The sequence below is a fragment of the Chelonia mydas genome, chromosome 11 (genome assembly GCF_015237465.2).
Source record: "Chelonia mydas isolate rCheMyd1 chromosome 11, rCheMyd1.pri.v2, whole genome shotgun sequence".
Taxonomy (NCBI): Eukaryota; Metazoa; Chordata; order Testudines; family Cheloniidae; genus Chelonia; species Chelonia mydas.
The window spans coordinates 62,864,018-63,152,375 of record NC_051251.2 but is presented as its reverse complement, the minus strand read 5'-3'; the positions used below and the strand labels follow the sequence as shown (position 1 = coordinate 63,152,375).

The window sequence follows — 288,358 nt, the reverse complement described above, 5'->3', positions numbered from 1 at the left end:
TACTCAGTTGATCTTCTCCTGCCAGCTAATACTGTTCTGGAGATTCCCAAGCCCCACTTATACTATAGGAGTTGCTCACAGAGTCACCACAAATAATTTCTGTTAGGCCAAATGTTCCCTTTGGACCATCCCTATGGCCACAAGTCAGATCTCTCCTTTCCACCAGGAAACACATGTCCAGAGTAGGCTGTAGTCACCAAATAACATTGAAGGATCAACCCTCAGCTGCTCTGAGCTTAGAGTTTATGCAGCTGGAAGGGATGGAGGAGGAGTTTCTAAGATACTTTTCTACTCCCCTAATCCTGGGCCAGCTGAAGGCTGAAACAGCCCTCAGAATAGCATAGAGATACCTGAAGGCTGCTTTAAGATATCCCAGCTGCACCCAGAAGCAGTGGTGGTTGAGGATTTGGGGGAGAGCTATGCACTCTGTCCTACCCTCTCCCACCCCTGCCAAACCTGATTAGAAAAGTTCTCTTGAGATAATGATATTGTGAAAAACATCAAAATGTCCCAGATCCAGTCAGGTCTTTAAAACTTTAGAACTCTGGGCAGATTAGTTGAAAGTAATGGTCATGTTTCTTGCTTCAGGATTAAATACAGGTGACGGGAGGGTATTGCAGTGATCATAAAACGGCATTAGAAGAACTGTATTATTCCAAATGATGGTCACAGGTGCTGGAACTAGGGGTGCTGGGGGGTGCTGTTGTGCCCCCTGGCTTAAAATAGTAATAACAACCCAAGTAGACCTTCAACACCTCCACTATACAAATTGTTCCAGCACCACTGATGCTGGTACATAGACGAAGAGTAAGTGGTGGGATCGAGCTGGGCACTTTTTGTGCTGCAACGCCTGACCTCTGCACTCGAACAACTGCGTGGCAAGAGCAACACATTATACTGAACTATCTTAAACAGTGTAATAGGAGATGGTGATATCACACACAAGGCTTACATGTGTTGTACAGCAATAATTGCCTTTTGTAATAGGTGCTACAACAGTCTTCAGACAGAAACGACTGTATTTTCTTCACAAGACAATAGTACTGCCATGGTTGAGCTCAGCAGCCAAATGGTATCTTTGATCACACATGCTTCCCGAGGAGTCCATGTGAAAAGCATCAGAGCTGCACCCAAACATTCCTCTCTCCACATTCATATGCCCCCTAATGACCTATTTCTGCCATTATACCCCCAAGAAATCACTAATGTGACAAGGTCGGGCCAGATGGCTATAGGAGAGTAATAGAAGGCAGATATATTAGCCCCAGACTAAGTAGGTCCCTTTTCCCTGGGTAAGGTAACAGGGAAGGTTCCAGAACAATCAGGAACCTTCTGGAGACAATTAAGACAGGCCAATTAGAACACCTGCAGCCAATCAAGAAGCTGCAAGAATCAATTAAGGAAGATTAATCGGGGCACCTGGGTTTTAAAAAGGAGCTCACTTCAGTTTGTGGTGCGCGTGTGAGGAGCTGGGACCAAGAGGCACGAGGAGCTGAGAGTGAGAACGCGGACTGTTGGAGGACTGAGGTGTACAAGCATTATCAGACACCAGAAGGAAGGTCCTATGGTGAGGATAAAGAAGGTGTTGGGAGGAGGCCAAGGGGAAGTAGCCCAGGGAGTTGTAGCTATCGCACAGCTGTTCCAGGAGGCACTCTAGACAGCTGCATTCCACAGGGCCCTGGGCTGGAACCCGGAGTAGAGGGCGGGCCCAGGTTCCCCCCAAACCTCCCAACTCCTGGTCAGACACAGGAGGAGTCAACCTGGACTGTGGGTTCACAAAAACGGCCAAGCTGAGGGCTGCAGTGAAGCTCCAAGGCGAGCAAATCTGCCAATAAGCGTAAGACCCACCAAGGTAGAGCAGGAACTTTGTCACACTAACTAACAATGGTAAGGCAGACGGCAAATTACAATAGTTCTATAGGTTTTCTTATATTATAAAACGTTATTTATTTCCATTCCAGTAGCACGTAGAGGCCCCAACCAAGGCAGGTCCCATTGTGCTAGGCACTGTACAAACCCATAGAAAGAGAACAGAAGTGCTATTATCCCCATTTTACAGATGGGGAATTAAGGCATAGAGAGATTAAGTGACTTACCTAAGGTGAAATCAGAAGTCTGTGGCACAGACAGGAATTGATGATCGATCTCCCAAGTCCCAGTTCAGTGCTTTATAACCATCCTTTTCATATTGCTATATATAATTGTATTGCCAGCACATGGTATTATCAAGCTATAGGCAGTCACCTCCATGATCTCTTTGCATGATTGCCAGGTTCTGTTCCCATCTCCTTTGTCTGTGTTTTGTTTTTCTGTTCAATTGTAAGCTCTTCCAGGCAGGAACTCAGCTTTCCTTTATGTATCTGTACAGTAACTAGTTCATTATGGATGCTCTTCGTGACAAATACATAGTTAATACACAATATCCCTTCACTTTCATTTGCATACGACGTTCTTTTTAGAAACAAATTAGTCCCTGAGCTATTGTCCATTTCTGCAATGGAAAAAAGGGGTGAAAATTCAAATGAATGGAAGTTTTCTCTTTGCCTTGAATCAAAACAGGATCATGCCATTAATTAGATGCCAAGATATAAATTTGAATGCCGAGCTTCAGGCACCCAACTTTCATCATTTTCACCTTGCTAAATACCAGATATGGGCCCAAACACAAATACCAGATCCAAATGTCCTGAAAGCGGGAGAAGTTTGGATCTGAAGCTTAACACAGAAATCCACTTTAAAAAAAAAAAAATTCAGGTCATATGGATGAGAGTTTTTAAAAGGAATCGCTCAGACAAGAGGGTTAGGAGTGGAGAACTCTGGCATCTCTGAACACCTCAGATATCTTGTCCTTTATCTTCTTCTAATTCAGCTACAAAGAGGCAAAAAGCAGTACAAAATCCTACTTATTAAATATTACTGCACCAGTTAAAGAGATGTTAACAGAGGCAAGCCCTGCACGCATCTGATCTGTGTTTGGAACACCTAATTGGCTTTTCTTTCTTCATTAATGTTTGTGTTGATGTCCTTTGTTCTTCTGATAAAATGTTCTCAGTCTTTACACTATGTGTGTCTTGCTTTAGGGACTCAGCTGAGTTCTCCTGGGGAGAAATAGAGTCCTGGTCCTCATTCTGAGCACGACCCTAATTAATGAAGTTCTCCAGAGGATCTGTGCACTCATTTGTCAAAAACTCATCCAAACAGATCCCCCGCTGAAAAAATGGAAGCTCTTTAAGAGGTTCTCCTTCCCACTCTATGTCAGAGTGCTGGAATTGCAGATAGCTTTCTTTAGTGCTGGGCAAATAGTGGAGGGAAAAAACATTTGTGACTACGTTGGCAAATTTAGAATTTTAGTTTGTTTCAACCATGCTTGGATCCTGTCAAACATTCCTTGGTGCAAAATGACCATAGCTGGTTGAACCGTTGGTTGAAACAATGTGTTGGATTTGGCCTTAGCTTTCTGTCTGCAACAGATCATGCTTTTCCTGACGCATTTGTTAGTTGTCATTTTTAGTGCATTGCTTTTCTTAACTTGTTTGGACCTGTGGGTTTTATTTACCTGAGGAAAATGGGTACATGCTAAATTTTGCAAGTTTGTAGGCTTGTAATTTGAGTGCAAAGCCAGAGCCCACATCTAAAAATTTGGCCTGCACATAGCATGTCTATTTATAAGTTCAGTCTGAGTGTATAGACATATCCAGTTGCATAACAGAGTCTGATGAGGAGAAGATGACGTTTAAAGGGTGTTTGTGGCATTCGGAGTGGTTTACAGCTTCCAATGTGATCAATGCATCGGCGATCGATTTATTGGGTCTACAGTACACCCGCTAAATCGACCGCCGATCGCTCTCCCGTCGACTCCTGTACTCCACCTGAACAAGAAGCACAAGGGGAGTCAATGGGAGAGCGTTTCCAGTTGACATCGCATAGTGTGAACCCCGCGGTAAGTAGATCTCAGTTACATCGACTTCAGCTACATTATTCACGTAGCTGAAGTTGTGTAATTTATATCGATCTCTCCATGTAGTGTAGACAAGGCCTGAATCTACATCTAAAATGAGGACAATAGCGATCTGCATTCTCTCTCATATACCCATGGTCTTGTGGGTAGTAATTGATCTGTGAATAAATGGACACAGTGGTTCTCACTATAACTTTAGATGACAACCTACGTAATTGTTTGTATTGGTTTTATTAAAATATGCAATTATACTCTGGTGAGGAGAATCGCGGTTGCTGTTTTAAGTGGACAGGAAGATTGAGATCTGCTTTCTCTACAAAATAAAATGGTATGGGGCATGCCATGGCAAACCAATCTAACCTGAGCAAAACGGGTATATACAGGTTGATCAAAACATGTCTCATATCATGAGATGAAGGAGATCGATTGAGAACAATATGCCCTTTCATTAATAAGTAGAGTTTGGTCAAACATTAAAAAAGAATAACCTGGAAAGTTGTTTTGTGTACTGCCTGGCATACTTCACCGTGATATAACAAGTTGTTTTTCTGTCCAGGCTGTACCTAATGACACTTGTTTTTCCATCCTCTCAAAGGAAAATTTAATGAGACAGGAAATAAATACAAAATGAAATTAGCTCTTTTGAGAGATCCTCTGGACAGTATTTGGGAACTTATTTGCACATTAGTACAAGATAATAAGTTTATTTGCTACTTCATTGTCTAGCACCCACCTAATTAGCTATCTCAGGCTTTTCTTTTTTTTAATAGGTGACATTTAATTGTGCAAGGCAATTCCGAATCCTTTCATAGGCTTATTTTCTGATTCTGTCAGAATATTGGTTTTATAAAACGCTCAATGGTTGACAACAACCTAGCAGGTAGAAAAGGAGTTTATATTTTCTTTCCATTTCTCTACTATATATCTTACAAGAGGGGCAGGGTAAATTAAGTTCTGGGTGAATTAAAATCTGTCTTAAAACACACCTGTTTCATTATTGTTGTTTTTAAGATAATACTCCTCTGACAGAGGCTCATCACTTAGGAAATACACTTGAGTTATAGACTCAAAGATCTGCCTCTGTTCCAAGAGCTGTCTTCTGCCCAAACTAGAACCTCCACCTGCCTCATGGATGTCTAGCCATCAACCCATGCTCAACATGGCTAACACAGAGCTCTTGGTCTTCCTTGTAAAGTCCTCCCCACTGCCTTCTTTCTCCATCACTGTGCACAACACCACCATCCTTCTGGTTATTCAAACACATGGCCTGGGTGTCATCTTTGATTCAGACTTGTCTCTAGATCCTCACATTCAGGCTATGTCTAAGTCTTGCAGACACTTTCTGCAAAATCTCTCTGAGATACAGCTTTTCCTTTCCATCGACCCAGCTAAAACTCTTGTCCCGACTCAGAGAGTAAGCATCTCACAGCTCAATTACTGCGACATCCTCCTCTTTGGCTTTGACCAAAGCCATCTTGCCCCATCTGTTTCTATTCAGAAAGCTGCTGCTAAGATAGTTTACCTACCCTTCTGTCACCATGTCACCCCTCTCTTTGCTTCCTTCCTTGGGCTCCCTTTTCTCTATCATTAAAAACATAAGCTACTGGCCCCCATTTTCTCGGCCCTTCACAGCCTGTTCCCACCCTACCTGTTCTCTCTATTTCTGTATCGAGAGGTCGACTCCCACCTCCAATCAACCCATGAGGCCAGTCACCAATGACAACTTGTTAAATTTTCAAACAAGCTCCTTTGTGCTTTCTCCCATGCTGCCCCTCACACTTGGAAGACTCTACCCAGAACCAACTGCAAAACCCATTTGATTGTTCTCCTTCAATTCCCTTCTTAAAATTCTCCTTTCCTGTGATGGCTACAAAAGTCTAGACAATGGTTAGGCTGCTGGTGTGCTGGCACCAGCAGTGGTCATGCTGACCAATATTGTCTCATTGTTTCCTTGTACTCCCCCGTTAGTCTGTATCCATCTCTTGTCTGATCTTATACTTAGATTCTAAGCAATCTGGGGCAGAGACTGTTTTTTGTTCTGTTTTTGTACAGCTCCTAGCATGATCCAGGAGTGGGGCCCCTAATAATAAATAATCATAAAAATAATAAAATGCATGTTTTATTCTAGCAGCTTTACTGATGGTAACTGCAAGATTCAGAAGAAGGAACACCCCGTTAAATACAAATTCCCCGAGCACGTGCAGACATATCTGCATCAAACACTGTCACAAACTATAACTGGATTACACCATGTGCAGCCTCATTTGGCCTCTTGCTTTGTAACCATGGCTAGATATCATTCACTCTCAAAGCTCCAACTAAACAGTTATACCAGCAAGTATCGTGAAAACCCAATTCTCCTGGCATCTGAAAATATGGGGAGCAGATCCTTGGTTCCCAAATTAATTCCCTGAAAGTAAAGGATGGATTAATAGATTTTTAAAGCCAGCAAGGTCTGTTATGATCATCTAGTCTGGCCTCCTGCATGACACAGGCCACAGAACCTCACCTAATAATTTCTGCATCAAGCCCATAACTTCTTTTTAAGATACAGCACATCTTTTAAAAAGGCATCCAGTCCTAATGTAAAGACTTCAAGTGGTGAAGCATTCACCACACTCCTAGGTGAATCCTGTCGGTAAACCTTTTTTTTTTTCTTTTTTTAATCTCAGCCACCAGCATTCTGAGCTGTGAATTACAGAACACGGCATTACAGTTAGTGCTCCGAATAATTCTTGTTTTTTAAATCAGATCGTTCCATTTCTTTAGCTATTTTTAAAAAAGCAATTGGGAAATGCTCTTATTCCTTCCAAGATACAACAATTCAAACAACCTACAACCTCATCCTGCCCGAGGATGTACAAGTGCAACTTCCCCTGAAGTCACACAAACCATCTTGAGTCTCCTGAATCCAAAACTATACAGAAGCTGATTTTTAAAATTATTTTTAAAATGTGGGAAAACTCCCATTTTGTAGGCTGTAGGGGGAAAGACAGACTACAGACATTGGGCTCATTATTTCAGACCCACTGTCTCCCAACAGGGTGACTCTTATAACTGAGTAAGCTGTGAAAGAACTAATTGAACAAATGTATTATTGTTCGTATTACTATAGCTTCTAGGAGCATTAGTCATAAACCAGGACCTCATTGTGCTAGGTGCTGTACAAACACAGAATAAAAACCCTGCATCAAAGAGCTTATAACTGGAGTATAACAGAAGAGACCACAGGGGGATACAAACAGACTGAGGAGGAAGCAAAAAGAAACAATGAGACAAAAAGTGTTGTTTGTATTAAAACCCTTTGTTTGAGCTCTGTGTAAAGTCTCAAGAAGAACCCAGCTACAGTATGCATACTCAGAGATGGCTTCTCGTTTCTTAATTTAATTACCCGCACCTTAAAAAATACAGATTTCCACTCTCTTATGTTGGGGCAGTGCTTCAGTGGAGTATTCCCTGAAGACATGAAAAGCCATAGTGTTTGCTGCTGACTGGTAGACTGCATTTTGGGTCACCTGAGGAGAGTTTGTAAGAGCTGCTATTTATAACTTTACACAGTACCCTCTGGTGTTAGGAATGCAGTATTGCACTATGGCCCTCTTGAAGGGAGGAGGGCTGCTAAATATTAGCTGCTTATATCACTTTAATTTCAGTTGTTTGGCGGTCTCTTATTCCACCTGGACAGACATAGAATCATAGAAATACAGGAGTGGAAGGGATCTCGGGGCCAACCAGTCTAGCTGCCTGCACTGAGGCAGGAACAAGTATTCTTAAACCATCATTGCCAGATGTTTGTCTAAGGTGTTCTTAAAAGTCCCCAATGATGGGGATTCCACAACCTCCCTTGGAAACCTATTCCAGTGCTTAACGATTGTTAGAGTTAGCCAGTTTTTCCTAATGCCTAACCTAAATCTCCCTTGCTGCAGATTAAGCCCATTACTTTTTGTCCTGCCTTTGATGGACACAGAAAACAACTGATCACAGTCCTCTTTGTAAGAGCACGTTTGAAGACTATTATCAGGTCCTCCCTCAGTCTTCTTTTCTCAAGACTAAACACACCCAGTTTTATTTGTTTTTTAACCTTCCCTCACAGGTCAGGTTTGCTAAACCTTTTATCATTTTTGCTGTTTTCCTCCAGACTCTCCCCAGTTTATCCACATCTTTCTTAAAGTGTGGCACCCAGAACTAGACATAATACTCCAGCTGAGGCCTCACCAATGCCAAGCAGAATGGGACAGTCACCTCCTGTGTCTTACGTACAACACTTCTGTAATACACCGCAGAAGGATGATAGCCCTTTTTTGTAACTGAATCACATTGTTGGCTCATATTGAATTTGTGATCCACTGTGACCCCCAAATCCTTTTCAGCAGTATTATTGCCTAGACAGTTATTCTCCATTTCGTAGTTGTGCTTTGGATATTTCCTTCATAAGTGTAGTACTTTGTATTTTTCTTTATTGAATTTCAGACCAATTCTCTAATTTGTCAAGGACATTTTGGATTATAATCCTATCCTCCAAAGTGCTTGCAACCCCTCCCAGCTTGGGGTCTTCAGCAAACTTTATAAGCATACTCTTTGCTCCATTAACCAAATGATTAACGAAGATATGACTGACCACTGCAAGACTCCACTAGATACACTCTCCCAGTTTGACAGTAAAACACTAATAACCATTCTTTGAGTATGGGTTTTCAACCAACTTTGCATCCTCCTCATAATAATTTCACCTAGACCACATTTCCCTCATTTGCTTATGAGAATGTCATGTGGGACTGTGTCGAAAGCCTTCCTAAAATCAAGATATATCATGTCTATAACTTTACCCCATCCACTAGGTGTGTAACCCTGTCAAAGAAGGAAATTAGGTTGGTTCAGCATGATTTGTTCTTGATAAATCCATGTTGGCTATTACTTATCACCATGTTTCCTCTAGGTGCTTACAGATTGATTGTTTAATCATTTGTTCCAGTATCTTTCCAGATATTGAAGTTAGGCTGACTGGTCTATAAGTCCTCATGTCCTATTTGTTCTCCTTTTAAAAGACAGGTACTGTGTTTGCCCTTCTCCAGTCTTCTGGGACCTCATTCATTCTGTTGAGTATCTGGTCACTATTAACCTTTTCAGTGAAGAATGAAGCAAAATAGGTATTAAACACCCCAGACTTCTTGGTGTCATTTACTATTAGCTCTCCTTCCAAGCTAAGTAGTGGGCCTACACTTTTGTTTGTCTTCCTCTTGCTCCTAATGTAGTTATAAAACCTCTTCTTATTGCCTTTTATTTCCCTTTCTTGGTGTAACTCATTTTGTCCATGCCTCAGCTAGTCTTATATACTCCTCCTTAGCAACTCCTCCATGTTTCCACATTTTATAGGAGTACTTTTTGATTTTCAGTTTATTAAAGGGCATCTTACTACTCTTCCTAGCTTTCCTTTGCATTAGGATAGTTCACTGTTGTCCCTTTGATATTGTTACTTTGATAAACTGCCAGCTCTCCAGAACTCCTTTTCCCTTGGATTTTCTTCCCATTGGACCTTAGTTACCCGTTCTCTGGGAGTTTGTTAAAGTCTGCGTTTTTTTTTTTAAAAAAAATACATTGTCCTTATTCTGCTGCTTTCACTTCTTTCTTTCCTTTTATGATCACTATCATCCAAATTGCCTTCAATCTTCAGATCTGAAACCATTTCCTCCTTATTAGTCAGAATCAAGTCCAATATGGCTGTCCCCCTCATTGCTACCTCCACATTCTGGAACAAAAAGTTGTGCCCAATGCAGTCAAAGAACTTACTGGCTATTTTTTGTTTTTCTGTGTTACTTTTCCAACAGATTTCTGGGTAGTTAAAATCCCTCATTACTAGCAAGTCTTGTGTTTTGGATATTTCTGATGATCTAGTAGACCCTTACCAGGATGTCATCCGTGTCTTTTCCTGTTTTAACTCTACCCAGAGACTTGCAATTGGTCTGTCTCTCATCTCCATCTGGACCTGAGAAGAAGTGTGTATATTCTTGATATTTAATGCAACACCACCTCCATTTTTTTTCTACTTGTCCTTCCTGAACAAGCTAGCCCCTCTCTACCAATATTCCAATTGGGAAATCTATCCCACCACGTCTCACTGATGGCAGTTAAATCATAATTTGGCTTATGTACTAATACTTCCAGTTCTTCCTGTTTATTCCCTGTACTCCTTGCATTTGTGTATCGACACCTAAGAGGTTAAGCAGATTCCCCCACTCTTTTCCCTTTAGCTACTCCTATGATCCTATTAAAAAGAAAAGGAGGACTTGTGGCACCTTAGAGACTAACAAATTTATTTGATGTATCCGATGAAGTGAGCTGTAGCTCAAGAAAGCTTATGCTCAAATAAATTGGTTAGTCTCTAAGGTGCCACACGTCCTCCTTTTCTTTTTGTGGATACAGACTAACACGGCTGCTACTCTGAAACCTCTGATCCTATTGTGACTTTCCATTCCATACCCCCCAACATCTAGCCCTCCCTTAAGGTCACCTTTTTTTGTATACCTACCCCAGGCTTTTTGTCACCTGTTGGCTTAGGACCTAGTTTAAAGTAGTAAGGTGGCAAAGTGCGTTAACAGAAAAGAGAATTATTTTATGCTTTTTAAAAAAAAATGGGAGGAGGGAGAAAAGTCTGTACTGAAAGTTGAAGTGGGCTGATTGGCCACATTCTTCTATTTGTTGTAGCCATTAGAAAGCTGATGTCCAATCACAGGAGCTCACTCCAACCTAGAAGCTTGTTCTAACTTCACTGTAAGGGCTGAGCTGGTTGAGCTGTTGATTTGGATCAATCTAGGTTAGAAGCTCAGCTCAGGTAAGGATTTAGAGGTAGTCAGATCTCCCTGTGGAAAAATTCAGCTTTTCAGAGAGAAAAAAATAGTAGAAAACCAAAATGTTTCAGTTTGGAAATGATACTGCAGTGGCTCATGGGAGCTGTAGTTTAGGTGCTTCATGCTCCCATTCTCCTCTATAGGCAAGGTTCCCTAGTTAGTCTACATCTCCCAGGATGCACTATGGTTTTTAACTTTTGGTGAGGGAAGGCAGTGGCTCATGAGCTGTGCCATGGTCACAATGTGTCATAGAATCATAGAATATCAGGGTTGGAAGGGACCTCACAAGGTCATCTAGTCCAACCCCCTGCTCAAAGCAGGACCAATCTTCAACTAAATCATCCCAGCCAGAGCTTTGTCAAGCCGGACCTTAAAAACCTCTAAGGAAGGAGAATCCACCACCTCCCTAGGTAACGCATTCCAGTGCTTCACCACCCTCCTAGTGAAAAAGTTTTTCTTAATATCCAACCTAAACCTCCCCCACTGCAACTTGAGACCATTACTCCTCATTCTGTCATCTGCTACCACTGAAAACAGTCTAGATCCATCCTCTTTGGAACCCCCTTTCAGGTAGTTGAAAGCAGCTATCAAATCCCCCCTTGTTCTTCTCTTCTGCAGACTAAACAATCCCAGTTTCCTCAGCCTCTTCTCATAAGTCGTGTGTTCCAGTCCCCTAATCATTTTTGTTGTTACCCTCCACTGGATGCTTTCCAATTTTTTCACATCCTTCTTGTAGTTTGGGGCCCAAAACTGGACACAGTACTCCAGATGAGGCCTCACCAATGTTGAATAGAGGGGAACGATCACGTCCCTTGATCTGCTGGCAGTGCCCCTACTTATACAGCCCAAAATGCCATTAGCCTTCTTGGCAACAAGGGCACACTGTTGACTCATATCCAGCTTCTTGTCCACTGTAACCGCTAGGTCCTTTTCTGCAGAAGAGCTGCCTACCCATTCGGTCCCTAGTCTGTAGCGGTGCATGGGATTCTTCCGTCCTAGGTGCAGGACGGAAGATGAAGATGTCAAAGGAGATGAAATCCTGTGGACAGCCTGTCCCCTAGAGGAGAAATGGGACATGAGGCAAACAAAACTGCAACTCCGATCATGCACTGCAGTCACGTTTTTGAGTCGAAATATTTCAGTCTTCTGCTGAAATCTTTGGTTTAGAGCACTTGGGGTTTTTTTGTTTTTTTTACAACAAATTGAAAAATTCCACAGAAAACAGACACTTTATGCAAATATTTCATCTAGTCAAAAGCCCAATTTTCCATCAAAAACAGTTTTAACAGAAAATTTTCAACCAGCCCTAATTTGATGTTCTTTTTAATTGCCTTCTGGTGTTGGAGACTTTAGGAGTCACATGTTTAAGCTTTCTCTGCAAAAATGAAGGCTAGAAACTTAGCTTTCATTTAATAAAAAAAAGTGAGGTTCTCCAATGATAATGCTCAGTTGTTGGAATCAGGTAAAGAAAAACACCAAATATCACTAGAGTTGGCAATACCAAGGTTTTATAGAAAGGGTGACTATTTTGTATGATGGTTGCAATTGGAACTCTGTAAATTAACTGTATTTTTCATGGGATCTCATGGGATTAAAAATTCCTTCTTTTGAACCTTATAATGGACTCCTCTTGGTTATTTTCTGCCTTGCCTCCCATTGCTGTATGTGTGTCTATGATCCACGTTTCCCACAATATAAGCACAGTTTCTGTGATATGAACTAGAATAATGTGACCTTTTAATCACTATATGTAAAGCATGGGGGGCAGGGGAGACTTCAGACTAAGATTATTATAAAAAAAAGAAAGTACCAAAAAATAAATAGAGATGAAAACAAAATTCGTTCACTGGCCTTATCTTTTTAAGTCATTCTGCCACTGCCAATCTCCTCCTTCACAGCTCCAATTGCTATAGCAACATAGACTGAATAATTGTCCGCAAGCTTCCTTTCTGACACCACAAAAGCATGGATGTGGTTTATTCTAGGGGAGGCATTCATTACCAACATCAACTGCCAGTCACATTGTTTTCAAGCCTTGGAAAAGCACCACTTTGCTGCAACCAGGAAAAAGATGAGCCTGGAATGTGTTCGGTCTCTTACAGAGGGTGAAACAGTTAAACCATTGCCTGAAAGGACAAAGTTTATGGTGGAGGAGTATATAATATGAGGCACAAAAGAGTTTTTGCAAGCTTTTGTTAACCAGAAAAGCTCCTCTGCCAGATTCTGTTTAAGCGACGGAAGAAAAGCAGATTTGACAAGCCACAATGTAAAAGCGAGAGGTTTGCTCGACTCCTGAGGGCTTGTTGCTGCTGTTGGGCTGCCAATTGATGAGGGCAGATCCTACATGAATAATTCATGGTCACCCTTGTGGAGAAGACATGTGCATCTGGGTACAGCAAGGCAGCAGGTCTCTCCTGTTGACAGACAGCAGTTGTTGGACACTGCAGGGGGAGATGCTTACTGATTCCTGCTGAGTCTTTGTGACATGAATAGTTTATTAAATCCATCCTAGATGTAAGAGGAGGAAATGACAAATCTGGGAGAAGGCTGGCTTGAGAGATGGGTTACAGTGGTTTCCAATGGCAATAAAGCCGAACACTAGGGAAAGGGCGAGTTTGGATTATACACAGAGCAGGGGAGGAGGAGACCTGCTCAGACTGTAACACTGTCATTAGTTTTTAAATCTATATTTTATATACATGTGAATTTTAATATATGGAACAGGATGCTTTCATTTCAGCCCCGTACCTGAAACATGCTCCCTATATGGAACTCACATAGATGTTACATATATTTTTGTACCACCCAAGTGGAACAAAGAATAATTGCTTGAGACAGTGGCTTGTGGGGAAATGACATGACTGGACATACATACACAATCATATTTCCAGTTGGGATGAGGTTCAACTTCCCTCTGTGCAGATTTCACCCATAAAATGTGTACTTACAATTTTGCACCACCACACGAATAGTAGAGGCAGATCCAGCTACCCAATTAGCACCTGCCGCTGCTCAGACTTGTGCCAACCATTTAACTGTGACGAAAAAAATAAATTTGGGTGTAAATGTTGTAGATGCAACTTGTGCCCTCATAAAGGAGGCTGGTCTTCTGAACTATTTTAGTATCAGAACTATTAAAGTATCAGAACTATTTTAGTTATCATTGTGATAACGATATCTCATTTTATAGGCAGTCTTATCATTTTCATTCATTAGTGATTTTGCAAATAGACGAAGCATCCACCTTCAGCTTTCTGTACTGCTCTTACACTGATGATACTTCTGAGTGATGCAGCATAGAATCAGACCCCCTTGTGTTTCTCCATTCCCTTCTCTCCATTCCTTCAGTTCAGCTCGTGGTGGCTTTAGTTCGATGCTCAGATTCCATAAAAGCCCTGCTGGTGTAGATTGTTAAGGGGATACACTGCACCAGCACATCACCTGGCTGCCCTGTTTATGCACTCGCTTGTAATCCAGTCCCTGCAGTGCTCTGTCTCCCTCTTGTGGTGGCTGAGGCAGTTGATAAGCCTGCTACAGCCGTGTTTAACAGAAATTACTCTTTTAGCTCAGCCAGTAGAGGCACCTGCTTTAAGATCCTTAGGTCCAAGGTTCAATCCCCACTGCAGACAACCCTCCAGGGTGCAGCATTGTACACTCTTTCAAGCTAGCCCTGACAACTGATTTCAAGCCACTTTCCGCTGCTAAAGCCTCTCATCCCCACTAGGCTTTCCATCACTGGTGTTCTGTACTAGGCTTTATGCCATTAGAGGCAAGTATAGACCTTAATTTAGTCCTGTGCGTCCTCCGTGTTATAATTCTAACTCCAAACATACATATAAATAAGAGAGTTCAACTAAAGGGAGTCACTTAGATGACTCATTTTGCTTTCTTTTCTTCAGAATCATGCAAGAAAACATTCAAAATGGTTCTAAATCTGGATAGGCTTTTTGAACATCCACAATGTTTATGAAAATGGCTATAGCTAATATATTTTTAAAAGGTAAGCTGAGCACGGGCATGATGCAGGCAATGAATGAAAATTAATGATACACTTTCTGCTCTATAAAGCAATATCTCCCTCTCCCCCGGCAATTTCAGCAGCTACAGATAAATGAAGAGAAGGGTTGCATTATGTACTAGTAAAATATGGTATTAAGTTCCATGAATCAAAGGCTCAGCTGGTGTCAATTGGGGTTGGCTTCATTGAAGCAATGCTGATTTACATGTGTCGCAAGGTCCAGCATGCTGAGGCATAATACAAGCAACCTCTCCACAACCCAGGCAATAAATAGCTGCCGTACCCCTGTCGTAAGCAAAGCCTGCTACATGTTCTAAATAGCACCATGTGTTTCTGAGCCCAGAAGAATTTATCCTTTTCCATAGCCTGATAGAATGTCATATGAGTGAAACCTATAGAAATTACTCTGAACCCAGTGGAAACGAATAGGTGACTATTTATAAACCTGTCTAGAGATGTAAGTAGAGAACTGTGTCACTGCCATAAAAGTCTATAGGTTAGTTTAAAAAATTCTATAGAAAGTTTACCATTCTTTATAAGAGAGCCATCCATAATTGAACAAAGGAATCCACCAGGGAATACCCAGACACTGCCAAACTTACAGGAATCACTAACTTCCTTGAGCAGAAATCTCTGAATGTGCATCAAAGCCCTCAGCCTGCATCGTTAAAGTCAATGGAATCTTTGCAATTGACTGCCATTAGCACAGGATGAAGCCCTAAGGAACGACACGATATAGTTTCCGTTGACTTTCCCACGCATTTGATGGTCAAGGACTCCATTATTTTTTTTTTAAGATTCCCTCACTCTGTTGCAAGAGGTAGATCACTCCCCATAAACCCAGGTTCCAAATCTTTTAGAGAAATCAATCTATGTCAGAGAAACACAGAGACTGAGCAGAAGTCACAGCCTCCAGAATGTTGGATCTCACACTCTAGTAACTCAAGGGGAAAAAATATTGCACACAGATAAAAATAAGAAATGGTGGAGGGTCCAGGGTGACGGAATCAAGATTCATAGACAGCGGTGAGACCATTCTTTCAAAAACAGAGACAAGACACAGTCATTTATTTTTAGGCTACCAAGAATGTCTGTCTGAGATTCACACACTCTCTCCCTCAAGGGGACCATATCTGCTTTCCATTATCATACATTCCATCAACCACCACGTCATGGCTCTGGAAACATCAGATGCAAATCTATTGTACATCTTGTGACACTGTACCCCATATTCTTCACAGTGATATTATGATATGATGATGACATAATTTTGATATCTTTTATGCAAGACAAGTCATGTGAGATGTCATTATGATTTTCTGAATATGATTATCCTATTTGTAGGCATGTATCATTTTTGTATCTGAAGTTATGAATATTGACTATGTATCTGAATGTCAAATGTAGTTACACCTGGGTAACGCCCATTAGACAAGATGTTTTCAGTCTAGAGAGTGGGTAGGGAAGGGTCTATTTGGGGCAATGGGTCATTAGGAAAAAACTTTAGGCCTTAGGAGAAGCTTATCTCCCACCTGGGGACCCTTCCTGTGAACACTACAAAGAGCCTGTGAGTGATGGCTCCTATGACTCTACAAGGACATGTGAGGAGACCACATGCCTCTAGACTCCATCTTGGGATGTCAGTGTTTTTCCACGGACCAGTCACCAGCCAGATCCCTTCCCCCCAGAGCCACCGTGGTTAAACAACAAAGTAAAAGAAGCAGTGAGAGGCAAAAAGGCATCCTTTAAAAAGTGAAAGATAAATTCTAATGAGGAAAACAGAAAAGAGCATAAACTCTGGCAAATGAAGTGTAAAAATATAATTAGAAAGACTAAAAAATAATTTGAAGAACAGCTAGCCAAAGACTCCAAAAGTAATAGCAAAAAAATTTGTAAATACATCAGAAGCAGAAAGCCTGATAAACAACCAGTGGGGCCACTGAATGATTGAGATGCTAAAGGAGCACTCAAGACGATAAGGACATTGCAGAGAAACTAAATGAATCTTTTGCATCGGTCTTCACTGTTGAGGATGTGAGGGAGATTCCCAAACCTGAGCCATTCTTTTGGAGTGACAGATCTGAGGAACTGTCCCAAATTGAGGTGTCATTAGAGGAGGTTTTGGAACAAATTGATAAACTAAATAGTAATAAGTCTCCAGGACCTGATGGTATTCAACCAAGAGTTCTGAAGGAACTCAAATGTGACAGTGCAGGACTACTAACTGTCATCTGTCACCTATCATTTAAATCAGCTTCTGTACCAGATGACTGGAGGATAGTTAATGTGATGCCAATTTTTAAAAAGGGCTCCAGAGATGACCCTGGCAACTACAGGCCAGTAAGCCTCACTTCAGTACCAGGCAAATTGGTTGAAACTATCGTAAAGAACAAAATTGTCAGACACATAGATTAACATAATTTGTTGGGAAATAGTCAACATGGTTTTGTAAAGGGAAATCATGTCTCACCAATCTACTAGAATTCTTTGAGGCGGTCAACAAGCATGCAGTTGTTGGAACAAAGGAGATCCAGCGGATATAGTGTATTTAGATTTTCAGAAAGCCTTTGACAAGGTCCCTCACCAATAGCTTTTAAGCAAAATAAGCAGTCATGGGATAAGAGGGAAGGTTCTCTCATGGATTGGTAACTGGTTAAAAGATAGGAAACAAAGGGTAGGAATAAATGGCCAGTTTTCAGAATGGAGGGAGGTAAATAGTGGTGTCCCCCAGGGATCTGTACTGGGCCCAGTCCTATTTAACGTATTCATAAACTATGACTAAGGGGGGATATGATAGAGGTCTATAAAATCATGAGTGGTATAGAGAAAGTAAATAAGGAAGTTCTCAAAATACAAGAACAAGGGGACACCAAATGAAATTAATAGGTAGCAGGTTTAAAACAAACACAAGAAAGTATTTTTTCACGCAACACGCTGTCAACCTCTGGAACTCCTTGCCAGAGGGTGTTGTGAAGGCCAATACTATAACGGGGTTCAAAAGGGAATTAGATAGATTCATGGAAGATAGGTCCATCGATGACTATTAGCCAGGATGGGCAAGAATGGTGTCCCTAGCCTTTGTTTGCCAGAAGCTGGGATTGAGTCACAGGGAATGGATCACTTGACGATAACCTGTCTGATCATTCCCTTTGAGGCACCTGCCATTGGCCACTGTCAGAGGACAGGATACCGGGCTTGATGGACCTTTGGTCTGACCCAGTAGGGCCACTCTTATGTTCTTTGCTTCTAGCTCTCACATACTTTCTGATCCATATTGTCCCACTGGAGCACAACTGTATCTGCAGGGTTCATAGATCAAATTTCAGTTTTTAATGTAGTTGAGGCTTCATCCACAAATTGCTCTGAAGATATTTAGGATGAAGGCCTTAAACTGGCTCCTGAAGCAGACGGGGAACCCTGGAGGCACTGGAGCTCAGGCATGGTGTGCTCACTGCCCCAGAAGTGGAGAGCAGACACATTGTGTACCAGCTGGATTTTGCCTGTGCACTGTTTAACACTGAGCTTCAGATACAGCGAGTTACAGTAATCCAATCTGGAGGTGATAAATGCCTGGCTCACAGTGGCCAGGCCTTTGTCCCTGAGGAGGCGTTGGAGTGTCCTAGCGAACGCTGACATTTTTAGATGCTAATGTTTCCTCTTCATCCAAGGTTAGTGGTAGCACATTTGTCTATCTAATTATCTTGTTTTGTGTGCCTCTATTGAGGGTAACACAGGTTTTTATACCATGTCCACCACCATATAGTTGCCTTAATGAATGATCAATACTGAAACTAGATTTTCTTTTTACCTTCTCTTCCCCTTTCCAGGGGCAGATGGGTTGGTTTAGAACATTTATTCAGCGAGCTCTTTTGCACCTTCTCTCCTTGTTCTTTCTCTCTATCACAGGCAGGACGGCCCTACCCTGTGAGATATCACCCTTTTCCCAGGCCCAACTGTCGTACAATAAAGAGTTGCACCACCCAGCTTCAAATGCCGAAGTATTGCAAATGTAGATCTGCGGGTGGGGTTTCATCGACCACCTGCTCAAGAGGAGGTGCTGACATATCCCCATCTATGTAAAAGGCACTGCCTCTAACCCCACCCACACAGAGCGGAGTAGGCTTTGCATTTTGTGTGTGAATGCTCTGTCCCTTTGTATGTATAGTTTGACAGAGGAAGACTTAAAGAGCTGTTCAAAATAAGGCTATTCTGTCTTCCAGCCAAGTTAAAATAGTGAAAGAAAAACAAGTGAAAGAAAAACAAGCTAACAAGCTCAATAGGTGGAATGGTGAGTTGCATTCACTGCCTTGAAAGCACCCACTCTCTGATTGATTGCATATTTAACATACTGCCGCAATAATGGCTACTTTTACAGCAAGTAGTGTTATTTTCTCTGTTTGAAATGCTATTTTGGTAAACCCAAAGTTTTTTGTGCTCTTCTCATGTACTGCACTTAGCTAGCCAATAAGCAGTGTTTTCATCGATAATCATAATTTTATGTGTCTATATGTTTAGCTGTTTCTAAAGCATACCATAGTACATGATATTTTAGCATCAGACAGGACTATCTATTTTGCAACCCAGAGCAATACAGTATCTCTTTTCAAAGTACAGGAAGACAGACAAATTCTAAGCCTTATTTTCCATACTAAAGGATTACATGCATCGCTATCAACTGATGAGAATGTTGCATGTAAAACAATATATCCTGATTACTAAAATTGTAAGATTTACAACAATGCCTTGACAGTTACACACACAAATCCGGTTACCAGTGTCATCATGCAACTGTTAAAAACTGTTCCTCCACTGTCAAACCTTCTTTCTGAATGGTCACATCTCAGAGATGGTCACTGGGAAAATCAGAACACGTTGCCATTATTCTACAGTACTTCAAAAAAGAACTTACAGTAAGATGGTACACAATCTACAGCACTTACAATAAAGGTCTCTGGAACAAGATATGCAGCAGAGAAATCTCTGAAGATGTAAGTATGGTGGGTCAGATTACAATCTCATTTACACTGGTAAAAATCCAAGCAGATCCTCTAGATTTACACTGGGACAAACGGAGTTCTGGCATTGGCTCAATAACCATGAATACATGGCTTTTCTCATGTGCCTCTATATATAAGGTGGTATTTAGTTACCTACATACTTAGAAATGATTCACTGCTTTTAAAACTGTGTGAGAGGGACAGTTATTTATGTTCTTTCTACTTTCAGAAATTACGGTCCAGTACACTTTGAAGCCAGAATGAGTAGTTGTATCAGTAAAGTGATCACAATTTGGCCCAGACTACTTCTACTCTCCGCCCCTCTCATCCCTTGCCCCACCCACTTGCTCAAGTAGTTCCTACTGTCCCCAACACAATAAGAAGTGTAAGGGGAGATTTTGTTCTTTCTTATTTTCTTGCATGGCTGAGTGAGAGCTAGGACCAGAGCAGGTAAATATATATTGTTTTCCATGAAAAGTGTGAAAGGCAATGTTTCATCAGAATTTTTCATGGAATTGTTCAGGTTTGTAGCAAAAAAACAATCCTGAAATCAAAAAACATGAAGTTTTCAAAGAAAGTTTTCAGGATTAAGTTTCCAGTTAGCTGAAAATCCATTTTCATCCCCAAACAAGTTGTCAAAAATTTTAAAGCAGCTCTTGCTGTGACAATCTAGTCCTAAGTGCTTGAACACCCGCAGCAGGTGAAGAAATGCCTTGTTTTTAATCTGACTCCCCCACCCCCTTCCCTCACTCAACCTCTTAGTAATGGTGGGTCTTAAAACTAAATTCCCTTTTAATAAAAAGAAAAAGGGCTTATACATTTCATTTTTCACAGCCTTGAAAGAGTTACTCCTCCTGAGCAGGTTGTCAGATAGCTGAAATCTGAGCCTGTACCTTTCTGAAGCTGTATTGTTTCATTTAAATTAAAACTACAGAAATCTGTAGTTTTAGTTTAAATAAAATATACAAGTTCAGACTTGTGACTATAAAGTGAAATTGGCCTCCCAGAGAAATCCATCTGTGACTATCAAGGGAGGAGTTTATATATATCTGTTCAGGAGAGGAAATTAATGCAGTAACTTTGGTAAATGTTGACTTTTAGATGGCGGTCATTATACAACATTATCGTTTCTGAAGCACTTTTCTGTAGACAGTTGTGTATGAGAATATGGACTCAGCTGTCCAGTGTACAGAGAAACTGGAGAACAAGGGTCAGCAGCAGACCCTAGCAGCAGAAAAGCAGAAAAAAATTGCACTGAGGCAGCAAGACACTAGTATGGTGTAGGAACCACAAAAAAATCACATTTGCCTTGTCAGCATAGGGCCTGAACCGAAGCATTAAGAGTATAAGAGTGTTTCCATTGACTTCAATGGGCTTTGGATCAGGCCCATACAAGGCAAACCTCCATTATACTTAGTTGAAATAGACCACATTGCTTCAAAAGATCTCACAAGGCAAGCTCCAGTTGGAAGAAGGACCTCCTTTGTTCTACGTTTTCCTCCCCGTGGCATTGAACATTATCATGTGGTTTGTTCTGCCTCCGTAGACAAACACTGGGGGTGAAGTGGAATGGAATTTTGACAGCTTTACTCATGAATATGTAACAGCCATTCAAGCATGTCCTCCGCTTTTGCCTCGTTTTCAGTCCTTCACAGTGCTCATTTCTAAGGCTGAAGCATCTGGAACCACAAAGTTTGGAAGCTGCACTGCAACTAACAGTCCAACAGCTTCCAGCATACAGACTCTTCAAACCACTTGGGAAGATTTCGCTTGTGCATTTTTGTTGATTCTCACTGTGCCCAGGGTTTCTGCTTCTTGTGAGTGCTTCTTTTATTTGCACTAAAACTTAGCCTTGTTCAAAAGCAGGACAGAACAAAAACGGCCTGATGGTGTGTCCCAAGGCAGATCTGTCTTCTTGACAAGATGACTCTCATTGTTATTTTATAGGCAACATTTTTGCCAAAGGGACTCAGTTCCTTACACTTTGCCATGCATTGTAATAGCATTAACTCTGAAGTCATGGGTGGATGGACTGTAATATGTAATTCCTTCCTGATAGCCATTGTAACTGAGCAATACACTCATTCCTCCTAGCCTACCAAGGCCCAGATCTGGGGCAAAGACCCGAAACGAGGGATGCGAAAAATTGTTCCTGCAGGAAATTTAATACACGGTGGGATTCATCCCTCTAATTCTATAATCTCTGCCTTATTTCAGATATATGTCAATTGTTTTCAACAATAAAAGTGTGGGGAATATGTCTTTGTATTAACACAGGTTAGCTGGGGACTAAAATAAGTGGTGATCCTCAAGATGAGGTGCACTTGAGAGATCTGAATACTTTATAAAGGATCATTATTTGTATTGCAAAAATGGATCTATTCCATTGTTCATTAGGGGATGTGTAGGTGGAAGAGGTGACTCAGCAATGGCATGCCCCCTTGTGGCTGGACATGGCAGCACTTTCCTCTAGCATCTTCTGACCGCTGCTTGGCTCTGTGGTGGGCTGCCTCTTCTCATGACTCAGCCCTCCAGCCGGGTCAGGTTTAGTCCCTCCCCTTCTGGGCTAAAGAAGGAGTCAAGTAAATCTAAATCAAACAAACATAACTCTTCCCTGCTATCCAGACTCACTCCTCCAGACATTGCACCCCTTCTCAAGCTGTGCAGGTTATCCTCCTGCTCTTGTGTAGAGTGACACCTCATGGGGCTTCCTCCCTGGAGGCCTGGCTCTGAACTCTATAGTCTTCTCTCCGTGTGTCAGGGTGTTTTCACACCACCCTTCCTGGTCCCTGGTAGGGGGAACCCAGGCTCTCCCTTTCCTCTGCATCCCAGTCCCAGGACCCTGGGGTAAGCAGCTATGGTCTGCTCCCCAAGACACCTTGCTGTCTCCCTGACTTCTTCCTACCTTGGCCTTTCTTCAGGACTACCCCTCCCCTGGGCTTTCTGTATTTCTGCCTCTCTCTAGGCCTTCCCTTCACTGTCTAGCAACCACAGAGGGACTGCAGAGTTCTCCTACCTGCAGCCTCCTTCTCACCTGGGCTTCCCGCCTTTATTCTCTGCATCCAGCCTGGCTTCATCATCAAGTGGGCCTGGCCCTCTCTCCAGCCAGGTGCCATAACTAGGTTGTATAGCTCCAGTTAACCCTTTTAGCACCAATGTGAGATGTATACTCCACCCAAGGGAGCAAACATAGAACCTCTAAACCATCATGAACAATACAAACCTATGCAAGGTAGGAGAATATGCTCCTTAGGGCTACTTACTCCTGTTTCCCTCTCCCCTGTTCCATTTCTTTTGCACAGCGGCAGTGTCTACAGGATAAAAATTGCGCAATCTAAATATATTAAAAAGGTCCGTATGGCAAATATGAATGAACAAAAGTTCCATGCTGCATACTACTTTGGGGGCTGGTGGAATCTCCATTGCTTGAAGTCTTTAAATCAAGGTTGGATCTCTTTCTAAAAGAAATGCTGTAGTGGAGACAGAAGTTATGGCGTTGATCCAGGAATTCCTGGCTTAGGTTCTATGGCCTGTGTTATGCAGGAGGTCAGACTAGACGATCATAATGGCCCCTTCTGGCCTTAAAAATCTGTGAAGAGCGGGCAATTATTTTTGTACTCTTAAGTAATTCACCTAGCGTCACCTTCAACAAGAGCCTTAAAAATGGGCTAGAAAGGGGGGGTGAAGGTCTTCGCACCTGAGAAGAGACTCATCCAACCCAGATCATCTGCCTTGTTCACTTTGTTTAAATAATGGAACTCAAATTCTAGCCTTTACAGTTGCTGGAATGTTTGCTTAGTGGTTCTGAGTGCAGAGAGGCAATACATTTCACTGTCAGCGCTGCTTCCGCTAGACTGGTACACAAACAAATAATTACACGGAGAAAAAATATGCTATTGCAGGGATAATTAAGGATTGTGGCTTTGGAAGGAATTATGCAACTGAGTGGCTATCATAATCACCAGAGGCATCTGCCTAAAGGTAATTACGTTAAAAGCCAAGTTAAACAGCCTCTTCTTTTTACCGACTATATTACTGCGCTACATTGTTTTAAAACACTCCGTTGAAAAATGAGCAACTTTGGGGGAAATGATCTGAGGCAGAGCAAGAGCACAAGTCAGACAAAGAAGAACGAGAAAGGAGAGAGAAGGAACAATGGCAGACTAGAGCGACGATCGGGCACGTCTCCACCACAAATTAGGGTGTAGCGGTGGCACATGTAGGCATACCCACACTAGAGTTAACCTAGCTAGTATAGGTAATAGCAATAGTGAGGACGTGGTGGCATGGACTGGCAACCTGAGAACCTACCCTGGATCCCCAACAAGCTTGTACATGGGTTGCTAGCTCACACTGACACCTGCGCTGCTATGTCTTCACTGCTCTTGTTACCTGCACTAGCTACATTAAAGCTAGCATAGAGTGCCTACCCTAGCTACAATTACACCTTCATTTGCCGTGTACACACCCATTATCTTGACCCTACATCAGATCTGCTCTGGCCTCCCCAAGCCCCGCCTTCCTGATGCGATCGCTCTACAAACATTGAAATCTTCTTCACTAAGTACGGTCGGCTGAAACAACCTAAAGCAAGAGGCCTCCTCCCTCAAGACCGCTAGCCCTGATCATGGGAATATCAACCAAAGAGGAAGTGTTTGAAAGGTGACTTCTGAGGAGTAGTCCACAGAGTTCTTTAGTTCCAGAGCTGCACACGTGATGTTTTCACTGCTGCTCCAGCTACCTTCGTAATTCGTGTGCATCTCCACTCTGTTTTCACTGTTTGGCACAGGAATACGAGGTCTATCAAGTGGAAGTAAGTTCTCTCAAGCTCTGTTGTGACTGCCGGTGTCTTCTGAACATCTCTGTCATTCTTCCTAGCTTGCAGAAACTCCAGCTCCACAAAAAAGCCTTTTGCAAATTCTAAAGATAGCCAACATCTTCAGAAGAGCTCCTGTTAGAAACGAAACTGGTGACTGGCTTGGGCGGGGAGGAAGGGGGGCGTGTATCAGTAATGGGGATAGAATCCTTTCAGTCCTAGAAGTGGCTTCTCCAAAGCAGCAGGGTGGAAATACGTGGATGAGGTAGTGCTGAGGAATCTCGCCCTGACACGGCTCATGTTTTACCTATCCAATTTAGACAATATTTCAGACCCCATAACGGCCAGTCTGCCACCTTCAATAAGCACCAAGCGTGAGATTTTGAAGAGCAGGAGTACAGCCCTGCTCTGAACAAAAAGAGGGGATCTGGAGGTGGGCGATATTGTCCCTTTTCATTTCAGCAATACAATTCGCTGAGCCAGACCCACCCTGTAATAGATACAGACACCTTTCGTACCTGAGACAGAGTGTATCTAGAACAGGGGTGGGCAAACTTTTTGGCCTGAGGGCCACATCGGGGTATGGAAATTGTATGGCTGGCCATGAACGCTCACAAAATTGGGGGTAGGAGTGCGGGGGGGTGCGGGCTCTGGGGTGGGGCCAGGGATGAGAGGTTCGGGATGCAGGAGGGGGCTCCAGGCTGGGATCAAGGGGTTCGGAGGGCGGGAGGGGGATCAGGGCTGGGGCAGAGGGTTGGGGTATGGGGGAAGAGTGTGAGGGCTCCAGCTGGGGGTGCAGGCTCTGGGGATGAGCAGTTTGGGGTGCAGAAGGGTGCTCCGTGCTGGGACTGAGGGGTTCGGAGGATGGGAGGGGGGGATCAGGGATGGGGCAGGAGATTGGGACACAGTGGGGGCTCAGGGGGTGCAGGCTCCAGGTGGCGTTTACCACAAGCAGCTCCTGGAGCATGTCCTCCCTCTGATTCCTATGCAGAGACGCAGCCACATGGCTCTGCACACTGCCCCGTCCACAGACACCACCGCTGCAGCTCCCATTGGCTGGGAACTACCTGGCCATACCTCCACATACAACGTAGGAGCCGGAGTGGAGTCATGCTGGCTGCTTCCTGGGAGCAGCACGGAGCGGGGCAAGCCCCCAACCCCGCTCCCCAGCTGGAGCGAGGCAAACCCCCAACCCTGCTTCCCAGAGGGAGCTGAGGACCAGATCAAAAGGGCTGTAGTTTTCCCACCCCTGATCTAGAACATACAACCCAGTCCTGAAAACCCTTACTACCAAGGCTTGAAGACAATGGAACTGCTCCCAGAAGGATGCGCCACCCACAGTAGTAAAGGTTTGCAGAATCAGAACCCCTTCTTACAAAGACCCAGACCCCCAAAGGTCTTTTGATGCCTAACTGCCATGGAAGTTGGAGCCTAAATGCCTTTGAGGGTCTGGACCAAAATCTCTCTCTTTTTCTAGGGCCTTTGAGGATCTGGGTTCAGGGGACTAAGCTGAGTTTTTCACACCATCTCATTCCTGTTGTGTGAGGAAATACATCATTAAAGACCAGCACCTGCAGTTGGGCTCCAGGGCTAGAACCTGTCTGCAAATCCACATGACAACCCGCAGTAAATGCCTGCCCTTCCTTTTAACCGGTTTATAGCTAAATAACCATCTACTCTGCTGAGACCGAGGGTAGAATACGGACAGGTACAAGTGCATCAGCTTTGTGCTTACATAGATGCAGGAGAATGCTGTGTCTCTGATCAGGCAAGGTTGGTCTATTGCAACTGCAAGAAATCATTTGTTAGTTTCTCTGCAAATCCATTTGAGAACAGCGCTGCAAAATGCACAGAAGCCAAAAGACTTCTAAATCACCAGTCCTGGGTGTCAAAATGCCGCAGCTGATGCTGAAGAAGATGTACTATTAGGGACTTCTGTTTCAAACAGTAGGAAGATGGCAAATCAGACAGACAGGACAGGGCAAGCAGCACAACGTCATATAACCATGAGTTATGGACATGTCAAAATGGGCAGCACCGGTGATCAAAAAATACCGTCAACCTTCCTTTGCAGTGTAAAAAAAGCCAAGAAACATTGCAAGGAAAAATAAAAAATAAAAGGCCAAAGCTTTTCCCTTCCTTCTTGTTCCTCTAAACTATTTAAACAAGGGAAAAAGAAGGGCATAAAAGTTAGAGCATCCGGTTCTGCAAGATCCCTGCGGAGGGAGAGGGGGAAGAAAAGAACAGTAAACAAATCTGTAGTTAAATCGATAAATAATCCAGCCAGCGCTCAGTTCTGCTACCAGAAGGCAGCCACGCTGCTCTGCCTTTTATTATGCGGCATTTGAGTTTCTCAACAAATAAAGCAACATAGACACACACCAACAAGCTCTTGTAGCAACTTCATAGAATACTGGAACATAGGATACGGGACTAGAAGGGTTGCTGGGCTAATGCAGTGCAGCAGATCCTACCTCCAACAGTGCTTAGCACCTGCTCCTCTTGAGGGAGGTATGAGAAACCCTGCATTAGGTAGTTATCATATAAACCTGCTGTCAGGGAAAGTTCCTTCTTCGCCCCCCCGTTAGTGAGAGGGTGACTTGTTCCCTGAACTTTAGGGTTTATATCCCTTCCAAAGCTCTTGAGTTGTGTTTTCAATCCAGTAGTCTGGACATTCTTTTCCTGTCCAACCCTTTTTGAAACAAGCTAAGTTCTTGGCTTCAGTGATATCGTTACCCCTTTTGACCTGAGTCATTAGCCAAATTCCGTGTGTTGCCAGTTGTTTCCATTAGAAGGAGAAATGGATGGTGGGACCTGTTTTTTCTCTGATGCAATCCCATTTACTAAGAATATACCAAGTCCTGTTTCCATGGAAACCGTCGCAATGAAGCAGCAAGAAACAGTTTCCTTGCTCACAGCTCCAAGCCCCTTTCAGCCAGCACTCAGCCCAAAAAATCTCTGTCTCTAGGCTTTTCTCAGGGCCAGGCTCCCAGTGCTTGTTCAGGCTAGATCTAGTGCTTCCTTTCTGCCTTCTCTCATCTTTCTGCCTCTCTTCTACAAACACAGCCTCCGCCCACATGTACCTCACACATACCTTTGTTTTGGGCAGTGACATGTGCCTGTGTTTGAGGTGGAGGCCACTATTGTTTCAGCTTTCTGGTTCCATAAAGGAGCTTGACTGCTGCTTACTATTATCTTAAATGAAAGGGATTGGGTGGGTTTACACCCAACCCATAACAATATCTAGTGGCAATGGAGTAGGAATAGAATCCTGAGTAGAATCCTCATGCTCATTCCACATTGTGTCACTTTGCGAACGACAAGCCTTATAAATAATCTCCCATTTGAAAAATCAAATGATTATAACAAAGTCTGAGTTGTTTCTGGACTGACATTTCCACTGAGTTTTGCATATTCTGTATCTTAAAAAGAGACACAAGAAAATAAATAGCAAGATTAATAAAGGCAGTAATTTGCCCACACACCTTAGCACTATCAATTATTAAAAGGTCTTCCAGTTACTGGGTTGTGCTAGGGGTTTACAACAGCCAAAGAACTGCCTGAGTTATATCACTCATTTGCATTGCATTTTTCTTGTAATCTTTTATGTTTCCTGGGATGAAGGAAGTAGGAATTCATCTCTTGCTACTCCCAGTCACGAAAACGACAGCTGAGTGTTCTTTTTCCTCATCTAATAGAATCTTGTGCTCTGAAAGAAATTGCCTTCTGCCTGATCATGAACACATCGTGAAAGACTGGAAGTGTTGGACACACGAGAAGCCACCAAAGATGAACGCACTGCATTCAGGAAGTTCATTAACGGAGTTGTTCAAAAGTACAATAAGAACAATGTAGATGCCGTGCTTCATAGTAGGCTTGAGTAGTCAACTTTAATTTGTGATGATTTTAAACACAGGAGTTCAATCTAATAAAGTGGTCGTGAAATATTTTTCAATTTTTACTCTGGTGCCGTACAGCCCACCTTCACAGTCTCACCCCTTGTCGGCTTTCACCCCCCTGTAAATTCAAACATGCCCCCCTTAATTTCAATTCCTGGGGAAAACACCGCTTAGGTGTCAGAATGTCTCTTTTCCTTGTGATGCAGTATCTATCTCAGTGTATTCCACGATAGAGGTTATTTCAGCTGCATGTTTCCCACTGTCTACCGGAACCTTCAAGATGTCTTTCCCATTCTTTCTGAACTCATGTTCCATTAGGTAATTACTCTGTATAGAATACAGTAGTTGTCTCCTGACAATCACTCTGTGCCATACTCTGAACTAGTCACCAGCTTTCGAGCAGGGGAATGAATTACTTTGCTGTCTCATTCTAATAGCTCTTCTACACCTCTGCACGAGCCATCAGTTCCTTCCCCGGATCACTGCTGTGTCAATTGAATGAACTAGTTACATTGGCAATTTGGTTTTCAGACACCTATCCAGTCATGATTGAGGATGAGATAGTCTCTGAAGGGTTGTCTGTACACAAGCAAAACCACCTGAAGATCCTGTCTCTCTTAGATTTAAGTATAATTGTGACAGTTTGAACAGTACATTGTAATAGACTAGGGATTTTCAAGCTGCAGGTCATGGGCCCCAGGGAAGTTGCAAGCAGGTGTCTGGGGGTCCAATCCCATATTACAAATATGGCGGGGGGGATTGTTTCTGGTAAGCTCAGAGAAGGAGATAGGGTTTGTAGTGGGTTCCTGGTATGGAAAAGACTGAGAACCCCTGTGCTAGACCATTTGACTGTAGATACTTGGGGCTTGTTATAACATGCTCAGAATCTCCAAACCATGAAAAAGCTTTGACTTGTTTTATTTTGTGTCCGTATATTGTGGACCATGGTCTGTAAGACACTGATCATGTGTTCTCAGAGATTTCAGATGGCAAGTCACTGTTTCACTCTTGCTATTTTGGGTAAGATTCAAGCCAAAAGGCCAGATTTTTTTCCCCATCTCACGCTCTCCAGTGTAAATCAGAAGAAACACTTTGAAGTCGATGGCCTTACACTGGTGTAAGATCTCATTTCCAAGAAGCTCTCTAAGAGCTGAGCACCCTCTGCTCTTAATGATTGCAAAAGCTCTCTGCATCTTGCAGGATTGGGCTCTATGTTTTAGCCCCCTAATCTCCAAAAACTGGGCTTTTTATTACTGTCTCAGGATATAAATAATAGTGTTTATTGATGGAGTTCAGTGAGTTTTTTTGCACCAAAAAAAAATTTGCCTCCCACATGTCATGAAAATGACAGTGCTGTTTGCAGAATGCGTTCTAATGGTGTGATTTTATCCCATTAGTGCTAAAGGAAGTGAGCCAGTGGAATATAGTTTCTCCATGGAAGTGGTGTGGAATCCTGTAGGGATTGGGTTAGTCAAGACAAGGGGAGGTATGAAGGATTGTGAAAGGAATGTATAAAACTGGGTTATTGGCTAACACTACAGCAGACGAAATTCAAGCATAAGGTACTATACATTGGAAGGAACATTTTAAACTACTAATGCAATCCACTGGATTCTAAATTAGTTGGCAGCTCTCAAGAAAAACATCTTTGGTCAACGTTATGAAGAGTTCAGTGCCTGTCCAGCAGTGACCAGAGAAGAAGAAAAGGTTATTAGGATTTAATAGGAATGTGGGAAACTATTACTATGACACTGTATCAATCACTGTTACATCCTCACCTTGAACATGATGTTCAGTTTTAGTCACCTCATCTCAAGGAGGACATTATCAGAATAGAAAAGCTTCAGCAATTACTCACTCAAAATGATTAGCGCTATGGGGAATTTCTCACTATAAGACCGGAACTATTTGGTTTGGTGACGAGGAAAAACATAATAATCATAGAATATCAGGGTTGGAAGGGACCTCAGAAGGTCATCTAGTCCAACCCCCTGCTCAAAGCAGAACCAATCCCCAATTTTTTCCCCAGATCCTGAAATGGCCCCCTCAAGGATTGAACTCACAACCCTGGGTTTAGCAGGCCAATGCTCAAAACACTGAGCTATCCCAGTTCAGAACAAACAGTCAGGCAGCACTACTCCAATAAGACAAGCCAAAAGGATCGCAGGCAGTGAACACATTTGTAGGAGATAAAATGGAACATCGTTTTTACCCAGCATGTCATTAATTCATATCTCGCTGTCACAGGAGTGAGGTAAACAGCTTAGGAAAATTCAAGCAGGGACTAGACCAGGGGTTGGCAACCTTTCAGAAGTGGTGTGCCGAGTCTTCATTTATTCACTCTAATTTAAGGTTTCTCATGCTCGTAATACATTTTAACATTTTTTGAAGGTCTCTTTCTATAAATCTATAATATATAACTAAACTATTGTTGTATGTAAAGTAAATAAGGTTTTTAAAATGTTTAAGAAGCTTCATTTAAAATTAAATTAAAATGCAGATCTTATCAGTTTAGTGTGATCCTTGCCCTTGCTTTTCCTTGATGAGTTTTCCAATGTCTGGCACGTTTTTGGATACTTTACGCTGCACACAGGCTTCTGAGTGATCAGTTTTAACCAACTCCGAGAGGGGGAGAGGACAAATTTCATGCGTGAAAATACCTGTTCACACAGGTACGTGGCACCAAATGTTGAAAGCATTGCAAACGCAATTTTCTTCAAACAGTTAAATTTCACTGGCAGGCATGTCCAGCAGGGCAGAACAGAGGCCCCATGATCTCCCTCGGCAGCTTCACAGGCCCTCCGCGGATCTCCAAACTTTGATGCCCACAATTCTGAGCTTTTTAACTGAATGAGCTGCATTTTGAAATCTTCAACACCCATCCACTGAAATACAGAAAAATCCAAGTCGCTTTCATTGAACTTTTCAGGTTTAATTAGAAAAGAAAGCATTGGGTCAATTGCTAGAAATCTTGAAATCGGTCAGAAAATTCTGATTCCAGTTCTTGCATGTACAGTCTAGTCTCAATGTCAAACGCAGTGCCCCGTTCCACACGGTGTGATAGTGATGTAAGCAGCAAATCAGGACTTAAAATATCCCAGCACAGTGGTGCTGGAACAATTTTTAAGGTGGGAGTGCTGAGCTACACCCCCTCTTGCCCCTCTCTGCACCCCTCACTGCTCCAGGCTGCGGCCAGTGGGCCATAGCTGGGGGCAGCTGCAGAGCCCCAGGCTGGCAGCCAGGCTCCCAGGCCGGCAGCAAAGCCCACCGGACCGGTGGCCGGGACCCAGGGCCGGCAGCGGGCTGAGCAGGGCCGACGGCCAGTATCTCAGGCCGGCAGCAGAGCCCCCCGAACCGGTGGCCGGGATCCGGGGCCAGCAGCGGGCTGAGTGGGGCCAGTGGATGGAACCCCAGCTGGCAGGGGCCCAGTGGACGGTACTCCAGACCAGCAGCAGAGCCCCCGGACCAGTGGCCAGGACCTGGGCAGTGTGAGTGCCACTGAAAATCAGCTCACACGCCGCCTTTGGCACACGTGCCATAGGTTGCCTACCCCTGGGCTAGACAGTTATATGCATAAGAGTGGCATTTTCAGTGACACTAGCTAGGACAACGCTATCAGAGGGATCAAGCCTCGCACTTCGGGGCCTTAGCTGAATATCAGCTGGAGTCAAGAAGAATTCCTCCTCCCCCGGTGCAGCACTGCACACTTTGTGCTTTCTGATGGACGGCTTCACTTTCCTCTGATGAACCTAGTAGAGGCCACTACCAGAGACAGCCTAGGGGTCAATTCCTGCTTTCTTCGAGCAGCCACTACCCCCATTCCGGGGCCCTCAGCTCGACCATTGGTCAGTTTTCCAAGCGATCATTTCTGATTACTGTGTTTGCAGTTGCAGTCTCGGCCTTTACAACACACACCGTCCCACCTGAACAAGGAGAGCAGGGCTCAGAGTCCCATACCAAGCACTCAGGCAGGGCAGCTCACAGAAGGTGCTCAGGATCAGGCCACACTGAGCAGTGGGGAGATTCTCAAGGCCCAGAGGTGCTCAACTCCTATTGACATTTTTTCCCATACTCCCAGTTGTCCTTTATATACAGCTAGAGTATTTTAAAGATACAAATTCCACGGAACCGTTCTGGAAATATGAAGCCCAGAAAGAAATGCAGGTATCAGGTGTCTAAAACTGAAAGCTGTAGTTATATTAGAAAATCATTTATCTTCTCCGCATTCTCTGCTCCATCCTCAAGCCAGCGTTCCTGGGCCCTCTGCGTTTGTTTACATCGGTGCATAGTAAGTAGACAGATATGTCCCTCTCATTGCCAGCAAGACTGACGTTATTAATAGCTAGGCATTTCCTTCCACCACACTATCACTCAGCAAACACCAGCAACTAGAAATTCATCCCAACAACATTTGTTTCCCAAGTGTCAGCTTGATGGTTTGATTTGGCTGCCAGGTGATTTTATGTCAGATTAGTCCATTTGGGGTGTCTGTAAATGTCTGTTGTGTGCTAGAGCAGGCCTGGAAGGAGAGTGGGTTGCTCAGCACCTCACAGGATAGGGACTCTGCTGATTCTCAATGGATTATGCTTTTCCATATTTGTGCCAAGTTGGGCCCGATCCTGCAGTCCCCTAGACAGGTGGAACTCCCATTGACAAGGCACTGTGTTTTAGGGGGTAGGGCACTGCCCCCTCCTCCCCTTCAGGTCTGGCACTGAGCACAGCTTGGCCAGACCAGAACACTGGGGCCAAGGAGTACAAGCACAGCTAGACCCATATAACATAAGAACATAAGAATGGCCCTACTGGGTCAGACCAAAGGTTCATCTAGCCCAGTATCCTGTCTTCTGACACTGGCCAGTACCAGGTGCCCCAGAGGGAACGAACAGAACAGATAATCATCAAGCGATCCATCACCTGTCACTCATTCCCAGCTTCTGGCAAACAGAGGCTAGGGACACCATTCCTGCCCATCCTGGCTAATAGCCATTGACGGACCTATCCTCCATGAATTTATCTAGTTCTTTTTTGAACCCCGTTGTGGTCTTGGCCTTCAAAACATCCTCTGGCAAGGAGTTCCACGGGTTGACTATGCATTGTGTGAAGAAATACTTCCTTTTATTTGTTTTAAACCTGCTGCCTATTAACACGAGAACTAGGGGTCACCAAATGAAATTATGAAAAGTAGTAAACAACACTTCCTTATCTACTTTCTCTACACCAGTCATGATTTTAAAGACCACTATCATATCCCCCATTAGTAGTCTCTTTTCCAAGCTGAAAAGTCCCAGTATTATTAATCTCTCCTCCTACAGAAACCATTCCATATCCATAATTATTTTTGTTGTCCTTTTCTGAACCTTTTCCAATATATCCTTTTTGAGATGGGGTGACCACATCTGTATGCAATATTCAAGATGTGGGTGTACCATGGATTTATACAGAGGTAATATGCTATTTTCTGTCTTATCTCCCCCTTTCTTAATGATTCCCAACATTCTGTTCACCTTTTTTGACTGCCGCTGCACACTGAGTGGATGTTTTCAGAGAACTGTTCATAATGACTGCAAGATCTCATTCTTCAGCGGTAACAGCTAATTTAGACCCCATCATTTCATATGTACAGTTGGGATTATGTTTTCCAATGCGCATTACTTTGTATTTATCAACACTGAATTTCATCTGCCATTTTGTTGCCCAGTCACCCAGTTTTGAGAGATCCTTTTGTAGCTCTTCGCAGTCTGCCTGGGACTTAACTATCTTGAGTAGTTTTGCATCATCTGCAAATTTTGCCACCTCACTGTTTACCCCTTTTTCCAGATCATTTATGAATATGTTGAATAGGACTGGGCCCCGTACAGACCCCTGGGGGACAGCACTATTTGCCTCTCTCCATTCTGAAAACTGACCATTTATTCCTACCCCTTGTTTCCTGTCTTTTAACAGGTTACCAATCCATAAGAGGACCTTCCCTCTTATCCCATGACAGCTTACTTTGCTTAAGAGCCTTTGGTGAGGGACATTGTCAAAGGCCTTCTGAAAGTCTAAGTACTCTATATCCACTGGATCCCCTTGTCCACATGCTTATTGACCCCCTCAAAGAATTCTAATAGATTGGTGAGGCATGATTTCCCTTTACTAAAACCATGTTGACTCTTCCTCAACAAATTATGTTCATCTATATGTCTGAGAATATTGTTCTTTATTTAGTTTCAACCAGTTTGCCTGGTACTGAAGTCAGGTTTACAGGCCTGTAATTGCCAGGATCACCTCTGGAGCCCTTTTTAAAAATTGGTGTCACATTAGCTATCCTCCAGTCATTTGGTATAGAAGCTGATTTAAATGATAGGTTACGGACTACAGTGAGTAGTTCTGCAACTTCACATTTGAGTTCCTTCAGAACTCTTGGGTGAATACCATCTCATCCTAGTGACTTATTGTTGTTTAATTTAACAATTGTTCCAAAGCCTCCTCTAATGATACCTCAATCTAGGACTTTTCCTCAGATCTGTCACCTAAAAAGAATGGCCTAGGTTTAGGAATCTTCCTCACATCCTCAGCCATGAAGACTGATGCAAAGAATTCATTTAGTTTCTCCGCAATAGCTTTGTCATCCTTGAGTGTTCCTTTAACACCTCAATCGTCCAGTGGCTTCCTGCTTCTGATGTACTTAAAACAAAATTTGCTATTACTTTTTGAGTTTTTGGCTAACTGTTCCTCAAATTCTTTTTTGGCCTTCCTAATTGTATTTTTACACTGCATTTGCCAGTGTTTATGCTCCTTTCTATTTTCCTCACTAGGATTTAAGTTCCACTTTTTAAAGGATGCCTTTTTACCTCTCATGGCTTCTTTTACTTTGTAGTTTAGCCATGGTGGCTCTTTTTTGCTTCTCTTACTAGGTTTTTTAAATTGGGGTATACATTTAAGTTGAGCCTCTATTATGGTCTCTCTTAAAAGTTTCCACGCAGCTTGCAGAGATTTCACTTTTGGCACTGTACTCGTTAACCTCCAAGAAGCAGTCATTTAAGGTGTCCAGAAACTTTATCTCTGTCTCCCGTCCTGAGGTGACATGTACCCGGTCAATATGAGGATAATTGAAATCCCCCATTATTATTATTATTATTGAGTTTTTTATTTTCTATCTTCTCTCTTCAGCAGTCTGACTGCTATGAACCAGAACTAGATAGTTCTCATCCATCTTCATCATTCTCATACCCACTCATCAGCTTCTGGAGTTGATTGAAGACATATTATGGGATTTTCAATATCAACCAGGTGTGTATGGCTGATCAATCTGCCTTTGGGGAAGTTTAAAATACTGTACTTGGCATTTCCAGTTATACACAGACTTTAGTTAAGATGGGGACAGTGTGTTAGATTATGGTAGATCACTAAATTATGAGATCATTTTCAGACTAAATTCTGAGTTTGCAGAAATAGTCGTCAACTGAGTCTGAAATTGCTTTACAGATGGGGGCTTTATGCAGGCTGTAGTTTCTAATATCAGATCACTCTCCTTTTAGGTTAATAGGGAGATCTTTGTTTTAGTGATTTTTCTGACCTATCACCCATGGAACTCCATTCAGATAACTAATTAAGGTAAATGATCAGATGTCAGGAAATAGTCAAAATTACATGGGAGGGTTTAAATGATTCTGCAGCTCTCTGGAAAAACTAATTATTCACCATATGGCCTGACCAGCAGAGTTTAAGAGACCATTTGTCATCAGAGAGAGTGAAGAAAGACTAAAACATGAAGAGTTGTTTCAATAGGGCTGCTTCAGAATAGCTTCATGATTCAAGGGTGTCATTTACTATGGAGCAAGGGGGGAACAGTTACCTCCCCCCAGAATTTGCTTTACCCAACCCCCAGATTTTCCCTAGGTCAGTATGCTCCACTTCCTCCCTCCACCCCCTTCTCCCCCAGACCTTGCAGGATAGAAAATAATCACATAGAACGTTCTATATGTTCCCAGAACTTTTCACCCTCCCCCACCCCCAAATTTTTCTGAAATGACCTCCCGGGCGTGATTCCAATTGGCTAAGGATGCGGGAGTTAACTGCAATGTCTTAGCCAGATTCCACTTTGGGTAAGTACATTCTGCACATCCTAAATTCATCTTGCAATGTCAGGTGGAGAGATGAATTTCCCTGCCCTGTAGCCATGATACGGGGTCACTACCCTGTTTGTTAACCATCGTGGATACATGTCACCCCAGAGGGGATTGTAATGGACACACTGAGGTACACAGGCAGTACATATCAGATTAAACTGGGGCTCTTTGGTCACTGCCTATTACGGGGGTGCAGGGAGCTGCATCAGGCACAATGCTTCCAGTAACACTGGGGGCATGTGAGCAACACACACGCTGGGCTGCGCGGCCCCCGTCCTCCCAGAGCCCAACCCTACCATCTTTGAAGAGGTTAATTCCACTCTCTGTGCTAGCCACAAGCAGTCCTTGCGGTCAGGGAGAGCAAGGCCGCTCACTGGGGCTAGCCTTTGGCGATGGAGCACAACGGTGGAAGCTTCTCGTACACCAAGAGCCCTGCTGCTCCCCAGTCACAATCTGGCCCATTGCCTGTCATGCGTGTGAAGATTCTTCTGCATGAAATGCATGGTGGCAGTACCACTTTCATGGCCTTATCAAAGGGACAGTCCCACTCTCTGGCGTTACGCCATGTCCAGAACTCGGATTTATTCTGCCTCTTACAGCTGGAGGACGACATGCTGTATAATGGCCCGGCTAGCTCTGTTAACTTTGTCCTTTATGAGAAAGCCACAGTACAAAATGTCCAGCTCAAACTCACTACACATTTAAATGATGGCAATTTACACCGACTTCATTGTATTAAGGAACGACAATGCAGTTGCTCCAGCTGCCTTCCTCACTTGGCTGAAATAGCCAAAGTTCTAATCAGCGTGGTGCCCGTGTGTTCTTTTGAGTCAATTACCTCCAAAAATCTCATCATTAGAGACAGGGGAGATTACAAGGCTGTATCATTTCCGGCTGTAGTGTCTGGAACAATTTGTATAGTGGGGGTGCTGAGAGCCAGTGAACCAAACTGTAAACCCTGTATATAATGGAAAGCACTTCAAACCGGGGGGGTGTGTGGTAGCACCCCCAGCAGCCCTAGTTCCAGAACCTACACCTGGAAGCTGTTAAAGTGATACTGCGCTGGCATTTTTCCTATCACTTGTCTGAGCGCTGTTACTTTTAAATACAAGACTGTCTCCTTGCTGAGCCGATTCCTCATTTATGCAAATGATTTTGGTTTTTTGATACATTCTGTGAATATCAAATATAATATAATGGATTTGAGAAAGTGTTGCTATCTCTCTGTCACAGAAGATGTTCTCTCAAGTGTTCCCTATAGCTTTTTACGTACAGACGGAGTGATTTTTCCAGCCACTGAGAACTGTGAATGCTAAACCTTATATTAGGTGACCAAAGCAAACACGTTAGCACTGTACTTCATTTGAGAGCACAACTCAGCGCAGGAAGCAAAGCTTGAACTGTTAACTTGCAAGCCACTTTGCACTTCTATGGCACTTTTCAACAGAAGATCTTAAATGCTAATTAATGTGCACCATGCTACGTGTCACCTGAAGAAGACACTGAGAAGGTGGTGGAGGACAGCTGCTGAGGACACCGACCCACAGCAGCATAAACAATGTCACACATTAACACTCTGGCCCCAGTTTTCACCTCCTGGTTCCTCAAGAGGACAGCCGAACTTTGCATCTTGGTACTCAAATTAGTATAGGTGCTGGAAGTAGAGGTGATGCTGCACCCCCTGGCTTGATGTGGTTTCCACTTATCCAGGGTTTACAGTTTGGTTTACAGTAGCTCTCAGCATCCCCACTATACAAATTGTTCCAGCACCCCTGGTAGTTAGGTGCTTAACTGGACATTTAAGGCAGGTTTCTTCCCACCTCAGGGGCTGCAAGCTCCATTAGTTGATTCTCATTGCATGCCTCTCTGATTTGGGGAATAGGATTTCTTCTTCACCCTCTGTTGAGTGAAAAGGGGGGCAGATCTTGGGGTGAGCATCAGCCTGACTTTGACATACACCCCCAAGAGACCTTGGTACCCAAAACTAGAGAGGCTTCCATGGAATTGGGTGGGGGGATGGACTCTAGCTATAGAGGCACTCTCCTCTCCTTCCACTCGGCCCAACCAGATCCATCCAAGCAGCGTCTCCCCTCTTGGAAGCAGATGGGATGATCCGGCCCTTATTTATTCATGCTGAAAGTGGGCTCTGCACGCGCTGTTTATGTCTTCGCTCATGGGCTAACGAGGCCAACTGTATGCTTCACTCAAAGAAATAGAAAATGTTTCCTCTAAAAGCTGCTCTAATGACTGCTGGTTTGTCTTCCCTCAACTTCATTGCACTCTCTGGCTGTCAATTATCCAGACTGCATGGCAGGAGACAGCAGCAGCAACTTGCAAATGGCAAATACTTGAAAAGAAGAAACTTGGTTATTGAGACCTCCTCCTCTTCCATTTCAGCATTAACTAGCCCTCTCTTTCCGCTGTCTCTCCAGGGTTTATAACGATGGTTTTACAACCCCAATTCTCTAATTATTGCTACTCACCAACCTTTATTAACAAGTCTGAATAATGAGGCTTGATTACCAAGCCTTTGGAAAGGCATCTGTGCCAATCTTCTCTGTCCATTTAACGCATAATGAGCATCTCTGCTAACTGTTCCCATTCCCTCTAGAAAAATGGGCTCCTTCTTTTCTCTCTGTTGTCTGAAAACAATAGGTCTGGTTGAAAATGCTACTGTAAGTCTATCTGTCTTTATGTTTCCCGACCCCAGAACTGAGGTGAGAGAAAGACCAATGGGATGAATTAAGAGAAAGGAGATAACACCTCATCTAGTCCATTTAGCAGCTCAGATACGACCGGGGGGGTAAGGGGGGAAATCAATCTGGCATTGTTCCCTCTCCTCAGATCTCACATCACAGCTGCACGAACTGTTTTCCTGAAATTCCTGCTTTGAAGATGCCATTGCTTGAATATAACAGCAGCCACAGAGAAGCTAGTAATTTCCAGCGGATAATGAGTGATTTGTTAGTGAACAGCCTAAATTTGGACGGAAGGAAATTCTCAGACTGGTAATTAACTCCTCTGGTGACCAACTGGGAATACAGCATTGCATTTATAATATGACTAATTGACTATCAGCAAACAGGCATATTTCTTCACTTTATATAGATCAAATACTCTATTATTTTATTCAAGAGAATCTGAGGCTGCACTGTAAAATAACTCTTTATAAATATAAATTAAGTCCTGAATCTTGAAAAAAAACCAACCTTACACACACACTTAAATGTATAAAATCTGAGTAGTCCCATTGAAGTCAATGGCAGGATTCAGTGTTGAAAGTTAAGAATCTCATCCTTTTCATTTTAATTAAATACATACTAAACAACCAACAACAAACTCCTAACCTTTGTTTGGTGGTACATAAGATGGCATCAAGACAGACCCTACCAACCCAAAACCTTAAAAATATGGAAACCAGAAACTGACGGAAACATCTCCTACAATCTTACCACTTTCACATGGCTTACAATGGGAGCTGGTTAAAAATATATATATTTTTTTAATCTAAACAGTTTTCCAATGGAAAATGCCATTTTGCCAAAAACGAATTTTTTTCACAAAATTCTATCGATTTCAATGATTTTTTTAAAACAATTGATTTCAGCATTTTCTAATGTCCCATTAGATGGTAAGGGATCCAATCCCATGCTCTGGGTGTCCCTAAACCTCTGACAGAAGCTGGGACTGGATGACAAATAAGGGATGGACTACTCGAATTTACCCTGCTCTGTTCATTCCCTCTGAAGAACCTGGCACTGGCCACTATCAGAGACAGGATATTGGGCTAGATAGACCATTGGTATGACCCAAGATGAATGTTCAGATGAGCATATGACATCAACAGTAACAATTTTGGAACTCTTATTATTCTTTCTATATCAACCCAATTTCCATCACGCCACCATGAAAAATGACATTTTATGGTGTTTCCTTTGCCATTTTATAAGATATTTACAAAGTGAAGGTTTAAAACTCCTGGTAAACAGAAAACATCTGCCTCCTTCATAATGTGAGAAATGTATATACATACAAACAGCTTTGAAATGATAGAAACTGGGGAGTTCAGAGTTAAAGTCCAAAATTCTTTTTGTTTAATTAACCCCTATGGATTGCAGGTAAAGTCACCTGGCAGAATAAGAGAATATTAGCATTTCTGCAAAACAGAGCAAGTTAAGGGGGGGGGGGGTTGCCTTAAATATGAATTTCTTGCCTGTTGTTGATATAACCCCTTCACTACTGCCTCACAGAGGGAAATATGAAAAGCCAACAGAAACTGCAAAGCAATATTCCAATGGCCAGAAAGATGACAGGAGCCTCTTCTTCTAGTATCTCACAATTATTCTCTCATTAAACTGGCTAAAAGTATCAAAACACTGATGCATGTGTATTTTTAATGGAGAAGTAAACCCAGGAGTAAGGAAGAAAATCATCCAACAACTGAAACTGGTCACAGGAGCCTCTGGAGGAGCTCAGCAGTTCCCAGCAACGGAAAAGGAACTGAGCATTGAAAGCACCAGTAGGCTGTCACTCACGTGGCAGGGTTCAATTGTTCCATGTGATAAAATGGGGAAAGAGGTAGCGTCCCAAATTCTTTAGCTTTGGGACTTCCAGTCATTATCACGCGGGAGGCTTTGTACTAGGGCTAGTCCAAAAAAAAAAAAAGGGGGGGGGGGAAGGGGGGAAGGGATTGAAAGATACTTTTATTCTAATTTTACACACACACAAGAAGCTGTATTTCATTTCAGCTCACACAAAACATTTCATGCAATTTGATTCACTGAAAATGTTTTTAAAAAATTCATTTTCAGTTCAACATAAAATAATCCCGCCGACCTCCGATTGGTCAGAATTGCCAAGGAACAGAAAAATGCATTACATCCCAACTAGAGCTGGATGAATATGTTTCTGTTATCATCACTCCTAGGTTTAGTTAGGGATATAAAGTCCTTACTTAGCTTTACACTCATCGAGATACCTGCAAACAAAGGAAAAAACTTTATACATGGAGTTGTATTTTTAAACATTATGTTGATGCTGCTGGCCTTGCATTTGTAGCTGTTGGCAGTTTGGATTTACATGGCTTCTTCAGCAGCGTTTGTCCCTGATTGTTTTGAAAGGGATGATGTCAAGGAACTTTTCATCTTAAAACTCGAAAGTAGTCAGAGTTTAGGACTGGCTGGGATGTATTCGGGAACTGATCATGTCTTGCTTCCTGGAGTAGCTATTGTTACCATAGCAGCAAGGTACTAGATGGGGCACAGGTTGCAGGTGTCAGGCATCTGATACAGGAAGAAAGAAATTTTATCAGCGTATGAGAGTGACAATGCATTGACCTCCAGTTCCTTTGGTGGGGTTACTCGTGTGCTTTCAATACAGACATGCATGCCCGTGGGTGTTGCTCGCTCTTTGTCTGTAAAGGATCTATTTTTCTCTTCCCCTAAGGATGCTGTATTTTATTGTGACCCATATGCCTCTGTAACTAGCTCCTGTGACCTCGACAAGTGAGCTGATGAAGTGTTTAGACTTTGCTATGGCTTATTGTCAAGACTTTCTAAGTGAAAAATGACTAAAATCTAACAAAAGCTTCCGTCATAGTGATTAAAGTCAGGAATTTTCACTCAGAGGAAATCTACCAGCTTTTTTTTTAAAAATGTCTATCCAGTAGTGTTTTCTTCGTAACTTCAGTTCCAAATGGTACCAAAACTTCTCACATCCACAGAAACACAGCCATTTTCTCAACTGCTTTACACTCGTGCCATCATTTTTGCCTGTGACAAGCGAGTGAGAAGTTGGTGTAAAATGCAATCAGATCAGACTATGCCACTGGGAGGTTGTGGAATCTGTCACTGGAGGTTTTTAAGAACAGGTTAGACAAACATCTGTCAGGGATGGTCTAATTATTACATAGTCCTGCCCTGAGTGCAGGGGACTGGACTAGATGACTTATTGAGGACCCTTTCAGTCCTACACTTCTGTGATTCACTTAAATGAGTGCTACAGGGCAGTGGTCTCCAAACTGGGGTGCGTGCACCCCAGGGGGTGCACGGCAGCAGGAGCACCGCCTGACTGCACTCTGCTGTTTTTTTCCTTCGGTGGCAGCTCTGCACGTCCACAGCTGGTGTTCCCCTCCGGCAGCCCGCCTGCAGCTGGTCTTCCGGTCTTCTTCCGTCGGTGGCGCACCTGCGGCTGGTCTTCCGGTCTTTACCCTATGGGTGCGCGAGCCAAAAAGTTTGGAGACCACTGCTACAGTGCATAGTGAATTTTGGAAGACTCTGGATCTAAAAGCATGGGTCTATAGCCATAAAGCTCTATTCATGGTCTAGCCACTAGAAGGAGACAAAGCCACTGTGTTAGTGCCGGGTAGAGAGCCACTAGTCATGACTCCATATTTAAGGTTCAGCTTTCCTCTGGACTTTCTCCAAAAATGGTTAAAAGTCTAGAAAACCTACCAGAAAAGATTGAAACGACTGGGTTTGTTTAGTCTGGAGAAGAGAAGACAGAGGTAGCATGATAAGAGTCTTCAAGTATGTAAAAGGTTGTTATAAAGAGAAGGGTGATAAGTTGTTCTCCTTGTCCACTGAGGTCAGGAAAAGAAGTAATGGGTCAAAATTGCAGGAAAGGAGATTTAGGTTGGACATTAGGAAAAACTTCCTAACTTTAAGAGTAGTTAAGCAGTGGAACAAATGAGCTAGAGAGGTTTGTGGAATGTCCCTCATCAGAGGTTTTTAAGAGTAGGTTAGACAAATAGCTGTCAGGGATGGTCTAGATCATACTTAGTCCTGCCTCATTGCAGAGGAATGGACACTAGATGACCTATCAAGGTCCCTTCCAGTTCTACATTTCTATGATTCATGTTGCAGTGCTGTAACACATCTTCAGGAGTTTCCAGCACAAAGAGCCGTCAGGTTACTATATAGCTAAGCAGAAGTCATTTCAAATATCACAATTCATTAACCTACCCGTTAAAGGGCAATGCCTTTCTTAATGCAGCCAATTTAAAACCATTGGTGAAATAATTTCTTTCATGCTAAAAGACCCATTTCTCCCTTGGGAGGTGGGTAGTAGAAATGCTCCTTTGTCCTTCCATCATGCCAGGCTAGGAGGCAGTTCTTCAAAGATAACAATGCAAAATGTCCTGGTTTAAAATAATAATAATAGCAGCAAGCCTCAAGGATTTTCACACAATAGCTCCTTAGGCAGCAACAAGAGAAGGGCTAGAAAGAAGCAGCAGAACATTTTTGACAAATCACAAACAACAGGAGAGGCGTGTCCCTCAGCAGGAGGAAGATGGAATCATTTTGCCCCCATGTGGACACGGAATCACTACTGCTCAGTTGGTTTCAGAGACCAAAACCAAAGGTTATGCATTTTCCAGCAGGCCTCTCGGAAAGCACCATACATTCCCTCCTCTCCCTTCCCCCCCAATTAACATCTTCAGAAAGTTTGATTTCAATGAAAGTTTAGCCCAGTGTAGGCAAGATTAGAAAGCTAGCATGGCTGAAAGCCATTCACTACTCAGACAACAAAACCAATCAGTTACCTAGTCCATTTTCCTGTGGGCCAAACCATCTCCAAATTGGAGGATCCGTTTAGAGTAAGGGGACCTCTGGGTCATGACCAATAATCTGCACCTAGTCCATCAAGGACACTATGGATCCTCCTGAACGGAAGGTAACCCAAGGTGCTCGGTGTGGGAGGGTCAGAATGGGGTGGTGGGACATACAGCACAAGTAACCCTAGCAGAATCTGACTCTTGCATCCAGTTTCCCCTCTGTCAACCAGATTCTCTAGCACTCAGTTAGTGTCCCCCACTTCATACCTGCTCTATTAAATCTGGTGCCAATGCAGCAAGGAACTTCAGTACATGCCAAAACTTCAAGCACTTATGTGGTCCCCACTGAGGTCAATGGGATTGTTCACATGTTTAAAGTCAGGCACGTGCTTAAGTACCTTGCTGTAACCTTAACCTACAACTAGCACCTGTCCTACTACTCGACCCTGCCTGTAACCAACGTTGGATACCGCTTTGAGTGTATCAATGATGTGAATTGTTTTGCTGTGTATTTGAGGAATACTATAGATAGATACTGTATATAGTACCTTAAAGGAAAAGAACTTCATGTAAAAAAGGGAATCCCTTGCTACCACAGAGAAGTACAGCCTGGAATTACCTCCAGTTATTAGGTTCAGTGATCTTATGAACAGATTTAGTTCCTGTAAGTACAGATATTTTCAGAGACATTTCCTGGATACACGGTAACAGATCCTCTGCTGGCATAAATCCGTGTTAACTCCTTTGCCTTTCAACTCATTGCCATGCATGTTGGCAATGGCTGCCTCCTCACTATATCACTGTATAACAAAGCAGACATGAAAACAAATTGGAAGTAGTTCCCAATGGCCCCTTCTCCAATGGAGCGATACTGATTTACATCAGATGAGGAACTGGCTCAATTTTGCTTCACAGAGTTGCAGTCAGAAGATTGTATGCTCAAAAGAAGAATCTCTCTTCAGTGACGGACAAGGAGGAAAAATATAATGAGGGGAAGTTTAAGACAGTACAGTTGGAGTTTCATCTCAACAGCTACAAGACTCAAGGGAAAATGGCTTAATCCAGGAAGAAAACCTTCTACAAGAGACCAGGGGATAAGATTCAGAGGGGTAGCCGTGTTAGTCTGTATCAGCACAAAAAGAAAAGAATACCCAGAAGTCACCTACTCCAGGACAGGCCCAACAAAGAAAATAACAGAACTCCACTAGCCATCACCTCAGCCCCCAACTAAAACCTCTCCAGCGCATCATCCAGGATCTACAACCTATCCTGAAGGACAACCCATCACTCTCACAGATCCTGGGAGACAGGCCAGTCCTCGCTTTCAGACAGACCCCCAACCTGAAGCAAATAATCACCAGCAACCACACACCACACAACAAAAACACTAACCCAGGAACCTATCCTTGCAACAAAGCCCATTGCCAACTGTGTCCACATATCAATTCAAGGGACACCATCACAGGGCCTAATCACATCAGCCACACTATCAGAGGCTCGTTCACCTGCATATCTACCAATGTGATATATGCCATCATGTGCCAGCAATGCCCCTCTGCCATGTACATTGGCCAGACCGGACAATCTCTAAGCAAAAGCATAAATGGACACAAATCAGATGTCAAGAATTATAACATTCAAAAACCAGTCGGAGAACACTTCAACCTCCCTGGTCACTCAATTTCAGACCTAAAAGTCTCAATTCTCCAACAAAAAAACTTCAAAAACAGACTCCAACGAGAGACTGCTGAATTGGAATTAATTTGCAAACTGGACACCATTAAATTAGGCTTGAATAAAGACTAGGAGTGGATGGGTCATTACACAAAGTAAAACTATTTCCCCATGCTAATTTTCCCCCCTCCTGTTACTCACACCTTCTTGTCAACTGTTTGAAATGGGCCATCCTGATCATCACTACAAAAGGTTTTTCTTCTCCTGCTGATAATAGCCCACCTTAATCGCCTGGTCTCATTACAGTTGGTATGGCAACACCCATTTTTTCATGTTCTCTGTGTGTGTATATATATATCTTCCTACTGTATTTTCCTTAACTGGTCGGGTCAGCTCCCTCACCGTCCTTCGCCTCTCTACCAGTGCGACAACCTCATCGTAGATGGAGGGTTCGTTCTGGCTTACCCAGGCATGAAGGTCTGGCGGTAGTCCTCTCATGTACCAGTCGATGACCAGAACCTCTAGTATCTCCTCCGGACTCCGGGACTCAGTTCGCAACCACTTTCGTGTGAGTTGGATGAGGTCAAACAGTTGGGACTGCGGAGTTTTGTTTTCCTGGTACCTCCACTCGTGATACCGCTGGGCCCGCACTGCGGTCGTTACCCCAGATCTGGCCAGGATCTCTGCTTTCAGCTGGGGGTAGTCTGCCGCAGCCTGTTCAGGCAGATCATAGCAGGCCTTCTGGGCCTCCCCACACAGGAATGGGGCGAGGATGCCAGACCACTGATCTCGAGGCCAGGCCTCCCAAGGGCTGTCTTCTCAAAGGCCAGGAAATATGCCTCTATGTCATCCTCCGCCGTCATTTTCTGCAGGCAATTGCTGGCCCATATGATCCGCGTCCCATCATGGCTGTGGTTCATCTCCATAAAGGCCTTCACTTGATTTACCAGTTCCTGCAACATTGCCCGGTCTTGAGCAGCCTGGTCCATCAGCGGGTGATTAGTCTCTTGCTACAGCAACACTGCCTCCTGTTGGGCGGCTGCCTGGACACGGGGAGCCTCCTGCTGGGCAGCCGTGGCTTGCATCAGTGCCCGCTCTACCTCCTCCACTGTGGTGAAAAAAAAAGTAATAATAAATCCGCCCCCCCCCTTTTTTTTTTTTTTTTTTTTTTTTTTTTTTTTTTAACACCACCACCACCCTCCTTCTTCCGCAGTGCCGTGCACACCAAATCCCACTGATGACACCAGTTGTGACAAAGTTCCTCCTCTGCCTTGGTGGGTCCTGCACTTATTGACGGATTTTCTCACCTCAGAGGTTCACAGCAGCCCTCAGTTTGGCCTCTTTCGTTGCTCAAATCTGCCGTTCACTCAGTTAGCCTCATCACTGGCCAGCATGGGGAAAGGAAGAACAATCCCCGCAATCTCTGCTGATCCACCTAGTGGATCGGGGAACAGGCCAGAGACCTTCCCCTCTGGTGGAACCCACAGTCCAGTTCATCTCCTCCGGTATCAAGTAGGGAGTTGGGGAGATGGAGGGATGGGGGGAACCCGGGCCCGCCCTCTACTCCGGGTTCCAGCCCGGGGCCTTGTGGATTGCAGTTGTCTACAGTGACTCCTGTAACAGCTGTGTGACAGCTACAACTCCTTGGGCTACTTCCCCATGGCCTCCTCCCAATACCTTCTTTATTCTCACCACAGGACCTTCCTCCTGATGCCTGATAATGCTTGTACTTCTCAGTCTTCCAGCAGCACACCTTCTTACTCTCAGCTTCTTGCACCTCTTGCTCCCAGTTCCTCACACGCACACAACAAACTGAAGTGAGCTCCTTTTTAAACCCAGGTGCCCTGATTAGCCTGCCTTAATTGATTCTAGCAGCTTCTTGATTGGCTGCAGGTGTTCTAATCAGCCTGTCTGCCTTAATTGTTTCCAGAAAGTTCCTGATTGTTCTGGAACCTTCCTTGTTACCTTACTCAGGGAAAAGGGGCCTACTTAACCTGGGGCTAATATATCTGCCTTCTATCACTCTCCTGTCACCATCTGGCCCAACCCTGCCACAATATGAAATGATAGGGTCTAAATTAGCTGTTACCACTCAAGAATGAGATCTTGGAGTCATTATGGACAGTTCTCTGAAAACATTCACTCAATGTGCAGCGGCAGTCAAAAAAGGTGAACAGAATTTTGGGAATCATTAAGAAAGGGGGAGATAAGACAGAAAATAGCATATTACCTCTGTATAAATCCATGGTACACTCACATCTTGAATACTGCATACAGATGTGGTCGCCCCATCTCAAAAAAGATATATTGGAATTGGAAAAGGTTCAGAAAAGGACAACAAAAATGATTAGGGGTATGGAATGGCTTCTGTATGAGGAGAGACTAATAAGACTAGGACTTTTTAGCTTGGAAAAGAGACGACTAATGGGGAATATGATAGAGGTCTGTAAAATTATGACTTGTGTGGAGAAAGTAAATAAGGAAGTGTTATATACTCCTTCTCATAACACAAGAAATAGGGGCCACCAAATGAAATTAATAGGCAGCAGATTTAAAACAAACAAAAGGAAGTATTTCTTCACACAACGTACAGTCAACCTGTGGAACTCTTTGCCAGAGGATGTTGTGAAGGGAAAGACTAACAGGTTCAAAAAAAACCTAGATAAGTTCATGGAGGATAGGTCCAACAATGGCTATCAGGCAGGATGGGCAGGGATGGCATCCCCTGCCTCTGTTTGCCAGAAGCTGGGAATGAGCAACAGGGGATGGATCACTTGATGATTACCTGTTCTGTTCATTCCTTCTGAGGCACCTGGCATTGGCCACTGTCGGAAGACAGGATACTGGGCTAGATGAACCTTTGGTCTGACCCAGTATGACCGCTCTTATGTTATTAAACTCAGATACCTCATTCCAAGTCCCATACACTAGCCACAGACCACATTTTTTCACTTAACTTCCCCATGCTGCAAAGGGATCCCTGAGGGCGTAAGTGCCTGTCTCCATGGCTCCCTTTGCACAAATCAGGCCCTAATACAGTAATATTTTTGTATAGGTGGATAGCTGTAAACAGTAATGTCAATAGCTACTGTGAATGAAGTCATGCAAACAGCCAGGAAACTCAATCTCCAATAAGAAGTCAGAGAGAACCAAACCCTGAATGTATAGAATAGCATGGAAGGAATTGCAGTTGCTCAGAAGGGAAGAGAAGTGCCCCCACAGGAAGTACTCCAGGGTATCTGCAAAATGGAGACAATCCTGCCCTGTGAATTTCTTTCATTAGTCTCTAAGGTGTCACAAGTACTCCTTTTCTTTTGCGAATACAGACTAACACAGCTGCTACTCTGAAACCTTTCATTATAGTGTTCTCAGACACAGCAGGGTGAAGGGAGTCAAGAATGAGTTTCAGCCTTAATTTCCTGGCTTTTGTAGTTGGAATGCAGTCCCGTAATGTCATGATAAATTATTTTGGCACTGGTTTATTATTTGTATTGTATATTAGACCACAGCCAATGCTTAATTGATTAAACACATGTTGGAGTGCTTTACCTCTGCACCTACAGGTGATCGCAAGTGACTTACAAACACCACCCAGGTCAGACACAACAGAATAGTTGAAATATTCTCTGTCATTATGACATTTAAGTGATAATAGTGCATAATACCAACATGTCATGAAACAGAAATAATCAAATATAAAAGTGAAAAGCCAAAATCAAATTCAGAGGAATTCTAAAATTTTGTTCCAAAATGAAAAGAAAAAAAAATCATTTCAAAGTCCTTCCCACCTTCCCCCCCATGGGAGTGTTCATCAACATCTGCACATTTTTAAATGATTCCGTTGATGATTTAAATGATTCCGAAATGAAAAATGCCATTTCCACTGAAACAACATTTTGACCAAAAAAGTTCCAACCAGCTCTACTTGCAAAGACATAAAGTTAACCATGTGCATTAGTCTTTATAGAGTCAAAGCCACAACTCGTACAAATTCACCCCATCCCCTGCAATACTTAATACTCACTCTGGGCGGGTGTGATAAGTGCAACTTAATACTCACTCCGGGCGGGCTTAGGGTCACACCCATTTACCAATATGCAACTTTTACACACAAAAAGACTCACACCCTCTTAATCTAGCCTGTTGAGAATAAATTACGACACAAAAGAAACATGAAAGGTTTGCTTTGAAAATGGAAATGAAAACAAAATGCTAGAGTTAGGAAAAATATAGAAAAAAACAATACATTTTCCTTTAACATCTGACCTAATTCTAAAGGCATTTTCTTTCCAGGCATCATCATAAATTGGGGAAGACAGACATCTTGAAAGGGCTACACTTAAATTTAACTTCAATGTATGATTTTCTTTCTAAGGATGTATATATATTCTCCCTCTTACAGCAAGACTATATGATCACCTATGCATTTCTATTTTCTTAAAAGAGAGAGAGCTGATTGATCACAGAGGGAATGGCTTTCAAACGTTATCTCTAACAACATATACTGGAAATAGACTTCATTGATTTATTGTTCTGCTAAACCCAGGATCTGTCTCTGTAGCATTCATATGTCTGGCTGTTTTCCTCCTTGGCTCACCAACGTGATAAAAAAGACCCTTCATAAACGGCACGAATGTAGCTTTACACAAACTGTTCTATCGGCATAAAAAGCTCTAAGACAGTTTGGGGAGGGAGACGTACAAAGAAAATACATTTTTTTTCAACTAAACTAGTGAGCTGCAACAAAGACGTTTATTGTTATTTGACTTCAGGATAAGAATCAGTAACATTTCTGATAATAACCCTCATTGCACGATAGTCAAATGAATCCAATCAAAGGTCCCCTTAAGAAAAACAAGGGAAGGTTTTACTCACTCCGGGGATAAAGGGTTGAAATTATTAGACAAATAAACAATTTTCTCTCTCTCACATTAGCTATTTGGAGGATAATTGAACCTCTTATTAAAACACCTAGCCAAACCCTTTGTCTTCACAAAGACAAAAGCCATATTTTAGTCCAGGTAAATGTTGCACAAACAAGGACTAGGGACTCCATAGGACCAAATTCTAGACTTAGAAGCCCATGTGCTATTCCTATTTATTTTAAAGGGTAACACACATTCAGGGACAGAATGGTACTTAGTTGCCCTTATAATTAGAGCTGAGCAAATAATTGTTTTTTTCATTCAGCGGCTAAACGGAAAAAAAATTTGGACAAAAAAAATGGTTTCAGGATGACCCAACCCAGAAATCTTGGGGGTGTGGGGAGTGTTTCATTTTGGAGGCAGGCAGGGGGATACCTCTGTTTTTTTAAAATAAATCTAGCTAAATTTCTAAGTGACATTAATTTAAAACAAAATGTTTCGTCTTTTTTAAAAAGCAAATCTTTTTTTGGTGGGGGAGGGGGCCAGATTTGACCAAAAATTGCAAATATTTTCAGTTGACCCAAAAGTGTATTTTTGGTAAATAAACTATTTGTTTAAAAAAAATTGCCCAATTCTATGTATATTAATATATTGCAATAATATTCTCCAGCGTGATGGAAAAGCTCAATACCCATAACGGAGGCCAGATTTTCCAAAGAGATCCGCTCCTCTTTAGGCACTTGAATGAAGTCGCTGGATGTTCTAACTTGGCTGGGTGGGTGTTGTAAAGCGTTCAGAGCCCAGCAGTTCTGACTGAGAACCATTTTCAGCAGCTTCCTCTGATAACAAAGGGGGCTGCATTTTTGAAACCCTGGGCACTTATTTACATGCCTAAATAGGAGCTGTTGGAAGTAGAACTCTTGAAAATCTGGCCCCAGAATTTACAGTTAATATTACTGAAGTGTTTTGGGCCACTGCTGTTGAACACTGTAGTAAAATAGAGGTGCCTAGAGAAATGTAGGTAATCTAAGACAAAATCCCATGCTGCCTTTGAGTCATAGAATCATAGAATATCAGGGTTGGAAGGGACCTCAGGAGGTCATCTAGGCCAACCCCCTGCTCAAAGCAGGACCAATCCCCAATTTTTGCCCCCGATCCCTAAATGGCCCCCTCAAGGATTGAACTCACAACCCTGGGTTTAGCAGGCCAGTGCTCAAACCACTGAGCTATCCCTCCCCCCGTAAAAAAAAAAAAAGTGAGTCTGGGATGCGCTCGGCAGTGACTGGAGGGACCTGCCGGAGCTGGGGCTGCCGCCGCGGGCCGCGGGCAGGCTGAGGAGCAGGAGCCGAGCGGGGAGGCGGCGTTTCAAGCCAGGGGCGAGCGCCGGAACCAGCCCCGCCCTGTGGCCCGGCTAGCCCGGGTAAGTGCCTTTGTATTGCACAGCCCAGAGGCCCCTTAGTGCGGCTCGGGCAGGGAGCATGAGGGGGAAGCCCCTGCCTGGCCGGGGCGGTGACCTCCCCCCAGGGCTCGCTCTGCCCGCTGCTTGGGAGAACTTCCCCCGCCTCTTCTCTGGTTTTTAAGTCCCAAGTATTTGATATTAAAATAGCTCTACACTGATGAAAGGAAAGAAAATATACGGTTTACTAAGATGGACAGAATCAGAGAGAGGGAAAGTCAGGAAAATGACTGTTTGTGCCAGCAGCAAAAATGAAAAAGCTTTATACATCCGAGTGATACGATAATAAAAGAAAATGTATTTGGATAAACATAGCTTTTATATCTTGAAAAATCTGCTCGAATCACGATTCTAATTCCAAATTATATTCTGCACCGCGCGCGGTGTTTGAGGAGGGGAGTGATTGTTCTGCCGTGTGTCTAGAAAATAGTTAGTTATAATGAAGAGAAGCTCTGCTTTGGGGAAAGGATTATGCCAAGGGGAGACTAGAAGATGAAAATAAATATACTGTAAACTAAGTTTTAAAACAGCAAGAAAAATACTGTCTCTTGTGTTAGGCAGCAATTATGCTTATTTATTTTCACTGTGTTTTTGAACAGCCTTAGTTTTCAATCGCCTCTGATCACAACCCAAGAGCTTCTCCGTATGTCAAACTTTTACTTTGCCCAAGAGTCTTGTGACCATGGGCCATATTGTCTACCATTTGAAGTTGGCATAGCCCCATTAAAGTCAATGGATCTGCAAAAGTTTACACCAGCAGAGAAATTGGCCCAATATCCTCCCTCCCCACCAGAGGCCAACGGCAGTGCGGAGCCAGTGCTCAGGGCGGGGGCAGTGTGCGGAGCCCCGTAGCACCCCCGCTTAGGAGCTGGACCTGCTGCTGGCCGCTTCCGGGGCGCAGCGCGGAGCCAGGACAGGTAGGGACTAGCCTACCTTAGCTGGGCAGCACCGCCTAGGGCTGGGCTTTAACGGCCCAGTCGGCAGTGCTGACCAGAGCTGCTGCGACCCAGCGCCTTCCATTCCGCAACCCAGTACTGGATCGCGACCCACAGTTTGAAAACCACTGCTCTAGAGCAGCTCCTGAAGCAAACGGCCCAAGACAAAATTCTATTCCTGACTAGTTATATTAAAAAGAACGACATGGGTCTTGTGAACTACAATGCGCTCATCCTCAGTGTGAAGATGAAGCAATCTGAGAGACCAACTCTCCTGTGGAGGCAACGTCAGCAGTGGCAAGAGGGTGATAGTGTCTGGAAGCCCATGTGCTGGCAAAACACTGAAGCACTGCGGACTCTAATTTGTTTTTTAGGCACTTTTTATCCTTACTCTCAGTTTCATGAAAGGGAAGGGTCAGATTCCCTGGGCCCAAACCTGCAAGCCCTCCATATTTAGAGCTCAATCTTCAGTGCCAGCCAAGATGGGTTCAGGACAAGACTTGATACAGAGAAGCAAGGTGCCTTTATGCCATCATCATGCCTTCCACCATCAATCCTGGGATTGATCAGGGCAATTTAGTAATCCAGGGGCAAATCTAGTAATGCCAGTTTACCAACACAACCAGTAATCTCAATATTCTACTTTCTGAGGGTTACCAGTGTAAGGCACAGATAGTATCCTCAGAGACATGCCCCCAGAGAGTAGAAGCATGGTCATGAAGGCTTGAATCATTAGGAAGTATGAGCTATAACATCAGTGGTCAGTGAGCAAAGTAGGAGATGTTTACAGTCACCAGACTTGTACAAAAGCTGATCTTCTGAACTCTGTCTGTTGGTACTTTATGCAACAAACCGGCTGTGCTCATAATGTCTGTGTGTCAGTTCTGGAATGGCTTTTTCATTGATGTACCTGTTGGAAAGGCAAGTGCAAGGATATATTCAATGTAACCGAGCAGCGGCGTAATGAAGAGAATAGAGATTTGACACATTTGGAGTTGGATCTTTTACAGGCACCGTACCCATGCACTCAATAATTCAAATGCTAAGACCAAATGGCACATATGCCAAAACGTATATGGGTTGCACTGGAATACTAGAGGCATACATTCAACTCGATTGCCAATGACTCATTGCAGTTCCCTACTGGTCAATCCCACTCCTCCTTATAGGAAGCCATGCACTTTTTCGAAGGGGCACTGGAAAAAGTGAGCAAGTCACAGTGTTATATTATGCTCCCATTTGTTTACGGGGAGAAAAAGGTAGAATCAAAGTTGTTCTATTGAGAAGGAGGTGTGGGGGAGGGATTGGTTTGGGGGTTTTGTTTTTTCTCCAGAAGGATAATTCAACAGTCTACTAGAGCTGACTGTCAAGGAGTTTTTCCTTGATATTTAACCTCCATTTTCCCTCTCCATATCATCCCGTTACTACTGTTGACTGTGTATCCCCCTTTTCCCATGGTAGAGGGGAAGCTTTGGCTTGTGATTAATGGACTGGGACTTAGAATGCATTTTCAATTTTCAAATACCAAAAATGATCTAGAGAGGCACGTGCCTCCAGACTTGTCTTTCATTTTTTGTTAGTTTGCTTTGTAGGTAGCAATCTATAGGTGGAGGTCTAGAGTCCATGGGTTTGAGCCCAGATCTTGTGTTTGGTCCAAAACAAAAAACAAAAAACAGTTGTTTGTTTTGCAAATAGGCACAGTCACCCAGAATTCCATCATTCTCTGACATATCTTCAAAGAATGAGACATTTTGGTTGTATTATTATTAAATACACTTTTCTCAGATAAGATTACTGTCATTTAATTACACTTGTTAATACATTGCATAAGGATATTAAGCAACCATAATTTCGAACAGCAGACTGCAATGAACTCTACGTGATCTATTATATTAGATGTTTACACCACTACATTCAGCAAGATAGGTAAGCACATGACTAACTTTAAGACAGACCGTAGTGCCATGGGCTCCAATGGATTTAAGTATCTTGTTGAATCAGGGTATTAGAGGACCCACAAATCCCTCTTTCCCCAACAATCTGCTCCTGTACATAAGTGTTCACAGGAGCAGGGCCTAAATTAGGCACTCACATAAGGCCAAACCCATTTTTATCTGTCATCTAAGGCAGGATTTGAACCCAGATCTCTAGAGGTGAAAGACTAATTCATGAAGCTATATATCTCTCCTCTGCTTGCCTCAGAAAATCTATTGCAATATAATGATTAGTCAAAAGACGTTGGGATATGCCTATTGATATACAGTAGACAGCCAGGGGCTCTCTTCCCTTCCCCCCCCCCCCCCCGCACCCTCCACCCTGATACTGTGAAGCCATTACCAAAAACAAAACAAAAAAAACACGTTTTGGGACCTATCCAATGTCATTATAAAGAAAGGATGTGCTCACAAGACCCCTGGGCTGAGAAACCATTTACTAAGTAATTTGCAGATTTCTACTTAGGTAGCCCATAGGCATAGGTATTTGCTAGGTAAGGCTTAGGTATAAGTTAAGGCAATACGCAATAAGCAGAAGCCTCAAGGCCTGTAAGACAATAACTTAGCTAAACTAATCAAGGCATAAGGCCCAAAAAGCCTTGGTGTTAGCACCTAGCCAGAAGTAACCCTAGAGCAGAAGATCTCACAAGAGAGAATGCCGGAACAAACAACTATGGCTCAGCGGCTGACAGGGAGCCACAAGATGCCGGTTCATACCAGCTTGAGCTATTTTAAGTTAGGAACAGCAGCAATGTCCAACCCCAAGAATGCCATGGTAACTAACGGGTGTGTATGCTAATGAAGTTGAGGTAAAAGGCCATGGGAGAAGGGCACCCCAACATTCGTAGGGTCAAGGTGAGGAGATACTTAATAAGGAAAAGGAGCTGAGTGACAGGCTGGCTCTACTCACCACTATATGGTGCCACCTGCTGGCGGTTCCAGGATTAGCTTTATCAGGCTGACACCTCTTACACCCCCATCAGTTTATCCTCGGCGGCCCTTCTCTTGCTCTCAGGAGCTGCACCAGTCCTCTCCGTGACTCAGGCAGTCATTGTGTGGTTTCCCCCTTGGGGAGGGGGGGAAGGGGAGTGTATGAAGGTTCCTGCTCTCGCAACAGTCTCAGGCAGTCTTCTGCTTCACTGCCTCACCATGCCACTCCCGCAATGGCTGGCTGGGTAACCCGATTCAGCCTCTACTCCGGGTTCCGGTTCAGGGACCCTCTACACAGCAGCCAAGGTCTGTTCTCTGCACCTTGCTGCCTTTCCCTGAGCCGCTTCTGTATCTCCTGGCCTTCCCTCCTCCTCTCCGTTTGCCAGTCTCTTCACTCCCTCCTCCCAGGAAGCGAAGGCTCATCTCTGCCAACCCCAAACACCCCTCCCTCTTCCCAGGGAGGGACTGCAGCCTCTCCCAGCTACCCGCTCTGCTTCCAATTCCCTGTCTTTGGAAGAAGCCCTACCTGTCCCTCACCGGTGAGCTTCTCTCTAATTAGTTGCTTCCAGGCTAAAGCTCCCCTGTTTGCAGCCTAATTAATTGATGGGGCCACCTGGTGTAATTCATCTCTTGCATTAGACATAGTGAGCATTAGGGTAACACTTTATAGAAGCAGTGTCCTGGCCTGCATGCCTGGGGAGATGCCAGGATGATGAACACTGGTGGTGGTGGTGATGATTAGTACTTTGGGTTGGTCTGCAGGGGATGGTGTGAGCATATGGATGTGAGCATGGTGTGAGCATATGGATGTTTTATACCAGCTCTCTTTTATATATCTGTCTTTTTCATACATACTGGCCTCCTCATCATTGTAATAACTCTAATATTTCTGGGTCTGATCACAAGGGAGGACCCTACCAGCCCACAGAGTCTTAACTGGGATTTCTTATTGACCAATATAATTAACACACAATCAATAAATCAGTCAACACTTGATACATTTTGAATAGCACTGGAATATTCTTTCCAGGGATCAAGGTGCATGACGTGCCATTGCCAAGAAAACTCAGCTCCTTGGTCATATAGCAGAGGCAGACGTTAATTGAATAATAAATTACTTTTCGCATGGGTTGTTTAACAGTGCAAAATGTAACTTTGCAATAGGACATGGCCTGACATCTCTGAATGTAGAAAGTGAGGGATTTGACCTGGTTGTGTCAAATCGGTATTGGATTTCACATCAGACTGTGGGGACATGACGGTTTCCAATCTGAATCCATAGTGTCATGCAGAAGTAAGAGATGATGCTTACAACCTGCTTCAGTTACTGTCAGATACTCCGCATCATTTTTATTTACTTTCCCGTCCATCCATCTGAAGTTTCCTCCCTCATTCAGCATGTTTAACTTTTATAACTTCTCATCGTCAGCCTTCTTGTTTCTGCATGGAAAGCCGGAACTCCCTCTAGAATTCATCTATTGCTCAGTCCTTCTGGAGTAACCAACCCACACAAGGACACAGCAGAGCCTGCTGACCTCCCTCCTTTGCCCCACAAGTAGAGGTCAGTCCATGACTCGCTCCGCGTCCTGAGCGGCACAGATAGTACCCACCCAACTACCTCTAGCACAACTGTTTTTGCCCCATGTCTAACCAGGTGTTCACAGCAGGTGGAAAAAACACAGTGCCAAGGGACATTTTCTTAACATAGAGTGGGCCAGTGCCCACCATTGATATGGGACTGGTAGTGGGGGCTTTCTAGACCTCTTCTCCTTAGCATGAATTATGGCGATTTCTTAGGGGGGGAGGGAGTCTTTGTCACTCTGGTGGTCCTGACCAACTCCCAGGTTCCACCCGGCCTGTACTTATACACCATGCAGACTAATGATTGTTGGCTGCTTGCTCACCTTTAAGGTCTGGTTCTACTCCCACTCACATCAATGAGAGCCAGATAAGAGCTGGTATTAAAGATGACCTGTGAATTGTCTATGTGCATCTGGAAGGATGGAATCCTCCCCTTCTCATCAAAGACAATGCACACAGTAACTCCATTGCCCTGGCTGCATCCCATGGGCAATCACTGTAAACCCTCCACTGTAGGGTTTGGGGCCACCAGATCCAGGTAGTCCTGGACCCACCCTGGCTATGTCTCTGCCCCACACCTGGAAAAAATCCCCCTTGCCTGAGCGCCTGAAGGACAATCCCTTTGCCATGCCCAGGGAGTGTTGATGACCCCGCCCCCCACCAGCGTGGTTTTGCACGCACGCACGGAAGGATTAAATGGTTCAAACTCTACACAGAGGTGAAGGGGTACATCAGGGCTGACTCCAGGATAGGAAGTCTCCCCCTGCAGTTCCATATACAGCACCAGGTTTCTGCACAAGTAACTTTGGTATTTATTGGCGTTAGTGTGGGGGAAATGAAATCAAACTTCTCTTTCAGACGAGGCTTTTTGCCAAATCTGGGAATGACTGGGGTGCCTAATCAAAGCACAGAACAACCATCGGTGGAGTAGCATCCAGCAGACCGATATATACTTTACACTGCAATAATGAAAAGCCAGAATAACAAAGTAAATAAGAGCTTAGAATGGCTATTACTGAAGGATGAAAGCTTGAAAGATCTTGCTGTAGCTGAAAAGTACAGTTTGACCTATAAACAAAGAGAGGAAGAAAAGCAGTCTAGCTTAGCCTCATTATTCTGCTACTAAGCTGGCTCTGGTCTGGAGATTGGTTTGCATGTAGCTTTGAGCTCTGTTCAGAACTCTCATTAAAAGGAGGTAAAAATTAAGTGGGAGAATGCGACATGGTTAGAACAGAGATTCCGATCATTAGCGTGTATTCTGTGCACTCCCTGGGTCACTATTTAATAAGTGAAATGCTTTTCCAGATTTATGGTATTTTCCCGCAGTCCCACAAGAATAATGAGTACTATTTATTTTTGTAATTAAGTAGCACCTACGAGCTAGAGCTATGGGAATAACCAATTGTTCAGTTCAGTGGCCAACCAAAAAAAATTTTAAATAATTGCTTTGCATCAATTCAACATGATTTTTTCCCCCAATTTTTTCAGTGAACCAAAATAGTTTTTAAAAAATCATTCAGGTTGAACAAAACATTTCATTCAAAGCAAAATGTGTTGTTTCGTTTTTGAGGATTTTTTTTTTTTTACCTTTTCAAAAAAAATTACGTAAAATTGAGGTAATATTTGACTGTAAAAGCCAAAAAACTTCAAAAATGTCAAAACTAAACTTTAACTTTTTCTGATTTATTTATTTTGACCATAACAATTTGGCAAATTCAGCATGAGGTCACAAACTAGTTCGGGCAACCCAAATCTGCATTTTTCAGTGGGAAAAAAAAGTTTCTTCTACAAAATTTTATCGAGCTCCATTCATAGATCAGGCCTTCATTGTGGTAGGCACTGTACAAATACAGAATTAAAAGATTGTTAGCTCCAGGGGCCAGGTACTATTTAAATATTGGACAAGAGACAGCTGGTGGATACAGCAGATGGGCAGAGCACAAGAACACTTGTCTATAATACGAAAAGGAGTACTTGTGGCACCTTAGAGACTAACAAATTTATTAGAGCATAAGCTTTCATGAGCTACAGCCCACTTCATCGAATGCATAGAATGGAACATATAGTAAGAAGATATATGTATACATACAGACAAGGTGGAAGTTGCCATACAAACTGTAAGAGGCTAATTAATTAAGATGAGCTGCTATTATCAGGAGAAAAAAACTTTTGTAGTGATAATCAAGATGGTCCATTTAGACAGTTGACAAGAAGGTGTGAGGATACTTAACATGGGGAAATAGATTCAATACTTCTCCATAATGATTCTTCTAGGTCTCTCTAAGGATAGGGTGCCATTGAGCATAAAATGCTACTGTCCTGTCTCCAAAAGTTTGCGCAGGTAGATGAGACTGAGCAGAAATGGCTCAGGTCCCTCTCCTCGGGCTGAAGACAGAGCGTCACAATTAGAGCTGGGCAACATTGATCAGTCAGATAGTAAATGTGTCGAAAACTGCAGTTTCAGGGCAACAAACTATTTGCAAATCAGGATTGTATTTGGTGAATCGTTTCCACTGACTAAAAAACGGGGAGAAATCAAAGCGTAAACAGTTTGTTCTGACATTTTCTAAATGAAATGTTTTGATTTTTCATTTCAAAACAGTGTTTTGTTTAGAAATTGAGCTAGACCTGTTCAATTAAATAAAAAAAGAGTAAAAACCACCCAAAAATATATCAAAATGAAAACAAAAACTTTGTTTCAGGTCAAATTAAACCTGAAGGGGAATTTTTTTCAGTTATTCATTTTAGCAAGAAAAGGCAAAAAAAATTCAGTTTGGTTTGAAACTAAGCTTTTTTTCCGGATGTTTGGGTTTAGCCAGCAAACACTTAGACCTCCTGCCAACAGGCCTGGTAGGAGTAACTAAGTGCTAAGATCGAGCTCTACTGACTCCATAAGAAATATATATCCACTATGAATGAGACACTAGTGATATTCGATCAACTCCACAGAGACTCGAAAATCATGTGACGCTATTTGCTGCTTCAGCTGTGTCCAGGCAAAATATATTAAATGCCTCCAAACAGCCAGAGTGAGCATGATACGAACTCTCCAAAAATGAGTTTCATAAAGTGTGCCTAATGAACTCCCATATTCCATGCACATCTAGGGACTGTGTAGGTCATAAGCCAGGAATGGTAAATAGGACAGTGGAGCCACAACAGACTGATCAGCCAAACAAGTACACCACGTGTGGTCATAGTTCACAGAAACATAAGGCTGAAAGGGACCTCGAGAAGTCATCAGTTTTCAGTTACACAAAATGATGGGTTTTAGGCATTTTTTTTCAATTTATATTTTCACCGTTGCAGGAAATTCTCGCAGGCAGCCAACAGGGAGCTCAAACAATTATTATTTAACAGCACTGAGATTCAAAAAGTTCAAGCTTTATAACCGCTAACACACAAATTGTGTATTTTGACTTGTGATGCTGACAAAATAAATCTCCTTAAATCAAACTCGAATAAGTTCCCAAACAGCAGCGGCATATTTCTTACTTTGCCTCTCTGTCAAGGTTGATCATCATCAATGCAAATATTTTTTCGTCGGTATGGGCTGGGTGAATGGACTTTAAGGTGGATAGAAAGCTGGCTAGATCATCAGGCTCAACGAGTAGTGATCAATGGCTCCATGTCTAGTTGGCAGACAGGATCGAGCGGGTTGCCCCAGAGGTCGGTCCTGGGGCCAGTTTTGTTCATCTTCCTTAATGAGCTGGAGGATGGCGTGGATTGCACCCTCAGCAAGTTCACAGATGGCACTAAGCTCGGGGGAGAGGTAGATACGCTGGATGGTAGGGATAGGGTCCAGAGTGACCTAGACAAATTGGAGGATTGGGCCATATTTGAAAGCGTAAACTTTAATAACCAATATTTAAACATAGCAACAAAGAAAACAGTATAAAATTAAAGCAAAATGAAGTTTAAATGCAGGTTTATGCAAATACTTTGGGAGTAATATACTTTTATGACAAATTCTTGTGCTTGGGAGACAAAGGTAAAACCTGTTCAGATTTGTTTGGTTTACCTATAACATTTTGCAACATAACCAGACATAATATATTTGTTATAATGATGAGTGCAAGATTGATTTTTGTTGCAACAAAATAAAAACAAAAACTAGTTATGTGACACACAACATACCTAACATATAGACTAAATTTACAATTAAAGATGAATGAATGCCAAAATTGTACAAGACAAGGCATTAAGAGCTTAAAGTTATTAAGGCAATGCATTTTAGAAAAAAAAATTAACTTTAATTAGGCAGGTTATTTGTTATATTTTATTTAAAACTTAATACACATTGATTAAAATTCCTGTTGTTAGTTGCCCACTTTATTGTATTAGTTTAATTAACTTAAGGCAGTTTACATTGCCTTATGTTACTTTTACTTTAAGAATACTGCTATATAGAAATAAATAAAACGGATTCAAAGCAGAGCTCACCTTTTTGTTGCTTGGCAACCATATCTTCAAGAGAGTTCGGAGTTTCTTTAGCTGTTGCATTACTGAAGAGTTAAAATCATTAATCCTAGTGGGATTATTTGAAGTTTTTTACCTGAAGCATTTTGATGATTTCTTCAGGTTTTTCAGTTTCTCCGTCTCTTCCTGCGACTCTCTATAATTTATAATTTTTTAAATGAAGGGAGGGCAAAAGTGAGAAGGAAGCAAGGTGGTGGGGGGAGCCAAGGGGGGTTAATTAACTCTGAGAGGGCATTTCAAAGTACAGGCAAGCAGCAAACTGAACCAAGTGAGGAATACAAGAGAAAAAGGAAAGAGGGGGGTTTGGATGGCAAAAGGACAACAAGGAAAACTTGACCTGTATGTAGAGAAAGGTTACAGTATTAGCTCTCAGAGGGAATTGGGGGGGGTCAGTGCTTAGACCTGGTGGGCTGGGAGTTAGGACATCTAGGTTCTATCCTGCCCCCCGGGAAGAGTGTGGGCACTAACACCTGTTCCCACAAAACTGAATTTGTTCCTCAAGTGCCTGTTACTTATGTCTGCATCCTAAATGGATTACAGGAGCACCCTGCCTTTCTGTAGCTCAGTGGTTTTCAACTTCTTTTCTGGTGACCCAGTTGAAGAAAATTGTTGATGCCCGCAACCCAAAGGAGCTGGGGGATGAGGGGTTTAGGCTGTGGGAGGGGCTCAGGGCTGGGGCAGAGGATTGGGGTGTGGGGTGCAGGCTCTGGGGTGGGGCCAGGGATGCGGGGTTTAGAGGGCAGGAAGGGGCTCATCTCGGGTGGCTCCCGGTCAGCGACAGCGTTAAGGCAGGCTTCCTGCCTGTCCGGACACAGCAGACTGTGCTACCCCCTGCAAGCGGCCAGCAGCAGGTCCGGCTCCCAGGTGGCTCTCGCCCACAGGCACCGCCCCACAAGCTCCCACTGGCTGGGAGCCGGTGCTCAGGGCGGGGGCAGTGCGTGGAGCCCCGTGGCCCCCCCACCTAGGAGTTGGCCCTGCTGCTGGCCGCTTCTGGGGCACCGTGCGGTGTCAGAACAGGACTACGGGACTTTTAATGGTCGGCAGCGCTGACCAGAGCCGCCGCGACCCAGTGTCTTCCATTACCTGACCCAGTACCGAGTTGCGACCCGCAACTTGAAAACCACCGCTGTAGTTCATGTTCCTGGGCCACTCCATCCACCTTTTTCAGATTTTTTGCCAGCCTAATTTTTCTCTCTCTTGCTGCGTCTCATCTGATAAGCTCCCAGTCTTCCCTTAATTTCTTGTACACTGCAAGCAAGAGGGGTATTACAGTGGCTTATATCGTCCATTTGCTGTTTTAATTTTTTTATGTTGATCTTGTTCTAGTTTTAAGTATTTTGTTTAGGGGTTTTTTTGTTCAGTGCTAAACAAGTGAGGCAATGCATCGCACAGACTGTTTGGCTCCTTAGCTTTTTCTTTTTTAATTTTTTCCCCTCCATTTCCAGTTTAAACAAGTTATATTCATGACCCTAAGAGTCAAAATTATTTATAGCAAGTCTGAATGACAGACCACTGTGACTGTTTACAAATCATACATCACCAGGTTTTTAATGTCTCCTGTTTCATTTGTCATGGCTTTATGCTCCCTGTTCTGCATTTGCCGAGAAAGAGACCTCTTTTCCTCTCGTGTTATTCTGTGTCTGGTGTTTAGCCATTAAAAGCACTTTATATAGATATCTAAAATGTGGCTTTTCACCCAGGAATTCCTCAAGTATTGACATTTCGCCCAGAGTGCTTCATCACACACTTTGTATTGAACTGGGAATTTTAAAAAAGGCATTTGACTGCACCTAAAGGCCTGGCCTGATCTGCTACATGAGAGTACATGGGATGAATGAACACCAGCATCCCACCTCTTTCTGAACATTATCCCCTCCAGCAGTTAGGTCACGATCCCACACTGTTTGACTTCTGATTTGGCTAGATGGCCCCTGGCTAGGCTCAGTCAGTTTGCTGACAAATAGTCTAGTCAATTGCTGGACCATACTTTGGTTTGTTATGAAATATAGTCAAGAGACCAAAGAACCAATAGGAGTTAAGTTTATTGTTAGAAGCCAATGATAATATAGTACGGGGAAAAAGTTCAATACAATACCAGTCTCTGGGAAGCCATCACCTGCAGTGTTATTAACATTCACCTTATGTAGAAGGTGGGCTCCTGAAGTTACACTCCTAAAACTATCCTTTTTAGATCCATCCTGTTTACAAGGAAAAAAGGAACAGTGTGTGTCACCGGAAACTGGATTTAATCAATCAGCTTTCGACTTTGTTTCTCTGGCGTACCCTTTATCTCTCTCTTCGGAACTCCTGCATTCCTGGTACCACGGGGTGCAAAGGCACCTCCTAAGGTTCGTACTACGGTAGCACAATCACATATCTTGTCCTTTTCCTTTGGGACGTTCCAGTATTGGCCCGTGAGAGTAAATCCCTGCCTGTTGCTACGGTAAAACACCCACATTGCCTGATCCTGACAGTTTTCCCCTCTGCGTAAGCCAAAGCTGATTTCAGCTAATGCCAGGTGGTAGGGGTGACTTGTCATGGATGAACAGAATTGTGGGGAGAGTTTGATACATTCCGTTAGCATAATTTCCCAACATTTATATTACGACTAGGCCTAACATAGATGTACTGGCTGACCAACCTTAGTGACAAGTTATAAGTTAGAAGATAGCATATACAACAACTATCGATATTTTTTAATCATGGGCCTAATTGTGAGCCCTCCTGCACCTACTTGCGTTGCCGGAGCCCAGGCAGGTGGGAAGCAGCCCCAGCTGGGCACATGCGCTCCTTGCCATGCAAGCGGGTGAGGGTAACACTGCCACTACCAGGAACAGCTTCAGCAGCACCAGATTCATCCCTGGAGTAACTCCTGACTGCCCCAAACACAGACGTTTGGAAAGGATTTAAACCACCACCCTCCTCCTCCCCTCATCCACCCCCAGAAAAATCACGGAATGAACGTGATGTTTCCTGCCAGCACATTGTTCACTCGGTCTGTGTGTTACACCCCTTCCCCCACCCTGAGCTGTTTACATTGTAAACGCTTTGTACAGCCCCTAGCACACCGGGGAACCATTCTTGGTTGCCCCCTAGACACCGTGATAAAAAAAACTTGAGTGGATGGAGCCTTGCCACTGTTTCTCAGGTGTGTCAGCCGATGCACCGGAGCTGGCAGATAGAAGGGAGTAACCTAGACCAGCAAAGAGACTCGCACAGAAAAAGGGACACTCCGAGTCCCAGGCTGGTTCCAGCCCAAAGAGCTTGTAAAAGTGAGGGACTGACCACAGTGATTACTGGCAGGCCTTATGCAAGCTGTCAATCACACCACTACTGCTATGCATCAGTCCTGACCCGCAACCTCCCTGCTAACCCAGTCCTGAATCATGTTCTCTGAAGCCTCTCTCATTTGACTTTATTTACACAGACATAACAGATGTTTTGGAGGTGCCGCTCAGCTCGTGGCCCTGGTACAATTGTCTCCCCTGCCACCCCCTTCCCTGAGCTTCCCATATCAATACAAAATGCCAATTGGGTGGAATTGCATGGCAGAATATCTGCTGTGCATTAAAATTCTTCCCCATTGTTTTGGTCCCCAACTTCTATTTCAGTTTTCCAAGTAGGAGAATGAATAAAGGTTTTCCAGAAGAAACTGGTGATGCATTTGAGTCCACATTTGGTTTTTAGTGAAAATACGACTCTCTTGTTCATTGTTTGACCCCATTACGCACTGCTGTAACAACAGAACCTTGGTTCTTAAGACACAAGGGTTCTTAAATTGTGGGCCAGGTGACATGTGCTGATGAATATTGATTTTGCTGGAACCACACAGCTGAAGACATGCCCATCAGACCAAAACATAACAAATGGGCCCTGAGACTTTTATGATCAGAGACTTTATGTTCTATAAAGTGATGCTAAACTAAAAGCAAAGTCTCACAAATGGCATTATGGGAAACCTTGGCATGAATATCAGTTGGTTCATTCTGATCCTTGCTATTACAATGCATTCATAACAACTAAATCTGTGTTTCCCAAAGTCTTTGATGTGCCCTTCTAGAGAGGGCTAGATGGACTACCTGCAGAGCACATACAGATTTCTCAATTGTTCTCTAGTCTCAGCTTTCACTGAAAAAAGAAAAAGAAAAAAAGTCTCCACCTGTTATGGTTGTGAAGAAAACCTTCAAACGTAACCAGAGCAGAATCATTTGCCTGAGTTTGCAGAGAGCCTGAAACAATAAGCTCTGAGAAATGTGAACTGTCCCTTTCACAGTTCAATGGCTTAGCAGAAGCCAATAATGATACTTTAAAATATCAGCATTGTTAACTATTCCACTGCTCAAAGCCTGTAAGAAAGGAGAGGGAGTTTCATATTTATTAAGGTTGATATCAGCCTTTCCCAAAGTGGTGGAAGAGGGCACACAGGCCGAGCTGGAGGGGTGGGCAGTTGTACCAGTTAAGAGGGGTAGGCCATTTGACACTACATGAATGGATTGTGAGGTGGTTCACTTTGTTTCATTTTGCTGAAAGGGACTTCACATTCAAAAGTTTGGGAGACATTGGACTAGACATTCAAGATCTGACTATTCTCAGGTGAATGCTGGATATTGGCACCGATACTGGAAAATCTGCTTTACACAAAAAGCTTAGTAATAGAGATTTTAAGATTTGCCATTGTAATTCCTTGGCTCGGTGGTTATGTCTCCCTCTAATAGCTGGCCCATGTGACTATATCAAAATACTGCTTGCACATTAGCTAAAGAAAATCTAAATGCCTTGTGCTGAATGTCCCATGTTCAATCTGTGTTGACAAACAGTGGCTGTAATCATGGTTCATTATTCTTCCACATTTTCAATGACCGTAGGTGGCTATAGCAAGAATTAGAGTCTTCCTGCACGAAGAAAAACCAAATGAGCCTCACTTCCTCCATCAAATCCTTTTCAATCCATTGATCAATCTATTTCTTCCTGTTAGGAGGCCAACAAAAATTTAAAAATCACAGTTTAGGAGACAGTCAATGACACCTGTGGAGTGAGCCAATGGGAAGTTATCTGTTCTTAAGTATTTAGGAATATTATTTCTCTTACCTCTATGGATGCAGCTTTGATCCAATGAGCTACATCTGAAGGAGAAACCTAGTCCCTAAAATTGTTGCATCAGACTCCCATGACCTTTTTTCTGGCCACGCTCTCCTGTTATTGCAAGGTTGATGTTAGAGCTGTGCAATGTGCAGTGGCTTTAGTTCAGTTGTTTGGTTTTCATGCTCATTTGAACCCAGCAATCAGGAGAGTGAGTTTGTATGTGTGTGTGGGGGGGGGGGGGGGGGGGGGGGAAGGGTGAGAAAACCTGGATTTGTGCTGGAAATGGCTCTACCTGATGATCACTTTAGATAAGCTGTTGCCAGCGGGGGAGTGGGGTGGGAGGAAGTTTTGTTTCATGGTCTCTGTGTGTATATAATGTCTTCTGCAGTTTCCACGATATGCTATGCATCCGATGAAGTGAGCTGTAGCTCACGAAAGCTCATGCTCAAATAAACTGGTTAGTCTCTAAGGTGCCACAAGTACTCCTTTTCTTTTTATAAAATACAGTGAAAACCACTGAGTTTGGGCTCAGACCATGTGAGCAAGTTTGTTTCCCGTGCAGAAAGACGACGCTGCTTGAAATTTGGCCAACCCTGGGCTGAGTCTGGGGATTGCAATGAAACCCACAACAAAGGGAGTATTTCCTGATTCTGAATTAGCTTCCAGTGTATGGAAGCTAAACTTCAAAGCACTTCACCGCCCCCACAATTAGCCGAGAGTTCCTGAGCTGTACCATAGGGTGTAAGTCTGTTTCTTATGCTCTTGGTGCAGATAAGAAGGCCCTGTACAATAGAAATGGCTTTGTATTGCCCATTTATAGAGCTGGTTGGGAAGGAAGAGAGGATGAAAATCTGAAAATCAAAGAGAGAAGGACAAAAACAGAGAAAGCTGACCCGCTCCACAGACATGACAAAGGGAGGATTAATTTAGCTCTACTTGCCATTAAATCAAAGCTTTCTGGAAGTTAATTTTGTTGCTGAAAAAAAAGGTAGAGGAACACAGTAAAAGTACTTTCTAATTAACTGTGTGTGTGTGTGTGTGTGTATACACAAACACACATATATATGAATGAAATATGCAAATGTGATGTTGATATAGATACTGTGTTGGTAAAATCAAATAGGGTAGTACGCTCCTCCCAGGTAAAGTCATATTCAGAACCCAAACGGGTCTTTAAGTTGGATAGAAGGGGTAATTGTCAAAGATGTATGGAATATTTGATACAAAATGTACAATTTTCAGTTAGCCCAGCTTTCACATTCAGTGTTTTCATTGGGGGCGGGGGAAGGGCTGTTTTCATCAGCAACAATTTCAAAGTTTGTACAGAAAATTCCAAGCGTGATTTTGAGATCCAGGAAAATTTCAGGCATCTTTTCTTGGTGCATTTTATACTTCAAGCTTGGTATTGATCGCATGGTGGAAATCATACAGCATTTCTTCGACTTGCCCTACTTAGTGGAGCTTTCCCCGCAGGCACCTGTTGCACTCTCAGAATGACCCAAAACAAAATTTTTCAGCAAATCAAAAAATGAAATTAAAAACACCCCAACCATTTTGGATGAAACTAAATCTTTCCTGCAACCTGAAACAAAAATGTTTCATTTTGATTTCAAGGTTTTTTGTTTGACATTCTAAAAAAATAAAATTAAAGGGAGTTTCTAACCAGAAGTTGTTTCAAATAAAAAAAAAACCCAAACATTTTGTTTTGAAAATGTTGAAATAAAATGTTTTGATTTGTTTGGAATTTCTTTTTTTAGGGTCCCCCCCACCCAGCTTAAACAAACAATTTGGCAAAATCAACACAATCAGTAAAAATGTTTTGTTCAACCCAAATCTGAATTTTTTTGCTGAAGAAATTTTCGGTCAAAAAATGTCACCAGGCTCTGTTCAGTACAGCCTGCTTCCCAGAGCCTGCCCTTTGACCTCCTTAGCATGGTTACAAAACTTAAAGGGACGGGGTGCAGGAATACAGAGCCCTGGCATTCCACCCAGTTCTTACACAAGACAATGGTTATGCGTACATTAAAATATTCTGTCATACATATTCCAACTTAGGCGTGCTACATTCTCAGTAGAAGCCATTTTGACTCAATTGGTCAGAGAAATTGGCTGCATTTTGAGATGTCTAAGGCTGTGAGCTGATACAAAGTCTTTGACTAGTTAAGCATAAGAACCCAGGTACTTATTTGAACAAACTGCTGGATCATCCATGTTACTGCTCTGGGCTTTGCATTTTTGAATTGTATTGTGTTCCTCTCCCAGCAGGAAAAGAATTATCCATTGAGGAGAAGACCCAGAATACCTAGAGGATTGCCTCTCCCGCCCACACATTTACAGCTCTGGTCCTCCTCAGGTGCAAGCAACTCCTCTTGTGAGATGGAAGCTTGTTTGTGGAGGAGATGGGGCTTTCTGAGGAGTGGCCCAGGGCTCTACAACTCACCGTGGCAGGAGCCAAGAATTACCGTCCCCTTCCCGCTGTAGTATTTTTATGATCATAGCGCCTACAGGTCCCAGCTGAGTTCAGGGTCCTGCTGCGCTATCCATTGTACGTACACACACACACACACACACACACAGTAAGAGACAGTCCCTGGCCTGAAGAGCATGAACCTAAATAGACGAGGCAAAGGAAGGATTATCCCCATTTTACAGATGGTGGAAGAGAGAAAGATTACAGGGTTTACCCAAGGTCACACAGGGAGTCTGTAGCAAAGTCAGGAATTGAACCCATATCTCCTGAGTCCCAGCCCAGTGCCTTAAACTACCAGACCATCAAACCTCCGTTGAGCAGCCCAGCTGACTTCACTGAGACTACTCCAGTAAGGGCTATATGATTAACCACAGGATCTGAATTCAAAGTACAAGTTTTCCTTCCAAACATGGCTATGTGGCACTTCCGCACTCCCACGCAACCTTCTCCTATAGCCAAAGGCAAAGAGGACTCACCTGCCAACCATCAGTCAAGCCGTCCTTCCTCCCAGAAAGCCAATCAACAATCAACGACAAAGCGGGTGGTGAGCTACCAGTGGCCTCTCCCAAAGATCTGTTCTGCGAGAGAGTTTCGTGGCACACACCACTCAGACACAGAATGCCTTTTCCCGGGATTGCCATAACACCCAGGATTCTAGTCATAGACCCAGCCCCCATTGTGCTAGGTGCTGCACAAACAGAACCAAAATATGGCTTCCCTGTGGCGCCACTCTCCATTGCTCCTCTAGGAGAATTAACGCTGTCAAGGCTGATTCCCCACTCTGGCACTTCAAGAGCAGAAGGTGGGGGCCCGCAAGGATTCTAAAAAGCAATACTGGCCACTCCAGGCTTGTATTAAACTGCCAACGTCACAACTTCTCTCTGACCTTGGATGGGAAGATGCCTCCACCACCCAAATGCAAAACCCCTTGGCACCCAGGAAGGCGCACTTTGGGATTCCTTCCTGTGGGGTACCCTCAAGCCCTTTCACACCCCCTCTGGGGAAAAGCTAAAAAAGGAAAACAAGAATCAGCTGTTGCCACCAGCTAACTAAAAAACGTGCACAAACCTCTTAAGATACAAAAACCCAAATCCTGTTCTTAAAAAAAAAAGGTATATTTTATTAGAAACGAAAAGAAAGAAAATACATCTGAAAACGCAGACTAGCTAGATTTTTAAAAGAGCAATTCCAAAAATTGAGCACCCAAAATAGTTTTCTGGGGGTTTAGCTTAAAGGTTACAAGAAACAAAAGCATCTGGGGTTAGCACAGAGGAATCCACAAGCCATAACAAAATAAATCTAATCGTGTCTTCCTACACATTTTCTCATCTACTTACATATCTGGGTTCCAAATAAGCAATTCTAGTATGATTCTGATGATTTTGATACCGGACCTTCAGCTTCTCACAACATAACCGCTGCCCTGTTCCCCTCTTCCCTGGAGAGCCACAACACACAGACAAAGGAAAGTTTATTCCCAATTTGTAAAAGTTCTAGCCCTCCCATTGGCTCTTTTGGTCAGGTGCCCACTCACTTCCCTTTACCTATGCATGCAGTCAGACTTTCAAACCCTTTACAGGTAAAGCAAGTAGAGAACAGCTACCAAGAGGGATTCTATAGCTAACTGGCTGGCTGTCCACAAAAGGGAGCTATCCCCCCTCTCATTTATCACAAATGCAAAGGGCTTTTCTTCTGATATGCAAGATTTTTAGCTTCTCATTTCTTCTGGAATTGCATACATCAAGCTGTGGGCTAGGGCCCAGCTTATCCCAGCTATTTTGCCAGGCATTTCATGGCAAAGCTGGTCTAAAGATCTGGTAGATTTGATCCTGGTGTAAAAGGGCTACAACCTAAAAGGGCCCCAACTAGTATTGTGACTTTAGCAGACATTTTTGTCATATACATTGTGTGCTACAGCCTGACTGGTTTGGGGGTTTCTTTTTCACTAATACAGTAGAATTCTCTTAATTTTAGGGCATTGTCCCAAATAACCAGTTGTCTTGATTATTGAGAAGGCAGTTTGCTTGATCTTTTGCTTCTACTCTTGATGACTTCCGTATTAAACCAACAGGAGTCCTCAATGTCCTGCCTATTCTACAGCACAACCACTGGTCAATTAGCCACATACATACAAATGTATGCAACTGCAGTTCTGAATACGCAGCATAACGTGGTTTTCGTTATGACCGTGCAAAACCAGTTCCCTTGAAGAAGTGTCAATAAAGTAGCTGGGCTGATCACATAAAGTACAGTACTGCTTCCTTTTGGGGTCAGCATGCTGTACTCCATCAAGAACAAAAAACCAAACAGATGTCCCAATCCTTGGACTACTTCGCTGTTTAAAGTCAAGCGTGTGTTGTAAAACTTTTCAGGATCAGGGCCAGAGTTAAAAAAAGCAAATTAGGGAACTGTTTAAACAGAGAAATTTTACTGTTTTACTTAAAAAAACCCCACAACAACCCAAAACTAGCAACTAAATTTCAGCCATATTAGTCATTCTTGGCCTAAGGAAGAAGGAGGAGATGGGAATTATTATATACTAGATTAAACAGAAGTCACTAATATTCAATCCTTCCGGCTTCTTACTAATCTAATTAACAGAATTTAAGGAAATTCCTACTAAGAATTTAAAGGTTTATTCCTTTAGTGAACTGATGTCCTACCCTGTGTGCTAATGAATACAGGATTATAGCCCCATCTTCTGGAATAAAAACTAATTTTTTCTTCTTTCACATAGTATTTTAAATTGGAACAAAGTACATCAGAGACAGTGGAAGCAAACAGGCGGACGCAGGGAAATTGAATAGAAGGATATTTGCAGAACTCTCGCAAAGATGCCCAGATCTATGGTTCATTTAGAGCGACAAGCTACACTGCATACAAACGTACCATTCGCACCCATCTGGCATAAAACGAACTCCTCTGCAGAGCTGCTGAACGAGCACAAAGAATAATGACTTCTCCATGCGGAGGTCACTGCGGCCTGTGTTCTTCAACTTGCATGCAAAGCGGACTGCAAATGAGACACCTCTGTAGGTGCCAGAAGCTTAACTACTAGCTCTCAATGTCTGCAATACCTACCTTCTGCCTTGGGAACAAAGTCATAAAATATCAGTCTTCAATACAGCCAGACTAGTAGTAACATCAGTTTTCCAACACCTGTTTTGATCTACCATATGGTTGTAATTTTCTGACATATAGAAGTACAAACAAACTGTGGTAGGTTTGCATGCTCTCAAATTAAAAATATGGAGAGAGAAGTGGGGTATCAGCTCTCCAATGGAAAAGTCAGACTTCCAGTCAACATTAATGTTAAATACCAAACAGAAAGTGGGCACACCCTTATTTACAGCCTTGCAAATTGTCAATGGGCCTGGCCCCTCTGGTGTGATCTTAGGGTGACCAGATGTCCCGATTTTATAGGGACAGTCCCGATTTTTGGGTCTTTTTCTCACATAGGCACCTATTACCCCCCCCCCCCACCCTCTGTCCTGATTTTTGACACTTGCTATCTGGTCAGCCTATTTATCCGGACCAGTGATCTGCTAGGTCACTCCAATCCTCGACTCTGGAAGCCAGCCCTACCCTGCTCCGCTGTGAGAACCCCCACTCCCGGGCTGTTCACGCACAGCCTCTGGCATGTAAGCTGCTCCCAGCTCCTTGCAACTGAATGACGCTAGCCAATATCTCCAGTCCCAGGCACAACCCTAGGAACCTCCCCGTCTTGCAGGGTCCAGTTATACCCGCTGGATGCTGCAAGCTTATATGAGTTCGTCAATTTAACAAAGAAATGGATATGTACCAGGCTTGTTATCCCAAGGGGAGTCTCTGACATGCTTCATATCTGGTTCGGCAGAGGCTAACCTTACAGAACCAGTATGATAGGTTTCCATTGCTTGGCGGGGTTGTGTATTGAGGACAGCAGAACTAACATGAGCTATTGTTTGCCTGCTTCCTCCTAGCACGGGGCATTTATTCCTCAGGGGATCAGTGGAATTACACTGGCAGCACCTTTTGGGCTCTTCTGCTTTTATAGGAGACTCGGGATGAGGGTTAGAGGAATGCTTTTAGGCAAGAGAATGTTTAGGCTCCCAACCCCCTTCTCTCTTCCCTGGGGCAAAATGGGATCTGCCCTTCCCACCGGTTTTAAACCCCTCTTTCTGTGGCCTGCCCTCAAGAGACGCCCGATTCTGTTCTAAGGCATCAGATAAAAAAGCCATCTCATCCACAGACTTGACATCTTTGTCCCACAGACACTGCTTCACATCAGCCTGATACGTGCCTAGGAAATGCTCTGAGCAACAAGATCCAATGTTCCCTCAAAACTTGCCACCTCTTTACCCCTCACCCATTTCCCCAACAAATCTTTCATTTTCTTTATATATTCCCCATTACTCATACCAATATCCCTCTTAAGATTCCTGAACTTAACTCTTTATGTTTCGGGGGTAATCTGAAAACTTCCTAAAACAGTATCTTTAAATTTACAATAGTCTAAAGCATCTTCAATAGGCATTCCATTGAATACATTTCGAGCTTTATCAGTTAATTTCGCAATCAGGGTAGGAACTCTCTTATTGGGGATTTCATGTGTTACACATAGCCTGTTGAAGGTAGTCAGAAATTCAGCAATCGTCCTCACTGTAGGCAGGACATAACTGTTTCCACTTGTGGATTTTTGGAGCGATGGGAATTGTTGGGGTTGTGGGGTTCTGGTTCTGCTTCTCTAGCAAGTCCAGTTGGCGTTTTCACTCTTTTTCTTCTCTCTCTCTTTTCTTTTATCTCCAGTTCTTTCCATTGCAATAATCTCTGGTGCCCCCGCTCCTTTTCTACAATTTGCAGCTTAAAAAGCTCCAACTTTGCAATCGCTTCACTGCTTTCGCTCATTTTCCTGTTTTCCTGTCTTTACTTCCCTTTCCCGAAATAAGCAAAACAGAAAATAACAAAACTGTGACCTCCTCCTGACTGTTCTTAGCCCCTGCACTTAAGACTCACTTAAAATCACAAGTTTCAGAGTAACAGCCGTGTTAGTCTGTATTCGCAAAAAGAAAAGGAGTACCTGTGGCACCTTAGAGACTAACCAATTTATTTGAACATAAGCTTTCGTGAGCTACAGCTCACTTCATCGGATGCATACCGATGAAGTGAGCTGTAGCTCACGAAAGCTTATGAAAGCTTATGCTCAAATAAATTGGTTAGTCTCTAAGGTGCCACAAGTACTCCTTTTCTTTTTAAAATCACAAATATCAGTGCTTAAAGCGTGAACTTTACTTGGAGTAACAAGCTGTACATACACCCTACTCGCTGTGCCACTGTGACGTTGTCTGGACCGGTGATCTGCTAGGTCACTCCAATCCTTGACTCTGGGAGCCAGCCTTACCCTGCTCTGCTGTGAGAGCCCCCACTCCTGGACTATTCACGCACAGCCTCTGGCATGAAAGCTGCTCCTTGGATTGTGCAACCAAATGACACAAGCCAATACCTCTGGTCCCAGACACAACCCTACGAACCATCATCTTGCAGTGTCCAGTTATGCCCGCTGGATGCTGCAAGCTTATATGAGTTCGTCAATTTAACAAAGAAATGGATACCAGGCTTGTTATCCCAAGTGGAGTCTCTGACACTTCAAACGCATTACTTCAGGTAGAATAAACAAATTTATTAACTATGAAAGATAGATTTGAAATGATTATAAGTCAAAGCATAACAAGTCAGATTTGGTCCAATGAAATAAAAGCAAAATGCATTCTAAGCTGATCTTAACATCTTAACACTTTCAATGTCCTTACAAACTTAGATGCTTCTCACCCCACCCCACCCCATCCAGCCATCCCTGTCCCCATCCCAGTGTAGAGACAGCCCCACCGGACTCCTGCTCTGGGAGTCTGCCAAAAGTATCCCACATGCCATCTTCCTTTGTCCTCTACACAATCAAGTCTGATGGACAGTCAAGTTTCCCCACACTGCACCATGAACAAAGGGCTAGAGTGGCCACATTTTGGGGGAGGCGGGGGAAGGGTGCTAGAAAGTCTGGGATATGCATGGTTGGACTCAGTCACCTGGTGCAGTGTAGACACGACAGCCCCAGGTTCAACAATTCCTAATGTGAGCTAATGATTGTAGATGCTCAAGCCGTAGGTTAAAACCATGGACTTCTAACTTGAGTTCTACTAATCCTGGGCTTACATCGCACTGTAGACATATCCTTAGACTCTATTGTTTTCTCTGTCAGACCACAACTGGGGATGGAGGTTCAGTTGTGTTGTACACAGACACACCCTTGCCCTTTGCTTCTTCAGCTCCCAGCTCTGACAGGAGAGGTTAGTGGCTCCACTTTTCGCTTGGGAGCATCAAGCAATCCTTGCCTCCAGCATTCTTGGTGATGCCAGAACAACAGGCGGAGGTCCTGGCTCCTTGGTGGTTATCATACAAACGTAGGGCTGGAAAGGTCGTCTAGCCCAGCCCCCTGTGCTGAGGCAGGGTTATGAAAGTTTACATAGTCCTTCTCGGGGAGAACAGGGAATGTTGCCTGACCAAAGCGTTCATGTACCCAAGCTCCTCCTGTGATGTTCAATTCTGCATTTCCACTACAAACTAGGTCACTATCCAGTTTCGCTACTGTGGCAGGACTGCTGTGCTGCAACTCCCAGAGGCTGAGGCAGAAGTGATTGCGGTACAATCTGTGAAGCACTGAGATATTTCTGGATAAATGGGAACCATTAAATGCTCACTATTAAGCGTTTCTATTTCAGCAGCCAGTTATTCTCTGTAGTTACAATGTGCAGGGCTAATAGGGCATTTAGATACTTAAGTAACCAGCTGAGAATAGACACCCCCCCCACCAAAAAAAAAAAAAAGGTAAATATAACCACTCCACAGTGTATAATCTCACCAGGGTGCCTGGTAGAGAAATACATTAGAGTCCATACACAGAAAGGCAACACAAGCTTTTGGAATAAGAAGGAACCCCTTAGTAAAACACAAAAAGAGGTTTTTGATGGACTTTGAAACAGAATTTTAATATAAAAATACAAACGAAACAAAAAACTGGCCAGCTCAATGTTCAAGTCATTTAAAACCTCCAGCCATTCTGTCAATTAACTGGAGCCCTTCATTCTAATGGAGGTCAGACAGACGTCTAAGCAAGTTGAACGCTCTCCCCTAAAACAGAGATGTTCAGATGCAACAACTTTTCAAAGCAAATGAAAGCAAAGTGTGAGAGAAAACATCAAGGAAAAAATACTTCAGCTACGTCCATAAAAGGAAAAAAATGAACCAGAACCACTGGACACTTGCTGGCCAGAGTAGCACTGATTCTTTCCAACTGCAATGCCAGTATCTTGGGCATCTTTAAACTGTTGGGGTAAAGCTCTTAGTTACATCATTTGTTTGGGACCAAGGAGAAGGATGCACATCTCTAGTCAGAGTTACTGGCTTTGGAAGAGGTTAAAGGGATCCCTATAGCCAGACCTCTAAGGTCAGATTATTGACAAGTAAATCTTTTGACCTGGTTAAATAGATGAAGGTTGTCCAGACACACGGCATCCCTAATAGGTAGCTGTATTGAGGGTTTCCCCTCAAGAGCCCAATCTGAAATGGAGGGTGTTAAGGAGCTGGGACCTGGATGGTCTGTATCCTGCACATGGACCAGATGTCAGCCCTCCTGTTGGAAGAGAGGCGGCCCCAAAGTTCTGCATGACATGATGAGGCATCAATTAGGAGACGCGATGGGGGGCGGGGGGGGAATCGGTCCTTAAACAGGAGTGTGTGTTGTTTCCTCTTAGAAATCACCTGGGGCGTCAGGCCTGAGATCCTATGTCAAGGAGCTCTGGAAACTACCAACTACATCAGTCAGAGCAGCCCCAAGGCCTCAAACCCAGGTAAGGGATTATTCCATGCATTTGCTCACCAAGTCTTTAAAGATGGCAGCTCCCTCCAGAGAGGTAAGTGTCTTAAAGCAGGATGGGAAATGGATGCATCACCCAGCACAGCACATGCACTAAAAGCAAAACGTCTACGTGGGTAGGTAAGATATGTGCATTCACTTCAAAGGAGGAGAGATCTGTTGACACCATCAGGCAAAGGTGTTTAAAGGACCCTCTTCTATGCTATGTAAAAATGCAAATATAGAGACAATAGCTCTAGTGAGAGGGCTCTGTTGACACAAATCTAAGCATGTTTTGATCATTCCCACCCACACATTTTACCAAGGTGAGCTGCCATTTTATTTTCGATACCGAGACCAAGCTGCTATGCAAGGACTATTATTCACTGGTTCCATCTCACGTGCAATACTTCAGCTACCATAGGATCCCTTGTGGTGGTGAGACCCCCTAAATCCACTAAGTCCATCTCCTGGCAAGGGCAAGATAGTCTCCAGAGAGAATTCAAACTACTTAGACTGATAACAGTCTTGCATAATACTAGCCATGATACCAAGAGATGACTTTTGCCAACTCAGAGTGTCGCGACAGCATACAACGCTCACTCTCCTGATATAGATTCTGCCTACTGACAGCATCATCACCTGTCCGAAATCGGGAGAGTCTAGTTCTTTCTTAAACCTGGCTGTCCAATATAGCAGCACATTAAGGGCCAGATTATCAAGCCCATTCACTCCAATGGGAGTGCTCACATGTGAAAGGGCCACACACAACCTTGCTCTAATTTAGATGTTAAAACTACTGTGCTCACTCAAAATTAAATTCATTGAGCAAGCAGCCTGCTGTCATTATTTTCCTCCCCTTTCACCAAGAAGGAACATGAAAACTTTTTACCTCTTAAGATATGTCAACACTGCAGCTGGGAGGTGTGATTACAGCACATGTAGACAGACCCCAGCTAGTTTTGACTGGATCAAATCTAGTTCAAGAGCAGTGAAGCCTGGATAGTACATATGGCAGCCGCTCAAGTAGGTACCTGGGGTCCTTGGTGGGCCCCCATGTTGCATTTACATCTCCAAACTGCAGTGCAGACATACCCCGAGATTAGGGATTAACCCAATTATTGGCGGGGGGGGGGGCGGGTTGTGGAGTTTTTCAGCCATCTTGCCTAAATTATGCCAATGCCTCTGTACACATGCAACGTTTACTGGCTATAATTGATGAGATTCTTGTCAAATGCATGTAAAGAATGTAAAGAGTAGTAAGTATATTTCAATTACTTTATTGGGACTGCTATCTACATACAGTTCAGTTTTCCAAGTAGTCAAGGCAGTTACTTTTAAATAGTTTAACATGTCAATCATATAAAACACAGCTGGAACCAAGGTACAATAGAAATATATACATATTATGGTACATTGAGTGCTTTTGAATGTGGTTAGTCTCATCTCTGGTAATTAAGGGTCTCATTCTGCTATGCTTTTAGACACACTGAGAAGCATCTTACTATGCATGTAGCACCATTGGTCTCATATGGGGCTACTTTTATAGCAAGGTAATACTCCTTGTGAATAAGGATGGCAGAATCCAGCCCCAAGTAATTAAAAGAAGTTGTGCTATACAGATACTGTAACACAAAAATGAGTGGTCACTTCTTGAATTAGACAAGATTAACACATTTGCCTGAACGCCTAGATTTATACAACAGCTAATGCAGCCTCTGAGAAAGTACTGCTTCATGATTACAATTGTAGTTGATGATTTACTCTATGTACATACACCCGTGTTACAGAACTAAGAGAAACCATTGCACTAAATAGAGCCATAATACTGCGAGAGTTACATTCCCCTGCACTGATACTTCAGGGACCCTGATGGGACTCAGCTACAGTCAGACACCAGCATCTCACCAGCCGAGTTTTAGCCCTGACAGGAGGAGTTTTCAGATGTGAAATGCTGTCTTTTGTGCACACAAATACTGCTTGTTGCTTTCCTTTAGAGGAACTCAGTTTTGTAGCAGGTGAAATGCTAGGATTGTTCTTATCCTAATAGAAAACACCTGTAAGGAGCTGCCAATTCCATTCCTGTCGCTGACACTTCCTTCCTGCTGCACACTATATAGCTAGGTGCTTCCTCTTGAACTTTGCCCCATTTGAATAAGATCATCAAGTACTTCAAATCTGCAAAACCTTCAAGATCATAGTTCATATCGGTGCCCCTTTATTTTCCAAGGCCAGCACTATATGTTATCAGCCTCGGTCAGACCAGGACAAGTAATTTACTGCCTGAGTGCAACCACTAATGTCACGGGAGAGATCCTGAGCCGATGTCAATTGGCATAACTCCACTGACTTCAGAAGAACTATGCCAGTTTGTACCTGCGGAGGATCTGGCCCGGAATTCAAGGGACATTTTCAGGTTTCAAATCGTACTACTGCAAATCAGCTGCCCGAAGTACACACTTTTAAAAAAAGGCAGTTCTACATCGGTCTCTTTTTGTGCAGTGCTGAAAGTCTCAGTCTGTGGATCCCAATACTGCAGAGTATTGACCCTATGTTACATCAGAACCATAGTTAGCAGAGATACTAATAATCAGCAGCTTAAGTAGAGGCATAGGCAAAAACCATACATCACTCTACAGAGTAACTATTCTTTGTATTAGAATGAGGATGCTGTGGAGTGTAAGGACTATAGCAGAGAGCAGAAACCTGAATGTTACCCATGTTCAGATTTGGTCTGTTACTCTATTAACACAAGTGAGAAAATCCACTTGATAGTGTCAATTGGGCGCTCAGCATGGGTAAGAGAAGAGTGTATAAATTAGCTTTACTGGGTAAGTTGGAGAAGAGCGAAATAAAAGGTGAAACTTGTGCAAACTTGTAATATAGACTTGGGGCAGCCGTACAAGTCAGTGTCATGGGCTCTTTCTTTTGCGGAAGATGTGTAATAATGCTTCCTCCTAGAGCTAGAAAAACCTACATACAATAGGAATGAAAACATGGCTGAGTTGCATTCTTAGTTAAAAGCAGTAATTCCATGATACTTGGTAAGTCACTTGACCTTGTATAAAGCTAACTTAATTGTCAAACTGGGCAAAAAGCACAACCCCACTGAAAGCCAGATATATCCAGGTAAGCATGATGTAAGTTAGAACACTAGAGGTAAGAAATTGCATGAACAGCTGCACCTCAGACATCAGCGTTTGACTCACTGGATTTATGGGATTCTGATGTAGGGAGACATGCAGCATTGTTGCTTTCAGCCATCCTTGGAGTGCACTGTAACTGCAAACTAGTTCAGATGACTAGCGGATCCAGAAACATGAACAACCACTCTGTACAAAGGGAATGGGACTTCTCCAGCTTAAACCCAAGTTAGACTCCTCTCCTTCCTCTTTCTACAGTAGGGTCAACCAAATAAGAATCTAATGGAGTTTTTTTGCTTGACAGGACATGAACGCTACAGCAGAGTCACTTCACAGTAGCTTAGCACCAAGCTGCATTTTTATAGGAACAACCTGGATCAGGTGACCACTGCTGAAATTGCTTTATCCACCCTCTCTAACCCCTATGCTTGGGTAGATGAATTACCATTACCCTAGAAAGAGAAATGTTGGGTGGAGGGAAATGCATAGCTGAGAGTCAGTTACTGCAGTGAAGCTAGTATCAGTGACAGCAGATAATGGTCCTGAATACGTGTGCTGTCTCCAATGCCACGTTTAATTTTAGCTGTTGCCTATGTCCTACAAAGTAAGTTCCAAGGATAATGGAACTTGCCTCTAACATACATACAATACCCTCATTTTTACTGGCCTTTATTGTATTGAAGCTAAAATAAGTAAACTCTTGTCACGTCGACAAAAAAACAAGTAAAATGAATAAAAATGAAAAGTGCTTATTTTCAAGTTGTGGCAATCCACAGACCCCCGCACATCATACTAAACACACCCACTAATTCAGTTTCCACAGAGCACCAACAAAACTGAACATTCATTTCAATGCTGCAGAAGCAAATATTGTTTAGAAGGGTTTTCAATCTGGTTTATATGTATTAAAATGTCACTGAGGTCTGGATGTGGAATCTTAAGAATGTAAGAAAAATATTGTGCTGGCAAGACTTTTTACTCTGAAGGAATGTGATAGTCAAAGTTGTATGGGAACAAAATGAAATGATTGGAATTTATCTTCAAAGTACGTTAGTATCATTAAAAAGGAAGCTACCACTAAGGCAGCATGATTCATAATGCAAGACAAGGCAGTGTTGCACAGAAGTCCCTCTTGAAAGGGATAAGAGAGATCTGTAGTTTAATAAGTTTGCTTCTGGGGCTTTGGGAATGTCTGGTTTATGTTCCTATTGTTTTCAGTTTTTGCAGTGTTCGACTGCTCCATTTCTGTGTGAGGCTGGTGAAAACTAAATTATGACATGCAGGGCAAATTGCACTTTACTGCAATGAACTTAGCTGCATAAAAGATCAGTACAAATAAAAGGACAATGTAATCGTCATAGCTGGCTAAAACACACGCAAATATTGTTTACAGAAGCCTGTAAGAACAGAACTTGTAAAGTGCATAACAGGACAAGTTATTCACTCTGATTGTTACAAGGTCTGCTTCAGACCACTGCAGCAGTAATGAATGTTGTGGATATGGATTGACTTAGATTTTCCATGAACAGGGTGCTTATTTCAAAGCTTTCTGTGTCCCTTGCACGATCACACTAGACACTGATGCAAATCACACTCATCAACTCTATAAATTCAAACTCACATTAGCCACCATACAAGTTGTGTAATACTTGCAGAGCTCACCTACTTCTCCGCAAAGTGATCCATCATAAACCGGCCAGCACCTGGTTTCAGTGCTCTGATATGTGGGACAGTGTACAAAAATCTGTATTGGATACGGTCCTCTTTCTTGTGGCTGAGCTAATAAATCACCCCATTCTCAATCTTCTTGAGTAATAGGTTCCAACTCTGATCCCTACAATAGCTTGTATCTGCCAGCCTTATCTGTAATCCTCATGTCAGAAACTGAAGTGCAGGTAAGATGCAGATTTTACACTTCAGATGCATGTGGCCTGTGCAGACAGACGCAGGTTTGCAATCCTTTTGCCTACTGCTGAGGAGCTGGAATGGCAATATAAAGTCCAGGGTGGGTGTGTCCTCTTCTATCAGGGAATTTTTTCCTTCACTGTGCTTCCCCGCCCATCACAACATGTGCTTTAGCTCAGCAATTCAGACCCAGCCCTGTCCAATGATCCGGCACCATCAGGAAATACTTGTCCATTGCTTCACAAAACCTGCTCCGGTACAGTTCTGGAGAGACCACAGTTGGCATTTTACCTAGTGTTTAAAAGACAATAATGCCACAGTTTGAGATGGACCAGAGATCACACAGGAAAAATCAGGTTTGTATTACTGTAGTGCCTAGAGCCTGTAACTGAGATTGGGGCTCCATAGCACGGAATGCTGCACACACACAGCGCAAGAGTCTCTTAGCAAACAAGACAAAGGAAGCAGTAGACCCATTTTACAGATGGGCTCTGAGGCAGAAGTGAAGTGACTTGTCCAACACAGGCAGGGCAGAGCTGAGAACTGAACACAGACTCCAGCGTCCCAGTCAAGTGCCTCAGCCACAAGACAATTCTTCCTCTTGAGCTGCTGACAGCTCATTTGTAAGCATTTCCCTTTTGAGCTCCCCACAACTGGCACAGTGCAAATGATACTAGAAAGTCATATAGTCAAGCACTTGTTCTGTGGGGAACTTTGACATCACAGTGAGTAGCTTGAGCCACTTCAGCATGATTTGGGAAGGCAGTGGTTATAAAGAGGCTGTGATGTCCCGGAGGAAGAGACACAGGCAAAGGAGAGGAATCAGATCTTCTGAGCACACACAAGGTGCGGGGAGTTTTCACAGAAGAGATTTCATTCCCCAAAACCAAGAAACAGGCATTTCTGAATCTGCTTTTAAAAGATTAGTTACCCCTGCAAATAAGCCAACAATACAGAGATACCGTTACTCTAAGACGGTAGAGCAGCAAGATACCTAGGTGACCCTGCCCTACAAAAAGTAATGTGACAATTAACAGTATCACCCATGCAGCTGCATTATGAGAACACAAGACTCTTACACTGTGCACAGCCTTGGGAATAAGGGAGAAGAGGAAAGAGTTGAAACAATAAATTTGTACGAGAGAAAGTGTGGTGGGGGTGCAGGAGGGAGAAAATAGCACTTCCTGAAGTCTGTCAATAGCAGTGCTGATAGAGTGGGTTATCAGAAATAATACTGGGTGTGTCTTGGACTCACCTTGTCCTCCCAGGATGCCCGTTGACTTCACCACCATTTCAAGCTTTTTGTCCCAGGTAAAGGTGCGAATGTAATCTGTTACAGGTACAGAAAGATGTGTCAGGAAGTTCATATTCCAAATACAGATATTCCTGGGTAATTAGAAACACATTTCCTGGTACATGGCAAAGAAACTCAAGCTGCAAGCATTTGTTGCCAACGTAACAATTTCACATTCTTAGCCAGCTGTCTCTCTCACTGGCAGGGGAAATCGCTCAGTAGCAATGAGAACACACCAGCTCTTCACTATATTCACAAAGATATTGCTCAGATAGGCCTTGCCTTGACTCACTCTAGTGAGCATTCCAAGCACCTAGTTATGAACTTTCCTTCATCCAGCTGACCCCAACCCTACATGTGCAAGGAGCCGCCCCACATTGGTCCTACAGTTCGTAAGGTGGTTGATGATCAAGGGTGCCCTGCGGTGGCTTAAGGTCTAGCAACCTCATTCATTTTAAGCTAGTATTATTCCCCTTTAATAAAGTCTCTTTTGCCCACAAACAGCAGCTGGTGCTGCTCTCAGAGCACCTCTCTGCTTTCCTTTATGGAAAGAAGGGCTGGGAATGCCAGAGTGACCCTGAACAAAAGGAAAGGAGGACAGCATAGCTTGGGCAGGAAAGTCCCAAGGTTGCTTCTAAACCTCTCTCCTTGGCACGTGAGCTAAAAAGTCAATACAGCTTCTCAGGCTTATGAGAAAAACATCATCATTTTTAAAAAAATTCTTCATTAGGTGATCCTGCTTCTCTTACTGCTCTCCCACACATTGTGCAGAGTCCCTGGAAGCAACATCAATTAGTCTTTATCCTAGCACTTATTCACTGCAGTTGCCCAGCCTTATATTCAAGGCTTGTTATTGTTTGTGGACAGTGTTATTTTTAAGTGAATGTTGTTGCTTTCACCAAGACCTGCCGATTACAGATTCTTCATCACTGCACATCAAATATTTTCCAATATTTACTGAAATCCCGTCAATAGCCCACGCATTGTGGCGAGTTATGCACAAGCAGGGTAGCATAAGAGTATTTACTGAAAAAAATGCAAACAACAATGGCCTTAGCATCAGCGCTTTGTAGAGCAATTCAAATGGCAATGACCCCAGGCATAAATTCGCCTCCTTTTATTTAACACATCAAAACAGAACAAAGTGGGAACACTGACACAGCCTGTTTTTGGATAAAAGTGGCATCTTTGTAAGCACAAAGAATAGAACGCAAGAGGATAAAAAAATATTCCCATCGGTTCTTCAGGGAATACTGAATGATTTTTCTCTTCTCAACTCAATCCAGCAATACTCAAGGCATGTTTCCCTGAGGAATTCAGGTTAAAAACAGAAGTGATTTCCAAAATATTATTTTTTTAATATAATATTAGAGAGAGTGTGTGTATATATGTAAATAGATGAACTAAAACCAAGTTTCACTTGAAAAGTTAAGAGCACAGTCTGTATAAATGGACATTGGTAAGCAAAAGAATAAATGATACAATCTAAAGCTTTGCATTAAGACCAGACTTAGTTCTGTAGATCTTTAATCTGAATGTACTCAGAGTCACCTTAGTATGACAGGTACCAGCGGAAGTGATGGAGAAATAGCGTGGCATGTAGTCTGAGAGATCCATATGCTTACTTCTCTGATATGATTATTCTATCATCATCATCCAGCAGAGGCAAATAAGCCTTCCATAATGCCTACAATTTTGTACTATCACCATCTGTTTCAGGGTACATGGTAGAACACCCAATCATCTGATGTAAAATGCTACCCGAATAACTAACAAATGCAGATAGTGGTTATTCATAGGAAAATAACAGAGCCTGTGGTTAGCAGACAAGAGAAATAGACGAAATGCCCATTTTTCCACTAAGTTTGCTTACAGTGCTCTTGGTACCATAGAGGCAGCTCATCATATGAAGAAATTCACTACTTAGAAAGTTGGCTGACACTGCTTAAGCGACTGTGGGAATGAAAATGCAAAATAGTGAAATATTCATCAGCGCTTTTAGTTTAGAGGGAGAGCTACAATTTCATGCTTCAGAGTAGCAGCCGTGTTAGTCTGTATTCGCAAAAAGAAAAGGAGTACTTGTGGCACCTTAGAGACTAACCAATTTATTTGAGCATAAGCTTTCGTGAGCTACAGCTCACTTCATCGGATGCATTCAGCGGAAAATACAGTGAGGAGATTTATATACACACAGAACATGAAAAAATGGATGTTATCATACACACTGTAAGGAGAGTGATCACTTAAGATAAGCTATTATCAGCAGGAGAGCGGGGGGAAGAAAACCTTTTGTAGTGATAATCAAGGTGGGCCATTTCCAGCAGTTAACACAAACGTCCGAGGAGCAGTGGGGGGTGGGGGAAATAAATGTGGGGAAATAACCTACTCCAGGACAGGCCCAACAAAGATAACAACAGAACGCCACTAGCCATCACCTTCAGCCCCCAACTAAAACCTCTCCAGCGCATCATCAAGGATCTACAACCTATCCTGAAGGATGACCCATCACTCTCACAAATCTTGGGAGACAGGCCAGTCCTTGCTTACAGACAGCCCCCAACCTGAAGCAAATACTCACCAGCAACCACACACCACACAACAGAACCACTAACCCAGGAACCTATCCTTGCAACAAAGCCCGTTGCCAACTGCATCCACATATCTATTCAGGGGACACCATCATAGGACCTAATCACATCAGCCACACTATCAGAGGCTCGTTCACCTGCACATCTACCAATGTGATATATGCCATCATGTGCCAGCAATGCCCCTCTGCCATGTACATTGGTCAAACTGGACAGTCTCTACGTAAAAGAATAAATGGACACAAATCAGACGTCAAGAATTATAACATTCATAAACCAGTCGGAGAACACTTCAGTCTCTCTGGTCACTCGATTTCTGACCTAAAGGTCGCAATATTACAACAGAAAGACTTCAGAAACAGACTCCAAGGAGAGGCTGCTGAATTGGAATTCATTTGCAAACTGGATACAATTAACTTAGGCTTGAATAGAGACTGGGAGTGGATGTGTCATTACACAAAGTAAAACTATTTCCCCATGTTTGCTGTTTTCATTATATAGTAACTCCTTGCTTAACGCTGTAGTTATGTTCCTGAAAAATGCTACTTTAAGTGAAACGATGTTAAGCAAATCCAATTTCCCCATAAAAATTAATATGGGGGGTGCGGTTTCCAGCGAAATTATATATACACATATATACAGTATAAGTTTTAAACAAACAATTTAATACTGTACACAGCAATGACAATTGTGAAGCTTAGCTGAGATAGTGGAGCCAGGGGGTGGGATATGCTGCTAAATGATGAACTAGCACTCGGCTGAGCCCTCAAGGGTTAACACATTGTCCTTAATGTAGCCTCACACTCTACAAGGCAGCACAAATGGAGGGAGGAGACACAGCATGACAGAAAGAGACAGACACACCGTGTGAGAGAGAGAGAGAGAGAGAGAGAGAGAGAGAGAGAGAGAGAGAGAGAGAGAGAGGGGGACACGCATTGCCCCTTTAAGTGCGCTGACCCCGCTCTAAGCACACTGCTTTTTTAAGTAGATCGGCAAGTTGAGACAGCAGCTGCTGCCAGCAAGCTCCCTCATCCTGAGCCCTGTCGTGTTCCCGCCACAGAGCGGTGCAGGGGGGAGATGTGGGTACAGGAGCATGGGGCAGGAGTGGGGGGAGGGGACACCCTGACATTAGCACCGCTCTTCTTCCCCCGCCCCGGGGAACAGCAAGCAGGAGGCTCCAGGGAGCAGCTCCAAGCCAGAGGGCAGGAGCAGCACATGGCAGTGGGGGGAGGGACAGCTGAACTGCCGGCAGTTGATAGCCTGCTGGGCGGTTGCCCCACAGCAAACTTAGGGGAACTGATAGGGGGGCTGCCGGTCCACCCTGGTTTCAAACCCCCACCAGCTAGTTCCAATGGGCTGCTCCTCCTGCAAGCAGGCGGCAAAGCAGGCGGCTTCCAAACAACATTATAAGAGAGCACTGCACAACTTTAAACGAGTACGTTCTCTAACTGATCAGCAACGTAACAATGTTAACCAGGACGACGTTAAGTGAGGAGTTACTGTATAAATTAGGAAACATCCCAGTATTGGTAGGGTTTTTTCCCCTTTGCTCTCCCAAAATGCATAGGTTTGTGCAATTTCAAACTTTAATTAAAAACAAAACAAAAAAAACTTTTTGAAAGTAAAATTCCTGGACAACAGTTATGGAGACCAACTAGGCCATCTAAATCCTTCCCAGGCCAACGCAAGAGATTGCTCCCTCCATGACATTTACAGTTCTTTCAACTCTTAAACGCTGAAAGCCATTCTGATAGCTCAATAGGAAGCACAGAGAATTCCCTAGCTTCAATCTTAAGAGACCTCAGTTTGAAAACATCCTTTGGGATGAGTTGGCATCTTTATTTTGAAAATCTATTTTCCCCTCAGGGGTTTGAAATATGGAACAATTTACTAAGGGATGTGGTGAATTCACCAGCCAAAAGTCTTTTATTCAAGATGGGCTGTCTAAGGAGTGTTCTAGTTCAACCCCAAGTTATTAGGTGTGATACAGGAACAACTAGGTGAAATTCTACAGCCTGTACAATGCAGGAAGTCAGCTTAGATGACCACAAGGCCCCTTCTAGTCTTAAAAAAAAATCAAATCAATCTATACATTTTTTCTTGGCCCCTCTCTGTAAGTAAATTGACTTACATTGCCATTCAGCTTAGACAGGAAAGGCAGTGAGGAGAAGTATGTAAGGTAGCATAAATAATCCACTCTCTATTTTAACATGGACTTGGACTCCAAGGCATGCACATTATATACCAACTTGACTTTCCTTGAAAATGACTGCAAAAAGTGCTCAGCATGCACGTGAGCGTTTGCACAGCTAGGGATACGAGCCAACAGGCAGGCCAGAAAGAAAGGAGTGAGAAATCCTTAAGCTTTCACAGTCAGCGTGATCTTACTTCAGCAAGGTGAAAGGCAAGTGCTCATGACATGTGCCTTTGTTGAGTTGGGTGGATCCAGTGAATGTTTGCATGGGGTCATTCATCCACCTAATTCTTCAAATATATTAGACACAGATATGGCTCTGATTCCAAGGGAGGCTTCGGAAAGGTTCACTGTGAACTGCCTCACCCCCAATACACAGCTTAATTCAAAGGAAGACGCAGAAGTCATGAATAACCATAGATATGGTACTGTGGTGATGAGAGACACAGTCCATGAAGTTAAAGTTAAATACTTGAAAGAGCAAGAGCAAAGGTTACATACCAATGATCCCAACCACCAGCTGATTGCTAGTATCGTCACGGCCAACCAGCAGGGAATAGTCAATGATGAGGTGGCTGGAAAGAAAGTGGGAATCGCTGTGGATGGAAGCCCTCAGCACAGCCTTGCAGTGGGAGCGGATATACAGAGGGTTGTCCCGTACCATCTTCAAGAGATTTTCATCGAGCAGGACAACATCGCAACTTTCCTTCCCGGTGTCTGTTTTCACATTTCTGTTCCGCAGGGAGCCCTTCAGGTCAAACACCTGGCAGGGGAGGACAAGAGTACTTCATTTCCTTGGAAGAAAGTCTGTTTTACCCACTTTCCACTCTGTTAGAGAGACCAGTGTCTCAAAGACTCCAAATGGTTTTACTACAAGATCATGGAATGTCAAATATCTCACCCTCAAATCAATTACTCCCAAGTTGTGTATATGGGATTGAGTGGTAACTAATCAATGGACCTTGATGAAGATGTCAGCACACTGCTTACAGCTTTGATTATATGATGATTTGAACTTTAAAAGGTGACCTGATGTGATATTTTCTTCTAAAACTGCTGAATATAAAAGAAAGCTGATGCTGCCACCTTTTGGTGTTTGCATTCTGCCTACTGGGAACCCCACAGGTCAGTCGTAAGGAGAAGACATTCGGGAGAGAGTGAATCTTACATGAAAACAGGCCATGGCGTGGCTGGGAAGGTAAGAGGATTAATTGTAGAATTGTATCCACTTGTGGTTGCTGCAAACACAGTACAAGACAGGCCACACAAACCTGTTGATCTGGCCTAGAAACCTGGCCCCTTCAGCTACCACACAGCTGTGCTCCACCAGTCTAGCAAGAAGTTAAGCTCAAATATATAATGTCTCTGAGACAGCAAGCCACCATAGGACAAGCAGATCACATATACATTAAAACCATTACAATTAGATACAGCAGGCACTATAATATGCTTAAACCACCAACACATTTCTTCAAATAGTAATTTAGGCATAGGGTCAAGATTTAATCACCTGGAAAGGATAGAGGGTCAGCAATAAGCCTTTTTGAGCTAAAAAGATGAAGTCAAATTTTAAGGTGTGTGTGATTTTGGCTAATTTTCTTCTAACATTCAAAAAAATTCTTAGTCTCCAGTGTAAACCCTGCAGTTCAGGGCAAGCCAACATGGATAGCCAGAGACGCAAGGACAAATATAGGACATCTAATGGAAAAAAGGCTGTAATCTTAATTATGGCAACAGAAGCCATTTGAAGATGATACTTTACATAAAAGGCCTTGTCTACACTACAGGGGGGATATCAATCTAAGTTATGCAACTTCAGCTACGTGAATAATGTAGCTGAAGTTGACGAACTGAGATCTACTTACCACGGGGTCCACACTATGCAAGACACTCTCCCATCAACTCCCTTTGTGTTCTCATTCAGGTGGAACACAGGAGTAGACAGGAGAGAGAGCTAGACCCGCTAAATCGACCACTGATGCATCGATTACCACGTGTCGCACCCCCGATAAGTGTAGACAAGGCCTGAGTCAACATCTTCAGGGTGAAGATGCCCCAGTAGTGTCACTGTCAGCACTATTCCTGCTCTCTGTGTTGGGAAAAGCACTGTGGCAGAGAAAGATGCATCACATACTTATTCCTCACCTGAGCCATTTTTCTGCCATAGAAAAGGTTTTCCATGACAAGCAGATCCAGCTTCTTCTCAGTGTTGTTCTGAGAGTTCTTGTATCCAATCCGATACACTCCAAGTATTTTGGCCAATGCTGTTGGTTTCTGATCAAGAGAACAGAGGGATAACATTCCAATAGTTATGGTAGAAAGCATTACTTTCCTGTGTGCCAGAACTTTCATTTTTCATCCCAATACATTTGATTTTGAAGCCTTGGTGAAATTTCTGCATTTTAAAAATTTAAAAAAAAAAAAATCCTTTCTATCAGACTGCCAATATATACCTAACTCCTCATTATATCTGTTAGTCCTCCTCATTTTAATACTACTGGCTTGAAAACAACTATTTAAATAAAAAGACAAGTTCCAAAAACCAGCCTGTACAAGCCTCCTACCTTTTGCTGAACAGCATTAGTGATGTAAGTGAAGTAGTGTGGGGCAAAATCAAGGAAGGACTGGACCTCCAGACGGGGCATCTGCTTCAAAATGAATCTGTCATCTGTTTCATCATTAGAGAAAGGCTATGTAATTCCAGATGTAGGAAAACATTTACTGTAAATATCCAGAAAGACACCCCCAAATCCTTCAAGAATCTAACTTCAAGCATGTACCTTATTAACTGTAATTTTCTCTTTAAACGTTAGCAGCAGAAAGTTGTGTCCATAGGCTTTACAGTTCTAGGTGTTAGCTCATTTGAAGGAATTTTTAAAAAGTCTGATTTGCCTTAACAGTGAAAGCCAAAAAAGATTGAAAGAAAACTGTAAATCATTCAGTTATATTAAAATCTGGCATCCCTTGAAGCTGTGAGAAAGTAGGAGTTTTATACTTAACCTCCTTGGCCAGCTATTTTCAGCACTGTTGAAGAGTATGCTTTATGAAAGCCTGTCCTCCAGTTGTGCCTTGGGGTTTTCAGTTTAGTTCTCCAACCCCCCAAGTGCCGCACTAAAGGCACAGAAAACACCCCTCCCACAAGAAATGGTTAAGAAGCTTTTTGCTATGAAAGGGGAAGAAATAAGCAAGCCAGTTTTACCTTCCGTCACATAGAACACAGCTCCTGACTTGCCTCCACGGGCCTGCCAGGGCAGAGAGTGAGACAGGGAGCGGATGAAGTCCTCCTCACGGCTCCCGAGTATCACATCACGCATCTTATGGAACTCCCCGGCATAATAAATCCGGCAATAGAACTTGGCATTAGCATCTGAAAACTCTGCAGAGAGACATGGAGAGAGAAGGTCCTTCGTTAATTAGAAAAAAGCAAGGCTTATTTTCCCAAGAGAGTTGACCAGTCAGTAATATTTTTCAGGAGCTTTTAAGATCCCTTGCCCTCACTACAAAAGTTATTTTTAAGTTACAGTTACTCTTATCCACCCCTATGTTTTAAGTGCTTAGAAAACTGGCTAAGTAGTAATTAAAAAAGAAAAGGTTGTTTTCTGTTTTTATTTTAATACCCCCACAAAATTAGCCTATGTTACATGCCAATTGATGGTGCTTCAAAAACAAGATGTGATGGAAATTTAGACTTTGTAGGCTGTTTTTTGTAATTAACACCTCTGCTACTGCTTGCAGAACACCTGGACTTGTTAGTAAGAATGCCATTGCTCTGCAATCTGACATTTTCCTGCCCAAGATGAACTGTCAACTCATCAACTCCAAGTTTTATTAGGGAGGTAGTTCTGTGTTTGTGAAGAGGGCAGTATGCCACCATGTGATTCTTAATTAAGAGCCCCATATTATTTCCTACTCACGAAGTTCCACATGGGGATTTGCTAGCTGTTTCTTTTGTGCATCTCCTCCATCTGCTTCATCTGAAAACGGCAAGGGGAAGATTAAGTCAGGCATGTATGTTTAGCACCATAAGCCAAGTTCTATAACGAGGTATGCTTAGCACTGAATAGAATTCACATTAAAAGAAGATCTTTGGGGTTTGCCAAAATGTTTATTTTTATTAGCAGCAGTAGTTCTAAAGCACCCCTTGAGAAGATGATTAGATACTGCATGAACAGCTAAAGAGTCACAAATCTTACACAAATAATTTATTTCACTAACTGAATTAGCCTCATTTCCATTATTCAAGGTCAAATCGGGCTTCAAATTACAAAAAGTTAGAAATAAGATTCAAACTCAGTGCACTATAAAAACTGATGGTCACTGGAAGAGTCCTCAAAACAGATTGTAGGTAGATACTAAAGAAAAACGCATTGTTCATTAAACTTGCTGACGGATAACCCTGAAGTGAAAGATTCATATAACTAATTTCTTAGAAACCGTCTGGGGAACAATTGTCTTACTCTAGTCCAGGGATTGGCAACCTTTGGCACGCGGCCCGTCAGGGCAATCTGCTGGTGAGCCGGGACAGTTTGTTTACCTGAGCGTCCGCAGGTTTGGCCAATTGCAGCTCCCACTGGCCGCGGTTGGCTGCGGGAAGCGGTGTGGGCCGAGGGATATGCTGGCTGACACTTCCTGCAGCCCCCATTGGCCTGGAACGGCAAACCACAGCCTATGGGAGCTGCGATCAGCCGAAACTGCGGACGCTGCAGGTAACAAACTGTCCTGGCCTGCCAGCGGATTTCCCTGATGGGCTGCGTGCCAAAGGTTGCCGATCCCTGCTCTAGTCCCTCCAGGCCAAGCTTCTCTCTGTGAGAGAGTGTTTCGAGTGATGCTACCACTCATACTACAGAAGTGTGACGACAGCACTAAGCTTTTTAGCCTATGTGAACGCAGTTTCCCCCACCCCCTTCCTTCTGTTTTCTGCTACTCCATGAACTGAAGTGACACAGCAGACCAGGAAGTAAAGCTGAGAGATGGACTGAAGCCCACTGGTTCCACTACACCCACCCAACTTGAAGGAATTTGGAAGACCCTGAAACCAAAGATGTATTGTTCTTGATACTATAGGCCTGGAGCCTTAAAAAAGGTCCCTTGTCTAGTAAAGAGGGAAGCTGGGATTTTCAAGAGGAGTCCATTGAATTTCAGTGAGATTTGGGCACCTAACACTTACTTTTCTTTGAAAATTCCATCTGGAGTGGGTTTGGGTTTTTTGTCTGTTTGTTTAAATAGACTAGATGTTGGGAGATGCAACAGTCCTAGCTGAAAGATGTAACTGATGAGAGAGCATACCTTGAGTCTCTGCTCCTTGGCTCTCCGGACCCTCCTTGCCCATCTGTCCAACCTGGTAGTAGGCACTATCTGCACCACGTAAGGTCTCTTTCTTCTGGGCAGACAGATCAGGGCTCTTCCCTCCTGTGCCACGGAAGAAGGATAGAACTCCAGAAACTTTTTTTGCTAAAGTGAGTGAGCAAAGGAAAGAGTGGGAACCATTGTTTCTATAGTCACTACAACCCAGAAGCTTTTATCACAGAAATATTCTCAAGTGACTTTTCTAGTAGTAGGGGGAAAGCCCAGTAACCTATTTCCGATCCTCCAACCAATATAAAGTAACAGGTTAGTTGACCTAGTGTTACAGAATGCTACACCTTAATACTTCAGAAGTCATTGGAGAAACTGCACACGTCAAACTGAGCTGACTGCTTAATTGTTACATTGGAGTGCTAAAGTGCTAATCCTTTTTAAAAAAAGGCAGGGAGGGGAAGACAAGCTGAAGAAAGCCTAACACAGGCAATGTTCCCATGCTCACACATCTTAAAAAAACAAAACAAAACCAGGAACCTTCCTCACTGTAAGAATCATTGGCATCTTGGAAACTTTTCTACTGAGAAGTACTCATGGCATTTTACAACTTCCCCTCCTCCCCAAATTTCAAAATATTTTTAACCAGCATCTTTAAAAAAACAAACAAACAAACAAACAAACAAAAAAACCACCACCAAAACCATAAGACAGTACTAAGAACACAACTGGAGTCCAGGTTCTATATGGGGCACAAAAGCCCACATAAGAATACTTAAGTCTGCTACATAAAAAAAAAAGGAGAACTGAGGTCATCTCTGTTACTAGAAGAGAAGAGAAGAGTACCAGGAGAAAAACACCAGTGTGAGACTTTGATTTTCAAGCCAATATCAGCAGTTCAAAAATTGAATTTACTATACCCAACTTAGAACAAATTGGATTTCGTTTCAAGTTGTATTTTCCCTTTTTTAAGTTAGTTTCCATCAAAACCTATACTTAAGCTTATTTGATCTCAGTAATTAAATCAAAGCTGGCCTGTGATGTGGATACTATTTCTCTAAAACAACCTTACGCTGTTCTGCTTCGGCTGTGCGGTTTGCCTGTCCCGCATTAGTCTCAGGCAATCGGACTGGGCTGCTGCTCTTCGGTTTGTTGTCCAACATACTGAAAGGGAAAGACATTCTGAATTATTTATAACCACAGTAAATTTTCCATGTGAACCAGATAAACTAATTCTTCACCCGGGCACTAGATTATCCCCAATTTTAAATGAATGAAAGAAAGTTAAAGTAAATCTATATGGGGAAGAGGATGTAAAAGAGTCCTATTGTGGGGAGACATTTAACCCCTTGTGGACTTCCAGGCTTCCTTCCAAAATGACTGCTCTACCCCATCTATCCAGGCAAGAGATCACCCCCCCTTATCTCAGTGGGGAAGGCCCACTTGCCTGAGTGCAAAAACTGTTTCTTTAAGTCACCAAGCTGAGTGAACAGGACTACGGGCCTCTTCAATAACAGATTGTGCCAAATAGCACAGCTCCAGGATTGGGAGCAACCCAATCACTGCACCCTAGTGTATATGTAACTCAGTGGAGAAGCTGGTTAGGAGGGTACAGTACAAGGGCTCAAAGTCAGATGGGACCTGAGTTACTGTTATAAGACAGCTAATTATATTGATACTGGGGACGACACCATCTGGACACTGGATGCTGTCAGAAAATTGAAGCACTTGGCAGTTCCATAAGAACACATTGGAGGGGCCCCCAGCTATGATTTTGGCTCCCCTCCACCCCCCATGACCACACTCTGCTCTCTCTAGAACAGGGGTGGGAAAACTTTTTGGCCCAAGGGCCACATCTAGGTGTGGAAATTGTATGGTGGACCATAAATGCTCACGAAATTGGGGCTGGGGTGCAGGAGGGGTTGAGGGCTCCAGCTGGAGGTGCAGGCTCTGGGGTGGGGTTGGAGATGATGGGTTTGGGGTACAGGCTCCGGGCTGTGATTACCTCAAGCGGTTCCTGGAAGCAGCAAAAATGTCCCCCCTCCGGCTCCTACACGATGGCGCTGCCAAGCAGCTCTGCTGCGTGCTGCCCTGTCCGCAGGCACTGCCCCTACAGCTCCCATTGGTCGTGGTTCCCAGCCAATGGGAGCTGTGGGGGCGGCACTTGGAGCAGGAGCAACGTGCAGAGTGGAGCCCCCTGGCTGCCCCTAGGCGTAGGAGCCGGAGGCGGATATGCTGCTGCTTCTGGGAGCTTTACAGAGCGGCCGCCGACCCTGCTCTCCAGCTGGAGCGCCGGTATGGGCAAGCCCCAGACCCCAATCCCCAGCGGGAGTGCGAGGGCCGGATTAAAATGGCTGGTGGGCCAGATGCGGCCCGCGAGCTGCAGTTTGCCCACCCCTGCTCTAGAACATTGTCAAGCCTGTTATGAGCCAGTTGGTCACCTGTTTGGTGGAAGACCTTCTTCACAACTGCTCTTCAGAGATGCTTTGGATAACTCATCTAAGGCATTTCTGTATTCCTTGCAACTGAAAGGGAAAGATTAACAGCTTATGTTACAATTCCTACAATACCAATCCATTTGTTTTAATTCAGAGGCAGCAGCAAGTGGAGAGCAATCCCCTGGAGACAGGATACCTACCTGTTAGCTAAAAACAAACCCCACACAAGGTCCTTGAGAGACTATTTTACTTCGTTCTGTAACAACTAGCTCTAAACTCTAGTTATTTTATCTAAATAAAAGATTTTTCAGAGAGCTGCAGACAGTCTAATTTCCCCATGTAGAAGGGCTGTCACTTCAATTTCGCAAGGAGCTCTCATACGGGGCTAGAAGAAAGTCTCACATTTATAGAAGTAGCGGCTGCAAGGGGTTTATACATGTTCCTTGAACAGAAAGGCCACTGAAGATTTCTTAGACATTTGGGATAAACCCAGTGAAAAGTGAATCAGTTTAAATACCTGAGCGCAAAAGCTATGATGGAGCTTGGTTCCTTTTCACAGACTGCAATGGGTACCCGTTCATGTTCATACATTAGGTAGTGCTTATCTGGGTCACTGTATAAAAAACAGAATAGATTTTTTTATGTTAGCAGCTCTGGACAAGTGAAGGAGCAACAGATGGAGTTTTTGGTGAAAGTTCAAATTTCACCAAATACACCCCAGACAAGTGATTCTGTGACTTGAACGCCTCAATTGGACTTGTAAAGGTACTGGCTTCTCCCATCACAAACATTTGTAGATGGCACGTTAGCCACAGGCTAGAGTAATTTAAAATTCCATTATGTACTATAGGTGGTGGTGGAGAGTAGAAAGATTAACGTGTTAGAGAAAACAGGGCTTGCTTTAGGCAAGTAATATACTGTTGGATGTTACAAACACACTTTTAATCCAGTGATGTTTGTGTGCAGGGAAAGCCAAGTTATGACTATTAGTTTCTCTGTTTAGCAAGAGCAGTTGCACAGCTTTCAGTTTCTGTAGCTAAGCCAGAACATCAGTTTGGTATTTAGCACACAACACAATTTTCATGTCCATTGGTAGCACCATATATTACTTACAAGGGGAATGGAATGGGATTATAGCTGTTTCCAGGCAACAGATTTGCCAAAATAGCTTTCATAGTAGATTTCTCCTTCACCTGGCTGTCTGTAGATCCCAACAAGTGTCCATCAAATACATCTAGAATGAGGATATGACTATTAATTGTGGATCATGAAGCATACACCAGAACAGTCAAACTTTACTTGGATTTCCATGTGGGCCGTAATCTTGGGAAATAAAAAATTCCTTGCTCTACCATACATTTCATTGGAGGATCTCAAAGAAATTCACATGGAAAAAAGTAAGTATCATTGCCATGTTACAAATTGAGGCTGTGAGGTTAAGGGCCAGATTCTTAAAAGGTAGACTGCCACTGAGTCCCTAAATGTAAAAATCTGGCCCTATAGTGACTTGCCTCAAGTTACAGTGAGTCTGAGCCAGAGCCATGAATAGAACCCAGATTGCCTAATTTCTAATCCAAAGGTCCTATCCCCTCAGCCATGCAGCTGAATATATGCACAGTCTCTTGCAGCTGATTATAGTACAGCTTGTGAAAGTTTGCACTGTAACTCTGCTCTTTTTTGTAGCCAACCTATTAAAATCTCCCTGGATCAAGACTCTCTCAGAGAAGCGGTTTGGTGGATGTCAGCTCACAATGCAGCAATATTGGTTCAGTTACATCAGCTGGATGGCCTTGTAGCACTGCACCCTTGGGACAGATGTGCATGTCTGAAATAAGTCAAAGATCAGTTCTTGACCTTGGATAAGAGTTCTCCAGGATACTCAGTCCCAGGAGAAAGGAGAGTGCCTCTTATTTCTCTTACAAGGATTCCTTTCTGGCCAAAACTAAGTGTTGAAGAACATGTATCTACTCTTCATTCAAAGAGGGAAGGGTCAGTGATATGGGGAAGAAAGCGTAGGGAGAAAGGAGGATACCGATGGCCTTCCCTACCGAGGAGAGCGGTTTACGGCCATTCTTCGTTAGAATGCACTAACAAACCAATAGCGCTTTTGCAGCTGCAGCAGAACCTTTAGCAACAAGCAACCTTGAGAGGAGCACATGTATTTTTGAGACACAGTTAGGTACCATTCAAACATTTGAAGAAGGTTGATGAGATGCCCTGGACCTGATGCAGGACACCATTACTATAAGTTTACACCATTTTAGTTCCCACCATTGTTGCAATACTCAAGCACTCTTCAAAATATTTAGTCCACTTTGGTGAGCTTTAGGCACTCAGTCTGCCAGGTGAAGTGTTTGGTTCTCAGCATCATCATTTAGAGAGGCAGTCATACTAATCTAGTAAACAGTAATCTCATATGCTAGCCACTACGTGGTGTGTCACACAACCAAAAGGAGAGGGAAATAAGTGTCATTGCATTGTACCTTCTGAGCTGCTGGTGGTGTCTGGTTCAGAGAGTGAATTGGCAAAGGAAGGCCCCCCTGTCAGCTGCTCTGACACAATTTCAGGTGGGGTAGGAAGCTGGAGATGGGTGGAGCTTGTGGAGCTCTGACTTGACAAGGTTGTCAAGAAACGGTCATCTGTTGAACATACAAAAAACAACAAGGACACAGGAAAGCATTTGAGATTACCAACCAAAACGAATATCCGCTTCCATCCCGGACCCTTCACTAAAAATCGACATTCACTTGGGTAACCATTTTTCCCCTCACATATATGATATGTAATATAACAGATCCTTCACTTGGAAAGTGGAGAAGCAGTGCATAATGAGAGCACAAATGCTCGAAGGGTTACAGGAAAGTTTCCAAAAGCTCTTAAGTTCCGGTTCTGAAAGAGACCTGGGGCTTGTGCTGTAGCGCCATGTAAGTATAGACATCAGCGTAGATGCTACCTAGGCCGACCGGAGAGATTCTCCTGTTGGTGTAACTAATCCACCTACCCGAGAGACAGTAGCTAGGTCAACAGAAGAAGACTTCTGTCAACTTAGTGCTGTCTAGATGGGCACTTAGGTTGGCTTAATTATACCACTCGGGGTGTAGATTTCTCACAGCCTTGAGCAATGTAGTTATGCCAATCAAATTTTCGAGTTTAGACCAGGACTCGAACTCCAGCTGCTTAGTCTCCTAATGAGACTTACTGCAAGTCAATAGGGTGCCTAAGCATCCAAGTCACTTTCAAAAACAGGACTTCAGTGCTTTTGAAAGTTTTATTCAGAGTGGTTCTAGTGAGAGCTTTTGGAAACTTTAAAAAGTGATGATCAAGTTAAACTTCTATAATATTGTAACTAATAAATCCTTATATTACAATTGAGAACATAAGAAATCCAGTTTCCTTTTCACCATTTATGCAGCAGATTCATTTACTGCATTCCATTCGCCTCTGACAATAGGTTAGCCCATGTCACTTTGTAGTTCTCACCCACAATGTTTGGGTTGCAGATACTGTAGAGGAACTTTAATGAATTTTTAAGAAACATTTCAATTCATTAGGCTTTAAAACATCAAAATCTAGAGCTCTCAATCTACTCCTCTTGATGGAGTTCCTGTAACTTTTGAAAGAAACTGAAAACATTGACGCTCCCATATTACTGAGATAATGCATGACTTGCCTTGAACAACTACTCAAAAGACTCCATGGGAAAATAGTTACAGTAGCTCACTCTCACTTTTCAGTAATCCTTACCCTTAAGATCCTTCTACTTTGCAAGAACATTTCTGCATTGGAAGTATTATATTCCTATTTGCAACGTATGAGACCCATAACTAGTGTGTCTTGAAATGAAAACGTAATATGTAATTTAGTATAAAAATCTGAACCAGGAGATGACTAAGGTTTTTGGCAATGGAAATCAGATGCAGCTTCTTCCCCTCAGACGTGATTATATTTAGGAGAGGCAGATTAAAACCAATCTTTGACAGGGACTAGCTGTTTTCCAGCATTCCATGCTACGTTCTAACCTAATGTACTGTTAACAGTAAGGATAAATAAAGTAATCAGCAAAATAATTAAGATGACATTTAAAATAGCCTCATTAGGGTTTAGAGTTAATAACCCATTAAAAAGAATAGGGCAGTTCTTTTAGAGCTATGGTTTCCAAGACTTAATGATCACCACATGAGTTTACATTAATTTCACATTTTGATGGTTCTTTGCAACCTTGAGGCTAGTGGCTTAAATCTCTTAAAATTGGAGTGTAAGAATTAGAACAATTATGTGCAAATACAATGAGGACAGTTACAAAGGCAATTTTTACACTAATAAGCTCTATAGTATTTCAATCCAATTTATGCTATAATCCTTCCTGTGTGGCAGAATTAAATTAAGGCAATAGTTCCATCATGCATGAATACTGTTCAGTCTTTCAGTATACACTGACCAACTGCACTACTGAGCTAATACCCTGAACTTCAGCAAAGCAGGGTTAACCCAGACTGGTACCAGATATACAAGACGAGACCAAAATAGATCTTAACCGTTTCAAGAAACTGCCCTATGGCAATCATCATGCTGGGGGAGTGGTTTGTGCCAAACAGCATCCTTATCTATTGATCACCCCAATTTGAAACAGAAATAGGTCATTTCACAGTAGGGAAACTTTTAGTGCAGCAGCAGGGTCCACATGGACACTTAGTGCATGGCAGACTAATGCGGGGTAGATTTGAACCCCAGCCTGCCACAAACTAAGCGTTCATTTAGACAAGCCCACAGTTTCAAACTAGTCTCTAGAGCTCAGTGACATGTTGAACCTTTGGGATTTTGCAGCCTTTAGGAGTTTTAAGATTAAAAACCTTAAAGGCCATTAATTCTTCCAGGAAAACTTGTACAAGAATGCTATGTGGACGTGAAAAAAATTCTGATTCTATACAAGATATATGCTGCCTCTCCATTCTCTCCTCCTTTGTTAGGGATATTTACATGGAAATGGTATCCATTATGTCCTAAATGAATACAGGAAAAGATATGTATATCTGTATCATAGGGTAGTGTAATAGTCTCAAAATGGAAAGTTTGAAAACAGACCAACACTGATGTATTTGCAGCTTTAATTATTTCAGATGAGACAGGGCTGAGGTGAGCAATTCTATTATGTCCTTACTAGAAAACATTATCTAAACAGACCTTTTTCTCCATTCTGTAGGGCTGGAGAAGCGTTGCGGGGAGAGGCATCCATTGCACTGATCTGTGAAAAGATGGACAGAACATGGATTGCTGAGGAAGCAGCCAGTAGTCCCATTCTCTTTTCAGCTATATCCCTTATGATGGGGCAATTACAAAATGAAGAAGCATCACATTTGCAAAAGCAGAGAGCCCTAGCATTTTCAGCTTCTGCAGCACCACCATATATGCCTGATGTGTGGCAGCATGTACAAGTCGTAAGATATGATTCTGCAAGTCTGCTCATGACTGTAAAAAGTAAGAGCTGCACTCTAAAAGAGACAGTAGGATTTAGATTACTGCCATCATGGCCCACCATTCTCTTCATTATCTCTCAAGTTAGAGCCCTGTGCTACGAGTTCTTTGAGTTTATTAATTACTATCTCCCATATCTCACTTAAGTGACATTTTCAGATTTATACCAAAGGAAATATGCCCATTACCTGTACTATTAAGTTTTAAGTGTAGTTTTTAAAAAAATCAAATGCATTTGCAAACTAAAAAAGGAGTTCATTCAAAGGTAAGCCTAGCTTTGGCCACAGAAAGGACAGATGTCTGCATGTAGAATGCTATAAGATTATGAGATTGCAATTTTAACAAAATATCTGTTAAAGTTACACTTGCAATGTTTTACAGTTCTGGTATTTAACATATCATTTTAACACACTTAAATTTCAGCTCTCTACAATACTCCCATTTCCCACCTCTTTATAATTTCACTTTCTTCTTTTTCATCTGGTACCTTGATTATGCTGTAGTTCCTTCTTGTACATGGACACTGGGTTTATTTTATATGCTAGTGAGTTTAATCACTAGACACAACGTATAACCCTTTGGAATACAATAATTCCTTTCAACACCTTCCCTATCTCCACTGGGTCCCTTTATATCAGAATTTTACCCAATATTTCCTACATTCTTGCAACATTTGCTTTACTTTCATTATATTTCATGATTTTTGTCTTCTCAAGTAAGATGAGAGCGAAAGATAAAACAATAAGGAGGTATACCATTAAACTTCATTAAACTCTTCTGAACTAAATCGCCAATTACATTGTGATACAAAAGCGAGTGCAGGGGTTCTCAAACTGGTGGTCGGGACTCCTCGGAGGTCATGAGGTATTACATGGGAGGTTGCAAGCTGTCAGCCTCCACCCCAAACCCTGCTTTGCCTCCAGTATTTATAATAGTGTTAAATATGTAAAAAACAAAAAGTGTTTTTAATTTATAAAGGGGGGGGGGGGTCGCACACAAAGGCTTGCTACGTGAAAGGGGTCACCAGTACAAGTTTGAGAATCACTGAGCTAGTGCATAAAAGGTCTCCCTCAACATCAGTCTTCATTTTAGATGGACATAACATTGATTGCTTACAAGCACTGAAGAACAACTGTAAGCTTTTGTATTTTTAAAGTTAACATTTTCTGCACTATAACTGTACAGAACGCCAGATCACATGCAACATTTTAGAACCCTTCAGAGGTTCAGTAGTTTCATGGTGCAGCAGCATCTGATTATAAAAGTGATTTTAACCTTTTTGAAAGATGGGAGAAGCTATTTTAGATTAGTTTGCTTCCAACCAGAATGGCGGTTTCAAAGTAACAGAATGAAATTACCTTGTTTTCTTCACCTTGTCTCAGTCTTCCGGGGCTCGGTGGTACTGAGGGGCGTTTTCTACCTTTCTCCTGCTGGAAGAGATCCTGTAATCTAAAAGAGAAGCAGAGTTATCTTTGGTCCATGACTAGACACCTAGGCACTATGGTAATACAAATAAATAATAATAGTATATTCAATTAGAACAATTACGTCAGGGCTAGTCTACGCTACCGTGCTACATCAGCACAGCTGCACCTGCTGTGCTGACGGGAGAGTGAATAATTTCTCTATTTCCACGAGAGGCAGAAGCTATGTTGGCGGGAGAGCGCCTGCTACCGACTTAGTGCTGGTGTCAATAGCACTTAAGTCGATGTAATTTGCGTCGCTCAGGGGGATGGCTTTTTCACACCCCTGAGCAATGTAAGTTACATTGACTTAAGCAATAGTGCAGACAAGCCCTCAGACAAGTGCTATCATTCCGGGGACAATCTCTAAAGATTGTCCATGCTGAGATTTAGTCAAATGTGTGTCTTTCATAATATTTTCTGGTCACATCTGGTACTTACTAAATGTTCTGTGTGACTAAATAAGGTTGCAATTAGCCATGAACAGATCATTCTTTTCCTCGCACCTCACAGTAGGAGCCGCAGTGTTGAAGTCAGAACAGTTTTCAAAGTCATGTATGGGCCACGTGAGATAGTTTAAATAATTGCAAGTGGAATAGAGAAATTATAAGTTGCCTGTGTTTAAAATGTTTCTCTTCATATTTGCTCAACTGTGAGATTACTTCAAAGTGTTGTGCAGAGGATCAATTGCCTTATATAGGCTCTCTCCTCATTTCTACCTTTATTTCAGCTGTGCCTGGTTTCCCATACAAATTGTGATTCTCCAGTAAGTCTGTGCAATTTCTACAACAGGGCTTGAAACAGATAATCTATAATGCCACTCACTGAAGTCTAGCCATTTACGAGTGGGTCTCTATAAATATAACTCCACTCATTACATTTTCACCTTCAAACACTCATGTGTAAATATGACTAGTCATTAGCAAGATATTGCAGTATCTTGTATGCAGTAGTAGCAACAAACTTGATAGGGAGAAAGTGCAGCAGGATCTCCTCCCTAGGTTGCTAGCATCTCTCTTACCTGTTATTCCAGGCTTGCAGCATCTCACAGAGGCTCTGTTTTTTAGCTATCAGAGACTCAAAGACCGACTGCAACTGCTGAGAGGTGTCCAATGAAGGTGAAAGCATCCTTGCTTGGATCTTCTCGATCCAGTTCCGGAACTCTACCTCTTCCATCTGCCAAAGAACAATAGAGATTTTTCCATACTCTGCCACCAGCAGTGTTACACTGGCACAGCAATGGTCCATTTTTGGCCTGCATTTCACTGGTGCAGAAGCAGCATGTTACCTCTTTTTGTGCGAAAAGGTCCTCCATCTTCTCTTCCCTTGTTTTGCTGAAAGTATCCGTTTTCAAAGAGGTGAGACGATCATCAACAGCAAGGTACACCTGTGATACCCTGTGGTAAGAGGAGAAAACATTACCGACACCATTCAGAGTCTCAGAGCCAAAATGTAGTCCAAAGTGGTCTTTAGTAGAACACACACTCAAATCTGATGCTAGAGTTTTGCAACCTATCTCTACCCTGTAACAGCTTGTCCCATTAAACTTCAATGGGACAACTTGAGTAAGTCTACTCTCATGAACAAGATACAAGACTGGTCCCTTAAAAGGAGCATTCTGTAGACTCTAAAAAGTTCGTGAAGAAAGCTTGCTGTTCTGCCCAGACGACTAAACTATGGCACACCCTTTTGAGGCGCACACAGCGTCATTCATTCACGATAGAGTACTTCATTGTGAAGAAAGCAGGGTTAATGTAACAAACAGCTAGAATACATTTACCGCCTTTGTCTACTAAGACTGACAATGCAAACTGAGCATTGTTGTACCTTCCTGGTCTAAGGATAACTTATGGTTCTGCACTACAATGTAGAAATCCAGAGCTAAGTAGACAAGAGCATCTCTTCTCACTGTTTCTTGAATATTTTAGCACTGAACAGAATAACCTGTTGGAATGATGACAAGTAGCAAATTGGTACTAAAAAAGAGATCAGCAGTATGGGAACCCTGCAATAGGAGCAGTAGTCAGAAGATTGTGATAAATTGCCACTTCTTCCACCCATCTTTTCCACCCTTTCCAAACAACCTAAAAGGCAACAAATCAAATTACATTCAATCCACTCCTGCCCAATTACAGTCCCCTAAAAATAAACACTAGGTGGCAATGAAAAATGTCTGAAATCAAACCAAATTCAATAAAACTGGTTCTGTTCAGGAAACAATTGAATATTTTCCTTTTAACATTTTATAAATTGAAACCACAAGTTGAGAGCCTCAGAAGGCCAGACAGTTCAAACCAATGCACTGAAGAACCTCGATAGAAGAACCTTTTTTTCTTTGGGTCACTTGTGTCTTTTCAAATTAAGCTTCCAAGTACAGCGTCTCCTCCCCAGTTTTTGAGCACTGGGGAGTGGCAGCAATATCACTCCTAGGTGGAGGATTTTCATTGTAGCAGCATGCTTCCAGGGTCAGCTTTCTGACAGCAAAATCCTTTCCAGTGATGATTTAGGAAAGTTCCGTAAGAACGTTTGGCCACTTGAGCTATCTACATAGAAGTCATGGCAATTTTTTTTTTTTTAAATTAAAAGAGACATGGGACCAAAACTCTTTAGTCTAGCCACATTAAAAAGTATAATTACACCAGGCATACGGGGAGGAGATACACCTACACAGCAGCTGGGAGGTACGATTTGCAGTTCACATAAATGTACAAGCTCTGCTTGAGCTAGTGCAGTAATAGCAGCTGTGTGGGAGTGGCGGCATGGACTGTACTCTGGCATCTAGCCCAAGTCACGACCCATGCCACTGGGGCCCCCTGCTATTTTGACTGTGCTAGCTCCAGCGTAGCTAGCAAACGCACGTCTACCCAAGCTGGGAACCGCACTTCCCAGCTGCACTGTAGACATACCCTTAGACAATAGGTGGAGAGGGTCAGAATTAATGTTGGTATAGGAACCATATTTCCTTACTCTTAAGCATTTCAATAAACTGTTTTGCTACAAGCTCTTACATCTGCAGTAGCTTAAAATATATTTAGCAGATATTTTCTTTAGTTTCTGCAGCAAGGACGGCTTCATGTCCTCCTTAAGTCATAAATAAGAAGAGGCAGCGAAGACAGGTGAAGAAAAAAAACAAGGACATACTTTTGAGAGAAATCCTTCAGATCCTGCAGAATAGTAACCTTTAACGGAGCTTGACGTTTGATGTAGATTTTGGGGTGTGGGACACATACCTCTAGCAGCCGGATTGGAGAATAACTAAGAGCAATAAAACATAACCTTGTGTGAAAATGAAAACACACACCACCCTGCTCCATTGCATCTCTCCCACCCTTTTGCTGCTGGTGATTCTCCTTCAGTTGGAGCATCAAGTATCAGAAAGAGCCCTGAAGGTTCTTGGCAGTGCCTGAAATACCTCAGCCTTCCAGGACACTATCCTGCACGTGCTGTTTAGCTACTATGTAAAATCAGTACACCAGCCATGTTATAAACCAGCGGGCTGAAGTTTGGTAGCACAGGATTGATCATTTTCCCCCGATGCAGCCTGCCTATGGACTGCTGGTTCCATCATGTTGAGTCCCCTATTCCTAAAACTACTGCCAACCCCCCTCTCTCCCAGCACTGCACAGAACAGCGTGACTAGATAGTGCCAGTTTCTAACCATGCTCTACTTCTAGAACAGAGGTACAAACTATAGTATAGAGCACTGTCCCTTTTCGACATGCTCAAGATTAATTAATTAATCTGGAGGACAGGAGTAATAGGGTTGTTCTTTCAGCTTGAACCAAGCACTTTAGGTGGCAATGCAGTCAGCGTTGGGGTGGAATCTGGAAGCGAAACCTTACCTGAAAGATGCCACCATCTGATTATATGAGAAATACTGGTGATAATCATGGTGTATGGAGTGACCGCAAGGCTCTGCATTGGCTCTTCGCGTGTACTGGTGCCCATAGAATCTCAATTCGAGGTATTTTGCAAATGACATGGACCAAGAATCATTGGAAAGTGGGACAACTGGTGTGACCTGAAATTTGAAAACAGATTTTAATTGGAATAGACCAATGACTTAGGCAGAAACAATGGAGTACATTTTCAGTAAAACCAGCCTAGTCCAAGCAGTGATGTAGTATTCAAGCAATTCAAAAGGTGTGACTACGAATCTGGAGGGGGGAGGGAGTTTGGTTATTAAATCAATATAAGAATACTAGCCCCAGAAAGGAGATGTTTCCCACCATAACAACAAGTTTGCTTATATTTGTAAAGTGATTTCCTTGTCTAGTGGCATCACTTGTATCGACTCTTAGTCAGCAACACTGACTTCACTGCACTGCGGTGCCTTAAAACATTTAATCGAGTGCCTGAGGACTGAGCAGTGAAGATTCCATTGAGTACTCCAATACTTTAGCATCTATATTTATAATACTGCTTGCAATTTTAGGTGTATTATTTTTATGGTCAATATTTCTACTGGTGTTGAACATAGTCACATTTAGAAACAGAGCATTAGGTGTACTTGTGGCACCTTAGAGACTAATTGCATCCGATGAAGTGAGCTGTAGCTCACGAAAGCTTATGCTCAAATAAATTGGTTAGTCTCTAAGGTGCCACAAGTACTCCTTTTCTTTTTGCGAATACAGACTAACACGGCTGTTACTCTGAAACCTAGCATTAGGTGTGTTAACAAGCAAGTAAGTTTTATTTATGGGATATTTTCTGCATGCAAGATTTGCATCTGCCATCAGCTATCACACTAATTTCCTCCAAATTCCTTTAAATCCATCATCATCCTCCAAATTCCTTTAATCCATCATCATCATCAGGGTATAAACCAGTATAGATAGCATGAAGTCATCAGAATTGCTACTGTACGTTGAATATTTTTCTATATAGTTTCTAGATGGCAAAATGGCTATTTTAGGTACTTTGTTTAAATGTACAGGAAATGAAGTTAATTTAGGGGGTCTTTAATAAAAGTCACTCAGACTGGTGATTATAAGTAGATTTCTAAAATTAAATAGAAGTTCGTTTGTTTTAACTCCAGGGGACATATAGCTAGTTTTCTTAAAAAAAGTATATGAAGATTACTGAAGTTACAAGAAAAAGCATATGTCCTTTATGTTATTTTACAAATTATTTCTGGCTTTTAAAAAAGGGATACAACATTCATCTAATATTGCAGTTATTTTATCTAGTATTTTAGTGCTGAACAAAGAAAATCTGTAGATAGTTTTGAAACAGTACAGCAGGTGCTGTTGGACTTGATCAAGACACACACTATGTACTGTATAATGGATAACAGCAAGAATACATTGTGGAGGAGATGGTTTTAGGTCAATTAATGGACCAGTACATCAGGAGGAGGAGTTTTGTCTCTCCCCACTTCAATATTCAACAAGTTTCATTATGATTGGGGGCCACAACCTCTACTGGCACACGTGGGAACAACTCTATTTAAATCCATGGAGCTCTTGCCTGCCGGTGCCTGAAATTAATTTGGTCCAGTGTGTGTCAGCACCTTTATCCAAAACTATTTATCCTTTCAAAAAAGATTTGACAGCCTTTTTCAAGCAGAAGCAGACATTTCCCCTGTAGTACAATATACTGGGAGCATTACACCCAACAGGCATCAGTGGGTTATGTAGAATTAGTCTTAGTTACAGATCATAAGCTGCAGCTCCAGAGAAAATACAGCTCTTTCTGAAAGACAGTGCCCTCTGCATGAAGACCTATCACACTATGGATTCTGCTACCATAGCATCAGAATATTCCTCTTAATCTTTACCTGTTTGCACAATCTACACCAGGAGTAGGTAAGGATTGTGTGCTGGTATCCAGGGACTGGGGAGTCCAGCTCCTTCAGTATGATCTGCACACAGCCTTGCCCGTGGACAAAGCGACGAACGTGGTGCACCATCGGTGTTTCACAAAACATGCTGGGGCATTGGTAGGAAGGCCTTAAAGAAAAGAAGTGGGGACATTCAGTTGTGAGGAAGTATGTGTTACATGTGACGATCTTGAAGGCGACTGTCAGTGGCCCTAGCATACCTTTCACTGTCATCACACTGCAGTAAATCCACCTTCCAAGATGTACAGAATGAACAAGCTTCCAAACCACTTCTAAATTATCTTAAACATTTTAAGTGTATTTACAGGGAGATCTGTTGCTGCAGGCCAAGATTTTCAAAAATACTGGTGCTTTAAGTTAAGCTCCCAAATCTATATTTAGGCACTCAAATGAGGACCAATATTTTCAGAAGTGCTGAGCTCCCATGTGGGGAAAAGAAACCAATTTAAGTGTTTGAATATAGATTTAGGAACCTAAGTCTATGCACCCAGTTTCTGAAAACTTTGGCCACACTGGTTATCAAGGATACTTAACAGAGAGCCTTACAAGGGTTAAACTTGCACTCAATATTTTCACACTGATTTTTATCCATTGCTAGCATCAGCTTTCCCCTGTGACTGGGGAACACCCGATACCCTGCATCAATCACTGTTTCAAGAGTAGCTAGTGTAGCACTTACAATTAAAAAAAGTGAACACACACACAGGTCTAAAAAAAAATCTAGATCAAATTTTAAGATTAAGATTTAAATTTAGCATTTGACACACATACAAGGCTGACAGCACTAGAGACTGATTACTTACTTATCCACAGAGTAGGTAAACCCTAGGCAGTGGCTGTGCAGCTCCTCAACTTCAAGGCTATGTCTACCCTGAAGAGCTGTCACTGGATTTAGGGACTAAGGACCCTCTTTGTCTAGAAATGGAAGTGGGCCTACCAACCAGCTTCACATAAGCTACAAAATGTTTATCAGATAGCAAACACTTGTTTTCAAATCAGGAGAGCATCAGGCCAGTAACCTAGAGAGGAAAGGCTCTAGGGCTAAAATTTCCAAACACAATTAAGTGACTTAGTAGCCCAAGTCGAATTTTAAAAAGCAACTTATGAAGTTCAGAGAAATTGACCACATATTCCTTTATCAAATCCCAGAACCATCTATCTACTTCAATTCTTCCTTCTGTTTAACATTCTGTCTTATGTTGATTTTATTTAATAGAATTACAAGCTTCTATCTTAGTTACCCATATGCATCTTTCAAATGCAGTTAGCGTCAACAGGAAAGTAAACTGCATTCTTTAGTGTGCCTATATAAGACAGATTCATACAGGTGACAAAATGAAGTAGAAGATTCCTTAAACATAGCTTCTTAACAGATTTCCTTATGAAAAGTAGAAGGGTTCTATCAGTAGCCAGTTTTACCAAAATGAAATCAAAACAGAACAAGTCCTGCCTATAATAATATATGTTTGTCATGTATTATGACCTACTAAAACTACATATAGACTTCATGTAGTATCAAATATTCCTAATTACACATAGATGAACAGAATTTGTTGGGGAATAATCAACACAGTTTTTCTAAAGGGAAATCATGCCTCACCGATCTACTAGAATTCTTTGGGGGGGGGGGGGTCAATAAGCATGTGGACTAGGGGGAATCCAGTGGATATAGTGTATTTAGATTTTCAGAAAGCCTTTGACAAGATCTCTCACCAAAGGCTCTTAAGCAAAGTAAGCAGTTATGGGATAAAAGGGAAGGTTCTCTCATGGATTGGTAACCAGTTAAAAGATAGGAAAAAGGGTAGGAATAAATTATCAGTTTTCAGAACAGAGAGAGGTAAATAGGTTTGTCCCCCATGGGTCTGTACTGGGACCAGTCCTTTTCAACATATTCATAAATGATCTGGAAAAAGGGCTAAATAGTAAGGTGGCAACATTTGCAGATGATCCAAAACTACCCAAGATAGTTAAGTCCCAGGCAGACTGCAAAGAGCTACAAAAGGATCTCTCAAAACTGGGTGACTGAGCAACAAAATGGCAGATGAAATTCAGTGCTGATAAATGCAAAGTAATGCACATTGGAAAACAATCCCAACTATACATATAAAATGATGGGGGTCTAAATTAGCTGTTACCACTCAAGAAAGAGCTTGGAGTCATTGTGGACAGTTTTCTGAAAACATCCACTCAATGTGCAGCGACAGTCAAAAAAGTAAAGAGAATGTTGGGAATCATTAAGAAGAGGATAGATAATAAGACAGAAAATATCATATTGCCTCTATATAAATCCATGGTACACCCACATCTTGAATACTGTGTGCAGATGTGGTCGCCCCATCTGAAAAAAAGATATATTGGACTTGGAAAAGGTTCAGAAAAGGGCAACAAAAATTATTAGGGGTATGGAACGGCTGCCGTATGAGGCGAGATTAATAAGACTGGGACTTCTCAGCTTGGAAAAGAGATGACTGGGGGGGGGGGGGGGGGGGGGTATGATAGTGGCCTATAAAAAAAATATGACTGGTGTGGAGAAAGTCAATAAGGAAGTGTTATTTACTCCTTCTCATAACACAAGAGCTAGGGGCCACCAAATGAAATTAATAGACAGCATGATTAAAACAAACCAAAGGAAGTATTTTTTCCACACAACGCACAGTCAATCTGTGGAACTCCTTGCCAGAGGATGTTGTGAAGGCAAAGACTATAACAGGGTTAAAAAAAAAAATGAACTAGATAAATTCATGGAGGATAGGTCCATCAATGGCTATTAGGCAGGAATGGTGTCCCCAGCCTCTGTTTGCCAAAAGCTGGGAATGGGCGATAGGATGGCTCACTTGATGATTACCTGTTCTGTTCATTCCCTCTGGGGCACCTTGCATTGGCCACTGTTGGAAGACAGGATACTGGGCTAGATGGACCTTTGGTCTGACCCAGTATAGCCGTTCTTATGTTCTTAAAGCATTAAGCTACTTAATATAGCTGAAGTATTGGTTGGACCACCAGCACAGCCTGTTTACCAAAAGTCAGTATATTCGAAAAGTTTGCATCGACTCTCTAAAGATATTTTTCTAAGATATCAGCATAAGACATGCTGATAATATTTAGGCAGTAGATTTTCCCAAGTATTGTACTTGTGGCACCTTGGAGACTAACGGATTTATTGGAGCGTGGGCTTTCGTGGGCTGCAGCCCACTTCGTTGGATACATGGAATGGAACATATAGTTAGATAGATACACACACACATGCGCGGATGGGTTGGGGGTTGCCGTGCAGACTGTGAGAGGCTAATTGGTTGGGATGAGCTGTTGTCAGCTGGAGAGAAAAACCCCAACTTTTGTGGTGATGGTCGAGATGGCCCATTTAGACAGTTGACAAGAAGGTCCTAGGGAAAAGAAGCCCTTGAGGAATTCCACCATGATTTCAACAATTTCCATCCCACCATCAACCTCAGCCTGGACCAATCCACACAAGCGGTCCATTTCCTGGACACTAGTGTGCTAATAAGCGATGGTCACATAAACACCACCCTATACCGGAAACCTACTGACCGCTAATATACGTACTTGCCTCCAGCTTCCATCCAGGACACACCACACGATCCATTGTCTACAGCCAAGCTCTAAGATACACCCGCATTTGCTCCAATCCCTCAGACAGAGACAAACACCTAAAAGATCTTTATCAAGCATTCTTAAAACTACAATACCCACCTGCTGAAGTGAAAAAACAAATTGATAGAGCCAGAAGAGTACCCAGAAGTCACCTACTACAGGACAGGCCTAACAAAGAAAATAACAGAACACCACTAGCTGTCACCTTCAGCCCCCAACTAAAACCTCTCCAGCACATCAAAGATTTACAACCTATCCTGAAAAATGATCCCTCACTCTCACAGACATTGGGAGACAGACCAGTCCTCGCTTACAGACAGCCTCCGAACCTGAAGCAAATACTCACTAGCAACCACACACCACACAACAAAAACACTAACCCAGGAACCTATCCTTGCAACAAAGCCCGATGCCAACTCTGTCCACATATTTATTCAAGTGACACCATCATAGGACCTAATCACATTAGCCATGCCATCAGGGGCTCGTTCACCTGCACATCTACCAGTGTGATATATGCCATCATGTGCCAGCAATGCCCCTCTCCTACTTGAAGTCTTTAAACCACGATTTGAGGACTTCAATAGCTCAGACATAGGTGAGAGGTTTTTTGCAGGAGTGGGTGGGTGAAATTCTGTGGCCTGCGTTGTGCAGGAGGTCAGACTAGATGATCATAACGGTCCCTTCTGACCTTAGTATCTATGAAGCTATGAAACTGGATCACTATTCCTTAGGAATTTGCTCCTGCTGCAGATCTCACCTGAAGTTCCATAGCAAATGTTGTAAAATTAGATTAAAGATTATGACCAACACAATTAGCTGCTTTGTAGAGGAGAGAGCTATTTGCAGTAAAGTACTACCTAGAGATCCCAATCTGGACCCCATTGTGGCAAGCTCTGTACAAACATAGGGTAAAGAGATAGATGTCTGAGGCAGGGACTGTAATAAGCAACAGGTGATTAAACAAATGGGTAGGAGGGAGATAACAATATGAGCACCTTTTCACTTGTAAGAAGGTAGGAGGAGCAAATGGAACATACTTTAAGAAACATATTTCCTGTTCTGTTGCAAGCATCCTAATAAAACAAACGGAAAAGAATTATAGAAGACCTATTCAACAGAACTGTCTCTAAAGAATGTTTTGCTAAAGATTTTCACAGCATATGTATACCTTTTTTAAATCATGCAAACAATTCTCTATAAACTGTACAATACTACATGTACATGTGTGAGAAAAGCACATCTCAGTCTGATGAGGCTACTGAAGACTTCCTTAAAAGCACGGGTGATATTCTAGTGTAAAAAGTTCTTACCTGAAACAATACCGTTCTAAAAACACTCCTAGAGTGAGGTCGTTTTTCCCATAGAACTCCATTGTCACAATCCTGATGTAGAGGAAAAACAGAAAATTTAAGAGGCAAGATCTTTTATTGGTCTGAGAGGTGTACATTACAGGAATGACTGCAACATGGGAACACTCCTGAGCAAGTACATTTATCTCAGCAAATGCCACACAAGTGTGCCTTTTAAGATCATGGCCAAGAACTTCCAAACTTGGGTATCTGAAGTTAGTCATTCTAATCAATATTTGAACACTTAACGGGGCATGATTTTCAGAGGTGCTGAACACAGCATCCTAGCTGATCCCCTCTAAAATTACTTTAATGGGCACTTCAGGTACTCAGCAACTTTGGAAAAAAGAAGAGCCACTTTAGGTGCCTAAATACTGATTTGGATAACTCATTTTAGGCACCCAAATTTGGAAGTTTTGGCTAGAATCAATTTTGCTGCTTTATTTGTTGCTTTATAACAAGTAGGGCCCTACCAAATTCACAGCCATGAAAAACGTTCCACGGACTGTAAAATATGGTCTCTTCCCCACCACCAGTGAAATCTGGTCTTATATATGCTTTTACCCTATACCAGGGGTCAGTAACCTTTGGCACCTGGCCTGTCAGGGTAAAGCCGCTGGCAGGCCAGGCCGGTTTGTTTATCTGGAGCGTCCGCAGGCATGGAGCCCCGCAGCTCCCCCTGGCCACAGTTTGCCATTCCCAGCCAATGGGAGCTGTGGGAAGCAGTGGCTAGCATGTCCCTCGGCCTGTGCCACTTACCGTAGCTCCCATTGGCCAGGAATGGTGAACTGTGGCCAGTGGGAGCTGCGGGGCTCCGTGTCTGCGGACGCTCCAGATAAACAGACCAGCTGGGCCTGCCAGCGGCTTTACCCTGATGGGCCGGGTGCCAAAGGTTGCCGACCCCTGCCCTATACTGTACAGATTTCACAGGGGAAACCAGTGTTTCTCAAATTGGGGGTCCTGACCCAAAAGGGAGTTGCAGGGGGGGTCACAGTATTGCCAACCTTATTTCTGCACTGCCTTCAGAACTGAGTGGCCGGAGAGCGATGGCTGTTGGCCAGGCGCCCAGCTCTGAAGGTGGCACCCCACCAGCTGCAGTGCAGAAGGAAGGGTGGCAATTCCATGCCAAGCCAGGCGCCACCCTACCCTTACCACACCATGCCACCCTAACTTCCATTATCTCCCTCCAACTGCACTGGCTGTTTGGGGACAAGCCCTGCCCAGTGAGCAACTAAGGATTAGTATTAAAAGTCTGCCAGTAACCTGCAGCCTCACAGCCAGCTCTGCAGACATTTAGACATGAAATGCTACTTGCTACGAAGAAATTCCTGCCCTCACTAGGTGAGTAAAACTGTATTAATATTTAGATTGTAGTGGATTTTCTACACCCCATTCTGGAGCCCTACTACTAGAAATGAAAAAATCTTCTGAATTTACAAGTTCCAACCTGCCCAACAGAGATTCCACAGATTTCATTCCCCACACAGTCACTGCATTAAAATATACCGTACAGAACCACAGAAGTGTAGGGCTGGAAGGGACCTTGAGAGGTCGTTGAATCCAGCTCCCTCTGCTGAGGCAGGACAAAGTAAACCCAGACCATTCCCGATAGGTGTTTGTCCAACCTGTTCTTAACCGCCAATGATGGGGATTCCACAACCTCCCTTGGAAGCCTATTCCAGAGCTTAACTACCCTGATAGTTAGGAAGTTTTTCCTAATCTCTAACCTAAATCTCCCGTGCTGCAGATTAAACCCGTTACTTCTTATCCTACCTTCAGGAGGACAACTGACCACTGTCCCCTTTCTAAAACAGCCTTTAAAACATATTTGAAGACTTATCAGGTCCTCCCTCGGTCTTCTTTTCTCAAGACTACACATGCCCAGGTTTTTTTAACCTTTCCTCATAGGTCAGGTTTTCTAAACCTTTCACATTTTTGTTGCTCTCCTTTGAACTCTCTCCAATTTGTCTACATCTTTCCTAAAGTGTGGCACCCTGAACTGGACACAGTACTCCAGCGGAGGCCTCACCAGTGTATGACACTCCTGTTAGTACACACCAGAATATTACCCTTCTTTGCAACAGCACCACAAAGCTCACTTATATTCAATTTGTGATCCACTACAAACTCTCAGATACTTCCCATTTTGTAGCTGGGCTTTGGATATTTCCTTCCTAATTGTAGTACTTTGTACTTGGGTTTATTGAATTTCATTTTGCGGATTTCAGACTAATTCTCCAATTTGTCAAGTTCATCTTAAATTCTAATCCTGTCCTCCAAAGTGCCTGCAACTCCTCCCAGCTTGGGGTCATCTACAAGTTTTATAAGCATATTCCCCACACCATTATCCAAGTCATTGATGAAAATATTGACTGTGATCAGATACAGGGCTGACCCCTATGGGACCCCACTAAATACATACTCCCAGTTTGACGGTGAGCTACTGACAACTACTTTGAGTTCGGTCTTTCAGCCAGTTGTGCACCCACTTTATAGAAATTTCAACTGGACCATATTTCCCCAGTTTGCTTATGAGAATGTCATGTAGGACTGTGACAAAAGCCTTACTAAAAATAAAAATAAATCATGCCTTCTGCTTCCCCCCATCCATTAGTCAGTAACCCTGTCAAAGAAGGACTTTAGGTTGGTTTGGCATGATTTGGTTTTGACAAGTCCATGCTAGCTATTCCTTATACCGCTATTCTCTCAGTGCTTACAAACTGATTGTTTATTAATTTGTTCCACTATCTCTCCCGGTATTAAAGTTAGGCTGACTTGTCTATAATTCCCTGGGTCTGTTCTCCCTTTAAAGATAGGTACTATGTTTTCTCTTTTCTAGTCTTCTGGGACCTCCTCCCATCCTCCATGAGCTCTCAAAGATAACTGCTCCACTTCCAAGACAGCTTCATCTAGTTGCTTAAGTACTCTAGGATGAATTTCATCAGGCCCACATACAAAAGCAGCGATTAGTTAGAGCACTGAATTACAGGTTGGGCTTTTTTTCCTCCTCATTCCTGCCTTATTAAGCTTTACAAAGGTAAGTGGCATTGCTCAAATCCATCTAGTCATACACAGCTTAATGTTATGACAGGCAACTCTAAAAAAGGCTAAGCTACCTTCCCAGGAGTCCTTAGTGAAGCTGTACAGAAGAATTAGCACTGACCTTGCCTTCATGTAAAAGAGAGAGATATTAATACTTAAACTTTGTATTTTAAGAGAGCCATAGGGAAGAAGAAGAAGAAGAAGAAATAATTCATTTCATACCATGGACTAACGCAGGCACTTGGAGCATTGCTGGACTGGGCAGAGGAGCTACTGAAAAGAACACAGAGCCTCTGATGGTTTACTGGACTCAGACAGTCCACCTGACAAGACAACCCATTAGCCAGTTACAACCACACATTTCCACCAATACAAAATAGTTTACACTTTAAAAGCTGCATAGAATGGATTTTATTCAGTGAGAGATTCCGTGTTTGTCCCATTTGTCATAGTTACTTTTCTCAGGAGATTAAGTTACCCAAGAGCTCTAGGTAGACTTATGCAAGGATGACTTTTTTGGATTACAGCACAACCAATTAGGTACAAAAAAGTTTAAGGAATAGGAAGTCCAAGTGGACTTTTAAACAGTTTGACAGTTTGAAGAGTCTTTAATCCACAAGTGTGCATTTTAATCCTTTGGGACAAGAAATCTTGAGCCTGAAACTTGACATTTGCTGTTTACTTCCTTGCAAGAAGAGTTTTTCTAATACACAGGATCTCATTTATTCAGAATACACAAGATAGATTTTTTAAAAATATACTTTGCAATTACATCCTCCCAACACTGTCCTTTATTCTAACTGGACATCATTCATGACCTTTAGCCACCAAACCCACTAGGAGACAATATCAACATTAGCGTTACTCAGTATGAAGAGAGAAAAAAACAACAGCTTTTAAATAGATGGGCATTCCATTTCTGAAATAGATGAGAGATTGTTCTCTTCCCCATCCCCCACTTCACCCCCAACTGTAGATGCAAGCACATTCACTCCCAGCATGTAAAACTGAGCTGGTAATGAGATGTACCAAGTTTCTTGCTCTTCCTGGTGGTTCAGAGAGCAAGTGCTTTGCAAGCCCCCCCCACCCCATCCCCTCAGGTCAGCATCTCTCACTATCAGAGACCACAATGTGGTGATTAAACAAGCTGACATCCAAGTTGACCTAGAGCACTGCAGTCCAATATGAACTTTTGTTATGCCTGGCTTGTTCCTAAATATGATATTCAGAAGTATGTTCTCTCTCTCACCACTAAATAAAAACAGGAGGTAAAAACCTAGATTCTTACCTTATGAGACCATACAGATTCACCCCGAACCAATCCTCTCTCATCCTCTTCATTTCTGCCTCCAGCTTTTCCTCCAGAAACACCAGATGCATCTTTACACTGGGCAAAGGGATCTGCATTTTTCTGTTGTATCCTTCCTCCTCTGGCCCGGTAATCTGCTAGCATTCTGGCCAAGCTTTGGCTATCACCCAGATGCTCTGCAATTCTAGTGTTAACTAACTCATGGGTAGGCAAAACCTGGATGGCCTTTGCCTGGATACTTCCATTTATCCCTTGCAGTCCAGAGAGATCCCTTAACAGCTGTTTCTTCCTTCTGCTCTCCAGCTCCTTATACTCTTTGTTGAGGAAAGGAGACAAATAGACCTGCTCTGGGAAGTAGTCCCGGGCAGGGCACCTCATGCCCATCTCTGTTAGAAGAAAAGGTTCATGGAATGTGATCACAGGTGAGATACAGAGAATAACATCTTTCAGCTCCTGCTTAAATGCTAAGGAGTAGGCCTTGAGGCGATCCTCAGAGGAAGTCACCTCCTCCATGATATACAATCCAGTGTCATCCTGCAGAGGGTCTCTAAAGACTCTCATCTGGCTTTTGGAATCCTGCAGGTCACCTGGCTGCTGCAGAGTCTCCAGATGCTGACTATATAGAGTGCCTGGGTGTTGGTCTGTACTTTGGAAGGGTAGCCGTGATTCTGGTACTGGTGTTTTAATACTACTCAACACTGGCAGTGAATATTCCATTCTGAGATGCTCTTGGTGCCTTAAAGAGGAACCCTCTCGCAGGACATCATCATCATCTTGATCCTCTTCTTCAAACAAAGTTCTTTGTTCTAGTGTGCTGGCCTCATCGGAAGAGACAGATTCAGAGAACATGGGCACTTTTTCAGAAGAGAGCTCAACATCTCTGACCACCATGCTAAACTCCTCACCGTTAAAGAGGTCTTGGTGCTCATTTTCATCTCCTTGGCTTTCAATCAGAGTGTGGAAGGAGCTGTTTTTAGTCAGAGTAGGGGGCATGGCAAACTCATCCATAAGGAAAGAAATTTCCAGTTGGGAATGATAAGCCACACAGACCATAAAGATAAGGATCTCCTTCACTCGGGTCAGTTCATAGTCTGCAGCTCCACGCAACTTGATGGTGCAGCCCAAGTGTGGCGGGCACCCTTCAAAAAACATTAAGGTTTTGGTTTGATCTAGAAAGGTTAGGAGGAAAACAGTGAGGGTCAAGCAGTTCTCACATTTCACACTTAAGCAGCAGATTGAAATGTTTTCCTATGAAAAAAGTGAACGCTAATTACGATGTAAGAGTTGGAACTAGTGGTACAACCAGTTATTGCAACACCGCTGCAAGAACTCGTGCCCAGACCAAACCAAGGGTGCGGGCTCAAGATGTAGATTTTTAGGTTTCTTTATGGAAAGGTAGCCTCCGCTGTCCCTCACTTTACCAGTCAAGTTGCTATACATTTTGAATCCAGTCAGGACAGAACAAATAAGTAGCATATGTCCCAATATACCAAGATTAAGCTAAGTCATAGAAGTGTAGGGCTGGAATAGACCTTAAAGGTCATCTAGTCCATCCCACCCATGTTAAGGCAAGATTAAATACACTTGTCAGGAATGGTCTACGTATTTGTCTAGCCCAGGGGTGGGAAAGCTTTTTGGCCCGAGGGCCACATCAGGGTTGCGCAACTGTATGGAGGGCCAGGTAGAAAAGGCTGTGCCTCCCCACACAGCCCGGCCCCCACCCCCATCCACCCCTTCCCACTTCCTGCCCCACTCAGAACCCCCGACCCATCCAACCCCCCTGCTCCTTGACCCCTGACTGCCCCCTCCCAGGACCCCCCTGACCATAACCACCCCCCGGGACCCCACCCAACTCCCCCTGCTCCCCGTCCCCTGACTGCCCTCCCCAGAATCTCCACCCCATCCAACCGCCACCTGCTCCCTGTCCCGACTGCCTCCCGGGACCCTCCAGTCCCCACCCCTTTACCATACTGGAGCCAGCTACGCCACCGCGCTGCCCGGCAGGAGTGGCGGGCCAGAGCGCTGGCAGCGCAGTAAGCGGAGGCTGCGGGGGAGGGGCCGGGGATGAGCCTCCCTCGCCGGGAGCTCAGGGGCCAGGCCGGATGGTCCCGCAGGCCGGATGTGGCCTGCAGGCCATAGTTTGCCCACCTCTGGTCTAGCCTGTTCTAAAAAAATCTCCAATGATGGCGATTCCACAACCTATTCCACTGTTTAACTCATGATGTTCTAAAGCCTACAGACTTTGAAAGCAAATGCCTTGACTTGGTTTCTTTCTAGCTAAAAGAATTTGGGGGGGGGGGGGGGAGAGCGTTAGGGGGAAAACGCAGGTTATTACAGCCAGGAGGGGTTCACTGTTTGGTAACCCATTGGGTTAAGCTTTACATTAATCTGTCAAAAGGTATTCATTTATGTGGTCTTCCTTGCTGCACTGGCCTTCTGTTTCTGTAATTAAAAAGTTAACAATATTATACCTGCAGTTTCTACCCCCTAAGCTCCCGACCAAATGAGTTTTTCTCCACTTGTTAGATGCTCATTTCATGTGTTGTATACAGAGATCAGCATAATATGGATCATTTCTTCGTATTTTTTGCAAGACATTAGATACAAAATTCTTTGTACTCTTTCTTCGGCATATAAAACATCAAGATTATTATAGCAAAATTATACTTATCAGCTCTGTCAACCTTTCATTCATTCATTCATTCCAGTTACTTGGCAGTCAAGACATGCTGCTTAACGCAGCAGTATTAGTAAATTAATAATCCACTCTCCAACTCTGTTTTGGGCAAATGAGCTCGGACATCCAGGTTCTACTCACCATTAGGTAACTGGAACACTTGCATGTAAAATTTATGACAGGTTCCCAAGTGTGGTTTGGTCAACAATTGATCCATTGAGATCACCAAGTCTCCCTGAGTCATCCGACTTATTCGGTCTAATACTTGCTGTAAACATGCATAAGACAATGGAATAGGGCACAATACTGTCATAAGTTAAAAATATATGTTCCAAGCTGTATCTGCTACTCCATCCTTAGAGAAGCCTAAGGCATTAGCTTATTATAATGTTTTCCTAGAGCAAATTAAGGAAAAAATATCAGCCTTAACTTTGAAGTCTCTTGGTTTGCATCATTGGGGTAACACTAATTTCACGGTTTAAGAATTCATATTTGAGAAATTATTCCAAAGAAATAATAATTTAACTAAACTCCAGCTATCATTGCATTTTAGCCCTGTCATAAATATAAAGGGAAGGGTAAACACCTTTAAAATCCCTCTTGGCCAGAGGAAAAATCCTTTCACCTGTAAAGGGTTAAGAAGCTAGGATAACCTCGCTGGCACCTGACCAAAATGACCAATGAGGAGACAAGATACTTTCAAAAGCTGGGAGGAGGGAGAAAAACAAGGGGTCTGTGTCTGTCTGTGTGATGCTTTTGCCAGGGACAGAACAGGAATGGAGTCTTAGAACTTAGTAAGTAATCTAGCTAGATATGCGTTAGATTATGATTTCTTTAAATGGCTGAGAAAATAAGCTGTGCTGAATAGAATGGATATTTTTGTCTGTGTGTCTTTTTGTAACTTAAGGTTTTGCCTAGAGGGATTCTCTATGTTTTGAATCTAATTACCCTGTAAGGTATTTACCATCCTGATTTTACAGAGGTGATTTTTTTTTAACTGTTTCTTCTATTAAAATTCTTCTTTTCAAGAACTGAATGTTTTTTTCATGGTTCTTAAGATCCAAGGGTTTGGGTCTGTGGTCACCTATGCAAACTGGTGAGGATTTTTACCAAACCTTCTCCAGGAAGTGGGGTGCAAGGGTTGGGAGGATGTTTGGGGGGGAAAGACGTTTCTAAACAACGCTTTCCTAATAAAATAAACCCGGATAAACGTTTGGTGGTGGCAGTGGAACTCCAAGGGCAAAGGGTAAAATGGTTTGTACCTTGGGGAAGTTTTAACCTAAGCTGGTAAAAGTAAGCTTAGGGGGTTTATCATGCAGGTCCCCACATCTGGACCCTAGAGTTCAGAGTGGGGAAGGAACCTTGACAAGCCCATTTAAAACGACCGTACCAGACATGACTTATTACAGCAATGCGATACTCTGGAAGTATCATTTCCTGTTACTGTGTTTGGCACCAAGCACTCACCGGCTTGACATTGATGACCAGAGTGATGCCATGTTCCAGCAGCATGTCCTGGGCAATTCGGGACACAGTCTTCTCAACCAGAACCAAGGTAGGCCTGACATCCACTATCCGCTGGACATAGTTCTTCAAGAACTCTCTTTCCTACACCCCAAGAGAAAGCAGGACAGCGGCTGCCGATCTGATTTCTTTTAAAAAGTGAAAGAGTCACACACCTAGCCACTTGTCATGTCAGGCACTAAACCTGCCCTTGAGTCACCATGCCCATGTAAGTGATTTTACAATTCTCTTTATATAGAAGTAGTTTCTCTCTCCTGTTACTTTGAAAGGCCAATGCACACAGGAGAAACTGACTGACCAGAAAGCGCAGTCAAATGCATAGAGTACATATACATTTCCCATTCTCCCTCTCAATGTTAAGTGTGAATTTTACTGTGTCCCTTAAAACAGAGGCTTAATTCAATTAGTTTGACACATCATTAACACAGGAAGACAACCCCTTATCAAGAAGAACTGCATATTAAGATGCTTTTATATGCTGTGTTGCGGTGCATTCAGTAGATTAAAAACAATGGAACTTTGAGATTTTAGTAAATTACTCAGTTTAGTTTTTTGCATTACAATGCTAAAACGGATACTTCTACATAGCTTTATTCTATGGATTTGTTTGCCTAGGACACTCTGGAAAATCAATCTGAGTTAATGAAAGGTGCAAATTTCAGGTATATTCATCTTTCATTAACTCAGATTAACTTTCCTGAGTGTCCCCATGTACACAAATCCTATATCACAACACACACACACACACACACACACGTACATTAAAACATTAAGGGAGCAAAAAGTAAGGTTGCATAGGTAATGTTATTCAGCTCCCCTTGTGCATATGCATTAGGATTCAATCTTTAATTGCATGATCACGTAGTACTGTTTCTTCAGAACCCCTCCCTCATTTAGTGTACAGTACGAAGAATACTTTTGTCTGTAGGATACCCTGCCCAATTTGTTGCAGAAACTGGAAGGTAGGTAGTAAATGAAGCAGCGGAATTGCAGTAAGAAAAAAAGACAGACAGCTGAATGCTGCTCTGGAGAACTAGATTCTATCCTTGTGGCTTTGTGAAACAGAATTCCTGCCAGATGCTAATAAAGTCTTTTAGCCCACATTTTTCACAACTGGTCATTAGCTGTGTTCTCTTCATTTTCTGGGCACTTAAGCCAAGACCCTGGGGTCTGATTTGCAGAAGTACTAAGTACTCACAGCGGTCACGGAAGTCAATGGGAGCTGTGCTTTGAACATATAAAGTGCTATATAATGCTAAGTAACAAGGAAAAAAATAAAATCAGGTCCTAAGTGTCTCGGATTGGGAATTCAAAATTCATAGATATTTTTGGACCATAATCTTTGTGCTTCCATTCCCCATTTGCCAAATGGTGGATATACCCCTCATCTCAGTGTGGTGCTATGAAAATAAGTTCATTAATATTTGTGAAGCACTGATACACTGGTGTGATGCATGTCACAAAAAAGGCCATGAGGAAATAATTCTGTCTTCAGAGCAGGGTTTGAACAATATACAGTAAATAAGGCCTAGGACCACAGATTGAACAACAATTAGAACATAAGATATTGAATAGCACCTTAAGTTAGCACCATCCACTCTGTACATTGAATGAGGCAGCGGACTGGCAGAAAAAATAAAATATGTGATCATGCAATTAAAGATCATAATATACACACACAACGAAACCAAAGTAACGTTGCACAGGCAACCTTAATTCTGGCATTTCCTAACTTTTGAGGGCGTAACTTAGCGTTCTTTTAATGTAGTTGTATGTGCGGTTTCCTGGGTGTTTTTAAAAAAAGCAAACTGCAAAAACGAATTCCATGATGTGGCATCATACTGACACCCATATGGGCCAGCAACATTGGAACCTTTAGATCTACCCCACAAACCTCTGTCACTTAAGCTAACAAAGTGACTGATAACAGTACAGTAACTCCTCACTTAACGTTGTAGTTCTGTTCCTGAAAAATGCAACTTTAAGCGAAATGATGTTAAGTGAATCCAATTTCTCCATAAGAATTAATGTAAATTGGCGGGGGGGGCGCGAGAGGAGTTAGGTTCCAGGGAAATTTTTTTCACCAGACCAAAAAAAAAACAAACCACTATATCTATACACACACACACACACACACACACTTTAAACAAACAATGTAATACTGTTCACAGCAATGATGATTGTGAAGCTTGGTTGAGGTGGTGTAGTCAGAAGGTGAGGTATTTCCCAGGGAATGCCTTGCTGCTAAATGATGAACTAGCACTCGGCTGAGTCCTCAAGGTTAACACACTGTTGTTAATGTAGCCTCTCACTCAACAACGCAGCACAAATGGAGAGGAAGGGGAGACAGCATAGCAGACAGAGACAAACACTGCCCCTTTAAATAAGCTGACCCACTCTTAATTACATTGTCTTTTTAAGTGGATCAAGACATTGAGACAGCAGCTGCTGCCAGCAAGCTCTCTCTGTCTCTCTCCGTCTGTGTCCCCACCATGCTCTATATGGAGAAGGGGTAAGCAGGGTGCAAGAGCAGGGGGGAAGGGGACAGCCTGACATTAGCCTCCCTCTTTCCCCTTCCCCCCCATGCACAACAAGCAGAGGCAGAGGGCAGGAGCAGCACATGGCAGTGGGGAGAGGGACAGCTGAACCGCCAGCAATTGATAGCCTGCTGGGCAGCTGCTGCACAGGGAACTTAGGGGAGCAGGCAGCTGATAGGGGGGCTGCCAGTCCACCCTGGTTATAACCCCCCACCAGGTAGCTGCAACAGGCTGCTCTTCCTGCAAGCAGTGGACAAAGCAGGAGGCTGCCAAACGACTTAGAAGGCAGCATTGCGCAACTTTAAACGAGCATGTTCCCTAATTGATCAGCAACGAAACAACGTTAACCGGGAAGACTTTAAGTGAGGAGTTACTGTAATAGGTTGTCATCCTCTATATGGACCAGCACTACAGGTGGGATGGACACTTTGCCAGTAAGTTTGACAGATACTTACTGAAAGACAAATGGAGAGACTGGAATCTTGGGTCCCAGACTTTGGAGGGCAGTGTTACCTAGCGAGCACAGACCCTTCTGTCCCACTCCTGGCTCTGCCAGCCTGTCCCTAACTCTTCCCCAGCCTTGGTTCCTCATCCCAGTACTGTCTACACCTCCAAATACCAATCTTCTTATGCAGCAAGTCCTAGTCTCCACTCTAGATTCCTCTTCCCCCCGAGTCCAGCCAGTCCCAGTTTTCCTTATCCCTCCCTGGGCTTCTCAACTATTCTCAATACGTGACCAGGGAGTCCCAATCTCCCCTCACCCTTACCCCAATCTACTCCCCTGTCACCCTACAGGTCTGGCTCTTGTCCACACTGTATGAGTCAGATAGCTTCCACCAAGCTGCCTGTATGTGAGTGGGGAAGGAAAGAGGGAAAAGGGGACAGTGGGGGGGGGGGGGGGGAGAGTGTTCTACAGAGAACAGGAGAGACTGTTACCCTGCTCTCAATTCAGGTGCCCGGACCTGACATGGTCCAAGGTAGCTTGCAGCTGAAGAGAAAGTCCTGCTCTGACTTCGGCTCAAGCATGCCTGGCTCAAACAGAATCTTCAGGGAGTTTAGCAGCTAAAGTCTAACAAGTCTCAGAGCAATTTTTCCAAAGGTTCCCAAGCCGCTCTAGCTATGAATTTTCCAGCAAAACACCTGGTGGAAAATGCCAATTTGTCCACAGCAAAAACATTAGATGAAAACGCATAACCTTAGACAAAAGCTGAAAGAAAGCATTTAGATAAGGCTGAAACATTCAATTTTGAGCTTTTTGGAATATGACATTTTGATTTTCCATTTCAATTTTTTAAATTTTATATTTAGAGTTGAAACTGGAACAAAAAGTGTCAACTTATTTGGAGTTTTGGGTCATGTGAAATTTTGAAGCCGTTTCTGGTCCATTCTTCAACAAAAGAAATTTTGAAATTGCAAAACTCCACTCCCAGATGAAAAATCCAGCTCCTGCACAGATCTACTTACAACTTGGCCAGATTTTCGCAGAGTTGGCAAGTCAAGTCCCTGACACCAGGGCAACACTCTGCAAAATTTCAAGCTCTTGCTCCAAAGCATTGGGGAGGGTGGGGGTGGGGGACGACAAAAAACCACAACCTCTTCTACCCCCAAGAAAAAGGTTACCACAACATCCACTTCTTCAGTCTGTTTGTTGTTAAAATCTATTTAACTTGATGAGCATGGGGATTTCTGAATGATGAGGGCCTAAGCTTGCACACTGAGCATGGGTACATGGCTGAGATATCGAGGCCCACGTGGGCAATTAGCATCCGCCCAAAACACAAGGGTTTTGACAATATAATAGTATGTCAGTAACCCTGTTTAGTGTGCACTTGGTTCTAAACTGGATTTACCAAATATGCCCATCCTTTAAAATGGCACTTATTCGCTCGATTTATGATGAGCCTACATGACACATTAAAAAGATAGCCTGTTATACAGTTGAAATTTCTGAATACTATCTTCTCTAATCAGAGTCAAATGGAAGGCGAGTTTAGTTAAGGATCATTTTAATGGGTTAGCAACATAAGATTATTTTGTTTAAAGAAAATTTAAACCTCCAGCTTCCATATATCAGGATAAGCAGGATTATGCATGTGTAGAAAGATTTCATAACTCAATACTTTCATTGAGATTTTCTGGAAGAAGTCTGCTGACAGACAAATAAGAGGATTTGGTAGGTGATAAATATTTATCTGCAGATCATCATCATGCACTTCATTTCAAGTTACCATCTGTGACCAAAAGGCAGTACAAGAGTATCTCCAGCGTCTTGTGTTTCAAAGCGATATTAGGGTATGGATCCTATTCCAATTAGGGCTTTGAGTTACTATAAGTTACACAAATTCCAGTATTAAGAAATTGTTCTGGATGCTCTGTCCAGCTGGCCAGGAAGTTACTGGATGGATATTTGCAAGTATGAAGAATCTCAAGCAACACTGCCTCAAATCCATATCATGCCGAGTTTCGGTGTGGATTTTAATATCAACAGAAAAAGTTGGGATAATTCTAAGCATACGTGATCAAGATTGAAGCCACACCAGATGTACGGATTTATCTTTAATTAGCAGAGAGAAGTTTCAAAACCACCACTTCGCAGCATTAACTAACTCCCAGCATCCATCAGCATTTTTCTGGCATCCTCAACAATTTCAGACTTTGGGGTTCAGCAAGATGGATAGATTGTTACTGCACCTCACACAGTGTGCGAACAACTTTGTGGCAAGTTGCATAAGATCCAGTATTGAAGTTAATTGATCTTTTGACTGTGATATATGCAATTTGTGGAAGAATCCTCCACTGCAGGACAGTTTGTGCTATTTGTTGCAACTTCCACCTGCCAGAAGGAGTGCTTTGGACCATGCTAGTCCCAGTTACCCTCTGGCTTAAGTTTACTCAGATCCACCTAGATTTTCTGCCAACTCCTCTCACCACCACTGTTCCCATTATTGCAGCAAGGATTAGAAAGTTGTTTCCTAGCAGAAATTATTGACCTAGCCTCCATGAAACATTGTTTCAGTTCTCCCATAGCAGTTCCCCCTCCTTCCCCCCATAGTTAAAGGGGACAAAGGGATATAGCCAGCCTTATTTCAAGGACAGCTTTGAAAAGGTGACAGTGAACAATACTCCGAAAAAGAAGTTACAAGCTCTAATTTACTGTTAACACAAGGGATGAATCCTATCCTTTGCTGCTGAAAAAGCTATATCAAACAATGTTGAATTGTATTGCTAATGTTTTAATTTCTACGTGCCTGTGCTAAGCACCAAGCCTTTCAAGGTCTCATAACTGAACCAACAGACTGTCAATCAATGAAGCACTCAATGTAAGGGCTTTCAAAGGGTCACTGTAAATAAACACTCTTATTCAGACTGCTCCCTTCAGAGAGATATCTATACTTTGTGTCTGGACAAAAAGCAGCTCTACCAATTTAGGCATTAAACCCCCTGAAACCTCCCATTAGTGGTGAGAACAGCACACAGTGCTAAAGCAATATTTGTAATTTTCTCCATTATTAGACCAAGCATTGTCAGTTCCCAACAGATTAACACAAATACAGAAGTACACCTGGACCCAGTATTCATCCATTCCTGAGTCTCAGTCAGCTGTTCTGCCATTTTGAACAGCAAGATCCCCGATTCTTAGGCACACTCTATACAAACACACTTCTTAAATACTCATGTTATTGAAAACGGCCATGAATTCCTCTCGATCCATGCAACTCCCCCAGCGTGAACGGGACTCGCACGTTTCTGTTGAGGCCAGTATACAGCTTTTTCCTGAAGTCCCAAGCCCAAAGCAGCTGTGAGTTATCCTTCATCACAAATTCTCTTCCTTCCACTCCACCCAAGCCCCCTAGTGGCTGGAACTGAAGCTAAACAAGTGATGCTCTACATATATGGCTAAGTCATTAGATCATAAAAAGACAATATAGAAAATGTAAACTAAAAATAGAAGATATTCTAACCTGAAGAACAATGGGGTCTATGCAGGTGAATTTTGTTTCTTCTCGGTAGAGGTACTCGATGGAACACTTCAGCAGAAGAATTTTGGGATTTTTTATAGAGGTGTTCATCTAGAGAAAGGCAGGGTAGTTAAAACACAGGGAACAGTCATCTAGGTGAGAGTAGACCCAAGACTCCCTCCATGAGGAAGTTTTTATGAAGCTCCCTCATACAGTTACCCAAAGGTGACATAGTTGCAAAGATGAAGTTCTGCAGCATATCATTCAGATGATCTTTGCAAAGATTTACCACTAAACCATGCCGATTGGGTAATGGCTCCAATCAAATAAACTTTATGCTGTGCCAATCTCATATCAGAGAAAGCAAGATACAGTTTCATCTGTCCTGCAGGACAATTATTGCTCTGTAAAGAGAATGTCAACAAACGAGTTCCTAGTACAAACCCCTTTCTTGCACAACAGATGGAATTTTAATGATCCAAGACTTCCGAAGCCACCAGAGCATACTAGGTCAATCAGATTCTCTCCACCCTGATCACTGGCTTTATTTTACAGACTCATTTACTACATGCCATAAAAAAAAAGTGCACCCATAAAAGGATCTTTTCCCAGTAAATCTTACAGAGCTTAAACGTTTCTAGAAAATGTTATATTTTACAGCTTTGAGGAAAGTTTAGTCCATGCTCTCAAAACTCAGACTCCCTGGACTACAAAGGAACCCCTTTGAATGGAAATGCAATATACATGCGCACACACAAAAAAAAAATCCGCAAATCTACTGTTCAACAGCCTTGAGCAAAGCCCACTCCACAAACCCCTTAGGAGAAAGGTTTTGCAGATCAAAGATGATTTTGTAGTATGTTTACTATCAGTATGCACCATCAAGGAGGAGAAGTCTCTCTTTTTAAATACAATACCCAGTGCAATGCTAAAAAGAATGCAGGCTATTTTATTTACGACACCTTCATTACCTTTTTGTGTGCAACGTTCTTGGTGCAAACAAAGCCATTCACCACCACAGAGTCAAATTTCTTTCCACCTGGGATCTAACAAGATAGCAAGAATTAAAGGCTTTCTGGTTTAACATATTCACTTAATCTCTCTTTAAATTCATTGAACAACATACTATGTAAATTACTTAGTGAAAAAAATTGTATTGTACACCATGCATAGGTTTTTCTAAAACCTTAATTTGCTCATTTCTATTTTTTGTGCTGTTACAGATACAGTAGAACCTCGGAGTTAAGAATGCCAGCGTTACGAAGTGACCAGTCAACCACACGCCTCATTTGGACCCAGAAGTATGCAATCAGGCAGCAGCAGAGACCCAAAAAACCCAAAAACAAACGTAAATACAGTATAGTACTGTGTTAAACATAAACTACTATAAAACTAAAGGGAAAGAATTTTTTTCTTCTGCATAGTAAAGTTTCAAAGCTGTATTAAGTCAATGTTCAGCTGTAAACTTTTAAAGCCACCATCACAACATTTTGTTCAGAGATATGAACAACCTCTGTTACCGAGGTGTTCATAACTCTGAGGTTCCACTGTAATACAGCTCCCACTATTCCAGGTCAAGACCTCTTTAATAGCATACTTTCAGTGGAGATAACAAAAATAGAGCCTGGAAATAGCAGCTCTACATATCTTAGAGCATTTAGAAGAAGTCTGCCAAGTGGCAGAGCCCCAAAAACCACAGTGAAAGGTAGGCATAACAATGGATGCCACACAGGCTCTCTCAATTAAATTTAGGTTGCCTACAGGCATATTTCAGATATCACATTATTGTAGAAATCCCTTTCTAGGTCATCTACAGCACAGCATTAGGTTCTGAAGAGCTGCTCGTCTACTGAAACTCAACCTGAGTGCTAGGAGAGGAGGTAGCAACAAATATGGTTGGGAATAGATTTCATGGGGCTGTCTGCAAAAAGGAGTAGAAGACTCACCTGTAATCTTACGTGGCTGCCTGAAACAGAGGATGGCCTAATGAGAGTAATTTCTGTAAGGGGGAACAGGCTTGTGCCTGGTATCTTTATTCACAGCAGCTTCATGGTCAGGTCCCAGTCTCCTGATGGCCTTTCTGATCCGTGATCACGGCCCTACATTTGTTACAACTGCTGTAGTCATCGGTGCATCTTGCGTAACTCCAAGAGGATTAAGCTACCTCATGGAGGCCAGTTGCTGGGCTTTGTGTGGAAGGGTTAACTCTTGCGTAATAGGCAGTTTCAGGAAAGAGCTGGCCTCCAGTACACTACACAGCAGGCTGCCAAGTACCAAACATCTCTCGTTAGACATGCAAGGTTTAAAAAAAGCCAAAAGGCAGGAAGACAGTGAGCTGTTACTCTTACTTCATCCCACGCCATCCTCTGCAGCCTGAAAGGAAGAGATTGACTCAAGTGCCTCTAAGTGCTTTGCAGCACAGGAGGCAAGAGTCACGTACATGTCCTTCCCCAAAATAGCAACTGTCTTCCCTGAAACATGAGACATCTTTCAGAGGAGCAGCCGTGTTAGTCGGTATTCGCAAAAAGAAAAGGAGTACTCCTGGTACCTTAGAGACTAACCAATTTATTTGAGCATAAGCTTCATCGGATGCATCCGATGAAGTGAGCTGTAGCTCACGAAAGCTTATGCTCAAATAAATTGGTTAGTCTCTAAGGTACCACGAGTACTCCTTTTCTTTTTGCATAAGGCATCTGTTACTCATGCTACTGGATTTGTAGTTTTCAATCCAGACACCTGCCCCGTCAAGAGCCACATCATCTTTATTTCACACAAATTTCCTGTCATCATTCTCCCACTCCCAGAACTCACTTTTTTTATGTGGACAAACTGGCGGATATCCATATCATCGTCTCTGTTCTTGATATCAGGTCGGACAGTCTGAACTACCTGGCAGACCACAGGCACAATGATATCCCTCCAGGATAAGGACAATGACTCATTGTTGAGTAGCTGCTGAAGCAGTGCCATCATATGGTTATGATTAGCTGAGCTGCAGAGGAATCAGAGTGATTAAGGGAGAGGAGGGGAACACACATTGCTCCATCTGAAGCAGAGTGACCTAGAGGTTTTTTACTTCATAGTGTTTTAAATGCAATCAGCAATTTGAGGAAACATCAGTCAGGAGTGTTCCAGGTCACCATCTTGTTTATTTTTTCTGCTCTACAGTAAGAGGCAACAGGTAGCACAGAGAAACAAAAAAATATCTTGATTTTTCCCTACTGGGACAGAATTTCTTAAATACAAATAAATCAAAGAAGCGCACTAAGTATCTAGATCAAGTCCCCCTTGAAGGGAGAAAGTTCAGCTTTTGTTTGACAGCGAGTTATTAATTGTATTATTCTAGCAGCAAAATGCTCTTTGCTGCAACTCAGTTTCACAACACACTGTACATGGGTGGTCAATAAGCAACATCTCTTGGATGCTGTGTGGCAATTTTGCATAGTATCAATAAAGTTCAGACAGGCAGCTCCATTTCAAGATTATTTTTATGTGCTTACATCATGCTATTTAAGGCATGCCAAATATTTTTGGTGGAGTAGGCCCAGAGTATCATGCCACGCAGCATATATTAACAGTGTCATGTGTAGGTCATATTCGGAGGAATTTTGCTTTACATGCAAGGACCTAAGAGTTCAGATATGGACGGTTACCCAACTGTGCTACTTTTTCCTTTGACTTTTGCAATGGACACAACATTATTAGCAGACATGAAAATGACTGGCATGTTTGTAACGTTTAATGACATTAACTCAGACACACGAGCGCAAAGAATTGTTTCAAACCTGTGGAATCACCAAATCATGGCTACAGCCAATTGCCAAACTCTCAGAAGAAGGCGTCCCTTATCACACATCCCAGACAGTAAAATAATGACAACGGCAGACATGTAGGCTGCATGTATGAAAATGAAATCTCAAAACATGTCTGCACTACCAGCTAATTCAGCACTGCTGCGATTGATGCAGCCGTGTTGATTTAGCGGGTCTGGTGAAGATACACTAAGCCAGTGGGAGAGCACTCTCCTTTCAATGTCTGTACTCCACCTGCCCAAGAGGCGGAAGCTATGTTGATGGGAGAGCATCTCCCGTCAACACACGGCAGTGTCTGCATCATGCTAAGTTGACCTAAGTTACACTGACTTCAGTTACGTAACTGAAGTAGCATAACTTAGATCTACGCTAATGCTGCAAGTTGACCAGCCCTCACTAAGCTGTTAAAGGACACTTCTATAGCGCCAGACATTTATGTGGCATTTCACCCAATAACACACTTACTCTGTCTCAGGCTATTGATGATTTAGGACAAAGAAGGGGAGGGTGAGAAGAAATTGGGGAAACTGCAAAAGAGAAAGTCCCAGAACAACTTTTTTTTGGAAGGGGAGAATTTTTACCAATCATGGATTCCTTTCTTGCTTCTCTAGCATATTGATCTTATTACAGAAAGGATTTGAATTAGAGGTAACATTTTCAAAAAAATGTTTAAGGAGTCTAAGTCCCATCAAACGTGAAAGGGACAAAGCTTTTGAAAATTTTATCCTAGACATCCACATCAATTCCCTTTTATGCTCAACTTACAGAAGCCTCTCCATAGCCTGTTTCTCCCCATTCTCTTCCCTCAGCAGATCCAGATTGCTGTGGTGCCAGCCTAAAGGTGTGAAAAACAGCTCTTTGGATTTCTCCTCCACCCTCCGATTGAACAGCGACTCTAAAAAAGGACAGCAAGAAAAGCTTGTTTATACGAAGTCAAGAGCTGAATGCTTACACTTTCCCCTTTTAAAAAGCTCGAAGAAGAGACTTCAACAAGACTAGTTCAGGCCTTCGATGTGAGAGGCTCTTGAAATGTTAAAGTGATGCTGGAAACAAAACAGTGGTAGTCACTGACAGTAATTTAGGTATTCACAGTGTCATCAACTATAGCAGAGTAAGCATGCTATTCCACACTTCAGGCTACACAGCCTCATGCCAGATAATTTGCTTTTCTTCTCTCGAGCCTGCTCATGAGCAGTTCAATTTTAAGGCAGCAAATTAACTATGTATGGCTACCTATATCCCCGTGTTGCTTAAAATAGGTAGTAACTGAATCCCCATATACTTAAGACCTTTTAAAATTAGAACAGTCTAATCTTGTATGATTTCACAGGCAAAAAGCTATTGTTTTGGAAGCCTTATATCCAAAAGTAGCACTAAAAAAACATCTAGTTATTCCACTCAAGTAGTGGAGTTAGCAAAAAGGTCATGTACATAAGAGCACATTCAACTTATTTTAAAATTTATATTAGAACATAAAACAAACATTATCCACAATCAAGCCCAATGGAAATGCATCTCCTGACTAATGCAGACTCTTAGAAATTAAGTAGGCAATTGCACATTACGAGTACAAGATTTTAAGACAGTGGCGATTTAACCCACTAAAGCTAGGGCCAATCATTTGAGATAAAATCCTGCTGAATAGGATTGTTGCTCATAATATTATATCTTGCTTTTCCAACATAACTGAGTGAACTCTTAGAGCAGTCCAATCTTTGTCAACAGAAATCACAATAAGTTCTGTTTAGTCTCTGAACTAACACTACTCAAGTCTCGCAGTTTTGCTAGCAGGCTAGTGAGAGGGCCAGATTCACCAGGGTTATTCCAGTTTTATAGAAGTAAGACTCCACTGAACTGGAGTAACAGAGGACAGTCAGGGCCAGAGTCAGATCTGTATGTAATAAAAATATTGGCCATATGAGGCAAAATCTACTAGGTTGGTTACCTTTTATAAGACCAAAAATAATATCATATGCACCAAAATAGCTTGTTAAGAGCCATGGTTTTTAAAGATCTCCTTAAAATACATGAAGGGAACAGCTGACAATTCGGCTTGAGCTTGATGCCTGGTCAGTCTGCTTTGCTTTTGCCTTTCCCTTTGTGTGGATTCTTATTTTGTGTCTGCACTACCAGCTAATTCAGCACTGCTGCGATTGATGCAGCCGTGTTGATTTAGCGGGTCTGGTGAAGATACACTAAGCCAGTGGGAGAGCACTCTCCTTTCAATGTCTGTACTCCACCTGCCCAAGAGGCGGAAGCAAACAGTACAAACAGTACAGTTCCAAAGTAGTAATAATTCTTAGGAGTAGTTTAGTTTTGTTTTTTAAAATCTGTCCTATTATGTCAAAATAGTTTTTATTTCTTCAGCTTGTAACTAATAGTTACCCTTTAAATTTTCATATTTTATGAGTTTCACCCAAAACGAAATGCTAAAAATCTTAACTTGTCCGTTAGTTTTAATGATTACATTTGATTGCCCTCTCACCCCACAGCACAACTGTATCAAAGAGCAATACTAGACGCTTCACTATCATTATGTTGACTATACGATTCAAATTTAATTTGTGCCATTAGTGCAGAGTTCTGCACTAAAATTTAAATCTTTGCAGCCTAGGCTGCAAGGGGAATGGTCATCTTTTGGACAACTCAATATGGTTACAGGCCATCATCATCATATTTTAAGTAATCCGCATAGGAACACCACCACCACCACCACCCACACTATGAGTATGTGACTAAGAACAATGCTTGTGAAAAAATAAAAAAGACATTTTCCACTTTTAGATGCTTTGCACCTGACACTGGATATTTGTCAATAAATTGCATGCCTTCATATCCAGAAATATGTAGCCTGCTTCCTAATCTAAAAGGGTCTCAAACTTACAGCTGTGTCCAATAGGACTTGCCTTTCAACAGAAGCAACAAGAGAGCCAACATGATTTAAGAGAAGTTGCGCTACAGTGACCTCAGAGATTAGTTTTGAGATATTGGTGGCACAGAGATGTTAGGTGCACACACAAATGTACAAGGAAATAAGCGGGTAGGAGAGTTAAACACCTGATGGAGCCCAGAAAAAAGAAAAAAAAAGAACTAATCTATATGCAGGAACGTTTGCGGATGGTGAAGTGCTAAACACAGCCAGTTACTGTGTAATGAAGGAAACTTCTTTTCAAGGGCATTTAAAAAACAAAGAATCTGACAAGCCCGAGTTCAATCTGAAAGTGAACCAAGTAAGTGGAGAAAGTTACCTAAGTTTCTCGCTATGTGCCTTTAGAATTACTTTAACCAGCCAATGTTTAGCCGAGCTCTAATATCAATAGAAGCTTTCATATCTACATTACACATTCACTGGAAAAAAGCATTTCCATTCGTCTTACCCTTGATGAAAGCGTCACTTATTGAGACCATCTGTTGCCCTCCGTTGTCAGGATTCAAGTACTCTGGAAAGGATAGAGCAGATGGAGATGGGAGGAGACACAGAAAAATGACAGGTTATGCTGGCATGCCAGTATAATTATATTATGTACACACCCACACCACAAGAAAAAATATTACTCATTTAAAGCATTTAGTCATTGCTGTAGCAACAACCTGACGAGTGGTTAAGACAAGAATATCCTCTCATACTTGTTCTGTCAAGGCTCCAAAATGACGGCACAATACTGCTTAAAACTGTTCAGCAACCAACCTAACATGGAGAGTATACAAAATAAAGCATTGGGGGAAAAAACCATCTGCCTTTCCAAGTTCCATGTGGCTAGTTCTCCCCTACATCTACATCTGAAACCTATTAAGTCTTCACCTGAGAGAGACTGTGGAGATACCCAAACACAATGAGGAAACAGCTCTCCTTTAATTTTTTAAGGCACATTAAAACCAAAGGTGTTCCCCCACCCATGCATAACCTTAACTTGGTTCTCAGATTCAACTAAAAGACCCTTTATGAACAACGAGCTCTCTCATAGGAGGGAAAAATAGCCATCTGGTTCCGGGACTCTTCTCAATCAAAGCAGCAGACATGCAATGTGCTCTTCTTAAGAGCTAGAGGGGGGAAAAATTATGCTATACTTAAAATGGATTATGGTCAAAATGGAGAGAAGAAAAGGGGTCAGTCAAAAATGTGCGCACAGCTTCTGCCCTGTGGCGGGGTAGTGGGGCTAGAGGCTTCTGCCACAGATGACTGGTGCCTGCTGAGAGTGGAGGAGTACAGTTTAAAGGTTCAGCTCCCCACACCCCCAATAGCTCGAGTCATAACCCCCCCAACACACTCCCCTCTTACCCTCAGCAACCCCTGCATAGCCACAGCTCACTAGCTCCAGCAGCTGCCATGCGGGGAGGGGGCCCGGCGGCATGTGACTAAGCTAGGCCAGCAAATCCTAGCAAAAATCCAGAGGGGGTTGGGGGGTGTGGAAGGGGCACGGCATGTGACCCCATGTGCCTCCCCCCACACGTCACCTCTGGCAGCAGGGCGGGGGTATCCGCAGGGCTGCAGGTGTGCACCAGCTCTCAAACATCTGAAGATTGTCATATGCGGCTCTGAGGGTCAGTAAGTTTGGTCACCCCAGTGTATAATATATGCGTGCATGTTATGTAATACAAGATAAGTAATTACAGAATATGGTATCTATCAACTTGTTTGCCAAAGAGTTTTCCAGGAAATATCTATCAAAACAGTTATTACCATAACATGACAAGTTAGTAACTATATCCAGCTTTCACAAAACCAAAACAAAAAACCAACAATGCTGTTTAGAGGGAAAAAGTAGTCTCCAAAGTCCCACATAAGCACCCCCAACATGACCACCACCCTGCCCTCCCCCACCAAAAAAATCCTAACGCTTCAAGACGAAGTCTTTTGCTCTGGGATGACTGATGAGTGCACGCTTCCAAGGCGGAGAAATAGAGAACTAAATAAGACAACTGATAAAGTAGCAAAAATATCAGAACTATGCCCTCACGAATTACAACACAAGTAAAACGTTAAAGAGGGACACAGTCAACATAAATTGCATTTCTGCCTGGTAGTTTCATATCTGCTAGTGTTGCAGATACCACCTTCCTCCCCCCCGTTAGGATTATTACTCTAGACCAGTAGTTTTCAACCTGTGGTCCCAGACTACATCTAAGATTTCCAAAGGGGTCCGCACCTCCATTTGAAATTTTTTAGGGGTCCACAAATAAAAAAAAAAAAAAGCTTGAAAACCATGGCGCTAGACTGTAGACAGAGAAACACAATCTCTTCATTTTATTTCATGCATTTGACAGCTCTGCGCATGGAGTCCTTTCTGTTTTGCAAACGGTTAATTACATGTCCTGGAAATTCAAGCACATGCTTTCAGTTCATGTCTGGGAACAGGACTCTTTCCAGCGACAGTGAAACTAGGCAGCATAGAGAAGAAGGAACAGGAAAGAGGAGTGGGCATATGCAAGCATGGTCCCTTAAAAAAATTAAATAAATAAATCAGCAGGGACGAATCCCAATCCAAGTTTGGATATGTTGTCCAGTAGGTGCTCTAAACTGAAGCTTCATACATAATGGATGAAGAGTCCAAAATGGCAGCATCCCCTTCAACTTAGTTACTAATACGCTAATATTTTGTCCAAGTAGAGGCTGAAATGAGAGTGTCTTTAATAAGCTGTGCACAACTAGTTATACTAAAGGCTAGCTGACTACTTTGCAGTCTGCCCCATTTAGGGGATAGCATACAACTACCCTACACCAGAAGCATACTAGAGACTAACCTGTGACATAATTCCTCCCCAAACACCACTTACACTAGAGTAAGAAGTAAGTTATTTAACCTCTTTTCACAGAGCAGCTCACTTACCCTATATACCCTGGATAGCAAGTAGAGGGCAGAACCAGGACTCCTTCCCTTGCAGTAGTTTCCCCCGCCCCCACAGCTGGAGCCTCAATGTGAGAATCTTACTCCACTATGCATTGTAGGGGCTATGACAATCTAGCCCTAAGTGAGGGTTACTTATTAGGAATATCTGAAATACATATGTTGTAAATCAAAATGTATCAAGATTTTATTGCCATGCGTTTGGGATGACCACATTATTCGTAAGTGGCAAAGCCACAAGTTTGTTACTACAGATGAAACCAACATGCAGCAATAAATGTTTTGTCACATGCTACCCCCGTCCCCCGCATAATATGGTATATTTTGTTTAAGCCCTGTTTCAGGAAGTTGTTTTAATTTTTGTATCCTTGTCTAACAAGCTAGATAGCTTTAGCACCCATACAGAGGCCTCCCGGTGACAATAAAGTCAGAGCCAAGTACACTGTTTTGTTTGAGAGGCTGTCTCTAGAAAGTTAACCAAAATTAGTTTTTTAAATAAGTCCACGTGTGTCACTTTGTGAGGCCTGACATTCAAGAGCAGGGCTGGAAGAGAGTGCTGTGTATCACTGAAGGTGGGACTCAAGAGTTCCAGCTCTCCCCCATGGAAGCGAATAGGTGGAGTTTCCAGCCACAGCAGTTCATGAGATATTTTACTTCAAGATATTCTGCCCTGAGGTCACAGCCTAGCATTAGTCAGTACCGCACCAGTAACTGTTTTGTATCCCTGCTTATACCCATGATGTGTTTTGTTTTGGGGAGCAAGGAGCATGTGTGCTAAATCATAGCTTGAAGGATTAGATTTTTATTGATAAGTATCGGTAAATGTCAATTTCACCACACACAAAAAATTTTCCATTACAATCATTAAAATTTACAGATAGCAAAGTAATCAAAATGCCACTCGAGAACTTAAGACTCAAAATGTAGTGATCTAAACTTTTGAATCAGGCTAGTTACAAATGGACTAGCAAACGAATAGTAAAAGCAAGTATGATTCTCTTTAAAGATATTTACATTGTATATTTTGACAATTTGTGTTTTAATAGTTTATAAAGTTTTAACTTCCTGAATCTCAAGGTCTGTCATTAAATAATTGTCTGAATGTCCCACACCTGAAATAAATTAAAAATAAGCATCTGTCAAAGTTATAAAAAATAAAAATCAAACTCTACCAAGCTTATTTATAGACCAGAGCTGAGATCTAAAAGTACCTTGGAAGTTTGAAATAGATAAAATTAGTCTGTTCACAGATGCAGGCTATAAAACAATGCAATTTATTCCATAGATTCTATATAGCTTTTAAATAGGGCTTCATGGGTAGAAATAGGATATACAGGAAACTATTCAACAACTTCAATAATTCGCACTGTCGAAAAGGGGTGGAAAGAGTTAAAACCAATCACAATAGCCATGACCATCAGGAGGAGAGACAAAGCTTTTCTTCATTGCTACGGTAATCACTATAGATCACTAATAGCAATTTAAAATGTCTTAAAATCATCCTGCATTAGCAAAATGAATATATGCCATTTTCCCTTGGTGGTGACATGCCCCCAAATAGGCAAGCCTGGGCTTGCCCTCACTCACCATACACGGACCAAGACAGCTTGGGACATTAGACTGAGTGAATACTTCTACGAAAGCTTTGGTTAAAAACAGAAAAAAAGCCACAAGACACCTTATTATGGACTGCCAACCCTCCTTTCCCCTGTTCCACTGCAATTTTATCCCCTTTATGTCTAACTCCACAAAGGTGAAAACTGCTCTGTATTGAAGAGACTCTGAAGATAGAATTGTCAAAAATTGACATAGCATCTACAAGGTGAAGTCTCAAAAAAAACCAGTTTAAACAATGAAAAAAGTTTAGCTGTTTTAACACTAATTCACTTTTAACCACTGAGCGGGTTTTCACTGAATGAAACACAAGAAGAGAACATGATGATCAAGTTCATTTTTTTTTTTTTTTTTTTTATCAGTTTCACTTTCTGGCTTATAAATTAACAACCTGCGGCAGCATTTGGGCTGCACACCCAAGAAGTGAATGAAATTTGACTCCAAGGTTATTGTATTGGAATTTAGTTTCCTGGAAGTGTCTGATATTATTGAGTCTTTAATGTCCTTACATAGACAAGTCCCTATACCGGGCTCAGTAACAATCAAAAAGCAGCATTAGAATACCAAAAAGTTTCTAGTACATTATAGACTATTGCTCTACAGCTGTCCCCTGTATGCACCCTGCAATTTCCACCAGTCATAAGTAACTTTATACTGCAGAATTGATTACATACTTCTTAGAACAGATGCTTTGTCCCTACTTTACCTCCCCTTTCCCCATGACCGTGACTTATAGATTGTGTGACAAAACCATCAAATTACTTCCTGCTGTAGGAGGGTGTGTCACCACCAGTTCTGCAAGTTCCTTCACGGTAAGGAATAAACTCACTACCATGTAAGATAACAGAAGATCCTGACTAAAACAAAGCCAGAGACTAATTCCCGTCATTTTCATAGGGCAATGTCACAATAGACTGCATCCAGCATCAATTAGCTGCTAAAGGTTCACCTAGGTGGGGATACTTTGGAAAATTAATCCAAATTAGTTCATTAATTTCTTAGGAAGATTATTTTGGCAGAACAGCCACCAAGCAAGATTTACTTACAAGTGATAGTGCATGCATCTGACCTCTGCTGTTTTAGCAATTTCCTTTTGCCATCATTCATGTTTTAGGAGATCATCCATTTAATTTCCCTGAAAATACAGTACAGTTTCCCCATGTCTTGACCAGCCTAGTTTTAGAAGCCTGGAACAATAGGGCCAACACTCCGTTCTCTAGTCCCTTTTGAGATTTTCACAGTCTCACGTAGAATGTCAGGAAGGGTTTCTTGTCTAAAACATCTAAGCGTTTCCCTTTCCACTTTATCCCACAGCCTCCCTTAGAAGTTCTCACTCTACAGGACAGGAACTATAAATATGTAGAGTCACACAATTACTGGCTTCGAATGTTGTAGAATATCTACCCCTAGTTAAACAATGCTGTACAAAGAGACCCAGATTCTGATCAACCTCATGACAATTCCATCATCTTCGCGACATTACTCTCACGTTTACATTGCTATAAAATTGCCTGGATATAAATTTACTTATGCCAGAAATTAATGGAAAATTCCAGATTTGGTTACACGAGTTCCAGACACAGAGGAGCTCCATTAAATTCCCCTTCATCTTGTAATGCTTGCCTTAACAGCCCAAAACTACACTGATTTCTTTTGTAGTGCCTGTAACCAGGCTTACCATCCTTTAAGACAAACTGCAGCCCACTTCCTTGCACTTGGGAGGGGACCCTCAGGTATAAATGAGACTCAGCCATAGCCATACAGACTTGCATAGCCATACAGACTTACAATGGCAAGTTTAGTTCAGATTTACTGAATTCCAGGTTTCTCCCTCTTAATAAAAGGATCTTTTGAATTATTCCCCCTCTCTCACCAGGTATATTAACTTCCACTTTGAGTCTCATTTTGTTGTTTCCACCTTTTCTAATTCCGCAAGTGTCCCAGCTCCTCCCAGTTTAGATTCCCTCTACAGATTTCATTCCAGCGGTAACGCTAACTCTGCCCACAACCCATTGCAGATTTCTATCAACCCACTTATTTCTGTCCTTGGAAAGCAGATAAACAGCTGAATTTGGCAAGTGATGTCTTTAATAATTCTAGGTTTCAGAGTAGCAGCCGTGTTAGTCTCTATTTGCAAAAAGAAAAGGAGGACTTGTGGCACCTTAGAGACTATGCTCAAATTAAGATGCCACAACAAATTTATTTGAGCATAGTCTCTAAGGTGCCACAAGTACTCCTTTTCTTTTTAATAATTCTGTAATCCTGAATGTGTGGGGGAGCCCAAGAACAACATGCCTGGCTTATATTCTTTGGTCAAACTTCACAACTCTATTGAAGAGTAACATTCTGAGGCTACAACACAGCAGAATCTACTTCCATAATAAAGTTCTCTCAGATTGGCAGAGACCCTGACATTTTTTGTTTTGTCTTCCTCTGCAGCATGGGGCATGGGTCCCTTGCAGGTTTAAATTAGTGTAAATGTGGATTCTCCGTAACTTAAAGTCTTTAAACAATGATTTGAGGACTTCAGTAACTCAGCCCATAACCTCTGGCTATTATAGGAGCGGGTCTGTGAGGTTCTGTGACCTACAATGTGCAAGAGGTCAGACTAGATGACATGAAGGTCCCTTCTGACCTTAAAGTCTAGGAGTTAACACAAAAATTTAGGCCTATGCAAAAAATAAATAAATAAATACAAAAATCCCACAGGCCACTTAGGATCACATTTTCCTATCAGTTTATAATGGGTAGATAATGACAAATATGATATTCATCAATGTGACAGGAACATAAACATACAGCTTCTAGAGAATTGAAGCCCACACCCTTCTGAAAAGAAGGAGAACAAGGAAAGAAAAGATTAGAAACATCTGCATCAGCAATTTCCAAGATCTCAGAGCTCTGTAGTGGGAACACACTTTCCTTTTAGGTTTATTCCTGACTGCCCCAGCTACTGTACACTGTGAATTAGATGGCTTATCTTTGATTCCAGTTGTGTGTGCTTGCTCTCAAATATCTAGTTTTATATATTGAATAAGGTACAGTGGACAAGATTTTCAAGCTTAAATGCCTTAAATTAGGAACCCACATAGTAAGCTGTGCCCATAATGGTCAGTGAAGTCAATGGATGCTGCTGATAATCTTTTGAGGGGAAGAAGGTGGGGTCATAACATCAGACAAAACTAGGCTATTATCGAATATAAAGGCACTCCGCTTTTGAAAGTACCTTCAGCACTTTCATTTTTACAATGCACCTATTTTCCTTTCCTTCTGGACGGACTTTAGCAGGTACCAGCAGTGCCTGCTGTAGATACTTGAATTTAAGGTTAGCCCACTGCCAAAGGGGCTTTTTCATTTTTTGGTTGCTAACAGTTGCTGCATCAAACTCATTTTAGGCTGAAGCTTCAAGTATTCTCTGTCCAACCCAAAATTTTTCAGAGCAAACCATCTGTGAACAAGTGAAAAAAAAAAAGCTTTTCTGTCCTAATTCACCCCAACAGAAACTTTTCCATTGTATTTACATCGACAGCTGAGGGATGCACTCATTAGGAGCATCGCAATTAAAGATCCTCTACTCTGCTAGTGAACCTTACAAGAACTGTGGACAGACTCCATAATCAAAGACTTTTAAATGCCCATTTGAAGAAATCAAGGACAGGAATCTGCACAGCTGTTGAAGCTGCAGGTAAGGGAAAGGAGAACAGAAATAAAGAGCCACCCCAGCATTTAAAGGAGCCACCACAATTATTTGCAAACAAAAACAATGGGCCAGACTTTGTTTCAGTCAGCCATAGTCTGGTTCACAGTATATTATAACAGAATGGGAGAATAGGTGATATTTTCAAATAGATTTCACATGCCTTTTCACATTCCAATTTAGCATTCATTTATAGAAGAGATTTAAGAGTTACTCAGCGGTTTGACTATTAGATTTGTTAATCAATGCATTTTATAAAAGGATAATTGGACCAACAGTGGTAAACTGATGAAAAGAGATGGAGGCATTAAGTTTTCTCCATCACTAATGGTGATTAAAAAAAGTGGCAGTCTGAATTTTTTTTTGTAAATAATCACACCTTAAATTGGCCAGATGGGAATCTTCTTGGAACACACACACTTATGATGATGTCCCAGTTAGCTGAACAAGACAATATGTCTGGAACTGCCATGCTGTGAAAGGAGAGAGAGGAGGTAGCATGGTATCCTCCAACTGCAAAGAGAAAAGCCACACAAGAAGTTGCACGCTCTTCAGAGAAGGTGGCATAGTTGGTTTATTCTGAGCACCCCTACAAAGGTAATCGTGTCAAGAGGACGTATGCAGGTGGGCTAACTAAAAAGATCTCATATATACACCCATCAACAAGACAACTACAGGTAGTAGTGGGTAAACTCATCAGTGTCAGGGCACCGCTCTCCATCATGTGCAACTCCAGCTGGTGACTACCTCGTACCTTTTTGGTCGGCAGGGTGAGGGGGCACATGTGGGTACTTGGAGTGCTTCTTGATATGGAAGTTCACGTTGTCCAGCTCCACGTTCAGGTTGATGGAAGCGGCTGAGTCACTGTCCATTGCGGACTGGAAGCTGCTGACTGATGTGCGCTTGCTAGGGCTGGCGGAGTCTTTTAATGTTGGGTAAGGGGGAAGATACAGGGAGGAAAGGGGTTCAAATGGGTATCATGAGGGTATTGGAGAGGAGAAAAATTGTCTTTAATACATAAAGCCCAGTGTGCAATACTAAAAGGGATACAGTATTTTCAGTCTTAAATCTGTACACTTCAAGATAAGATTAAGTATTGGAAGGAAGTTCTATAGATTTATTTTAAAACCCAAGTGAACATTAGGACAGGGTCTGTCTTGACACCCCGAACTAGTCTGTCTGTCTGCTACTGTAATCCAGAGAGTTTATACTAATTTGGAAACATCAAGTTTTACAAACTGATTAGAAAATACTGTATCCACCACAAGAAAGAGGAGAACTAGTGAGGTTTTAGTTTACTTGGAACCTTACAGCTACTACCAGCAAAGTAGGACTTTCACTTCCATTACACACACAAAAAGAGAGAGAGTTATGCTAATTTGTCATGCGAAAATGGAAGAGAGTCAGTTGAAACTCACTGGCCAAGTTATCCTCCCCTTCGTCAGCAATCTGTTCTGTGTCACTGTCATCAAACTTGATGTCTTTGAACCAGGATGGCTCGGAGTGCCCCTCTACGGAGTTCACCGAATCACTGTCTGGAGAGGGGGTTTCCGAGAACTCTGTGCTCTGGGAGATCAGGAAAAGAGAAAGTAAATTTAATTCTTCAGCCCTTCTGGGATGTTAAGCTGCTTTAGAAAGGCACCACTATGCACTGATCAAAACAGCAACAGCTTACATTTATATTGTGTCTTGCAGCCTGAAGCACTTCACAAAAGTAAATGTATGCACACAGTGGGATAAACTTATCACCGAACCACCCACCACTTGAGGGGGGGCAGCAACTGTTTAGGACAGGAAGCGAGTACCTCTTTATTCTGCCCACATCAGTCTTTGCTTCTTCCCCCAGGCACCTCACCCCACTCTCACAAGTCAATCATGTTGGGGAGGGATAGCTCAGTTGATTGAGCATTGGCCTACTAAACCCAGGGTTGCGAGTTCAATCCTTGAGGGGGCCATTTAGAGACCTGGGGCAAATATTGAGGATTGGTTCTGCTTTGAGCACGGGGTTGGACTAGATGACCTCCTGAGGTCCCTTCCAACCCTGATATTCTATGATTGAGGCAAATGAAAGACTTGCAAGTTTTCTATTCACCCCCACAACATGTTAAGAGCCTGCACAGATTTGAGCGCTAGGACTAGAGCAAAGGAGTTTGGCAAACTCTATACTTTACCCCCATAAACTGACCATGCTGATCTGGGAGAAGGACACGCACTTTTAGCCCCTTGAACAATTCTGTGACTGGCCAAATCAAGTGGGGCTAACTGATTCAGTTGAAAGCCAGGTTTGGCCCTCTAAATCAAGAGAGTAACTATTGTGAAGCAAGGCCTTGGGATCTGATGGCAGGGAATCCCAGAGAGCAGACAGCAACTTCAATCTACCCCCCCCCCACCCCCCGAAAGACAGAAATTTCCAGTCACCAAAGGAACTGCAGTTCTAGTTAGAATTTCCTCCTTTGAAACTAATGCAATTGCTGCAAAAACAAATTCACTGATACCAATTTAACTCCACTGAATTCAGTTGAGTTACTCCCAATTTATACAGAAATAGACAAGAGGAGAGTCAGATGCAACTTCCTGCTGACTTTACACACTACAGGATCAGAGATCATACAAGAGCATGACCGGTAAACCACAAGTTAATCATGAATTGCAGACTATATACGACCAACTATAACTAAAACTTTCTGTTGTTTCTTGACTGGTAGAAGTCATTGCATGAATCAAGACAAAAACTAATGGTTTTGGCAGATCTTACACCTCAGCATATCTCAAGCAGGACAATGCCAGAGCCCAGACAGCATCTTCAGTCACTTCTCCTTTACTGGGGCCCTGACTTTCTTTCTCCACACTGCAACTCAGGCTCAGAATAAAGAGAGACCATTTATATACCAGGGTGGAGAAACCCTTTACGCAAAGTCTTCAGATACTTTACTGGCAACAATAAGTAAATTAGGGAATTCAATCTCTTCCTAAACCCATCAACTTCTTTTGATCAGGAATTAAGCAATTAATTTCCCAAAATATTGTCTAAGAGTTGGAACGATGGTGTATTTTTTAAGTCTTTATGAAGAACTTGTCAAAGATATCATTGTTCAAAGAGACAATGGCCCTTTCTGGAAAAGCTACATGCTGTATCACAAGTGACATCTACTCCTAGAGTGTGACAGCGGTTCTGAATACCGGCTATGCTATTCAGAAGCCACACTGGAATGTGCTTACCATTGTGACTTTAGACTTTTGTTGATGCAATCAGAGATTTTAGAACCCCTCCTCCTTTTTAACTTAACATACGTGTGGCCACCCTTTATCCTCACAGAGGAAGCATCACAGCTTCCTTGCCTGACCTAGTTTCCTCTATGACCTTAACTCAATTAGTTTACATTGGTTTAATGAGATTATGAGTATTTCCACACACTCATAACACAAGACAGAAGCAGCTGGCACAGGGACAGCACCAAGAGTACAGAGAACATGAGGCAAGCTAGGCCTAGTTCTCTTGAACCCTAGGAGCTAGCAGAGCATACAGAGGAAGGAAAGTGACAACAGTTCGCCAGCCACAACTGAATCGGCATTCCAATGGCAGCTAGAAAAGGTTTCTGTACCTGCAGTGGTCTGTACAGAGCATATTCATCTCTAAAGATTTGATCATGGTGACTGACACAATCCAGCCAGCGTCCATCTACCAGTGCTTGTCCTATTGCAATGGCTTGAGCTCTAAGGGCAGAATAAGAGACAGGCGAGTATTAAGAGTCTGGTTATAAGTGTGTATGGTTTACAGTACAAACTTTTACCCAAAAAAAGCATAATTTAGCTCTCCTTTATTTTGCATTATTTGTTAGAGAAAAGGTACTTATTTAGAGACAATTTGGTGAGACAGTGAATTGAAAACATGACTACAGCCAGGAATGCAAGTGTTTCCCACCTATATGTTTGGCTGTTGATTTTTGGAACTGCTGAACACCCTCCCCCACCCAACTCCTTGCTGTAGGTACTCAGCACCGCTGAAGACTTAGGCCCATGCTGTGCGGGCTTGAATCATCTCGATTCCTGCCCTTCTTAACTCAGCAAGACAGGGATAATCCTTTACAAGCCCTCAGCACTGCAAGGCAAACATACAGTGCTATACGGGATGGTAAGCTGTTACATTGAAGACCCAATTATCCCTAGATCTTGGGGCCATCCAAAGCCTACAAATAGTTAGAGGGGTCCTGAAACCCACCCCCAGGCCAGCCAGCTATAGCAGCAAGGTTGTACTCGTGCAGCTAAGAAACACAACTGCAATATCCACGCAGCACAGTTGATCTGATCTTTTGTTGATGGAGGTTACATTATTTAAAAGTGGAGACTATCACTAGAGCATCTACCCAAAAGGCATGGCTTAGTTCAACCAACATTAGGAAACCTTTAAGAACGAGCTGATCAGCAATTATGAAACAGAGCACAGTGTTCCAAAAACAGAGACATTCTTAACAGCAGTCTCATGCCAGTTTTAGTGATTACTATTCTCTCACTGTCCCCTCTGCCCATTTCAGTCTGCTACTCCCATTCTGCTCCCTCCCGGCCCCCCAGCTACCTTTCCCTTCCCACTGGGAAACTCCATTCCCTTGGGCTAGTCGTCTGCCCTAGCTTCTGACTCGACTTGCCCCTTCATTAAGTTATGTGCTGTCAGAATTAGCAAATGAGCTAAAGACATTCTTTCCCTTGTTCAGAGGAAGGGGGGAGGAGGAGGAGGAGGAGGAGATCAGAGTCTCATTTCCTCTCTCCATCCACTGATACACATGCACACTCACTTTAAAGGGGGAATATACCACTGGGGGGGAAAAAAATTTACACACATGCCAACCAACACCGACGATGAGTGCAATGGCAGATGGGTTTAATTTAAGCATTTTTAAATATCAGGAATACCTTGTGGTAATGTGTCCATTTCTGATGAGCCAGTTGACTAGTTCCTTTCCCACAATGCAGTTGGGATGGGTCCGCAGCCAATAGCGGTGGTCCTGAAACTCCATCCCACTATTGTGATGGCAAATTTTCTTCCACAAATCCTTTAACTGGACAGAGTCCTGTGTGAGAGAGAGACAGTTACGGAGGGTTTTAGAAAGACTGACCTTGCAGTTAGATACAGCTACATCAGCACAAGCCTTCAAATTGGCTCCTGAGCAACAGCCTTCCAATAATAAGAGTAAAGTCGAAGCCGTTATGTATTTGCTTCTAAATAAGCAGTGTACATCAGCTGCTATTTAAGTCCTTTCTTTTACAGCAAGTGATCCTACACACTGAGAATGAGGCAGCAAAGATCAATTCAGAAAGAAGGGAAGAATTTTTGCAGTAATATTTTATACATACAGTCAAACAATGCAAAAGCTCACTGTGTAAGTCAGGCAAGTACTTTCCTAACAGTAAAGCTACCATGCTGAACTCCCTCTTCCAGCCCCCTGGAACTGGGGGCTATGTAGAAGACCAAGGAACACTGAATCTTTCTTCAGGTAAAGCAATAAATGCTCTTCTGAACATTCTGTGCTGTTGACCTGAATGCTGCACTCAAGCCTCTTTCCGAGCTCTCTTTGGTCAACTAGTTAAGGAGATCCCTTTGAGAATGATGCTTTCTATGTTGCCATTTTGTTCAAGTAACTTCTACCATCCCATTTCTATGGACGAATGCCTCTCCACCATCTCCACTTATTGCCAATTGAGAGGCCAAATCACACTACCTAATCCCTACTTCCAATCTTCTGTACCCCCTTCTGAATCCTTAAGGTTCAGGCCTCCATCCATTTTGATGCAAACACTCCTTTACCTGTACTTCCTCCATAAGAGCAGCCACGGCTGGGCAATCAAAGCTAGTTTTCTGCATGGTAAGACACCTCTAGGACCTCACTTTCCATTAACATAACCAAGGGCCCAGGACATCCATGAACAGGATTTCCACACACCCCACGATTCAGGTTCTCTCCACAGATTTCTGGTGCTAGACAGCTCTGAATTACAGGGTCTGATGTGTTGGTTAGTTACACTACAACTTTGAATCATGTTGTCATAAAACCGCCTGACACTAGTATGGCTGTAGCCTACCTAACATTTACATTGGTCATGGCTATGTCTCTGCAGGCCAGAACAACTCTTCCCCACCAGCACACCCAGACAGTGCTCTTATCCTTGTGGATGGATGTTCCAGTCATTTGAAAGGACATGCACCACAGGAAAAGATCTGCAGGTGTTGAAACAGCCCAAAGAGGACGAGAGGAAAGAATTGGGATTGTTTCTTTAGTTGCTACTACATGATGCATAAAGTTAGCCTAAAGAAGTGTAGGGTCCCCGTCCCCCGGAAGACTATGTAAACACACAGAACCAGTAGAATTATGACATTAGTTATCAAGTAAACCGATTGAGAGAGGAAGTGATTTTCATTTAGACGTCAAGCGTTTTTATTTTTATTGTTAATCGCTGTTTAGGACAGTTTTTAGGATTGTGTGTTTAACAAACACACACACCTTCAAACAAAGGGCTAAAAAAGCTCACAAGACATACTAATATCTCCCAGAGCAAGACTAGATTCAACATTCCTGATTATATATAAATACACACACACACACAAAAAAAGCAGCCAGGACTCTACTACATGCCTCTTCATACACCATAAGCAAACCCAGTTCCTCACCCCTTTAAAAATTCAAGTAATTGAGTGATTTATCAAATCTGATCAGCATTCCTCTCGTCTAACCCTTTTGAAGTTTGCCAGGAAAGTTTGGTTTCCTTAGGATCCTCCCTATCTCCCCCCCGCCCCCCCCAAAAAAAATTCTATGATTTTAACCCAGTTTTGTATGCACAGGTTTACTATATCTGCCCCAGAAATTTCTATCCCCCTTGGCTTCATCTTACAGGAACCTGGTCCCACTGATTGGTTGACTCCAGTTCTATGCATCCCATGCTAGCCTGTCCAGTGCACTGCATGTTTTTGGGTGGTCAGCTACAAAGCACATCACTCCTGCCATGGCAGGAGTATATAAAATTTGATTCAGTAGAATTCAGTCATCTTAATATTGCTTTGTGTTTTAGACTGAAATCAAGTGGCAGAACAACACAACACTTTAAACTCTAGGATTTTAGCTTGCAGATTATGGAAGCGTGCATGGATTTCATTCAGAATTCCAGTGCTCCTGCACCTTGTCAAACTCCCCCTTTGCAAGCAAAGGCCATTAACTTTTTATCACAGTATAGTCAATTCAATGCACCACTTAAGAGTATCGTGACCTGACAGGGACTCAGTACAGTTCCTGTATTACAAGAAGCAATTATGACATCCTAAATTATTGCATAAAAGCAACAATTCTAAAAATCAGATCTAAAGTTAAGTGAAGACACAACAGCTTTGACTATTTTGTCCCAAGCTGTATTTGGGACGTTTAAGCTGTTAGTGTCTTTGTCCCCCAGACTGAATAAGATCCTAAACTGTCCCCCTACTCTCCCTGACACTCCTAGATCCCTTCTGCAGAGCATATCTGCTACAGCATTCTCCTTGAAAGGAAGAAATTGTCTCATTATAAAGCTTGCTTCAATGTGAAAGCTCTACAATAAAAAGGTGAGCCACCACCAAACATCAAATTCTGCCCTTACATATGCAATCCACAGGGAGACAGTGCTAGTACAAGATTTGACCTTATTGGTTTTGAATGGTAACAGACATCCAGAAAGATTCAACACTAGCTATGCAGTTTGGACAGTTTTAAATGAAACATCTCCCCCCTCCCTCCATTTTAATTGATTTTATAAACGTTAAGTATGTAAACAAGGGTTTGGGATTTTGGGGGTTTTTTTTAGTTTTATATAGTATTTCTCACAACACACAGAACAGAATGTTTTATAACAGGATTACTCCGGAGTGCTGTGCTACTGGTTTTGATTGCTTTTCCTGGAACAAATGCATTAGTGCTACTTCCTATGAGAAAAGTTACATTAACTCTGCAAGCAAAGCAGATAGGGAGAAGGTCAAATTTCAAAACTTCTAACATTAGCTGTGGTCTCTAACTCATTCAAATGACTAGATAACTATTTTACATTAAAACAACTATTTACAGTTAGAACTTGCTAACCCATAAGGAAAAAAACTCAAGGATCATTTTAAAAAACCACACACACGAGCCACAACATGTACCACAAAGAAAGCATTAGAAAGACAGACACACATAACACATTGCTATCACAATGGAAGACAACAAAAATCTAATTTGTACCAGAAGAATTTTTCGTTCATCCTCATTGGCATCTGCTTTCAAATATGTGCGATTAGCCTGGGGACTGACGGATGTCTCGTATGCAGGCACCATGGGTGAACCAGACCGATCCAGTGACAGGTTAGTAATGCTGGCCGATCTGGAGAGAGAAAGAGAAACAATACTTATAGTCTGCAAACCCCTCATAAACAAAACTTTATCAGAACAGGCTGTGACCTTACAACATGCTTCAAGAATCTTTAAGCAATGTGCTAGCATACACTAGCTCTCCAAAGCAGCACTTAATTTGGGAGAGGTGGGGGAATGACACTTTAAGATGGCTGCAATACAGGGAACATTACAATGATATTATGCTGAAAGAGATTACATGGAATCTCTATATTATAAAAGATGTTAACAGGCAAAATAGTTCATATTGAACAGCTTCACATCGGGAGGACTACTTGAGACAAGTGGTTTTTTTTCTCCCCATAAGGATGGGGGCCGGGGGGAGGGAAAAAAAAAAATCAACCTTGGACCCAACTGTTTCCAAACACTGGGTCAAGTCCCACACTCCAGTGAATAACACATTCAACAGTTTCACAAAATGGTGATACATTTGCTTTTTGTCACTATATAATATATCCTCTTCAACATCCCACAGCTTTGGGATGCCTCAGAGTGACCCAGAGTATATTTTATTTTATCTTCTCTTCCCCAACCACCTCACAGTAATGCATTTTGAAATGAGAGTTCTTTATGGGACCAATACCCAACTTAGGCTAGTTTAAAAAGTGATTTTAAAACAGGTTCCTGGTAGGGTTTTGGTTTGTTTTATAGGAGGGGAAGAATTGTGCAACTTGTGCAACTGTCCTCTTTTAGGCATTACAATCTTTTAGTGCATTAAGCTTTTTCAGGAATAAGCTATGAATTATAGGACAGATAGTGACATGTTAATCAAACTGACAGTGAACAAATTCAGGCTGGAAATCAGAAGGTTTCCAACCATCAGAGAAGTGAGGGTTTGGAACAGCCTCCCAATAGACGTTGTGGGGGGCAAACAAGCATAGTTTTAAGAGAGCTAGACCACTTTATAAGTGGGACTCGTAGGGCTCCTGCTGACAGTGTGGGGCAGAGGGGTCCCATCTGGTTCATGTTCGATATCCTCAAAATCTCATGTTCCAGGTCACCTGCAGAGGTCATGAAGGAATTCTCTCCCTTCCCCAACCCCAGTGCAGTCTGGGGTTTCTTGGTCTCCTTCTGAAACAGCAGCGATACCACAGCTGGAGATCGTAAACTGGATAAGGTGGGCCAGTGCTCGGAGGTGGTACCGAGCTTCCTCTCAGGTGCTTGGCTGGCTGGTTCTTGCTCACGTGCTCAGGCTCTAACTGATTGTCATATATGGGGCTGGGGAGGATTTTTTGATCATGTCAGATTGGCAGTGACTCCTCTGCAGCATGGGTGCAGGTCATTTACCAGGATTCTCTCATTGAAATCAATTCCCTGCCATTTCAGGGGCCTTTGGTATTGGTGTATCGCAGTCCCTCCTAGTCTCTGCCTGGGGCACGTAATAGTCTAGTCTCCTAAAGGCTGTAATACCTTGGTCTAATTTCAGTTGTTGGGTTTGGCGTACGGGTGCTGCTGGTGGCCTGTGAGACAGAGGTCAGAACTGATGATCTGGGAGTCCTTTTGGCCTTACTCTAGAACTATTAGATAGCTAGGGAATGCAGACTACAGAAGTTAATGGGACGTGAAACTGTAAGAACGTGGACACTGAAGTTATATTTAAAAAAAAAACAAGCAATAGAATAAAAAAGCAGCAGTCTTTCAATCAGTAGTACTGGCCTGTTGAAGTGTTTGAAAGATAAAGCGGAAAAGTCTACATTAATAGGCTCAGTTTAGGTAATGAGCGAGTCAGGATCAAGAGAAGCCACGTTGGTACTTCAACAATTGACATTTAAAGGACAGTTAATGGCATTTTCCTGGCCAATATAAGCAATGTGTCACAGCATACCTCTGACATACAGCTAAGGCTGTCATTGCTAATAGCCTTCAGCTACCGCAGATGTTATGTTCCTAGTCACATGAGTTAACAGCATTTCAAAAACCGATCATTTAGATCAGTACAGAAAAAGTTATAGTTTTAACAACAACTTCACATATCAAATGTTTTCTAGTACTAGTCAATTGTTTTACAAGAACTAGTTTAACTATGCCATCTAGCTGTAGAAAGCATAACTGTTTTATTTATGTAGGTATGTATAAAACCACACAAACATGACCAGCTAGCTAAATGGACATTCGTATCAAAACTTTGTCACCATCGATTACATTCAAAGCCTGATTGTATATACCTGAATTGGGGCCTAGTGGATAGCGCACTGGACTGGGACTCAGGAGATCTGGGTTCTATTCCCAGTTTTGCCACTGGCCTGTTGGGTGACCTTGAGCAAGTCATTTCACCTCTATGACTCCGAAACCCTATTTGCTTCACTACATAGAGTAGTTCAATTGATTTCAATGGGACCACTTGTGGGCATCGTAACTGTGGCAGACTTGGATCCTCTAAGAACATCTTTTATAGTCTCTTGTATGACCCTCCTATTTTCAGCAATATATACTTATCTTGACTGGAAAATAAAATCTATATCAAATAGCTGGTTAGAATGGTTATTCATATGCCCAATGAGTTAGAAATGGAATTCAGTCAAGTTAGCAGTCAAATAGCAGCTAAGGCAATTAGCTATATTTGCCTGTTCAATGCAACAGACAATTAGGAGATAAGTGCAAAAGGCAGCCCTCAAATACCCCTCAAAACAGAGCATGGCACTACTTTGGCTAGCACAGTTGATTATTAATTCGCTGTCATTCTACTAAAAATGCCACAGTGCATTGCAGAGAGAGCATGCATTTAATTAACGTGTCAGGCATTTTTGGGACCTGATGCCATTTTTAACAATGTAGTCTGAAAGACTATTTAATAACTTTTTAGGGAAATGACTGAGTAACTAATTAACTCTGTAAAGTTTAGAGATATTCTCAGCAAAGTCATAAATACCTAGGGGTTAGAGGGAGCATATCTACACAAGGACTTTATACTAGACTCTGATCAGTTCCGACTGTTAGAAGAAAATAGTTTGATCTACAGAACACAAAAAAACAAATCTACACAGACACATGCCTAGAACCCTGACCAGGGGTATTCTACCTGCTACCCAAGATCCATAAACCTGGAAATCCTGAACGCCCCATCATCTCAGGCATTGGCACCCTGACAGCAGGATTGTCTGGCTATGTAGACTCTCTCCTCAGGCCCTATGCTATCAGCACTCCTAGCTATCTTCGAGACACCACTGACTTCCTGAGGAAACTACAATCCATTGGTGATCTTCCAGAAAACACCATCCTGGCCACTATGGATGTAGAAGCCCTCTACACCAACTTTCCACACAAAGATGGACTACAAGACATCAGGAACAGTATCCCCAATAATGTCACAGCAAACCTGGTGGCTGAACTCCATGACTTTGTCCTCACCCATAACTATTTCACATTTGGGGACAACGTATACCTTCAAGTCAGCGGCACTGCTATGGGTACCCGCATGGCCCCACAGTACGCCAACATTTTTATGGCTGACTTAGAACAACGCTTCCTCAGCTCTCGTCCCGCAACGCCCCTACTCTACTTGCGCTATATTGATGACATTTTCATCATCTGGACCCATGGAAAAGAAGCCCTTGAGGAATTTCACCATGATTTCAACAATTTCCATCCCACCAACAACCTCAGCCTGGACCAGTCCACACAAGAGATCCACTTCCTGGACACTACAGCGCTAGCAAGCGATGGTCACAAATACCACCATATACCAGAAACCTACTGATTGCTATACTTACCTCCATGACTCCAGCTTTCATCCAAACCACATCACACGATCCATTGTCTACAGCCAAGCTCTAAGATACACCCGCATTTGCTCCAACCCCTCAGACAGAGGCAAACACCTACAAGATCTCTATCAAGCATTCTTACAACTACAATACCCACCTACTGAAGCAAAGGAACAGATTGACAGAGCCAGCGGAGTACCCAGAAGTCACCTACTACAGGACAGGCCCAACAAAGAAAATAACAGAACGCCACTAACCCTCACCTTCAGCCCCAACTAAAACCTCTCCAGCGCACCACCAAGGATCTACAACCTATCCTGAAGGACAATCCCTCACTCTCACAGATCTTGGGAGACAGGCCAGTCCCTGCTTACAGACAGCCCCCCAACCTGAAACAAACACACACTAACCCAGGAACCTATCCTTGCAACAAAGCCCATTGCCAACTCAGTCCACATATCTATTCAAGGGACACCATCGTAGGACCTAATCACATCAGCCACACCATCAAGGGCTCATTCACCTGCACATCTACCAATGTGATATACGCCATCATGTGCCAGCAATGCCCCTCTGCCATGTACATTGGCCAAACCAGACAGGCTCTACGTAAAAGACTAAACGGACACAAATCAGACGTCAAAAATTATAACATTCAAAAACCAGCCCGAGAACACTTCAACCTCCCTGGACACTCAATTACAGACCTAAAAGTCACAATTCTTCAACAGAAAAAAAACCTTCAAAAAACAGACTCCAACAAGAAAAAGCAGAACTGGAATTAATTTGCAAACTGGACACCACTAAATTAGGCTTGAATAAAGACTGGGAGTGGATGAGTCATTACACAAACTAAAAACTATTTCCCCATGCTAATTTTTCCCCTGCTGTTACTCACACCTTCTTGTCAACTGTTTGAAATGGGCCATCCTGATTATCACTACAAAAGTTTTTTTTCCTCCTGTTGATAAAGCCTACCTTAATTGATTAGTCTCGTTAAGAGTTGGTAAGGCAATACCCTTTTTTCATGTTCTCTGTACATATTATATATATCTTCCTACTGTATTTTCCACTGCATGCATCCGATGAAGTGGGTTTTAGCCCACAAAAGCTTATGTCCAAATAAATGTGTTCGTCTCTAAGGTGCCACAAATACTCCTCGTTCTTTTTGCTGATACAGACTAACACAGCTACCACTCTGAAACCTGTCACAAAAAAGTGAGATTGCCTCCTCAGAGCCTCAGAGGAGATCTCAAAGCCTGTACACTGCTTTTGGGTCTGGGTTCGTCCCTGACTGAGGTGGCTGGGATATGGTATGAAAGAGAGAGAGCAGAATATGGGTATTTTTGATGTGAAGTGGCTTTAAAGAAAAAACTGTCAAAGGGAGGGGCAACGAACAGACCCCTCCTCAAAATGGGCTACCATCAGAACAGAGTGAGAAATAGCAAAACGTTAAACAAAGCAAATAAGCGAGCAAATGCCACAGGGAGCGAGCACTGGCTCTTCGTAACTATTCCACTAAGACTAAGCATTTAGGATACTTCAACCCAGGAAACCTTCCTAGCTCTGGGCAGAATACAGCTGCACACCTACTCAAGGGAAGCTGCTGAAGTTACACCTACTCAATGGAAGTTACAGCTGAAATAAAAAAATAATCAGGCCTTTAAGTGCCTGACATTTAGCCGTTACTCTTGCCAAAGCTTTCAAAAATATCATGACAGTCAACTCTCATACACTAGGATACCTTTGGAAAGGTAAGAGTGTAGACATGGCTTTTCTAGATCTTTGTATCGTAACTCTAACAAGTTGATTGTGGTTTTATAGCCCTTGCTCCAGTATTCCTCAGTTACACCATTTTTTGTTAAGTCACTTTAAAAATATTTTACTCTTCACTTACACATTGATTCCTCCCATTAAAGGGATAGGTTTTGTGTAAGACTGAGATCAAGTTGGCATAATCAGAAAAAACTACACTGTGTTTCGGGCGGGGGGGGGGGGACACTAGCAGTTTGTTGGTGGCTTTTTGCTATCAAACCCACTGAATGAACCATTGTCCTCAAAGATTTAAGTGTCTATTATAAGAAGCGGCCTGTAAAATCTATTCAGTACTGAACCTAAAATCTCTGACTTGTAACGTCACAGGGCTTTTAGTGCATATAAAGCAGTTAACCAGCCATCCAAGATCAGTCCCCAAAGCCTCCCCCATCATGCCCTCCCCAACACTTTAAAAGTTAATTCCATAACTATTCCACTTAGTTTGCTATACGCTGGAGTTCTAATGAGATCCAGTAAGTGAGAGTCCCCTCTAATACCTATCCCAATACAGGTTTTGCTGAACTTTATCTGGGATTTTTAATCCTGTCACTGCTGCAGGAAGTAAAAGAATAGCCTTCTTAAAGGGATGAGGAGGTTTGTTTGCTTAGCTGGAGATGTCCACACAGTGCTTTTAACACATTAAATGCTAAGCACTATCAGAATTCATAGTCTGCCAAAAGAAAGCATACAGTCTCTGTTGCATGACCCAAAGCTACAGATGCCAAGAGAGTCTCATTGGCTGGGATGCTGACTTTGGCAAAATTCTCAGGATTCAGAGACAGGGGTGGCTTTGCATCACCACTCTGCATTTCCCTAAGTGAACATTTAAGGACAGATACTAAGGTCAGAGAGCCATTCAAAAAAAGTTACTAATAACTGTTAGACTGAACTGCTGCAGTTGCAAATTGGGTCAGTCAGGCATTGCTCAGGACACTCCTACTGCACATAAAGAGCCAGCCAGTCTGAGCCTTCTGGGAACAGCCCTCTAAGCCCCACCTTCTCCAGCAGGGACTGGGAGTAGAGGGAGAGTAGCTTCATGGCCCTAGCAGCTTCTTGATGATTTTACAGTCATTCAGCATTGAGCTTTAACTCTGGACTTCCTTCTCTGTTTGCCAATCCATCATTGATTGTTGGTACTAATTTATAGGCTTGTCACCCTCCTCCCCTCTTTATCACCTATATCTAGCCCCTCAACCCCACTTCCCTCCACTGTTCCTTTGTTTTGAAGTCTCAGTGGAGCGCAAAAGAGGAGGAACTGACCTACCAAGATATGAGCTATTAAAGCAGCCACATAATCTCCTTGTAAACCAGGCAGGCCCTCCATTTCCCCCTGCCCACCTCCGTTATCTTAGTCTTGAAGAGCTAACAGAGACCATGCTCCGCATTTGTGTAATACGGAGTACATTGGTGACACCCAGTGATCTTTCTAGAGGACAATACCAACTCTCTGAAACTTCTTTAACAGTATTAAGACTCTCATTATCTTTGTCCTAGCCATCATGTTCTCTCCTTGTGTTTGTGTCCTAGATTTGGCAGTTACAACTGGAAGCTCTTTGGGGTAGGAACCAGTTATGTAGCACCACCAAACAAATGTATGGTATCAAAAATGACTACATTCTGGCAAGGGATTCCCCATCATAAAGCTCATTTAGACAAAAGCTTCAGAAAAAAACTGCAGCTGATTATTAAGTTTTTACATTTAATAAACTCTACTTTGGCCCCTGGAAGTTTAACTACTTTTATACAAGATCAGGTGTGGGAACAGTGAAGTGAGAAAAGGAACAAGGCTATTCAGTTCAGCCAGCAGCAGATGTAAGAAAAAAAAAATCCTACAGATTTGGTGCATGCTCCAACACTTCAAACAAGTAAACAACTGAAATCCAAGGAATAGTCTAAGCTCAGTTCTCTCAAAAGCAGCCTGAACAGAATTTGCCTACAGAGTTCCAAAAGTACACAAAGAATGAACACAGCTGTTGAGGTCAGGAGAGATTTCTCCAATTGAATCTGCCAGGGGAACTCAATGCACAAGTTAGTGACCCAAATTGGAATTCAGCCAGGACAACAGGGCTAACATGGCTTCTCTTACAAGAGATGCTAATGAATAAAGGAGGCATGCACCCAGATGCTACTCCAAGCAGCCTGAGTGGATAGCCTTGGTTTTAGCAGCCCAGTGACACAGGAGAAGTTAAAAGTGAACCAATCAATTCAGTACAGCATCTCTTGCCCTTGTTACCACAATTCTTCCTTCTGTTACCTCTCAACCTCCCCTCATTAGAGCTCATTTTTCCACCTTTTTACTTACACCATTTCTCCTGCACTCAAAAGCTTTCAATTTTCTCTCACCTCTTCCCAATCTTGGCCTTTAGGACATAACCACAGTCTCCTCACCCAGCCCCTCACTAACCTGTTTCCATGCTTTCCTTTCATCGTGTTCCAATGGAACACCCAATCCAGTTTTCATGGTACCATCAAAACAGCCACACTATCGAACTAGAGTAACAGTACAGTCTTACTGTATTCCTGGTCCTTTTTCCTCCCCAACCCTATTATTAGTCTTGCTTGTTTAGTCACATGTAGACGGCAAGCTTCTCAGGGCAGGAAGTATGTTTAGCTGTACATTAGAATACTTAAATATATTTGGCATTGTATAATTACTGAAAGCAAAGACATCTGGGTTCTTCAATGACCACAAATGAATGGGATTGTAATCTCACATCTCAACCAACAGATTGCACCTTGAGTAGTACAGTGGTCCCCTCATTACACCAGGACACAGGTTTAGAACTGATCAAGAGAAGATTTTACCAAATCATATTTGTTTCATATTCATGATGCACGGTATTGTGATCAGGAAGAGAGATCTTCAACAGATACACACACATTTGGTAATTTACCTGTTTCGAGCAGGAGACTTCCCTGGATCCTCCTGTACAGACACAAGGCGTGTTGACAGTGTGGTAGTTGAAGTGTCTGGGTGAATCAGACTGCAAAGAATAGAGCTCTGTTAAGACAACCACCATTACAAAGAAGCACTAAAAACAGTCCCAGTTAAAACCAACACTATTTAGGATAACATGATTTGCACACTTGATAAGTAGTCAGAGCACAGGGGAAACATCCTTTATAACATCAGCCCAAGGACTGCTGTACAAAAGACTGGTATGGTGTTCTCCTTTTGGACTCCACCGCCAGCGTCTTTCAAAATACACAACTCCTCACCTAGTCTTCAACCTCATCCCCTCCTGCATTGCTGTGCCTCTCCTTAACTCACCTCCCACCCACTTGGTAGCACTAGTACCTGATACTCCTTGCCCTTCCTCCTTCACGACATTCCCCCACTCCAAGAAATTCGTTACCTTAAATATCTAGAGCCCATCCACATAGCTACTGATAAAGAACATAGCTATCACCATAACACATGCACAAGCCTCAGTAGCCCTCTCTTATCAATATAACCTTTGTCCTCCTTTACTCACCTTTATCCATCTTGCCCTACCACTTGAATTAGCAGCTGTTCAGCGCAAGGGCAGTGTCTTTCTATTCAGCACCTTAGCATGCTTTTGGGTGGTCTGAATAAATACAGCAGCTCTGCCCCATAAAGGTTTTTCTCGCTGCTCTAAAGAGTTTGTATAGTTTAGAGAGAAGATATTTTTCTCCTCAAATACAGTAGAATAGTAGCAGACTTGAGTTCTTGTTACCCTGTAAAAAGACAGAGCTGCAGCTTCTTCTCAATATTCTCTTTAAGCAGCCTACACCTAGCATGAAGAATCTCGTGGCTTACAAACACTAATTACGTTCTGCTTTAATTGCAAAGCTGAGTTTAGTTTGCCAAGTTTCTACTGCAGTACTGTTAAGAAGTTTGATTAAGACTTTCAGCATGTACTCCCTTACTAATGAATTTTAAGCCTAATCTGGCGGGAGCAACAAAAACAAGCTAGCTTCTTCCAAAAACCATAACACCATGCTCATTTAGTCAATTTCCCTACAACACTGATAATCGGCTCCGACGAAGTGAGCTGTAGCTCACAAAAGCTTCTGCTCAAATAAATTGGTTAGTCTCTAAGGTGCCACAAGTACTCCTTTTCTTTTTGCGAATACAGACTAACACGGCTGTTACTCTGAAACCTTTAAAAATACTAGTTTGTTTTTAATAAAAAGCTGAGACCTACACTGTAAATACTTAGCAAAGGAATTTAGGTAGTGTCCCCAGATACAAGGTTAGAGATGGTTAGCAAACTGCCTACATGGAGTATTAATTTATAGACTCTCTTAACATTTAAGAAGTGATCCAAGACAAAGAATCCTTCACCTTGACAGAATCTCTTCAAACACTAGATCTTTTAGACCTAAGGACAGCTTATACAGAATACTTCCCTTCAGCGTGTGCTAACAACTAGAATGAAAGTTGAAGTGAAAATCAGTATTCTCTGAAGACAGCTGTTTTCTGAGCTCTCTTATTGCCAGTAGAGCATTAACCACTAGCATACATAGAAAAAAAATCCAACTCTTGCCCCTAGAGAAGTTACACATTGCCATTTATAGTACTCTTCTGGTTACAAAGCAAGCACGATTGGAGTCCTCTTTTAATATAGTTTTATCTTGACCTTGCAGTCCTGGAACATATTTGGGTTCTTCTCACACTAATCAAGATCAGTGAGAGTCAATATCATGCTGTGGCTTAAGTGCTGTACAAGACAAGACTGTTTTCCTTTCCTCTTAGTAATTTTCTTTTATCTAAGACCACTAGGGAGAGCTTTGTCTCTTTTGACAGAGATAAAAGAGCCCCTCAAGTTGTCCCTGCAGCCTCATACCAGGAGTTTGACTCTTTCTGCAGACAATTACCGTCTGCTAATTTCATCAGTATTGGCCCAGAGAGCATTTTTTGAGTCTACCATTCCTAATTCTGACAGTCAGCAAGCCAACATTTTATTGAACTGAAGCCTGACTCACCAGTGGGGGAAACAAGAACAGAAATCGCTTCCATCTCTATGAAGCCGCAAGCCTACACTGTTACAGTGAATGCTCCTATTCACATTACCAGCTTCCAGCTCCAGTCTAGTTTTAAAGGGTCTATTATTCCAAATGCCAACTGCCTCACTAAGATGGGGCCAGTAATTCCTCTGGGAATTGCCTAATCTCTTCTCACAACTGAAGGAGAACGTTAGAACCAAGTACAGGGTTCAGGTCTTTTATAGAAGATAAGCCTAAATTATCAGAGGCAAACTAACAGCCTGAGCCTACATAGGTGAGGTAATATCTTGTAGTGGTCCAACTTCCTCACCTAAACAGATGACAATCTGGTAGCGTGGCTGAGATTCTGATCCCTAACCAAAGTAATATGAAGCCATTTCATACCTTTGCCAAGTAAGGTCCTCCTCCAGAAAGATATTTCGGCTAGCTTTTCTACTCCCAACAGGTGTGCGCGGCTCCCCAGGTTCCAGTACAGATACACAACAGGTAGAATCAGACAGAGCATTTAAGTCTTCCCCAATGGAGTTACTGTCTGTGGAGTGTGCATAGCTTAAAGCTATTTTGCGGCAGTAAGTGCAAGCTCGGAGATCTCCTGTAGCAAAAGGAAGCAAGAGGAGCGTAAACCAGTGAGATAGAGCAAAAAGTGTACAGGAGAAGTGCCATGCTTGGGAGAGTCTCATAAAATCTGTCAAAGCAGGGCTTCGCTGTTTCAGGACTTGTGCACTAACTTGAGTTTCTGGGGCTCATTTGAAGAAAAAAATAAAATCCTAACCACACAAGGAAATTCTCCAAGTTCAAAAGTTAAGCATGTGTTTCACGTAGATCCAGCTACCACCCCAAAAAAGTTTACATGCTACCAAAATTATGGAGTGGTAGTAGTAAGTGAAGGATTACAAACCAATTGGGGACAAGCTGTCTCTCAATTGTTTCTAGACTTCAGAGTTCAGAGTTTAATATTGAAAATTTTGTAAGTAAAATGAATTTGTGGAATTGAGTGAACGCATATTCAGCCATTTTAAGAAAGCAAGTTTTATTTGTGAACATACTTCGTCATGTTGACATGTCTGCTAGACAATGGCCATCTTTCTTTGTTTCTTCATCCTTTTCAGATGATTCACCCTTTTCTTATCTAATGAAGTTTTCCAAAGCACTTCAGTGATTTGTCAGCCCTAGGCTCACTAGAAATCAAAATGATTTGCACTCCCAAGTCACTGAGGTACTTTGGAAAATTTTAACAGCCGCTTTATATTTTGTTACACATGGCTGTGTGCACAAATGTATTATTGCATTCTGGGTTTGTAGTTTGCCTTTACCTTGTTAGTGTGGCTTTTTAGATGAATTGTTAAAAATTGGGCCCCTTAATTCTTTAGTGACCAGTATTCTGAGTGCATTAGATACCTGAAAAACATCAATTCTTAATCCGTAGATGCACCAGGCACAAATAAAAAGAGCATACCTGTGTAACCCATAAACTTTCCAGGGATTTCCTGGTTGCAGCATCGGCTACAGAAGATCTGCCCACACAGCCGACAGTGGTGTCTGCGTCGGAAGGTGGTGAATTTCTCGCTACAGTCATAACATTCTTTACACTGGCTGTCTGGCATCCAGTACTGCTTTAAATCACTATCCTACAACGGAAGTCATATTAGAGAAATGAGACAGTATTCTATGCTCCTTGCTGCTACACAAGCAGTCAGTGAAAAAAAGTGAAGCTGGACACATTTATAAAAATAGGATAGTTCATAGATTTGATGCAGCACTGTAAAGAGTCACAAGGTCATAAATAAAATGATTGATCAAGTTCTTAGCCACAGAACTAAACTGAATGATCCTGATCAAATTCTTGATTTGGCTGGTCCATTAAGAAAATGTTTCAACAACCAAAAGCTCACGATCTGTAGGTAAGACTTCAATGAGCACAAGAAATATTGATTTATTTTCCTTCCCCTGCTCATCCCTACTATATGTCAGGCCCTCAGCTCGTGAGGTAATAAAGCTGATGTGTGTGTACACATATATAAGGGGACACTAATAATTTGGTCTGTCTATTACATGACTCCCACTGAGTATAATGATCATTGCAAGAGTTCAGTTCTGGCTGAGGGCGATTTGGCATAACTGATTTTTTTGGGACGTGACAGTGGCAAGTTGTTCCAAGGACAAAATCAGGAAGAGTTAATACAGAAATAGGACATCTAATATACAGAATGCTTTTGTCACTGACTCATCTGAAACAAATACGTTCTGAAGTGGCTGCTCAATACATGAGGTCTTCAATGTTCACTAAATATTGTAACATTTCTGATCAGTGACTGATATCACCCCAACAACCCTTGGGCGAAAGGATTTAAACATCAAGATTCGATTTAAAAAAAAAAAACCTAGAAATGTCGATACAAATGCCCTTTGGCCTGCAGGATCTTGATCACACACCCCTGAAGACACTTATGTCCTATACAGAAGACACATTGTTTCAGAATGTGCAGGACCTGAAGTGGCTACCAAACTGAAGTGTCTTTGTCAAACGAGACTGCTTTGCAATATATTTGCAACACAGCAGAGGGTGCCCCAAAAGCAGCTTTGACTGAGTCAGTGTCTCTGGTGCTGCATGCACTAGTGCAAGGTCTTTTAGCGTCTGATGTGTGTTTCAGACAAAGACAATGTGCTCTATAGTCGAGTTGTACCAGGACCCACAATAAGAGAACACTTGTTTGAGCCATTTCACACAGCAGCTGAAGACCTCCACATTCAGAGAGATTATTATTGCAGTTTGTTCAGATGTTGCCATGGTGATTACATGTAATTGCAGCCTGCAAGCAAGGATCTACAAGGATCACATAAAATATCTCATGGCTTCATTGGGTCACATCAGCAAGAGCTTGATTGTGATGACCTAATCTTCCAAGAGTTTGGGAAATGCCTGAAAAGCTGTATCAGGTCCTTCTAAAGCTGCTGGCATTGAACTCTGAAGAGTTATCAACAATGGATTCTTGACTGTATGTAGTACCCTGTAGTAACATGTTAGTGAAGGGGAGCCCAAACCCCTTTCTTCACTGAAGCAAAGAGAATCTTGTGCCAATGCAATATTTCATCTCTTCTGATGAAGAACAGCACAGGTCTTCCCAAATGATAAATCAACTTCTCCTTGCTGACATTTCCAGTAATTCATCTTGAGTGGCATGCTTAGGTCTACCTAATTGATGTATTTGGGTAATTTAAAAAGAGAGCTCAACTTTTCTAGCCATGTGCATTCCTCCCTGGCCAGAGCATTCATAACAGGGTAAGAGCATTCCTCAGGAGGTTTGAAAATTGGTCTACCCAAGAGGAAATTACTCTGATCCTTTTATTTTTGTTTCAGACTTCAAAGGAATGGAGGTCCTGACCAGGAACTTCAGAAACAGCTGCAGGCCCTCTTTCCTGATAATGGAGGAATAAAATGTAGATCCAACTTCTCCATTCAAGACGCTGACAGAGCCACTGCAAATTCTGTGACAAGACCCTGCCACAGAACCTCTAGCCAGCCAAAATCTGCTGAGTTCCTGTCTCTGCAAAGACCTTGAAAATTCCTCTCTCAGTTTTATCCCTATACCTTTGCTAATCAGGTAACTACTTCATGATGGTGAGGAAAAAAACAAAGTATCACAATTGTCTGTTGAAGAGAAGGACTTCAGCCTTCAGCCTGCTCGTCCCCAGTTAATCATCACATGGAACATCTTTTGTCAGCACAAAGGTTGCATCCAACCTGCTCAAACACAGCCTACATGCTAAAAACCACCTAGTTTCACCCCTTCCCCGTTTTATTGTTAATGAAGATACACTACTGCCTGCTCATACCTTGTCCCCAGGCTTGGCTATTCCTGTTAGGTCTGCTCTGCTCACAACAGAGAACTTCTCCAGACAGCCAACCCCACTGGGATATGAAGGGAGGTGGAGCTAAGTTAACAGAACCCATTTAACTTTTTCCCAGCAGGATCAACACCTGCTAATATGGTGGAGTGTTTCAGGCAAATATTCCCAGCTTGTTACACTCAGTTTGATGTGATTGTATTTAAAGTGCTGTTACTTCATCTGAAACTAAAGTTAGATTTCCAGAACTTCAGAATTAGCGGCTATTGCTACAATTACAAGATTTCATGTGCTCATGGTTAGATCTTGGGGAGCGACATCATGAAATATTATAGAAAGGGAGGAATGAGGTCATCCTGCTCTGAAAGTTCTGGAAACTCTAATCTAGTAAGTAATTCAATAGGAAAAAAAACCAAACAACGGCAAGCAATTTATATCAAAAGTTGACTTCACCAGTTTGAATTTCTCCCTGTTCCCCACTCAAATATAGCAAGTTTACTCATACTCTGTTCTCTTGGTTGGGGGGGGGGCGGGGGGTGTTACTAGCATTCAGTAGAACTTCATATGGTTTTGCTCTTTTCCATTGGCAAAACATGGAACACAGCAACACAGAACCCTTTAACATTTTAATTTCTATATGCTTTGACTGACCTAACTCACTTAAAACCCTTGATGTAGTACCTGGCTTTTCCCTTCCATTATTTCTTTGAGACGTTTTAAGACCGTGCTGAGACTTCTAAGCTGAACAGCTGTCCGAGGATCATGGCCACTGAGAGAAGGTTCCACTTTCCTTCGTGTGTCTGAAGGGGAGAGAAACTTATCGTCACCATCGAAGGCACTATAGAAATGTTTGTGTCATATAACGCAACATGCCGTTGGAGAAAGAGAAGAGTTCGCTGGGTATGTAGTTTAGGAAGTTAGAATTTGCATCTTTACTTTTTTAAAAAAGAGCTGCCTTATGTCAGATACAGAGTCAGTAGTAATCAGCATTCAAAGTAGCTTGAATTTTTATGTAACCACGTATCTGTTCCCTCTAGTATAATACCATAGAATCTAAGAACTTAAATAGGCATCACTGTTCAAAACAAGTGGTAGTTTTCATCCAGTGTTTTCTAAAAAGAGAAATGCAAATTCTTATACAATGGAAGTCTCATTTTAGAATATCTTCTAAAGCACTAATAATCACCAGATTGCAGCAGAGAACTTGAATTCAGTCCTGTACTGTATATAAAGACTTAATTCAAGACTATTTCAAAACAGCAATAACTATTCATGCAAATCCCAGGACACAGCTGAGAGTCTCCATTGAAACGGCCAGATCCATTAACAAAAAGAAGTGCATCCACAGGTTTCACTTCACCAGCTTGATCATAATAGCCATGTTTATAGTTAAAACTTAAGCCACTTTTCTCCATCGTTTTTCTGTTTGTTGCAATTAGTTTCACCTACTACTTGGTTACAAACATGAAATTAAATCACTGACATTTAGGATGCAATAAAGGGTCAGTCTCTTCAAAAACGTTTACAACAGGATTCACCTTGGTATTACGGAATGCATTTTTTTCCGGCCTAATATTCCATAGCAAAGTTTTGAAAGAGAGCGCTACTTCTCTACATTGTTTGCTTTTCAAAACAGCTTAAAGTTTCTTACCAGCCTCCTCGCTCTCCATCTGACAAGCATTTTATTTTGCTCCCTCTAGTACAGAGAAAATAGACATGGCTGCTTTTTGTTTACGGCTTTATATATCACTGATGTCAGCAGGAACGCTGACAGCACTGGCAAGAGCGCATTAGTTAACTGTTGCTGTGCAGTAAAAATTAGGTTCTGACTTTTGGGGTGGTGATAGAAGAATCCTTGTCTTTAAAGCACCACAGTGAACTAAAAATATCTACTAGGAATCTATTGAATGACCTCATTCCTAGAAAATTTGTCAATCAGCCTAGATGCAAGAAAACATTTAGAGATTTGTCCACACAGCCACTACAGACCTGCAACAAGAACAAAATGTTTTTTAAAAAAGATTCCAACAAGTGTTTAGATCTTGTTATACCTTTAACCACCTGGAATTTAAAGGCCAAACTGAGTGTCATTTTGGAGTATGTCTATAGTATTTGAGTCTGATATTTTAACAAGATTTAAGTGAATGTAGGATTTCAAATGAGCATAAATATCTTTACTACTTTAAATCTTAAGATCTCTTCCCTGTTTCCAGCAGAGTATTCCCAGTATTCTGCAGAACAGCCTGGAAAGTAAATGCTTCAACTTCCAGATGGGCATGTGATCTAGTGACATAAGTGTTACTTAAATTATCTCTGCTATCAGAGGTATCAAAACTTCCACATGAACCAGCCTATCGTACCATTTGGTGTGCAAGTACCAGTCAAAGCTCTTTTTAAACAAATGGTTTCAGGAAATAAGAATGTTTAAATTATGTAAGTGTATTGCAAGGCAGGACAAGAAGCTTCGTGAAACTTTCTATTTACATAGCTAACTATATACTAGTTAGAGTAAAAGTTAGATTTAAAAAACTAACAGGTCAAAAGGATAAATGGACACATACGGGGCTCATTCAAGTGTGTGTACCACCAACAGAGGAAACAGTGTTAAGTAATTTAAGAGACATTGACCCAATTTTAATATCAGTCAAGTCTCAATTCCCCTGCGTGAGCCTCTCCTGCGACTGGCTTTGCAGAACTGAGTGCATTGTGAACAACATGAACAGAATCTAGTTGGATGCAGTCTCTCTGCTATGGTTTTCAGTCAGTTCCTCCCAGGTGATCTCTGCTTTCCTTTACTCCCAGTTCATGCACTTGCCATACCCCATTACCTGCTTTCTCTGTTACAGCAATCTAACACAAATAGCGTTACTGACCATGTTTGAGTAACAAGCTAGAAATGCTATTAATATTAAATGCCGATACTTCAGCTGGACAGCTTATGAAGATCTACTCAAAGGGGATAGTAGACTCGTGACATTAGCTCTGGGTCATGCTGCCTTGGTGCAATTTGGACCATGGAACTTGGCACACAGATGTATATTCTAACTCCAACAGAAGCAGTTTGAGTCCATTGCTTCTATACGAGAGATACTAATGCCTCTTGCCCTCCTTCGCCCCACACCCTGTGTAATCATTTACATTTGTGCAATGGTTACATGAAGGGCAGGACAACAGACTCAGGCCTAAAAATCTCAAGGCTGATCATTTTGGCTACACTCAACAAATGTACCTTCAGAAAGCATGGCATCCAACTGTATCTTCTCAATTCCATGTATGTAATAGCAGTTAAGTAAAAAGGTAATTAATATTTTGGGGCAAATTTAGCTTTAATATTACTATACAACTATAAGTAGAAAACAGTCCAGATTTCAAGCGTGAGCTTCGCTTTCAGCTTACCACTTTGTTGCTAAAAATGTTTTTAAGACAGTAATTTCTGCTCCTTCTCTGGAATTACAACAGTAGTTAGCTAACAAATACTATCCCCAGATTTATATGACTATCAGTTTCACAGAGAGTTAGAACAGGGGTTGAAATGGGGACTCACAGGTTCTATTTCTACCTCTACCATCAGCTCAGTAAGGGCTTTGGAAGTCATTTAGCCTCTTTGCACCTCAGTTTACCTGCTTATTTAGGTCAGGTTTTAATTGTCTGTGAAAGGATTAAATAGTCTACTTCATACTAAGACCTGTTATAATTATCTTTATAACATTACAACACCTAAAGGTGTGGGGCCAAATTCACAGAAGTATTTAGGGGGCTAAAGATACCAAAAAGGTGTCTTGTTGGATTTGAAGAGCATATAAGCAAGTTATGCACCTAATTCCCATTGACGGGAATGGAAATTTGGCAACTTACGTGATTTTGTAAATCCCACCAGACACCTGTCAGCATTTTTCATCCCCCTAAATATCTTTGTACATCTGCCCAAGTACTTTACTTACATTTGTAAGCAAAAGAAGGGGAAGTCTACCCAGTGTTTTCGAACACCTGCCATAAGTTCCAGAGACAGATGTAAACCTGAACACAAGACTCCTTTAAACATGTTAGTGTCAGCACCTTAAAAGGCAGAAAGAGCACATGGTAAAGGAGGAAATTGATCCTGAGGAGGGGGAAGAGACTTGAAGGTTTTTTTTTGTTGTTGTTGTTGGTGGTGGTTTTTTTTTTTTTTTAAGAAGAATATGGGAAAGCGGGAGAGACTTCACAATATCCTTTCAAAGAAAAAATCCTGATCGTTTACACCCTTATTGCATAGTTCGTGTTTTATCCCTGTGGTTACATTTTACCAGACTTGTGAGATATGCAACAAGATATCAGGCCATGTATTGGCATACACGATGGCATTATAAACAGAATTTGAATATGTACTTCTTTCTAGAGGTAACCCGCAAGTCACCGGGAAGAAGTGTGAAGTTCGGCGTGTCTATGCAGACACAGTAGCTTGTCATGTGGTAAGTGTAAGGCTGCAGCAATGCCACACACTAACTGTGTGGACCCTGCTGATAAGAGCTACATAAGTGCACATCCAGGAACTTTTAGGGCACATCAGCAGTGTCCACACACACACAGCCAGTGCGCCGCAGGCTAGTGCAAGGCAAATGTACACCTCTGCTTGCCACGCGGAAAGTGCTTGTGCAGTTAAGCACTTAGATGTGAATCAGGCCCATTATATCTCTGTAACTCTAGTCTTGCCCCAGTTTAATTCCAGGTAACTCAGTGCATTTCAATGGAGTAATGCAGTAGTAAGTCAACTTCAATGAGACTAAGAATCTATTTTGTGGCAGCTTACTTCCAGCAGAAGCCAAAACCCAAGGCCGCCTCCTCCTCGCCTCACACACAACGCGTCCAGCCTATTGGATAGGTTGGATGCCTGAGAATTTCTAAAGTTGTCTCAAAAACAGCAATTACTTCACCTGCCCCAAAACATAAGAGCAGTTAAATAGCACAAGCAATACTACTACAAAGCACAGAGAATGAAAATGAATATATCCAGCTGGAACATCATGTGGGACTAAGGTAGATAAAATGGTGGCTACCAACATTGGAATTTTGCCAGGATTAGACACCTCTACTCTTCTGGAGAGTGCCAGGGAACCTTAATAGCCACAAGCTGTCAAGACCTGGTTCAATGTCCCATGAGAGAGCATTCCTGACAGTACAGTACTCTAGCTCCATGCTGATGCGTTCCTTTAGTAGGAATCGGAAGGATTGTCAAAGCCACATCATGAATGAACCACCACCACTTGCTGCAGCAGCTCTGTTCTTTGGAGGGCTGCCATCAAGGTACTAGCTCAGCAGTTACACAATGGCAGATTCCAGCAGTGGTAAACGCATTTCAGTATGGCGTATGAGTAGCATCACTAGATCAGGCACTTAAAGCACTTTCTGCAAGTGCCCGTTGCATCTCCTCCTCCTCAAAGATGCAACAAGTGAATATTAAGGGTTGTCTGAAACCAGAAGGACCATGTTTTGTCTTGTTAGGACTGAGCCCTACAATTCATTTTGAGGTGTCAGTTCTGTTTTCTTAGATTTCAGCAGAATAATTAGGCACTTACACTTTTATCCAAAAATGCAACCCAGGCTAAGTAGAGACGACTCAACATTTTTGACCTAGGAGTTTCTGCCAGCCTTACTTGAGCAAGATAACATTTTGTCAACAATAATAATAAAAAGCTGTGCTGGTCAAGTTACTACGGTGTCTTGAGAGAAAAGCAGACATGCTCATGAGGAGGAGAAGTTGCACCTTAAACAGAAGGTTATGTAGCCTAATTGGCAAGCAGAGCCAGGAATTTCCCAAGTTTTAATCCCTGTTCTTGCCTTGGGAAAGTCACTGAAATGCTCTTTACCTTAGTTTCCCCACTTGAAAAGTGGGAGTAGTACCTTCCTCCCAGGATTAGACAGCACCCATGTAAAATACAGCAAACAATATTAAAATTAGGCACACGTTACCTAAGGTTGTAGAAGCTCTACGTTGTAGCTCCCCAGTAAGCTGCTTTTTGTATGGAACAGGGGACCTCAGAGACTGTGCCCTTGAGGTATGCTGAGGACTGGACCAAGTCCCACTCAGTGCCTGCTGCTCGCCCTGGCCACTCTCTGCAGGAGATGAAAGTCTACCATCATCTAAGTTTAAGAACAGCAAGAAACCAACAGTTCTAAAGTGAAGGAAAAAACTAGCACCACAAGCAAGCTTAAAGCTAAAGAAGCTTTATAGATCGTTCATTTGAATTATTATTTGTAATATGGCAATGCCTAGGGGATGCAACAGGGATCAAGGCTCCCATTGTGCCAGGCATTGTACAAACACAGAATTAGGAGGCTCTTCAGGGCAGGAACCAAGCCAGGTTCTATACTTTCTCATTTCACAAGTATTCTCTTCACGAAGAAAGAATTGCAAAGACAAATTATAACAAGTGTAATTCTTCCACATAATAATCACGTATGAATTGCTCTTGCTACCAGCCTGTCTTTTGGAAGATAGATCTTTTGGATTGATTTGAAAGCCAATTTTTTTGAGTACCATGGCAACATATTTAACATGAATAGAGCCTCTTATTAGTAAGTCACCTTCTTCAAATAGAAGTTTGAATATAGCTAAGCTGATCTTGATGGTTTGAGTAACATACTCATGTTGTGTCTTATTTATTTCAGCAGAATTTCCACCCTTTAAACATTTTGTGATCCTGGCCATACTTATCTGATACAACTCAAATTAACCTGCTCAATTTTTAGTGTTAAAATTCACACTGGCATGTCAAGTTTGGCCCAGAGTTTTACACAAGCTTGTTTTTACTCAAAAAACCCCACGTAACTTCAACATCCAACCACTGGATCAAGTTAGACCTTTCTCTACTAAACTGAAGAGTCTATTACTACAGATTTGTTCCCCACTTAAGTATTTATAGACTGTAATCAAGGCACCCCTTACTCTTCTCTTTGGTAAGCTAAATAGATTGACCTCCTTGAGTCTATCACTCTAATGCATTTTTTTCTAATCCTTTACTCATTCTTGTGGCTCTCCTCTGAACACTCTGCAGTTTATCAACATGCTTCTTGAACGGCAAATACCAGAACTTGACACAATATTCCAGCAGCAGCCACACCTGTGCAAAATAGAGAGGTAAAATAACCTCCCTACTCCTACCTGAGATTCCCTGTTTATGCATTGGAGGATCGCATTAGCCTTTAAAAATACACTTCAAGAAGCAGTTCCCCTGTGCGCGTTATTGAAACGTCACCATTTGGAGACCACAGACATGGTGCCAGATTCACAGGGGATGGGCAGTAGAGAAAGGCAGGGCCAGGGGTAGAATTTGAACCAAAAATGCTCATCTCACTGATGAGGGCAGGCAGTGGTAGGCTGCTTCCATCCCTGGTAATTTCTTATAGGGAGGTGATCTTTACATTCCTACTAGGACTCCATAGGAGCCCTGCTGAAGGAGACTTATTAATGCATTTCCCCACTGGCTAGTCCCCACCCATCGCTGGCTGCTGCCAGCTCTCAACCTGGGTAGATCAGAGGTTGCAAGAAACGCACATTTCTACATTTTCCACTCCTGGCAGACTTAATCCCATGACCAAGGTTCTACCACCTTGCCAGAGAGTGAATCCGGCTCATATATTCTACTAAAGTAAAACAAAAACTCTCATAGGAGCCTTCCTAATCATTCATTTAGCTGGCTGGCAGTCTGAAACCATGCCCTCATCTCATGAAGTATCATAGTTTGAAATACTAGTTATGCATTAACTTGGAAGGAGGACATTTAGGCACAATTAATAGCTATTGCTTCATAACGAGTGTTTACCTTTGCCAAAACGAAAGAGATTTACAAAGGAGCTGTAGGCAGATTTAAAAGGAGGCTCATCTTGATCAGGAGTCAATGGTTTGAAATGAGTGAGATGAGAGGGACTGCTAGGAGAGCGGGGCAGATCACTGACACAGTCCAGTGTTGGAGATTGTCTGTCATCTGTGGCCATCTCATGTGTCCTGGAAAAGAATTTAAGTGTATTATATACACACGCTTTACAAACCTGAATGTGATAAAGCAAAAGCAACATCCAGTCAACTGGAAGACCTGTGAAACTGGATACCAAAAGTGGGCTCTGCACTGTTCTGATTACACACCTTGGTTGTTGGTCCAAAGAGAATGGCTCTTTTACCTGTCAAGAGGAAGTTACGATCTTTGCAGAGAGGCTGTGTTTTGACTTCATATTCTTAGGAGGAAGAACTAGAAGTAACAGTTGAATTCAAGAACTACACAGGTCAGGCACCAATAAGGAAATAGAAATTAGGATCACAAATTGTTTTATGGGCAGCTTAGAACTCTAAGGAGATAGAGCTTCTAATGCCAAAAAGAGCAGAACTGGAAAATCAAGTTACTGTTCAATGAGTAAGATATCTTCCCGTGGAGGGAAAAAGTCAGTGTAAAGACGGATGTTCAGTGGAGTGTAACTAGTTAGCAGTGGCCAAAGCTGTGGTTCATGAGATTAGACACAGATCATATGCAACTCTTTCAGAACTTCCTTATCTTCAGACAGAGCTGACAAATAAAAAAAGAACATACATATGCAAAGGTATCTTTGCAAGGAAATCAAGCAAGTTCTTGGTTTGCTTTTTCTTGCTAGTTTGTGTGGTAAGATTAGCCCTTATTGCAGGGAGTGTGGGAGATCCTCCAAGCTTGGTTTCACACTTCGATTTCTTTTGCTGTTCTAGGATTGTTTTCTCGCCTCTCTTTTGAAGGGAGAGGGTAATCATTTCCAGGTTTTACAAGAAAACTGCAAATGTCCTTAGGTAAGTCTGAGGTACCTCAATCCTAGACTGTAACACCCCCTCTACTGTTCTCGTAGCTTTGCATCACAGAAGCCTCATGAAACTCTGCCACACAGATTCCACAATACAGGCACAGAGGCCCACGTCCTCAAAGGTATCTAGGCTCCTTTAGACTTCCATTAAAGTCAACTGGAGTTAGGTGCCTAAACACCTGTGAGGGATCTGGGCCAGTCTTGTCAAATTTAAACAGCATTTTCAAGAGGATTACTTTTAGTGGCTATTTCAACTCTTTTCTCTCTGGTACTGCATGCCACAGCAAATTAAATAATGGGCAGGTAATGATTGCTCCAAAAATCATCACTTATTTAAGGTCTCCACGTGATGGTTTCTATCAAAAGTGTATCTGGACGGTTAGCCAGCTCAACAACTGCTACCTCTATAGCAGAGTAACCCTTCCCTCATCTCAAACATACACACTTTTCTCCCTTTCTTCATACTGCAATATAAGACAAACACATAGTTTTGTTTTATCAGAACAAGGCGATCAGAGGCCTTAAAGGGGGGGGGGGGGGGGAAGAGCCCTGTCTCATCACCTGAATGTTTTAATTAAGCAAGGTAAGTGGACCCAAGTCATTTATCTTCAGAACTAAGCAATACAAAATCTGACAGGAGAAATATTTTACTCCATAAGAACAATGGCTGGATTCTGTGCCTAATCAAAAGGGCTGGAGGAAGAAAAAGGATATTTGCCATTAAGTTAGATGATAATAAAACTCTTCTATTTAGTTTCAAAAGCAATTGGTAAGCAAATATATCCACCCTTCCTGCACAATAGTCCACTTCTCCTAGGTCAAGGATTCCATCAGACATTCTTCTCTGCTCCCCCCACATCCTCAAGAAACAGATGGAAATAGTTGCTCACTTGTACTTGGTTCAGAAACTACACAGTCAAGAGGCACATGATACCAATCAACAGAGTAGAAAGAAAAACAGATCATGGCTCTCCCTGTAGAGCCAGGAAGATAATCTAAAGTGACTTTAGCTATGGTCAAATTTTGTCCATATGCCTCATCTATAACAAACACAGCGTTAGGTAAATCAGCTACTACACTGCCTTACCTATGTCTTTGTGCATTTTTAAAATGCATGGATATGTAAATATTGTGACTGTCTATAATACAGATCAGACAGGATACCAAATTATTGGTTATAACAGCTCAGAGACATTATGGTGTAACAGATCAATAAATGCACTTAACCAATTGCTTTCTTGCTATTCTGGTATTACTTGTAATCCATTACGTGTATTCCAGGTTTAAAGGCAAACTAATCTTAATTTTACTAGTCTTTAAACTGCATCAAACACTTCCAGATTAGTTATAGAATATCACCTTTGACTATCCTGGAAGCCTATCAGTTGCCATCACAACCTTGTCACAGGAAGGTAAACATTTTCCCCCTCCCCTCTTTTATACTGCACATAATTCAGCTCCTGCTGCCAGCAGTCACTGCTGTCTTTGTATCACTTGGTTTTAGAGAGCATTGTGAGATGCAGTTTGTATAAAAGGTAATGTTTTTTGAGAGACAAGGAGGGAGTGAGGTAATATCTTTTACTGGCCTAACTTCTGTTGGTGAAAGAGACAAGCTTAGGAGCTACAAATGCATCCCACGAAGTGAGCTATAGCTCAGGAAAGCTTATGCTCAAATGAATTGGTTAGTCTCTAAGGTGCCACAAGTCCTCCTTTTCTTTTTGCGGATACAGACTAACACGGCTGCTCCTCTGAAACCTTCTTCTTGGTCTCCGAGTTTTCTTGTAAGCAGAGGGGCTCCCTTCAGCCTCAAGCGTCATACAGGGGCACAAAAAAGTCCAAAAATACTCATGTGCATCGTTATGGGGGGGAGGGAAGAGAAGCAGGGGCGATACTCGGACTCCAGAGATCACCGCCCAGCTTCCCGCACAAAGCCAGCAGGCTCCCTGCACGACGTTTCCTGGCGCAGGGTTGCGGGGGGGGTGTCCCTAGCTTTAAAGGCACCCCAACTTCCACTAGCTCCCGTGGGGGAGTCCGGGCCACTAAGGCAGCAGCAAGCCTTTGATCGCCGGGGAGGCGCTTTCCTTGCCGCCAGGACGCAAGACACGACAGCGCCCCCGCCCAGACCCGGGACTCCCGGCGGGGGGGGGGGGGGGAGCAGCGCCCGGGACCGGGCGCCCCGTACCTTATCCCGCCGCCGCTGCCTCAGGCCGCCGCCGCACGGGGAGCACCTCTCATACCGGCCGGGGCGCGTCTTGAGTCTTCACCATCAACCCCCGTGTCCGCTTCCCGTCTCTCGGGCCGCCCCCTCCTAGCAACCGGCCTCCACAAGCCCCAACCAATCGACAGCCGAGGGCAACCAGACCGCGCCAATCGAGCCGCAGAGCAATCCACCCAGGGGCCGCCCGGCTTTTGCCACCTCAGGGCGCGAGGCTGGCCCAAGTCCCTCGCGCGTGCTGGCCCCCGAGATCCCTGCCTTGTGCTTGCACGCACCCCGCACTTGGGTTGCTGCAGATCGTTGGCACCAGGAGGAAGCATAATGGAGCGGAGGTGGGCAGAGGGCTGGTCTCATAGAGCAGTGAACCCCACTGCATTTTAATTTTCCTGCACGAGTAAATGTTGGGGGTGCCTCCTTTTGGGTCTTTGTGGCGTCCTGCATTTGGGCCGGGGCAGGTTAAGAGGGATCGAGCTGAGCCCTCCAGCCTGCAGTGTTTCCTCTTACACCAGCATTGACACATGATCGACACAGCTTTTATCTAGGATTCAAAACGGAAGAGTCCATGCATGGGTCCATGTCTATAGCTCTCTGTAAATGAATTGTGAACTTCACCAGGCAGATTTTATTAAGCAGACACACACTCATTTACAAACTCTGTTAGCAAATGCAGTAACCTAGAATGGGGGGGAGAGGGGGAGATTGAGTGGGGGATGTTCAAATCCTTGCAATTTAGATTCCATCTATGCTCCAAAACCCCGTTCACTTTTACACCTGGTTTGAAAACTGGGAGGGGAAGGAGAACCATGAAATTATTGCAAAGAATTCATCCTTTTCTAGTCAAAATGTGAGTGAAATGTGTGATTAATATTTCAAGCATAGTCAGAGGATGGGATTTTCAAAAGTTCTTAGCCTCGGCATAACTCCACTCTCATTAAATTCAACATTGACATTCTGATGGTTTCCAATGATAGCACAGTTGAGCCAACACTGGACATTGTTTCAAAATCCCACCCCTGGTGTATGCAGGACCTGACAGTCTGCTGTCTTGCATAGTTATTCACACCTGTACATAGTGGGTGCCAAAATGCAACCAAATCTCACTTCCCTCCTCATCTACTTTGGACACGTGTAAATGACTATACACTGTGCAAGTCCCACAACCCCTAAATTAAACAAGAGGAATCAGTCTTCTTCAGACATATAACCTCCAGTGTCAAAGCCAACAGAATGTGTAAACATCATAAGCTGAACAGCACTGGAATGCTTTCTTTTTTCTCTTTTTTGGGGAATTGGGGGGCAATGGCGTTTTGTTTAAATTCTTGCAAATTAAGATCCTTTTCCTGCAAGCACTTCTTCTCTTCTATTCTATAGAGGTTCTTATACTGTGTGATGACTTCTGTAGCATTTGAGCACCTTCCAGTTGTAGCACTTTGCCTTTAAATAATGTGACTAACATCTCTCACATATTTATTCTCTCCTCCATGGCCCAGGGGGAGAATTTTGTACAGCTAGTTGTCTTGGTAAGGTATTTTTGTTAATGGTAGTAGTTGTGGTTTTTGTTTGGTTGGGGGTTTTTTTAGTATACATTTATGTTAGAGAAGATCAAAGAAGTGCACCTTGCACTGGGGTGTGGTGAGGTTTGTGAGGTTCCTGAGGGAGTTCATTCCACAGCCTCAGGCCACCCCACAGAGAAAGCTCTGTCTCCTGCACTGACAAGCATTGCTGTTTTTTGGAGAGCATTCCCCTGTGCCAAAGGAGTGAAGTTCTCAATCACAGTCTTCATCCCAGAGCTCTAGGCAGTCTTTTAGATATCCTGGGCCCAGGCCAGGAGTGCCTTGAAAATAAACACCAAGACCTTGAACTGGATTCTCAATATTCTATGGGAAGCCAGGATAGAGAGTGGGGGACAGGGCCTATGTGTTCATGGTAGCCTGTATGGCTGAGGAGACTTGCTGCAGCATTCTGTACCAGTTGGAGTTTCCCATGTGCTGAGGCTTCATGCTCAGGTACACGGCATTGTTGTAATTCAACTGAGAAATTATGAAAGTGTGAATGAGTGAGGCCAGATCATCATTCTCCAGCATGGGATGGAGCCTTCTAGCCAACCAGAGATGTTAGAAAGAGACACTCCTGGATGCTGCCACGAATACTCTTAAACTGAGGACTGAATTGACCAATTGTATGTCTGTTCCTTCAACCAAAGGAGACTGCTACTGCACTTAACTTTAAGCACCAGAAGTCTCTTTGAACTCAATAGATCATGTGTGCAGGTGTCTGCAGGGTCAGGGATTTACTTTTTGGGAGGAAAACTATAATTTTGTTTCCGCTATTATTTTCTTAATATCTTGCACTACAGCATCTTTTGTCTGACATTCTCAAAGGATTTTACCAACACTAATTCTCTGTTCAGTGCACTGTTTTAGTAGCAGAGGACAGCCTGAAGATGCAAGTAGAATAAGGTTGGAAAATGCCCATTCAGCAGTGCCCTGTGGCCACATTACACCAGCGCCTTTCTGGGGAATGCCCGTGGCACAGAGATCTCCCTGGCAGATTCACACTGACTCTGCCTCTCTTCTTGCAAGAGCTATTGCCAGAGGGTGTGTGTTGGGGCAAACCGGGGTGTGAGTTGGCACAGCCAAGGCATTTCTACAGCCCAATGATTCCCCAGCTAATGCAAAGCTCAAGCGGGTGGTGGCATGAGTTAGGGCTGCCTTCAGAGCTATCCTAACCTGCACCAGGCACTGGCCCAAACCCCAGCAGCCCCAAGACATGGGGGAGACAATTCACCTCCTCTCAACCCCTGTGCCAAGGTCTGTACAGAGATGATTCTGGCCCAAAGGGAGCAGGTTGACAGGAGGCCCCAGCAGAGAAAAGTGAGTGAGAAGAGGGATAGGAAGGAATGAAAGCTGGGTTGTGGGCAGAGCTGTGAAAGGCAGGGCTAGACACTGAAAACTAATGTTGCGGTCTGATATCCCCTACAGCAGGGATAGTCAATAGGTGGACCATGGGGCCAAATCCAGACCGCCAGATGCTTTTTATTTACTTATCATTATGATTTGTTTTCTTTTCTCTGGAGTCTGGACCTTGACCAAGAATTTGAACCTTGCCAAAAAATAATTGACTACCCCTGCCCTACAGCCTGACACAGGACCACAGGGCTATAGTCTGAAATGGGGGGGGGGGGGGTTTGAGGGGCTTGGCTGGTAACCCATGGGGATACAAAACCCTGGCGGGACCTCAGCCTCACCTGAGTAAATGTATAACCTTTGTGGGAGCATCTGCATGCCTTGGCCTCCCTTCTTCCCACTGCTGCCTCCCCCTTTCCTCTGTTCCCACCTTTCCTCTACCTCCCTTCCCTTCTCTTCTCCTTCCTCCTCCCCCCTCCGCTGTCTCCCCAAGGCCGGCCTTAGGGGTGGGCCACCTGGGCGACCGCCCAGGGTGCCGTAATCAAGGGGGTGCCGTGCGGCAGCGCAGAGGTGCATACTACCCATGTGGAGTCAAAAACTGCCCCCGGCTGGCAGGGGAGTGCTGCATTGGGGGCGGGGAGCACCCAGATTTCTCCCTGCTTCCTCCCAGGGGAGTAAGGGGGAGGCAAATGGTGATGCAACACAGCTACTGCTCACCCCCCTAAGGGGCAGTAAGGGGGGGGAACGAGGAGCAACACCAAGTGCTCCGCGCATCCAGGTCACTTTCCCCATCTGGGCTGGGCTGTGGGTCCAGCATCAGGAGTTGCCGCTCTCTGCCTTCACCTCAGGCAGCCCAGGTGGGGAAAGTGACCTGGACGCAGGGAGCCCGGACGGCTCCCCGATCCCCCCCCCAGCACCCCAGAGGAGCAGCGTTCCCGGGGGGAGTGAGCAGCAATGCCGGCTCTCCCAGCACCCAGAGCCGTTTCCCCACCTGGGCACCGGAGGGAGGTGCAGGGGTTCGGGGTGCAGGAGGGTGGGGAGCCCACAGGGGCAATGCGGGGGGAGGGACTCCGTGTCCACGGGGGCCAGGGCCACCAAAACACAAATTCTCCCAGGGCCTCATTTTCCTCGTGCCTCCCCCTTCCCCCCATAGCACCCCCACCCTGACTGCTGCCCGCCACCGCCCCACGGCAGGACAGGCCCCGCCCCGCCCGCGTGGGCCGCCCTCAGCGGCTGCCCGTTGCCGAGGCCATTGGCGGGCGCGGCCGGCGGAGGCGGGCCCGTGGGGCCAGGGCGAGCCGGGGGCCGGCAGGGGGAGCTCGGCCGGCGGCGAGCAGAGGCGCCGCGGCACCGGGAGCAGGAGCCGGAGCCGGAGCCGGAGCAGGCCGGGTGCGGAGACAGCGCTGCCCAAGCCCCTGACAGCCCGAGGTAAGCGGGGCGCCGGGGGCGGCGCCGCTGCCCTGGCTCGGGGCGGGCCGGGAGGGGCTGTCAGTGACAGCGGCCCCCTCTGCCCGCGGGGCACCGAGGCTCCGCGGGCCGGGCCGATCCGTGCCCGGGTGCCCGGCCCAGGGGCAGGTAGCCCGGTGGGGGGGGGCCAGGCTCGGAGAGCGACGAGGTGGGTGCTGGGCCGACGTGGCGAGGAAGGGGTCAGGCTTCTCTCTGGAAATGGGGGCCTGATCGCGGGTGGGGTGGGGTGGGGTGGGGTGGGGGGGGACAGCCAGCCCTCCCCTCCACCCCCCCCCGCCACCTCAACCATGAAGACCTTTTACCTTCGGTCTGTTTGCACGGTCCCCTTTGTCCCCTGAGTACAGGGGGTTGTTATCTGACCTCTGTACTTTACCCCCCAGCAAGAGCTGCAGTTGTGAAACAAACCGCCCCACACCCGCGCTGAAAGCCATGATCCGGCTTCCCTTGAAGCGGCCGCCTTAGCTCCAGAGTGGCATAGGGACACTTGCGCCCCCTGGGTTTTACAAGCGGCCCGCATCTAGATTTGTTTTGCAGATGTCGATCGTGTCCCGGTGGGTGAGGGTGCGGGGGCCTGTCAAGGCTGCCCCTGCTCAGGATCCGGCTGAGCGCAGGGTTTCTTTTCTGCCGGTGGGAAGTTTACAGTGTGTTTGGTTTTTTCAAAAGGTGCACCTTTAAATGACTTCATTTTGAGTCGCTGTCGAGAGTATGATTTGTAAGTCTTTGGAAAATACAAAGTGACAGTTCATGATTGCAAATGTAATATCAAATTACAGCTGCTTCATGACAAACAAAAGCTTCACAATGAGACTCTATTGTCTAGCTTAGATCACTTTTACATTATACAGACCTAGTCTGAGTGGAAATGCTTTTGTTTCTTGGTATAACCTAAAGTGTGAATTTCAGCCAGTATAGTTATACCAGAATAACCTCTCCTGTGGACATTTCTTGTATGAGTGGCTTTTTTTGCCGGAGAGGTTAGTTATTTCACTCTAGAAGGGGTTTAAGCTAAACCAACAAAAAGCCAGTCTTCTTCCAGAATAAGATTGTCTGTGCAGGGAGTTATAATGGCATAGTTATACTGGTATAACAGGTAAAACTCTCCCAGGCACACGAGGCCCACAACCAAATTCTGATCTCAGATCTCGCCAGCACTGCGATTCCAGCCACTGACATAGCTGCACCATTGCACATTTCTAATGTGGATGTGATTTGAACTGTGTAACTTGCAATAATGTAAATAGCAACTACACTATGCAATGAGCCTCTCCTAATGAAAGAGTGTTGGGAATGTACAATCCAGGCCTCTTTGGCTTGGTGTGTGGGCTGAGGATATGAAAGGGGAGAGGATGTTGTTTTAAAGTCCGTGCTCTGTGGCAAGAATGTGAGAAACCTGAAAGGGAGAGATCAGTGAAGTAACTGACTGTCAGAGGTGAGCTTCTTAATAGGATAGCCAAATCCCATGCGTAGATGTTCAAATCAGTGTTTAGGTGTCTACATGTTTTATTGTCTCTGTTTTACAGATGGGGGAACTGAGGCTCATACGCCATAGCCATACTAGGGAAAATGTTGTTAGTTAACATGTTTAAATGCATCTTTTAATTTTTTTTTCTACTGATGTCAAAGGCTAGAGTGGGTAGCAGCCAGACATTCAAAAATGATCACTTTTGGTTGCCCTATTCTGGGCTCACAAATTTTTCAAACGCCCCAAAATCAATGGCCTCTTTCTTGAAAGTGTTGGTATAAATGAATTGCTAAAGTCACCCAGAGCCAGAAAAAGAACACAGAATCTTTTAACCGGTAATTCTGTGCCCTAATCACAAGACCCTTCTCCCTCCTCGTCACTGAAAAAACATATTTGCAAATTGGGCCTGGAGTACTTATATGTGTGGGCTGAGCCTACTATGAGTCAGCCAAAGTTTTGTGAATGGCCATTTGTATAGTGGCTTGTAATAAAAACTAGGCAACCATATCTAATATTGGCAAGGACGCTATCTTTGGATAGAATAAAAAATTTTTACCTTTAAAATGTTTCAGATTGGTTATTATTCAAATTGATGTGTCCAGATGGGGTTATTAGTAGCATAAGGCTGCAAATTATTGCCACTTCGGAAGGTGGGTTTTTAGAGGAAGTAAAAAAATGAAGCATGATCTAGTGCTTGGAGCACAAGACTGAATCAGGAGTTCTCTGTTCTGTTCCCAGCTCTGCCCCGGACTCTGTGTGACCTTGGGCAAGTCACTTACCCTCCCTGCCTTGCTTTCCCCATCTGTAAAACAGGTATGCTACCCCTTTCCTACCTCAAAGCTTCTTGTGATGAAGAATGCAAAACAATGTTTGTAAATGGCTCTGAGATCCTCAAATGAAAGCTGCTGTATCAATTATGAAATATTTATATTAATTATGCCATTACTTTCACGTAAAAAAAGTCTAAAAATGGACTGGCTACATGAATGCTGAATAAGAATTACTAATGCAAAGAATTTTTACTGTCAGTAAGGATCAATATTTACATATTAAGGCCCCAAATCTGCAAACACTTATGCTTGTGCATAACTTTACTCATGTGAGTCGTCCCATGGAATCCAGTGAAACTACTCATGTACATGAGGTTGTGCATGGGTATAAGTGTATAAGCCTTAAACATGAGTTTCCTGTATCTAAGTTGAGAACTTAAAATAACTAATGAGAACTATGTTGCTGGATTGCGTTTGAGAAAAAATTGCCAAGTCATAGCTCTTGTGTAACCAGAAGTAGTAACCAAGCGATGGTAGCCATTTGAAAGCAGAGCATAAAGTGTTTGAATAGTGCCTTTTGTTGACAAGGATCAAGAAGCAAATAGGAGCCATATAGAGTCTTGGTGGAAAATATTTTTAATGACCCTTGACTCCAATACTTTAGGAGTACTCTGTTTTCAGAAAACAGATCCGTTCCAGTACTTTAACCCCAAAAGTAAGACATTCAAGTTGTATTTGCATATCCTTGGCATTTCTGTACCAATGTGACATTTTACTCCTGGAGGGGAAAAAAAGAGCAGAGATGAGCTGATCTCTACTAAAATGACTATGTATCACCAACCTTAAGCATTCAAAAATCGTGAGTCTGGTCCCTCAAAAATCATGAGATTGGCTTAGAAATCATGAGGGTTTTTTAACTAATAAATTTTGAACTCTCTTTATTTCCCTTCTGGATTTGGAGCCTTTGGGAGACACTCAGGGCACATTTTCAACCTTCTCTCCACAACCACGAGGATAGAAACGTACATGAAAGTTGAGATTGTCCCCTAATCAGAAGCATCCAGGAGCTGGGGCTTTAAGAAAAGCACCACATTTCAGGAGATTCACAATAAAATGAGAGTTTGCAACACTGCTAAAGGATTAGTGTTTGTAGGATTGGGACTTTTTTTTCTGTTCATGTTATAAAAATGTGCATTGCTTAATATCGAGAGAGTTTAGTTTGTTTTTACATCTTATTTAGTTCAAGATGTCCAAAAAAATCCATGGAGGGTCTGTTGTGGAGATGCAAGGCGATGAAATGACTCGGGTGATTTGGGAACTGATTAAAGAAAAGCTGATTTTTCCATATGTGGATCTGGACCTGCACAGGTAATCATATATATGCATCTGATGAAGTGAGCTGTAGCTCACGAAAGCTTATGCTCAAATAAATTTGTTAGTCTCTAAGGTGCCACAAGTACTCATGTTCTTTTTACATATAGTGTATATGGCTGATTTAGTGTTGTTGGGCATTGGTTTATATTTTTGTATATGTGGGGTTTATACCTTGTCAGAGAACTGGCTCCCATGAACGTCTCCCCTCCAGCACTCAGTGCTTCTCTGCTTGGTTTGCAAAATGATTGGTTCTGAAGCCCACCAGGAAGGGCTCAGTCATCTACTGAAAGCCAGTACTTTGTGGTGAGAAACCTGTTTGCCAAATGTCTTCGCTATGACCTCATTCCTGCAAACACTTTCACTGACAGTCTCCTTGCACGGTGTACGCCCAGCAGTAAGTGGATTAAACTGGCTGTGCCTCTTAGAAAGGACAGCACAGGAGTCAGAGCCCAGGTGTTCAGTTACCACCTTTGGACCTCCTTAATTCTGGGCTGCTCTAAGTCTAGTGATGCCTCCAGTGTTAGAGCAGCATGCATAGCTGCCTGTATGCTTTATGCAGCCTAAATCAGCTGGAATTCAGAGAGTTTCAGCCATTTCTCCTTAACCCCCTGTCCCCAGCACATCCCTACACGGACAGCTTTACTGAATGATAGTATTGGGCTCCCACTGGCCTTATGCCAACGTGGGGGAATTCCCCACAGGGCCTTTTTACCCATTTAGGCTGCTGGAGTGGTACAAAGGGGCTGTTGTAGGGAATGGAACAGGATTAAGCAGTATTTGGATTAGTCTGTGACTGTTCACACTTCTCACCGTTTCATAAACTGTATCCATCCACCTTTGCTCACCTCCACAATAAAAATAGGAGCAAGTTTTTAAGAAACCGGGGAGGGGAAAAAAATCACACCTATCGGAACGTGATGACACTGCCTACAAGACTTATTTTAGCAAAATAAAGAGCTATTCCTTCCCTTCCTATCCTCAAAGTAGTAGGTCAGAATTACAGTGGCAGCAGCAATGTTCATGAGTTTTTATTTTCCCAGCTGTATGGAGAGATCTTCAGTGGTGTCAATCATTAGTCAAACCCACCGAGTCTGACCTTTTCCCTACTTACAAAGCGGTTTGCTTTTGTTCTGGAGACTCCACCTCCTACTTGCCCAAGATTTACTGCTTGCTGGTGCCAAGAGGAACTTACAGGAACCTAGCAGCTTATTGCACACACACACAGTCTGGAGGAGAGTCCATTCTTAAAAAGTGGGGAAGAAGACTGAGACTGTCTTCCCAAGCACAGTGGATACATTAATGCCCTGTTTTACACGTAACTGATTATACTTTGAGGACAAATATGCAAAGCACAATTGTTCATAAAAACAGTCATGAGTATAGTAAACGTTTTCCCCTCCACTGTTTTAAAGAAATATGTTCAGATGTACTTTTAAAGTGTAACCATGTGCTGACTCCATCATCACTGGTATTATTGTTGGTGTGCTTAGTGTTATGTATTACGCAAAGAAAGCCACAGTCCCAGCCCCAAGAGGCTTGCAGTAAAAGGGTATAATTCACTCAGGGTTTATGCTGATTTGCACGCAGGCAGAGGGCCCCATAACGGAAAGTCCATCGGGGAAGGCTGAAACAATGCAAAACAGCTACAACTTCACTTGAGCTGCCAGGGTGATAGGTTGACAGAGATCATAAAGCAGGTGGGTACTAGCTGAGAATAGGGCATGGCCAAGGCAGCTGGGGATGCAAGCATCTATGTATCCTTGCAGCAGATGCTGTTGGCAGGGCTCCTACACAGCCTCAACCATAAACTAAAGCTACCCCTGCACCCTCACCTGCAGAAATGTTGAGGGAAGATACTGGTGTTAAGACCATCTATCTTCCCTTGTTTTGACTCCTGCTGGAGTGCAGGTTGGCTCGATGTAGATACCAGTAATGACAGAATTCTAGGATTGTGTGTGTGTGGTCCATTTTTATCATGTATGACCATAAGCATCTTAGACTGATCCATCTGGTGACTTTGATTATTGATTATTTTGGGGGGTTATTTGTAGCTATGACTTGGGCATGGAACATCGTGATGCGACCAATGACAAGGTGACAGTAGAAGCAGCAGAAGCGATAAGGAAGTACAATGTTGGCATCAAGTGTGCTACTATCACTCCGGATGAGAAGAGAGTGGAGGAGTTCAAGCTGAAGCAAATGTGGAAGTCTCCAAATGGGACAATTCGAAACATTCTGGGTGGCACAGTCTTCAGGGAGGCTATTATCTGCAAAAACATCCCCCGGCTGGTATCTGGATGGGTGAAACCCATCATCATTGGCCGTCACGCTTATGGGGACCAAGTGAGTTACTACTTTAGGGTCATTCTCTGTTTCTTTTTATCTGTACTTTATTTAGGTGAACAGTCTTATCCCAGGGAACAGGTCTGGTACAAAACAGCATGTGCCCAATATGCATGTGATATCTCTTAAGGGCCATATTTTAGCTGCTTTTGCACAGATCCATGAGGGGGTGGAGATGCACTCATCATGCTCCTGCTTATTAGCTGGTCGATGACTGGAGCTACTGTAGTTCTACTAATATACAGAAGCCTATGCTGGAGGTAAAGTGCACTGTTTCTTATTAAAGAGTGTAGAAATTACCAACTGCCCCGAAGGCAAGCTTACTACCTTAGCCGTCTAGAGACAGAATGTCTCCAGCGACTGTTCCCAAGGCCCTCCTCCCATCCCATTGCAGCTATGACTGTATAAGAGACTCTACCACTAAATTTTTTCCTTCCTCTTGTCCCAGTGTTGTCAAATTGTCTGAAGTACTTCCAGGTAGCCCAACATCCAAATTACTTCTCCATTCTCCGTGTTTCCACCATGGGCAGCTTTTGTAGAGCCAGGTACTCATTTCATGCAAAAAAACCAACCCGAAACCAACAAAACCCACTTGCTTGGTTACTTTCTAAATTGTGCCTGGGATGCATCCGATGAAGTGATCTGTAGCTCACGAAAGCTTATGCTCAAATAAATTTGTTAGTCTCTAAGGTGCCACAAGTCCTCCTTTTCTTTTGACATTTTATTGTTTATTTAGACTTACAAATAAATCATGTCATTTGAGCACCTGATTTAAATTAAAAGTTTGACAGCCTAGTGAAAAAGCATTTGTCCCTTCTTCGAGTGATTGTCCGCACAGATTCCACTCTCGGTGCAGAAATGGTTGAGGGAGGGTTGAGTTTTGTTTTGTTCTGAAGCTGTTCAAGTGAAACAAAATGGTGTGGAAGGCTGTGTGGTCCCATAGGAAGGGTAGTGGACTGGAAGTCAGACCTGGGCTCTGTTCCCAGCCCTGCCACTCACCTGCTGTGTGATGTCAAGCAAGTCATAGCAGCTTTGTACCTCAGTTTCCCCATTTGTAAAATGGGAATAATGATATAGATCTTCTTTGTAAAGTGCTTTGTAATCTATGGATGAGTGTTATAGAAGAGCTAGGTAAGTCATATGCTTACTTAAAATGCAGGGGACAGCCGAGTATCTAATTCCTAAGAGCAAAAAGAAATGGCTGAGCCCATACCTCACAAAAAAGAATAATTAGTATTATGTCTTTAAGAAATAAATCAAGAGCACTGAATAATTAAGTAAGCAGTGGAAATTACAGTAGGCTAGACAGTATGTTGATAAAGCAAAAGAAGTGGAAACTTGCCGGAGCAAGTGATTAAAGTGAAAGGAATAATAGATGGGAAGAGGTAAAGGAAAAACAGCAAGCCGTAGAGCTTGGGCAAGTTGCAGAAGATCTGAAGAACAGAACATTACTGATGTCAGCAAGGAAATGGTGAGAAGGCTCGAAGGCTGTAATGCAGAGTAGCCTGAAAAGAACCTAACGATGTTTACCCAGAGCAATTTGGAAGATGATGATATACGTTTTTTGTAGCTAAGTTTTACAGTCATGTGATTTTTTTATTTTTTTTTTTAGGGTGTGTGTTGCCTGCGTGGGCGGTTTTCTCCCATTTGCAAATCCCTGAGAATGATTGATTGTTACTGTAGTTAGGCCTGTGTGGAATTCAGGTCTCAAGTGGAAGGCTAGACACTAGTCGCATAATTCACAGCCACTGACAAGATAGTGTAGTTTGGTGCATAGTTGTGTTAATCCAATTATGAAATGGAATCAATAGAATTTCCCAGAATATCCCTTTTCCCCCTCCCCCACTGAATATTAATAACATTTTTAGATGCTTGCCACTTTAAAATGTCATCTACATCTGGAAAATGTCAGTTTCTGCATGTTTCAGCTCTTTTAGTGCATCTATTTCCATATTTTTCCAAGGAATGTGAATTGCTATTAGACCAAACATGACTATTTCTCTTGCAGTTTACCTGTGTATTGGATGAAACTACTAAACTTAACTCTTCTGTCTTTTGTACAGTACAGAGCAACAGATTTTGTTGTACCTGGGCCTGGAAAAGTAGAGATGACTTACACACCAAAAGATGGCGGTAAACCAGTGACCTATCTGGTCCATAACTTTGAAGGTATGTATGGTGTCACAAAAGCTGTGATTGTAACTGGTATTTGGCATGATTCAAGTTGGTGGGTGTGTCAAATTCACGGCATGATACAGCAGCTATACTTTTATAGGCCTATTTCATTTGTGTGGGAGGGGAAGAGAACTTTCCAGCGCTGAAAGTTAATTCAGTTTTGTTGGAAATCATAAAGCAAAGAAACACAATACAAAACACACACGCACACCAGACTTCCCACTTCTCATGCATCTTGTGTGACGCTTGGACCATTGGTAGCTATGTCAGGCACTGCCCTTCACTGATAACAGAGAGAGAAATTCTCACATCGCAAACTCACCACCATGCTTTGGACTAATTGGCAGATTCTGTCAAAAAGCCGAAAACTGCTTGGAGAATGAACTACTTCTGTTACTCCTAGAGGAAATCCCCTCCCCAGAGATCAGGGCTGAGCCATGCTGGCAGGGTAGTGTGTGGGTTCCCAGCCCTGCTGCTGCACTCTGGATAAACAAAGCACTTTGTTCACCAAGGCAGTCAATCAAATGCCTTTCACCAACACTACGCCATGCAGTTGTGTTGAACCTGAAGTTTATGGTTATATGTGAATTATATACAGATGTGCAAATTATCTTCTTTAAATTATTTTCATGAAAATGTTACACTTGAGGATGTACAAAACTTGGTAGCTATGAGACCCCTAGCCCTAAAAGTTCTTTGGAGGACCTTGTAGTCAATCCCATTCTGCTCTGTACGTCACTAAGCATGGCAGGCTGGGTGCCAATTTGCATGCTATGACTAATGGAGTCTGGTGATTTCTATTCTTGGATCCTATTCCAACATACTTGGATTTGGCTTCTTAATAACACCAATGTCATCTTAAAACAACTTGGCTTTTGTGACAAATAATCAAACCTGCTTCAGTCATGAAAAGGTCTGGCTGTTTCCTCAACTACCACCAGGTACCTCTGTAATAAAACTCAACTATTTCTATCATTACCAGGAAAACACATAGGCAGTGGTTCAGTTATCTTACGAGGCACTCCTTCCAACATTATGTTTTGGGTTTCCAAATGAGGGATATCGTCAAGAAAATTTACTGAAAAATACTTTGGCCAGTGAGACATTTCAAATTAGAATCAATCCTGCAGACCCAGGGAAACCTCCCATTTAAGCCAGTGGTAATTTGGCTTTGAAAATGATAGTGAAGCTCTAAGGCATTTGGATAAGAATGAGCCCATTTCAGGTTTCTCACTAAGGGCCCCAACCAACTCTTATTGAGGTCAACGCGAAGACTCTCCTAGAGATCAGTCAGTGGGAACTACCTTATTGAAGTCGGTGGGATTTTGTCATTGACTTAATCAGGCCCAGGAACCTCGATCTTTTCATTTCAGTAATTGTCAACAGTAGGAAGACAATTCTAGTGTGTCTAGTTTTGATCAAACTCATGGCAGATACAACAGCCTCTAGTAAATTTCACAATTCAAAGAAGAGAGAAGGGGCTGTGCATGCTGCTGTGAAGCCTAACCTTCTGTTCTTCCGACCAGACAAGATGACAGGAGAGTTTGGGGGAATTGTGTTTCCGTGGCTGACTGGCTCTGTTCTTATTTTTAAATCCGTAGCTCCTGTTGTTCTCAATAAAATCACCAGAGTTCTCTGTGATATAGTTGTTTCTGCTTCAAAGGGTGATTCCACTTCTATATGCCACACACAGTTTTATGTATGTACTTCAGACTAAATTGGAAATTAGGGAACGTTAATGTATCTCTTAGAATGCTGGCTTGGCCCACAAGCAGGTCTCTCCTTCCTCCTCCCAGGGTCCATGCTGAGGAAGGGATTACAAACTGTGGAATGGAGGACATGCACAATTTCCCTGCCTTCCCCCTCAGATATGCACAGGCCGTGCACAACCTAGTCAGAACACTGTCCAAGGCTGTGTTGTCTCTTCACTATAGCCCTTATGGGGGTTCTATGAACAGGAGAGCCTTCCTTGCAGCCTGGTGACCATGAACCTGTTATCTCAGGGAGCCAGGAGAGGCTACACAGAGGTCCGAGCCAGTGAAGAGATGCAGGGCCTCCACAAATGACAGTGGGTCCTGGGACCCACCAAGTATGAAGTTACTCCCACAGCCTTTGTCCACATTGCCAATGGTTAAACCACCACCTCAAAGAAGTAGGATCTCCCACAGCAATTTCCTCCCCAGAACCCTTTTCCATGTTTTTTTTTTTTTTTTCCTCCCATTCTCTGAGTGGTGGTGATCTGGACCATAGTTAGGAGTCACTGAGGGAAACTACATCTGGCCTACAGCCATGTAAAAACTTACTTAAGCTTAAAGATCCACCAGGAACGATGCTGAGATCCATGCCTCACAGCACTGAGAGAATTAGACAAATCATGCACGTGTGGGGGAAGAGTCCTATTGTTTGTAACTGAATTCCATCCTGTTATACTTATACAGTTTCTAGGACTGCATCAGGAAAGACAGGCTGCCGAGGAGGATTCCAGCCTGCTGGCTGGGAATTCTATAGCATGCTGTTAGAAATGGGGTGGGATTTTTAGCCAGTGTTGTAGTTAATTCTTATTTACTGTTCTCTTTTCTCCCTTTGCTGATAGGCTGTGGTGGTGTAGCTATGGGAATGTATAACCTTGACCACTCCATCAGGGATTTTGCACACAGTTCTTTCCAGATGGCGTTATCTAAAGGCTGGCCCCTGTACCTGAGCACCAAGAACACCATTCTGAAGAAATATGATGGACACTTTAAAGACATCTTTCAGGAGATCTATGAAAAGTAACTAGTACAGATTGTTACTTCCAGTTTTTCTCTTCCAGAGCATTTTTTCTGTAGTAGAAAGATGGTTCTCTTATTCTTTGTGAACCCCCACCGTCAGTTCAGAGCCCAAACCTGTGAAGTGCTCAGCACCTCCTACGAAGTGCTTAGCACTCCCTGCTCTCATTGAAGCCAGGATGGGGCACTGAAGCATGTGCTTAAGGGCTCTCCTGAATCAAGGCTTTGGTGTCCATCTCCACTGGCATCTATTGATGATAAAAAGAAAGCTCTGGAGATTTGGATGGAGTCATGGAAAATCCCTGGTGAATTCCTTTAGAACTTGAACCTCACTAATTTTTAGTAAAGCACTGCAAGTCTTCTGTCTTTAAAATGTACATATGTATACTCTTAAAATGGTTTATGTTATAAAGAGGGAATATGTCTAGATTTTGGTAAATTGTTGCTTGGCCTTTTTTAAAGAAAGTATCTTGTCCCACAGCTCTCCTAATTAACCAGGGAGGTCCTTGATTATTAGACTCCAATTGACCCCAGAAATAAGATCACACAAAATTCACTGTAAATTGGTGTCAGAAGCATGGAGCCATATTCTCCTCCCATTCACCAGTTTAATCCCTTTAAATGCAGCTGAGTTGCTGTTGATTTGTCTCAGTGTAAGAGAACACCATTGGGCCTACTGATTCTCAAAGCTGAATTCATAAGACAAATTCTTTTAATAGTGTTTCCTCTAATTTATGTTTGCTGTTTGTCACATATTTGAGGAGCTCAGCCATTGGTTGTCTTCTCCCCTCCTCCCCCCACCTTTGACTGGTGACATGCCATCTTTATATGCATGCTTCATAAAAACCTATAAAACCAGGAGCAAAATGTATTATGTACATCCTGTCTTTTCAGGTGCTGCTCAAGGCACATAAACATCTTCATCTCAGCCCACAGGCTCTTTCCTCTCCCATTTCCTCATGGAAGTTAAGGATTTCAGCCTTTCACCTGTATGTTGCACTGACCAGAATTGTAATTGCCAGAAGCTACCTGGTGGTTTTCTTGTTTTTCAGAGAATACAGGCCCCAGTTTGAAGCCCAGAAGATCTGGTATGAGCATAGACTCATTGATGACATGGTGGCTCAAGCCCTGAAATCTGAAGGTGGCTTTATCTGGGCCTGTAAGAACTATGATGGTGATGTGCAGTCTGACTCTGTGGCACAAGGTATGACCTGTTACTGTTACCTAGGCTTAGCTCAGCAACATGCTGGAACAGGAAGGCCACCAGCCTCACACGGAGCATATCATGCTACGTATCCGTGCGTATGCTTATCCTAGAGCCACTACTTTATCTCCGAACTGTTTGCAGTTCACAGACTCAAGAAAAACTAAGTATGAGATGCAAACTTAGCTTTTAAAAGGGACTCTCAATTGGCAGAGTACATCCATCTTCTATGTAGACTTCTTTGTATGATGGCTGTTCCAGTACTACAACTACTAATGGCTCTAAACCCAAAGTGCTTGCACCAGTAGCTGGGATTTGGTCACCAAAATGCCTGCATGACTTAACCCAGGGCACAGTGGCGAAAGCTGAGCATGGAAAGGTCACCTGAGCAAATTGGCTCAATGCCCCATGAGCAAAAAAGAAATTGTAATGACATAAAAATGTAACCCAAATGCCAAGAGCCAGATAGATATTGATATGAATAAAATTCATAGCTCTTGGTAAGAATCCTACACAGAGATGTGTCCTGTTGGCATATGTGTGGCACTCGCAGGAAGAACGTCAGTTGAGTAGTGTTCTTTCTTTAGCACCATCAGCAAATTTTGCCTCACACAAAACTTAGAGGGATCCTTGTTCCTTGCCCCAAGAAGCTTCCAGTGACCCAGATCTCAGAGACCTGGAAGGTGAGAACGTGACATGAGCTCCCAGTTTTACATCCCCACAAGCTCCTTCCGTCAGAGGGGATGGCACCAGGAAAACAGGTTTTGTGTTTTTGTTTGTTTGTTTTGTTTTCCGTTTCCTCAGGCTCTCATCTGTGGCTCTGTCTGTGGGAAGGAGCACTCAAACCCAGTGTAAGAGCCTAATCCCATAAGTTTTAAGGTTCATGGATCACCTATTCAAGTATGGGAGTTCCAAGCACTGGGACTTTGCATGTTGGGACCCTACATGCTGAAGAATGTAGGGGAAGGAAGAATGGCCTCTGCCCCATGTGGTCAGGGCTGGATTAACCCATCACTGGACCCTAAGCAAACATACATTTCTCCTGGCCCAGTGCAGAGGGGAGGCTCTGGTAGGGTGACCAGGGTGTCCCAGTTTTAAAGGGACAGTCCTGATATTCAGGGTTTTGTCTTATATAAGAGCCTATTACCCCCTATCCCCGTCCCGATTTTTCACATTTGCTATGTGGTCACCCTTGGCGCTGGAGGGTGGGACTGGAGAGAGCCCACTCACCCCACCGTGGCGGTTCCTGTCCCAGGGGGTTGGGCCCTGCTCCAGGCATTGTGACCTGGTGCATGAGGTTACAGCACAACTCAGGTTCAGCCCGGTTGCCCCTCTGTCATGACAGGGGCGGAGTGAGGCGGCTGGGCCAAACCTGACTGATGCTGCACCAGGTCGCAATGTGGTCACAACGTGCAATGTCCGGAATGGGGAGCCAGGCCTAGACCTGTGGGACAGGAACCACTGCTGCAGAGTGAGAGCAGGGTGGACTCGCATTCTCCTCTGCCCCTGGGGTCTTCCCTCCATGCTCGGCCAGGATTAGGGTTGTGGTGCCAGGGTGAAGGGTGGTTGGTGCCCCCTTGGTGGGGCAAGGCATTGGAGGAGGAGGACACTGGCCTCTGATTTTAACCCTCTGCCCCCACAAATTTGGGTCCTAGGCATGTGCTTGGTTTGCCTGTGCATCAATCCAGCCATGCATGTGGCTAAGGCAGAGGACAGGAAGTCAAGAGACTATAGTTCTATCAATGCCCCTGGGTCCATGTGACATTAGGCAAGCCCTTCAGTCTTTATTTCTCTCTAAATCGGGGAGGAGAATAATACTCGCCTCCCACACAGAGCTTGCAAAGCAGAACTCATCCATGTTTCGGAAGTGGCTTGAGATCCTCCCAAGGAGATGGCATGTAAAATCAGAGTCTTATTATGTTAGACAGGTCTTTAGCTGGTGTACACAAGTGTAGCGCATTGAAATTCCTAGACCGTGTCACTTTACACCAGTGAAGGACCTGGCCCAGATTACCCCAGATGATCAGGTGTGGCGTAGAACAGAAACTTAAATCTCTGTACAGGAGCAAGTTTCTCCTCCCACCCCCAAAGCCCTTTTTCTGATGGAACCTTTCTGTAGGAATGGAGATGACCATGACAAGATAAATGTGGGGAATGAATAGGGTGGTCATATTTCCCAAAGGGAAAACAGGACACCACGTGGGGCTGGCCCAAGGCACTTGCCTGAGCCCTGCCCCCCGCACATGGGGCTGGCCTGTGCCTGGCCCCACTCTACTCCACACACGGGGCTGACCCAAATTGCTGGCCTGAGCCCTGCCTCTCCCACGTCTAGGGCTTTTGCCAAGCCCAGCCTGCTCCCCATGTGGGGCTGGCATCATTCCTTGCCTGAGCCCTGTTCCCTCTCCTCCGCCCCGCCCACGCGGCTGGCGTCGCTGCTTCCCCAAACCGTGCCTGCCCCCGCACAGCTGGCATCGCTGCTTGCGCAAACACTGTTTCCCCTCCTCACAGGGGTGGCATCACTGCTCACCCCCCGCACGTTCCTCTGCGCCCCACTAGGAGTGCACACCCCACTTTCTTGACAAAAATGAGCAATTGTTCCATTTGCTCCTGCCAGCTCATGATCAATTGGCAAGAGCAAACAGGACAAATGCCCATTGTTGCCAAAAAAGTCATCACAGCTGGGACATGGCTTAAAAAAGGGACTGTCCCGGTCAAAACGGGACGTGTGGTCACCTTAGGAATAAGGATTGACAGCAAAATACATGAACAGATAAGAAGTAGGACAGTGGAACTGGGAAGCGGGGCAGGAGGAGTGCGCCACAATGGAAATATTGTGGGGGCTCTGCCCCCATGTAAACTCGCACACCCCGGGGTGGGGGAAGACAAGAGCAGGATCCGCTGGGGCTGGAGCAGCTGCAGCAGAGCCCAGGATTGGGCCAGGAAGCAGGACTCAGAGGGACTGGAACGGGCCTGGGAGCAGGTAGGAACCCAGCCTGGACCTGGCTCCCCACATCTCCCCCAGCCAAGTCTCCCTGCCTCCCCTCATTTCCTTCACTCCTATCTCTGCACCCTCCCCCCAATAAGGAAATCTTCCGTTCCTCCCACTGCAGCTAGCTTTTCCGAGGCTCATTGCTTTTTTTCCCCTAGGAGAAATCTCTCTCTTGGGAGAACTGAATTTCTCCTCTTGTTGGGACCAGCGAGTGTGAAATGAAATGCAAAATCCAATTGCTAAACAGCCCTGCTGCTCCCATCCCCTTCCCATGCTGCTTTGCAGTTTTGGGTGACTCTTATTTCAGAGCTTTGGGAGTCAATGGGAGAGGAGAGGTGCTCGCAGACTCTGAGCTCATTGGTAGGAAAAAAGTGGCTGGCTATGGTGAATATGTATTTGCTTGAAATGGGGCAAAATGTCTGCAGTTTTCTAGTGGCTTTGGTGAATAACTTCTATTATTCAGACACTTGGGAGCAGCTTCCTAAGTCAGAACTGAACAAGTGGGTGTTTTAGTATTTAATGTCTGGCTGGTATTCAGGAATACTGCGTCTGTTTGGCTTCCCTTGTGGCTTGGCAGAGTGGTGTAGCTTTAGCAAGTCCGGGTTTTCAGAGGAAGACTTGACCCGTTCGATTATAACCTGCAGGGTATGGTTCTCTGGGGATGATGACCAGCGTACTGATCTGCCCAGATGGCAAGACAGTGGAAGCAGAAGCTGCTCATGGCACAGTGACACGTCACTATCGCTTGCATCAGAAGGGTGAAGAAACTTCCACTAATCCCATTGGTAAGATGCCTCGGGCTTCTCTCACTGATTGCTACATGTAAGAAGGAGTTAAGACTGAGAACACCCGCATTGTTGTTTCTGCAAATTCCTGCCTCACAGAATACCACACATGCTAGCTGCATGATAATTTGTGCATCTGATGTGGTACTTCTGCAGTGTACAGTACAAGCAGCTTGGAACTGAATGGATGGGAGCAATGAATCGTACACACAATCTCATCTATGAGATGTTCTGACATCCCTGCATTAATGGTCTAGTAATGGCACCACTGGGTTGTTTTACTTCCAAATAGAATAGGTATACACAGCTGATAAGCAGAAGTGAGCAGAGTATAGGTTTGTCTATGTGAACGCTTAGTTCACAGCAAGCCGGGATGTAAATCTACCCTGCACATGTGGACCCTGGTGTTATGCTCGAAAGAGTTCCCTCATGTGCTTTATTCTACTCCTGTGTAGTTTGCTGCCCCACACTAAACGTTGCTAGTGTGCTTTAGAGTCCACATGGGCACTTAGCACGTGGCAGGCTCCTGCAGGATAGATTCTCTCCCCAGCTGGCCGCGCACTACGTGTGTGTATCAACAAGCCCTATAAAATCATGCTGAAACATCATCTGCACTTGCCCGGAGAATGAGTGTAACATGTAACATGATTCCAGCTTGCATGGTATTTAATAACTTTGTTTTTATAAGTTTTAACTGCATGTAGCTCTTCGTATTGGCCTGTGTTCATCTCCATCCTGTGCCAGGGAGAGGAGCGAAAGAGATACTGGAGCATGAAAAAAATCTGGAATAGCACATGGGGCTGCTTTAAAAAACAAAGGCGAGACAGTGACATGAAGTCACTCCAGTTCGCACTCCAGATTTCCCCTGAACATTCAGGGTTTCTCATTAACCTTCATCAGTTGTTCCATTTCTTACTTGGGGGATTTCGTACTTGTTTGTTGTTTGTGACAGTGCCACCTCATCTTATTGTTTCAGCAGTACAATTATACTCGCTTTCCCTTTAGCCTCCATTTTTGCCTGGACTAGAGGACTAGCTCACAGAGCTAAACTGGATAACAACGCTGACCTCAAGAACTTTGCCATTGCCTTGGAAGAGGTCTGTGTAGAGACTATAGAGGCTGGCTTCATGACAAAGGACTTAGCTGCTTGCATTAAAGGTTTACCTAAGTAAGTATGCGGTATCTGCACTGCCCTTAAACTGGTCCATGGCATTGCTGGTAAAGTCTGTAGTGACCAGTAGAGCATGGCAGGTTGGTGGGGGGTAGGTTTAAAACCACTGTTTATTATTTGTATTACTGTAACGGCTAGGAGCCCCCATCATGGACCAGGACCCCTTTATGCTAGGTGCTGTACAAGCACAGAATAATCATAGTAGCTGGCTCTTACATAGATCTCAAAGCACTGCACAAAGGAGGTCAGCATCATGAGCCCTATTTTACAGGCCGAGAAACTGAAGGTCAGAGTGGTGAAGTGATTTGCATACGGTCAAGAGACAGTCCCTGCCCCCAAGAGCTTACAATCTAAGTAGCTCAATCCATTCTGTCTGGCCAATGGTGTAAGAGCCCAGGTTGACCGGAACAGACTGCGAGGCAGTTACCGTGGAACGACTGTCTTACGGTGACACTTGCTTTTATTAAATACAAGTGTGAACTGCACTAGTATGAAGGCTGGGTTTCTACACCTCCTAAAACCTACAGACAATTAATCTACAGAATTCTGACCATTCTCTCCTTCACGTGGTGAACTAGATCTTTTGTTAAGGGTGTCGGGATGGCCTTGCATACCATTTGAGCTGCAAATACAGTTACAAAGTGAGGCATGTAAAAAAGGGCCAGTCAGATCCCTCATCATGTCCTTCTACTGTCTTCACATTCTAGTACAGAACTAAGCCCAATGTGAGTTGGTCCTGTATTAACCTCTTAACAAGGGATTGAAGAGAATCGTGCATTGTATAGTTCAGACTGACTCTACAATCTCTTGGGCAGGCCACTGTATTTACACTCTCCCTATCAACTGTAATATGTGGCCCAAACCTCCACATACCTGATGCAAATCAGAGCCAGTCTTGCAGCTTTTCCAAGGATGGGTGAGAATTGCCTGTAGGCGGGAGGGGCATGTTGTCTTACTGGCAAAGCAACTAATATACACGTTCTCATTATAAATCAGTTAGTGGAGAGCGCCATATAGCCTAAGACCAGTAGCAAGAACAAAACAGGTAAAAGGGAAAGCAGCCCTGCTGTTAATCCTAGGCAGAGGTTTTCTTAATAGTCTAAGCGCTAGGTATGGCGTACGTAAACAGGAGCTGCAGGTTCACGTCTGGGGGAGAGCAACTCAGTCCTTTCTGAGGTAGATACAATGTGAAAGTCTTTCAGAGTAACAGCCGTGTTAGTCTGTATTCGCAAAAAGAAAAGGAGGACTTGTGGCACCTTAGAGACTAACCAATTTATTTGAGCATAAGCTTTCGTGAGCTACAGCTCACTTCATCGGATGCATACTGTGGAAAATACAGAAGATGTTTGTTTTTATACACACAAATCATGAAAAAATGGGTGTTTATCACTACAAAAGGTTTTCTCTCCCCCCACCCCACTCTCCTGCTGGTAATAGCTTATCTAAAGTGATCACTCTCCTTACAATGTGTATGATGATTATCATGCACATTGTAAGGAGAGTGATCACTTTAGATAAACACCCATTTTTTCATGGTCTGTGTGTATGAAAACATCTTCTGTATTTTCCACAGTATGCATCCGATGAAGTGAGCTGTAGCTCACGAAAGCTTATGCTCAAATAAATTGGTTAGTCTCTAAGGTGCCACAAGTCCTCCTTTTCTTTTTATGAAAGTCTTGTAGATGAGACTTTAAGTGATGCCTTGTCTGTTCCGGGGATCTAGAAGATCCCTGGGACTTTTCATAGGAGAAGGGGTTTGCGCTTCTCTTTTTTGTCCAAACATTTCCCCCTTCCCTTACTGTTGGCACCCAGCATAGTACACGGTTATCTGCATGTCTGCTGCATTCCTGCAGTGGCTTCATTTCAGTGCTGCTGCCTACATAGCTGATCCTTCTGGCTGAAAGGTGCTGATGTGGGTTTTACACTCTCCTAATGCGACAGTAAGCTCTTTTAGAGACTGTTGAAGCATGGTTACTTCTGGGTTTTGTTTTACATGAATTCTGAATGCAGCTGCAGCCACAGTCTGTCCAGGAGGGTGCTCCTCACCCCCGGCCCTCCGGACCTTATCAGGCCCCTCCCCCGCAAAACCCTAGTCCTCTCCCATCTGTAACCTGAGCCGGTTGTGGACTTGCAGTTGGTTAGTTTCTGAACCATGCTTAGAGAACAGCTGTACACGCTCATGCTCCACACATTCCATTTCCTCACCCTCGTGTCCTGCCCTGACACCAAGTGGCAAGACCTTTTACCACCTGTGGAGGGTGAGGATCCCTGGTGGACCAGCCTGTGTTCCACCTTGGTCCCACAGCAGACTGGGGATATAAGCTGGCTGTTCCTTCATGGAGCCATGAGCACGGCCGTGTACCTGGCATGGTTCACCTCCCTCCTTGACACCTGTCCATTTTGTGGCATCGGGGAGAACCTGGTGCACATCCACATCTTCTTCTTAGGTTCTGGCTGCCCTTTTCCCCGCATCTCCTGATTTATGCATGCCCTATCCTGGCCGCACTAAGTCAAGAGATCTCCTCATCAACCTCCTCTTAGCACTGACCAAGGTGGCCATCTATATAACCAGGAGGAGGACGCTGGATGGGAAGTTGCTCTGCAATTGTGGGGCCTGTTTCCACTCCTTGCTTCGATCACGCATCCGGGCAGAGTTCCTCTGGGCTGTGTCCACTGGCTCCCTAGACACCTTGAAGGAGTAGTGGGTGCTGTCTGGGGTTCTCTGCTTGGTGTCCCCTTCTGGATCCCAGATTTTGGCCCTATAACTTCACTCTTGTCCCAGTTTTTCATTTGTTCTCCCCCAAACTTGCCTGAGCCCTGGGCTCAGTAGCTCCTCCCCTTAGGCTGAGGGAGGGGCCTTGCCCCCCAGAACACAATAGGTGGTGTTGCCTAGCTCTCTGTCACGCTCCCCTTCATATTGCAAGGGCCCTTGCACGGAAGTGACCTTCACGCTATAAGCTGATCGGTGTTTTATACAACTTCTTCAATAGCATTATAACTCAAAGCCTGAAGAGCATTTTCCCTTTCCGCTGGGCCGCATCAGTGCCTTAAGGTGGCTGTTTGGTGTGTTTTTCCCTCTGCAGCGTGAAGCGTTCTGATTACTTGAATACCTTTGAGTTCATGGAGAAGCTTGCTGAAAACTTGAGCCTGAAACTAACCTCGCAGCCCAAACTGTAAGTTCAGCCGTCAGGAAGTGCTCTGCAGAGAAGCCCGCCTCTGTCCGATGACTGGCTTACACTGCAGTGTGTAACATTTCGCAGTGCTGGGAGAATTGACACGGTCACCTTTTTTTAAATGAAATCTGTTTAAAAACCTGTTTTAACTCATTAGCTGCGGGGGTGGGGGGTCTATTTCGCCAGCCATCTGAATGTGGTAGGACACCTAACAACATTCAGATCAGGCCAGGGCTTCCCTCCTTGATTTATCCCTCACTACTGCCTCTTCCCCCCCCCCCCCCACCCCCTTCTGCCTCACTTCAAAACCAGAGGATGATGCATGAGTGGGAACCTCCTCTACAGCCAGTGGCAACCTACAGTACAACAGACATGTAGAGACTGGAACAGTCCTCTCCTCTCCCGCATCATCCACTGCCTGTGTACAGTAAACTCCGTCTTTTCAATTGTCTGCCTTATGAATGCATTAAACCAGCTTCCTTGATAATGGCAACCAGAGCACAGCAGCCTGGTGATGAGGGGTTACTCGAATCAGAGCTATAGCAAAGAGAGCGCACTTAATGAATGCTGGAAGCTTGTTTCAGTTCCCTAGGGTGAACGGCTACTAAACCCATAATGTAGTGGGGTGTGGGGGGGGAATTGACTCTGTATTTCATTATACACCCTTCTTACTGCATGGGAGGCATGGGCACTGGTAGGAGGTAACAATTCCTATGTATTTCATAAAGGTGCAATTACTCAAGCTGCTTTCTTCAGGCAGCTGAATGCTTCTCATTCAGTCTCCTATATCGTTGTGACACTTCAATGTTCAGCATTATGGTCTATTGTGAAACACTATTCCAGCCATGGTTTGTTTTTTCCCCTTGAAGGGTATTTGTTCGGGCTAAAATAAAACCAGAACTAACATCCTCTTGTCTCTTCTCTCTCGTGCGCGCGCGCGTGTGTGTGTGTAAAAACAGAACTATCCAAAATAAATCTGTTTAACTGCGGTTTGGGGTGGGGAGTCCCGGGAGGGGGCGGTCAGGTGACAAGGAGCAGGGGGGTTGGATGGGTGAGGAGTTCAGAGGGGGGCAGATAGGGAGCGGGGCCAGGCTGTTTGGGGAGGCACAGCTTTCCCTACCTGGCCCTCCATACAGTTTCGCACCCCGACGTGGCCTTCAGGCCAAAAGGTTGGCCCACCCCTGCACTACGCAATGTAATATGGCTGAGGCCCTACCCAGCTCCTTCTTTACCTATGACCTAGTTACATACAAACACACAATTTCATCACGCCTCCAGGGCCCCCAGCCTGACTGCTGCTTGCTACCACCCACCTCTCTTAGGCTCTGTGGCCTTGGCTGATAATCTCCCGGTGACAGTGGGAAGCCCCAGAGAGGTTAGTGGAGCAAGGGAATATAGTTAAGAAATTGCCTGCCAATGAGAGCTATTAGTCTGCGGAATAATTTGCCATGGAATGTGCTGGGAGCCCCCCCCATTCCACATTTAACTCCCTACTGGACACTACACTTGAAGACGTGCAATATGGAACAATCCTGCACTGGCTGGGGAATGGGCTAGATTACCTTGTAGTTCCCCCCTCGCCTACCACCCCCCAAAACCTCTGGATTCTATGACCATGGCTGTGGAAGTTGGGAGGTAACGTGAGGGGTTGGAGTAGAGACCCCAAAAGTACAGATTTCCATGTGGCCACAAAGGCATAAAGCTCCCGGGCTTAGATGATGGGTCATTTTTACAGTGCAGAAAAGCGGTAGGCATCTTACAGAACAAACAGGTGGTATCGTTCCCTCTAATAGTAGATGTGACATTATGAGCAGTAATAGCAAACAACAGGAAGAGGATGGGACGAGGAAGATGGAGAATTATAGCAATGCGATCATGCAGTCATTCGTTTTAGGCATGTGCACAGCTCGGTGGCTCAGTTCTGTGGGATTCTGAATTGCTTCATTTGTGGGCATTGCAGAAGACCCTTGAAGGGATTTGAATGGTAGATGTGTAGAGAGTGGGTACAGTAGGTTTGGGAAAGGAGATTCAGATCTGGTCTGCAAACCCCAAGTTTTCTCTAGAATACAAAACTTGCATTTTTGTAGGAGACTAAAGCACCCACTAGTGTCTGTCCTTGTAAACTGAAACAATATACGCGATACGCCCTGTTTCTCTGACGTCTTCAGCAGTTAAATGTAAGCAAGAATAGTAAAACAGACTTTGTACCCAACAACGCAACATAATGGCAACTATAAAAACAGAAGGGACTAGATTATGACTTTAGTTACATCAGTGTAAATCCTGCTGGCCAACCTCACAGGCTCAGAAGCCAGCCAAACAGAAACTCAAAGCCTGCAGCCAAACCTATGCTCAAAGAACTGGTTAAGAAAGTGAATTAATTTAATACAGGCAGTGGGGATGCTCAATCCTAAATTTGACCAGCTAGCAGCATAGTCCAGGTTAATCTAGAGAGCAGCATTGACATTATGGAGTGCCACTAATTTGAAACGTGGCTCTCGAACCTGCTAGTTAAGCGTATCTAGGGCCTGTTATAGGAGTGCACGGCCTATTCCAAAGTGCGTTACAGAGCTGGGTTCATTTCAGCTCAGGTAACCGCTATTTAGGGGCTGCTCACTACATACACGCTAAGCCATTGCAAGAGAAACACAGGAAAATGTTTAAATCAGAACTCGTCATGCCACCTGTTTCCAGCCTGGTTCATGAAATATTAGCAGCCCCCTGCTGCAGGTGGGAGGGTCACATGAAGATCAAGTTCAACAGCCTACCTAGACAAACACCAATAGTAGGAACACTCCTAGCAGCGCCACCGTGCAGCCAAGCAACTCACAATAAAAGGACGACAAGAAATCAAATACACTTTACAGGCCAGGTAGCGTTAATGTCGAGATACTACAACGCCCATGCCTAGGGCCCCAGCTCCTGGAGTCATGTGACGAGCACAGAATCTTAGCTTTCATTTAAAAACATTATCCCATTTGGTTATGATTAAAACCTCGAAAACGTGGCCCAAACATGACTGATGCAGTAATATCTGCCTGAGTCTGCAGACAGCCTGAGACAACCACTGAGGGGTGAACTGCCCAGGGTGTTAACATCACCACCACCCCTCACCACCACCATCCAAGCAAGGCGGGGCTCTGTGTAGCAAGCCCAGCCACTCCCCCACTTATTTCTTGGCCACAGTGGTCAGCATTGGGAGTCCCTGTAGCCACTCATGCAGGGGAGAAGCAGCAACCCCCTGCAGCTCCCCGCAGAATGCTGGTGATGGGAGAAAGTGGGTCCCCTTCTACTGCCACATAAGGTGAGGGGTGGCCCACAGCAGAATGGGCCAAGCACCCACGGCTCCCCTCTGTCCTCCATTAGATCTGGTGGTGCTCAGCGCTTCTGAAAATCCAGCCCAAGGTACTGAAACCCCTGCTGAGGCTCCAGCAGAAGAGAGGAAGGTCAAACCCAGCAGCACCAGTTCTCCAAAGCCCAGCAGACTAGCCCCTGGGACATTACCACCGAGGGTACGGCTTCACTGCAGAGGTAGCCAGGGTCTAGCAGCCACGTTGCAAAGCCCTACCTGACTTATTGCATGCTCACCAGTGCTGCAATCCCGTGTGTCGTTAGGACATCTGGGGGACATCCCATGGTTCTTAGCGCTGCAGGAAACTGAGCTGCTGTAGGATTCCTGCCCAGTGAATTATGGGAGAACTTGTCTGTCCTTCTGGGCACACAGGGGGAATTATGGGAAGGCACTGGAGCTTTAGCCATATTGGAATGGTTGAACCTGGGGTCTCACTGCAATGTGTGTGGGTTACACACCCAACTGTGGGCAACACTCGGGCTTTAGCCTGTAGCCTAGGGCAGGTCAGCTAGCCCAGGTTGAAAGAACCACCACCACGCTCATGTCAGAGGTTTGTGTGTGTGGACAACACCTGAGTAAGAGCTCAGGTTAACTCTGCAGTGAAGACAAGTCCTGAGAAACCAGGAAACTCAAGGGCAATCACACTCTATATTGTCTACTGGGCAACGTGAAACCCAGTGGCGAGTCTGAATGACTCACTCAAGGCTGTATTGTCCAAAATCTGTGACTGCTTTCCAAGCGTGCATGCTGGAATCACAGCCAGTGACAGGAATCAGAGCAATACATTTGGAAAAACGCTTTAGTAGCACAGAGCACAAAGTTACATCCACAGGTTCTGCCCCACAGGGCTGAGCAAAGGCAAATGGGCCACATTTCAAAAATGGCCGTTGACCATCCTGTGTATGCTCAGCAAAACGGATGCAATACAGTGCTTTAAAAGAAAATCAGAGCCAAAAATAGTAGAATGACTGCTGTCCCAAGATCAAGGCTCGGATTGCATTTTGGTGATAAAGTAACCCTGAGTTAGTGCAACTTAAGTACAGTGGAGGGTTTAATACATAGAAATCACAGTATTGCACACATAAGTGAACACAGGGCCCACAATTAGCTTTACTCCCACTCTCGCTCTCTGAGATATATATATAATTTATTAGATAGGATCCGTGCTAATGTTTTGGGTTTTTTTTAAATCTCATGTGAAAACTGGAGTCCGTGGGCCAGAGTCTCAACTGGTGCCAGCTGAAGTACTGTAGCTCCATTGAAATCAGTGAAGCACGACAACGTCTACAAGCTGAGAATCTAGCCCTATGGTCTCAGATAAAGAGAAGAGAGAGTGGAAGTGTGAGTATTGTTCCCAGTAAATCCCCAAGTGAGATACTATGGGGAAGAACATCTCTCCTAGAAGATAGCATTTGCCCAGCACATCCACAGGAACTCAGCCCAAGACACTTGACGCTGACTCAGGTCACTCGACTGATTAAAAAAATGACCTGTTTACTTTTGCTTTTTTATGCTTTTCTTACAAAGATTAAACTACTGTACTTCACAGAATACTATGAGAAGGAAGCAAATGACACTAGAGATTAGTGCCTCTTACAGTGTGTGTCCCAAAGACAGAAGAAAAGTTTCTATTTTTTAAATATAAAGCCATACTATTTAAATTCATTCCCCCACCAGAAGGTCACAGGCAGTGATTATACCATATTGACTATTAAGAGCCAGGGGTTTGATTTCGGAGAAGCATGTGGTCAATCATTTACTTCAGACAGAATTTTTGTTTTGTTCTTGTCCTCCGTTTTGCCCAGATCTGCTCAAAGATTTTAGAGAGTCACATGACCTCAATCTGGGAGGTAGTTTTGCTGGAGAGCTGCAAACTGGCTTTTCTAGAAGCTGACGTCCAACTGAGCCCATAGCCCTACAGCAGGGACTGTAGTAAGTGTTGCAATGACATTGAGGCACTATTAACAGGGTCCATTTGAACTTATTTTTCCTTATGTTTAAGCTATTTCTTCCCTTCTGGAGTGTTGTTTGTGACGATCCGTTAGAGAGCAGACAGTGGAGTCTGGAAACGTAAGACTAACAAGTACAAAGTTCATTGGTCACAGTTACACAGATGGTGTCAGAGAGGCAGGAACTGGGCCCATGTTTGCATTGGGGTAACTCCACTGACTTCAGCATGATAAGGAACCATGTAACAAAGTGAAGAATCGGGCCCAGTTTAGTCTGCTGACTTGCTAAATACAGCTGGTGGCCTTTGGTTTGGTTTTTTTGTAAGCAGTTAACCCAGCCCAACCTTGTTTGATGTTCGCGATAAACTCCTCTGCTCTTAACACCCCATTCTCAAAGACCAGGAGAGGTTCCCAGCTAGTGTTTGAGTCAAAGCAGCAGAGCATTGACTTACACAAGGAGGACTCAAGGACGACGAAGGGTTTGATGATTTTGCAGAGTGGAGACATGGGGCACAAAAACCACACAGAAAAACTACACCATTTTGGTGCACCAAACTGGGGTAAACAAGCCCTAGGGCAAAACTGGTGGGAAGACTAAAGCAGCAGGGTTATCTCTATGGTTTAAAAAATCCATATATCTCAGACATACAGCAACAGAGGATGTATGAAAGGCCTGATCCAACAACCACGGAAGTCAATGGAAACTCATCTTTAAGGGATGCTGCAGTGCTTTACCTGGATAACTCTTTTACTTATTATTGCACAAGTGCAGAACTCCTTCCAAGTCAGTCCCTCCAGCGGGCTGGATTTAATGACCTCTCAAGGTACCTTACAGCCCTACATTTCTGTGATTCTATGACAAAACACTGGATTCTCAATATACAGGAAACCTTCCCACTGGAGAAGCCATGCCAGAAAGCAAGACTGACGAGCTGTGGAGTTGGACCAAATCTGGCCCAATGCTCATTGATCATCTTAATAGAACTTACTCCCATCAAGAACTACAGCCCCTACAGGGATGTGTAATTGCAGAGGCAAACGAACAACCTGTTCACCTCTTCCCAGGTCCCATCACTTTCCTCCATTGCCCGATCCCAGCGGATGGCTCCCAGTGCAGGTAGCAGAGAACTGGGAGACCCAGCTGTAGGCCTAGGGCCAGGGTACAGCCTAGCTGGTGCAAAGGGGCCATAAGGCACTATCTCATCTGGCCCCAGCTATAAAAATGAGCTAATCGATGTGAATTTTAGAAGGTAAAATGATTGGTCTTTATTTAGCGTTCCAATATAAAAATAAAATAAATACATTATGCAAACTCCCTTCTAAGTTCTCCAGCTAGTTCAAACTGTCCCACAGCAAAAGTACAAGACAAATTGATTCATGGTGTGATGCGGTGTTCTATCTGATGATTTTTAGCTACAGAAAAATAAAAATATTTACTAATCATTTTGAAAACAGACAATTTATGTATGTTGCAGTGGATCATTCATGAAGACATTTTCTTCCTGTTTGATCCTCTTAGATTTTTCCTTTTCTTTTGTCATTTTCTTCCTTTTGGTTTTATAGACAGGGGAATGCAGGAACTGTGTGTTTGTAAAGGGGTCACCACGCCTCAATTTGCTGCAGAATAAAAAGTTAAATATTATTAACTACCTATGATAATACAAATAATTAAAGTGCTAGTCAAACTTAGGCCTGTTCTAAACTTCCAAGTTGTACCCATATGACTATTTCCATTAGAGGCATGATTTTTTTTTTTTTTAACCGTAATAGTTATACCAGTATAAGTCACCTTGGATTTTTACTGGTGTAGGCTTATTCCTCCTCCAAAATGAAGAGAGACATACTAGTAAAAAGGTTCTTTATACGGATATAAAATGTGTCCATACTAGGGAAGGGTCTTCGAGTGCTTGCAAATGTCCATTCCAACATAGGTGTGTGCGCGCCCTGAGCACAGTTGCCAGAATTTTTTCCCTTAGTGGTATCTGGTGGGTTGGCTCCAGCCCTCTAGTGCTGTGTGCTTATAAGGCCGGTATAAAGGGCCCTGTCGATCCCACTCCTCTTCAGTTCCTTATTACCGCTTGTGCAAGTTCCTGGAACCCCTCATTGCTCAGGTAATCCTTCTCTTAGTGGTTTTTAATCCAGTCTTTAGTGCAAATAGTTGCTGTAATTTTAGTCGTTGTTAGTTTTAGTACTTAGATAGTTTCAGATGCCTCTGTGCTTTGTTTGCAGGGCTGTCCGCTTCCCCAGTGCTAGAGCATGCCTTGGTCACCGGGTTTCAAGCCCTGCACTTCCTGCAGTAAGTCTATGGCTATACCGGTATAGTTAAAGCATACAGCTTTCAGGTGCAGACAAGGCCTGAAGATAGCTGGTGATATGCAAAACAGAGGTACCCTCACAATGGGAAAATGCCCCTATGCAGGAGAGATTGATGCACTGAGTTTTTAGAGCATCTTTAGAGAAATCCTCCACTGTTTTGTAACTACTCAGATAGTCTGCTTACTGAAAAAACAATGCACCCGTCATGGGAACTTGACTGAATCAATGGTACTTGTAGTAATATCTTTAATATACGTATACAAAAATGCTTTGGATGTCTCAGAATACAGTGAAATACAAATGTTGCTTTCTGTTCCTAGTCCTTGTATATCTAGGAAACTGAATTTTATTTTCTACTATTCCTCTAGCTACTTAATATTACAGTTTAGAGATTTCTTACTTCCAGGGATGGGTTTGTACAGGGTTTTGGTTTAAATTTCAGCAATTAAAAAATAATGGTGAGTGATCAAGTAATAAACCTAGCAAAGGGTTGTGCTAGACATCAACTCTTAGACAGTAAGTCTACAGGACTCCACGCAGGCATCTGTGCTAAATGATCCCAAGGCAGGATTGTGGCCTAAATTCAACATGATACAAGTGGGTGCCACAAACAAATACAGGACATACAGTTGCTCAGGAAGGGCCTGATCCTGGAAAGGGATCACAGAGGCAGACTCTCAACTCAGCAAGTTCCTACTGACTTCAGAGGGACTCCACACAAGTGTAAGGTTCTGTCTAGGCAGACGGGGGCCTAAGGCACATACATATTTTGTTTTTGTTCTGTTGGCTCCCCCGTCACTTCTTGTAGGCCAAAAGGCTGTTTTAGGGAGGATTTGGATGAAGGTAGAGAAGGGAACAGGACTAGCAACCTGACTGGGGAGGGCATGCCAAGCAGTAGGGGCAGCCAGCATACAGGAAAAGCCCATTTCAACAAGAACAGTGTGCAGGGGAGGCGCTGGGGGGTTAGAAATACCGACCTATTGAGTTTCGGTTCTGCGTAGCAAGCCGGGTCCCGCCTCCGTCTGGTCGGACGTGCCGAAGACTCTTCTGAACTGATGGATGCCCGAAAGCTGGCATTGGTCAGATCTTGCAGGGCTTTATTCTCTGTAGAGACAGGGACGTTTGAAAGTATTTATTCAAAATATTGCCGATTCCCTGACAAAGCCCATTTAAATCGAGCCTGAGACATCACCTGCGAGTGGAGAAGAGAATGAGTAACGTATGGTCAGAGTTCTCTGAAAGTTGCATCTGGCACCTTTCCCTTCACCCCCAGACACAGGAGACTGTTTGGGAGGTTTCTCCACCTGTTTTGTCCAAAACCAGAATTATTGTTCAAAGGCCAGGTTTTTTACTGTGTATTATTGTAATTTTTCATTGTGGGAGGGCCAACAGGTCTCAGTCAGCAGCAGGGCTGTATTTACATACAGAAAGTCATTGGCAGTCCCTGCCCTAAAGAACGTATTCTCTAAAAGACATAGCAGGTGGGTAGGAGCTAAGGAAGTGTGATCGAGGGTGCCTGTGGTATCGGAACTAGCTGGGAGAATTCCAGAGCTAACTATGTAACCCGGATGTAACTGCAGCATCTACTGAAAACCTTTCCAAATGAAATTAGCAAGTCTGGGGCATGGGAGGAGGAAATCAGTGTAACACTATTTTCCAGAGCTCCAGTTACAGGTAAACGCCCTTGCAAAGTACACTCTGCTTTTCAAACCAGCCTGATTTTGGAATGCTACAGAAAAAAAAAAAAAAAAAAAACACCACATCTTTTTGCAGAGTAACCAGTAGTAACAGAACCTCTCCCATAACTGCATATCTCCCCTCAGATCATCAGTGGGAGCTTATACAAGTGGAATGAGGGCTGCACATGGCCCACATTAGCCATAATTAAGCTACTGGGCCTATTAAACTTTGCCTTTCTTCAGATGCCTTACACCCTCTAATGCAAAAGACTGGGAGAAAGCTGATGGGGAGCAAAAATTGAACCCTAGGACTCATCTACCCACGTGGAGTTCATGTTGTCTGGATGAGGGGAACATGAGCATTTCAGAATGAACCAAATGAATGGAGATGCAGGATCCCTCATCAAGTAAGTGTGTCTGCAGCCTCTGGCTCTGAGTTTGTGTGTATTTCTACACAAAATTATGCCTTTCTTATTTTAATGCACAAGACATGGTAATAAAAACTCTGTAGCAACATTTAATCCCTCTCAGTGCTGTGTTTGCCGTAAAGGCCTCAGAGCATACCCCTGAGTCGAAGCAGCTGGATCCATCGTGTGTGTGTTTACAGGGGCACATGAGCTATCGGACGGACTCTATGAGAGGCACAAAAATGCTAAACCCTTGGGTTAACTCTGGAAGAATCTACAAAGACCCCGTATTACTATAACTTTGTTCTCTGCTTCCATTAACTCCTGATAGTTCCACCAACCCAGAGCATGGAGAACCCTACTAGGGTCAGAACAGGAAGCAAACGAGGTAAGTTGTTGGAGCATTTTCCCCCTGGTTGGAGAAACGTTGAAACGTCTCCCCAGCAAAGCTGGCATTCTGCTGCTTTCCAAACAAAGCAAGAAGAAAGAGTGGAGTTCCCAGGAGCACCGATTGCTCGCACGGGGCCAGCATTAAGGATGAAGCTGAGGTCTGGCTAAAACGTGGTTATTAGTAGAATCATCTGAGGGCCCACTAGGCTGAAGGGGCTCACATCTCAGCCCACCTAGCCCAATTGAGGGTGAGGTTCACCCCTGGTCTAACTCCACTGTGATTGACTTCAACAGGAGGGGAATTAGACCAATGCAGAGTTCTCTTGAAACATCCCATCTCTAATCTCTCTCTCAGGTCTTGTCTTCACTGCAAAACCAACTCAAGTTATAATTCAAACGATGCCCCTAACTTGAGTCCCCTTCACACCCACAAACCCGGAACTCAAGTGCGCTGGTGCTTTTAACTCGAGTGGACTGGCCCAAGAGGGGGCACAGGCTAACGCTCCAGCCAGTGCAACCTGTCAGCTGCTAACACAACCACTTCTGCAGTGTGGACACAGGCTAGCACGACTCAAAAGCTGCTGGTTCTTGGCAGCCATCCCACATTCCTTCCTCTTGTGCCCAGAAAGCATAGACAAGGTTTCCAACAATTCCCTGGGAACAAATTCCTTGAGCGGCTCAGTTTACTACAGCCTGCAAACCAAGGAACCTGTCCCTATAAGTCAGCGCCACACAGGAGCGAGCACAGTGCAGGGGTGGGCTCAGATGTTATTGGACAGCGCGGCCGCTCTCACTCAAGCGAGGCGAACTTGAGAGGAGGAACTCGTGTTAACCCTGCAGTGAAAAAAATCTTTAGGCAACAATAGGGATCTGAACCCTCCCACTCAGCTTTAACACATACAAGAGCACATCTCCCAGCCAGTTCTAGTATCCTCTTTGCAAAGACAATGCAGGCACTGATCAGGGCTAGTTCATATTGTTCTCCACCTAAAAGCCGCTCAAGTGTTCAACATCTTGCAAGACAGTCTAGAGGAAGAGTCACAACATCAGAGGCAAAGGGAACAAATCCCCACAGCAGTGGTCCTCAGCCTTTCCCCATCCACAACCAAAACAGCATCCAGAGACTCTTGCAAAAATATAAATAAAATCCCAAGTCACTGAAACCAAATCGAGGAGCGGTGAGGTCTTCTAAGGGCTGGTGGCCTGATTCAAAACCTGCTGAATGGAAAACCCCACAAGAAATTCAACAGGCTTTGAGTCAGGCCACAACTTAGTAGAACTTTTATTTTTCTGCAGTTAGCATTCAGATGGCGGAGGGCAACAAAAATACCCAAGATTCATACATAACCTGTGTTTTAAATAGTAATGATCAGAGCATTTATTGTACTACAATATAATCACTTCCACCTTTCCCGTATACTGTCAGTATGCTAATAATCCCTTTCCTCTACCCCGCCACTTACCACTTCCTGGCAAGGCTGTGCTTTGGCAAGGGTCTTTTGAACTGGTCTTTGCTTTCTTCCGCCCACAACTGCCTCCCGACGTCTGCTCGGTGTCATTTTCTTTAACGATCGCAGAGCTCTTTGGCAGAGTGGAGGATTTTTCTGCAATTCTGTGCTCTGCAGCAGTTGGGGGCTCCAAGTGTGGGAGACTTCTGCTGCAGGGGCTGAAGGCCAAAGCTTCAGAACGGGCTGCAGAGGAGAAATCAATAAGGCCTGGATTTCCCACCATGGAATTCGTCCCACCTGGCTCACTGATCGGTGGCTCCAGGTAGGAATCTAGCTCAGTTTTGAAAATGGTAACAGGCAGAAAATTCTGTTCCACTGGATCAGCCTGATTGAATGCAGAATCTGCTACGCCTCCAGTCTCAGAAGCAAAACTCTCTCTGCCCTCAGGGTGAGCTTCTGGAGGGTTAACAACATAGGTTTTTCTCTTAGTCTTAGATCTGGAATCAGCCCCTTCCTTTAAGGCATTCATATTGCTGGGGACTCCGTCCAGCACCTTCTCTACGGGGCTGCTGCTCCGCTTTTTATTGCTCTGAACAGCTGAAGTTCTCTGAGCCTTTTGGGTCTTGTTAGTTTTGCTCTCAGGAACACGCTCAGAGCGGGTGATTTCACCCCCCTTTAAACCTGGCAGGACAGGAATTGAGCTCCCTGTAAGATCAGAAAGAGACACAGTGTACGTTTTCCTGCTGGGTTTGGTATTGCTTGATGAATCCTTATCGTTGCTTTTATTTACACTTTGCACATCTACACACGGACCAGAATTCTCTTCTTCACTTCTCTGAGGGTTGAAGTTGCCCTCTTTACTCATTTTTCTCTTGCTTTTCTGCCCTTTTTTAGCCTGGCATTCAGCTTTGCTCTCTGGAATTCTGGTACTGCTTTGCACATGTTCCTCACTACAGTCAGCTGCTCTGCTAATTCGAATGGTCTTCCTGGTTGCTTTTGGTTTTATACATTTCACGTTCACACACAGCAAATCCTGCTGCAAAGCTGGTATGCTGGAGCCTTGTTTTTCCAAGCACGGTGGACTTTGCAGAGCACCACCATTTAATGGAGCTTTATGACTGAACAAGGCAGAGCGTGGACTTTGGAACTGGCTCTCCATACTACTCAGTCTCTCAGCAAAAGACTCTCTATTTAGTTCTTGTGGTAACAAGACCCTTTTTTCCACCTTCTTCGACTGCCCTGCATTCAACACATGCATTCTTCTGCAATCTTTGGCTTTATCACTTTGTCCCACAGCACAACCGCTGCTCTTCTGTAACGACCCCTCTTCCAAAGCATCCCCGGGAGTCTGCCACGCGGGCTTGCGCACTTCCCATTTGCTCCCGCTCAAGCCTTTAGCCTTGGATACCTTTTTAGAACTCGGGGGGCTCTCTTCTTCATGAGGTACATCTGAACTACTTTTAGGATGGATTTTAAGTGCATCTCTTTTCTTTTTACCTTTGCTGACCTTTTTGACAACTGTAGTTTCACCGGCTTTGGCTTGGCCATTACTTTGACTTTTGGCTTCTAATGTAATAAACTCAGCGACTCGGCTGAAGTTATGATCCACTTCAGCATCGCACAGAGTCTCTTCAGGCTGCAGCAGGTCACGGGGAAGCCCTTTATCTGGGGATTCTGTTTTAGGATCGCTATCGGGCTCCGAAGGCAAATCCAAGAGATGGAGAGAGTTCGATTTGATCGGCATGCTTGTTTTACTGGCACAGTTGTCCCCACCAATGCTCCATTTCGAGGCACGATTTGAGTTGGTATCTAGGTGAAAGTCCACTGCAGAAGATGGAGTGCTCGTCATAAAGACAGTGACACGTTTCTTCCTTTCAGTTACGTGTCCATGCAGGTGTACCAGACTATCACTACATGGTCTTGTAATCTTCTCACATTGCGGCAGAGGAAGATTATTAGCCAGAGTAGATATTGGGGAACTTTGTGGGGTGCATGACGAGGATTCTACAATTAAAAAAAACAAACATGTCTATATATCTGCCACGCTGATTTTAGGATGACAACAAATCACCTTCTGCAGCACCAGAAAATCCCATCAACTCATATTTGTGACTCTCACATTACCATGGACCCCCACAGGACAGACAGTGGCATCTCTTTCATGAGACAAGGTTGGCTTTTCTAGTGGAGAATCAACAAATTGTCTGTGCTGCAGAGATGCTTATTTAGTTCTCCTCAAAACAGGAGAATGGCCCAAAGCACAATCCCAGACCTCAACACGCCGGGTATTTGGGGGTGTTCAAAATCCAGATCAGAAAGTTTTATTATTTGTACTGTGGTAGCACACGGACCAGGACCCCATTGTGCTAGGCGCTGTACACACCTACGGGGGGTGCGGGAAGACCACCAGGATTCATTATCCAAGGCAATTCAGCCAGCAGGCGAAAGTCAGTTGCTGGAAAATATTGCTACACATGTTAACTAAGGCTATGTCTACACTGCACTCAGGAGGTGCCACTGCAGCACTTGTCAGCGGACCTGACACGCTTCCCAGCCAAGTACAATCCTGCCCAGGGCCCTGGGTATGTACTTGGGGAACGAGACCAGGCCGCTACCCACGCCGCTGCAGCAACACTGCTAATTTGAGCAAAGCCACTGCGTGACCATCTCACACAGCGTAGCTGTGCGTCTCGACTGCAGGGCAGCTGGACCCTTTGTGTGTCACTGCAGTGCAAAGTTGGTCTCCACCAGCCTATGGTGCAACAAGACCCTTGAATGGTAACAAAGGGCACGTCACCCAGGCAGAAGCATTTAAAAATAACAGGTCAGTAAGACAAAACCAGGAACAACATCAACAAGAGAGATTCAATTCTTCTGCGTCAGGCAACGTTCTTGTGGTTTGTATGGTCATAAACTGGCTGGAATGTACGCGAACCAGGATCAGAACTGCTTGTCGTGGGATTCTTTAGCACAAAATGGTCGGATCCCAAAGTATGAGCCCGCCCTTCTCTCTCTAAGCACTTCCACACTGTAGCAGTTGCTACTGAAAGTCCTAGGAAAGCTCAATCTCTACTGTAGCCATGATGTTCAGGGGTGGTCCTGGTTTGTAGCACAGCAACAACCACAGAGTCCTAGGCAGCCCCAGATTTGCTCCAACACTATCACTAGTATTCCCAGGATACCAATACAGCCACAGAGTCCAAGCAGATGAGTTAAATGCACCTCTGTTCAGTCTGTATTGCACTGCAGCCCAGCACTAAAGCACACCAACAGTTGTCCTAGGAGAACAGACAAAGATGGACTTTACCTTCAAAAATCAGATGAGAGTCAAGAAAGGCAGGTTCTGGTTCACCTCCTTTGCTCGACCTCTGCCCGTTTTTCTCCTGGCTTGCTAACGGCTCCTCCACAAGCCGGGACGAGGTGGTGGTTGTGCTTTTACCCGGCTGCTCTGGAACGGATGTCTGGAGCCCTAGCGGGAACGTCTGCACGCCCGCGGAGCTACCGCCTCGGCGCCTTTTCCCGTCATCTACTTCACATACCGGGACCCTCATCGGCATCGCTGCCATTCTGCAGTGCAAAGAGAGGTGATGAAAGGAAAAGCGGGAACGGAGCAGATCACCTATCTCCAGGCTTCAGGACAGCACCAAAATCCACCCCAACTTGTGACAGCACTTCAGCATGTCCTTCAAGGTAAAGATGTGCTTTGCTTCGGCATTGTAACCATTTAGGAAAGAGGAATGTGTGCCAGCGTGGCCAAATTTGATCCGTGCTGAGCGGTCATTTCACATAGGTGGGAAAGCACGTGTCTCTTGGGGCACAGCCTCTGTGGGAGGAAACAAAATCTGAAGGGAGATGGAAGCAGGGCCATCCAGAACACAGGTTCAAAGGATAGTGTGCTGGGGTTATGCAGGGACCTGAACTTGGGACACAACAAAGAAACAAACAGATTTTCAGATCTACTGTTTTAAGAACAGATCACATTTGCAATGGCATTTCCCAAAACACGCACCTAAATTGTAGTCATGCGTGGGTTACTGCTAAGCATTTACTCTTAAGCATAGGGAGGCAGAGGGGTTAGTGGAGACAGCACTAAACTGGGACGCAGGAGACCTGGACTCTATTTTCAGCTCTGCTACTTCCCTGCAGAGTGACCTTGGACAAGTCACTTACTCACTGTGTGCCTCGGTTTCCCCATCTGTAAAATGGGGAATAATTACACTGACCTTTGTAAAAGTGCTTTGAGACCTACTGATGAAAAGCACCATACAAGAGATAGGCAGTATTATTATTATTAATATAGCACTGCAAAGATACAGGGTGCTTTACAAACCTACGCCCCAATCCAGCAGAGCACTGAAACGTATAGAATGTGAAGCACATGGACAGCCCGACTGAATTGACATGTTTAAAGTTACACACATTTTAGCCTCATTTGAACATTTTCAGGCTTACCTAGCAAGTGGAGAGACCCCAAGTTGTGCATCTGTGAGATCATCAGTCCAGCTGCCCTCCACGATGCTGTTGTGCTGTCCCGCAGCTAACAGCAGAGAACTTGAACGGTACTAGAGGGTGGAAAAATGGCACGGTCTGTTAAGGGTTCTGTAATAAACAAGCACACTGTTCTGTGTGGGAGCGGCACAAGGTCTCATCTTGGTTTTATGGAAGGTGATGAGGGATTTTTTTCGGATACCAACACATGGGAAATTACGCACTGGTACTTTAATTAGTACATAGATACTTTTGAGCATTCTGCCATTGAAAATGGTACTACTGGGATTTTTATTTTTTTTATATATATATATATATATATATATATATATATATATATATATATACACACACACACACACACACATATACACATATATAAAAAATTATATCTATATATAAATACATTTTAAGACCCTCATACAAAATTGCCCCCTCCAAAAGTAAAACAGAACAAGCCAGGAATGAGACGGCGCTGGGAGGCTGCACTAGCCTCTCTCAGGTGAGAAAGTTTCTAGCCTTTATAACTGGGAAGTGTATCTTCCCAGTATGAACAGACGCAATATGATCTCACTGAATCTGTAGCAGCTCCAAGGGGTCTGTGAATCATCCCTTTTCAGTGGGGTGTCAACTCTGAAATCTAATGATGGCACTTCTAATTTCCACATGGGAAATATTGCCACCATTGATTATTAGCTATCTGTATTACCACAGCACCTTGGAACCCCAGTCACGAAACAGGACCCCATTGTGCTAGGCACTCTACAAACACAGACCAAAAGATGATCCCTGCCCTATAGAGGTAGATGTCTTTAGCAAACAACCAGACCCTCTGGGATTATCAGCAGAGGCTGAAGCTTAGAGCCTGGGTAGACTATGGCCAGCCTTCCCCCACGGTGCCAAACCTGGAAAGGTGCTAGATATATACATGGGCCTGGTCTACATACAGATTTTGCACCAGTGTAACTATGTCGCTTAGGGGTAACTATGTCGCTTAACTAGCCGACATAGTTAAACTACAACAACCTAGTGTGGACACAGTTATACCAGTATAAGGGCACCTTATACTAGTATAGCTTACTCTCCTTTCTGCATGGGAATAGGCTATACAGGTATAACTGCATCCACGCTAGGGGAGCTTGGACCACTTTAACTATGCAGATAGAGATACAATTTGTACATTTAGACAAGATCTTAGCTCAGGGTACGTCTATACGACAGCAGCGTAACTATGGTGCTGCAGTTGTAGCCTAGACACCTCCTACATCAGCGGAAGGAGTAAATCCATCAACCTAGTTGGGTCTACAATGGGGGGTTAGGTTGACCTAACTACATCACACAGGGCATGACATGTTTCACAGCCCTGAGTGACAGTATCTAGGTCAATCTAATTTTTATGCATAGACCAGGCCTCAGAGACTTTAGGGCTGTAACACATCCCGCTAAAATTGAGCTAGAGATATTGGACTGTGCCCACACTGGCATTAATTGGCAATTTCAAATAGAGTTAAACGAGTTCAGCTGAACTAATTCAACTGAAGGAAAAAAAAAAATCTACCTCAAGGCCAAGGGGAGCTACTGGCTGCAACCTGGCCCTTCGATTTGGTCACTGACATTAACATATAGCCAAAATCAAGGTACTGTGTGGGGTAAGCAAGTAACATTTCCAAACGATGACGTGAGGAGCAATCCTTGGACAGGAGCCACAGATATTTCACTCCTTCCCAAACACACACGAATACTCGGAGCCCCACCACCTACCTCGGAAGGTCTGCTCATCTTTATGGCTGTCAGCAGGTTACCATTCAGAAATGCTTCCAGTTGTTTGAGGGTTTTATTCTGTATCAGAAAAATCATGTTTTACAAGACTGGAATTTAAAATTTCTCTAGACACAGCTGAAGAGAGGCTAATATTGGGAGCAGAAAGCAGTGCCGCTCAGCCCAATGGGGGAACAAGGGCATGCTATGAGACACTAAAGCTCCCAGCAATTACACACTAGTAATAAGTCTCAGGCTACTTTGGTTACAATGAAAAGCTATCAAATGTGATCCAATTGCAAACCAATGCAGCAAAGCATTCCTGAGTTTGCAGGGAGCCTGGGCTGCCTGGATCAACAGCTCTGAGAGGGGTGAACAGCCCCATTAATTGCAAAGGGTGCTAACAGATTATAGTTTAAATGGCAACACTTACCTATTTCACTGCTCAAAGCATATGAGAAAAAGAGAGGGAGGAGTATCATCATGTAATTAAAATGCTCATATTATGGGCAGGCCTTTGACACTATATGGTGGGATGGAAGAGGTGGGGGAGGGAATGGGTTTGGTTGCCGTGAAGATTTGGGAAACGCTCCACTGATGGAAGGGGCTCGGATACAACCACCTGAGTAGAAAGCCTGGACAGTTTGCATGTCTTGTCTGATAGACAAGCCCTTAATTGAGCAGCATAGCTATACCAGAATTATTATTCCACTACAGCTATGCTGGCAATTTCCCTGTATAGACAAGCCCTCAGGAACCTAGTATCTTCCCTTGAGATAGCATCTCGATTGGGGACAACTGAAGACAATGAAGGGCCCACCTGCACTATTAAACCACAATATCCAGGACCCAGTTACAACACTGTCAACACACAGTTTGTGCTTGCAGTATAGACATGACCTAACCCCATCTTACTGTGCCTGAACTGGGTCATCACTCTGCTCTGTTCAGGGTTGTATCTCAGTTCAGACAATCAGGTAGGCTTAGTCTACCGCACAAGAGGACAGAGTTGTAACTGTCTCCCTGCACAGCTGCTAGGGAGAATGGGACCCAGGTTCAATACTATGTTTGGACTGTTTTTTTAAAAAGATTAAAAAAAATAGGTTAGTAAATTCTGAAATGTTTTGATGGCAAAAATTAAGTTACATTCTTTTTCTTCCTGGCTAGGCTCTACAGAGGTGGTAGCACTGATTGTGACTGCCCCACAACCAAAGTTCAAGTGTTAGCACAGTACCAGAAAATACAGTCTTTGCCGAAGCGTAGCATTCTGGAAGTGACATTGCTCCACTTCTTTCTGCAGTAACATCTTCTCGAAGACGAGCCTCTGGCTATTCGCCTTCTCGGCGCTGAGGGCCAGTGCCAGAGCTTTATTATTGCGTTTTAAGGAGACCTTAACTATAGAAGAGTTGTCTACAGGCAAAATAAAAGTAAGATATTACATTAAATCTCTCCTATTCCTGCTACCAGAATAAATCTACACCAGCCAAGGCCCTGCTGCCTGCATGAATCACACCATGGGTCTGTATTATTACTGATAATTCTACCATTCCATCTAGTAATGGACCAATACCATTGTTAAGATTCTTTTTTGTTCCTCATATATTAAAAAAACTCCTTCCTATTGTCCTTAACTCTGAGGGCCATCGAGTTCTCTTTGTGTCCCTGGGCGTCCCTTATCATTTTTCTACAATTCCTAACTTCCGATTTATACTCAGTACTATCAACTTCCCCTTCATTCCATTTGTTAATTATATTTTTTACAGCTGCCTTCACTTCCCCTCTAAACCGGGCAGTTTTTTTTAATCCAGTCTGGCCTTCTTCAATTGTTGTCTTGTGGTTAAGCCACTCGACTAGGAGCTGGGGCATCTGAGTTCAATTCCCAGCTCTGCCAGACTTCCTCAGTGATCTTAAGCAAGTTACTTAGCCTCTATGTGCCTCAGTTTCCCCAACTATAAAATACTTTCTTCCAGACTTAGACTAAGTTCTTGGGGCAAGGACTCTCTCTTACTACATGCACGGACAGCACCAAGCACAGTAGGACCCTGATCTTGATATGAGCCCCTAAGTGCTTGCATAATACAAAAAACAAACACTCACTTATTATTTTTGTTTTGATTTTTGATACAAGGGAAGCATTCAGCTTTGCCGTCTTTAAAGCACCATTTTTCTTCTCCCTCATCCGTTCTCTAACACCACTTAGGGAGAAAAAAGATGTATCCACTGCCTCCTGAGACGCCATGGTTGAAGAGCCCTAAGAGAGAGCGAGCAAGAGAAAGAAGTGAGTTAGTGCTTGTATATTTTCAGAAAATAAAGTCTGCAGTTGTAGGGAAAACTCCTTCCAAAGGGGAAATGCTTCTCTATCATTATCCCCTCCCACGCAAACGCTTCTGAGCCAAAAACACCAGATCAGCTCTTTTTCCCTACAGCCTACACATCCCCATGTCCTATAATTAATGTTGCCTTTCCCAGGCAGTGAGAACGGACACCAAAATCGCTGCAGGTGTAATACAAATCCAGTCTTCGTGTGTGGCTCTTGATGGAGTTTTCCTGTCCTATAAAGACAGGTTTCCAAGGGAGTCAATTGCAGAGAGCCTTCCACATGCACTCTGGCTCCATTAACCCAGCCTTGAAAATCACTTTCTCCAGCATCAAACAGCAAAGTCCAGGTTTCCATCCACCCATTCATCTTGACAGTCTGGAATGTTTATAAAACCTAGTTTGTTGGGGTGATGGTGGGCCAGGGCCCCCAACCTGCCTCGCCTGCCCCACAGTAAATGAGCCACCTTACACCTCTCATTGCACTGAAAGGGATCATACTTATTTCCATTCACCATGTGAGATCTGGGGATCTCTCTTCCCAAAAAACCACCACAAAGTGCACTAACCTGCATGGACTCAGGTTTCCCAGTGGAACTTGCAGAGGTTTCTAGCAGAGCCGGTCCAGCCTCCCAGCCAGCAGCAGCCCCACCACCAGGGCAGAACTGTTTGGAAGAAACTGGCTCTCACTAAACCATATATAAACAAAACAAAACAAAGCATCCCAGAGGCAACCCTCCTCAGGACCTTCTTCAAGTCCTATTTAAACCAATGGGCTCAAAAAATGGGAGATGCTTTCAAACATGTTAATTAACACATTTCATGCCAGAGAGACAAGGTGGGTGAGGGAATATCTTTGATTGGATCAACTTCTGTTAGTGAAAGAGACAAGCTTTCCAGCTACACAGAGCTCTTCTTCAGGTCTGGGAAAGGTACTCAGAGTGTCACAGCTAAATACAAGATGGCAAAGATTGTTTAGCATAAGTAGTTAGCACATATTGTAAGGAACCATTCAAGGTAAACAGGTTTCATCCTGTTGATAATAGCCCACTTTAATTGATTTGTCTCGACCCCCCACTGGGTAAGGCAACTCTGATCTTTTCCATGTACTGCTATATATCTCTTCCTACTGTATTTTCCACTCCATGCACCTGATGAAGTGGGTTTTAGCCCACGAAAGCTTATGCCCAAATACATTTGTTAGTCTATAAGGTGCCACAAGTACTTCTTGTTGTTTTCATTCAAGGTAAAGTGGCCACTCATTTTCCCAATTCACACAAGCCCAGTGGGGCTCTGTTCTGGCACCAGGATCCCCACGTTTACATCTACTCCCAGGATCAGTGCCTAGCCACCCATCTCTGCTGTCAGAATCAGCTGCATCAGGAAGCTCGGTTAAGACTGAGTTTCACTTTGCAGTCTGCAGGGGAGCAAACTATAGCCCTGATCCTACAACCAGCTGTGATGTCAGCGGGACAGGGCTGGGGTCTGGTCACATGGAGAGATTTCCAGAGTTGGCGACTGTGTGTAAACTGGGTCCTTGAATTGTGCTAACCCTGCCGCAGTTAATTCTGGAGCATAATGGGAGCCCAAGACAGAGGCACATAAATGGACTTAGAAGACCCAAAATAGACATATTTTTGAGAGATCTTGATTTGTGTAAGTGTTAGATGATAGATAGATTAGATAAATAGATTAGATAGATAGCTCTTAATCTATACAAAACGGGAAATGACTGCCTAGAAAGGAGTACTGCAGAAAAGGATCTGGGGGTCATAGTGGACCACAAGGTAAATATGAGTCAACAGTGCAACAATGATGCAAAAAAAGCAAACATCACTGTGGGATGTACTAGCAGGAGTGTTGTAAGCAAGACACGAGAAGTAATTCTTCCACTCTACTCCGTGCTGATTAGGCCCAACTGCAGTATTATGTCCAGTTCTGGGCAGCACATTTCAGGAAAGATATGGACAAATTGGAGAAAGTCCAGAGAAGAGCAACAAAAATGATTAAAGGTCTAGAAAACATGACCCATGAGGGAAGACTGAAGAAGTTTGTTTAGTCTGGAGAAGAGAAAACTGAGAGGGGACATGATAACTGTTTTAAAGTACAGAAAAGGTTGTTACAAGGAGGAGGGAGAAAAATTGTTCTTTTTAACCTCTGAGGATAGGACAAGAAGCAATGGGCTTAAATCACAGCAAGGGAGGTTTAGGTTGGACATTAGGAAAAACTTCCTGTCAGAGTGGTTAAGCACTGGAATAAATTGCTTAGGGAGGTTGTGGAATGTCCATCATAGGGGATTTTTAAGAGCAGGTGAGACAAACACCTGTCAGGGATGGTCTAGACCAGTAGTCCCCAACCTTTCTGTGGGAATAGCACATTCCTATTCCCAGAAGACTGTGGCGGGCACCAGACACCCCGCTGCCAAAATGCCGCCGAGAAGTCGTAGCGAAAAGAAGCGTCACCGCCGAAATACGGCAACGCTTCTCGGCGGCATTTTGGCGGCCATTTCTCTGGCGGCCGTGCTCGGCGGCACAGTGTCCTGCGGGCGCACGCCATTGAACCCGCGGGCACCGCATTGGGGACCCCTGGTCTCGACAATATTTAGTCCTGCCTTGAGTGCAGGGGACTGGACGACTTCTCGAGGTCCCTTCCAGTCGTATGAGTCTAACAAGATCTCTCTAACCTTTAACCTGCCAGGTGCTGCCCTCAGGAGAACTCTGGATCCCTCCCCAATCACTAACTCCTCCTCCAGCTTTCAATATTTGGGATTTACAAATAGGGCATGGGGAGGACACACAGCAGAGATTCCCCCCCCCCCCCCCCCCCCCCCCCAGGGCATCGAGCACAGCAGGCGCTGCTGACTTGGCTTCACATGGTGTTTCTTTCTCCTTACGTCGCAACCCTGCAGCCCCCGGACAAAGGGGAACTAGCCCAGGGGTCACAAACATGCGGCCCGCGGGGTTCTTCCCTGCGGCCCACCAAGCTTCCCGTGTCCCGCCCCCACATCCCCAGCCTACCTCCAGGCCAGGGGTGGGCAAACTACAGCCCCAGGCTGAATCCGGCCCCTCAGGGCTTTGGATCCGGCCTGCGGATTTGCCAACCCCGTGGTGCTGAGGGCCCCGTGCTGCTCTGGGAAGCGGCAGGCACCCTGTCCCTGCGGCCCCAGGGGAGGGGAAGCAGAGAACTCCGTGAGCTGTTCTTGCCTGTGGGACCTCCCCTGAAGCTCCCATGGGCCGGGGCCGCAAGGAAGCGGTGCCCGGCACTTCCCGGAGCAGCACGGGGCCGGGGCCAGGGCACGCAGGGAGCCCCAATGCGCACCCCTGCCACCCCGGAGCCGCTCAAGGTAAGCGGTGCCAGGCCGGAACCCGAACCCCCCCTGCACCCCAACTCCCTGCCCTGAGCCCCCTGCCTGCATCCCAGCCCCCTCCCACACCCTGCACCCCAACCCCCACCCTGAGCCCCCTGCCATACCCCGCACCCCCTGCCCTGAGCCCCCTGCCGCACCCCTGCCCTGAGCTCCCTGCCTGCACCCCTGCCCCCTGCCCTGAGCTCCCTGCCTGCACCCCGCACTTTCTCCTGCACCCCAGCCCCCACCCTGAGCCCCCTGCCATACCCCGCACCCCCTGCCCTGAGCCCCCTGCCGCACCCCTACCCCCTGCCCCGAGCTCCCTGCCTGCACCCCAGCCCCCTGCCACACCCCACACTTCCTCCTGCACCCCAGCCCCCTGCCCTACCCATACCCTGAGCCCCCTGCCACACCCCACTCCCCCTGCACCCCAACCCCCTGCCCTACCCCGAGCCCCCTGCCGCACCCCACACACCTCCTGCACTGAGCCCCCGCCGCAACCCGCACCCCTCCTGCACCCCAACCCCCTGCCCTGAGCCCCCTGCTGCACCCCACATCCCTCCTGCACCCCAACCCCCTGCCCTACCCCTGCCCTGAGCCCCCTGCTGCACCCCACACCCCTCCTGCACCCCAACCCCATGCCCTGAGCCCCCGCCGCACCCCGCACCCCTCCTGCACCCCAACCCCCTGCCCTAAGCCCCCTGCCGCACCCCGCACCCCTCCTGCACCCCAACCCCCTGCCCTGAGCCCCCGCCGCAACCCACACCCCTCCTGCACCCCAACCCCCTGCCCTGAGCCCCTGCCGCACCCTGCACCCCTCCTGCACCCCAACCCCCTGCCCTACCCCGAGCCCCCGCCGCAACCCACACCCCTCCTGCACCCCAACCCCCTGCCCTACCCCTACCCTGAGCCCCCTGCCACACCCCGCACCCCTCCTGCACCCCAACCCCCTGCCCTGAGCCCCCTGCCGCACCCTGCACCCCAGCCCCAACCCTGAGCCCCCTGCCGCACCCCGCACCCCTCCTGCACCCCAACCCCCCGCCCTGAACCCCCTGCCGCACCCCGCGGGCAGGGGCGGGCGTGGAGTGGGGGGCGGGGCAGCGGGGGGTGATGCGCCCCTCGGGCCAACGGACGAGTCCTCATGGGGCCCCCCTGGCGCTTCGAGGTCGAGACCCCTGAACCAGCCCGAGCGCAGTCTGTTTTTACGGGTTTCGGTGGCTCGCCGAGCCCGAGCGAGCCGGGGGGGCTGCAAAGGGGGTTTCTTTGCCTGTGTCTCCGGCTCGGCGCCGGCTGCCGCCCTGCCGGCCCCGGGGGGGGGGGCTCCCCGCTAACGGACTCCCCGCACTTACCCGATCGCGGGCACGGCCCCCGGGCGCGGGGGGGTCGCTCTGCACGGGGCTTTCCCCAAGGCAGGCTCGGGACGGCCAGCCCCAGGGAACCCTGGGAAATGCAGCGGGACGGGTTTATTTTTTTTTAAACGTAAACCAGATTTTTTTTTTCCGCCCCCCCCGGCTCGGTTTGGGAAGGAGCCTGTCCCTGCGCTGGGCGGGATGACCGGCCTCGCGCCCCGCCCCGCCCCGGCGCGCGCGCAGAGGAGCTCGGCCGGCGGGCGGCGATTTGAAATGGCTCACGTGACCTCGCTTTGTCCCCCACTGGCTCCGCCGCGGCAGGGGCCCTGGCCGCCCTTCTGCGCGGGGGCCGGTGCAGCCAGGGCGGCGGCTGCTTCCCGGCTCTCCAGGGCTGAGCCCCAGCCCGGTGAAGACAAAGCTTTGTGCTGGGCGAATGAGCTTTCTTTAGAGAGAGGCCATCAGCTTAAAAATCCTGTGTGGGAGAGATCTGTTCCTCGGTTCCAGCTCCCACCTTTAAATCCTTCCCGCAGCAAGGCCTCTGTAAAATGTATTTTCTGGCTGGCTCTTTGCAGGGTCAGCCTCCCTGCTGGATTTCTCTTGGCTTATAGGCCTGGCAGCTTCACTTGTTGTCTCTGGTCCGTTTGTGCTCTCATGCTGGAGTGCAATGCCACCCTGTGTTGCAAGAATTACAGGCGGGGTGTCTGGGGTTAGAAAGAGCGGGTTCCGTTTATTCTTGTTGAGCTTTTATAACACAGTAGTGCACATGTAGATGTTCTTTCAAAAGATAAACAAGTGGAACCAAATAATAAGCATCAGATGAGAATTTAAAAACAAAATAGTATAGACCACCTGTGGGGCCTTCTATCCGCAGAGAGCCAGTTGAAGAACTGGGGCCTATATCTGGTAATTGTAAGCAGGGGAATAGTCCCGCTCTTGTGGGGATTTTTCCTGGTTTTTGCACGACCCCGGTGAAATGGGCTAGCGAAAGGATCTGAGTCCTCACTCCCACTTCCTTTACCCAGTGGCCTCCCTGCCCTTGAGGACTCCCCTTCCACTCTCCTGTCTGGCAGAGTCCTCGTAACCCCGACAAGGCTGGGCCCAGGATTCCTGGGGGCTGGATCCCCAACCCTGCTGTGGTCACCTAGGACAGGGGCTAGGGTGTCCGCACTCCACGGTACTCTCTCTGCACTGGGCACTTCTCTGACCATTACATACAATTTAAAGCAAATGCAAGTTATTTAATCAACAATTAATTTTACAAAGAATAAGGAATAATGGGAAAGGTTCAAGGAAACACATCACCCCGCTCTGTGGCAGGGAACATCACAAACAGTGTCTCTGGAATGTCAGGGTAGTTCACAGTCTGTTCCTTGTAAGTCCCAGGCCTCCTGCTCAGGCCCTGGCTGTGCTGCAGGGATGCTGTGGGTTGGACACTCGCTCTGGTGGTGGCCACATGCTCTGAGGCTCTCAGTGGTAGCACCCTTCTTCCCAGTGTCGCCCCCGCCCTGTCGGGGTTACGATCCAAGCCTGGCCCGCAGAGCCTCTTGGCTGAGGTGTCTCCCTGTGCTGGGCCTGCTGCCCAGGGTCCCCCTCGCTCTCCCCAGCTGCTCACCCCACCCAGCTCCAGACTGCTCCAGCCCCAGCTCCACCACTCGGTCTCTGCATTGCTGCTGCTGCTCTGCCTCCAGCTCCCTGGGCTGCTTCTTTGGGCCCTCTGCCTCTGGTTGCTACAGCTCTGCTCCCAGGACAGGTCTGCTCTGCAGGCTGCTTCTGTGACTCTGCTCCCAGCACTGACCTGCTTCCTGGGCTGCTTTTCTGGCCCCTCTGGCTCTGGTTGCTACAGCTCTGCTCCCAGGGAAAGTCTGCTCTCTCTGGGCTGTGCCTCTGGCTTTGGGGCTGCAGCTCTGCTCCCAGGACAGGGTCTGCTCTTTCTGGGCTGCTTTTCTGGTCCCTCTGGATCTGGCACAGCTCTGCTCCCCAGCTCAGCTTGGGCCCCTGCTTTCTCCTTAGCTTGGCCCGACTCTGTCTGACCCAGGCAATTCCAGCTCACAGGGAAGACAGGACCTCCCTGGCCTCCTGACTCCCTGATTAGCCTGCTCACCCTGTCATTCAGGCTGACCTGGAGCATTGGCCTCTCCCCATTGTTCCTGGGGGCTGTCAGTCTCAGGGTCCTGATGCCCCATCGACCCTTCCCCCTTTTTAGTACTGGGAGCCCCACTGAATGTTAGTAAGGGGGCAACAGTCCCCTTACATAATGAAGACTGTAACTGTGTGTCAGGAAGAGTCAGAACCCGTGTTGTCAATTCATGAGATTTTCTTTAGTGTCTTGTGGTATTTGTTGTTTTTTCTTAAAGCTCCAGCTCCTGGATTCATTTGATCATGTGAGAATCTCAGCTTTATTTATTTATTTTTAAGTAGGTTTCTAGTCCTCATGGGTGTGAAGAAAAGCTACAAAATATGAATCTAAAGGCTCAAACACCAGAAAGCATATACCCCAAATTTATATCATTCTAAAAGTCTCATGATTTTCAAGTCAGTCTCATGATTTTCGAGGCCTCATTCATGATTTCTGAATGCATGAGGTTAGGGTGGATTGATTTAAATCAAGACCATTTAAATCATGATTTAAGTCACCAAGTGAAAAGCTTTGATTTAAATCACTGATTTTAAGCAGCTTTTCCATTTGTACCTCAGTTATTTTCTAAAGAAAGGTGCATTCTCAATGGTTTGTATAACCATTAAAACATGTTGATTTACAACTAATAGAGCCTTTGCACTAGGTTTGGTACATCTTTCTGCTGCCTAGAAGGGTACACAATAATTATATATGTTCATTTATACAGTTGTGTAGCTTAATATTTTCAGACCCTTATTAATTAATGGTACAATTTTCATATGTTAGAAAGTGATGAATGATATATTGCTTATTTACTAGATAATTAACTTTTGGCTCATGATTTGTGTCAAGCAACATTAGGACGGTAACTGGAATTTAATTAAACACACAAAAACAGCATATAAAATTTATTTTTATTAAGCAAAACAAGCCCTTAATACAGTACACAACCCATTGTGCCGTATTTAGAATGCCTGACCGCAAAAGTTGGATGTTTTCCCCCTGATTCTTTCTGTGTATAGAAAAGCAGGCTTTAACTCAGAGTTTTGAGAGAGGCTCATGGATTCAGCATATTCATTTTTTATTTAAATGTTCTAAGAGACTGTAATAAGTGTAGGACTTAACATATTTTGTATTAAATTCAGATTTCATTTTAAACAGGTTTATTTTAAAAATAGATTATAATTTAAATAACATCAAAATCTGATTTAATTAAAAGTATTAATTTATAAATTTTTAATGATTAATTTTTAAATCATCAATTTTTAATCCACCCTGCTTGAGGTTGGCAAACTATAGAACATTTTTGTATGAAGTGTAGAAAAAACTATGTATTTTTTTAAAAAGTATTAAAATGAACGATAGAAGTATAACAAAACCTCCTAAAATCGGAGGCTTATTTTAAAGGAATTCTTTCAGCTCAAATTTGACCCCAAATTTAGGTTTTGTACTTCTATAGACCAAACTGCAGGATCCAGCACCTATCCAAGTATGGTGTGTTTTCTCTCTTTCTGATGAAAGGATGACATGTAATCACATGTTAAAAGAACATTTTTTAGAAATGGTTTATATAAAATTTTGACCCAGGTGGCAAATACATCAATACTTTCTAAACAAGTCAAAATTCTCTCGTCTAACAGTTGGTGTTTTAAGTACAGCTGTCAAGCAAATATTATATGAAACTAATGCTTAACATAAAATGAAGTAAAGAAAATCAATTAAAGTTATGCACGTTTCCTTAAGGAATAGCAATTTAAAACTGCAATGCAGACAGAATCATAATGGTATGTGTAGATGACAGTGACACAGATAGACTGAATCTTCCTCATGCTACTGTGGGAATTTGAATGACAACTCTCTGCCAGAGCCCTAAATAATACACATTGTTACTTTTGCATAGGGGTTTTGAGGAATGTATTAACTTGTGATCACTATGTCACATGAATTGTTGGATTGTGAATAAGCTCAGTGAGTTAACTCCTCTGCAACTCTATTCAGGGATGGATTGATTTCCTTAAAGCAATTCCACTAAAGTCAATGGAGTTAAACTGGTGTCAAACAGATTGAGGCCCCAGATGTTGAACCCAGCTCCGTTACTAGCACAGACACAGCCTATGGTACATGGAGGACCTGATTGGAACCTGTTTTGGAAAAGGTCCTGTTCTGGAAAACAAAGGTCATGAAGCTATAGGACTTGGAACAAGAGATTGCATGATAGTGGAGAGGTGAAAGAAAATGAAGAAGAGAAAATACAGTACCAATTCTGTACATAAAATATGGGGTGTTTACTAGACAGCAGCTAATGACAGTAAATCAGATGATATTATGGAGATTTTTACATTGGATTTCTTTAGGCCATCCCAACCAGCTTTCTATCAGAGACAACGTTATAATCCAATCTAGGGCACAAACAAGGCTCCTCCATCCCGCTCTATCATGCTGTTTGCCAGAATGGCTACCTTGTGTTTCTATAACTTAACTCTTTTAAAAGGATAGGTTGTTGGCCTATTGCTCCACCCCGAAGCTGGAAGGCCAGCGGTCTTCTTTTCGTCTGCTCCCTACCCTTTGACCTGTCCAATTTGCGTGGCCCTATCAGGAGTTAAAACTCACACTGGCATAGTTCTCAGGGTCACTGGAGCAGAACAAGGCTTCCCCCTATGGCAAGGTGTGGTCCACATGGAGGGAAATTGCTATTAACAGGCTATAGTACATGGACAGGTATTGCTAATTCTAGTCTTACATTAAAAATTGCAAACCTACTGTAATATAAGCTGATTGAGTTTTCTTTCCTTCCAGCTAATTGGTTTGATGATTTGCTGTTTACCATGGTCTTTTATGAGCTATATCATAGCCAGATTTTAGTGGGTGGCAATGATGGAATTTTCTTGGTTGTTTGGTGTGTGTTTGCTTTTTTGAACTTTTTCTAATCTCACGAGTATAAGTATAAACTGGGTCAAAATGTTGGGTGATTCTGTTAGTCACATTAGCCTTAGTCTCTGGAGGGGAAATCTTGGCTCCATTGAAGGCAATGGGACTGTTGCCATTTATTCCCAGGGACCAGGATTTCCCCCTTGTTAGTTATCACTCCCCATCCCCCATATCTGCTTAGTACAGGTAGCTACTTTTACCAACCATTAGATTCCTCACAGCTCAGAATGAGGGACTCGATCTCCCTTGTCAGCCAGTCGTCAGTGTTTCAGGCCAGCCATTCCCCTGCGAAACCCAATGCCTGGGCATGTAAAAGGATCACTTAGAATCCAGGCCCAAAGCCCTACCTTAGGGCACACACTTATTTTTTTATTTCTTCCCATTCAGAGCATTGTTTCTAAGCAACAGAAGAAAGCTTCAGTCTTGTACGAAGCAGAAGCAGTAGCCTAGTCTCCTTCAGCTGCAGCAGGGCAAAGGAGAAACAACAGCATCAAGAATAAATTCCATCCTAAAGCTACCACGAGATAGAGAGATTCCAAAGCCACGATCCTTTTAATAATCATTGTACAAGACAGAGAGTCTGACGCAGGTAATGAACTATTTCTCATATACTGTGTGTGAGAGTGTGTGTGTGTGTGCGTAAAAAGACTGTATACAGTCCTGTCAGTAGGATTATTAACTAGATAATTATTTTTCTTAGCATGTTTACAGTTATCAGTGGATTCCCTTTTTCTGAGGGACTCTCAAATGACAGAAAGATAGGGTGTGATTTTTGAGCAGCTTTAAAAATAAGATCAAGGGGAGGCCTTGGATTCCTTAATCTGACATGCTCTGAACTGTTTTGAAACCCACTCCTTAATTAAATAAAATGGTGCATTTATTTATTTGGTGTATGCAATCTGGCCAAGCCACAATGTGCTTAAATGCTGTGTTAATAAACACTGGGGCCACGCTTCAGCTGGAAAAAATCATCTCAATCCTCTTGGCTTCATTGAAGTAAATGAAATGACACTGATTTACAGCAGCTGAGGATCTGGCCCCGGAATATTTATAGGAATCATTGTGCTACTTTTAATAGGTTTGTGGCAAGCAATTGTGTTGGCATTTGGGCACGCTAATGCTGGACATAAGTGCTGTCGTTTTTTATGCCTATTAAAGAGGGCACCTAAATACAATGGTGATGGGCACATTAGACACACACATAAACAGCGTTCTCACTGCATGTTTGAACGTAAATGTTTGTGGTTTCATGAACTCTGTAAACCCCTGGTCAAGGGGAAATAATGCATGAAATTTGACTTGTGAACCGTGTACAAAACATTGCCATAACTTTGGCCCATACCCTTTTTATCTCCACCCTGACCTGCTGTAGCCTTCTCCTGTCTAACCTATTCTCTTTCCAACCCATTCAACCAAAATTATCTCCTTTGCCCCCCTTTCCAGTTCTGTCACTCAGGGACTACTACCACTCCCACATTAAGTGGTTGAAGAAACAGGAAAAGCTTTAAGAGCTGGGAGAGTTGATGAGCAGGATCTGTTCCGATGCCCTGTCTGGACAATACTAGACACATCTAGATTACTTAACCTTTAGATGCTGCTGTGATGGGTGCTCTAGAAACATATAAGCTTATAGGCATCCTACCTAAAAGAAATGTCGCCCCTCCCGGCTTGAATCCCTGCACTGGCTTCCTGCCACATTTCACATCACGGTCAAACTCCTCATCCTCACGTTCAAGTCTTGGCACAAAGATACCCTGAACTGTTACTGTTGTTGTTTATCTGTATTACCAGAACGTCTTGTCTGCTTTCCTTTCCTGTTACATCCCCACTGGCGTCCTACTACTCTGCCACTTCTGCAGCGCCCATGTTTTTGCAGGGATATTGAAACAGTTTGCGCTAATCCATCAGTGGTTTTGGTTCAGTGGTTGTGATACTGACACATAGTGATCTGTCTTTCTGTTACTTTCCCTTTTTAGGCTGGATCTTAGTAAGCAGTCTGAGTTGTGGCAGCCTCCCCCCCAACTAGAAAACACCCCCCATCCATGGAAAGGAAACGTCTAAAAAAAGAGATTGAAAAACTCCTGTAAGTACCAACTGCCAGGTAGTTCCCATACTGCACTATAGCTAGCAATGACTGCATTCTAAAGGTTCTGTCTGACATACCATACATGTGTCCTCCGGCTTTCCCTTGTGGAAAGTCTGGGAAGCCTTCCCTGGGGATGCTGGCCAGCTCCCACTGTCCTCCTTTGATATGCATTAGATAGATAAACCACCATAATTCAGAGCCTACCACTGCCCTGAGCTATGCACATAGAGAACTCACGCTGGCAGTGTGGATTATGGTTCCTGCCTAGTGCCTGGTCCACGCAAAGAGGTCGGGTCTGGGCACTAGAGCTACTGCCCTTAAGCCGGCAGGCTACATCCTTTACTTCACATAGTAGAAGGTCACGCTCTCAGATCCAGAGAGTCTGGGTTCCTCTACACGTACAGGTTCTCCAGGAATGAAAAGAAAAGGAGGACTTGTGGCACCTTAGAGACTAACAAATTTATTTGAGCATAAACTTTTGTGAGCTACAGCTCACTTCATCGGATGCATTCAGTTTTTCCACTCTAAGGTGCCACAAGTACTCCTTTTCTTTTTGCGAATACAGACTAACACGGCTGCTACCCTGAAACTTCTCCAGGAATGTAATTCAACTTCCATTCTATTCAATAGGAGGCCCGCACCTGACTTCGCTGGGGCTCCCTGCTTGAGTGAGTACGCCCCATCTGAGTACAGGTTGCAGCTTCAGTCCCTCCAGGAATAAGAAACCCAAACCCCAACAAAGCAGCCCTTTCAGGCTGGTGGTTGTGCAGTGACATCCCTTCTGTATGCTCATTGCTTTTATTGCAACAGCACCACCAGCAAAGAGCCAGGGGAGCCTGTCCCAAGCAGGACTTCAGTCTGAATACTTTGCTTACCATTGCCCTCTCCCTTTCTTTCTAAGCCTTTGGGGGATGCAGACAGCGAGGTCCATAGCTCCGAGTATAGAGATAGAAGCTGAGATTGCAAAAATAAAAGGCTTTCCATGTCAGAAGGAGGCTGCCATCGGCTGCTGGGATACCTGCTGAACCTTGCAGCAGATTGTGAAGCTCATAAACTACAGTAAACACAGCCCTGTCCGTACGCTGGCTTTTGAGAGTTGCCTTACTCCATCTTCTAATGCAGTGGATTGTCCAGCACCGACTGTAACTCAAGTTGCTCTCTTGCTTTTAGAGGCGATTATGTCGGCATCAGACTTCGGGAAAATGAATTCGACCCGAAAGGAAGACAGCAGCCCACCTTTCTCGATGACATGGTAACCAGACAACTTCTTATTCTAATCTTGCATTCTTAATTCCTGAACGAAAGAACTGACAGGTGCCTGGCTTCATGCAGTTAAATAACTTGCTATTAGTATCCGTAAACAAATGTGTTTTATCTAGAAGAAAGGGAAACTATCTAGAGATCAGTTGCATATAACATTTTCAAAAGTACCTAAATCACCTTTTCAAAAGAGACAGGTTCCTAAATCCCACTGACTTTCAATGACCCCAGACTCTTATATTCTTCAGTCACTTAGTCACTTTTTGAAAATGTTACTCCAGCTCTTTTGCCTTATGAGAGCTAAAATTAGCTGATTTTACCTGGTATTAACTCAATTGGATCTAATTCAAAAAGACAGAAGCAAACTATGTGGTGTAATTCCTTGGGGACCAACTGTATTAAACAATAATGCTTAGAGCAGTCGGTTTAGTAGCATAAACAGGATTAATGAGGCCTTCTTTGGCCAAGGCCAAGCCATTTCACCTCAGTTTCCCCATCTATAACATGGAAGTTATATTTATTTACTACTTGGTCTGGATGCAGAAATTCCTGGGTAACATTCCACGTCCCTGTGCTGCTCAGGAAATCAAACTAGATGCTCATAATTATCCCTTCTAGGCTAAAAAAATTAAGTTATGAAGCCTACCACTTGGTGATTGTCATGTGAGGATTAGTTAGGTAATGTTTGTGAAGTACAAGACTCCCTTTGACTTTATTGGAGCCAGGATTTCTTCCTGTTATTACACTTGTAGATGGAAGATATCCATTATTTTACAAACTTCTCTTAAAACTTGTTTTTAGCGATATGATGACTCTACATGGTTGCAGGGATCCACTCACCTGAAGTCAGTTGCAGGCGTGGCGCTTCTTTTCACTTACAGATCAAGTTAATCTTTACGAGATCACTTGCTAACATTAGCTGTAAACGGAAAAAATCTAGAAGTCAGAGGTGGGCAAAGTCCAATATTATTCACTCTATAGCCCTATAAGCGTTCTATGACATGGTCCTAGGATATTGTGACCAGTCAACTGTGACAAAGTTCAGCATCTATTGTACAGCTAGGGAAAAATACGTGAAGTTGATAAGGAAGAGCTTTTGAAAGGCTAGTAGATGAAGCCTTGACTCCATCCTCCCCAAAGGCGCCAGCCATGAAGATGAACCAGCATAGAGGCAGAAGTAAGCTGTGCCTGGCAAAGGGCGGGTGCAGCTTTCTTTCCCTTGGGGCAAGGGAGAATCAGGACTCAAGTGGAGCTCCTCTTGTCTCAGGTCTGCACCTTACTTGGGGCTCCTGGCAAATCCATGATCTAGCCCAGAGTGCTGTCAAATGCACGAAGGTAACAAAGAGAGCAGCTTTTTCCCCCCCTCCTTTCAGTTATAATCACCCTGGGTGTTATTCGTACCGATGGCAGGTGCACGCTTTTTAGATTTTCAAGCTGATGGCATCCCTTTAAATTATCATAGCATATTGTATTCCCCCAGGATCAGCTCTGGGGGTGCCGCATTCTGCGATGGAGCTTTGTGGCTGTTCTTATGTCTGGCAGAAGGCCCCAGAATGAGCGCCAACGTTTAGTTTTATGTCTCTGTTCAGAGACCATCAAAATATAAGTCAAGGAATGTAGCCTTCAGCTGTAGGCACAGGGCTCAGCCTGCCTGGAGGCAATGTTTGCTGTATTCATGATCGGCCAATGATAAGGTGCTAGAACAGGTTAAGCTGGGTGTCCTATTCAGACAGCCCCTGCAGCAGCTGATCACACTGTTTCACGTTTTACAAAATAGCATTTAGGATTCTATCTAGGTGGATGGTTTCAGAGTAGCAGCCGTGTTAGTCTATATTTGCAAAAAGAAAAGGAGTACTTGTGGCACCTTAGAGATTAACAAATTTATTTGAGCATAAGCTTTTGTGAGCTACAGCTCACTTCATCGGATGCATTCAGTGAAAAATACAGTGGGGAGATTTATATACATAGAGAACATGAGACAATGGGTATTACCATACACACTGTAACGAGAGTGATCACTTAAGGTGAGCTATTACCAGCAGGAGAGCGGGGTGGGGGGCCGAACCTTTTGTAGTGATAATCAAGGTGGGCCATTTCCAGCAGTTGACAAGAACGTCTGAGGAACAGTAGGAGGTGGAGGGGGGAATAAACATCGGGAAATAGTTTTACTTTGTGTAATGACCCATCCACTCCCAGTCTTTATTCAAGCCTAAGTTAATTGTATCCAGTTTGCAAATTAATTCCAATTCAGCAGTCTCTCGTTGGAGTCTGTTTTTGAAGTTTTTTTGTTGAAGAATTGCAACTTTTAGGTCTGTAATCGAGTGACCAAAGAGATTGAAGTGTTCTCCAACTGGTTTTTGAATGTTATAATTCTTGACGTCTGATTTGTATCCATTTATTCTTTTACGTAGAGACTGTCCAGTTTGACCAATGTACATGGCAGAGGGGCATTGCTGGCACATGATGGCATATATCACATTGGTAGATGTGCAGGTGAAAGAGCCTCTGATAGTGTGGCTGATGTTATTAGGCCCTATGATGGCATCCCCTGAATAGATATGTGGACACAGTTGGCAACGGCTTTGTTGCAAGGATAGGTTCCTGGGTTAGTGGTTCTGTTGTGCGGTGTGTGGTTGCTGGTGAGTATTTGCTTCAGGTTGGGGGGCTGTCTGTAAGCAAGGACTGGCCTGTCTCCCAAGATCTGTGAGATCTGCTGGTAATAGCTCACCTTGAGTGATCACTCTTGTTACAGTGTGTATGGTAACACCCATTGTTTCATGTTCTCTGTGTATATAAATCTCCCCACTGTATTTTCCACTGAATGCATCCGATGAAGTGAGCTGTAGCTCATGAAAGCTTATGCTCAAATAAATTTGTTAGTCTCTAAGGTGCCACAAGTCCTCCTTTTCTTTTATCTAGGTGGATGTGGTCCACATCACGGTAGTATGCAATCACCTCTCAGCTTTTAAGGTATTTATCCTCACCACACCCCAGGTGAGGTAGGGCAGTGCTATCGTACAGATGGGGAACTGCGGCACAGAGACTACAGGCCAGAGTTTTAAAAGGCATTTTAGGCACCTAGTGGAATTTCTAAAGCACTGACGTGCCCAGCACCCATTGAAATCAATGAGTTTTAGGCACCTTGGTGCTTTTGAAAAGCCCACTAGGTTCCTAAATACCATTAACAATCTGGCCCTAAGTGACTTGCCCACGGTCACATAGGAAGTCTGTAGCAGAGTAGGAAATTGAACCCAAGTCCGAGGCTAGTGCCCTAAGTCCTGCACCATCCTTCCTTTCTGTTCTGTTTTCAGGCTCATTACGACTTGGCCATCAATGTTGCTTTGCTGTGGTTGAATGATTCAGAAGCCCAAAGTCCTTTGGCAAAAGGGAAAAGGTGAGTATAAACAGACGGAGGCCCCAATCCTGCAATGGACTTACACCACTGTAAAACTGGAGTAACTCAGGCATAAATCAGGTCCAATATCTTTCAGGCTAACCCCATTTACTTATATTCTCTCCGATTATCCTGGATAGGAATTTGCCGCTTCACAGCAGATACATCTATCCCAACCGAACTGAGAGAGAAGCCATGATTTTATCATTTTATGCCGGGATCTTAATGGTAAGGAAGCAATACTCATAGCAAGATCTTTTGTTCTCCAGCAGCTTCCCAGATGAACAAAATACTAGACATGCTGTGTATTTTGCGAGAGTTCATGCAATGCAATGCACATACATTTTTAAATGTACAAAACTGTCTAATTTTCATCAAGGGATGGGAGTTGTAACCTTTTGTTAAACACAGTAAAGATTAGGCACCATTAGCTTGTAGCAATCTGATGGAGGGTTAGAGAGGTGAATATCTTGTCTCACAAACAGCTTTTAACATAAGGAATATCAAAGAAAATGATGATAAAATAATAGTCTGAACAATTATAGCACAATGATCAAGTCAGAGCTACACAGTGGTCTACCAAACCCCATGTTTCAGTATATCCCGTGACATGCACAGCGATCCACAGATCTAATGAAGGAGCAGTGGAATCAGTCCTGGTAGCAGAATGCTCTTGCTCCAAGTTTTGCTGATCTTTATGCAATGACATGTTTTAGGCCCCACGTTAGCTCTGCTTCATTCAGATTCCTGCTGTGTTCCACTATGTCTTCTCTGTGGCAGAAGGTCACAGGAGCAAATGTCAATGGGGCCATAGCAGCTACATGAAGCAACCCTAGATGTTCATGTCAGGTACCTAGCCCATAGGGTAACCCTGGAAGTTAAAATCCTTCTAGTTGGTAAGGACTCTACAGGACGGGGTGTCATCTGGATTCTACGTATTTATTAATTCAAACCCAAAAATACCCACCCCACAGACTAAACCCCTTTCCTGACCTGCTTTCACAGAACAGCATCCCCATTGAAGACGTCTTTGAGATTTACAGCACGGGGCCCTCAGCAACACGCTGGCACCGCTCTGCCAAAGTGAGTGGCAAGATTGTGGAGGCTGTTTTCTAATTGTTTGAAGCTGGCATCAGCTGGGTCTATGTTGCAGCAGCTGTTGTTTATACCCGCTCTCCTGTGTGAATAAACAGAGCTGATTTCGTTGCTCAGCAGGCAATTATGGTTATCTGGTCAGTGGGGATTCTGATAGAAGTGAGCGGAGGAGAGCTGACCCAGCACCACACTGATAAGCTTTTTGCAGTCATTACAAGCAGTTAAATACCGGCCAGGGCCATGGAGTGGAGTAGGCTGCCTGGCTTTTATTTTAAATTGCCGCTCACTGGTTTCCACTTTGTTTTCTGGAACTATATTAGGGATCGATTCTCTGGATAGTTTCATCCCATTCTTAATTAATCTGGGTCAAACTCGTGCCATCCAAACTCTGAGCATGCTCCATTCCAACGCCTTGTCATGGTCCTTGGGCAGCCTGCCTTTTCTGAGATCCTCTTCCAGTCCCCTGAGCACAGCCCTTCCAAGGGACAGGCCTGTGCCTCCACTTCCCTTTGAGGTGGGACTCCGGCATCCAACCACTCTGACCGGCTCTCTGGGTTACACCCTCTGGTTGCCAACCGTGATACCTAGCAGGCCCAGCGGGCTTGGCACCAGCAAGAATTTCCTGGTGGGAATCTGTGGACAGTGACATTTGCAGTGACACAGAAGCAGCTTCTCCAAAATAAAAAGCATGATTTATTTTGCCAAACCATTCACAGCACTCAGGGCAATGGATTTAAAATAGAGATCCATGCATACTGTCTTTCCTCTGCTTGGCTTTCCCTCAGCCCAAGGGCAGAAATGACTTAGCCCTGGTGCTCCTCTGCTCTCTTAGGCACCAAGTTACAGCAAGCTCCTGACTCCCAGTCAGTCTCTGTGTCAGCTGACAGCAGTTGGCAAACTGCAGATTCTCAGCGTGTTGCCAGGGTCAGGTCTGAGAAGTCTCCTTTCCAGGGCTAGAAACCTGGCTCGTGTTTGAGGGGATGCTCCTTACCTAGGCCTTTGTTGTACCTTTTCTGCCTGGTTTATTTAGCAACCCCTTTTGATCTATGTATTCAGGCAGGGTAATATCACACAGATATACTGAGTGGCATATGATAATAACAATACAAGCTTCCTAGCATAGGTGCTGGAACTAGTGGTTCTGGGGGTTTACAGTTTGGTTCACTGGCTCTCAGCAGCCCAACTATACAAATTGTTCCAGCACCCCTGCTTCCTAGTTCCCCACCCACCTGCTGAAGAGAATTTTTTTTAAATGCATTTACTGTACAGGGGAAAATCAGGACGCTGCACTGATCCAAACATGAGAATCTGTACTACGGCTGGCTGGACATGTGCAGAAAACTTTTTGAAGCACTTTTCACTTTCAGGCCTTATCTGCACTGAGGATTTCCATAGGAATTGAAACAGTAAATCAGACCTGTGGTGCAGCTAGTTTGGAAGGCTGTCTTTGACAGTGACCACTGCCAGATGCTTCAAAGGAAGGTGCAGGAGCCCCACAATATGCGGATGTGGGACAATTTGTCTTCCATGAAGGTCTAACCCTAATCTCCAATCATTCGAGTTTGGTAGACCCTGAAGCGGGAAGTTTGTGTCTTCCCCCACACCCCAAAATGTGGCTATTTTATTTCCTCTGATTTCAGCCATTAGTTGCTAGCCATGAGGGCAACATTTATTGCGTGTTTCCAGTTCGAAGTAAGCTAAACAGGGGTCACCACCATTACATTAGTTTGCCATGTCTAGATGTGTGTTACTCTGATAGCTGGAATTGGGGCAAATTCCTGGTGTAAACAAGGCCTGAGGTAAGAAAAGGAGTACTTGTGGCACCTTAGAGACTAACCAATTTATTTGAGCGTAGGCTTTCGTGAGCTACAGCTCACTTCACTGCATCCGATGAAGTGAGCTGTAGCTCACGAAAGCTTATGCTCAAATAAATTGGTTAGTCTCTAAGGTGCCACAAGTACTCCTTTTCTTTTTGCAAATACAGACTAACATGGCTGTTACTCTAAGGCCTGAGATGGATCCCACAGCTCCCTCCTCCCCCATTTCCAGATGGTTCTCGTACAGCGTGCTACAATAGCCATGGAAATGCTTACATCTGGCTATGCTGATGTGTGGATTTTTGCCAAGAGCAAGTTAATTCGGTTGAAAACTGAATTCTGACAGCTTTCCGCAGTAATATCATCTCCTGGGGCAAACTGAACTCCCCCCTTGGCCTGTCTCTTCCTACCAATCCTCAGGCCACTTCCCTCTCATATAGATTTTGCAGATCTTCTGCATGAATCGTTTTTGCCTTATACGCTAGGAAGGCAGCATGTCAAGCCATTAGTTTAAGGTTGGACATTAGGAAAAACTTCCTGTCAGGGTGGTTAAGCACTGGAATAAATTGCCCAGGAAGGTTGTGGAATCTCCATCACAGGGAATTTTTAAGAGCAGGCTGGACAAACACCTGTCAGGTCTGGTCTAGATAATACTTCATCCTGCCACGAGTGCAGGGGACTGGACTAGATGACCTCTCGAGGTCCCTTCCAGTCCTACGATTGTATGATCCAATGAAACTAAAAGTCCTAGACCCAAACCTATTTAAAAAAACCTACGCTCAAAATGCTCCTGCAATATGCTGAGCTCCCTGGCTGTGATACAGCAAAGCGCTGAAGCACATGTTTGCCTTTAAGCACATGTGTAGTCCTGTCAAGTTACACTTGGTAAGTGTTGTGCTGGACTGGACACAGATTGCTTAACAACTTGCAGGATCAACCGAAGACATTGGCATTTCTAGGGCTGGCTGCTTGGCTGTATGGGGACCTGTGTTTTAAAACGATCAAACATTTTCAAAATGCTATTATTTTCTTTGCTCCACACTGAAATACACAACCACACCAAGACAAATAATAGACACGAGGCCACTGGGAGTGAGCTATTTATAAAGTCTAATCACTTATCTAACCCTTATCCTGTTACAGAGATGCCTGAGTTGTGGACTCAGATTCCCTGCCTTGCCAATCAAGCCACGTATTGAATTAAAACTTGGAGTGCACACACACGCTTGCTGCACCATACGTGGTCTGCAGTGAACGCTTGGTCACTGAAGATTGTAGGGACAGTATTTTGTTTTTAGCCAGCTGAATAAGATCAATGGGCTGGTTGAAGAAGCCACCTCTGGGATAGGCACAAAAGGTAGGCCTTGCTTTGCACCTCGGTCAATGAGTCTCATTCTTGTGTAGGTGTTGTCTTCCTCTGACATTTGTTCAGAGAAGGTTCAATGTCTACTCCATCGAATGCAGGACCAGACAGCCTCCTACTGGAAGGGGTCAAAAAGAGATGGACAAGCAGGTGTGAGTGCCATCCTCTGACCTCCCAAGGTCTTTCCCCTTCAGAGATCTAGTAGATTCTCTCTTTATAGTGATGCCAAAAAGAGGACACGGAAATGAAGTGAACTACATTGGAGGGTGCAGTTACTTACAAGTCCTATACAAGTTGTGCATGAGCTGTTACACTGAGCAAACTGATAGGATTGGGACTGTGATTTTGTTGTTTGTATTACAGTGGTGCCTAGAGGGTATGGAGTTGACCTGGAGCCTGCATTGTGCCAGACACTGTGCAGACAACGAGAGAGTGTGAGCCTTCCCTTAAGATCTTACAATCCAAGTAGAGCGACAGAGGGAGTGGGAGAATGGAAGCATCATCATCCCTGTTCTGCAGACAGTTGACCAGCCACAAAGAGAGATTCAGTGACAAGTCCAAGGCCATATAGGAAATCTATGGCACAGCCAGCAGTTGAACCCAGAACTTCTGAGGCTCAGTCCTGTGCTTTAACCAAAAAACCATCCTTCCTCAGTCCAGAAATCTTAGGCAAATTTAGGAATCTGATATTTACATCTTTGCACCTCTCCGCACCATATCCATAGCTGTGAACATCCCCCTTGAAGTGAAACCTAGCAGAACTTCCTTGTGGGATCACGTGTAAGGACCTGATGGAACTATTGAGATCTTCCCCTTCCCCTGATCAGGTATCATGGCCACACATAGGGCTTGATCCTGCTCCATTAAAATCTGTTTTTCTGTTGACTTGAACAGGAGAAAATTCCAGCCTATAATTGGGGATTCAAATGTCATCATAAAGCCACATTACCTGGAGGGAGTTGCAGTTGCTGAGGTGAGAGTGAAGAGGCATCTTGGCACTGCTGAGCTCATAGGAGGGGGCCTGGTACGTCCCGACAAAATGATCTGAGTTTGGAGACAGAGATCCTGAGTTAGCAAGGGGCTTAAGCATGTGCCTAACTTTAAGTATGTGAGAAGTGCTGCTGAAATTAATCAGGGGCAGAATCAGGAGCTAAACTGCGACTTTGTCAGGAACATCAGGCATTTTCAGTATGGTCCACTGAATATCCAGCCAGGTAGTGATGTGGATTCATTAGAGAACCAATCTCTTCTGGCTCCTGCCACTCATGATGATGCATTTCGTAAACTCAGCAACTGATGAACTGCTTTTTACACTTCCACCAGAGGCTCATGAATCAGCTGCAGTCAGCAAACATCAGTAGTAAAATGGGTGCATTCCAGAAGCTCATTAATTGTTAAATTAATTCTACATCCACTAATTTTGTTTCATAGTAAAACACTCCATATCCACCTAAGAACATGAGACTGCACTGGCACAAGAGCAGCATCTGGAACGAGGAAGGACACATGTCCAAAATGGGCTCAATCCAGATTCTCAGTTTGCTTCTAATTGCAGTCAGATGAAGTTTTTGACTCCTCAACTCTGATTACTGCATGTCAGTTGTGGTTAGACATGGAACCACTGATTCCTCATGCAAGTCCAGGTGTGGAGCCTCTCAAAATTGCACATGCAAAATTCTGGGTGCAAACAGAGTCCTTTTTTAATGGTTTGAAATAACGGGTACAGATTGTTGTCAAAGTAAAGATCCTCCCTGTCACTGAAGTGTTGGGGAGGCGCACAGCGGAACACTGGGTCACACTCTCAGCTGATGTAAACTGACGGAGCTGCCTTGACTTCAAGCTAGCCACACCCATTTACACCAGCTGAGAATCTGGCTCCCTGTCTTTAAGGGCGAGGCAATACTATGAATCTTACTGTAGCAGCGCACTGTTGTCTTGCATGGTTTTGGCACAGTTGGTTAAAAAAAACTACAAACATTTTAGTGAACTTATTTGTTAAAAATTTGTCAAAATTTCAAAAACTCTGACTGTTTTCGATCAGTCCTAGTGCTAGGTGATCATATGCTTGGGGCAACCTGGGCTACAACACAATCCCCCAGCATTAACTGTGTTGTCCCAGCCACGCTACAGAAGCGCTTAGTTTCTAGAACATGGAATTTGTAAACGTGCAGCAGCCATGCACAAGCAGTGAGGGACTTGTAGGGTATGTCTGCACAGCAACTAGACACCTGCAGCTGGCCCGTGCCAGCTGACTCAGGCTGCCCAGGCTCTAGGCTCCTGTGAGGTGGGAGGATCCCAGAGCTCAGGCTGCAACCCAAGCCCAGAAGTCTATATAGCAATGAAACAGCCCTGCAGCCCAAGCCCCAGAAGCCTGAGTTGGCTAGCATGGGCCAGTTGCGGGTTTTTCTTTGCTATGTAGACATACCTGAAATGTAAATGGTTCCTCAATGCCTATCTGACAATACAACCAGTTCTGGCCATGTTATCAGCTGTAGAATGAGGCCATGACCACTCTTCCTTTCACACAAAGAGGAAGCAAGTTACTGGAGAAACGGAATACGGACGGAAACTAACATATGGAAGGGCCAAACTAATGCCACAGTTGGATTTGACTCTAAAGGGGCCTTGCAGGCTACAAGTGGGTAGCTAGTCAGGAGAGTTTGAACTCAATTTAAGGGCTGGTAGCAAGGTAGATGGAGGCTTCTTAATACACTAAGGCCACGTAGACCCAGGAGGTAGTACGCAAGCTTCCCAACAGTACCCCCAGCTTTGGGAAGACCAACCTCTCCACATGTGAGAGAGAGTTCACTTCTATACCATCGGTGTCCTGATTCTCCTCAGCAGCACAGCATAGTAGACCAAATTCTGCCTCGACTGACATCCTCTGTTGACATCTGGTGCCAGAGACTCCACTCCTTGGACTTGCATGGAGTTGCATGGGGCATAAGTCAGGGAAGAATTTGATCCATTGCATGTCATGCTTTTGTAGCATGGACTCACGTGCGGAAGGAGTTTAGCTGAGTCTGCCCAACTCAATTTAATTTAATTTCACTTTGGAATTAAAGCTGTTCACAAAGGCGGGGAAGTAAAGGCATTTCCACTAAGTCTGTCCACACGTAAAACACTGCAGCTGCGCTTCCATGAAGATATTCCCTACTATGCCGATGGGAGGGCTTCTCCTGTCACAGGAGATAATCCACTTCATAGACTCGTAGACCTTAAGGCCAGAAGGGAGCATCATGATCATCTAGTTTGATCTCCTGCACATTGCAGGCCACAGCACCTCAGCCACCCACTCCTAATAGACCCCTAACCTCTGGCTGAATTACTGAAGTCCTCAAATCATGATTTAAAGACTTCAAAAGTTACAGAGAATCCACCATTTACACTCATTCAAACCTGTGAGTGACCCATGCCCCAAGCCAATCTGACCCCGGGGAAAATTCCTTCCTGACCCCAAATGTGTTGATCAGTTAGACCCCGAGCATGTGGGCAAGACCCACTAGCCAAACATCTGGGAAAGAATTTGCTGTAGTAACTCAGAGCCCACCCCATCTAGTGTCCCATCACTCGCTGCTGGAGATATTTGTTACGAGCAGTTGCAGATCAGCTACATGCCATTGTAGGCAGTCTCATCATACCATACCTTCCATAAACTTATCAAGGTCAGACTTGAAGCCAGTTAGGTTTTTTGCCCCCACTGCTCCCCTTGGAAGGCTATTCCAGAACTTCACTCCTCTGATGGTTAGAATCTTCATCTAATTTCAAGCCTAAACTTGTTGGTGGCCAGTTTATATCCATTTGTTCTTGTGTCCAGATTGGCATTTAATTTACATAACTCTTCTCCCTCCCTGGTATTTATCCCTTTAGTGTATTTATAGACAGCAGTTACATCTCCCCTCAGCATTTGTTTTGTTAGGCTAAACAAGCCAAGCTCTTTGAGTCTCTCCTTGGATCGTCCTAGTAGCCCTTCTCTGCACCTGTTCCCGTTTGAATCCATCTTTCTTAAATACAGGAGACCAGAACTGCACACAGTATTCCAGATGAGATCTCACCTCCCCGAGAGGCGGTAGCCAGGTCTCCCATCAACCTCACGCCATCTATACTGGGGGTCAGACCGGTTTAACTGTATTGCTGAGGCTGTGGCTTTTTCACACCCCTGAGCAACAGAGTTATATGGCCCTAATTTCTTAGTGTGGATCAGGCCTAAGTTATTCAGCCTTTCCCCATGGAAGATAAAAATAATGGACCCAATTAAGTCCTCACGTTACCTGGTGGAACTCTCCTCACATGCAGTCACGTGTCTGAGCCTAGAGATCGTCAACATTTTTGGCACAAAACGTTTTTCATCCAAAAATGGCCTTTTTTTCAAAAATGAATGTTTTTATGGAAAATTGTCAATATACAATTTTTCCATGAAATTTTTGGTGATATTTTGGACTAACTTTTGTATCTAAAATTTTCTGTTTACCTAAAACCACATTTTCTTACTGCCAGTTATTATAAATGGAAAATTTCAAAAGTGACTTCAATTGAAGTTTTGCTAACAAAAAAAGAGTGGTGAAAAACGCTGCTGAAAATGTCATGGAAAATGAAAAAAGTATCACAAAAGAAAAGCTCACAATCTTTATCTACCCTGCCAATACCCTTGTAAGATAGCAAAGTGCCATTATTCCCATTTTAAAGATGAGGAACAGAGAGACTGGCATACTAGGAAATTACATTTAGGTCTCCCAAGTCCCAGCCTAGTACTGTAACCACGGGACCATCTCCTGTCTAAGAAACCAATCTTATAAACTTCCCTTTCTTATCTGAGACCAACAGACTAAAGTGTACATAAATGCCTGGCAGAAATACTGTATTGTTTAGGTTATTGATGAGTGTTTTAGAAGACTCTCCTGTTCTGATGATAGTTTAATATCTGGCATAAAGGACTCTGAGAGAAAGAGAACTCAGTGGTCACCAGTTTCTCTGAGAGGGGACCTCACCAGCTAAAGTGAACAACAAAGCGCCAGTGTAAGACTGGCATCAACATACAAAAGCTTTCTGTGTCTGTGTAATTGACCTTCAGGGAGCTGGTCTTGTTCCCGAGAGGGAGCCAATTGTCTCTTTCTCCTGTACTTTTCCTCTGCACACCAGCTGAAGATAATCCCTGGGCTAAAGGATAGAAAAAGAAAATTGATCTATTTTGTCTGCGCAGGACTTGATACCAATAGACACCAAATATATCTGAATGTGTTCTCCTAGTAACTCAGTAACTGAGCTACTGTATATACAGCACAGACAACAAGCATTCAGCGGACATCACTGGTTTTAGGCCCTGGCTTCCAAGCTAGAATATTACAGTAATACTCCAATCTTAGTGGCTTAGTAAAGCAAAGCACTTCAGCACATGCTCAAGGTTAGACATGTTTCAGAGTAGCAGTCATGTTAGTCTGTATCCGCAAAAAGAAAAGGAGGACTTGTGGCACCGTAGAGACTAACAAATTTGAGTATAAGCTTTCGTGAGCTACAGCTCACTTCATCGGATGTAGCTCATGAAAGCTTATGCTCAAATAAATTTGTTAGTCTCTAAGGTGCCACAAGTACTCCTTTTCTTTTAAAGGTTAGACATGTGAGTTTCCCCACTGACTTCAGGGCGACTATTCATGTGCTTAACTTTAAGCGTGTACTTAAGTGCTTTGCTAGACCAGTGCCACAAAGGTAACCATATGTGATTTTTAATAGCCACAAGTGGCCAGGACCTCAGTTTTCTGAGATGGCACTTCTGAGAACACAGTGGACCATGCTGATACATGGATTTAGTGTTAACTCAAAAGGAAAGTATGCCACTTGCCAAATTGCCTACAGCATTGCCAGCACAGGTCTTCTGGGTGATACTGGACAAGTTGGTGCCTCAGTTTCCCTACCCGTGAAGCACTCTGAGATCTATCTATGAAAAGGGCTATCTAATACAGAGTTTATCAGTTCTGATTATAGATCTTCCAGCCACGTGTCAACCCTGTATGGCTTGTGTCTCTGATAGGATCCCAGCACCAGGAGCTGCATCCTGCACCATGGAAGGGAAGTCAATGGGAGCTGTAGCCCAAGTAGAATTCCCTCAGCACAGCAGAGCTCTCAGCTGGCAGCAAGTGGTAGCTGACTCCAACTACTCCCTCTACTCCCTGGTCGGGGGGAAGGGACATGTTGGAGTGTGCCAGGACAGGGCAGCGTGTGCCTGGGCTATAAAAATTCACTGCTGGAACAAGGTCCCATAGGGCCCCCAGCCAGCTGGCCTAAATTAGAGTAGCCCTGGAGATGCTCTCATTTATGCTGGTATGCCAGGGCCAGCATAGATGGACCAGGAGGATCACAGAGGTAAAACTTTCTCCCTGATGGCCCTGCTAAGCAGACCTCAACATAGGAGAAAATCTGGGCCTACCTTAGTAATTGCTTCCGTACTTCAAATTCAGTCTTTGCAGACTTGAGTTCATGACTTTGAAAGTATTAGGAAAGCTCCCGCCTGTGCCAGCAGCGCACTGCGGTAGTCTATAGGTAGTTCTAACATACTTGGTGTGGCTTAAAGTAAGTGTTACCAGAGCAACTGCCAAAGTTACCATGGAATTGTAATCAGATTATAATAAACCATATAATTAGCAATGGCTCCGGAGCACTTATAAAACAAATCATTCATGGCTGGGCTTATTAATATGGACTGCCATCTGGTGTCTGGATAGGGTTACTACTATGTTCGGGAACAGCCACGTAATGTGTAGAAAAAAGGTGACATTAACCAAATTTCCTCGTTCTTGTTGTTCCCAAATAGGGGGACGGAAATTCCATCCAGTTTGTTTTGTGGAGTTTCCTAGGAGTTGTATGATGGGGGTTCCACTTGACCCAGGGATGTTCTGTTTGTTTTATGGCCTGGGAAGCTCTGTACCTCCCTTCGAAGTGGGGGCTCTGCAGAGTGCAGCAGTTAAAGCAGATTTTCTTGCCAGATTTCCCAAAGTGCCTGCTCATGCCATTTCCCATAGTGCTGCCACTTTGGTTGGTATTCCCATGGCTGGAGGTCCTGATCTGCTTCTGGTGGAGATAAGGAGAGATTTCAGATGAAGCTGTTATGCTGGTTTTCCTCTCATCTGCTGTCACTCTGAAATTAGCGGTGATGCTTGGAGCAACACCTCTCTCTGAATAGTGAGTACTGTGTAGCTCAGGGATAGATTCTTGCTGGTGATGAGGTAGCAAAGTTGCTTTTATAATAATATAGTCAGAGCCTCTGTCTGCCTGTTTTTTTGTTTATATGCAAATCTTTCCACACTGCTTTGCTGGAAGGTTCCCAAATATCATGGTAATGGGCACAAAATCAGACCTGACTAGAACACCTAAACCAAGAGATGCAGGAGCTATCTAACAAAGGATATCAGCACTGCCAAGCCACTGGGAGAGGGCAAAAGAGGATGGGAAAAATTAGAAGTGAACAGTTCAGAAAAATGGATGTGATCCAAGGGAAAATACCAGTGATTTGTAACAACATATTCAGGACTGTAAAGACTACAAAATAGACAAACAATTGTGCAATTTCTCATTAATCTCTAAGTGCTACTGTCCTTCCAGGGTCACCGGATTCACCCTTTCAACCTCTCATTGCATCCTTTTGCCATGCTGACAGCCCCGAAAGCTGCGGAACATGCCTGGAAACAGAGTAAGCATGTTTTGCCTCATCTCACGCAGGGATTTAAGCAGGGGGCTGGGAGTTCGGATTCCTGAATTCTCATTCCAAGCTTGCCACTGTTTTACGGCAAGACATTTAACCTTTCTGTGTCCCCGCCCGTGACATGGGGATATTAATGCTTACCCACCTTTGTAAAGTGTTTTGAGATGTACAGGTGTAAAGTGCTATATGAACCCGACCCAGAGCCCGTTGAAATCCATAGGGGCCTTCCCACTGAAGTCACTGGTCTTTGGATCAGGTAGCATAAGTGCAAAGTATTATTTCAAATGGATTATTCCTTGCTGGTTTGTTAGTGGTGTAATAATGGCTTCATCTGCACTGTCATATAGTGTTTGTCTTTAACACATTTGAAGAGACACGTGAGCAGTCTTGACCTTGGGCTAGATTCTGGACTTCCGCAGTAGTTATGGTGCAGGCCAGTATTAGTCACAAAACAAAACTGACTACTCACAATGTACCAAAATGAGAACTACCCACAAGGCATTAGGGATGGAAAGAACCTGACAATGGCAGCCTTCCCTCTGAGCATGTATTGATGCAAGGTAGGAAATCTGTAAGCCATTTGGGAATTCTTCTGGATGGAAGGTGGAGGCACTATGTAACTATGAGTTGATATTCTCTTTGCCAAGGTGTCAAGTTTCAAAAGGCAGCAGCAAATCAACATGCCACCACCAATTCAACAAGAACAAATAAGGACTGCAAGCGATCAGAATCTCCATCAACAGCAAAACAGCCGGACAACAAAGTAAGTCTAAAAAATACAAACCAGGTCAAACCATTTGGGCAGCAATAGGATATATCGGCATACATCCAATTGTGCCTGTTGGACTATCCATAATTCACAGAGCCTTTTCCGGAGCGCTACAGAATGGAAGATTTTGCAGTCTGTTTCCATTAATTCCAGTGCTCCTGGAAATTGATTATCTATACAGCATTAATCATATTTGATTTCTTGAGGTCAATGAAAAGCCGATACTTCCCTGATTATTATGAATTTGAAATTTGCTTTCCAGTAAAATTCTGTAATATTCACTTGAAATTCATTGTTTCGGCAAATATTCCTGCCAGCAAAACTCATTCGCTGGAATTATCTGTAGGGCACAAAACTAGTCAAAAATAGTTTGTTTAAAAATCTGAACACTTACCTCCCTTAAGAAATCCGTGGATTCCCACTCATGTAAAACTGGACAAATGCAGGGGTGAATTAGGCCCTCCATTATTTGTACACTATTTGCCCAGTTCTATTGCTTGCCTTGTAGCTGCTGGGTAGACAAGCTGATGAACTGGTTGCCAGTGGCCCAGTGCCACACTGTACTTGTGCTTAACAGCTCAATGTTTGTTTGTGTCCTGCAGGGGGCTAGAAAACAGTTTAAGCAAGGAATCTTTCCAGAGGAGCTTGCAACAAAGAGTGGAAGGAAGGAAGAGGAGATGTAACAAGAAGCCAGATCTCATGACTCTTACCCAAGACAGTGCTGTGCAATTCATTTTGCACAGGGGAGTGGGGAAGGTTAGTCCCTAGATTTTGGTGAGGCAGGTGTGCTACTTTTGTATTTGAATGGCTGTTTTAGCCCCCTTGGCTCTGTTATGGAAACAGGCTGCCTACCTCAATGTGGGGCATATTATCCTCAAGTTCATCTTTAAGTGTTACTGTTCCTTTCCATATTAGTTGCCATTTGATTTCTTGAAGGGGTAAGCTAAAGTTAGCAGTTGTACTCCTAGTTTTCAACACAGCTTTCACATCGTAGCTTAGCATTTCTCCTTCACCTTTTCTGTATCTTTAATAGCTCACTCCCATGCTGATGTAGGCCCTGATTCAGGAAAGACCTTGAGCACGCTAACAAGACCATCTCTGTTCAGCACAGCAAGTGCTTAAGTCCCATTAAGTCAATGGGACTTCAGTGATTTGCAGAATCAGGATGCCTTGCTCAATCAGGGCCACAGGGCCTGACCCAGTTCCTATTGAAGGCAAGGAGAGGTTTTCCTTTCTTTAATATGAATTTTATTAGACCCAATCTTAGTAGAAATTCTCATTGATAAGGGATGTTTATGATGCTATGGACAGAGTGATATCGTTATTCTTTATGTTTTATCTTGCACATTAAAATGCTATAGTGTTAAAAACAAATTACTAAGAATGGCTAGAGGATATCCCTCTGTAAAGACAAATGTCTCAGAAGTTCCTAGCTATGCTGGTATATTGTACAGTTGTATTAATACATGCCCCAAGTATGGTTTGTATACTAACTTTATGTATACAAAAGAAAATAAAACCTTTGAAACATGGGGTTTTTTTGTATTGCCCATTGGTTCAAATGAATTGTGTTTTGTTTATGGATTGCAAGGGCAGCTTTGCAAGAGTTCCAGAATTAAACCAGGTACAACTCACCTTCTGCTTTGTTTTGCTTTAAACACGTAGACTACGTCTACACTGCATCCAGGAGTGACCCTCCCAGACAGGATCCACAGACTCATGCTAGTGGGGCTGGCGCTTGAAATAGCTGCAACTCGGGCTCTCAAGCCTAGGTGTGGGGGCTTTAAAGTGCTGTCTACACAGCTATTTTTAGAGCACTAGCACAAGCCCTGACAGCCCAAGTCTGTCGACTCAGGCTGGGACGCTCACTCCTGCAGTCTCCAGAACACTGCATAGCCATTCCCACAGGAATGAAATGACTTGCCCATGGTCACCCAGGAAGTTGGTGGCAGCCCTGGGAACTGGATCCAGGTCTCCTGAATCCCAGTCCAATGCCTTAACCACAAAATCATCCTTCATCCCTGCACTACATATGCTATGTGATCATCTTTGCCTGTTCATGCTACATTTTTTAAAGTGACACCACATCTCTCTCCAATCTGAGACAAGCTGAAGACGAGTGTAGAACTACAAAAGCTACACTACATTCCGAACTGGAGGTGGAAAAAAAACCTGACCCAACAGATGAAGTGACTTACCGGTGTTTTGTTTCCTTTTCCTCGCTCTCTCTTGAGCCAGACGTAAAATCTTGTCCCAATTGAAGTCAGTGGAAGTTTTACCATTAACTCGAAAGGAGCCAGGATTTCACCCCATGTATTTACCACTGGTAGAAGCAAGATATTGAACTTGAGGGCCTGGATTCAGCAAAACTTCTTATGTGCATAAGTGCTCTGCTGAATAGAGATGGACTTAAGCACTTACTTAAAGTTAAGCACAGGCTTAGGGGTTGTGCTGAACGGAGGCCTATATTATTCCAATACTTAAGACTGATTTTACCCAAAAGTAGCAATGTAAGGACTTTTCTATAATTAATCAAAAATTGCAATGCATTGATCTAACCCCTTGAAAGCCAAAGCAAAGAGAAAGATGCCATTTGAATGAATTCATTACAATTAAAAAACCCACCAACATCACACACAATCCAATCGCCTGTCCCTAGTCACGTGAAAGCTAGAACAATGCAGAGAGGAATATATTCAAGGGCTTTACTTGGGACGGATTAGTATATGATGACTACTTTCTGTGAACTGACCTGAGATAAAAAGGAACAGTGCACTATGGTGAAACTTAAACAAATGGGTGATTTATCTGCATTATTCTAGCACTCTCTTTATCAAAGTATTGCCATGGTCTTTAGTTTTCATTGGCTAAAACTTGCTGCTGCTGATAAATAAAATGGTGCTGTATGCAGCCCCTGAGCAAATCAAACGGCAGTAACACATGTGATGAAGAAGCAAAGTTTTGCCCTATTGTGCTAACATGCACATTTTTTACAAATAGTTTTAATTCATTGTCTTTGAGATCAGAAGGGACAATTTGTCATCTCGTCGGATCTCCTGCTGAACAAAGGTCTCAGACCTTCACCCACTGATTCTTTTGCTCTTTGATATCTGTGTCCCAGATGTGTTGCAGTTTATTTTTCTGCTTTTCCATCTGTGTTGAACCTCTTTACATCTAAGGTTTTGATCCTGCAATGATCTCCATGCTGAAGTCAATGGGGCTCTGTACAAGCACAGTGGTCTGCCAGTGAGGAACATACTACAGGATCAGGGCCTCAGCATCTTCAGGCTCCCGTTTCATATTCTAGTGGGGTTGTTGAGGTTATCAGAGGAAATATACCCAGAAGTGTTCACTGTTTGTTACATTGTCTTCTGATCCCAAGGTATGGCAGATGACATGCAATAGGCCTCAGCCCTGATTCTAGGAGGAAACACAGTTGATATCTCTCACCCTTGTTGAGAAATGTAGCCATTTATTAATTTATTTAATTATTACCCTAGAGGTGCCAGGCTTTTCAGAAAACATTTTCAATCAGGCCCCTAACAAGTCAATCAGAACTGGGGGTGCTCAACATCTTGGAAAAATTTGGCTATTTTTTCAGGTGCCTAACTTTAGGCACCCACGTTTGAAAATCTTGTCCTTATCCTCTGACTTGCTGATTGGAAGAAAGTCTTTTGTGAGTGGATACCTCATTGCTGTGTCAAAGCTGAGAGTACACAGAAGAGGCCACTGAGGGTGTGAATCTGGCAGCAGAGAGGAGAGAAGGATTTAGCAGCACAGAAGTGAGAGACAGAAGATAGGAGTATCCAAGTGTGTTAGAAGGAGGATGGTCCAGCAGTTAGGGCACTGCCTTAGACTATAGGAGACCCGCGTTCAATTCCCTACATGGCCACGGACTTCCTGTGTGATCAAGGCAAGTCACTTAGCTTCTCTGTACCCATCTGTAAAATGGGAATAATAGCACTGCCCTACCTCTGAAGGGTGTTGTGAAGCTAACTGCATTAAAGACTGAAGCACTTTGAGATCTATTGATGAAAAGCACTGTGTAAGAAATTGGCATTATTAGTATTAACTGGTTACCAATTTCAGGACAATTCAGAACTTGACATTATGAGCTTATCTAGATTAGGAAAGTTTACACCAGTGTAACTCTATCAATCTAATTGTTCCAACACAGTGGTCAACACATTGCAGCAGTGCAAAAACAACCACAATGTAGGCAGCATCTAAGTCCATGAAATCAAACTGGGCCCACGAGCCAGCATAATAAAACTAATATTATGCAATAATAGCTGTAAAATTATATCTAGAGTAATATTTTATATTCTGATTTTCCCAAGGAACAACATGTTACCACGTCTCACAAAACCAAACTGAACAGTTCAAGCAGAACCTTTGTAGGGCCTCTCACATGCTTGACATTAACATATCCGATGGCAAATGAAACCAACTTTCATGCAACCCAAATAATGTAACACAGAAATCACCAAGCATACAGCAGGATAAAGTGTGCCCAGACAGCATCACCACCTACTCAATGAACTTGGCAAAAGCTGACAGGGATGAGCCCTTTGAGGAATGAGTAAAAAGTGAATGATACTGATACAGCCTGGCCCCCTCGGTATGAGGAAGACAATCTTCCAGCCTTTCTCCACTGAGGAAGCAGAGAGAGCACTGTTAGAAGGCTTTCCCTTCACCCTCTCTCCTCGTGCTTGTCATGTAGCCAGAAAGCAGGAGACCAGAAGTTCTAAGCACAGACAATGCAATGTTTACTGGGGTTAGTTTTCAAGCAAGCATATTCTGAAGCCCTTCACACCAGTCGGGCTTATCTCTATGTGTTCCGTTCCCAGCTCTGACGCTACAGAGCATTTACCCCGTATCCCCCTTCCCAGCTCTGACACCACAGAGCCTTGCCTGTGTCCCTGTTCCCCATTCCCCCCCCCGAGCAAATATGATTCCAATTTCCCTTCCACCCACCTCCTGTTTGATCCCAGTTTATATAATAATATTCTCAGCTATACCTTAACCAATCATTTTACTGAAATTTAACTAACCAATCCTAACATATTGTAACATAATTTACTAACCAATTATATCCCACTACCCTAATTAACTTACACCTAGAAAAATTAATTATGCAGCAGACAGAAACAATTAGAGAACCAGACAGATTAGCAATAGAAAAGTGGGGGCCATATAGATAAAACAATACAGAAATGAAGATTTCACAACCACAACCATTGATAAGTGATTTCTTGCCAGACAGGATGCTGTCAAACTAAATTTTTTTTAACCATCTTAAGATCTGTTTCTTTATCTCGTGGTGATGGGCATGATCAGGACAGGATCGTCTTCCTAACAGCCCAATACCACCTTATTTCAGTGTGACTGGTTTGAAATGTGAGGAAGTGACCGTAGGCTTCCCAGCTTATGGCTGCCCCTGCTGCTTAGCCAAAGGCCTTAGCCTAAGAACAAGACCACAGACTATCCTAGTGAGAGAAGGCCCATACACCGGTGGATTGTGATTTTGATTCTTTGTTTTTATACCCGTGTAACTAGCTAAGTGATAAAAATACACCTAAGTTCTTAGGTTTCAGAGTAGCAGCTGTGTTAGTCTGTATCTGCAAAAAGAAAAGGAGTACTTGTGGCACCTTAGAAACTAACAAATTTATTTGAGCATAAGCTTTTGTGAGCTACAGCTCACTTCATCGGATGCATGCAGTGGAAAATACAGTGGGAAGATTTTATATACACAGAGAACATGAAACAATGGGTGTTACCATAGACACTGTAACAAGAGTGATCAGGTAAGGTGAGCTATTACCCATGTTTATTTCCCCACCCCTCCCGCCCCTACTGTTCCTCACACGTTCTTGTCAACTGCTGGAAATGGCCCAACTTGATTATCACTACAAAAGGTTCCCCACCCTACCCTGCTCTTCTGCTGGTAATAGCTCACCTTAAGTGATCACTCTCCTTACAGTGTGTATATGGTAACACCCATTGTTTCATGTTCTCTGTATATATATATAAAATCTCCCCACTGTATTTTCCACTGCATGCATCCGATGAAGTGAGCTGTAGATCACGAAAGCTTATACTCAAATAAATTTGTTAGTCTCTAAGGTGCCACAAGTACTCCTTTTCTTCATACCTAAGTTCTTAAAGTATAGACATTTATAAGCAGGCCTAAATATCTATATTCTAACAAGCTATATGAAAGCAGGAAAAACATGTGGTCATGATAAGATTTCCACCAGAAATGCTATTACATCTTGGTAAGAAGAGCATGCAATTTTCGTATTTAATGTCATCCAAGAGAACAAGATGCCTAAGATATGGCGGAAAGCTTGGGTGCTAGCTACACCAAAATCAGGAAACAACTATTGCCTTCCACCTAGCTACTGTCTGACCAAGACATTTTCCGACTTAACAGGAATACTTGTGACCAAAGTTCTTGCTCTTGCCACCTATATAGAAAATGGTTTCCTAAAGAATGAAAAGACAGTGGCTGTTTCTCCTGACTTGATGACAGCATATGATATTGTCTGGCACGTTGGCTTGCTGGTCAAGATGTCAAAGATGTTACTTTGGTGGATTATTATGGCTACAGAAAAATGGCTTCAAAACACACAGTTCCAAGCACTGCTAGGAAATAAACTGAGCACCTGGAGGATCCAGAAGAACTAGCTCTCTCAGGGATCTGTTCGTGCCCTAACTATTTTCTAACATGTTTTCAAATGATCTGTCTCCAACAATCTCCAGGCCATTCAGTATGCAGGCGACATCTGCCTAGCCTCAAGAGACAGAGATTTCAAAAAGATTAAGGACAACCTGATCCAAGATATGGCAGCCATCGGTGGTGACTGTGAGAAGTGGAGACTTAAGCCCATTACGTCAAAGACAGTGTTGTCATGTTTGCACTTCACGAGAACATGACATCTTCTTGAATGGAGAACGACTGGCACATAACCAAAAGCCAGTATATCTAGGAGTCACTTACCTGTTAGGATCATATCACCAAGATAGCTCAGAAAATTAACAGCAAAAATACAAACGTATTTAAGAGGATGAACTCAAGTTGGGGAGCTAACGCACAAACACTGCACGGCTTGGCACTAACTCTCTGCTATTCAGTTGGAGAATACTGTGCTCCTGTGTGGTTAAACTCTCCCCAGACAAAGCTAGTTGACGTGCAATTGAATCAAATGATGAGAATAACAGGGACTATGAGACCAACAAACTCCAAGTGTCTGTGATATCTCTCTAATATCCTGCTTTGTAACATCCAGGCATTATATTGCAGTAAAGAACTTGCTTTACAGAATCTGGAAGAATACCACTACTGTCACTTTTAAAGATACATGGGAGGTGCCTCGACAGTGATTCATCAGCAGATGATCAATTTGGACGAGGTTACCGACCAGCTCCACAGTGGATGCTGTCACACCAGTGAGCAAAATGGGAATGAGCTACTCCCTCTCTAAGAAATTTTTTACTCGTCACTCTGCCTGATGGGAGACTGCCAGGCTTCAGGCTGCCATGCTATATGTGATACAAGCTCAACCATTTCAAATGTGAGGTGATGAGGTGGGCAGCAAATGACCACACCTGGGGACTCAGAACAGCCCTGTGTGGCTGCGAGTGAGGGTGGACGCGGCACACCTACTGAACAGCTGATCATCTCATGCTGGTCTCTCAGGAGGATGTTCCAGACTCCGTACTGCTGACCCCAAAGCTACTGAATGGCTAAAACACGTGTGATGTCTACCGAAGACCTTTTGACTTTTTTTTTTTACCATACACATTTCTGTTTTTATCTCCCTACTTTCTATTTTGTCATTTGAACCCTCTTCCGTCTTTATTGTCCCACTTCTGCATTCACTAATAACAAAGCAACTTCAGAGACTATTGAAAAGGATTGTGATGGCATCGACATCCAGTCCCCTCTGTCACTGAGCAAGAAGTTTCTCCCTTTTCCTGAACTATGTTGTCTTCAATGTAAAAATGGCTGAGCTGACAGATCCAGGGCCCAGAACTGGTCACTGGTAACAATAGGAATCAAACCTGTTCCCCACTACACAAAACCTATGGACACTAGTACAAAGAGTGAATGAGCCCCCAGAGTCATGAGTTGGCTCTATGAGCAGAGAAAAAAACTTTTGTTAACATGTGCACACTTAGCACTGGTTATGAGGTATAAAAAGGCAGTTAACCGCTGGAGTACTATGGCTTGCAGCCTGAATCCAGCTATGATGGGAAAGGTAAGAGAAACCTGTCTGGATTGGATTGTTCAGTATGTAAGACTGATGCCAGGGACCTGATTCTCTCATTTACATCAGAGTTAGGGAATGTCTATACATACAGCGGTGCAGCTGTAACAATATGGCTGCGTCACTGCAGTCTGGTAGAGACGCTGCATGCCGATGGGAGAGCAAACCACCTCCGTGAGCGGCATAAGTTCTCATGGTGGGAGAGTGCTGTGCAGAGGAACACTTATGCTTTGTAAGTTATGTCACTCAGGGGGGTGGAATATTCACAGCTGACATGAGCAATAGTTTAGACATAACCTTAGGGCATGTCTATACTTACCGGTAGATCGGCACTGCTGCAATAGATGCAGCGAGTGTCGATTTAGAAGGTTTTTTGAAGACACGCTAAATTGATGGGAGAGCACTCTCCCATCAATTTGTGTACTCCATTTCCCGGAGAAGTGTAAGGGAAGACACAGCACAGTATAGCCACCGCGGTAAGTGGATCTAACTTTGTCGAATTCAGTTAGGTTATTCACATAACTGAAGTTGCACAACTTAGATTGATTTACTGTGGTACTGTACACCAGCCTTTAGTCTGTTAATGTCAAAGGAGTTACTCCTGATCTATACCAATAGGAGAGGAGAATCAAGAATGCAGACCTAGGGGAATTGGCATCTGTATTAATCCCTGGATATTAAACACTCAGAGCCTGATTATGCTCTCACTTACAGTCATATAAATGAGGATCAATCCCACTGAAGTCACAGGACTATATCAATTTATCATCACTGTGAGTAAAATGTAAGGCCCAGACATTTCAGGCTTAGTGTGCTGGATGGAGAGAAACTGGAATGCCAGGACACAATCACACTGCATAGGATATTACTGAAAACTCTGCCCTTTGTTTCTCGCACTAGATCATCCTTTTCGAGGACAGAAACTTCCAGGGCCGCTCCGTTGAGTGCAGCAGCGACCGTACAGATTTGCAAAGTCAGCTCAGCCGCTGTAACTCCGTCCGCGTGGAAAGTGGCTGCTTCATGCTCTATGAACGTCCCAACTTCCAGGGACAGCAGTTCTTTCTGAAACGGGGGGATTATCCTGACATGCAGTCTGAGAGTTTCAGCACCTCCATTAAGTCCTGCCGGATGATCCCACCTGTGAGTTCCATTTTGCTTTTAAAAAATGGCAACGTTGCCCAAGCATCATAAGGCACTTGCTTGATCATTTTCAGCCAAGCTACTGAGGACTGAAAATGAGAACTGCTTTTTTCCTTCTAGTGGTCGTCCCTCCAGGATGGCTGGGGGACATGGCAGGGAGAGGACAGGATACCTTGCACTACTACTGCCTGTTCAAGGCATGCTGCTATTCTGTGGTTAAGCCTATGGACAGTAAACGGCAACATACATTTTCCTCCCTTAGTTCAAAATGACAGTAATTTCTAGCAATTTAGAGGTACACTGGGCCCACTCCCCTCACACTGGTGTAAAATAAGGAGCAACTCACTGACGCCCACAGAGTTCCACCAGTGTGAGGGGAGAATTGGGCCCAATATTTTCTGTGACTCTTTAGAACAAAGTCACTTCTCAGTTCCTTGATTCTGGGCCCGCTGAAGCCTGAGACACTCTGAACCTACCATAGCTATGGGACCACTTTTCTGCCTAAGGATTGGCCAGAGTTGTACCCATTTATCCTCTTGCACCTGGATGGGCTCCCTCCTTCCCGCCCCAGACATGTTCCCTGCACCAAGGGTGGGAGTCACGGCTGGCGTCGAGCTGAGTCTAAAGGGTGGATGTGCTGCCTTTATAGCATTCAAGGATTCTCCTCCTCTGGGGCGCAGAGGCAGCTTTAAGCATCCTTTGCATCACTGGAGCAGGGCACAGGGCTGACTCAGGACCCAGGACCACAGCAGTCTCATTTTCTGTCTCATTTTCTGTCACAGCACAGGGGCACCTACAGGATAAAGATCTATGAGAAGGAGGATCACAGAGGCAACATGGTAGAGTTAACCGAGGACTCTCCGCAAGTCATGGACCAGCTACGCGCCCACGAGATGCTCTCTTGTTCTGTGCTGGACGGGCACTGGATTCTTTACGAATTGCCGAATTACAGAGGGCGCCAACACCTGCTGAGGCCAGGGGAGTACAGGAGATGCAGCGAGTGGGGCTCTATGAGTGGCAAAGTCGGCTCTTTGAGACGTGCCACTGATCTTTACTGAATCAAGATGCCTTTTGCCTGCAAGGGTCTCAATGAATAAAATGCTTTAACAACCACTGTGCTCTCAGCGTGCTGTTGTAAGTGTACTAAGGGGAACGTCGAGGCTTGTCTTATGTTCTTGGGCTACGGTATCATCTTCTGATCCAAAAGTTGTCCCTCTTCTTTCCCTGCCCTTCCCCAGCATTGCATAGCTACTTCCACCACAAAGTGCCCGACGCCAAACACAGGGCTCAGGCCTAGGCAGCGACAGACGGGAGTACGGGGCCACCTCCAGGGCTGTGAAGGCCTCACACCCAGAATGCAGTGCAGGAGTCTGAGCAAGAAACTGAAACATCCAGGACTCGGGCCATAGAGAGGAGGACAGCTGCAGAGCTGTACTTTAGACCATAATTCTCCAGCCCACCCCTGGCCAGAGATTTGGAGCGAGGACTAGAGGGGCCCTGGGCTGAGCGCCAGCCTTCACTCCCTGGCCAGAGGTCCCTGGGAGCATCACCAGGGAGCAGCAGCCAGAGCCCCCTCAGCCACAGAGCTGGGCACCCAGGTGATGGCAGGAATCAGCCACATCCCCGTCTCAGCCAAGGGGTAGCACCAGCCACAGACCTCGCACCAGCAGGGGCCGAACTTCCAGCCAGAGTTACCTGAGCACCGATCCAGGGCTGAATTAACTAGCCATAGGCACCACAGGCCTGGGTTGAGGGCCCCAGCTCCTGGAATTATCTAATTATACTGGCACTTACAGTGTGTAACGAAAGCTGAGGTTTCTGTCCCAGGGGTGTGTAAAGCAAAGCTTGAAAATATGGCCCAGGTGAAACCAATTCAGAGACATCTGCAGCCAGCCTGAAACAATAGGTCTGAGGGGATTGAACAGCCCCATGCACTTGTGTGAAAAATCTACACCTATGAGCGACACAGTTATACCCACCTAACCCCTTGCGCAGACAGCGCTATGTCAGCAGGAGAGCTTCCCCCTTGACAGAGCTACTGCCTCTCGGGAAGGTGGATTAACTACATTGAGCACTCTCATGTTGGTGTTGGAGTGTCTGTATTACAACACTACAGCAGCACAGCTGAGCTGATGTATTTTCTGTGTAGCCCTGCCTCTAGACAGACTGCCCAAAACCTGTTGGCATTCTGGAAGCATTCAGCATGGCCTCTGGGGGACAGCATGAGGCCCTGATCCAGCAAAACACTTAAGCTTGTGCTTAACTGAAGCTCCTGAAGAGTCCCATTAACAAAATTACATATGTGCTTAAGTGCTGTGCTGTATTGGAGCTTGTATTGAACAGCCTGTCATGGGGTTCACTCTGCACTCTGGGTTCCTCTTTGTGGCTACATCTGGGGATCAGCTCTCGCACGGTCTGGCACTGCCTTCCGTCAGTTACCCTTTTTTCTGTCTTGATGACTAAGAGTGCTCCCTCTTCATGCTTGGCCCTTTGGCTAGGTCACCATATATTTCATATACTCACTTCCAGAGTATCGAAGTCTCTCCAGACCAGCTGTCCAGTTGATGTCTCCCACAAGCCTGTGGCACTTGCCACTGGCTGGTAGGGGAACCCAGGCACACAGAAACTCGGCTTAAATGTAAAAAGAGCCCCTCTAACACCTATCATCCAATCTTTGAAAAAATTCATGCCAGCAAATACTTTTTAAAAAGTATTAAGTATACAGATGACAGTAGCCATGATATACACAAACCAAAAAAGGTTAGCAGCAATCAAAGTAAAAAACAAAATGGTCAAACACTTTATAGTACAACTTGATAAGTAAATCAGTTGTGAATGCAAAATTAGGAGAAGTTATCAGTGTACTGATAAAAAGAATCTCACTCTAAGCTTACCATTGTTCTGGACTTGAATTACGTATTCAGAGGAGCCGTGTTAATGCTGGCATAATGGGCTCAGAACAAATATCAGGTTATCAATAACCAATCAAATTCAGTACTATGTGGCAAATGCTAAATAATCTTGCCAAACAGTTTAACAAAGTGGACATGGTTAAAATTAAGGCATACACACAAAAAGTGTCCCTAATTAACAGAAAACAAACAAACAAACAACCCAGACAGTTATCCTAGCAATCAATAATGCAGCAGACACAGGACTGCCCTGGCCATGGGATACCATTTTGAAAACTATTCCTGCAACAGATTTCACTTGAGGCCAGCAACAATCACAATAAGGCAAAAAGCCTTCAAAAACAGGATGTGAAGTTAGGACCCCTTTGGGAACAAGCCTCCAGCCAAAACATGAATGTAGGTCAAAACTTCGATATAAAGCAAGAACTCCTCTGTGTAAAATCAAAAAATGGTTTAGTATGGATGGCACAACAAAATATGCAAACAGATCTGCTCTTATGGGTGCATGGGCCCACCCCAAACAGGCAGAGGCCAAAGACAGGTTGGCAACAATGGAAAAAGGACCTGAAAATGCTTCTTATCTGTGCCAGACACAATCCAGCTTTCAAAGAAGTTAAAAAAACTCTTCTGAGATAGGTCCTTAACAACAAGGGGTAACAAGTATGTGCCAGTTGTTGTCAATGCTTTCTCACACTGGGAGGAGGAAGCCTTACACACTAAATATGTGACTGCCCTAATGACCGGACGTTCCCGTCAAAAAATGGACTCCTGGCAACCCTACTTTTCCCCCAGTGAGGCCTGATGGGAAGACCAGTGAGAGTGTGGAAGGATATAATTAACCCAGTTCCAGCCTATCTGGCCACAGAGGCCCTGTCAGAAGCCTGGGTACAGGACTTGCAGATGGAGATTCTGCAGCTACAGAGGAGTGTGGTGGCGAGAGAGGACGGGAAACTATAAAAGACCAAGGCATGGTTTGATGCCAAAGGAGACCTGACTGAGCACCAAGGGGGATCTAAAGTCATCATCCAGGATCAGGCTCCCTGCCTGCCTTTCCCAAAGATAAAGCGATACAGTCTGTGCTTAGAGTTGGCTCCATTGACCCCTCCGTATACTTCTTAGCCCTGGGAGGTATTAGTAAAGCAATACCCCTCACTTAAGAATTTAAAGCAACTAGAAACTGAGAGCCCTACCCCCATCTCCATTCAGTTTACAAGCTTCAGGTTTGTTAGATATGTCTCCGGGAGCATAGCAATGGCAGCATTCTCTTTACACATTGAATATATTTTTTCTTTGAATAGGGTTACTGAAACCCTTTATGTTTCAGGACACACATTTAGTTCTCAGAGCCATCACTGTTAAAATATAAAGTCACTGAGTGAATGAGACACTGAAAATTTTCCTGCGCAGTAAACAGCTTTTGAATATCTAAGCAGCGAAAGTTATATAATCCAGGGGTAGAGAGTAGCTTCCCAGTACATATTCTACAGGCATGGGAAGGAAATTCCCAGCATGAAGATAGAAAGAGGGATTAAATAAAGTGAAAAAATAAGTGAAAACAGAAAAAGATTGTGGTGAGAGAAATATACATTAGTACCATACAATGATCACATGTGGGGATTCAGAACAGCCCTGTGTGGCTGCAGGTGCAGATGGACACTGCACACCTACTGCTCATCTCATGCTGGTCTCTGAGGAGACCATTCCAGACTCCTGCTGACCCCAAAGATACTGAATAGGTAAAACACGCGTGACGTCTACCAAAGCCCTTTTGACGTACACATTTCTGTTTTTATCTCCCTACTTTCTATTTTGTTGTTTGAACCCTCTTCTGTCTTTATTGTCCCACTTATGCATTCACTAGTAAAAATGCAACCGCAGAGACTCTATAGAAAAGGATTGTGATGGCATCGACATCCAGTCCCCTCTGTCACTCAGCCAGAAGTTTCTCTCTTTTCCTGACCTATGTTGTCTTCAATGTAAAAATGGCTGTGCTGACAGATCTAGGGCCCGGAACTGGTCACTGGTAACAATAGGAATAAAACCTGTTCCCCACTACACAAAAACTACGGACACTAGTACAAAGAGTGAATGAGACCCCAGAGTCACGAGCTGGCTCTATGAACAGAGAAAATACTTTTGTTAATGTGTGCACACTTAGCACTGGTTGTGAGGTATAAAAAGGCAGTTGCCCAGCTGAAGTACTATGGCTTCCAGCCTGAATCCAGCTACGATGGGAAAGGTAAGAGAAACCTGTCTGGACTGGATTGTTTGGTATGTCAGTGTGAAGCCAGGGATCTGATTCTCCTCTCATTTACATCAGAGTTAGTCTCTTAATGTCAAAGGAGTTACTCCTGGCCTATAGCAGTAGGAGAAGAGAACAAGAATGCAGAGCGAGGGGACCTACTGCCTCTATTAGTCGCTGTATATTATTCTCTCAGAGCCCAATTCTGCTTTCACTTACACTTGTGTAAATGAGGATCAATTCCACTGAAGTCAAAGGAGTATATCAATTTATCATCACTGTGAGTAAAATGTAAGGCCCAGACACTTCAGGCTTAGTGTGCTGGATGGAGAGAAATTGGAATGCCAGGACGCTGTCACACTGTATAGGATGTTACTGAAAACTGTGCCATTTGTTTCTCGCACTAGATCATCCTTTTCGAGGACAGAAACTTCCAGGGCCGCTCCGTTGAGTGCAGCAGCGACCGTTCAGATTTGCAAAGTCAGCTCAGCCGCTGTAACTCCGTCCGCGTGGAAAGTGGCTGCTTCATGCTCTATGAACGTCCCAGCTTCCAGGGACAGCAGTTCTTTCTGAAACGGGGAGATTATCCTGACATGCAGTCTGAGGGTTTCAGCACCTCCATTAAGTCCTGCCGGATGATCCCACCTGTGAGTTCCATTTTGCTTTTAAAAAACGGCAACGTTGTCCAAGCCACCATCATAAGGCACTTGCTTGATCGTTTTCAGCCAAGCTACCAAGGACTGTAAACGAGAACTGCTTTCTTCCTCCTAGTGGTCATCCCTCCAGGATGGCTGGGGGACATGGCAGGGAGAGGACAGGAAACCTTTCACTACTACTGCCTGTTCAGGGTGTGGGTATAGCTGTCCTTTGGTTAAGAATATAGACAGTGACCAACAACATACTTTGAGTTAAGATGGGAAAATTTTTCCATAACTTCTGGGGATTTGGAGATACACTGGGCCCTCTCCCCGCAAACTGGTGTAAAATAAGGAACAACCCATTGAAGCCCACAGAGTTCCACCAGTGTGAGGGAAGATTTCGGCCCAATATTTTCTGTGACTCTTTAGAACAAAGTCACTTTTCTGTTTCCTTGATTCTGGGGCTGCTGAAGCTTGAAACGCCCTGCAGCAGAACTTAGTGTAGCCTATGGCAACAGTTCTCAAGTAGGGGTCCGAGGCCCCCTGGGGGCCCACGAGCAACTTTCAGGGAGCCCTCCAAGCAGGGTGGGTATTAGATTCACTGGGGCCCAGGGCAGAAAGCCAAAGCCCCACCACCCGTGCCTGAAACTGAAGCCAGAGCAGCTGAGCTTCGCAGGGCCCAGAGATAATTTCCCTGCTTGCTACCCTCTAATGCTAGCCCTGGCTTTTATATGCATAAAAACACTTGTTCTGGCACAGGGGGCCATGGAGTTTTTACAGTATGTTAGGGGGGCCTCTCATGGGGCAAGTGTGCCCCATCCCTTCTTGGGTTAGGGTGAGGGTAATTATGGCCCCACGGCTGAATCTATACAATCACCCCTTGTCTTGGGATAGCTTGGCCTACGTATAAATGTCAGTGTGGCTGCCCTCTCTCAGGGCTCTGTGTCCTTGTGGCTCGAGTCAGCAGGGCTGCCCTGTTCAGTAGGGCTTTTTGGCCTGGTGGACGCTCAGGAAAGTGGGCCGCCACCAGGGGAGTGGTGACCGGGTAGGGGGACCCGTGCCCTCCCTTCTCCAACAGGTCCCAGCTCAGGGCCCTAACAGTGGCAGGAATGCTGACCACTGAGTCAGTGGGGAATCCATCCAAAACACACAGACACCACTTGGTACAATGGCTCATCCCCGTGAGCTACTTCCTACCCTGTCCCTGGTGTAGTAGTCCTGGAATCTCCGATGTCCATAAGCTCCTCAGCCTGTGTGGCCCTCTGCAGCTCCGTTGCTCCTTGGGTGTCTGCAGGAGCTTGGGTGTTCTCCTGGGTCTTTGCATCTCTGGTTTCCGCCTTCTAGGGCCTCAGCACCTTCCTCCTCAGCAGTCAGCCCCATATGAGCTGGGCTGGGCTGCTCCCTTTTATACCTGGTCTCCAGATGGAGCATGCCCAGCAGGGCCGAGGCTGAGTGACCTCCTTTGCCCAAGGAGTAGAGTTAATCCTTGCAGTACCAGCATGGGGTAAGCACGCCCTGTCACAGGGTCTCAGAAAGAAAAAGATTGAGAACCCCAGGCCTATGGGAACACTGTGCTGGCTGAGGACTGGCCAGCATTGTACACTGCAGCCCTGTCCCCTTGTGCCTGGTTGGGCTCCCTCTTCCCCACCCCAGACATGCTCCCTGCACCAAGGGTGGGAGGCACGGCTGGCGTCGAGCTGAGTCTAAAGGGTGGATGTGCTGCCTTTATAGCATTCAAGGATTCTCCTCCTCTGGGGAGCAGAGGCAGCTTTAAGCATCCTTTGCATCACTGGAGCAGGGCACAGGGCTGACTCAGGACCCAGGACCACAGCAGTCTCATTTTCTGTCTCATTTTCTGTCACAGCACAGGGGCACCTACAGGATAAAGATCTATGAGAAGGAGGATCACAGAGGCAACATGGTAGAGTTAACCGAGGACTCTCCGCAAGTCATGGACCAGCTACGCGCCCACGAGATGCTTTCTTGTTCTGTGCTGGACGGTCACTGGATCCTTTACGAATTGCCGAATTACAGAGGCCGCCAATACCTGCTGAGGCCAGGGGACTATAGGAGATTCAGCGAGTGGGGCTCTATGAGTGGCAAAGTCGGCTCTTTGAGACGTGCCACTGATCTTTACTGAATCAAGATGCCTTTTGCCTGCAAGGGTCTCAATGAATAAAATGCTTTAACAACCACTGTGCTCTCAGCATGCTGTTGTAAGTGTATTAAGGGGAACTTCGAGGCTTGTCCTGTGTTCTTGGGCTACGGTATTATCTTCTGATCCAAAAGTTGTCCCTCTTCTTTCCCTACCCTCCCCCAACATTGCATAGCTACTTCCAGCACAAAGTGCCCAACGCCAAACATGGGGCTCAGGCCTAGGCAGCGACACACTAGGCAGCGACACACGGGAGTACGGGGGCACCTCCAGGGCTGTGCAGGCCTCACCCAGAATACAGTGCAGGAGTCTGAGCAAAAAACTGAAACATCCAGGACTCGGCCCATAGAGAGGACGTCAGCTGCAGAGCTGTGCTTTAGATCATAATCCTCCAGCCCACCCCTGGCCAGAGATTTGGAGCGAGGACTAGAGGGGTTCTGGGCTGAGCGCCAGCCTTCACTCCGTGGCCAGAGGTCCCTGGGAGCCTCACCAGGGAGCAGCAGCCAGAGCCCCTTCATCCACTAAGCATGGAGCAGGCAGAGCTGGGCACCCAGGTGATGGCAGGAATCAGCCACATCCCACTCCCAACTGAGAGGCAGCACCAGTCACAGCACCTCCCCCAGCCAGGGGCCGAACTTTGGGGCCAGAGTTACCTTAGCACCGATCCAGGGCAGGGCAGGACTAACTAGCCATAGGCACCACAGGCCTGAGTTGAGGGCCCCAGCTCCTGGAATTATCTGATTATACTGGCACTTACAGTGTGTAACGAAAGCTGAGGTTTCTGTCCCAGGGGTGTGTAAAGTAAAGCTTGAAAATATGACCCAGGTGAAACCAATTCAGAGACGTCTGCAGCCAGCCTGAAACAATAGCTCTGAGAGGACTGAACAGCCCCATGGACCTCAATGTGGGGTTAACTGCAGGAGCCACCAAGACCAGCCCAGCAGAGGACTGTGGAAAGCAGGAAGAGAAGAATGCTGCTGGCCCAGTCCACCCATCCAAGCAGATACACCCAGGCTCAAGGGCGAGGCCTGGAAGCTACCCTACTCCTATCCCTTCATCTCAGGGTGGGAGGGACTAAGGACCCCTGTTCTCCCTGCAGGTGGAGAGCCCTTGCTCCCTGGGGAGGGCAGAGGCCCATGCTTTTGGTGGGGAGTCATACAGAGCATTCGCCAGGGTAATGGAGGGGGAGCCATGCAGCGCTCCCCAGCCATACCAGCAGGAGGTGTACTTTGAATCTGAAAAGACTGTTGCTTACAGTAAAATGAGTCCTGATCCCTGACTCTCTGCATGGACAGTGGTGCGAGTTCAGAGTTTTAGAAAGACTGTAATCTAGTCTATAAAACTACAAGGTTATCTGTATGTACAGCTATCGGTGTATTAGAGACAAGATTAAATACAGAAAACAAGAGCAAAGGCAACAAGACATTCAGTTTTAGCCTGACCCCTCACGCTACAGTACGGTCCTTTCATGGGGACTCCATGGGTCAGGCCAAGTTGAGTTTTGTACTTAGATCAACAATTCAAGCTTTTTTTCTGTGCCAGAAGCCTAGCAATGTAACAAGATGCTTGTAATAAGAGCTACACAGTATCATCACCAATAGCCTGTTTCCAGTACATTGTACAGTCATATGGTTGACTAAGGACTGGTCTACACGACAGACTTACATCAGTATAACTACATCATTCAGGGGTGTGAAAAATCCTCACCTCTGAGTGACACAGTTATACCCACCTAACCCCTCGTGCAGACCGCGCTATGTCAGTGGGAGAGCTTCCCCCATTGCCATAGCTACTGCCTCTCGGGGAGGTGGATTAACGACACCGACTTTCCTGTTGGTGTTGGAGTTCCTGCATTACAACACTACAGCGGCACTGCTGAGCTCATGCAGCATTTTTTGTCTAGACTGGCCCTATTTCAATAGAAATCTCTAGACAAACTGCCCAAAACGTGTTGGCATTCTGGAAGCAATTGGCATGGCCTCTGGGGACAGCGCGAGGCCCTGGTCCAGCAAAACACTTAAGCGTTTGCTTAATTGAAGCTCATGAATAGTCCCACTGACAAAGTAACATATGTGCTTAAGTGCTGTGCTATATTGGAGCTTGTGTTAAACAGCCTGTCGTGGGGTTCACTCAGCGCTGGGGGTACCTCTTTGTGACTACATCTGGGGAGCAGCTCTCGCCCAGTCTGGCAACCCCTTCCATCAGTTACTCACGCTGCGACTCTTCTTTCTGTCTTTATGACTCAGGGTGCTCCCTCTTCCTGCTTGGCCCTTTGGCTAGGTCACCATACAGTCCGCACTTCCATGGTATCAAAGTCTCTCCAAACCAGCTGTCCGGTTGGTGTCTCCCACAATCCTGTGCCACTTGCCACTGGCTGGTAGGGAAACCCAGGCACACAGAAATGCTGCCTAAATGTAAAAAGAGCCCCTCTAGCACATGGCATACAATCTTTAAAAAATGCATGCCAGCAAAATTTTTAAAAAAGTATTAGATATACAGGTGACAGCAGCCACCACATACACAAACCAAAAAAGGTTAGCAGCAATCAGATTAAAAAGCAAAATGGTCAAACACTTTACAGTACAACTAAAAAAGTAAGTAAGTAAGAAAAGTAAGTCAGCTGTGTATGCAAAATTAGGAGAAGTTATCAGTGTACTGGAAAAAAATAGCACTCTAAGCTTATCATTGTTTTGGACTTGAATTATGTATTCAGAGGAACTGTGTTAATACTGGCATAATGGGCTCAGAATAAATATCGGGTTACCAGTTAACGGGGAAATCAAATTCAGTACTATGTGACAGTTGATAGCAGTCAATAATGCAGCAGACAAAGGACCGCCCTGGCCATGGGATACCATTTTGAAAACTGTCCCTGTAACAGATTTCACTTGAGGCCATCAACAAATCGAAATTAGGAAAAATGTGGAGAGGCTACAAAGAATTCAAAAACAGGATGTGAAGTTAGGATCCCTTTGGGAACAAGCCTTCAACCAAAACACGAATGAAGGTCAAAATTTAGTAATAAAGCAAGAACTCCTCTGTGTAAAATCAAAAAATGATTTAGTATGGGTGGGACCATAAAATATGCAAAAAGATCTGCTCTTATGGGTGCATGGGCCCATCCCAAACAGGCAGAGGCCAAAGACAGGTTGGCAGCAATGGAAAAGGGACCTGAAGATGCTTCTTATCTGTGCCAGACACAATCCAGCTCTCAAAGAAAGTAAAAAAGCTCTTCTGACATAAGTCCCAGAAGTTCATGGAAAGGAGATCAAATCAACTGTACTGGGGAGCTGCCCTTATCACCAAGGGGGAACAAGTATGTGCTAGTTGTTGTCAATGCTTTCTCACATTGGAAGGTGGTGGACTTCCACACTAAATTTGTGACTGCCCTAATGAGAGTGAAACAATTGGTGGGCAATGTGTTCTGCAGAGCGGGGAGGGGCCTAAGGCTATTGACTCGGACAATGATTTGTGGGGTCAGTTGTCAAAGAAGTGTGCACCCAGCTGGATGTAGAGCAAAAGGTTCCCTTTCCCTGTCAGTCAGCCAGCAGCAGGACAGGTTGAGTGAATGAATAAGACAATCAAAAAGAAAAGAAAAAAAAGAGGTGCTGCAACAGGCAGCAATGAGCTGTAGCCCATGAAAGCTTGTGCTCAAATAAATTGGTTAGTCTCTGAGGTGTCAAACGTCCTCCTCGTGCTTTTTATTGGTATTAATGCGTTTCAGAGATAGGGATGCAAATCCACAGCCTTTTCCCCCAATGTGGCCTGATGGAAAGACCAGTGAGAGTGTGGAAGGATATAATTAACCCCGTTCAGTCTATCTGGCTAAAGAAGCCCCGTCAGAAGCCTGGGTACAGGACTTGCAGATGCAGATTCTGCAGCTACAGAGGAGTGTGGTGGCGAGAGAGGACAGGAAAGTGTAAAACACCAAGGCATGGTCTGATGCCAAAGGAGACCTGACTGAGCACCAAGTGGGATCTAAAGTCATCATCAAGGATCCGGCTCCCTGCAAGCCTTTCCCAAAGGCAAAGTGGTCTGCTCCATGCTTAGGGTTGGCTCCACTTAACCCTTCCATATAACCTCATAGTCCTGGGAGGTATTACTAAAGCAATACCTCTCACTTTAGAATTTAAAGCAACTAGAAACAGAGAGCCTACCCCATCTCAGTTTACAAACTTCAAGTTTGTCAGATGTGTCTCCGGGAGCATAGCAATGGCAGCATTCTCTTTACGCATTGAATATATTTTTTCTTTGAATAGGGTTACTGAAACCCTTTATATTTCAGGACACACATTTAGTTCTCAGAGCCATCCTTGTTAAAATATAAAGCCGCTTAGTGCATGAATGAGACATTGAAAATTTTCCTGCGCAGTAAACAGCTTTTGAATATCTACGCAGCCAAAGTTATATAATCTGGGGGTAGAGAGTAGCTTCCCGGTACATATTCTACAGGCATGGGAAGGAAATTCCCAGCATGGAGACAGAAAGAGGGATTAAATAAAGTGAAAGAAAAAAATAGTGGAGAGAGAAATATATGTTAGTACCATACCATCAAAAAGAAATATTTTTATCAAGTGTGTAGTTTTGGACTGTTTTTTAACCAGAGGGGGCAGGCGAAACTTGGAGATCCTCACAGCCCCTGGGGTTCTGAACATTACAATTATAGTAGTCATCTATTACCAACCAATAGAACCCACATATACTTTAGTCCATCAGGAAGCACCAAATAATAAAGCAATGATGATAGATCCATTTTACATTGATGCTCCTTCTACATGATTTAAGGCAATAGGAAGTAAATTGTTAATAATTTTATAACCCTTCAGCCCCAATGAAAGAGAAAAAAAGAGAAAAAAAACTAACATATCAATATCAGCTAGCACCCAACTTGTTTACAGCAACCACATCCGATTTCAGAGAGCAATAGATAAATTCCATACACTCTGATCATTCCATAGACATCTTGTCTTGCAAAGGGAAGTCTGCAGAATTTGGAGGTATTTTTCTTCCTCCTAAGGGGAAATGAATGATACTATCCCCATTCTTAATATAGAGCTTGGCCAGGTATTTAATAAACTTCCTAGCCAATTGTTTCACTTAGTAAAAAGTTGCCCTCAATCCAACTACATCACGGCATAATCTTGAAAGAGCAGTATTTTAATTGCTGATTCTTCCCATAACCACTCCATGTCTCTCTCTGGATTTCTGCAGTATTAGCTTCTTAGTGGTAAACTTCAGGAGCTTTACAATCAAACGCTCTAAGCCGACTTCCAAGAGCTGGCTGGGGGGCAAGGGTCTGGTATGCCCATTCTATATCAAAATAAAAAGCTATTGGAAAATCCTACAATTTAGCAATCTACGGACAAATTCAGAAGGTTTGCCTTTCTCTATTCCCTCAGAGACACCCACAGTCCTCATGTTACATGGTCTAGAGTGGCTTTCTAGACCAATTAGTTTTGTCTTGATATCATTACAGCTCTTGATAACCTGTTATTTGTTCTCTTTAAAATCATCTTCCACTTCAGAAAGTCTGTTCTGCTTCACCAGTCTGTCTGGCTAGAGCTTGCAGCTCGCTCAGTCTCGGTCATGGTGCTCTGTCGGATGGAAACTGTAGATTTAATTTCAGCAGTGTGAGTGGCAAACTTTGTTGTTACAGCTATCAGCCCTATCCCATGAGGCTCAGGTACCATTTGTTTGGATAAGTGGGGAGGCAGCTCTCCTCTGTTTTTTCCATACTTTTAGATTTGGAGAAGCAGCAGCAGAGCTTGAGGGCATCTTGGACACCTCGATCACAGTGCCCTGTGATGTTCAGGGCTGTACTTCTTGACTGAAAAGCAGCATATGCTGCCATCTGGCACACTGCCTTGTTGGTCAGGACATTACCTTGATGGGTTGTTATGGCTATAGAAATGATGCTCCGAAACAGACAATTCCAAACCATGTCAGGAAATAAACTGAATGCTTAGGGGATCCAGAAGAACAGGATCCCTCAGAGATCTGTCCTTGCCCCTACTTATATCCAATATGTTTTCAAACGATCTGTCTCCAACTACCTCAAGGCCACTCAAGTGTGCAGATGACATCTGTCTAATGTCAAGAGAAAAACTTCAAAAAGACTGGGGACAACTTGAACCAAGATACAGCAGACAACCCTTAGGACTGGAAGAAGTGAAGACTTAATCTCAGTATGTCAAAGACAGTGTTGTTATGGTTTCATCTCACTCAAGCTAATGCTTCACAAGAACTCAACCTGTTCTTGAATGGAGAATGACTGGCTCATGACCCAAAGCCAGCATATCTAGGAGTCACTCTAGCTTGCATGCTTACCCATAACACCCAAACCACCAAGAGAGCACAGAAAATTAACAGCAGAAATGGCCTCTTAAAGAAGTTTGCGGGCTCAAGTTGAGGAGCTAATGTGCAAGCACTGGACAGTTCAGCAGTAACTTTCTGCTACTCACTTGGGCAACACTGTGCTCCTGTGTGGTTAAACTCTTACCACACCATGCTAGTTGATGTGCTATTGAATCAAATGATGAGAATAACAGGGACTACCGGACCAACAAACACTGATTGGCTACCAGTCTTTTCTAATATCCTTCCTTCTAACATCAGCCATAATATTGCAGCGAAGAACCTCCTTGACACAATCCAGGAGATAATCACCAGGGCCACTTTTCAAAGATACAATGCCTCGCCACTGACTCATCATCAGAACTCCAATCTGCACTATGTTAGTAAACTGCTCCACGGTGGACGCTGTGACACTGTGGTGAGCAGAATGGGAACGAGCTGCTCCCTGTCTACGAAATTTCTCTCTCATCACTCATCCTGATGGAAGACCTCCTGCCTTCAGGCTGCCACATTATCTGTGGTACAAGCGCAACCATTTCAGATGTGGGGAAGAGAGGTGTGTGGATACTGACCACACCTGGGGATCCAGAACAGCCCCGTGTGGCTGCGGTTGGGGATGGACGCTGCGCACCTACTGCTCATCTCATGCTGGTCTCTCAGGAGGCCATTCCAGACTCCGTACTGCTGACCCCAAAGCTACTGAATGGCTAAAACACGCGACATGTCTACCTAAGCCCTTTTGACATTCTTTTGACGTACACATTTCTGTTTTTATCTCCCTACTTTCTATGTTGTCGTTTGAACCCTCTTCCATCTTTATTGTACTACTTGTGCATTCACTAATAACAATGCAACTGCAGAGACTCTAAAGAAAAGGATTGTTGATCCCATCACATCCAGTCCCCTCTGTCACTTGGCCAGAAGTTTCTCCCTTTTCCTGAACTATGTTGTCTTCAGTGTATAAATGGCTGAGCTGACAGATCCAGGGCCCAGAACTGCTCACTGGTAACAATAGGAATCAAACCTGTTCCCCACTGCACAAAAACTATGGACACCAGTACAAAGAATGAATGAGACCCCAGAGTCATGAGTTGGCTCTATGAGCAGAGAAAAGACTTTTGTTAACGTGTGCACACTTAGCATTGGTTGTGAGGTATAAAAAGGCAGTTGCCCGGCTGGAGTACTATGGTTTGCAGCCTGAATCCAGCTACGATGGAAAAGGTAAGAGAAACCTGTCTGGACTGGATTGTTTGGTATGTCTGTCTGAAGCCAGGGAGCTGATTCTCCTCTCATTTACAACAGAGTTAGCCAGGGACCTGATTCCCCTCTCATTTACATCAGAGTTAGTCTCCTGATGTCAAAGGAGTTACTCCTGGCCTATCCCAGTAGGAGAGGAGAATCAAAAATGCAGAGTGAGGGAACCTACTGCCTCTATTAGTCCCTGTATATTAAACTCTCAGAGCCCAATTCTGCTTTCACTTACACTTGTGTAAGTAAAATGTAAGGCCCAGACATTTCATGCTTACTGTGCTGGACGGAGAGAAATTGGAATGCCAGGATGGAGTCACACTGTATAGGATGTTACTGAAAACTCTGCCATTTGTTTCTCGCACTAGATCATTCTTTTCGAGGACAGAAACTTCCAGGGCCGCTCCGTTGAGTGCAGCAGCGACCGTCCGGATTTGCAAAGTCAGCTCAGCCGCTGTAACTCCGTCCGCGTGGAAAGTGGCTGCTTCATGCTCTATGAACGTCCCAACTTCCAGGGACAGCAGTTCTTTCTGAAACGGGGAGATTATCCTGACATGCAATCTGAGGGTTTCAGCACCTCCATTAAGTCCTGCCGTATGATTCCACCTGTGAGTTCCATTTTGCCTCTTTTTTTTTTTCCTTCCAAAAATGGTAACATTGCCCAAACCACCGTCATAAGGTTCTTATTTGATCATTTTCACCCGAGCTACTGGGGACTGAAAACGAGAACAGCTTTCTTCCTCCTAGTGGTTGTCCATCCAGGATGGCTAGGGGAACATTCAAGGGATAGGACAGGAAAGCTTCCACTGCTACTGCCTTTTCAGGGCCTGGATGCAGCTCTCATTTGGTTAAGTCTATGGACAGTAAATGACAACATACTTTGAGTTAAGAAGGGAAAAGTTTTCCATAACTTCTGGGGATTTGGAGATACACTGGGCCCACTCCCCTCACACTGCTGTAAAATAAGGAATAATCAGTGATGCCCACAGAGTTACACCAGTGTGAGGGGAGAATTGGGCTCCAATATTTTCTGTGACTCTTTAGAACAAAGTCACTTCTCAGTTTCCTTGATGCTGGGGCTGCTGAAGCCTGAAAAAGCCCCCAGCAGAACTTGGCATAGCCCAGGAGACCACTGTGCTCACTGAGGATTGGCCAGCATTGTACACTCAGCCCCGCCCCCTCTTGCACTTTGATGGGCTCCCTCCTCCCGACCCCAGACATGCTCCCTGCACCAAGGGTGGGAGTCACGGCTGGTGTAGGTCTGAGTCAAATGGGTGGATGAGCTGCCTTTACAGCTTTCAAGGATTCCCCTCCACTGGGGAGCAGAGGCAGTTTTAAGCGCCCTTTGCATCACTGGAGCAGGGCACAGGGCTGACTCAGGGCCCAGAATCACAGGCAGCCAGCCTGCTGCAGTCACTCTATTACCCTGTCTCGTTTTCTGTCACAGCACAGGGGCACCTATAGGATAAAGATCTATGAGAAGGAGGATCACAGAGGCAAGATGGTAGAGTTAACCGAGGACTCTCCGCAAGTCATGGACCAGCTACGCGCCCACGAGATGCTCTCTTGTTCTGTGCTGGACGGACACTGGATCCTTTACGAATTGCCAAATTACAGAGGCCGCCAATACCTGCTGAGGCCAGGGCAGTACAGGAGATTCAGTGAGTGGGGCTCTATGAGTGGCAAAGTCGGCTCTTTGAGACGTGCCACTGATCTTTACTGAATCAAGACGCCTTTTGCCTGGAAGGGTCTCAATGAATAAAATGCTTTAACAGCCATTGTGCTCTCAGCGTGCTGTTGTAAGTGTACTAAGGGGAACGTCAAGGTTTGTCCTGTGTTCTTGGGCTACGGTATCATCTTCTGAACCAAACGTTGTCCCTCATCTTTCCCTGCCCTCCCCCAGCATTGCATAGCTACTTCTAGCACAAAGTCAGTCAGCTCAGTATGGAAAATTAACGGAAGTTATCAGTGTGCTGATTAAAGAAAAAAAAAATCTCACTCTAAGCTGATCTTTGTTCTGGACTTCAATTAATGCTAGCCTAGTGGGCCCTGAACAAATACCAGGCTACCAATAAAAGATAAATCAAACTCAGACCCATGTGGCAAATGCTAAATGCCAAACAGTTTGACAAAGTGGACAGAGACTTAGACTTTAAGGTTAGAAGGAACCATCATGATCATTTAGTCTGATCTCCTGCACATTGCAGGCCACAGAACCTCACCCACCCACTCCTGTACTAGACACACAACCTGTGGCTGAGTTACTGAAGTCCCAAAATCATGATTTAAAGACTTCACGTTACAAAGAATCCACCTTTTAAACTAGTTTAAACTTGTAAGTGACCCATACCCCATGCTGCAGAGGAAGGCAAAGAACCCCAGAGTCTCTGCCAATCTGACCCAGGAGAAAATTCCTTCCCGACCCCAAATAGGGAAAGAATTCTATGTAGTAACTGAGAGCCCTCTCCATAAAGTGTCTCATCACTGGCCATGGGAGATATCTGCTGCCAGTAGCTGCACATTGGCTACATGCCATTGTGTAGGCAGCCTCATCATACCATCCCCTCCATAAACTTATCAAGCTCAGTCTTGAAGCCAGTTAGTTTTTTTTCCCTCCCACTGCTCCCCTTGGAAGTCTGTTCCAAAACTTCAGCTCCTCTGATGGTTAGAAACCTTCATCTAATTTCAAATTTAATCTTTTTAATGGCTAATCTATATCTATTTGTTCTTGTGTCAACATTGGCATTTAATTAAAAAAACTCCTCTCCCTCCCTGGTATTTATTCCTCTGATATATGTGTGAAGAGAAATCATAGCTCCCCCAGCCTTCATTTGGTTACACTGAGTCTCCCCTCAGAGGGTAGGTTTTCCATTCCTCAGATCAACCCAGTAGTCCTTCTCTGCACCTGCTCCGGTTTGAATTCATCTTTCTTAAATGTGAGAGACCAGAACTGAACAAAATATTCAGGATGAGGTCTCACTAGTCCCTTGTATAATGATACGAGCACTTCCCTAACTCTACTGGAAATACCTCGCCTGATGCATCCTACGACTGCATTGGCCTTTCTCACGGCCGCATCACACTGGCAGCTCATAGTCATCCTGTGATCAACTAATGCACCCAGGTCTTTCTCCTCCTCTGTCACTTCCAACTCAAAAGTCCCAAGCTTATAGCAAAATTTCTTGTTAGTCCTTAAGTGCATGTCCTTGCACTTTGCACTATTAAATTTCATCCCTTTTCTAGTACTCCAGTTTTCATGGTCATGTATGATATTCCAGCCCTCCTCCGTATTAGCAATGTCTCCCAATTTTGTGTCATCCACAAATTTCATTAGCACATTCCCACTTTTTGTACTAAGGTCAATAATAAAAATGTTAAATAAGATTGGTCCCAAGACCGATCCCTGAAGAACTCCAGTAGTAACCTCACTCCAGGCTGACAGTTCACCTTTCAGTATGTCCCATTGTAGTCTCTCCTTTAACCAGTTCCTTATCCATCTTTCAATTCTCATATTAATCCCCATCTTCTCCAATTTAACTAATAATTTCCTATGTGGAACTGTATCAAATGCCTTACTGAAATCCAGGTAAATTAGAGCAGATAGATTAGATCTACTGAATTTCCTTTGTCTAAAAAAGTCAGTTATCTTCTCAAAGAAGGAAATCAGGTTGGTCTGGCATGATCTATCTTTTATAAAACCATGTTGTATTTTCCCCCTGTGACGTTCCCCTGGTATTATCTGGACCAGTGATCTGCTAGGTCACTCCAATCCTCGACTCTGGGAGCCAGCCCTACCCTGCTCCGCTGTGAGAACCCCCACTCCTGGGCTGTTCACGCACAGCCTCTAGCATGTAAGCTGCTCCCAGCTACATGAGTGAGCACATTTGGCCAGCCACTGCTTGGATTGTGTAACTCAATGACACTAGCCAATATCTCTGGTCCCAGACACAACCCTAGAAACCTCCGTTTTGCAGTGTCCAGTTGTGCCCGCTGGACGCTGCAAGCTTGTATGAGTTCATCAATTTAATAAAGAAATTGATATGTACCAGGCTTGTTATTCCAAGGGGAGTCTCTGACATGCTTCAAACCAAATGCACTGCTTCAGGTAGAACAAAAACAAATTTATTAATTACACAGGATAGATTTTAAGAGATTAAAGTCAGATCTGGTCAAATGAAATAAAAGCAAAACGCATTCTAAGCTGATCTTAACACTTTTGGTGCCCATACAAACTTAGATGCTTCTCACCACAGGCTGGCTGGTTGCCCTTCAGCCAGGCTCTCCCCTTTGATCAGTGCTTCAGTTGCTCGGTGGTGGTTTCTGCTGGTGGAGGTAGGAGAGAGAGAGCATGGCAAATGTCTCTCCCTTTTATCCTGTTCTTTCTTCCCTCTTGGCTTTGCCTCCCGCCCTTCAGAGTCAGGTGAGCATTACCTCATCATAGTCCCAAACTGACCAAAGGAAGGAGGGTCACTCACTTGAGAGTCCAACAAATCCTTTGTTGCTGCCTAGGCCAGTGTCCTTTGTTCATAGAAGCATAGAATATCAGGGACCTCAGAAGGTCATCTAGTCCAACCCACTGCAGGACCAATCCCCAATTTTTGCCCCAGATCCCTAAATGGCCCCCTCAAGGATTGACCTTACAACCCTGGGTTTAGCAGGCCAATGCTCAAACCACTGAGCTATCCCTCCCCCTGCGAGGCTGGGCTAGGTTTGTCCCATACATGCCCTGATGAGGTGTTAACTACCCCTTTGCTCCTGGAGAGTTTTGCCTGGGCTTCTTTTAAGCCATGAGGACACATTTTCAGCCTCATAACTACATACATGAATTTATACAATCTATAACATTACTATAACAACAATGCTCAGTGCATCACGAGCCTTCCAAAGACACCCACATGACAAACTTTGCATTGGATACCACACAATCATATTATAAGGATGAACATGGGGTGTATGGTGTTCCCCCGAGGTACAGAGTGTTCCTTCCCCCCCCCCCGCCCCATTACCTCTATGTCCCTAACTACTTTCTCTTTCAAAATTTGTTCCAAGACCTTATAAACAATTAAGATCAAACTAATAGGCCTGAAGTTTCCTGGATCACTTCTCTCCCCCGGCTCCTCCCTGACACACACACACACACACTTCTTAAAAATAGGAACCATATTAGTAATTCTTCAGTCATAGAGTACGACCCCTGAACTTAAAGATTCATTAAAAATCTTAGCTATTGGGTTTGAAATTTCACTTACCAGTTCCTTTAATATTCTTGGATGGGGATTATCCGGGCCCCCCAGTTTAGTCCCATTAAGCTGTTTGAGTCTGAATTCTACCTCGGATATGGTAATTTCTACTTCCATATCTTCGTTCCCAATAGGCACCCTGCCACTACCCCTAAGCTCCTCATTAGCCTTATTAAACATTGAGGCAAAGTATTTCTTTAGGTGTTGGGCCATGCCTAGATTATCTTTACTCTCCACCCCATCCTCAGTGTTTAGCAGTCCCACTTCTTCTTTCCTTGTTATTTTTTTATATGGTTATAGAACCTTTAACTGTTGGTTTTAATTTTCTTTGCGACGTCCAACTCTGCTTGGCTTTTGGCAGGTCCCACTTTATCCCTACACTTTCTGATCTCCAAAAAGTAGCTTTTCTTGCTGATCCATCCCATCTTCCATTCCTTGTAGGATTTCTGCTCTCTCTTAATCACCTGTTTGAGATGCTTGCTCATCCAGCTTGGTCTTCTACCCTTTCCTACAATTTTTCCCCCTTGCTTGCTGCACTCAGGAGCCACTATTATAAAAGAAATGTTACTCCACAATATCTGGAAAATTACATCTGTAGATAGACTAATATTTTATATTTTAATTTCCCACCTGTGCCACTCTGCACCTCCCCGAGACTTGTGGTTTGGTGGGCAACATTGACCCCTGCCATCCGAAACTACAACGATGTTCAAAGTGGGGGGTATGGTCCTTCGGCTCCACCACTTCTGGCGCCATTGACGGGACGTGCCTTGCCACTGATGCATCAGCAGAACACCAATCTGGACTATGCTACCGACCAGCTCCATGGTGGATGCTGTCACACTGTAGCGAGCAGAATGGGAACGAGCTGCTCCCTCTCTAAGGCATTGTCCACACTATACAGTTTTGTCGGAAATCTCTGTTGTTTTGCCGAAACAATAAAACCACGTGGACAACAGACATGGAGCTTTTTACAGCAAAGTTAAAGCGACAAAGTGTCAGTGTAGACGCTGCTGTTCATTATGTTGCCATAACTGGCCTCCCCCAGTATCCCACAATGCCCACCGTGACCACTCTGCTCTCTGTTTTGAACTCAGCTGCCCTGCAGGCATGTGTAAGCTTTGACATTCCTCAGTGTGGAGAGCTCAAAGAGCTGCTGAGGATGCTGCTCCTGGCAGCTGAGGAGACTGTGGGAGAACTCGGAGGGAATCACAGAACCATTAATGTGGAATTGGCAGGCAGACAGAGCAAACTGCTTCTACTGGAGTGTAAGGGGAGGAAGAATGCTGTGCAGATCCAGAGGCTGATGTGGAGGGGGAGGGATGTCCCCCACCCACAGGATTGGTTGCTCAGGCTGCTGTCTGAACTTAGAGCGACAGCATGCCAACACACTCCCCCACACACGCACACAATCACTCACATACTTCCCCAACACACACTCTGTTTCTCTCTCTCTCTCACACTCACACACACACACAATACCTGTCACACACTGTTCCCCTACTAACCCACATACACTTCAGCTGAAAAACGTCTGGCAATCTAGTAGGCTGCCCATGGAGTGATGGGATTGACAAACCTGCATCATGTGACACTGTATCTATCCCATGAGGCATTGTAAACCCTTCCCAAAACCTTACGGTCAGTTGCACAGTGGGATAGCTACCCACAGTGCACTGCTCTGTATTGGTGTAAGAGCTGCTAGTGTGGATGGGCTCTGCTGACACAAGGACCATAATGAGGACATGCAACAGTGGTTTCATGAAAGCCCTTTAATTAAATGGCCTAACTTTTGTCGACAAAACTCTGTAGTGTAGACAAGGCTCGAGAAACTCCTTCTCCCCATTCAGCCTGATGGAAGACTGCCTGGCCTTGGGCTCCCACACTATGTATGGTGGAAACAACCATTTGAGATGGGGGGTGAAGACGTGTGCTGGAAATGACCACACCTGGGGACTCAGAACAGTCCTGTGAGGCTGCGGGTGGACGTGGACACGGCACACCCACTGAACAGCTGATCATCTCGTGCTGGTCTCTCAGGAGGACGTTCCAAACTCCATACTGCTGACCGCAAAGCTATTGAATGGCTAAAACATGTGTGATGTCTACCTAAGACCTTTTGACATTATTTTTGATGTACGCATTTTTGTTTTTATCTCCCTACTTTCTATTTTGTTGTTTGAACCCTCTTCCATCTTTATTGTACCACTTCTGCATTCATTAACAACAATGCAACTGCAGAGACTCTATAGAAAAGGATTGTGATGGCATCAACATCCAGTCCCCTCTGTCACTCGGGCAGAAGTTTCTCCCTTTTCCTGAACTATGTTGTCTTCAATGTAAAAATGGCTGAGCTGACAGATCCAGGGCCCGGAACTGGTCACTGGTAACAATAGGAATCAAACCTGTTCACTGCTACACAAAAATTATGGACACTAGTACAATGAGTGAATGAGCCCCCAGAGTCATGAGTTGGCTCTATGAACAGAGAAAAGACTTTTGTTAACTTCTGCACACTTAGCACTGGTTGTGAGGTATAAAAAGGCAGTTGCCTGGCTGGAGTACTATGGTTTGCAGCCTGAAACCAGCTACAATGGAAAAGGTAAGAGAAACCTGTCTGGACTGGATTGTTTGGTATGCCAGGCTGAAGCCAGGGACCTGATTCTCCTCTCATTTACATCAGAGTTAGTCTCTTAATGTCAAAGGAGTTACTCCTGGCCTATCCCAGTAGGAGAGGAGAATCAAGAATGCAGAGCGAGGGGACCTACTGCCTCTATTAGCCCCTGTATATTATTCTTAGAGAGTCTAATTCTGCTATCGCTTACACTTGTGTAAATGAGGATCAATTCCACTGAAGTCAAAGGAGTATATCAATTTATCATCACTGTGAGTAAAATGTAAGGCCCAAACACTTCAGGCTTAGTGTGCTGGACGGAGAAAAATTGGAATGCCAGACGCTGTCACACTGTATAGGATGTTACTGAAAACTCTGCTGTTTGTGTTTCGCACCAGATCATCCTTTTCGAGGACAGAAACTTCCAGGGCCGCTCCGTTGAGTGCAGCAGCGACCGTCCGGATTTGCAAAGTCAGCTCAGCCGCTGTAACTCCGTCCGCGTGGAAAATGGCTGCTTCATGCTCTATGAACGTCCCAACTTCCAGGGACAGCAGTTCTTTCTGAAACGGGGAGATTATCCTGACATGCAGTCTGAGGGTTTCAGCACCTCCATTAAGTCCTGCCGGATGATCCCACCTGTGAGTTCCATTTTGCTTTTAAAAAATGGCAACGTTGCTCAAGCCACCGTCATGAGGAACTTGCTTGATCATTTTCAGCCGAGCTACCGAGGACTGTAAACGAAAACTGCTTTCTTCCTCCTAGTGGTCATCCCTCCAGGATGGCTGCGGGGACATTGCAGGGATAGGATAGGATACCTTGCACTACAAGTGCCTGTTCCAGGCCTGGGTGAAGCTGTCCTGTGGTTAAGAATATACACAGTAAAGGACGACATACTTTGAGTTAAGAAGGAAAAATGTTTCTGTAACTTCTGGGGATTTGGAGATACACTGGGCCCACTCCCCTCACACTGCTGTAAAATAAGGAGTAACTCCCTGAAGGCCACAGAGTTCCACCAGTGTGAGGGGAGAACTGGGCCCAATATTTTCTGTGACTCTTTAGAACAAAGTCACTTTTCTGTTTCTTTGATTTTGGGCCTGCTGAAGCCTGAAATGCCCCCCAGCAGAACTTAGTGTAGCCTATGGGTGGGAGCCACGGCTGGCGTAGGTCTCAGTCAAAGGGGTGGATGCGCTGCCTTTGCAGCATTCAAGGATTCCCCTCCTCTGGGGCCAGAGGCAGTTTTAAGCTCCCTTTGCGTCACTGGAGCAGGGAACAGGGCTGACTCAGGGCCCAGGATCACAGGCAGCCAGCCTGCTGCAGTCACTCTATCACCTTGTTTCATTTTCTTAAATAGCACAGGGGCACCTACAGGATAAAGATCTATGAGAAGGAGGATCACAGAGGCAAGATGGTAGAGTTAACCGAGGACTCTCCGCAAGTCATGGACCAGCTACGCGCCCACGAGATGCTCTCTTGTTCTGTGCTGGACGGACACTGGATCCTTTACGAATTGCCGAATTACAGAGGCCGCCAATACCTGCTGCGGCCAGGGCAGTACAGGAGATTCAGTGAGTGGGGCTCTATGAGTGGCAAAGTCGGCTCTTTGAGACGTGTCACTGATCTTTACTGAATCAAGACACCTTTTGCCTGGAAGGGTCTCAATGAATAAAAAGCTTTAACAGCCATTGTGCTCTCAGCGTGCTGTTGTAAGTGTACTAAGGGGAACGTCAAGGTTTGTCCTGTGTTCTTGGGCTACGGTATCATCTTCTGAACCAAATGTTGTCCCTCATCTTTCCCTGCCATCCCCCAGCATTGCATAGCTACTTCCAGCACAAAGGACCCAACGCCAAACACAGGGCTCAGACCTAGGCAGCCACACAAGGGTGTACAGGTGTATGAGGCTCCCTCCCAATCACTTCCATGGGTGTGCGGGCATTACCCAGAATGCAGTGCAGGGCACGTCGTAAGAGCTGAACCACAGAGTGAAACATCCAGGACTTGGCCCACAGAGAGACGGACGGGAGGACTGTAACCATACAGCTGTAGTCTAGATCATAATCCTCCAGCCCACCCGTGGCCACAGATTTGGAGCTACGGCTACAGGGGCCCTTGGAGCATCACCAGGAAGCAGCAGCCAAAGCCCCCTCATCCACCAGGCATGAAGCAGGCAGAACTGGGCACCCAGCTGATGGCAGGAATGAGTCACATCCCCCTCCCAGCTGAGAGACAGCTCCAATCACAGCTCTCTCCCCAGCCGAGCCTCAGGCCAGAGTTACCTGAGCACCGATCCAGGGCAGGGCAGGATTAACTAGCCATAGGCACTACACGCCTAGGTTGAGGTCCCGAGCTCCTGGAATCATCGGATTACACTGGCACTTCCTGTGTGTAACCAAAGCTGAGGTTCCTGTCCCAGGGCGTGTAAATCAAAGCTTGAAAATATGACCCAGGTGCAACCAATTCAGAGACATCTGCCCAAGTCTGCAGCCAGCCTGAAACAATAATTTAGAGAGGGCTGAACAGCCCCATGCCCCCCAGCATGCACCCAAACTGTACAAGCCACCAACAGCAGCCCAGCAGAGGACTGTGGGAGGCAGGAAGAGAAGAGCACCCCTGGCCCAGTCCACCCATCCAATCATATACACCCAGGCTCAAGGGCACGTCCTGGGAGCCACCCTACCTCTATCCCTTCATCTCAGGATGGGAGGGTCAAATGACCCCTCTTGTCCTTGAGGCTAGATGGCCCTTGGTCCCACTTCTGGGAGCAAATGCCACCTTCCATTGGGTACTCACACTGTGACCCATCTCTCTCTCTCTCTTCATGACTCGGGTGCTCTGTCTGACTTCATGACTCCACTCTCTGGCTAGGGCGCTATATAGTCATCCCCTCCAGGTTATGAGGCTCCCTCCAGACCAGTTATCTGGTGGGCATTTCCCACAATCCTGTGCTCCTTCCCAAGTAGCCCCTCTGACATCCGGCATCTAATCTTTAAAAAAAACTGCATGTCAGCCAAACTCTTCCCTGAAGAACTCCACCAGTAACCTCACTCCAGCCTGACAGTTCGCCTTTCAGTATGTCCCATTGTAGTCTCCCCTTTAACCAGCTCCTTATCCACCTTACAATTCTCATATTAATCCCCATCTTCTCCAATTTAACTAATAATTTCCTGTGTGGAACTATTTCAAAAGCCTTACTGAAATCCTTACTGAAGCGTTACCACAGGTACTAATGTGCATCGGAGGTACGGAATGCAAATCCACAAGCTTTTCCCACAATGATGTCTTGATGGGAAGACCAGTGAGAGTATGGAGGGATATAATTAACCCAGTTCTAGCCCATCTAGCTACAGTGCCCTGTCAGAAGCCTGGTACAGGACTTGCAGATGCAGATTTTCAGATACAGAGGAGTGTGGTGGTAAGAAAGTAAGCGGACGTAAAAAAACCAAGGCATGGTTCAATGCCAAAGGAGACCTAACTGAGCATCCAGAGGGATCTAAAGTGATCACCTGGGTTCATGCTCCCTGCCCTGCATTTTCCCAAAAGCAAAATGGTACAGTCCGTGTTTAACACAGGATTGACCTGGCTCCTCTGAAGTCTTTTGGAAGACAGGATTCAGAAGGTAAATATATCAGCAGGCTAAAAATGGAATATTTTGTTTTAAGAAAAGTAAATGGGTCTGTAAGCTAAGAGACAATGTTTCTCGGCTAGCTAAGAGAGGGACACCCAGG

General features: G+C 44.0%; 8 protein-coding genes across 19 annotated transcripts; 6 read left to right on the top strand and 2 right to left on the bottom strand.

Moving 5' to 3' along the window:
* Positions 1–78,814: 78,814 nt before the first annotated feature.
* On the bottom strand, positions 78,815–178,039 carry PIKFYVE (phosphoinositide kinase, FYVE-type zinc finger containing). 6 transcript variants are annotated; one of them, XM_037912177.2, is made up of 42 exons: positions 177,882–178,039; positions 174,703–174,884; positions 172,850–173,020; positions 167,585–167,703; positions 164,514–164,685; positions 163,442–163,649; positions 160,981–161,070; positions 152,400–152,538; positions 149,074–149,231; positions 147,768–147,879; positions 145,584–145,731; positions 144,920–145,087; positions 136,386–136,448; positions 133,774–133,903; positions 132,008–132,188; positions 130,168–130,242; positions 129,200–129,307; positions 122,644–122,784; positions 121,318–121,444; positions 118,479–119,668; positions 117,413–117,513; positions 114,110–114,181; positions 109,122–109,293; positions 107,185–107,363; positions 106,484–106,597; positions 104,631–104,739; positions 104,364–104,518; positions 103,238–103,328; positions 101,589–101,649; positions 98,891–99,046; positions 97,521–97,641; positions 96,925–97,020; positions 96,411–96,494; positions 95,042–95,133; positions 93,961–94,125; positions 92,589–92,648; positions 91,874–92,050; positions 91,239–91,342; positions 90,820–90,948; positions 89,176–89,437; positions 83,854–83,928; positions 78,815–82,889 (listed from the first exon to the last, which is right to left on the bottom strand). In XM_037912177.2, exons 2-42 carry the CDS (start codon positions 174,872–174,874, stop codon positions 82,774–82,776), a joined length of 6,363 nt encoding a protein of 2,120 aa, XP_037768105.1. In that variant the 5' UTR covers positions 174,875–174,884; positions 177,882–178,039; the 3' UTR covers positions 78,815–82,773. The 6 variants fall into 6 exon arrangements, with proteins under 6 accessions (XP_037768105.1, XP_037768106.1, XP_037768108.1 ...); XM_037912178.2 differs by having other exon boundaries at positions 172,850–172,993; XM_037912180.2 differs by lacking the exon at positions 144,920–145,087.
* Positions 178,040–182,087: 4,048 nt separating this feature from the next.
* On the top strand, positions 182,088–203,407 carry IDH1 (isocitrate dehydrogenase (NADP(+)) 1). Of its 4 annotated transcripts, none has more exons than XM_037912063.2 (9): positions 182,088–182,248; positions 185,760–185,887; positions 187,945–188,236; positions 190,300–190,405; positions 193,005–193,182; positions 194,232–194,383; positions 198,017–198,157; positions 199,163–199,325; positions 202,412–203,407. In XM_037912063.2, exons 2-9 carry the CDS (start codon positions 185,766–185,768, stop codon positions 202,503–202,505), a joined length of 1,248 nt encoding a protein of 415 aa, XP_037767991.1. In that variant the 5' UTR covers positions 182,088–182,248; positions 185,760–185,765; the 3' UTR covers positions 202,506–203,407. The 4 variants fall into 4 exon arrangements, with proteins under 4 accessions (XP_037767991.1, XP_043380921.1, XP_007071883.2 ...); XM_043524986.1 differs by lacking the exon at positions 182,088–182,248 and adding an exon at positions 182,316–182,435; XM_007071821.4 differs by lacking the exon at positions 182,088–182,248 and adding an exon at positions 182,930–182,950.
* A 5,632-nt stretch (positions 203,408–209,039) lies between these two features.
* On the bottom strand, positions 209,040–227,571 carry LOC102944421 (shugoshin 2). The gene is made up of 10 exons (XM_027834092.3): positions 227,300–227,571; positions 223,174–223,269; positions 222,386–222,539; positions 221,523–221,698; positions 220,292–220,369; positions 218,495–218,604; positions 217,350–217,609; positions 214,058–216,046; positions 211,096–211,222; positions 209,040–209,419 (listed from the first exon to the last, which is right to left on the bottom strand). Exons 2-10 carry the CDS (start codon positions 223,177–223,179, stop codon positions 209,263–209,265), a joined length of 3,057 nt encoding a protein of 1,018 aa, XP_027689893.3. The 5' UTR covers positions 223,180–223,269; positions 227,300–227,571; the 3' UTR covers positions 209,040–209,262.
* Positions 227,572–232,539: 4,968 nt separating this feature from the next.
* On the top strand, positions 232,540–253,355 carry C11H2orf80 (chromosome 11 C2orf80 homolog). Of its 4 annotated transcripts, XM_037913114.2 has the most exons (11): positions 232,540–232,932; positions 234,320–234,426; positions 235,600–235,681; positions 239,001–239,083; positions 239,224–239,311; positions 240,089–240,166; positions 243,722–243,792; positions 244,253–244,331; positions 250,952–251,039; positions 251,699–251,814; positions 252,423–253,355. In XM_037913114.2, the coding sequence occupies exons 2-11, from the start codon at positions 234,386–234,388 to the stop codon at positions 252,501–252,503; spliced, it is 807 nt and encodes a 268-aa protein (XP_037769042.1). In that variant the 5' UTR covers positions 232,540–232,932; positions 234,320–234,385; the 3' UTR covers positions 252,504–253,355. The 4 variants fall into 4 exon arrangements, with proteins under 4 accessions (XP_037769042.1, XP_037769043.1, XP_043381221.1 ...); XM_037913115.2 differs by lacking the exons at positions 243,722–243,792; positions 244,253–244,331; XM_043525286.1 differs by lacking the exons at positions 240,089–240,166; positions 243,722–243,792; positions 244,253–244,331 and having other exon boundaries at positions 239,242–239,311; positions 252,423–253,344.
* A 6,564-nt stretch (positions 253,356–259,919) lies between these two features.
* On the top strand, positions 259,920–262,291 carry LOC102943462 (gamma-crystallin C-like). Its single transcript, XM_007071823.3, has 3 exons — positions 259,920–260,084; positions 260,994–261,233; positions 262,016–262,291. Exons 1-3 carry the CDS (start codon positions 259,950–259,952, stop codon positions 262,289–262,291), a joined length of 651 nt encoding a protein of 216 aa, XP_007071885.3. The 5' UTR covers positions 259,920–259,949.
* A 4,057-nt stretch (positions 262,292–266,348) lies between these two features.
* On the top strand, positions 266,349–269,165 carry LOC102943675 (gamma-crystallin B-like). The gene is made up of 3 exons (XM_007071824.2): positions 266,349–266,384; positions 266,795–267,034; positions 268,890–269,165. The coding sequence occupies exons 1-3, from the start codon at positions 266,349–266,351 to the stop codon at positions 269,163–269,165; spliced, it is 552 nt and encodes a 183-aa protein (XP_007071886.2).
* A 7,554-nt stretch (positions 269,166–276,719) lies between these two features.
* On the top strand, positions 276,720–278,505 carry LOC102943898 (gamma-crystallin C-like). Its single transcript, XM_007071825.2, has 3 exons — positions 276,720–276,755; positions 277,151–277,390; positions 278,230–278,505. The coding sequence occupies exons 1-3, from the start codon at positions 276,720–276,722 to the stop codon at positions 278,503–278,505; spliced, it is 552 nt and encodes a 183-aa protein (XP_007071887.1).
* Positions 278,506–284,588: 6,083 nt separating this feature from the next.
* Positions 284,589–286,263, top strand: LOC102944118 (gamma-crystallin C-like). Its single transcript, XM_007071826.2, has 3 exons — positions 284,589–284,624; positions 285,035–285,274; positions 285,988–286,263. The coding sequence occupies exons 1-3, from the start codon at positions 284,589–284,591 to the stop codon at positions 286,261–286,263; spliced, it is 552 nt and encodes a 183-aa protein (XP_007071888.2).
* The last annotated feature ends 2,095 nt before the right edge of the window (positions 286,264–288,358 follow it).

Bases quoted from the DNA above. Each gene is read 5' to 3' on its own strand.
- PIKFYVE (XM_037912177.2), bottom strand. From the start codon at position 174,874: ATGGCCACAGATGACAGACAATCTCCAACACTGGACTGTGTCAGTGAT. The intron at 99,047-101,588 runs GTCTGTTTAGAT...TATGTTCAACAG, and splicing joins CCTACAGAATGGAGAAAAAG to ATGACCGTTTCTTGACAACC. The intron at 82,890-83,853 runs GTGAGTCCAAGA...TTTAAACACTAG, and splicing joins GGGCATCCTGGGAGGACAAG to GTAAAATGCCAACTGTGGTC.
- IDH1 (XM_037912063.2), top strand. From the start codon at position 185,766: ATGTCCAAAAAAATCCATGGAGGGTCTGTTGTGGAGATGCAAGGCGAT. The intron at 185,888-187,944 runs GTAATCATATAT...GGTTATTTGTAG, and splicing joins GTGGATCTGGACCTGCACAG to CTATGACTTGGGCATGGAAC. The intron at 194,384-198,016 runs GTATGACCTGTT...TATAACCTGCAG, and splicing joins GTCTGACTCTGTGGCACAAG to GGTATGGTTCTCTGGGGATG.
- LOC102944421 (XM_027834092.3), bottom strand. The intron at 220,370-221,522 runs GTACTGTGCTAA...TTTCTGATACAG, and splicing joins GGCAAAGACTGTATTTTCTG to AATAAAACCCTCAAACAACT. The intron at 216,047-217,349 runs GTAAAGTCCATC...TTTTAATTGTAG, and splicing joins CTCTCATCTGATTTTTGAAG to AATCCTCGTCATGCACCCCA.
- C11H2orf80 (XM_037913114.2), top strand. From the start codon at position 234,386: ATGGAAAGGAAACGTCTAAAAAAAGAGATTGAAAAACTCCT. The intron at 234,427-235,599 runs GTAAGTACCAAC...TCTTGCTTTTAG, and splicing joins AAAGAGATTGAAAAACTCCT to AGGCGATTATGTCGGCATCA. The intron at 239,084-239,223 runs GTGAGTATAAAC...TATCCTGGATAG, and splicing joins CCTTTGGCAAAAGGGAAAAG to GAATTTGCCGCTTCACAGCA.
- LOC102943462 (XM_007071823.3), top strand. From the start codon at position 259,950: ATGAGTTGGCTCTATGAGCAGAGAAAAAAACTTTTGTTAACATGTGCA. The intron at 260,085-260,993 runs GTAAGAGAAACC...TTCTCGCACTAG, and splicing joins ATCCAGCTATGATGGGAAAG to ATCATCCTTTTCGAGGACAG. The intron at 261,234-262,015 runs GTGAGTTCCATT...TTTCTGTCACAG, and splicing joins CCTGCCGGATGATCCCACCT to CACAGGGGCACCTACAGGAT.
- LOC102943675 (XM_007071824.2), top strand. From the start codon at position 266,349: ATGGCTTCCAGCCTGAATCCAGCTACGATGGGAAAG. The intron at 266,385-266,794 runs GTAAGAGAAACC...TTCTCGCACTAG, and splicing joins ATCCAGCTACGATGGGAAAG to ATCATCCTTTTCGAGGACAG. The intron at 267,035-268,889 runs GTGAGTTCCATT...TTTCTGTCACAG, and splicing joins CCTGCCGGATGATCCCACCT to CACAGGGGCACCTACAGGAT.
- LOC102943898 (XM_007071825.2), top strand. From the start codon at position 276,720: ATGGTTTGCAGCCTGAATCCAGCTACGATGGAAAAG. The intron at 276,756-277,150 runs GTAAGAGAAACC...TTCTCGCACTAG, and splicing joins ATCCAGCTACGATGGAAAAG to ATCATTCTTTTCGAGGACAG. The intron at 277,391-278,229 runs GTGAGTTCCATT...TTTCTGTCACAG, and splicing joins CCTGCCGTATGATTCCACCT to CACAGGGGCACCTATAGGAT.
- LOC102944118 (XM_007071826.2), top strand. From the start codon at position 284,589: ATGGTTTGCAGCCTGAAACCAGCTACAATGGAAAAG. The intron at 284,625-285,034 runs GTAAGAGAAACC...GTTTCGCACCAG, and splicing joins AACCAGCTACAATGGAAAAG to ATCATCCTTTTCGAGGACAG. The intron at 285,275-285,987 runs GTGAGTTCCATT...TTTCTTAAATAG, and splicing joins CCTGCCGGATGATCCCACCT to CACAGGGGCACCTACAGGAT.